This window comes from Sus scrofa, chromosome 11, assembly GCF_000003025.6.
Source record: "Sus scrofa isolate TJ Tabasco breed Duroc chromosome 11, Sscrofa11.1, whole genome shotgun sequence".
NCBI lineage: Eukaryota > Metazoa > Chordata > Mammalia > Artiodactyla > Suidae > Sus > Sus scrofa.
In genome coordinates, this window is record NC_010453.5 from 1,301,357 (window position 1) to 1,588,579 (window position 287,223).

Genomic DNA, 287,223 nt, shown 5'->3' on the forward strand with positions numbered 1-287,223 from the left:
GCGCCAGATCCTTGACCTACTCAGCGAGGCCAGCGATTGAACCTGGGTCCTCACGGATACTAGTTAAGTCGGTTTCCATTGAGCCAAGACGGGAACGCCTAGTTTACCTTTTTTATGGCTGAGCAGTATTCCATTGTGTATATGCCCCACATTTTCTTAATCTGTTCATCTGCTGATGGACATTTAGGTTGTTCCCATGTCTTGGGTACTGTGATGATAGCACTGTGATGAGCAAAGGAGTGCATATATCTTTTCCAGTGAAAATTTTGTCTGGATTTATGCCCAGGAGCGGGATTGCTGGGTCACATGGTAGTTCTGTATTTAGTTTTCTGAGGAACCGCCATACTGTTCTCCATAGTGGTTGTAGCAACTCACATTCCCACCAGCAGTGGAGGAGGGCTCCCCTTTCTCCACACCCTCTCCAGTGTTCTGACCTGTATTAGGCGGTACCTCATTGTAGTTTTGATTTGCATTTCCCTAACAATTAGTGATGTTGAGCATTTTTTCACGTGCCTGTTGGCCATTCAGTGTGTCGTCTTTGGAGAAATGTCTACTCAGGTCTTCTGCCCATTTTTCAGTTGGGTTGTTGAGTTGTATGAATTTGTATATGTTGGATATTAGGCCCTTGTCTATTGCATCGTTTGCAAATACGTTCTTCCATTCTGTGGGTTGTCTTTTCATTTTTTTTTTTTGCCTTTTCTAGGGCTGCACCCGCGGCACATGGAGGTTCCTAGGCTAGGGGGCGAATTGGAGCTGTAGCTGCCAAGCCTACACCAGAGCCACAGCAACATGGGATCCAAGCTGCGTCTGCAACCTACACCACAGCTCATGGCAACGCTGGATCCTTAACCCACTGAGCAAGGCCAGGGATCGAACCCGCAACCCCATGGTTCTTAGTCGGATTCGTTAACCACTGAGCCACGAAGGGAACTCCGTCTTTTCGCTTTATGATGTTCAAACTTAATGTTTGGGAAACTGAGCGACTTAGAATTCGAGTGCTCAGCTGTGCTGAGCAGCTCTGCCCTGCCTGCTCTCCCTGCGCTGTCGCCACTGACGAGCAGTGACTGAGCTTCCAGGGGGTTCAGCAGCAGCTCCTACACGGGCTGTGAACCTAAGTAGCGAACCGCAGAGGAGCTGAGACCTGTTTCCTCATGGTTTCTTTTGTCCTCAATACACTGCGAGCCGGCTTCCGCCAGCTCTGCTGGTGCCGCCCCCGTGAAGTGTCTTCTGCAGGATGACCCGTTTCAGTTTTTCTACAAACCCAAACAACCGTCTCTCAAGGAAATGGAGTGGTCATGGTTTCCGGTTGGAGTGTCAGGGCAGCCAGCTGAGGGCTCTGTTCTGCTGTGAACTGTATCAGAGGCTGTTCTTGCGAATTGCTGTGTTTCTTGGAGTTTTAAGGGAACAAGCATGCAAAATTTAGTCTATCCTATGAAGACAAGTCATTGATCCCCTACCCCGTAATCCATAGGAGGAATAAACTAAACCTGGGATAACTTTAATAAGCAAAATTTGTCAGCCTGGGAATGCTGTGCAGAATTTATTATATGAAAGTGTGGTAATTACACGCCTACCTCAGGTATTGTTGGGAGGAGCCAATGAGAGGCGCCCAGAGAAGGGCCTGCTGGATGGCAGTGGCCACTAAAGAGCTTTTTAAAACCAAAGAAAAAAGGCGTCGGTAGCCCCTCATGTGTCTGGAGCTGCCAGAATTTCCTACCCTACCTGGGCCAGCAGGTCATCCCAGCTCTAACCAACTCTGAGAACAGTTCACACCCAGGATGAAGCGAAGGCAGTTTCAATTGTGAATGAGGTGAACCACCCGAGACAATTTCAAAATCTGCTTCAGTTCTAGAGAATTACTGGAAACTCAGCATTTGTGGTACTTCTGACTACTTGACCTCCGCCCACACATCCAGGGAATAAACACCTGGATGCAGTCCTCCCGTGGACCAGAGACTGGGCCTGGGGGGCAGTCAACCCCCCGCCCCAGCTGCCTCCTCAGAAAGCCCTGGTCTGGTAGCAGAAGCTGTGGACACGGATGCTTGAAAGGCATCAGAGGACACGGCAGGGCTCAGGATCAGGCAGCACTCAGCGGGAGTCTGGCTGGAGCTGAGGCGAAAGCGGACTGTCGGAGGCAGTCAGGGGAGTCGTGGGGGGTGGCAGGGAGTGGAGGGAGGGACCACACCCCCAGAGGCCGCAGCCGGGTCTGGGGCGGGAAACGACACGGAAAGAGGCCATCCTGAAAGCTTCCGTCTCCCCATCGGAAGAGTTGGAGTGATTCTCTACCAACGACTGGGTGAGTTACTTTAAGGATTAAATGGGTTAATCAACACACTTAGAACCACGCCTAGCATAAGGGGCCCCCGCAGGGTCTGAGGCTATCACTAGGCCCTTCGGTGAGCATTTTAAGTCGGCAGGTCCCAGTGGAATAATGAACAGAGCAAGCCAACGAGATCCTGCCCTCACTGAGCTTATGGTCTAGCGGGGCGGGAAATACCAAGCGTACACTCGAATACTCTGTCACACGTTCTGACAAGTGCTACAAAGGATGAGAAGAGGCTGCTGAGTGAGAAAACCGGTAAAACCTTTGTTTTCCCTTTTAGGGCTGCACCTGCGGCCTATGGAAGTTCCCAGGCTGGGGGTCGAGTTGGAGCTGCAGCTGCCACCTTGGGGTCCAAGTCACATCTGTGACCCACACCACCGCTCACGGCAACACCGGGTCCTTAACCCACTGAGCGAGGTCAGGGACGGGACCCGTGTCCTCATGGATGCTAGTTGGGCTCATTACTGCTGAGCCACAATGGGAACTCCAGTAAAATCTTAGACAGAGTGAGCCCGGCCTTTTAAGAGTCTCACGTAACAAGTATCTGAGTCTCTCACCTGAAACGTTGGGTGCCAGCTGGTTGGCCTCAGGCTGGGCCGGATCGCTGTCCCCCAGCGCTCACCTGTCCCACTGGAGCTCCGCCCTCAGGCAGCTCCCCCCCGCAGGCTCCTGGTGGTGTCTCCACGCGTCCACAAAAGCGTGCTGCTCTGCCCAGTCGGTCCCCAAGGCCCAGAGCTGGCTGGGAGCTGGGCTGCGGGTCCTTCCGGGGAAGACGGACTGTGGTTTTCCGTGAAGGGGCAGGAGTGGTGGGCGCGGAGTCAGCTGGGCAGGGAGCAGCTCCGGGGAAGGGAAGGGCAGCTGCGGCTGGGGCCCGAGGGAAGGTCCAGGACTCTGGGGCTGGGGGCCGGGTGCATCTTAGGAGCCGTGAGAGATGCGCTGCACAGCCTCCGACAGCCTGAGGTGCTGCGAGGAACAGAGTCGGATCGCAGGAGGGGAGCAGTGCGTAGGGTCAGGAAAGACGGCAGACACGGGCAGGCCCTCGGCACTGCTGCAGGTAAGTTCGTTTTCCGTCTTTTGAGAGCCTTCCTCTCACCCCTGCTGCTGCTGCTGCTGCTGCTGCTGCACGTCCCCTCCTCCCTGCCGGCTCCGTCTCGGTCCGTGGCCTCTGCTTCCTTGGCAGCCCCCTCGGGTCCGCTCCCCGCCCGGCCGAGCACGAGCCCATCAGCGCTGCCGGGAAGACGCATCTGCAGGTTGGGTTCTGAGTCTGTGGCCTTGCGTTCGCAGCCTCGTGATGGGATCCGTCACTCTCTCTTTGAAACGTCTTCTTCCTGCTCCACTGGCTCTTCCTCATCTCCTCTGCTCTTCTGCCTCTTTCCTGCTTCCAGTATTAGAACTCCAGGACTGGGTCCTTGGCACACTTGGCGCACGCTCCCTCCCACCCAAGGGCCCCTGGACTCGCGTCCCTGGAGCTGTGGTAAAGCAGACAAAAGGCTGATGTAAACTTGGGAGTCACCACCATACACAGGGCTGGCCAGAGCTCATTTACCTTGAAGAACAAAGCTCAGTATCCTGAATGTTACACTGTATTTAGCAAAACTTAATGACAACACAGTCGTTCCTAGAAGAAACAAGGTGTCTTGTTTTAGGGATAATTTCTGACAAAATGAAGAGACACATGGTGATGGGTCTTCACATTGAACGTTCAAGGCACAACCATAAAAGGATATCTTCATGTCCCCTTCCCCAGAGCTGCGCCTCCAAGGCCCCTTGTCACACCTGTCCACTGTTCCTTCTCCATCCCCCGCCCCATTTCTCGCTGCTGCGCAGCACATGGAGCTCATGGAGCAGGAATCAGATCTGAGCTGCCGTGGCGACCAAAGCCACATCCTTAACCCACTGCGCCAGGCTGGGGATCGAACCCGCGTCCCAGCGCTCCTGAGACACTGCAGATTCCGTTGTGCCACTGTGGGAGCTCCTCAGATTTTTAACTGGGCGCCACAGCATCTTAGGTCCTTCTTTCCCCACTGGCTGTTCACAAACTGACTCAGATACAAGGAGTCCACAGCTGCACTTAGGTGGGAAGGGTCTTCGGCTCCCTGCCCAGGGCCCTCTGAAGCTACGGGACAGTTCTAGAGGCACCGCCGACAGCCCAGGAAGGGCACCTGGCCGGGAGGCGTCCTCATGACCTCCAGGGTGGGGGGCAGGGGCGCGCTTGGGCTCCGCTGGGCCGCCAAGCTGGAGAGGGGACTTGGTGAGGTCTCAGCCGGGGCTGCCAAGAGTGGATTTGAAGGCAAAACGATCACAAGTCAAAAAACCTGTCCTGACAGCAGGCGAGTCCATAACCGCACCTGAGACACCTCCTCTGGCATCACTACCCAGGCCTGTAAACAATACTGAAATAAAAGGTGTAAAAAGCTCTGGGCCAGTCAGGAGACAGGAGAGCAGACCGAGGACGAAGCCCGGCTCCAGCCACACCATCCCTTCCCAAGGGGACAGCCACTGGCCTTATCTGAGTAGCAAACAGTAACATGTAAATTTCGGAAATGGTTACTCCTGCTTCCTAATACTACTGAAGCCACTTTGTCCCATCAAGCAGAGTAAATCTGAAATCATCTTTCGAAAGGGGTGAGCTGAACGACACGTCAGTGAGACAGAGGTTGGACTGCATTGGCCTTAAGAGAAAGCATTTTGTGACATCAGGGTCCACGCTCGTCTTGAACACGGGAGGGACGGGGGGAGGCGCTGGGGGCTGTGACGAACGCAGAGTCCCGCCTGTTCAGTTTCTACAGTGGAAGGATGGATCCACTGCAAGTCTGTACAAAGATACAAACAGAAAGTAGCAACTAAGTATAATTAAAGGCCATCAACAAAACAAATGACCCAACACAGGAGCCATCACCACATGGGCCAGTGTGGGAGTGACAGGCAGGGAGTGTGCTCTGGCCACTCACGCTCTCACTCTCGGCGGTTTTCTTTGTTGCCAGCGTCTCGGGTGTTCTGCCCTTCACGTCGGGGAAGGAACACTTTGCCAGGTGGCACCGGTTTCACTGCTGTCGGAGTGGCGAGGTTTGAGTTGTACTTTGACAGAATCTAAAAAAGCAAACTCCTTTTTATTAAGTCATATGAACAACAGAATATACATTTGGAAGTTGTTATGAAACACTGAAGAAAAGCCAAGGAAAACTGGAAGATATGGGTTATTTGAAACAGAATTTTTAATAGCACAGACACATGTTTACCAGCACAAAAAAGACAGAGATATTAGAAGTGTAGCTTGCAGAAGTGTGATTTCTGGGGAGTTCCTGTCGTGGCTCAGTGGTTAACGAATCCGACTAGGAGCCATGAGGTTTTGGGTTCAATCCCTGGCCTTGCTCAGTGGGTTCAGGATCTGGCATTGCCGTGAGCTGTGGTGTAGGTTGCAGACGCGCCTTGGATCTGGCGTGGCTGTGGCTGTGGTGTAGACCGGTGGCTGTAGCTCTGATTCCACCCCTAGCCCGGGAACTTCCATATGCTGCAGGAGTGGCCCTAGAAAAGGCAAAAAGACACCCCCCCAAAAAAAGCAAATCAAGTCTTTACAAAGATGCTGGGGAAATATGTATAAGAAAGCGGTGAAATAAAGGCTCAAAAGAAAGACCATCAGCTATAAAGAGTATGAAAGGAATCTGAAACATCAGCCATGATTTTTCCATAAAGAAGTGAAACATTACATACAAGCCTTCCCTCCTCTAACACGGAAATGAGAAGAGAAGGATCACTGTGGCCTCCGGACACGCTGCGTAAAGGCTGCAGAGCCCAGACGCACCTCCTCCCTCCGTCTGTCGCGATGCCAGGGCAGCAGCCAAGGTGGGAAGGAGGATGACAAACAGTTAAGTGGGACCTGAGGGCGAGTCCACTGCAACGGCACCCAGGCTGGGACGGCCCCTGGAACGGTCAGGAAGAATCCCACATGCCCACGCGACGGACTGCCCGACGCGAACCTGCATTACGGGGCTGCTCAGAGCCAGGCTGGTGGTTACTTAGAAGAGTTGGGTAGTGGTTATGAATCAGCAGCGGACTATAGAGAAGTTACACCGTACTAAGGAATCAGATATTCTAGGGAGTTCCCACTGGGGTGCAGTGGGTTAAGGATCTTAATGCAGCGGCTCTGGTAGCTGCAGAGGTGCAGGTGTGAGTCCCAGCTCCAGAGCGTGGGTTAAGGATCCGGGATTTGGCATTGCTGCAGCTGTGGCACAGGTTGCAGCTACGGCTCAGATTTGATCCCTGGCCCGAGAACTTACATATGCCTCAGGTGTAGCCAAAAAAAAGATTCAGATATTCTAATGTATTTAAACAAGTGTTTCTCAAACTGAGGTCCAAGACGTCTCACCTTTAAGAAACACTGATACCAGGAATTTGCGAGAGTTCAGCTCTGGAGAGACGTTGGGTCAGTGACACTCTTCTTTTTTTGGCCTTGTCCGTGGCACACCGACGGTCCCAGGCCATGGGTCAAACTGCTGCAGCGACACCACCGGATCCTTAACCCGCTGCCCCACAGGCCACCTCCTGAATGGCGGTCCTGACTTTGCCAGAAGCACCCCTGGAAACCGCAGTCAATGCGGGGATCACAGTCCAACAGTGAATAAAAAATATTTTAAGAACACATTTTAGAACATGACGTGAAGACAGAAAACGCCTCACGAGGGCACCAAAGTGTGATGACATCACCGGCTTGTCCTCAGCTCTGAAGAGCCTCAGCCAGGTGGTCCTCACAGCCCGGAATTTAGCTTCTGATCCAAACCAGCACATGAGTCCGATGATAAATACTATATCCTCGATCAGTTTCAGGTCTTTTTTCAGGAACACAAACAGCAGCTGGAAGACTCACCTGGCGAATATCTTCTGGAATTGCAGTTACTTCTGGAGGCGTCGGTGTTCTGAGCAGATTCTCATAAGCGGAGATAGTAGGAGAAGAGGGGTCTGCAAAATTCTCAAAGCTCTCTTCTGAGTGTGCAGCTAACGACGCACGCTCTTTCATTTCCAAATCGCGACATGATGAACGGTTTGCTTTTGATGAGGGATAATTTGCAGATACCTGTCGAATAGAAACAAAGCATTCAATTATTATGGTGTAAAGTAATCTAGTAAATTAAAGTCAGTAAATTTTTTTTCCTTTTTTTTTTTTTTTTTTTTTTTAAATAGCCACATTCATGGCATAAGGTAGTTCCCAGGCTAGGGGTTGAACTGGAGCCGCATCTGCCGGTCTACACCACAGCCAAGACTGGGTCTGAGTGCCTCTGCAACCTACACTGGAGCTGTGCCAAGGTTGGATCTTTAACCCACTGAGGCCAGGGATCGAACCTGCATCCTCTTGGATACTATTCGGGTTCCTAACCCGCTGAGCCACAATGGGAAGAACTCCTCCTTGGTCAACTGTTAGTTCTGGGGGGTCTCTAAGGCTGCCAAATGACCCCCTCTTCCCTGACCGAGTCCTGAGGAAAATCAAGAACACAAAGAAATGGCACCTGGATGGCACACTGCCACCCTCATTACCTAAGGCTGAGCTCGGGCTTAATGTGAAATCTAAACGGACTTGTTGACTGAAGCCCAGATTTAGACGGACCCATCACCCAGACGCAGGCACCTACCAGAAAAGGGTCAGAGCAAGGCTGTGCTCTGCCCCAACGCCTGCCTGGGAGACGGCCGCTCACTCCCACTGCCCTGGCCCGTCTCCCTCGCAGCGGGATGGGTGACAAGGGCGTGCCTCCCACAGGCACGGAACAGAGACCGTGGATTACTGAAGTCCCAGGTGCCACTTACATTTTTTTGGATTAAAGTATATTTGACTTACAGGGGTGTGCCAATTCCTGCTGCACAGCAAAGTAACTCTGTTTCACACACACACACACTTAATATTCTTCTCCGTCGTGCTCGGTCCCGGAGACGGGCTCTAGTTCCCTGCGCTGCACAGCAGGACGCACCGCACTGCTTATGCATTCAGATGGAATAGTTTGCATAGACTGACCCCAAACTCCCCGTCCATCCCGGTCCCTCCACCACCCGAATTTCATGATACATGAATCAAATTTTAAAAACTGAACGTTTCTCAGACGCACTAGCCACAGTTTTCGGTGCTCGGCAGTGAGCGGGCCACCGTGCTGCACAGCAGGTGACAGAACGTTTCTGTCACTGTTGGCGTTTCTACCGGACGGCCGGAGCTGCCAGACTGGTTGCCGTAAGTTTTCTTAACAACTTTAAAAAGGGACGCAATTTTGATTACCTAGTAAAACACCCATAGATAACAACATTTTGGTGTGTTTCTAGCCATTCTTTTCCCCTAAAATATGTGTATGTGGGTACATAGCCATATATTATCATTTCCACATTAAGTATTTTTTGAAAACATTCTTTCTCCATGTTCTTATCCGTTTATCAAAACCTGCTCATCACAGACACCAGACCTTGTGATTTACCGTAATGTTTTAGTTCTCCTTTAGCTGTAAGCACGTTCTGCTATTCCTTCCCTTCTAACTGTCTTCTTAGAAGTCTTGGTCCCAGTGTGCCTTAGAATACGGTCTGCTTAAAAGCTATGAAAGACACATGACGTTCTTGATACATGCTGCTAACAACCCTCTGGGGATAGCATAAGTCCACTCCCAAAGGCTGCAGCACTCTGCGTTTTGTACTTAAAAAAAAATTTACCCACAGCACATGGACGTTCCCAGGCGAGGGGTGGAATCAGAGTTGAAGCTGCTGGCCTACACCACAGCCACAGCCACAGGGATCCGAGCCTCATCTGCGACCTACACCACAGCTCCTGGCAACGCCGGATCCGTAACCCAGTGAGCAAGGCCAGGGATCCAGCCTGTGACCTCATGGATGCTAATCAAATGTGTTCCCACCCAGCCAGGATGGGAACTCCCAAGTCTCTGTTTGTTAAATGAACTCAATCTGGAAAGAGTGTATGTGATTCGGTGGGAAAAAGATTAGTGCCTCCAACTTGACGGAAGTTTACCAAAGCTGTGCTGTGGTTTGTAGAAGGGATTTTCAGACCAGGAGTGCAGAACGTAGGTGCCAAGGGGGAGTGTGTACAGTCAGCATCTAGAAGACACAGACAGCGGTGAAAATAAACATCTGAAAAAAGGGTGAAATAGAGCTTCTAACTTTTATGTTATGATCTGTCCATATAATCTGTATACTTTATTTTGTTAATAATTTAAAGTATAATTACAACGTGTGACTGAATGGACAGGACGAAACAAAACTGTCTTATTCATGATCTAATTATCATCGTGCTCACAGAAGTTCAGCAAGGTTGCAAGTGCAACACAAAAAAATGAATAGTTCTAGTATAAGATCGATAAACTATAAGAAGCATTTGAAAACTAGTATTATTCACAAGAGCAACAAAGATGATACCTGTATATGAACCTAATAAAACCTGCGTAAGACTGATGAGAAGATCAAATTTCTGAAGAGAAAAATGAAGAGGGTGGGGAAGGTCCCTGTCTAACATCTGAGGACTTTTATGCTCGAAAATGATCAAACCGGCCAAATTTTATTAAGTCTAAAAATAAAACTCAAGTGCTGGAAGAGATGGAGCAAGAGGAAGTCCAACACTGCTGTGAGAACACAATCAGAATAGCCACTCCATGGTGGCAGTTTTGAATTTTCTAGAATAAGTGAAGATGTGCATCCAATTTGACCTCGAGATTTTACTCCAGGATACGAGAAACACGTCTGTACGAGGAGAGTTTGCTTTTTATTTATCGTTTCTTTTTTTAGGGCTGCACCTGTGGCATATGGAGGTTCCCAGGCAAGGGGTCGAATCCAGCCTAGCCCACAGCCCCAGCAGCGCCAGATCTGAGTCTGTCGGCAACCCACACCACAGCTCACGGCAACGCCGGATCCCTAACCCACTGAGCAAGACCAGAGATCAAACCTGCAACCTCATGGTTCCTAGTCGGATTCGCTAACCACTGTGCCACGATGGGAACTCCAATTTTTTTTTTTTTAATGAGGGACAATTTAACTAGAATATGGCTTGTAATAGTTTTTTTAAAAAAAGGAAGATAAGAATTTATCCCTTAATAAGCAAGTGAATAAAATATGGCTTATTCATACAATGGAATAGTACTTAACAATGAAAATGGAAGAAATGAATCTACATGGATTAATACAGAAAACATACTGTTGAGTGGAAAAAAAAGTGGCAAAAAGACTATGAATCCGATTTTCCATTTATGTGAAATTTTAAAACACAACTACAATTTATTTATTTATTTTGGCTGCCCAGAGGCATGTGGAGTTCCTGGGGCCAGGGATCAGACGGGAGTCACAGTGGTGACCCATGCCACAGCTGTGGCAGTGCTGGCTCCCTAGCCCACTGTGCAGGCCAGGGATCAAACCTGTGTCCCAGTGCTCCAGACACTGCCCATACAGTTGTGCCGCAGCGGGAGCGCCTACGCTTTAGAATAATTGTTACTTTTCGTGGAGAGGGAAGGAGAACAATGGAGAGGGGCTGGGGCTTTCGCTTCATGTATAACTTTAATTAAAAAGGATAAAGATTTGAAGCAAATGGCACAAGAGGTCAACATGCACTTAACCTGGCGCTCCCAAGCACACACCGAAGCACCTGGGTCCCGACAAGCTCAGCCATGAGCCCAGGCACAGGCCCTGCTGTGTGAGGGCAGAGCCGGGAGGAGCCGAGAGGTCTGTGGACCAGGGACCAGAAAAGGCCAGCCCACCAGCACTAGCTCCAGGGGGACAGGATGACAGCACGCTGCTCACAGCAGCGACAGACGCCAGAGCAGGAGGAACACTCTTTTTTTTTTTTTTTTTTTGTCTTTTTGTCTTTTGTCTGCTGTTGTTGTTGCTATTTCTTGGGCCACTCCCGCGGCATATGGAGATTCCCAGGCTAGGGGTTGAATCGGAGCTGTAGCCACCAGCCTACGCCAGAGCCACAGCAACGCGGGATCCGAGCCGCGTCTGCAACCTACACCACAGCTCGCGGTAACGCTGGATCGTTAACCCACTGAGCAAGGGCAGGGACCGACCGAACCCGCAACCTCATGGTTCCTAGTCGGATTCGTTAACCACTGCGCCACGACGGGAACTCCGGAACGCTCTCTTTAAACTGGCGAGAAGACCAAGCTGTCAGTGCACTGGTCTGTATTGCAGCTAAGTTGTCAGCAAGAATGAGCAACAGGGGTTCCTGTCCTGCCTCAGTGGAAACGAACCTGACTAGCATCCGTAAGGACACAGGCTCGATCCCTGGCCTCGCTCACTGGGTTAAGGATCTGGTGCTGCAGTTAACTGTGGTGTAGGTCGCAGATGCGGCTCAGATCCCACGCTGCTGTGGCTGTGGCTGTGGCATAGGCCAGCAGCTACAGCTCTAATTCAACCCCAGCCTGGGAACTTCCATATACCGAGAGTGAGGCCCTGAAAAAAAAGACAAAACAAAACAAAAAACAAAAAACAAAAAACCAAAAACGAAAAAAAAGGAATGAGCAACAAAAAACGGAAAACCAAATCCAGAAGGAATGAATGGGCCATATAGGAAGCAATGATCAACACATGACTAAATTTTAATAAGGAGAGACTATAAATTTATACTAATGATGCTTCTGAGGCATAAATAGGGTCAAACTGAAATACAACAGAAACGCTCTCGAGAAGCATCCACTCCGTGCGCTGCCGGCGGCACACACTGAAGGATCTCCTAAGCCACCCCTTGGAAAGTCCATCCCTCCAGAAGGCATCCCCACAGTCCCCTTGACCCTTCTCTGCGAAGTTTATCGTCCTTTGGGAAGTGACTTGTGCGTATGGTGTGAGGCAATGGCTCCGTCTTTCTCTTTTAACAATCCTCTATTCAATACAATCACGCAATTATAAAATGAGCTCTAAGCTCACCATGAGTCAGCTCTACTGTAAAAATCTGTTCATGTCAGAGGGACTTGCTAATAACGTCACTGAAATTCGCATAACAATAATTTTTCTGAAAATATACCCAAAACTTTAGAAAGCCTGATAGACAAGATTGACTGACTGCAGAGAAGGGTTTATTGCAGGGGGCCAGACAAGAACAGGTAGCTCGGCTCAAAAAACCCCCCAAACTCGAGACAAGTTACTTCAAAAAAATTTGCCAATAAAGTTGGTATAGATCAGGCAATTATAAACGATTATTCAAAGAAATCATAAAACTCTTGAGATTTTTATTTTTATATTTGCATGGAGACCAATGTTCTCATGTTTGCTGGGATAAATATAAAAATACTACATGAAAATAATTTTAAGTTCTTGTAAAAAACCCCAAATCTGAAATGGTAGCTGTTATATTCTGGGTGTGGCTTAATGTAAGGAAGACAACGGAGACTGCTGTCAACCCACAGGCTGAAGCTGAATTATAACAAAAACAGGTACCGGTGGCTCTAAATCGAAAGACCGATGAATGAATAAATACGTTTTAAGTTAGAATGTAAAAAGCAAGCAAACTGACAAGTATGGAATATAATCAGGCAGAGTCTGGACAACATACAGAGATTTATATTTCCCTCCCACGACAGCATGCTGGACCTGAGTGAAGCGGTCCTTCCTATAATGCAGCGTCATGAACCGAGGAGACGCAAACGGCTCCTAGAAGGTCTGAGGGACAGAATCTTTCTTGGTCTAAAGACAGCCTGGAAAGAGGACTGCCGAAAAGGAGCTTGGTTTTCACACTTACCATTTTGCTCCGGTGGCTGGGTTATGAGGCCAGGGTCGGTGAAGAAGTGATCGTGGGTCACTGGCTTTGTTTCTTTGGCCTCCTCACTGGTGAGATTCATGGGGGAAGATGAGGTTAAAAAGTTAGCATTAAAACTCTGGAAAAAAAATCTTGCCATATATCATCAAGTCTGGATAAACATGGCTTCATTTTTATTTTTTAAAAATTATTATTATTATTATTATTTGTCTTTTCCAGAGCTGCTCCCATGGCATATGGAGGTTCCCAGGCTAAGGTTCTAATCACAGCTGCAGCCACCGGCCTCCACCACGGCCACAGCAACGCTGGATCCGAGCCGCGTCTGCGACCTCCACCACAGCTCACGGCAACGCCGGATCGATCCTTCACCCACTGAGCAAGGCCAGGGATCGAACCCAAGTTCCCGTCATGGCTCGGTGGTTAACGAATCCGACTAGGAACCAGGAGGTTGCGGGTTCGATCCCTGGCCTCGCTCGGGGGGTTAAGGATCCGGCGTTGCCGTGAGCTGTGGTGGAGGCTGCAGATGTGGCTCAGATCCCGTGTTGCTGTGGCTGTTGTGTAGGCGGCAGCTGCAGCTCTGATTAGACCCCAAGCCTGGGAACCTCCATGTGCCACGGGAGCGGCCCTAGAAAAGGCAAAAAGACCAAAAAAAAAAAAAAAAAAACAAAAACCGCCAAAGAAATCTGTGATCTACCTCGATCCTCTTCCTTCCCAACTTGCCACCACAAGGGTTTAGTAATTTTACTCTTTTGTATCCCTCTTCTCTAAGCCACAAAACACCATCTGTTTTTACTCTCATCATTCCTTTGATGTCCTCGAACCCGAGGACACGGACAGCTCCCTGGTGGAACTGGTGACTTCTGATGCAACCGCTGATTCGGAAGCTTGAAACAGGAAGGGCCCGAAAAACGCTGAAGGAAAGCTGTCTGAACATGCTTCTTCTGGGGAAAAATCACTCAGTACACATGATTTCAAACGTTAGCTAAAATGCGTATCTTAAGAAAGCGGCTTACCTGTTACTCTTCACATGTTTACGCGCCACTGTGTAGTCTTCATTTAGACACATGGTGTATTCAGAGACGCCGAAGTGCTCTAACTTAGGAGTGACACACTCGAAATCATCCATCTTAAGCGCACATCGTGGGCTTTGTACTAGCGCCTGTTTCGAAAACGGACTTAAAGTGTCGGGCTCTTCCTGAGCGTTGTTTGCGGACCGTGGAGGGTTTGGCAGAGCTGGAGAGATCATGTACCGCTCAAGGCCAAAGTCAGAAAGCTGTGGGCTACGTGGAGACGGCGCAGAGACAGAAGGGCCTGGAACCGCAGCTGCAGGCCGCTCAGGATCCTCCTGTTCCGTGGCCTCTGGTTTAGCGTCCGTGGCTCCTGGCTCATCCGCTGGGGGAATGATCAAGGGCATGTCCGGTCACACAGCAGACGCGCACATCTCACACCCCGAGTCACATGAGGTGGCTCCGTCTGAGGCGCCCCAGTCAGTCCCGATTCTCTCATTTCTTTCTTTTTTTTTTTTTTGGTCTTTCTGCCTTGTCTAGGGCTGCACTCGCAACATATGGAGGTTCCCAGGCTAGGGGTCTACTCAGAGCTGAAGCCGCCAGCCTGCACCACAGCTCACGGCAACGCTGGATCCTTAACCCCCCGAGCAAGGCCAGGGATCACACCCACAACCTCATGGTTCCTAGTGGGACTCATTAACCACCGGGCCACGACGGGAACTCTGTCTCATTTTCTAAGGTTTTCCTTCTTTTGGTCTCTCTTTTTTCTTATAGGGCCACACCTGCGGCATATGGATGTTCCTGGGCTGGACAGAGGTTGAACCAGAGCTGTGGGTATGGCTTACACCACAGCTTAAAGCAATGCTAGATCCTTAAACCACTGAGCGAGGCCAGGCACTGAACCCGCAACCTCACGGAAACTACATCAGGTCCTTAGCCTGCTGAGCCACAATGGGAACTCCTCTAAAATTTTATTTCAATTGTTCCTTTAATAAATTTCTGATGGGTACTGCTTGCCTACCCATATCTTGTTTTGATGGTTTATTAGAGAAGTGAAGTAAACTAAAATGTTAAGAAACGGTGAAAAAACAGTCAATATCCACAAATAAAAGTACGATTTTCTTAATTTCTCAGTTAATATGATTTGCCTCTTTCTTAATATACTACGGAATTCTCTTATCACCTAATGACACTGATTACAGTGTGGAATTGACGACAATCTAGATTTAACACAAAGCTTAATAACATCATTTTAGATTTCTAACTTACAGCTGCCTAAGGTAAATAGGAGAGACTGTTATGCAAATAAAAACTTTTACCCTGAGTCAGTCTGGAACACCTGTATCAAAAGCCTACTTGAGAGAAAGAACAGGAGAAATGGGTGAGACGAGGAGTTTCTCAACATTGAACAGGCTGATCGGCCTCCAGACCCATAGGCTGTTTTTTTTTTTTTTTTTTTTTTTTGTCTTTTTGCCATTTCCAGAGCCGCTCCTGCAGCATATGGAGGTTCCCAGGCTAGGGGTCGAATTGGAGCTGTAGCCACTAGCCTGCGCCAGAGCCACAGCAACTCAGGATCCGAGCCGCGTCTGCAACCTACACCACAGCTCACAGCAACGCTGGATCCTTAACCCATGGAGCAAGGGCAGGGATCGAACCCGCAACCCCGCAACCTCCTGGTTCCTAGTCGGATTCGTTAACCACTGAGCCACCACGGGAACTCCTTGACTCCAAATTCTAAACCGTATCTTAGCCTTCATCAGAATTTTAGAACTAAAAAGGACTATCAGTTTATATAGCCCGAAACCTCTCATTCTACAGAAGAAATTGAGAATGAGAAAAGTGAAATAGCATGCCTTCAGGTTGGCCTCTCAACTAGTTATTGGCAGAGCGGACCAAAAACCAGTTACCCTAAAGTCTCATAGACGTAGCTTCTACCCTTCTCTCATCTAGCATTTTGCTACTGAAAGCAAAGACTGTACATGGCCCCACCGAGCAGCACCGCACCCGGTACACAGCGATTGCTGAATAAGCAATGATACAAGGACAGTCACACAACAGCAGAGCCGGAGCTGGAAACCATGGCCAAGCTACAGCAGTCCAGCCACGCTGCCTCCTCCCGGTAATACCGAAACAATTACGACAGAATGCAGGTTATGCATACCTGAATTGCTCTTGGCCCGTGGAGTATATCCATACTTCCGGAAAACCTCTCTTATTTTCATGATATCCACTGAATTTTTTTTCATCAGTACTTTTGTTGCCTTTATGAAACCAATGCTGTCTTGACTTCCCAAACGTGCTTTTTCAAGAAGAGTGCTGACATCATCCTTTTATGAGGAAAGAAAGCACATTTGAATCTACCTCTGACTAAGTATTTACCACATAAAGATGATAAATTAATACTGCAGCAGTGATACCTTTAGGGTCTGGACTTCGGAATGAAGAGCATGTAAAACTCGCAGTGGGTAATCTTCAAAGTCTTCCGCAGGAACGGTGCAGGGAAAAAGTATAATAAAGGAGAAAAAAAAATAGAAAATGTAATTTAGCATACTTTCTTAGAAGTACAAAATTTTTGTAGACACTTATTTATATCCTGTCATTGGCAAAGAAATGGTAAGGCCTTTCTTTAAGTTTTTTTTATTAAACTATAACATGCACATAGAGAAGCAAAGAGTTGGATAAACTTTCAGAGTGAACACACCTGGCACTCAGCACTCCGCTGGGGGAGGAAGGGAGGGAGGGAGTGGAGAGAGGAGAGGAGGGAGTGTTTTCCTTTATGGTAAATGCTTGCAGTTCCTATTCCTGGCATGGAAAAGGCACTCTTTACACACTGCGCCAGCACCTTCCTTACTAATCAGTTGGTCACATATACCATGTAAAAGCAGTTTTTTTGATAAAAGGATTTCTCTAATAAAAGAAGTTTTTTTTTTTTTTTTAATTCCCTAAAACATGCCTCCTTTCAAGATCTTATTAAAAGCTGACCTGTCTTCATGGGGCAAATGTAAATCGACACCACAATGACATATTACTTCACACCCACTGGAATGACTATAATCTGAAAGACAAACAAGGAGTCCCTGTCGTGGCTCAGCAGAAATGAATCGGAGTAGCATCCATGAGGACGAGCGTTTGACCCCTGGCCTCGCTCCGTGGGTTAAGGATCCTGCGTTGCTGTGGCTGTGGTGTAGGCCGGTAGCTACAAATCCTATTCCACCCTAACTGGGAACCTCCATATGCCACGGGTATGCCCCTTAAAAAAAAAAAAAAAAAAAAAAAAAAAGGCAAACAATAACAAATGTTGATAAAGAGGTGGAGAAATTCCAACTCTCACTCATTGCTGGTGCAAATGTACAATGGTGCATCCACAGTGGTGGTTTTGGTGGTTTCTCAAAAAGTTAAACACAGGTTTACCATACGACCCAGCAATTGCACTTCTAAGAGTATACCAAAGAGAATCAAAAATATTATGTTCACACCAAACCTTACACATGAATGTTTACAGCAGCATTATCCACAACAGCCAACGTAGAAACAACTCAAAATGTTCAACTGATGACTAGATAAACAAACTGTGGTAAAACCATACAATGAAATATTATTCAGTAATAACATGTAATGAAATACCGAAACATGCTTCTAGGACATGAATAAACCCTGCAGCGTTACTCTAAAAGAAGTCAGTCTTGAAAGACTATAAGCTGTACAATTTCTTTTCTACCAAATGTCCAGAATAGGCAAATCTATGCAGAGAGAAAGTAAATCAGTGGTTGCATAACGCAGTGTGGCAGGTGGGCAGGATTTTGGGGGCGTGCCTGTTAACAGAGGTTGCTTCTGGGGAGGAGTGAAAATTTAAACTTATTGTGATGGTGGCTGCAAAACTGTGAACTGAATTGTATCCTTTCATGGGGACTTTTGTGAGATTCACCACTGTGATCATAAAGAGTGATTGGGGGGGTCCTTTGTATTTTTAGGGCTGCACTGGGAGCATATGGAGGGTCCCAGGCTAGGGGTCTAATCAGAGCTGTAGCTGCCCGCCTACGCCAGAGCCACAGCAACACAGATCTTTTCCCACATAGATTATCTCAGAATACTGGGTAGAGTTCCCTGAGCTATAGAGCAGGTCTCTGTTGGCCAATCATTCCAAATACCTCAGTGTGCATCTGCCAGTCCCAAACCCCCAACCCACCTGTCCCCTTTGGTAATCCTAAGTTCGTTTTCAAAGCCTATTAGACATATATTTTCTTTAAGTCACAGTGTAAATATTTTTAAATGGCTGGAAAAGTCTTCATAATTAAAGTAAAAGGAGTCTATATTTACAGGATGCAATATTTTAAGGCAATGATGACACAAAATAATCTCAAAATGTGAACTACACTTTTTTTTTTTTTTTTTTTTTGTCTTTTTGCTATTTCTTGGGCCGCTCCCGCGGCCTGTGGAGGTTCCCAGGCTAGGGGTCGAATTGCAGCTGTAGCCACCAGCCTACGCCAGAGCCGCAGCAACTCAGGATCCGAGCCGCGTCTGCGACCTACACCACGCCGGATCCTTAACCCACTGAGCAAGGGCAGGGACCGAACCCACAACCTCCTGGTTCCTAGTCGGGTTCGTTAACCACTGCGCCACGACGGGAACTCCAAAATGTGAACTACTCTCGCAACAACTTTTTAAAAAGTCTCTAATACAGAGAGTTCCCGTCATGGCGTAGTGGTTAACGACGCCAACTAGGAACCATGAGGTTGCGGGTTCGATCCCTGCCCTTGCTCACTGGGTTGGCGATCCAGCGTTGCCGTGAGCTGGGGTGTAGGTCGCGGACGCGGCTCGGATCCCGCGTTGCTGTGGCTCTGGCGTAGGCCGGGGGCTACAGCTCCGATTGGACCCCTAACCTGGGAACCTCCATATGCCGCGGGAGCGGCCCAAAAAATGGCAAAAAGACAAAAAAAAAAAAAAAGTCTCTAATACAACGTTAGTGGTGGAAAATTTTGCTTTACTCATATTTTAAAAAGCCGTATGGAGTACTAGTGTTCGGGTTGGCAATAAGATTTGTTGGGAAAAATACTGACATTCACAGCAGCTGTGGACCATTTGGACGAGACAACAATGCTGAAGAGCCGCTGCAAGAGAAACATTTCGTCCTCTCCTCTGTTTCTGTGGATAAGCACACACCCTAAGTGACTTGAGAGCGAACAACGTGTAAATGAGCATGGGCAGCATCAGCCCAACCTGCTTGCTCAATTCCGACTTTGGTTCCTAAGCGCCATTGCTTTTTTCGTCTCCACAAAACACAGCGCCGCGTTCCGGGCGGGGCAGAGGCTGCGCAAGCGCGCTGGACTGCCTCGCGGATAACCGAGGGGAGGACGCGGCCGCTCCCGCGCCGCCGCCGCAGCCTCCGCCGCAGAGCGCTCTTCCGAGTCAACAGGGTTCCTCCCGCAGCCTCACTCACCGCTGTCCTCTCCGTCCAGCGCTCGCTGCAGCCGGGCCGTCTCGCCGTCCAGGGTGACGGCCAGAGACCGCAGCTTTCCGCAGAAGCCTCGGATCAGGTCCACGGACGTCCCCATCGCTCGGCCTTAGCGCCCGCGCCCGTTTGAATCCCAGCTTCCGAAGCGCCACTGGCTCCGCGAGTCGCGCGAGGTTCCTCTCGCGAGAGCTGAGGATTCGCGCGAGGAAGCGGGCGGCGCGCTTCCGGCTTCCGGCGTCGTGCCGGCCCCTGTGCGGAGGGCGTCTCCGAGGCGCGCGGCTGGTGAGTGGGGAGCGCGGTCGCGCTCGGACTGGGGCTCTGGGCGGCGGCGGGGCGCCCCTCTTCCCTTGGCGGCGCGCCGCCAGCTCCCCGCTTCCGTTCCCTCCGCAGGCACCATGTTCCTGACCGCGCTCCTGCGCCGTAACCGCATCCCCGGCCGGCAGTGGATCGGGAAGCACCGGCGGCCGCGGCCCGTCTCCGCTCAGGCGAAGCAGAACATGATCCGCCGCCTGGAGACCGAGGCGGAGAACCAGTACTGGCTGAGCCGGCCCTTCCTCACGGCCGAGCAGGAGCGCGGCCACGCCGCGGTGCGCAGGGCGGCCGCCTTCCAGGCCCTCAAGGCGGCGCAGGCGGCGCGCTTCCCCGCGCACCGGCGGCTGGAGGAGCAGCTCGGCCACCTGCTCGTGACCCGGAAGTGGTCGTGACGCCAGGCCGGCCGGCGGCGAGTCCCGCTGCGGCGCGGAGCCCCCGCCCGTCGGCGCCCCTGCCCCGCGGGGACGCGGAAGGGCGCCTTTGCAGTCAAACCTACTCCTAAGAGCGGCCTTTTCTTCTGAGATGCGCTGGTCAAAGCGGACGTTAAAATGAAAAGGTGTTTAAAAAGAAGAGTTGGGATACAGTTAATCAGTTCTCCAGTTGAAGATGTTCCCGTCTTTCAGCCAGCCTTCTTCTGAATGTAATAAAAATAGTCAAAGAGTTCCCGTTGTGGCTCAGTTGGTTAAGAACCTAACTAGCTCCATGAGGATTCGGGTTCAGCCCCTAGCCTCACTCACTACGTTATGGATCCCGTGTTGCTGCAACCTGCGGTGGCGGTGGCTGTGGTGTAGACTGGCAGCCGTGGCTCTGATTTGACCCCTAGCCTGAGAACTTCATATGCTGTGGGTGTGGATCTAAGAAGAAGAAAAAAAAAATTCAAAGGACCTAGAATTGCCAAAACAATTGTAAATTTCAAGAGTTATGCTAAAGTATCACATGAGTGGTGTTGCCATAAAAATAGGTGTATCAGTGGAATACACTGGAGAGTTTTTAAACAGACCCACCCACACACATAGTACACTATGTTAATTTTCAACAACGAAAAATTTTCAACAGAAACATAGGTAACTCAGTGGAGAAAGTATCTTTTTCAACACATGGTGCTGGAACAAATGAGTATTCATATGCAAAAATTTTAACTGATCTACATCTCACGTCATATACCAAAATTAGCTCAAAACATCATGGACTAAATATAAAACCTAAAACTTACAAAACTTCTCATGGAAAACCATGACCTTGGTTTAGGCAAAGATTACTTAAGTATGTACCAAGATCATAATCATAAAACCAAAATTTGACAAATTAGACTTCATCAAATTGGAAGAACTTCAGTTAAAAGAATGAACAAATACTAGAAGGACTCATATCCAAAATGTATAAATTACTCTTAAAATTCAGTAATAAGGTAACAGCGGAATTGTTAAAAATAGATAAAATATTTGAACAGACTTCATTAAAATAAGTGGATTGCCAAAAAGAAAATAAAAATAATAACACCATTTGTCATAGGGAAATGCAAAACCACCTTAAGATACCACTAAACACCCATTAAAATGTCTAGAAGACTGTTGGAGTTCCCACCGTGGGGCAGCGGAAATGAATGTGATTAGGAACCATGAGGTTGTGGGTTTGATCCCCGGCCTGGCCTGGCTCAGTGGGTTAAGGACTGGGTGATGCCATGAGCTGTGGTGTGGGTTGAAGACGGGGTTAGGATCTGCTGTGGCGTAGGCTGTGGCTGTGGCGTAGGCCAGCAGCTGCAGCTCCGATTTGACCCCTAGCCTGGGAACCTTCATATGCTGTGGGTGGGGCCCTAAAAAGCTGGGAAAAAAAAGACTTCTTGGCAGCTCAGTGGTTAAGATCCATCACTGTCACTGCTGTGGCTTAGGTCGCAGCTGTGCTATGGGTTTGCTCCTTGCCCTGGAATTTCTGCATGCCACAGGTGCAGCCAAAGATCCTTAAGTAAATAACGGGGGGGGGGGGGGGAGACCAACACCACCAAGAGTTATCAAGGGAATAGGGCACCAGGAGCCATCTTTTGTCTTTAGCTGCATCCACAGCTTGTAGAAGTTCCGAGGCCAGGGACTGAACGCCCGCCACAGTTGAAACCTATGCCACAGTTGTGGCAATGCCAGATTCTTAACTGGCTATGCCACCTGGGACCTTCCAGAGCACTGGGAACGCTCACACGCCCCTGGTGGGAATGTAAAATGGTGCAACCACTTTGAAATTCCTTAGAGATACAGACACAGAGTTCCCGTCATGGCGCAGCAGAAACAAGTCTGACTAGGAACCACGAGGTTTCGGGTTTGGTCCCTGGCCTCGCTCAGTGGGTTGAGGATCCGGCATTGCCCTGAGCTGTGGTGTAGGTCGCAGATGCAGCTCAGGTCTGGCATTGCTGTGGCTGTGGTGTAGGCTGGCGGGTACAGCTCTGATTTGACCCCTAGCCTGGGAACCTCCATATGCCGTGGTTGTGGCCCTAAAAAGACAAAAGACGAAAAAAGAAGAAAAAAAAAAAAAAAGACAGACACAATTATCACATGATTCAGCCATTATATTCGTGGATATTTAACTATGGCAGACGAAACTGTTGATGATAAAGACTGGTACCCAAATGTTCACATCAGCTCTATTGTGTAATAGCGAAAAACCAGAAACAAGGAACTTTCAACTTCTGAATGGATAAACATGTTTCTTTCCTTTAGTCGCACAGATACTTAATTTTTTTTTTTTTGGATTGCACCTGTGGCATGCACAAGTTTCTAGGCCAGGGACTGAATGTGAGCCAGACTGAAATGAGACTGAAAGAAAGGCCAGATCCTTTTAACCCACTGCTGGGCTGGGGATTGAACACAAGACTCAGCAGCCACTCGAGCCGCTGCAATTGGATTCTTTTTTTTTTTTTTTTTTGTCTTTTTAGGGCTGAACCCTTGGCATGAGGAAGGTTCCAGGCTAGGGGTCTAATTGGAGCTGCAGCTGCTGGCCTACACCACAGCCACAGCAACTTGGGCTCTGAGCCATGTCTGCGACCTACACCGCAGCTCATAGCAACACTGGATCCTTAATCCACTGAGTAAGGCCAGGGATCGAACCCAAGTGCTTATGGATACTAGTTGAGTTTACTGCTGAGCCACTACGAGAATTCCTGCAGTTGGATTCTTTTTTTTTTTTTTTTTGTCTTTTGTTGTTGTTGTTGCTATTTCTTGGGCCGCTCCCGCGGCATATGGAGGTTCCCAGGCTAGGGGTTGAATCAGAGCTGTAGCCACCGGCCTACGCCAGAGCCACAGCAACGCAGGATCTGAGCCGCATCTGCGACCTACACCACAGCTCACGGCAACACCGGATCGTTAACCCACTGAGCAAGGGCAGGGATCGAACCCGCAACCTCAGGGTTCCTAGTCGGATTCGTTAACCACTGCGCCACGACGGGAACTCCTGCAGTTGGATTCTTAACCCACTTCGCCAGAGTGGGAATTCCAGATACCTCACTGCTCAAACTTCCTGTCACCAGATGTGTGTGTGGTTTTCCCACACCAAATACTGTGACAACAGGTGGCTGTCCTACAGTTCAACTCAGTTCTAACACTGGGAGTTCCTGCTGCGGCTCAGCGGACCAAGAACCTGGATAATATTCATGAGAACGTAGGTTTGATTCTGGCCTCACTCTGTGGGTTAAAGATCCGGTGTTGCCGTGAGCTGTGGTGTAGGTCACGGACACAGCTCAGATGCTGCATTGCTGTGGCTGTGGTGTAGGCCAGCGCTGTAGCTCCGATTGGACCCCCAGCCTGGGAACTTCCATATGCCGCAGGTACAACTGTAAAAAGAAAAAAAAATTCAAGCACTGTTTCCCTGGAGTGTCCGACAGGACAGGTCGAGGGCTCACACCCACCAGACTGCCTCCACTCTGAAGAGATGCTAGTTGCAAGGTGGGGTCCCCATCGTACCACCTTTGTTCCACTCTGGCTACAAATCAGGAAGTTCCCAGGACCCTCTCCTTGGGGTTACTTTGCCAGAACAGCTCACAGAACTCTGGGAAACACGCTGCACAGGCCTGTGAAAGGCTGTCGTGCAGGATGCAGAGACACAGAGCATGAGGTTTAGGGGGTCCTGGGCACAGGAGTTTCTGTCCCGGGGGGGGGTGTTGAGGTATGTCACCCCCCAATGTGTGGGTGTCTGCCAATCTGGAAGCTCCCTTTCCTTTGGGGTTTTATGGAGGCTGCCTCATGAGGCCTGGTCGGTCGTTAGCTCCATCTCCAAGCCCTCTCTCCTCTCTGGAGAAGGAGGGGCAGGGAACGGAAAAATTCCAAGCTTCGAATCGAGGTCTTCCTGGTGTCCTGCCCCCATCCAGGAGCCCATCTTGAGTCTTCTCAATAGAAAGAAAATGCTCTCATCACTTCGGAATTTACCAGGTTTTAGAGCTGAGCCAGGAACCGTGTCAAAGACAAGTATCAGAACAAGAGCTGCCCCTGGTGTTTCTGTCACCGAGGCAGTGACAGGCATGTTAGGAATGAGGGGCAGAAACCAATACACCTTGTATGTGTACAAACTCCTGAGAGGGACTGCAGGACTGAGGACATGTACACAGAAACTTGAAACATCTTGCCTAATTTTTGGTGAATCTCATCCTGTTCCATCTCCATTATTTCCCGTGTACTAGTTTTCTTAAACATTTATGTATTTAAATGTCTTTTTAAAACAAATCTTTTGTCTTTTTAGAGCTGCACACGTGGCATATGGAGGTTCCCAGGCTAGGGGTCAAATCGGAGCTGTAGCCACCGGCCTACACCACAGCCACAGCAAAGCAGGATCCAAGCCGCGTCTGCGACCTACACCACAGCTCATGGCAATGCTGGCTCCTTAACCTACGGAGTGAGGCCAGGGATCAAACCCGAACCCTCATGATTCCTACTTGGATTCATTTCCACTGCACCATGATGGGAACTCCCACTTTTTCTTTGTTTTAATGATTTTCATTTTTTCCATCATAGCCAGGTGACTCGTTTATACTGTTTCTAGTCTTTTGTCGCTTCAAACAAACGGTAACAAATATCTTTACATAGATTGCTCATATTGTGTAAGTAAATCTCTAAAATTTCTAAACGTAGAATCTGATAGGTAAAGAATATGGACATTTAAAGACTAGATACTGTCCTGTCCAAATGCTCTCCAAAGATACTGCACCTTAAATCTATACTTCCACTGAAACGTATGAGACCAACTTTTATTCTCAAGCTTGGGATTTTATAGGCTCTCTACCCAGTTTTCTTTGAAAACTTAAGCAACACAACAGATCACCAATCTAATGGATGTGAAATATCTCTCCCCTGTCCTTTTTTCTTTTGGTATACTAGGGTTGTTTTCTATTTTATTCAAGTCTCGCTGACTTACAATGTTGAGTCAATTTCTGCTGTACAGCAAAATGACCCAGTCGTGTACACACACACACACACACACACACACGCACATGCACGCGTGCACACACACTCCTTTTCTCATATTATCTTCCATCATGTTTTACCCCAAGAGACCGGATACAATTCCCTGTGCTGTACAACAGGACCTCATTGCCTCTCCGTTCTGAATGGAACAGTTTACATCCACCAACCCCAAACTCCCCGCCCATCCCACTCCCTCCGCATCGCTGTTTTCTCAACTTCAGTGTTCCCTGTGCAGGTAGTAGCACCAAAGCAAAGTCCTCGATATGTGTAATCTAATGAGCCGACTTGAAAGTAGTCACATGACTGACTGAGGTACAGAAGGATGCACTCCAGGCAGCAGAGACGGTAACAGCTTGGAGGCCGGGGGCACGTGATGGGCTTGGAGATCCGGGATGAAAGAATTACCTTTTACGTGGAGAACAGCATGCGATGAACTAATGCGGAGAGACAGCACTTACATCCTCTATGTCAGATGGAGGGAAGTGACATGGAGCAGTTAAAAGTCAATGACGTTAGCTTCACAATTCCTAAAAACCTGTTACACAGAAGAGACTACATGTCAGTTCTCATCCCTACAGACTGTGGGCATGTGACCGAAGAACAAGTTAACAGAGACCAGCGTCACTAAACTTTCTCCAGAGAGCTTCCAAGAGCTAGTTTCTGAGAAATGAGAAAACACAACCCAGGGTTCCCGTCATGGCTCAGTGGTAACGAACCCGACCAGTATCCACGAGGACACGGGCTCCATCCCTGGCCTCGCTCAGTGGCTTAAGGGTCAGGTGTTGCTGTGAGTTGTGGTGCAGGCTGCAGACGTGGCTCAGATCCCATGTTGCTGTGGCTGTGGTGGAGGCCGGGAGCTATGGCCCCGATTCGACCCCTAGCCTGAGAACCTCCACATGCTGTGGGTGCAGCCCTAAAAACACAATAAATAAAATAAAATAAAAAACATGGCCAGTGTGATGTCATCAGTTCTACCCTTTGTGTGGTAAATGGCCTTTTGGTGGCCATTTGTAGTAGTTAACCATTTTCCTTACCCCAAACAGGGCTCTGAATTAGGGGGGAAAATAGTTGCTTTATCTTGCAAACGAACTACGAATCATTAACTCTATCTTATGGCCTTCTTGTTTCATTCAGCTGCCTTAAACTATCACAACGTTGTCCCTTTGGAAGGAACACTCAAGACGAAATCTATTATTCAACATCATGACAACCACAGTTCAACAATTTTCACAGTGTTCCAAGGTACTTAGAATCCTAAAGTGACTTCTGAATTGGAAATGCTGTTTAATGAAAGCTGAAATGACACCTTTTTGATAAAGCAAGGTACCCTCTGGCCTAGGTAAACCAGAGCATGGCTGCGCTCAAGGGACACCTGTGCTCACCCAAGATATCAGCCAGATCTCTTTTTCTAACTAAATATGATGTCGCCAGGTTTTCAAGATGACTAAAATAATGGTTAGTCTCTCATGTGGTAAATACAACTTTATAACAACAACAACAAAAACAGTTCAAATACAGGACTTTATTTATTAATCAAGTAAATCACTATTACGATTTTTGAAAAAAAAAAAAAAAACATTTAAAAATGTTCAGCCTTCATGTTAATGTAGGTTAGCCACCCAAACGACAAAGCAAAGGTAACATGAAGTCATGGTCCAGGGTTACACTTAGACAAAAACAAGACTTACTGTGGGACTGGGTAAGTGAAGACAACCAAACTCTTTCAAATTTGTTTATATAAAAACATATTAAAGATCACTTTAAAATAGTGTCCGTCTTTCCTTTAAGAGGCATAGACCCATCTGCAATTGTGTACAAATACAACAGACTCAACTAATACCTTTCAGAAGCTTTTAATACAAATACAATTCCTTACTTCTTTATGCAATGCAACAAAATAATATAAAGTGAAGTCATTAGAAAAATACGAAACTTTCTGAATCTATACGGCATTTTTAATTTAAGCTGGAAAATACAGTTCAGATCATATGAAACACATGAATTTCAGGTTTACACACTAGCTGTATCTTACAGAATATTAGATATGGTCTTTATTTGGGCTGAAGTGCAAAAATAGAATTAATTTCTCAATAATAGATTAGTTAAAAATACTTTCCACTGACAGCGGTACTAGTCCTAGAACAAAATATTAGCAAAACATATTTGTAAGTCATTTGTCTTTTCAGTGCCCCAATTATGCAGATCCTAATACTTAGCCCTTTAATATGCATCTGCTTTAGAGATGACATAGCTGAAAACCTGTAATTTAAACAATCCTACAGTCAAAATCTGCTTTCTAATAGAAATAAAATTCAAGTAAACACTGCCTATTTGATTTAAACTGAACTTAGAGTTAAATTAACTTATGATACACTGGATCATCACCACTAAATATGTATAAGGATTAAAAAAAAAAAATCACCCACATGCAAAGACAAAGCTAAACTCGGTAAGCAGTGAATGTTTAGTGACCACTGAGCTGCAGCTGCTCTTTGGTTTGGCACAGTGACCGTGGTCAGACGCCTCAGGTACTGAACATTCAAGTGAGTCTGTGCCCGGTTGTCTAACCTGTTGTTAATGGCAATGGCAAGACCTGAAATTCAACTCGCTCTTCCTTAGATACCCCTGCCAGCGTTCAAGCCTCTGAAGGAATGAGGACAGTACCAACACATTCGACAGGGCGTCGCCGTGAGCGCTTCTCCCCAGAGCTGACAGCCCTCATCAACACAGCCCACACACCAAAGAGGCGCCGTTCCCCGAGTTCCAGGGAACGTGTGGGTCCCGCCGAGGGGTCATCCACACGTACGAGCAGACTCAGTCGAGGGCTTTTCAGAACCTGGCCAATGCTGGCCACCCGAGAACGAAAGCAAAGGCAGCCAAAGTGAAGGGCTTTAGCTGAAAAGTTAGCAAAAGGTGCTTATGGTAACAATTAAACGAAGAAGAGAAACGAGCAGGTGCTTACGGTGCCGTGAGGAGGATGACGGTGCCGAGCAGAAAGGACTGGAAACAGGAGGACACCGCAAGAGCCCCGCGCAGGTTAAGGGGAAACAAAGTTCGCTCAGTTGTTGATCAGTTACACGCAAATCCTCTGACCCGAATATAGAAAGGTCCCTAAGAAGTGACTTCTGAAGGCAGTCATTTGGCAGTTACGACGCCTTTATGATCTATGCAAACTATCAGCGATGTGATGTTTCTCGGCTGATAAGTGAGACCCGTTAACTCTCACACAGGACCACAGAGTGGACATGAGAGAAGCTGCACGACAGTGTTTCAAACCACATTTTCAAAGCCACCTCATTCCTCTAGTTCAAAGGGAAAAACATTACTTCCTTCAAAAATCTACTGTTAATACGGCCCAGGGAAGCACACAAACCCTGTAAACTGTAAACCTGGATTCGCTGGCTGCAAAAGGTGTGCTACGTTAGGACATCACAGAGCTCTCCCTAGTACATTGTTTGGCATCCAGAAGGAACTCCGAAATGTCTGCCGGATGAATGTACTGTGCAAAATCAGAAACTGCAGAAGGGGGAGTCAGCCAGCGTCCAGTCCGGATCATCCGAGACACCCCCCAACCCCACCTTTCTCTAGCGTTAATGCAACAATTCCTGTCACCTGGATTGGATTTCAAAAGGAAAAAGTGGATACATGTCAAGGCAGAAAGGGATGAGGTTTAAAATCCTGCATTTAAGAGTGGAATCTCTCTCGCAAAAAACTGAAGCTTTGAATGACTACTCGGATGAGAATTGCTTTCTGGAGAGCAGTGTTGTGCTAAACAGTTTTAGCCTAGTTCAAACTGCATTTTAAGTCACTGTTTAAGCTGTTATAAGATTACTACAGAAAGTTTCAAAGCAAACTTCAGTCATGACTCGGATTGCAATGCGAGAGCTGACTCAGCAGCGGGCAGCGCTCTGAAAACGTGTGCGACCTCGAGCTTGGCTGACTCTCTGTCCTGTTCTGGCCACTCCTGCAATCCTGCTGTGTCCAGTATTTCTATAGCACATGTAACCTACGATTCCCTACTGTATTAGGTAACCTTGGAAATTCCACAAAAGAAGTAGTTTTTTTAAGCAAAGAGAAAAAATTTCTTATGCTGCCAAATTTCCTTTAAGCCTTGGGCACACCACCACATGTAGTTTAATTAATGCTCAGATCTAAGCCTTCAATGAGTTATACAAATGTGTCCCATGTTTTAAACGACTATATTAGGTATCTAAACCCTTCTGAGTGTTATTTTATAGCCAACAATTAAAAAATCTTTATTAAAAATGTTGAAAAGTATAAAACGGTAACTATAAATCAGCAATCACCAATTTTTTTTTAAAAGCAATTCTTTTCTTTTTCTTACACAGTACAGGCAACAGTAATTTGATTATTATTATTCCCTTTCAGCCACCATACGGACCTAGCTGTTCACTTAAGACATGCTTGTTTGTTGGTTGGTTTTTGTTTTTTTTTTGTCTTTTTAGGGCTGCACCCATGGCACATGGGGGTCGAATCTGAGCTGTAGCCGCTGGCCTATGCCACGGCCACAGCAACGCCAGATCTGAGCCACGTCTGCGACCTATTCCACAGCTCACGGCAACATCGGATCCTTAACCCACTGATCGAGGCCAAGGATCGAAGCTGCGTCCTCATGGATACTAGTCAGATTCGTTTCCACAGAACCATAACAGCAACTCCAAGACATGTTTTTAGCTTGTGTTTCTGGAGTGAAAATTTATACAGATACTAAGAAACAGCTCTAATAATGTAGCTCAAGTATCCAAAAAATACATATGCCATGGTAATGTGTGACCTGATGTTACAGCAATTCCTAGCGGTAAGTAAGTTAGGTCATGTTTGTGGCCATGAAGTCAGTGCTGAACAAATGGGCTCCTTTAGGGTTAAGGCATCTTCCCGCGCTGAGCAGTGCTTCTGTGGATCCAGCAAAGCTGTACAAAGGGTTCCTTTTTCAAAAAATATATCTTCGGTTATACTTCAATCACTTCATTCCATGGATCATTTTCTTGCACATAAAACTGAAAATATCAGTCGATAATGTTTTTTTATAAACCTATAAAACCAGAAACAATTGAATTATTGATTAAAATGTGATTTTATACTTCTGAAAGTAAGATTTATGCAACAGTTCTTCAGGCTAAGGCAGAAAGCTGCTAACAGGACAAGACAGGAGAGCTCTACTGGAAGCCTACGACCACGCTGCTGACGATAAAGGGGCTTTCTAGACGCTGTGCCCGGATCCCTGAAGCCATCGAGTGCGTTTTAACGGCAGCAGGCGCTTACACGGCTCCCTTCCGTGGGCCTGGACACACTCTGAGGAGACGCTAGAGGATGTCGGTGGGAATCTCAGCAAAGACCTTCCACCACGAGCCTCAGCCGCTTCTCCGTCTACGGGGAGAGGACGCGCAGAGCCCGGGCCGGGCGCCCCGAGGACGGCTCCTGCCCGGCGGGACCCCACCCGGCGGGTTCCGATGCTCTCTGGGTCTGAGGCTCTGGCGGTCCCCGGGACTCGGGCTCCAGGTCCTTGGAAGGGGACTGAGTGCTAAGACAAACACCTCGCAAGGGAACAGACGTGCCCCGGCTGACACAAAGGATGAGCAAGGAGAAACGGAGGGAATACGGGTGTGTCGTCTTAAGCTGCTAGGTTTGCGGTAACTTGTCAGGTAGCAACAGAAGCAAGAAGCACCACACAGAGGTTTTCAAGCTCCAACAGCTGCGTGTGGCGCTGCCGGGCCACTGAGCTTAGCTGCCCACACACAGGCAGTCGGCTGTCCTCTTGGTTCTAAGCGTCAGGAGAGAGTCCGCTGCATCTCTGTGGTTCAGTGTGGGTACCAAGCGCTCGCTCTCTGGTTCCACTGGTCCAGCGGAAAGTCTCCTCCCCTTCAATGAACCTCCTCTGGCTACTGTCTCTGGGCACACAGACTGGGCACCGCCGATCCGGGCATGTGGCTGCCGTAAGCTGCTCCTCTGCTGTATCTTTTACCAAGTAAATAACATCAACGAACTTCTTAAGGCTTTTTTCAGTCTGACTCTCTCTTCTCTGCATCGGACTTCTTCAGTCGTGGGCAAAGGCCACCCTTTTCCCTCAAACTAATAAATAAGGTACCATGTGCTGAAAAGGTGAGCTGTCCATGTATCAATCCTAAAGGACTTTTATTATTTTCTTCATTAACCCATCAATAAATAGTCACTAAGACTGTGCTAGGAATGGTAAGAATATGGGATTTATGTAGATCTCTCCAGAACTACCTGATTTTGCTGATATAATAGAGTAAAAAAAAAGACTGAGCTACAAGCTGTTTTGAGATGACATGCAAACAAACGGCACTTGTTTGAAGAAATTACCTTTATACTGTCTTACCTTGGTCTTAGTCAATTGGTTAGTTATGAACAAGTGGTACTCAATTTTCTACGGCCACTGTAACATGATTATTTGTCCCTGCAAGCACATAATTATATATGACATGACAAAAAACAAGTATCAGTTTTCTGGCTAAACGGTCAAATTGACGATTACAGTAAACGCAAGTGTTATGTAAACACTAAATGGCCTTCTGCTGCCACCAGAAGAAAGGGAAGCCGAGCTAAGGGCTGAAAGCTGGTTTTGTGCTTCTCTTTTCGAAAAATTCCACAGGCTCTCAAAAACGTTCAGCAGCAAGAATTTAACGTGCACGAAACCAGTCTTTCCTGGATCTTATACTGAGACTCCAACGACCTGAACGAAGGTCGTAATGACACTAATTGAAGAGAACTGAACTGCTGCTGAAAAGCCAAAATGGTGACACTTCAGAAATTCTGACAGCAAGTTTCCAAGTCGTAGGGTATTTCCCTGCGTTAGTGCAAATCGATCTGAGTGTCCAAACCCCCTTCCCACAGCACAAGAAGGATGTTCTTACTATAAGCGATAAGAACCACGGATAGGCTGTGGGCTGTAGACGCTATAAGGGGTCAGACTACACTAGAAACCCAGGTCTGACCAAAGCCCACGTCCATCGTGTCACCTGTTGTCCCTACATCCGTAATTCAGGAACTGGTCAAGAGGCATCACGAAAAGGTTAAAGTATGTCCAGTGCCCTCTTTTTAGACTAAGACAAACAGCCAAAGAGCAGAAGGCCTTTCAACATTATTTTTCAAATATGCAGAAGCTATGACCCTGAAGAATAACCTTGTTGAAGCATCATTCACAGCATGACGCCCAAGAGCGTCGCTGCCTCTGCGGGAACACGGCTGGGGAACAGCAGCAGAAACCACCGTGAACAGAGCAGAACGAGACACAGAAGCCGCTGCTAACCTTCCCCCGCACCTCTGCCTCCATGAGAGTGGCCAGGAAACACGAACTCCCCGCATCCAAGGCGTTTCATTAAAAAGTCCCACCCATTTTGGTATTTGAAATACCACATTACGGTTTTTCCGCATTTATTAGATCCGATGACTTTCATTTTAACCAGACGAAGCCATGTTCTCAGATGACAAGAATTACCTGGTCTGACCACGCCTTCTTCAGCTCCATCTTCCAGCCACTGAGATTCACTGTCCAACAAGCGGTTTTTTGATTCGCTAAGCGGCTTGATAGGAAAGGGTTGATTTGAGCCAATACTGAAAAGAGGAGCAGGTAACTTAGTAAATAGTTTAATGCCCAATGGAAAGATAATTAATAAGCAGCAAATTAGTATTCCTTCTAAGTATGTGAGGGCAACTCAGGAGGTCTCAGCGCTCTGAAAAAACTCCATCTTCAAAAGAAAAATATGCCCCCAACCCCCCTGTAAATGACTCTCTAGACCCAAGAGTCTCTACTCAGCACTGCCAATGAAAACAATTAGGCAAAAGGAAAAGAAGTCCAGAGGCCAGTCTGAAACACACTCAACGTGTTAATCAAGAGCCGTAAGGTAGCACAGGACAGGTGAGGTCTACGTCTGTGGCCAGGACAAAAAAATTACCTGTCATTTCCCAAGTTTTCTGCTTTCTACCTCTGCAGTATAGATCTAAGGGGAAAAAATGATTTAGTGATTCAGCGGAGACTTATTTTCTAGCTCAGAGACCCAGGGAAGGAGGGAAGGAGCAGCACAAGGAGCAGGAAAGGGATCTACTTGGGGCCCGACGCTGCACCAGGGGCTCCGGGATGTGAGCAGGCCGAGGCCCCAAGGCCTCAGGGTCTGGGTTCTAAGGCCTATGTGCTTCTGAAAGTAACCCACCACCTAGGAATTCTTAATCCCGCCTCCCTATAATTTAGTTCTGGAATAAATACATTTCAAGGGTTTCACTTTGGCAGAAGCATCTACCTTCTTTCACATTTCATTTAAAGTGAACTATTTCTCTGAGTTCCTGCTGTAGCTCAGTGGTTAACAAAATCTGACTAGCATCCATAAGGACGCAGGTTCGATCCCTGGCCTCACTCAGTGGGTTAAGAATCTGGCATTGCTGTGGCTGTGGTGTGGCTGGCAGCTGTACTTCCGATTTGACCCCTAGCCTGGGAACCTCCATATGCTGCAGGTGCGGCCCTAAAAAGCAAAAAATAAAAATAAAATAAAATAAATAAAACGAACAATTTCTCTGAGTTTATAAGTCAGTTTGCTTGCCATACAAACACTGAGAAAATATCCTCTAAGATGAATGAATAAGAAGATTTTGTATTTTTATTTCTGAATTCTCATTACCATTATTGTCACACGTGCAGTAAAAATCTATTTACCAAAATAAAATGGTGAGGAGTTCCCGTTGTGGCTCAGTGGTTAACGGATCTGACTAGGAACCAAGAGGTTGTGGGTTTGATCCCTGGCCTTGCTCAGTGGGTTACGGATCCGGCGTTGCCGTGACCTGTGGTGTAGGTCGCAGACGAGGCTCGGATCCCGTGTTGCTGTGGCTGTGGTGTAGGCCGGCAGCTGCAGCTCTGATCAGACCCCTAGCCTGGGAACCTCCATCTACCTGGGAGCAGCCCTAGAAAAGGCAATAAGACCAAAAAATATATAAAAAGAAAAAAAAATGATGAACACAATGACTAACTTCTTTGAAAAAATATAACTGATACAAACCAACATAATCAAACCTTACAAGAGTCTTGGTTTCTGGGAAGACGCGGCATAGGATGGGTGGCCTGCTTCCTACTCTGTCGGGACACCTTCGTGACCTGGGGCTGTCCTGGATCACTACTAACCGCAACGTTTAATCCCTTTACCCCCCCCAAAGCGTTCCGCTCTGACCGATTAGAAACACGGTGGTCCTCAGCTCGCTCAGCGAATGCAGACACCGACCCTCTGGGAAAACTCAACAGAACTTTACTTACGCTGGCTCGCTGCATCACCCTGCAATCCTCTCTGCAACACACACACACTTCGCTTTATAATGAATTCTGACAAACTTAATGACAAGAAACACACCTTCTGCCACTTTCACTTTGGTTTGAAACGGAAGCTTGTTCTGGATCTGTCCCCACAAGGCGAGTCGGAAAACTGCAGCCATCCCCCTGACTGAGGAATGAAGAATATCAATTTAATCATGTTAATTCAAAGTGGTCAAATTTAACACGTATCTTTCAGAGGCACGGTATAAAGAAATTATCAAAATTTGTCACTTCAGAGACTAATTCCTAAGACCCCTAATTTAGAGGGTCATTAGACTCCACTGAGGAAACAGTCTTTCTTTTATAATTTACACATAGTTTAAAACACTATCTTCCATAATTATTAAAACTATTATCTGTTAAGGCTACGACACCTCAAACATCCATGTTCGAATATTTGGGTAATTGACCTGCTTACCACAATCACTTCGGATGTCATGGAGTCTCAGGCTGAAATGTAAGATGTAAATTCCACACATTTATTCATTCAACAATATTCATTAAACAAATACTTCCTGGAAGCCTAAGATGTTCTGGGGGCCATTTCAGGTGGTAAGCTATGTCGGAGAACAGAATAAAAAGGAAACCTCTGCCCTGAAGAAGTCCACAACCCACGCGGCCAGCCACGCCTCTCTCGCACGTTCTTTTCTTCCAAGGGCTGAACCCGCAGCAGACGGAAGTTCCCGGCTAAGGGCTCAATCTGGAGCTACAGCTGCGCCAGATCCTTAACCCACTGAGCGAGGCCAGGGATGGAACCCACAGCTTCACGGACTAGGCTGGGTCTGTAACGGGCACTCCCCACGTTCCAAAATCATCAAAACTGAGCACCGCCGGGAACTGCACTTGTAGCCAAGGCGGATTAACTGGTAAGCTCGACCTCCTGTCGAACAGTACGTACAACAGCTGTTTTCAAAACAGGCAGCACAGAGTGTGGTGTCTGAATAAAGCAACGCCACACAAGGAGGCGCAGCGTCTGCTGAACTTGAGCACCAGGAGGGGGCACGAAATGAGCAGAGCAAGGTGGTGCTCTGTCACTGGGTTTCGGGAACTCAAGGAGGCCTGCCTATCAGACAGAACTGGGGAAGAGGGACACGCAGAGGAGGGGCTACGGGGACCTGCCCAGGGTTTTACCTGAGTCTCGTGATGCATACTAAGCTGCGCATGTGAGCTCACGAAAAGAGCACCTGGAGAGGGTAAGCTGAACAGACCAGAGCCTGCACAGCCCCGAAAGTCATTCAAACCGGACTGCCAGCCAAGAGCCATCCCAGTGAACAGCTGGATCCCCCGAGGCCCCAGCAGGCTCTCGCCTTTGCTGTAGGATTCGATTTGCCCCCAGAGAAAATGCAGCTTTACCCTCAGCCTAACGAGGCTTCAAACAAGCCTCAGGAAATGCAAGTAACCTAATGGGCTGTCGAAACAAAACTCAGCGTGTTCTAAAGGGAGAGAATAACATTTACTCAGAATTCAAAATGCCCACCATCTGATCAAAAATCACTAGCATAAAAAATAGCAGGAAAATGTGACACAACTAAGAAGGAAAAAATGTCAACAGAAAAGATTTAGAAATGACCATGAAAACCTGAAACAAAGACTTTAAAATAGTGATTACAGGGTTATAGGGATTCACACTGTGGTGCAACAAGATCCGCCAATACCTGGGCGCGCGAGGAAACAGGTTTGATCCCTGGCCCGGGACAGTGGGTTAACGATCAGGCGTTGCCCCAGCTGTGGCTCAGGTTGCAACAGTGGCTTGGTCTGATACCTGATACGGTAACTCCATATGTGGCAGGGTGACCAGAAGATGAAAATACTGAAAAGCAGGGACCATAAATATGTCCATGAATTAACGGGAAAAAGTGGATATATGATATCTGAAATGAAAAATTCACTGGATGAGCTTAACACTAGACATCACAGAGGAAGAGACCAGTGAACTTACAGACGTAACAACAGAAACCATCCAACGTGAGGTCACGAGAGAAAAGATGGGGGGTGGGAGGGACAAGAGCAATGACTGTGGGTCACGACCACATCTAAGAGAAAAGCCAGTGGGGTGGGCACAGGAAGAGGGGAGCAGACAGAAAAACAACTGAAAATTACTTGGATTTGACCGAAGTATAAATTCATAGATCCAAAGAGCCGAATGAACTCCAAGGAGGATGAACACAAGGAAAACCACACTGAGGAGCATCATCAAACTACTTAAAACCAGTGATAAAGATCAAACCCTAAAACATCAAGAGGGGCAAAAAGACAGTAATTTAAAGGCACACCTTGTTTTACTGTGTTTCATTTTACTGTGCTTCACAGATACTGTCGTTTTTAAAAATTAAAAGTTTGAGGCAATCCTGCATTGAGCAAGTCTTCTACTGGTGTCATTTCCCCAACAGCATTCGCACATTTCATGTCTCTGTGTCACATGTGCATAATTCCCGAAATATATATATATTTTTTTTTTGTTTTACTTTTAAGGGCTGCACCCTGTGGCACATGGAAGTTCCCAGGCTAGGGGTCGAATAGGAACTACAGTTGCCGGCCAACACCACTTGGGATCTGAGCTGCATCTGCGACCTACACCACAGCTCATGGCAATGCTGGGTTCTTAACCCACTGAGTGAGGCCAGGGATCAAACCTGTATCCTCATGGATCCTAGTTGGGCTTGCTACCACTCAGCCACAAAGGGAACTTCCTCAAACTAATAACTTCTCATTATTGGTACTTTTTTTTTTTTTTTTTTGTCTTTTTTGCCTTTTCTAGGGTTGCACCTATGGCATATGGAGGTTCCCAGGCCAGGGGTCGAATTGGAGCTGTAGCTGCTGGCCTACACCACAGCCACAGCAACACCAGATCTGAGCCACGTATTCGACCTACACCACAGCTCATGGCAACACCAGATCCTTAGCCCACTGAGCAAGGCCAGGGATTGAACCTGTAATCTCACGGTTCCTAGTTGGATTCGTTAACCACTGAGCCACAACAGGAACTCCTGTTTTTTATTTTTTATTATTTTTCTTCTTTTTAGGGCCCCATATACAGCATATGGAGGTTCCCAGGCTACAGTGGCTGAATCAGAGCCACAGCCACAGCAACTCCAGATCTGGGCCACAACCACAACCCATGCCACAGCTTACAGCAATACCAGATCCTTAACCCACTGAGTGAGGCCAGGAATCGAGCCCGCATCCTCATGAATACTAGTTGAGTTCTTACTGCTGAGCCACAATGGGGAACTCCTGTATGTTGTTTTTTATAATGGTACTGAAAACTTAACAGTTTACAGGTAATGTAAATGTAATTTTTATATGTGCAGGGAAACAAAATTGTGTGACTCATGTTATGGTGTTATTTGCTTTATTGCGGTCATCTGGAACAGAACCCGCAACATCTCTGAGGTCTGCTGACAAACAGTGGGATAAACGTAAGAGAGGGGAACTTCCCCTGTGGCCTAGCAGGTTAAGGACCCGGCACTGCCAAAGCTGCAGCACAGATCACAACCGTGGCACAGATTTGATCCCTGTAATCTCATGGTTCCTAGTTGGATTCGTTAACCACTGAGCCACAATGGGAACTCCAGGCTCTGTGCTTTTTATACTCTCTGCAGCCCCTCCCCACATTGTGGCAGGACCTGAAGCTGCATGTCTGCGACTCCGCCTGAGGCCTGCCCGGCTCCCTGACGGGCTGCTGCCCTTCTGTCCAGTCTTTGCTGTGTCTGCCATGGGTCGAACCCGTTGCTGTATCTTCAGGTGCAGGAGTCTCTCCTGTGCCCTTCACCCACTGTCTCTTATACTGAGGTTTCTCCATTCTGACTGGTTGGAACACAGAATGTTGTTCTTTAAGGTTGTTTTTTCTAAACAGAACGTTCAGTGTTGTCAGTGGGTTCTTGTGTGTGTTTGTTTCTCTTCCTAAAAGGTATTCCAGTGTCTTCTGGGTTGTGTTGTCTGTGACAAGAAATAGCCTCCTGACTTTTCTTTCTTACTGTTTTTTCCTTGCTGCACCCATGCCATGTCTCATTTTTAACCTGCGGAGCCACAACAGGACCCCCAAGAATAGATCTTAAAAATTCTCCTCAGCGGAGTTCCTGTCGTGGCGCAGTGGTTAACGAATCCGACTAGGAACCATGAAGTTGCGGGTTCGGTCCCTGCCCCTGCTCAGTGGGTTAAGGATCTGGCGTTGCCGTGAGCTGTGGTGTAGGTCACAGACAGGGCTCAGATCCCGTGTTGCTGTGGCTCTGGCGTAGGCCTGTGGCTACGGCTCTGATTTGACCCCTAGCCTGGGAACCTCCATAAGCCCCGGAAGTGGCCCTAGAAAAGGCAAAAAGACAAAAAAAAAAAACCCCAAAAACAAAACAAAACAGAAAAGCAGCCAGAGAAAAAAGAGATAGGACAGAAAGAGTAAAAACGATAATAAACTACCCATCAGGAATAATGCAAGCAACATCCATAATTCCATACCAAGCAAGAGTGTCACTCAGAAATTAAGGAAAATATGTCATTTTCAGACAAAATAATAAACAATACAGTTAAGTAATAAGGAAAACCCCCACAACACTTACAAATTTGATACGTGAATTTCACATATTTTTTTCCTTTTCTATAGTAACTTTTGGTATATAGATGGCTTAGGATGGCTGAGAATTTGAGAGAAAAGTAAAATCATGAATCATCTTCAGCATATATTCTCATTTAAATTTGAGGTAAAAACTGCATTAATAGCTAGTTCTTCTTTTGACTTAAGACACAAGAGACCACATAACCTGAACTGGAAATCTTTGAAGCTACGGCCAATCTGCAACTGTGGTTTGGATTCAACCCCTGGCCCAGGAACTTCCATATGCTGTAGGTGCGGCCATTAAAAAAATTCTTACAGGAGTTCCCGTCGTGGCGCAGTGGTTAACGAATCCGACTAGGAACCTTGAGGTTGTCGGTTCGGTCCCTGACCTTGCTCAGTGGGTTAACAATCCGGCGTTGCCGTGAGCTGTGGTGTAGGTTGCAGATGCGGCTCAGATCCAGCGTTGCTGTGGCTCTGGCGTAGGCCAGTGACTACAGCTCCGATTCGACCCCTAGCCCGGGAACCTCCATATGCCGCAGGAATGGCGCAAAGAAATAGCAAAAAGACAAAAAAAAAAAAAAAAAAAAAAAAAAAAAGAAAGAAAGAAAAAGACAAAATACCATATGATATCACTTATACATGGAATCTAAAATATGACACCAAAAAAAAAAAATTCTTACAATTCTTTACTTCAAACAGCTTATTTTCATTTAGAAGGAAAAAGAGAAATTTGTATTTTCTATGAACCATCTTTTTTCTCCCTCATCCCCATTCAAATATATGCCCAAACTCTCTTTCTACCCCTATAAAACACGAAAAATAAAATACCACACGAGATGTTCTGAGCTTCCCCAGTCTTAAGGCTCATAACCATGTCATCATGTACCACATTCTCTGAACCCAAGACATTCAACCAGAGCGACAGACCAGCACAGATTCCACACTTTCATTTTTACTTAGGCTGCACCCACAGCAAACGAACTCCCGGGTCACAGATGGAACCTGTGCCCTAGCAGCGCCCCAAGCCCCACGGTGACAAAGCTGGGTCCTTAAACCGCTGATGCCATCATTTCTGAGGCGTGCATTTTATAAATTACCTTGAAAATACTGGTAGTAGCCAATATTTCTTTTCATCACCAAAGACTTGTCTCCAATTTTTACTGCATCCAAGAGAGAAGCCATTTCCATCAGGTCCATATGAAAATGTGGGAGCACGGAACGATTCTGTCACATATACATTAAAGAAGAGGTAATTAATCTGTTTGAAAATTATAGAAAGGAAGGAAAGTATTACTTTTCTTGCTTTATATCTTTGATATCAAAAGTTATAAATATAGGAATTCCTGTTGTGGCGCAGTGGTTAACAAACTAGACCAGGAACCATGAGGCTGCAGGTTCGATCCTTGGCCTTGCTCATTGAGTTAAGGATTCAGGGTTGCTGTGGGCAGTGGTGTAGATTGTAGACATGGCTTGGATCCCGCGTTGCTGTGGCTGTGGTGTAGGCCAGCGGCCACAGCTCCGATTCGACCCCTAGCCTGGGAGCCTTCATATGCTGCAGGCGTGGCCCTAGAAAAGACAAAAAAAAAAAAAGAAGAGTTATAAATATAAAATAAATACTATATTTGTAACATTTAAAAAATGAATTTCTGAAACTTATTTGGGGAAAAAAATATAACCTCTGAATGTTTCATCATCCCTATAAAATGAGAATGTCAAAATAATTATGCAGTATTATGGAAAATCTACAAGTATGTTCAATATACCTTACTCTGCCTTTTTTTTTTTTTTTTTTTTTTTAAGACATCCTGTCTCTTGCAATTTCACTCATCCGTTATTTATGAACACCCGACTGTGTGCCTTATGGCACAGGACCAGGTTTTGGGATCCGAAGATAAGTTAGATGAAATTCTGACCACAGAAGCCACAGTCTAACAAAGCCTAACAAAATTACGATGGGACAGAGACACATGGGGGGTGGGTGGGGGAGGAAGGTGAGATATGAGGAGGTGATGCTTGAGCAGCAGGGTCAACCACGAACAACAGGTGAGGCAGCTGATGGTGATCAGAGCCCCTCCTCCAGCCTGGTTGTGCAGGATGTACAGCGGGGCTGGAGAAAGAGCTCGTTTCACATGAAAAGACTTTTTCCTCTGTATTTACGAACAGAATGCATTTTAGCCTGTTTTATAAGCTCAGGATAAGACGCTAGGGAGAGACTGATTGGAAAAGGCTGATGACGTAAGAAAGAAAAAACTGACAGAAGAAAATTCTGGAAGAAACGGGCAGCCTTTAGAAAGGTCCTTAAGAGTCACCACAGACACCAGGAAAGAAGTCAGGAGGGGGGCAGCGATGGATCCAGAAGCAGAAATGTCTGGGTGAGGTTACAAAGGTGGGAGGCTAAGAACTTCCTGTGACGACTTCTCATTTCTCCACGGAGGGTTCACAGAACAGGTGAGGAGTAAGGAGACTCATCGGAGTCTGGACAGCAGCACGGCTGTGGCTTACAAGGCGGCAAACCTCACCAGAAACACTCGACACTACTGCCAAGGGAGGTGAGGGCCTCAGTGACGTCTGAGACTTTGCACCTGCAGCTGTGACCGCCTCTGTGGGCGTGAGACGGCCGTGACGGCTCTCTCCAGCCCCATCACACAGGCAGGTAAGACGGGCGGTCATGGACTGGCCAGCGGACGGCGGGAGGAAGCCTGGGGGCAGGTGCAGGGCGGGTGCTGCTGGGAGCAGCTTGGTCATTTATCACAGGGTCTAGAACGGGAAAGGGGGAGAAGTGAAACAAGAAGGAAAAGAAACACTTGGGGGGCTGAGCCCCAAGGAGCAGTAACCCGAGGCAGGGTGCTCGGGAGAGCTGAACGGGTAAAGGCTGTGGGCAGAGACTACAGGACACGGGCCTCCTCCGTTCCAAGGGACAAAAAGGTTCGCGGCTCAGTCACAGGAAGAGCAGCTATCGGGATCAGAGCCTGGCGTGTCTGGGCCACAGCAGCAGTCTGACTGTGTGAGCTCTTAGAGGTGACGAATGATTCAAGGTGTCGGGGGGGGGGGGGCTGTGTGGGGGCAGATGTGATCCCAGCAGCACAGCCTCTGGGGGGGGCGGGGGGCTGTCACCAGGGCATGGGAGGTGCGCCCGGGAGGGAGTGCTGTCGGGGAAGACTTTGCTGCTCATCAATTCAGTGCTTTGCAGTCAGCTTTTCTTTTCAAAAAAATACAACAGAAAATATTAGAGCACACCGGACGCAGGTGACATTACCGATGCTTTAAAAAAATCCTGCTTGTTTTATTTACATAATTTCATAGATATGTGTGCACGCACTAGGTCATGAGATAAAATGATGCATTTCTTACTGTAGTCACTGGCAAGAAAGTCTGAAAGAGACTGTTTTTAGGAGACCCCTGTGTTTCCCGGAGAGCGCTCATCTCTCAGACAGCTACAGGGTTTGCGGGAAGCAGGCGAAGCAGCTGAGGACCGGGGCCCACTCAATGCTCAGGCCACCTGTGGTCAGTGCTGAACAGAAGAAACCTCCCTCTCGCTGCTGAGCTGCTGGGCCGTCCTAGGAGCTGGACTGCGGGTGCCTCCTGCCCCTCTGCTTAAAGGCCAGGGGATGAGAGGGTACACTCCTGACGTGAGGAAGCGGCTCCGTGGGGAAAGGACGAGGACGTGAGAACCGCCCGAGAGCAGACACCGCAGAGGGCAACGGGGCACTGGCGCTTACCCGGAAGTCCCTCCCATGGCATGGGACTCAGGAGGACACAAGATCTAAACGATCCAAACACAGCAGTAGCTAAGAGTCTCCTGAAACAGCTGCCTCCTTCCCAGGGACACAGGCCCCGCCACCTCTCCTGGAGGATGCAAGGCTGTGGATGGCAGGCCCTGATGACAGCACTGCCACCTGCCAGCTGGGGCAGGTGCGTGTCAGGGGCCTGTCTCTTGACTCACGTGGCTCACTGAACCCGTCCCTGTATTTTCTCTTTAAAAAAAGGGCCAAAAGGGGACATGAGTGCTAATATTAGTGACACCACACAGACGTTTCACTGTCACTGACACAGGCTGGAAAGAACTGAGCCTCAGCTGGTCAGCTGTGTACCTGATCGTGGCGGGGGTGGGGGGAGAAAAGGGGATTAGCTAAAAAAGAAGCTGTAATTAAGGACTTAAACTATTTTTTGTAATGTGAGAACAGGCTTCCTTATAACATGTAAATCTCCTATGTATCTTTCATTGATTTTTTTTAAAAAGACATTATAAATGTAGGGAATAGCGTTTATTAAAACATAAAATATAGGAGTTCCCGTCATTGCACAGTGGTTAAAGAATCTGACTAGGAACCATGAGGTCGCGGGTTCGATCCCTGGCCTTGCTCAGCGGGTTAAGGATCCAGCGTTGCCGTGAGCTGTGGTGTAGGTTGTAGACGAGGCTCGGATCCCGCATTGCTGTGGCTCTGGTGTAGGCTGGCGGCAACAGCTCCGATCGGAGCTTAGCCTGGGAACCTCCATATGCCACAGGAAGCGGCCCTTAGAAAAAGCAAAAAGACAGAAAATAAAATAAAATAAAATAAAATATAGTTAGTTCTGTACTTTTACATACAACACACTACTTCTATTTTATTTTTTTTGTCTTTTTGCCATTTCTTGGGCCGCTCCCACGGCATATGGAGGTTCCCAGGCTAGGGGTCCAATCGGAGCTGCAGCCACTGGCCTACGCCAGAGCCACAGCTCACAGCAACGCCAGATCCTTAACCCGCTGAGCAAGGCCAGGGATGGAACCCAAAACCTCATGGTTTCTAGTTGGATTTGTTAACCACTGAGCCATGACGGGAACTCCATACAACAAACTACTGAAAACATATGTAAAAGTCAGTCTCACTTTCTCAACCTTCTAAAAATAAGGAACATTCACTGGCCAGCTTATCCAATCACAGTGAATCTCAGTACAGAATTATTTCATCTTTATCACCCGGCATCCTCTAGATTTGATGTTCACTTGCAGGTATCTTCCTAAATAGTCATCATTTATTTTAACCTACTCACCTATGGTTGTTCTGTTCTTTCCAACAAGCCAGCAGTGGTAGCTGAGAAGTGACAATACGCTGATGAAGAACATTGTAGACACAAAGAACAGAAAAAGTACGTGGAATTTTGCACGTGTATCTGAGAGTTCATTCTGAGGAAAGAAAAAGGATGGTTTTGAGGACAGTCAGCCTCTTAGTATCTGGTTCCTCCTAAAGACTCTGCTGAATTCACCAACAAAGCCCACCAGATACAAGGAACAATAAATTAAGTTGAGATAATATATCCAAAAGCAACATTTCTCAAAGCAGAGAACTGGTGTCATCAGAGAGGCGTGCTTCCCTAACATGTCAGAAAGAGACACTTCAGAAACTGCTCTTAAATTTTAGCAACATTTTCAGCAGCAAAAGAAAAAGAGACTTTTTTACCCAACATTCTTTTTTTGGACTGTCTGCACATATTCAAATTTCCCCCAATAACCAGGACAAATGGGGCTTTTTACCATCCTGCTTGTTTTAATTACACATGCTCCTAACTAAAAACGTGACGGATTTTTGTCCTTCCCTGATCTCTGTTTCTGGAACCCCACTGCAAACACACCCATCCCCTCAGCCGCTTCTGTGCCTGCAGAGCCGTGTCTGCTAACTGCCAACTTGGTATATCCATTGGCCACGAGGTGATAACGGACAAAAACAGCTTCTGTTACCCATCCTAGTGGCTCTGTTCATTCCGAGAGAAGCCAAGTCTCGACCGGGCAGGAACTCGCACCTAGTGACAGCAGGAGGAGGAGGAAGCCGCTCTCACAGCGCAGCCCGCAGCCCGGCAGGCACAGGCCCACCCGCAGCTCCACGAGGGCCAGCGGCTCCTGCTTGATCTACACGCGGCTCACAGGCTACCGAAGGGTTTATTGTGGCACCGGGCAACTCTGACCCCGATCTTTACCGCTTTCCTCCAGAGTCACCACGAGGCCTTTTAAACACGTCACGTGATTCTCCTGTCTCCCGTCGGGTGAGGCACATGAGTATGTTGTATATTCACTACAAATGTCACACAAAAGATGGCAAGGATGCCATGGCAATAACGTGTTTTTACCTTTGGACAACTCTGCAGATTCCCTGCGGCAAAGCTTGTACAAACAGAGACAATGTGTTAAGAAACCACGTTTTAAACAAAATCATCCTGCGTGCTGGCGTGCTCGTCTCCCACGTGGCTCTCTGAAGGTCAACAGCTTCTCAAACACGCAACAGGACTGCACGCTCTGCAAGCTCCTTTAGGGCACACTTCCCACAATGTTTTAAAAACAGAGCTCTGTATCCAGGCAAGAATAAAACCACAATCTCCTTAGGAAACAGCTTCTTAAAGCCCTTGAGGAGCAGTTGCTCAAGGCTGCCTCGGGCAGGTCCTGCCCCCTCACTGGTACCACGAGGCCTCGCGTGCACGGCGCAGGCCCGGCCCTCGGGGGTCTGGTTTCAGGCCAGCAACCAGGGGACCCTGTGCAAGTCAGAACCCGTGACCCCTGGGCTCCCATCTCACTCACTCATCCCTGCAACACTTGCAAAGGCCCCCGGGACGGCCCCCTCCTGGACCCCTCCGTTCCCCTCGGCTCATCCCGCCTCACGAGCCTCCAGGCACCACGCTCCTCCATCTGGGCCTTTATGGCAAAGTCAAGATGCTCCCTCCGCAAGAGGCGTTCGCTGGGACACCCAGGCAGTCCCCTCAGGTCCTGGATCACCAACCACCTCCCTGCTGAGGCTCCCGGGACCACGCTCCGCAAAACTGAGCTACGACGGACACGTAAGGCGGCGGGAGTCTCAGGGGCAGGACGGCACAGGGATCACAGTAAGTCCGTGAACTGTCATCAGTCGCCAGCCTTTCCCCTGTGATGAGGACTTGTGAGCACGAACCCTTAGAGACGCTCAAACACGCGTATTAACTGGAGTCACCACGCTGCACATCACCTCCCCAAACTTATTTTATTTCAACCCCCTTCACTCACTTTACCAACTTCCATACCTGACAACCACCAAAAGGTTCTTGGTAGGAGGTGGCTTTGTTTTTTTAATTCCACATATAAGCGAATCAGATGATAATGTGTCTTTCTCTACTTTCCTGACTTAGCACGTTTCCCTCAAGGGCCGCCGGAGGTGTCAGAAACGGCAAGATCTCCTTGTTTGAGGGAGGAATACTGCATCGCCTATTTATGCGACAATTTCTCATCCACCAATGGAGACGTAGGAGTGCTTTCATGCTGTGGCTGTTATGAATAAACAATGCTGCAATGAACATATGGGTGCAGATAGCTTTTTGAGTCAGTGTTTTCATTTCCTTTGGATGTATTCCCAGAAGCGGAACTGCTGGATCACATGGCACTTCTACTTTTAATTTTTGGAGAAATCCTCGTACTGTTTCCCATAATGGCTGCACTAATTGACGTTCGCAACAACACACTAAGATTCCTTTTTCTCCATGTCCTTGGCACAACTTGTTACGGCTTATCTTCTGTGAGGTGCTATCTCACTGTGGTTTTGATTTGCGTTTCCCTGATAATGAGTCATACTGAGCAGCTTTTCATGTGCCTGTTGGCTACTGGCATCTCTTTTTAGGGCTACACCGGCGGCGTGTGGAAGTTCCCAGGCCAGGGATCAAATGAGAGCTGCAGCTGCCGGCTGACACTACAGCCGTGATAACACCAGACCTGAGAGCCTCATCTATCACCTACACCACAGCTCACGGCAACGCCGGATCCTTAACCCACTGAGCGGGACCAGGGATCAAACCCACAACCTCATGGGATACTAGTCGGGTTCATCACTGCGACCACTCAGCCACAGTACGAACTCCTATCAGCATGTCTTAACTGGAAAAATGTCTATTTAGATCCTCTGACCATTTTTTCATCCAATTGTTGTTTTGTTTCTGCTATTAAGTTCTTTATATATTTTGGATATTACTCTTTATCAGATACCTAATTTGCAAATATTTTCTTCCATTCAGTAGGGTGACGTTTCATCTTGTTGATGGTTTGCTTTGCCGTCTAGAAGCTGCTTAGTTTGATGTGGTCCTGCCTGTTTATTCCTGCTTTTGTATTTGGTGTGAAATCTAAAAAAATCATCGCCAAAGCTGATGTCAAGGAGCTTATGATCTCTATTTTCTTTTAGGGAATTTATGATCTCAGGTCTCATATTCAAGTTTTTTTCTTTTTTTCTTTTCTTGGCCCTGCCCATGGCAAGGGGAGGTTCCCAGGTCAGGAATTGAACCTGTGTCACAGCAGCAACCCAAGCTGCTGCAGTGACAATGCCAGATCTTTAACCCACTGAGCCACCAGGGAACTCCCCTCATGTTCGAGTCTTTAATCCATTTGTAGTTGAGTTGTCTATGATGTAGGATTGAGGTCCAGGTTGCCCAGCACCACTTACTAAAGAAACTGTACTTTGCTCACTGTGTATTCTTGGCTCCTCGTCATAAATGAATTCAGTACATATGCGTGGGTTGATTTCTGGGCTTATTCCGTTCCATGTTCTTATGCCAATAACATACTGTTTAGATGGCTGCCACTGCTGTGTAATCTAATTTGAAATCAGGAAACACGCCACCTCTAGCTTTGTTCTTGTGTCTCAAGACTGCTTTGGTGACTTGGGCTCTTTTGTGGTTCCAAACAAATTTAAGGATTGTTCTATTTCCGTGAAAGATGTCGCTGGAATTCTGAGGGGAGCTGCACTGACTCTGGAGGTTGCCTTGGGTAGTATGGACGGTTTAAGCAATACTAACCCTCCCAACCCTCGGGCCCAGATTATCCTCCACTTGCCTCCCCCTGCCGTCATCAGTGTCTTACACTTTGCAGATCTCTTCATCGCCTTGGTTAAAGGGGGTTCTCCATAGTTTGTTCTTTTCGATGAGTTGTAACTGGGACTGCTTTCTTAATTTTTCTTTCTGATAATGTGTTATTAGTTACATACAGCAACCGGCTTCTGTATATTGACTGTCTATCCTGGAACTTCATGGAATTTGTTAGTTATGACAGTTTTTTGGTGGTCTTTAGGATTTTCCAATATGCCATCTGCCAACAGAGACCGTTGTGCTTCTTCCTTCCCTATCCGGATGCGTTTTACTTCCTCTTCCTGCCTAACTGCTCTTGCTAAGACTTTCAATCCTACGCTGAATAAAAGTGGCAAGAGTGGCATCCCGTCTTGTTCCCTTCGGCTTTGTGCCACCGAGGATGATGTTCGGTGTGAGCCTGTCAACACACGGCCTTTGTTAAGCTGAGGCACCTGCTCTCTACACCCATTCTGGTGACAGTTTTCAATCATAAGCGGATGCTGAATTTAGTCACATGCTTTCCCCGCATCTACTGAGACGATCATGTTTCTCGTTCTTCTTGGCTGACAGACTGCACCAAACTGACTCATCTGCACATGCTGAACCGTCCTGGTATCCCTGGAATAAATGCCACTAGATCATGGTGATGGACCTTTTAATGTACTATTGGATTCAATTTGTTAATATTTTGCTAAGGATTTTAAAATCTATGTCCATTAGGGATAAGGGTCCATAATTTTCTTTTCTTGGGGGGACTTTCTCTGGTTTTGGTATCAGGGTAACTGATACCTCATAAAATGAGTCTGGAAGAGTTATGTCTTTGCTTTTGGGGAAGAGTTTGAGAAGAGTGGTTAACTTTCTCCAAGAAGCCACCTGGTCCTGGACTTCTGGTTGTTGAGAGGTTTTTTTGATTATTTATTCAATTTCCTTACTATTAATTGGCCTGTTCAGATTTTCTACTTCTTCATGATTAACTCTTGGTAGGTTGCATGTTTCTAGGAATTTATCCATTTTTTTCTAGGTTGTCCAATTATTTGCCATACGTTCACAGAAGTTTCTTTGATCTATTGTATTGATCAGGTGTAATGTCTTCTCTTTGATTTCTGATTTTATTTATTTGAGTCCTCTCTTGTTCTTGTTGAGTTTAGGAAAAGGTCTGTCAATTCTCTTTACCTTTACAAAAAAAAAGCCTCTTAGTTTCACTCATCTTTTTTATTATTTTTTTCACTCTGATCTTTGCTATTTCCTTTCTTCTACTCACTTTGGGCTTTATTTATTTTTCTAGCTCCTTTTAAGATATAAAGTTAGGTTATTGAGACCTTTCTTACTTCTTAACATAGGTTTATCACTATCAACTTCCTCTTAGAACAGCTTCTGATGCTTCCCATAAGTTTTGGTATGTTGTAATTTTTTTCTTTTCATTCTTTTTTTTTTTTTTTTGCTTTTTAGGGCCACACCAGTGGCATATGGAAGTTCCCAGGCTAGAGACTGAATCAGAGCTACAACTGCCACAGCAACTCGGGATCCGAGCTGTGTCTGCGACCTATACTACAGCTGATGGCAACACTGGATCCCTGACTCACTGATCGAGTCCAGGGATCAAACCCTCATCTTCACAGGTACTAGCTGGATTCATTTCCGCTGTGCCACAAGGGGAACTCCCACTATGCTGTATTTTCATTTTCATTTGTTTGGTCTTTTTGCCTTTTCTAGGGCCGCTCCTGCAGCATATGAGGCTTCCCAGGCTAGGGGTCTAATTGGAGCTGTAGCCTCCGGCCTACACCAGAGCCACAGCAACACAGGATCCGAGCTTTGTCTGTGACCTACACCAGAGTTCACGGCAACGCTGGATCATTAACCCACTGAGCAAGGCCAGGGATTGAACCCACAACCTCATGGTTCCTAGTCGGATTCGTTAACCACTGAGCCATGAAGGGAACTCCTGTCTCAAGATATTTTTTGATTCCTTCTTTGACCAATTGGTTGTTCAGCTGCATGTTGTTTAGTCTAAACGTACTTGTGAATTCTCCAGTTTTTTCCTGAAATTAATTTACAGTTTCATACTACCGTGGTTAAAAAAGGTGCCTGCTATGATTTCAATATTCTCAAACTCACAAGACATGTAACCTAACACGTGGCCTATCACGGAGGATGTTCCGTGTGCACTTGAGAAGAACGGGCAGGCTGGTGCTCCTTTGGGAGGGAGTGTTCTGTATAAATCTGTGAGGTCCACCTGGACTAAAGCATCGTTCAAGGTCACTGACACAGGCGGGGTACCACAAGCCCGTACTATTCCTGTCTAGTTCTCCCTTTCCGTCTGTGAATACGTGCTTCATATATTTACTTGTTCCTTTGGTGGGGGCACAAATGTTCTTCTCTCAGATATTCACTAACTCCTTTCAGGTCTTGCCCCAAAATCTTATCTTCTTACTCAGGTCTGCCGTGGCCACTTTCGCATACCCACTTTTCCCAAACACTTGCTAAATGCCTTACCCTGCTCTACATTTTTTTTCCATAGCATTTACTTTCTCTATTTTTTGGGGGCTGTGCCCACAACATGCAGAAGTTCCAGGCCAGGGATCACACTTGAGCCACAGCAGTGACAACGCCAAATCCTTAACTGCTAAGCCATCGGGTAACTCCTGTATTTACTTTCAAATATACAATATAATTTACGCATTTATCATGTTTATTATTTGTTTCTCCCTTCTCAAAAGTAAATTCTACAAAGACAGGACTCTGTCTGTTCTGCTCACTGTTATATGCCAAGTGCCTAGAACATTGGCTGGCACATAGTAATTATTGAAGAATAAAGAAAAAGGCAGATTTAAGTTTATTAGTTTTTCCTTACTCTTGATGAATCTAAAAGTTTTATTTTTATTTATTTATGTATTTATTTTTTAATTTTTTGGTCTTTTTGCTATTTTTTGGGCCGCTCCCGTGGCATATGGAGGTTCCCAGGCTAGGGGTTGAATCGGAGCTGTAGCCACCGGCCTACGCCAGAGCCACAGCAACTCAGGATCCGAGCCGCGTCTGCAACCTACACCACAGCTCACGGCAATGCCAGATTGTTAACCCACTGAGCAAGGCCAGGGATCGAACCTGCAACCTCATGGTTCTTAGATTCGTTAACCACTGCGCCACGACGGGAACTCCGAATCTAAAAGTTACAAAATACTTATTTTTTGGAGTTCCCATCATGGCACAGTGGAAACAACTCTGACTAGGAACCATGAGGCTGTGGGTTCAATCTCTGGCCTTGCTCAGTGGGTTAAGGATCTAGCACTGCCGTGAGCTGTGGTGTAGGTCGCAGACGCGGCTTGGATCTGGCGTTGCTGTAGCTCTGGCATAGGCCGGCAGCTACAGCTCTGATTCGACCCCTAGGCTTGGGAACCTCCATATGCCATGGGTATGGCCTTAAAAAAAAAAAAGGACAAAAAGACAAAATAAAATAAAATACTTATTTTTTGGGAGTTCCCACTGTGGTGTAGTGGAAACGAATCTGACGAGCATCTGTGAGGTTGTGGGTTGGATACCTGGTTTTGCTCAGTGGGTTAAGGATCGGCGTTGCCATGAGCTCCGCTATAAGTTGCAGATGTGGCTCATATCTGGCGTGGCTGTAGCTGTGGGGTAGGCCTGCAGCTGTAGTTCTGATTTGACTCCTAACCTGGCAACATCTACATGCCACATATGCAGCCCTAAAAAGCAAGAAAACAAACAAAAAACTGGTATGATGATAGCTCCTCTGCATTAACTATATTTTCTTCTTTTCTGTATTTTTTTTTTTTTTTTTTTTGGCGGTGGGGAGGGCCTACACCTGCAGCATATGAAAGTTCCTGGGGCTAGGGGTGTTGGTGCTGCAGTCAGCGCAACAGCAGATCTAGGCCACATCTGTGACCTATGCTGCAGCCTCCAACAATGTTGGATCTTTAACCCACTGGGTACTTAACCCACTGAGCCACGACGGGCACTCCCTCTTCTGTGTTGTTGGTGCTCTGGTGTCTAGAGCCTTGATAACTGGAGAGAGAGTGCTTCTCCCAGGGTTAGCCAATTCTTTTTTTTTCTTTCTTTCTTCTTTTTTGGCTGCCTCATGCCGTAGGGAGTTCCCAGGCCAGGGTTCTGACCCGAGCTATCGCTGTGACCTAAGCTGCAGCTGTGGCAACACCAGATCCTTAACCCACTGTGCCAGGCCAGGGATCCAACCTACATTCCAGTGTTCCCAAGACACTGCTGACCCACTGCGCCACAGCAGGAAGTCCATGGGGTAATTCTCTCTCTCTCTTTTTTTTTTTTTTGGTCTTTTTAGGGTGGCACCCGTGGCATATGGAGGTTCCCAGGCTAGGGGTAGAATCGGAGCCGCCAGTCTACGCCACAGCCGCAGCAACGCAGGACCCGAGCTGTGGCTCTGACCTACACCACAGCTCATGGCAACGCCGGATCCCTGAGCGAGGCCAAGGATGGAACCCGCAACCTCATGATTCCTAACCGGATCTGTTAACCACTGAGCCACGACGGGAACTCCTGGGCTATATAATTCCTAAAAAGATGGCAAGGAACGAAGCTCTCTATTGGCTAACCGATCCAGAGCCCATGCTCCAAACAGCCCCTTCACCCGGCTCGTACACTCCAGGGGCAGTATCGCCCTGCCCTAGTCACACTCGACAGCCAGGGTGGCTCTACCCCAGAGACCACTGACCCTCATCCAACCAGCTGATCCTACAGCATGTAGCCCGCCTCGCCCTGCCTTCCCACGGATACCACAACAAAGACTCTGGCCCCTGCACCTTCTGCGTCCTGAGCAGCCCTGGTGCCTGCCTGTGCGGCCCTGGACGGTGTGGTGGGACCCCTCCTTGGGACTGTGAGCCACGAACTCTCTTTCCAGTGGTTATCATCCCCTGATTTGTTAGCTTCGCCACAGCTGAATGACGATAAAGTCTACACTGCAGAACACCTTGCCCGGGTGTTTAGGAAGAGCTGATACAGAAGTACCTTTTAACCATTACAATAACCCCCACCCTCAAAATCAAAGGTTTAAATGGAGGAGAAAAAACCCACAATGAAAACGCCAGAAGGAAAGCTGGGTGAGTATCTGTATAAATTCACAGTGAACAGACTAAAGCCAGGAATCATAATTCAACAGCATTGCTTTAAAAATAGAAAATTTTGGAGTTCCCGTCATGGCTCAGTGGTTAACGAACCCGACTAGTACCCATGAGGATTGGGGTTTGATTCCTGTCCTCGCTCAGTGGGTTAAGGATCCAGAGCTGCCGTGAGCTGTGGTGTAGGTCGTGGACACGGCTCGGATCTCGCATTGCTGTGGCTGTTGCAGGGGCTGATGCCTACAACCCAGTTGGACCTCTGACCCGGAAACCTCCACGGGCTACGGGTGAAGCCTTAAAAAGACAAAAAAATTAAAAAACGAAAAAGAAAATAAAAACGTAAAATTTTAACATAACGAAAAATAGGGCTATAAAATATCGATCACAATTATGGAGAAACATGTCCAACCCACAAGAGAAACGGCATCGATAGCCAAGGAGAGAGGAACCAGAGGAGCAGGTACTTGGGCCTGGCGATTTCACTTCAATTACTGCAAAACTACAGTAACACTCACCAACTCAAACAGAAGTAGTTACTTCCCCAACACTGAGAGCCAGCTGTTGGAGGGTGGCTGACTAGAGTTTGGATGAGGAAAAGAAGCTCACTACATTCTGTGTAATATTCATTTGTTTACACATAAATACGGATATACGAAGGTCAATTTAAACTCCATCTGTTGTCTGAGCCACGATAAATTCTAACTGTTAAAATTAAGTGTATCTACTTATAATAAAGAATGACGGAATTCTTTAGGGACACAGCACCTTAAAAAGTATGAAATATATGGTTTAAGATAGAAAAAAGACTTACCGTCCAAAATTTTATAAAGTACTGTAAAACTGTTGTAGCCACAAAAAGGCAGTACAGTAGAGAGTACAGTAAAAACAGCAGGAAGAATTTGTAATTAGAAAATCCCACACAGTTGTTCACCCTGGAAGAACAAAAAAAATCACACTGTAAAAAAAAAGGACAAACTCACAGAAGCCAAAACTCACACGGTGGTGGCCGGGGCCTGGGGCGGGGGGCAGAGTTTCGGTTTGGCAAGATGAAAAGCTCTGGACCCGGTTGCACAACAAAGTGAACATACTTCACACCACTGAACTGTGTCCTTACAAAAGGTAAAGGCCAGAAATTTGATGGGTTTCCCCCATAATAACAACAAACAGGACAGATCAAAACACTTACAAATCATTATTACCTGGTAATGGGTCACTTGGGAAGTAGGGGGCAGTGTCTCACTTATGGAGTGTTTGATGTTTTTATTTTTATTTTTTTAAGGGCCGCACCCACAGCACATGGAGGTTCCCAGGCCAGGGTTGAATTGGAGCTGTAGCCACTGACCTACACCACAGCCACAGCAACGCCAGACCTGAGCCACATCTGCGATCTACACCACAGTTAATGGCAGCGCCAGATCCTGAACCCAATAAGCGAGGCCAGGGATCGAACCTGCGTCCTCATGGATACTAGTCAGATTCGTTTCCGCTGAGCCATGACGGGAGCTGCTGGATGTGTGTTTTTAATAAATTCTATAAGGAATCTGGAATTTCAATGTCAATTCTTAGTATATAATTATCTGGGTTAATAACATCAGAATATATTTGTAAAGGGAAACATGTAACAGAAACATAAAACTAGATCAATCTTGACACCTGGGAGAAATTAAATTGACTTTTAAACTTTAGGGACGCCGAAGAAAATCACTGCGAACACTCCTGCACACCTCTTCGCCCCACGCCGTTCCCGCTCTTTCATACGTACCAAGGACAGTGATGATCCATCTTAAGAACACATCTAAGGAAGAAATAAGAGTAAGAAAATCCACAGAGAAAAAAACCCCAATTCCAGCTCCCGATAATTTCCTCCTTTTGTTTTTTTTGGACTTAAAATTCCCCCTTTGGCCAACACAGCTTAGAAAAACCAACCCAGTAAACACTAGGCTAGAGATAATTTCCGCTACTTGCGCAAATACTTTCAGAGGAAAGAGGTAATGACTGCTACAGTGGCAGTTCAAGTTCAGCTGAGCACCGCCAGACGCCTTGGGCCCCGGAACTAACACTTTAGATACGGCTCACAGCGCACTTGGTATGCGGTAGGTCTAGCTGACGAAATCACTTGAAGAAGATACGAAGTTATTTTGAACACGTGCAAGTCACAACAGAACTTTAGAAGCAAATATTGCTACAATATTAACAATGATGGGCCTGCAGGTGGTTATTTTCCCACACATTTTATAACATTCTATCCCATGGATAAGAATGACTGTACTTTTATAATCAGAATCCCCCCCCCCATTTGCCTCCCCACCAGTGTAGCCTAGATTTATATAAAGTCAGACCAAAGACCATCTCGAATAACACAACAAGGAAGCAAACTGACGCCCAGAAGGGTAAACAGCTTGATTAACTGAAGTCCAGGGATGCCCCGGGCTTCCCATACGGGGTCTTTTCTCCAACACACTACCCGTCACAGAGCCTAAGGGATAAAGTCTTTCGGGTTTTCCTGGGACCATCATCACAGGTGGTAACTGGAAGTACTACTTCTGTGGTTTGTTAGGCTTTACTATCAATAAAGCAAGAATAAAAACAAAACAGTCATTCTAATTTTTTGTTGTTGTTGTTTTTTTTTGTTTGTTTTTGTTTTTGTCTTTTTGCCATTTCTTGAACCGCTCCTGCGGCATATGGAGGTTCCCGGGCTAGGGGTCTAATCGGAGCTGTAGCCGCCAGCCTACGCCAGAGCCACAGCAATGCAGGATCCGAGCCGCGTCTGCGACCTACACCACAGCTCACGGCAACGCCGGAACCTTGACCCACTGAGCAAGGGCAGGGATCGAACCCGCAACCTCATGGTTCCTAGTCGGATTCGTTAACCACTGCGCCACAATGGGAATTCCTGTCATTCTAATTTTAATCCGGGACAGAGAGTCATCTTTTTCAAGGGGGGTATCACTCACTTGCTCATCAGCACGACAGTAATTCTAAGCATAAGCACAGGACGTACACATACGCAGAGAACTTTCCAACAGCTGGTAGAGGAACTCTCACCAAAGACGACCTCAAAACACATTCTAGCTCATATACATACTCATGTTAGCTCGGCACACAGAGCAAATGGTGGGAGAGGACGCGGTATTTTGGGGAAGTTCCTTCCCTTCTGTTCCGCCGTCACCCGTCCCGGCACTGCAGTAGCACTTACATGTCACATGCTGAGCAGTGATGCGCGCGGTCGGGCTTAATCAGCTGACATCTCTCACAGTATCTGATGGCTGCATTGAAGAATCAGAAGAAAGTAGTTGAAGCATGTACAAGTTTAGAGTTGAATTAATCTGACTGTAAGATCTACTTTCATTTCTTACAAACAACTCTGGGAAACTTAATTTTAATACCAAAATGAATTAAAGAGCTTCTGAAGTCAAATGTCAAGAGACAGAAAGGAACCTTAGAAATGTAGTTGGCCCGGAAATGTTAAGATGAAAAAGTAGATCCATGGAGTTCCTGTTGTGGCCCAGTGGTTAAGGAATCCAACTAGGAACCATGAGAACTCAGGTTTGATCCCTGGCCTCCCTCAGTGGGTTCAGGATCTGGCGTTGCCGCGACCTGTGGTGTAGGTCGCAAATGCCGTTCGGATCCCACATTGCCTTGGCTGTGCTATAGGCCAGCGGCTAAGGCTCCGATTCGACCCCTAGCCTGGGACCCCCTCCATGTGCTGCAGGTGTGGCCCTAAAAAGACAAAAGAAAAGAAAAAAAGAAAAAAAAATTAAAAAGTAGATTCACACTGTAAACCAACTATACTTTAATAAAAAATAGTAAAAGTTTATCCAAAGAAACAAGGTACTGATACTAGGTCAAACACCCAGTTTAGGGGCAGGGCTCAGACCCGAATCAAGTGTTTTCTCCTGTTGCACCACGACATCTGTGGCAAAGTATGAGAAAAAATGTCTTCGATTATCTCCCACCCCATCCCAGATAAAGAGCTAAGTTGCAAACATAAGATTGAAAAACACAAAAAACAAAAACAACCCTAAACTTCTTCCCACTAGACTGTAACACAGGTGGTTTACGTGTTCACGATTTCATTCAAAACATAATGAGCATCTGCCAGGGGCAGCTACGCTCTAGGCACGAATCCCCGCCTTCATGGAACCTGCGAGCGAGCGAGCGAGGGGAAAAGCTGGGGAAGAATAAGCAGATGCCCGGTAGGTTAGTGACACAGGCACCGACAGGAAGAAGGCAGGGGAGGGGACAGCAGCGGGGCCACTGGACAGACGTGTGCGGAGATCCAGGAAGGGGTGTGGGCACAGCCCGGGGTGCCTGTCCGTCCAAGGACAGTGACGGCCGGAGGCCTGGAAGGGTGTAGGAAGGGGACAGGTCGGCGTCCAGGGAGCCGAATCGGGCTCTCGGTTCAGGACCTCCGATGGGAAGGACGTGGAGTGACCCGGTGCAGTCAGGGTTCGCCAACGTTCAGAGCGGGGCTCTCGGTTTGTGAAATTCAAGAAAGCGACAAAATACATCTTTGAGACTCACGAGGGGAATGTCCCAACACATGACAAATCAACACATTCTCTAAAACCACGGCTGTGGATGAACAGAGAGTAATAAAATTCCAATGGGACACCATGGCCCCCGAAACAAGCCAACGTGTCTTGGCAACAAGAGGACGAGCCGCCGCGAGTCCGCCTGCCTGCGGGCCACTCCCTCTCTGGGACGGGAAGCCGCCCTCCCTGCTGGGCCACCAGCTCAGCCCAGAACTCGGCGCGGGGGCAGAGGGAGCGAGCTGAACCTGCATGTCACTGGCCCGAGTCACCTGCGGGAGCCCCGTTTCCCCGCCGGAAGGGACGAGAAATGAAACCTCATCTGCGGAGGCCCGTCCTCAGGGCCCGGCGGCACCACCGCTTCCTCACGCCACCCCCTGTGCTGGGGGAGACGTTCTGGGGGAGGGCAGTTAAAAAGCCCACGTATTGTCTGTGACGTGTGGTCCCTACTCCTAAGAGAGAAAAAGCACAGAAAATAGGTTCGAAGAAGAATGTGAATTAAACACATCCTCTAAAAAGGAGAGGGACCGTGTCATGTGCTAGGTCTTTTCGGAAGGAGATTTAGCAACATCCCTAAACATGTAGGATCTGTCCCCTCTCTGACCCAGGACGTCTCCTTCTGGAAAATGTGGTCTGCAGACATGCTCGCCCCAACACTGTTGTAATAACAAAGCACTAGGGCTGAGAGACGGTGAAAAGAGCCGATGAGCATTTTACGATAGGGACTTCAACAGTTTCCATACAAAACAGACATGTACCTAAACTGGATAAGTGCAAACACATTACATGGACAAAAGCAAACTGCACAATGCTTGAATTTACAGCATGTTTCATAGCTCTAAGTGGGAAAAGACCATATATTTTTCTCTTTATATATCCAAGTAAAAGGCATCCACCTTCAGGTTTGATTTACACAGATATGAGAGACACAAAGTGTTATTTGGGGTTTTTTTTGTATTGTTTTTGTCTTTTTAGGGCCGCACCTGCAGTATATGGAAGGTTCCAGGCTAAGGGTTGAATCGGAGCTGCAGCTGCCGGCCTACGCCACAGCTCATGCAACACTGGATCCTTAACCCATTAAGCAAGGCTAGGGATCAAACCTGCATCTTCATGGACACTGGTCGGGTTCTTAATCCACTGAGCCACAGTGGGAACTCCCACAAAATGTTATTTTGAAGTGATAAGAAGTTACACCTGCTGGAAGGTGCCAACCAGGTGACCTAATTTGTATTTGCTAATACCCACCCACTCTAATTGTCAAAATTTGTTATTTAACTGCATATAAGTTCTGGAATATTCCGTTATGTATAAAACATTTCTGCAAGATGTAAAAGAAGGGCAGTAACCTTTAGGGGGTGGGGAAGTGCCAGGGTAAGGGGCAGACACTTCTCATTTGGTGCCCTTAAAAAATTAAGAAAGGAGGAGTTCCCGTCATGGCGCAGTGGTTAACGAATCCGACTAGGAACCATGAGGTTGCGGGTTCGGTCCCTGCCCTTGCTCAGTGGGTTAACGATCCGGCGTTGCCGTGAGCTGTGGTATAGGTTGCAGACTCGGCTCGGATCCCGCGTTGCTGTGGCTCTGGCATAGGCTGGTGGCTGCAGCTCCGATTCAACCCCTAGCCTGGGAACCTCCATATGCCGCAAGAGCGGCCCAAAGAAATAGCAAAAAGACAAAAAAAAAAAAAAAAATTAAGAAAGGAGGGAACCTCCATATGCCACAGGAAGCGGCCCTAGAAAAGCCAAAAAGACAAAAGAAAAAAAAAAAAAATAAGAAAGGAATTCCTGTTGTGGCTCAGTGGTAAAGAACCCAACTAGGATCCATGAGGATGTGGGTTCGATCCCTGGCCTCAAGTGGGTTAAGGATCCGGCGATGCCGTGAGCTGTGGTGTAGGTCGCAGACGAGGCTCAGATCCTGTGTTGCTGTGGCTGAGGTGGAGGCCAGCAGCTGTCGCTCCGATTCGACCCCTAGCCTGGGAACCTCCGTATGCCGCGGGTGCAGCCCTAAAAAAAGAAAAAAAAAGGCAGACTCGTTTTATTTCCTTCATAGACAATACGTTCACGAGGTCACAAAAGCACAAAAAGGAACTCAGTGACAGTCCCACCCTTGGGAAGGCATCCCCACCACGTCACTAACTCTGGTCGAGGAAAGGTCCACTTTCTAGAACATGCAGTTCTGCCATTTTTAACTTATGAAGGACGTTATTTCTATAATAAGAAAAAGAAGGAAGCCTCCAGGTCTGGCATCTAGGCAGCAGGGATGCAGGGTAAGTGGTGCCCTGGACCAGGAGCTCCGTCTCAGTCCGAGACGCAGTGCGAACCCCAGACCGTGTCCCCCGGGGGCTGTGGGACCTCACCGTCTCTCTTCTTTGTCTCTGGAGTGGGGACGAGTGCTGCGTCCATCTCAGAGTGGTTCTGAGGATCCAGTCACTGACCATAAACGTTTAGTTTTTTTACTTCATAAACTGCATGTGAGTATGCCAGCAGCATACAAGGTAACTGTTATAGTATTTAAATAAATTTTACTTTCTCTGTTAAAAAAAAAATGAGGGCTTCATAAACTTTCTGAAATCTTGGACTCTGGGTTAAAAACATATAATCTACAGAACTGTAACTACTAAACAACTGCTGCTAATAGATCTTTCATAATTACATATAAAAGGGATTATTTTAAGGTAGCCCTCATTGACTGAAAATTTGTTATTTTATTTTTTAATTTTTCTTTGTCTTTTTGCCTTTTCTAGGGCCACTCCCATGGCATCTGGAGGTTCCCAGGCTAGGGGTCAAATCAGAGCTGTAGCCGCCGGCCTACGCCAGAGCCACAGCAACTCGGGATCTGAGCCGAGTCTGCGACCTACACCACAGCTCATGGCAACACTGAGCGAAGCCAGGGATGGAACCCGCAACCTTATGGTTCCCAGTCGGATGCGTTAACCACTGCGCCACGACGGGAACTCCTGAAAATTTGTTTTATGTACAGAGATCTACACTAAGTGCATAGCTCACTTACACATACTTCCAGAAATGTGGTTACTGTTTATCCTCACTTGTTTTTTGGCCATGCCCGAGGCACAGAGAAGTTCCCAGGCCAGGGATGGAAGCCGTGCTGCAGCAGCGATCTGTGCCACAGCAGTCACAGTGCCAGGTCCTTAACTACTGAGCCACCAGGGAACTCCACTATTACCCTCTTTTTCAAACGAGGAAAACAGGGGTTAGAAAGTTTAAATGACTCTTGTTGCACTCGTAATGGAAAAGGCTGAGTCTGATCTGCAGTCCACATTTTCATTCCATATGGCAATGTATTGGTTATGCAAAAGGACAGTAAGACACACCTCATTTTGTTGTGCTTCACAGATACTGCATTTTTTTAAATTTTATTTTTGTCTTTTTAGGGCGGCACCTGTGGCACATGGAGGTTCCCAAGCTAGGGGTCTAATTGGAGCTGCAGCTGCCGGCCCACACCACAGCCACAGCAACAGCAATGCCGGATCCTTAACCCACTGAGCGAGGCCAGGGATTGAACTTCCATCCTCATGGACACTGGTTAGATTCATTTCTGCCGAGCTAAGATGGGAACTCCAGAGGTTGCATTTTTAACAATCTTGCGGTGAACAAGCCATTTTCCCAACAGCATTTGCTCACTTTGTGTCTCTGTGTCCCTTTCTGGTACTTTTCACAATATTTCAAAGGCTTTCATTGCTATTATTTTGGTCGGGGTGACCTGGGATCAGTGATCTTTGATGCTAGTGCTATGATTTGCTGAGGGCTCAGGGGATGGTGAACACTGAGTTAAGGCGAGTCTGTTTTTCTGACATAATGCTACTGCACACTTCACAGGCTACAATACAGTGTAAACATTGCTCTTCTGTCCCAGGAAAGCACACAGCCCATGTGCCTCGCTCTGCTGGGACAGAGACTTCACTGCGGTGCTCTGGAAGCAAACCCGCAGCATCTCCAAGGTGGGCCTGTTTTAAATGCATGAAAAACCAACACGTCAAGTATCTCCTCCTAAAATCTTACACAAACTTTTAGCTGTCTGAAGTGAGACTGTGTCCATAATTATAAAAAGGTAAAGCTCCTTTTATTTCCCGTGGAACTGGGAAGCAGGGTGGGCTCTGGCGCCAGGGCACCTACCCGCAGATGCATCTGTTTGCACACTATCTACACGCCTCAAACAAGCTGCTCTGTGTCTCAGCTTCCTCATCGGTGAAAGGGCACCATCTCCCTCGGGGTAGTTGTGGAGGGTTTTTTTTTTTTTTTTTTGCTTTTTAGGGCCGCACCTGGGGCCTATAGGGGTTGAAATGGAGCTACGGCTGTTAGCCTACAGCACAGCCACAGCAACGCGGGATCCGAGCCTCATCCGCGACCTACACCACAGCTCACGGCAGTGCCAGACCAGATGGAACCCGCATCCTCATGGAGATAGTCAGATTCGTTTCCGCTGGCTCCCTTTGGGGAAACTCCTTTTGTTGTTGTTGTGCTGCGGAATTCAAATGAGTTCACACGTGTGCACTTGAACTCAGAGCAGAATAACCGTTAGCTATCATCATCATCTGAACGAGTTCATGAGGTACGTAACACGTGATTTAAAACACTCTCCTGTATTTGAGTGACAGTTTGGCTTTATCCTTGAACAAGTTTCTTCCCCTTTGTGTCTTTTATTTCTCCTCTTTAAGTGAGCACATTCCTGATTTTTAAAAATTACTCAGAGGAGTTCCCATCGTGGCGCAGCAGAGACGGGTCCAACTAGGAACCTTGAGGTTGCAGGTTCAATCCCTGGCCTTGCTCAGTGGGTTAAGGATCCGGTGTTGCCATGAGCTGTGGTGTAGGTCGCAGATGCGGCTCGGATCTGGTGTTGCTGAAGCTGTGGTGGAGGCTGGCAGCTGTATCTCTGATTGGACCCCTGGCCTGGGAACCTCCATATGCAGAATGAGCGGCCCTAAAAAGCAAAAAATAAAAATCAAAATCAAAATAAAAATTACTCAGAGAACACCCACGATATTCAAATTTAAACCAGAATTCCCAAAGGAATTACAACTGACATTTTTAGCCATAAAGGCTGAGTTGAGGGGGGAAAAAAAAAAAAAAATGCAGAAAAAATAGATGCACATTAAAAGGAGCCCCTTGGAGTTCCCGTCGTGGTGCAGTGGTTAATGAATCCGACTAGGAACCATGAGGTTGCGGGTTCGGTCCCTGCCCTTGCTCAGTGGGTTAACGATCCGGCGTTGCCGTGAGCTGTGGTGTAGGTTGCAGACGCGACTCGGCTCCCACGTTGCTGTGGCTCTGGCGTAGGCCGGTGGCTACAGCTCCGATTCGGCCCCTAGCCTGGGAACCTCCATATGCCGCGGGAGCGGCCCAAGAAATAGCAACAACAACAACAACAACAACAAAAAACAAAAGACAAAAAAAAATAAATAAATAAAAGGAGCCCCTTAAGAAAACCTATCCCAATACATGCATGTGTCTGTATTTGAAGTAGCCCACAAGATACGGCCATGGGCAAACCCCGCTCCTGCAGACGTGACTTGGGCATGACAGCCACTGAGGAGTCACATGACACAAATACCCGCTGGCAGAAGAGACCACGTTTTGAGAATTCTCTGGGAGGGATGCTTTGGCCGTGTGTTTCTTACTCTGTGTCGCCGACGTGGTGTAGACAGGCAAGCCCCTCGCCGCTCTTCTCAGAATCTCCTGTTGTCTTTCCTGGCTGAACTCCTTCTCGTAACGTTCCTTCTCGGAACTGGACAAGTAGAACTAGAAGAGGAGAAATAGTGACTCGTCCTCTTAAATGTCATCATTATTCAGTATCACGTGCAGAGGAGGTTTTATCCAGAATAGGAAAATAAAACTTTTTTTCTTCTATGAAGGCAAAACTTGCCTTCAAATTTCTTTACTTTAGGAAGCCAAGTCAAGCACATTTGAACAAAACCACACACCTTCACAGATTAAAAAACATCTGCCCTCCATGTTAATGACAGAAAAGGAACATGAACTAAACACTTCCGCGTCTTTGCTTTTTACAGAGAAAATTCACTTTCCCATCAAAAAGGGCTTCATATGTATTTTCTGTTAGTAAAAATTTCGGTGTTTAAAAGTCAGTGTCAAGAGATCTTTAATGTCTGGAAGGATGTTCCAAGAGTCACTTGCTTTGGATAACAGGTGAAGTCCTGGGGTCCTACTATGTTTCTGGCTAAATTCTCACTAAGGACAAGATCTTCTTTTGATACTTTCTTTCTTCCTTCCTTTCCTCTTAAAAAGCTAACCCATTAGGGCACTTTCTCCAAAAAAAATTTTTTTGGTCTTTTTGCCATTTTTTGGGCCGCTCCCGAGGCATATGGAGGTTCCCAGGCTAGGGGTCCAATCGGAACTGTACCTGCCGGCCTACGCCACAGCCACAGCAACTCGGGATCCGAGCCACGTCTGTGATCTGCACCACAGCTCATGGCAACACTGGATCCTAAACCCACTGAGCAAGGCCAGGGATTGAACCTGCAACCTCCTGGTTCCTAGTCGGATTCATTAACCACTGCGCCACGACGGGAACTCCTCTCCAGAATTATTAAGGACTATCAAGGCAAGCAGAGTCTCCTGTGCTTAAGGAGGGACTCCTCTACAGAACTGGTTCTAGCTTCCATCTCTTAAGCTTTTATTCCCACAGCAGGGCCACCTCTAGCCTCTTTCTTTAGGGCGTCTTCCCTACAAAGGACTTGCTCAGCTGCTCATCTGTTCATGTCGCCCCCAACAGCTCAAGGACCTCAGGTTTATGCCCCTATTTCATGCAACCAGGAGCTTTTTTCATGTTTCTATTGGTCTTAATTTCACAGATTAAAAAAAAAAAAAAAAAAAAAGGCCTGAAACATGCTCTTGATCACATTTCTGTATTTTGACAACACTGCTCCTCGGTTTTTATTTACTTACAGGGTTTTGCTTGAAAAGGCCCGTGGAGCCCTGACTGGAACTTGCTCTTTTAAACCGCGTGCATGTGGTCTACCCGCCAGGGCAACCGCCCACCTCCCACCCGCCCACGGCCTCATCCCCTTCCGGATGCAGCCTCTTCTTTTAACAGGGGACCGTGGGGCACGTATGAAGAGCTCCGGGGTCAGGAGACGGAGCCCACGCCTCAGAGCATTTCCCAAAACCGCATACGTCACTGGAGGAACTGGTGTAAAACACGAGTCTCTTCGTTTCCCTCTGTGCTGCTCACGCACGGTAAACGTGCCTGCTTTGGACAGACTTGCTCTCTAACTTGACTGAAACACGATGCTCAGCAAGCAGAAGAGTCCATGCAGACTGCCTGGCCTGGCTCACACAGCCCAGTCTCGATGGCACAAGAAATCTCCAGATTACGTATAAGGGACGAGAAGTCACATGGCCGCACGAACAGGACAGAAGGAAGTCGGAAAAAAATCACATAGTCTTAAAGCTGAGGTTCTGGAGGTCACTTGCCTAAACTCCAGGTTGGCTGAAATCTTAGCTGTGTCTGAGATCCGCCCCCTCTTGAATGATTTCAGGGACAGAAACACTCCCCTCGTTTGCAAGATGACCCATTTGCTTTTAGCAGAACTGTCACTTCCCCGACGTTAGGCATCTCTGAGCATTCGTGGTAGAGAATAAAGATCATACCATAAAATGTTAAACACCTATTTGGGTAAGAGATGCTCTAATCAAAACTTACGGCTTCCTTGTAAAAGCTAAACAGATTCCCCTGGGCTGAACTGTTTCTAGCCAGGCCTCAAAATCTTTACTTTTCCTTAAGAACTGCGGCTATAAATTACGAAAATCTTAAACCAAACAAAACTCTCCAGAGACACTAGAATTTCAGATAGGAATGGAACAAAACTAAAATAACTTAGATTTTTGAAGTTATTACTATTTTTCATTCACTACCACTGAGAAGAATTCAAACCATGACCTGCCGTTATCTTCAATTCAAATGGTACAAACAGTTCCACTTAAATATATGTTAAACACCAGTTAAAAGCGTGGCACTGTCTGAGGTACCAGGGATCCAAAGATGAATAAAAATACAGCCTTTGCTTTCAAAGACACAGTCCCGTTTCCCAGTACAAAAGTTAGCCACGTAAACAAGGAATCACACATCACAAATCAGCAACTCTTCATCAGGTGGAACCGAAGCTCCCCTGGGAGGGGTGGGGCGTCAATGAAAGTTTCCGGGAAGAAGTGGTACTTAAACTGGGTTTGGAAAGATAAACAGGAATCTTCTGGGAAGACAAAGTGGGAGAGAGAACTTTAGCAAAAGAAACAGCAAATCAGAAGCACAAAGGTGTGAAAGCACCAAACTCCGGGCAGCCCATTCCTCGCGTTCAGAGGCCCAGGAAGAAGCAAGGGGGACGAAGTCTCTGGAAAGGTCTGCGCATCATTCAAACGGACACAGCCCGTGAGGTAGCAGCTCACACCAGTCCGCACAGCTGTCATCAGCAAGTCAGCAAGGGACACGCGCGGGAGAGGGTGTCAGGGAGAAAGGGAGCCCTCCTGCCCCACTGGCGGGAATGTAAGTTAGTGCAGCCACTGTGGAGAGCAGCACGGAGGCTCCTCAGAAAACGAAATACACGGGTACCAAATGACCCGGCAATCGCGCCCCGGGGCATCTCTCCGGACAACACTGTCATTCAAAACATCCAGGTACCCGCATGTTCACGGCAGCACTATTCACAACAGCCAGGACCTGGAAACAACCTACGTGTCCATGGACAGATGAATGGACTAAGAAGATGTGGTCCAAACACACAATGGAACGTTACTCAGCCATCGGAAGCCAAGATAATGCCATTTGCAGCAAGGCGGACGCAACCAGGGACTCTCACACTAAGTGAAGTGAAGTCAGCAAGGAAAGACAAACACCATGTGACAGCACAAATGAAGCTTTCCACACAAAAGAAACTCAGGGGTTTGGAAAACAGGTGATGAGCCATGAGGTCCTGCTGCGCAGCACAGGGCACTCTACCCAGTCACTTGTGATGGAACGTGATGGAGGAGAGTGTGAGAAAAAGAAGGTGTCTACGTGTGACTGGGTCGGTCTGCTGTACAATAAAAACTGACAGAACGCTGTAAATCAACTATAATGGAAAAAAATTAAAATCTTAAAAAAAAACAGCACGGCCCACTGGCAACCTCTGTAGGAACTGAGGCCGGAGGAGCGATGGGGCCGTGTCCTCCTTTGAGCAGATGACAGCTGGCGACGGAAGAGGCCCACCCGCTTCTCACACGCTGCCTCCTCCTCGCCCTCTGTTCGTTCAGGTGTTCATCAGTCGGCCACACACCAGGTCTGAGTCCAGGCGATGGAGCTACAGCAATAAACAGCGAGGAGCCTTCCTTTGCCAAGCTCGCCCCTTCGTGGAAGAGACGCCTGCAAAGGTCTCCGTTCAGAGACTGCTTCCTCAGAGAGCCCCCTGCACACACCACGTGAAGTAGCTGTTTTCTTAACAGCCTACACGGTCACACTCTACCACCCCACCGTGGTCTTTTTCCAACCGTGTCACCATTCGAAACATCTCATTTGCTGATCGTGGTTTTCTGTTTATTCCCAGAGCCCCCACAGCCGGACAGCAGGTGCTCAGCCTACTTGCTGACCTAAAGAATGGGGGGAAGATGCCTGCATTTACACATGTATAACTTCCCTAAAATAGACAGTTTTTGCTCTTTAGATTCAACCAATTCCCCTGATCCGACCCCAGCGCTGCTCAAGCTCCTGCGTTCAGGGTCCTGCTGACACAGCCATGAGACTGGTCTCACAACCGCGTAACTTCCTACCGACGCCTGCTGGGGCAGCATGCTCTATGCTCGTTTAGGAGAAGAATCTTAAGTTCCTGTTCTTGGCTGTCACTGCAGCTTGGCTCAGCCGGCCCCTCACGACGTAGGAAGTAGTCCCTTCCACACTCATCTGCACACCCACTATGTACTCGACAGCGAGAGAGGGAGAGAGGAGCGCTTGACAGAAGTGGCCCCTGCCCCCAACAGCCGACACGTCAGAGGGCGACGTGCCCAGGGAAGCAGAACCACGACAGAGGTGACAAGCCCAGGACGGGGAGGGGGAAGGCAGAACGCACGCAGTAGGGCCACTGGGCACAGGCTGGGCGGCCAGCTGGACTGACAGGAACGGGGGTGGGTGGAAAGGCTTCAGCCCTGGGCAGAGTGCTAACTGGGTGCAATACTGCCAAAGCAACAACCACAGAAGAAAAAAATACCATTACAATGGCACTTAAGACGTGTGAGGCATTCTTTTCCGCACTGTACATCCGGCATTCATTACGTAATAGCATAAACAGTATTCATTACAGAGGTGCATTATGAACTTATTCAACCCACACAACAATCCAGTAAGCTGGCAGGTTTTTCTGGAGTGAAACTTTAATAAGCCCTTCTGCCATCATTTTTATGACGACAGTATCATCCATCTTCTGCCCCACATCCTTAAAAAGTAAAGGCCGGCGGCCGTACACGGCCGAGTAGCTACCGGTTCCCACGGAGGCCTGCGCGGCAGCTCCGGGAAGCGGGCGGCGCAGGGCGGGGACGGCGCCCGGGGCGCGAGCCCGTCTCTGCCCTGAACCTCGCTGCTCCACCGCTTCGCAGCTGCTTTCCTTTCTCTTCCCAATTGCTTGCCTTCCTTTTCCCAACTACTTCCCGTAGACAAACTCTCTATTTCACACGTTTGGCTGTTGGCGTGGGCGTCACCCCCCGTAACTGATGAGAATGAGGTCGTGTGCAGCTTAAGAGAGGGCGACGTGGATGCCACTCTGTCGGGCGACTCTGAGGACTGGCTAATCATTACCAGGGTTTGACAAACACACGTGAGGAAACACTACGTTTGACTAACGGTTCACATCGTCCCTTCGAACCCAAGCCCCCGCAGAAACGCCCGGCAGGCTGGCAGCTGGGGGTGCCCCGCGGTCGGGGATGGAAATGCTGCAAAAGTGGGCGGGGTGACGGTGGCACCACTATAAACGTCGTGGGATTCACTGGGTATTTCAAGAGCAAGACAGGCGAAGGACAGAGTGGGACCCAAGCCCAGCGTACAAGCCCGGCAGCGTCCACAGCAGGCCCGCCCGGGCACCGGCGCCGGGCGCTGCCCATCCGCGGGAGCCCACGGAAGTGGCGCGTGCTGTGCAACACAGCAGGGAGGGAGGGAGCCGCAACCCCGCGCCACGCGGGCGAACCGCCCACGGAGACCGTCAGTGGAAGGAGGCAGACCCGCCAGCACACGGCCGGTGTGAGTCCGCCCAGGCCAGGCCCTTGGAGGGCAGGAGCAGGGACCGGGCAGCCGGAGGAGGCTGGAGGGGCGCTCGCCCCAAGCTGGGGGCGGGCTCCTCGCGTGTGTGCGGTTCGTGAAAACGCCTCGAGCCTACAGGTGCGGGTGGACGCTCCTCTGTGTTCTTTCACGAAAAGTTAAACGGAAGCTGAGAACTTTAAATGCGAGCCTGTCGTTTTCAATGGGTGAGGGGATAATGACATTATTAGTGTCATCTCACATGAGTGCTAACGAACCGCAGGGCAGGTCCTGGTTGAAAGCTTTACACGAATGCATCTCACTCAGTCCTCACAGACGCCCTACGCACACGGGCGGCACTGTCAGCTGCATTTCCCAGAGAACTGAGGCGCAGATGCATCGAGAAAATAACGTTCAGAGGATCCTGACTCCAGAGAACGTGGCCTTAACTACGCAGCGGCACCAACCCTGCGGTGAGGAAGGACTCGGCCGGCTCCGTCGGGCAACCAGACACGCGGCCCGAAGCTGCCCCCGCGGGGCTGTGCGTCCCCACGCTGTTTCCCAGGGGAACCTCCAATACACGGGGTGTAACAAGCAACAGCCCAAAGAAATTCTCTCCCACAGTCGAAACTGTTTGTTTAGTTTATGTATTTAGCTGCAGCTTGTTTAGCCTGAGAAGATACAAATGTTAAGAGAGAGTCTAAAAATAAACTCTACTTTCCTAACTCACTTCTGTCCCTTAAGGTTTTGTACCCCAGCGATATAAAGTACATCTTTAAGAAAACACCGCAGGGCAGAGGAATGCGAGCACAGCTAAACCTTAGCGCTACCACGGCTCTCAAGGACACGACCTCAGGGGGCTGTGTCAGAGGAGCTGCTGGTGGCTCACATTCACAGTGCAGGTACCGAGCAATTCACGGATGGAGATGGAACAAATGCATCACATAATCAAGTTTTAACAAAGGTAACACAGGGAAAACAATTCCATAATTACTGAAATTTACCAACATTAAATTTACCTCTTTGGAGGGGGAAGCGGGAGATGTGAAAATTGTCATCCAATAGGACCATACAAACATAACAAAGAACAGATGGAAAGCCACAAGGTAAACAACGGCCTTTCCTGGTAAATAAAAACAAATAACATTTCATTGAATTCAGGTGAAAACAGGAAAAAGCATTACATATTAAACCATAATATTTAGGGTCAGAAGGCTTAGTCCAATAAAAAGTTTAAGTAAAATGCACTAAAACATCAAATAAATACACTCTCTGCATGATGTAACATTACACGTATGAAAAAACATTCTATTCCTACATTTAAGGGTTACTGGCCTGGTTCCTAAGTAAAGACTATAGTCTGAGATGAGAAGCACTTCCTAAAACTACAATTTAAATGACCTGAAATTGTGTAAGACAGATTCCATCACCATGAACATTAAACCAGGGAACTACACATGAACTCAATTCTTGGATTATTCAGAAAAGTCATCCTAAATTTCACTGTCCTTTTCAACACATGGTAATGAAAATATTTTAGCCTTGTTGAATTTCTGCCGCTGTTTCCTAAGGAAATTCGTGTAATGGTCCAACATCCTTATCTCCAAGTCTTTTTTTTTTTTGTCTTTTGTTGTTGTTGTTGTTGCTATTTCTTTGGGCCGCTCCCGCGGCATATGGAGGTTCCCAGGCTAGGGGTTGAATTGGAGCTGTAGCCACCGGCCTACGCCAGAGCCACAGCAACGCCAGATCCAAGCCACTTCTCCAGCCCACACCACAGCTCACGGCAACGCCGGATCGTTAACCCACTGAGCAAGGGCAGGGACCGAACCCGCAACCTCATGGTTCCTGGTCGGATTCGTTAACCACTGCGCCACGACGGGAACTCCCTTATCTCCAAGTCTTAACTCGCTGATATAACTCACAGCAAAGTTTTTGTTGTGATCCGCAGTTGGTTTTTATCTGTAAGAAGCAGAATTGTTTTTTCTATCTGTAAGAAGCAAGACTTTCTATCAATCTTTGTTCAGTTTGGAATACAGAACCATAAACTCATCAAAGAAAATGAAGTACAGACAAGCATAAAAGACTAAGATTCCACTCATTTTAAAACTTCAGGCCAGGAGTTCCCATTGTGGCTCAGCTGTAATGGACCCAACCAGTATCCATGAGGTGGCTGGTTCAATCTGGCCTTGCTCAGTGGGTTAAGGATCCGGCGTTGCCGTGAGCTATGGTGTAGGTCGCAGGCATGGCTCAGGTCCCACGTTGCTGTGGCTCTGGCGCAGGCCAGCAGCTATAGCTCCAATTAGACCGCCTAGCCTGGGAACCTCCATATGCCACGGGGTGTGGCCCCTAAAAAGACAAAGAGACAAAAAAAAAAAAAAAAAAAAAGTTCAGACCAAATATTACTTTTCCTACAAAACCTTTCTCCATTACTTTCAGAAATTAATACCTCTTAGTCTATATGGCCCAAATAATATGTTTAGACTGTAGCTGAAGCACTTAATGTGTTTCATGTAAGTTAGCTGCTTAATACTAATGAACTAATAAATGCAAAACACCTGGAACAGTGTCCGACACATAATACATCCTCAATAAATACAGGCTATTATTATCACTGTTATCTAAGCATATTAACTCCTTCTCAAAATCTGGTTCTTTTTGTATATTACCCTGTTTCAGTGTTACCCAAATTTTTGGAGTGATAAAAGTTTTCACTGGTCGGCAGTTAGATGAGAAACATTAAGAACAATACAGGGGGAGTTCCCAGTGTGGCCCAGCAGGTTAAGAGCCTGGCATGGTATCCATGAGGATTTGGGTTCGATCCCTGGCCTCAGTCAGTGGGTTAAGGATCCGCAATGCTACAGCTACAGGGTAGGTCAAAGCTGCAGCTTGGATTCAATCTCTGGCCCAGGAACTGCCATACGCCATGGGTGTGGCCCTTCAAAAACAAAGGGTGAGGTCTGTATGTGCACATGCATTCAACTTGAAGTCCTGCCCTTTCTTTGACCTGAGCTTATTTTTCCCTGTTTTGGGATTTTTTTAAAATGTTTTTAAATAAAATGATAAAAAATCAACAACGTGCTGGACCCGACATTTTCTCTGCCATTACAACTGGTCCGTGCCTGGTCTCACACAACAGACCCCCGAGTCTCACAGGTGACTTATGCGGGAAGCCGGGGCTCAGTGACCCCTCACAAGGCACCGCGATCAGCACAAAGCACACACTGCAACTGCCAGTTCCTCAAATCTCTTTCAAAGTAGATGTTGCCTTCTCTTCCCACTTAGTGCCATGGTTCATAAACTGCTGCTTGCCTCATCTGGGTTACCGCAGAACCCAACCGGCTTTAGTCTCCAGCCTCTGTGGCTTCTAACCCATTCCAATGACCAGCGCAAAACACAGGGCTCAGTTTCCTCCCTTTTGGCTGTGAATTTCCTAGGAAGCAGCTCCATCCGCATGAGTAATGAAGGCACTGGAACCTCTGGGGCGTCCTAGTAACTGCATTTAACTACAGCTGCTCAAATCGCCTTCTGCGCTTAACTCAGAGTCTGCTAGGAGATACGTACCTATACTCATTTCCAGCTCTCACAATGGTCTCACAGGTATTCTTTCCGCTTATAAATGTAAAAACAAGGCTCGGAGAATTTAATACCTCGCCCAGTGTCAGTTTCTAAATAATAAAGCCAGAATTCAAACCCATAGAAGCCTGACGAAAATCCAAGGTCCTTTTCAGACGTCATATCCACAATAAGTTTATTCCGCTTCTCTAATTGTCGTCTTAGTGGACACACCTACTTTAGAGGCAACATCTGATGCCACGATGACGTCCTGACCGCGGCGTCCTTCTATTTTCAAACGTGCTTTCTTTTCACTTTCACTAAAACTGACTGTCACGCTCATTGAATATTCTCATTTCTCAGAATCTGCATTCTCTGTCATTTCAGCTCCCTCCAGGGTGAACGCTATGGTTTAAACAATGGATTCAATATTATTCCTTCATTTTTCACCCTTTGGAAAAACATGCCAGAGCTGGGTCTCCTGCTGCCACACCAGCACTGAGGCCGTTGGCAAGTCTGCAGTGTCTCCTTCACTGATTCATATTACTGCCTGTCCCCAGTTTCCAGTCAAGCTTGTCAATGCTCCTCTACACATTACTGTAGTTTTGAGATAAATGGCAACCTTGAGGTTACCTTATCTTAAACCTCTTAATCATTTAGGTACTTACAACTCAAAGTTTTTAAAACACACTCTTCGTTTTTAAAAAAACATTTAATATATTTTTAGACTATTTCTGTTCTCCAAAAGAACAAAAACAAAATGGTTTTTGCCTTAAAACATTGTAACCTCAGTTAAAGAAAGAAAAGATAAAATAAATCTCTCTATATTGCCTGGAATACAGGAAACACTTAACCACATGGTAATTATCAAATTATAATGTGAAGAATAACAGGAAATATTTTTAAATAAATTCAAATTAATGTGATTGCTAATAATCCCACATATATGGCTATAAACTACTGATTAGAAGTAATACTTAAGAGCTTAACTAGCAAGTTAAATCAAAGCTGAAAGAAAAAACTGATCTTGCAAATCAAAAAGTCTAATTCAAAAATCACCTGTAACTGAATAAAAAAAAACAAACAAATAAGCAAACAAAAAACTTCACCGAAAGACTCTCTGAAAGACATGGGAAAGACCGCCCCAAAACATAACGATGGAAGTTAAAAGTTCTTTCATAAGAACTTCAGGAGTTCTCTGCTTTCTCTATCTGTGCTTTCAACATACAGGAGACAGTTTTAATTTTAAGGAAGAAAAACTAGCCGACCAAGACTGAGGCTATATTTACTCTGCTACTAAGAAACCAGATTCAAAGCTGACTTGAGATTTACATGCTTAATGCTCTGTATTTCTAGTAAGAAGAATATTTATTAATTTCTAACTATTCGACTGTTTTACAAATCTGCTGGATTTCTAAATTCGAATCAAATTTTATTTTTGAAATCTGACATCAAAGGACTCAAAATTTTCTTTTTTTCTTTTTTTGCTTTTTAGGGCCACACCTGCAACATATGGAAGTTCCCAGGTCAGGAGTTGAATAGGAGCTGCAGCTGCCAGCCTACACCACAGCCACAGCAGCACAGGATCCAAGCCTCATCTGCAACCTACACCACAGCTCATGGCAACACTGGATCCTTGACCCATGAGTGAGGCCAGGGATCGAACCCCCATCCTCATGGATATTTGTCAGATTGGTTTCCACTGAGGCACGATGGGAACTCCGGTCTCAGTGAAATTTTGAGCAATGGTTTTTCTCGGTAGGCACTGCCTCTTTGGTGATTCTAAAAACTTTAATTCCATTTCAAAATGAACTAGTAATACAATTTATAAATTCAGAGTGTGGTTATTTAATTAAAAATGAGGAGCTCCGCTGTGGCGCGGTGGCGCAATGGGATCGGCGGCATTTCGGGAGCCTCGGGACGTGGGTTTGATCCCCGGCCCAGCACAGTGGGTTAGGCTCCAGCACTGCCTCGGCTGTGGCTTAGGTCAAGACTGTGGCTCAGATCTGATCCCTGGGCCGGGAGCTCCACATGCCAAGGGGCCGCCAAAAAAAGGAAGTTAAAAGGCTGTAAGAGGTAAAGAACTATTTTTAACACATGCACAGAGAACCACCAATAAAGTGCAGACATCATGGAAGAAACCTCCTCCTCAAACCTACAGCTGGAAGTGCCGCTAAAATCTCCGCGCCTCTGCGCGCGGAGCGTCCTAAGGAACGCACAAGGCAGAAACCTGTATATGTCAAAGAAGTCTGGGTACCAGACGCCTGAAGAAGTAATGCAACTCTAATTTATATAAACAACACAACTGAGAATGCACTGAATGTCCAGAAATAAACCCAATAATACATCTTTTTAATCACTTAAAGAATACGTATTTTCTTTCTGAAAACAAAAATACATGCAGTCATCACTAAATAAAAAGTATACGGGTTACAATTAGACACCATTAGTAGTCTGCTTACAGTGAGAATGAAAATGCCTTACCGTTTTCTCCATTTCCGGAAAGAGTAACTAGAATAAAAGAAAACACAGTGAATAAATAGACTTTAAACACTTGTATACAATGCTTATTTCAGGTTAACTATTCATCTTAATATCATTTTCACAATAAAATTTAGTTATAAAATGTAAACACTAGCACAAGTTCAGATTTTCACACTCAAAAATCCCTGGAAAGAGCAAGATTCAAATTATTCTTTATCATGAATATTGCAATTGCATGAAAATTGTTTTGAGACTTCTGTTAATTTTAAGTATAATCAACATGGTTATAGTCATGATGCTTTCATTAGCTGTCTTCTTTTTCTTTTTGCTCTTTCAGGGCCGCAGGTGCAGCATACAGAAATTTCCAGGCTAGGGGTTGAATTGGAGCTGCAGCTGCAGGCCTACACCAAAGGCACAGCAACCCTGGATCCTTAACCCTCTGGGCCAGGCCAGGGATCAAACCAGCACCCTCATGGACACTATGAGGGTTTCCTAACAGGAACTCCTACCCCTGCAATTGTTAGAGCACTTTTTTTTTTTTTTTTTTTTTGGCTTTTTGTCCTTTTAGGGCTGCACCTGCGGCATATGGAGGTTCCCAGGCTAGGGGTCAAATCAGAGCTGTAGCCGCCGGCCTACACCACAACCACAGCAACTCCAGATCCGAGCCATGTCTACAACCTACACCACAGCTCACGGCAACCCCTGATCCTTAACCCACTGATCGAGGCCAGGGATCGAACCTGCAACCTTATGGTTCCTAGTTGGATTAGTTTCCACCGCGCCATGACGGGAGCTCCTGGAGCACTTTTTCTCCCTAGTCTAAACCCCCAGAAACGGTTCTTTACTCCTCCTCTCTGGACAGCCCAGTGGCCTCTAGGTCCTGTTGGTTCTACTACCTAAGTCTCCTCAAATCTGCCCCCCGCCCCTTTTCCCCAATGCCACTTCAGCACCTTCTTCAATGTGACAGCTTAAAGCAGCTCTCTCCGGTCACTGAACGCGCCCTCACCCCCAGCCACTCGGAAGGGCAAACACTCTTCAACACTGCAGGCCCTCTGTGACCTACCGGCTCTCTGCCATCTGCCCACACTCATGGTCTAATCACCCTGAAAAAAATCGCGGTTTCCCAAATACATCAGGCAGTCGCAAGCGTGCTGTGAGCCCCCACTCGTCCTTCAGGCCCAGCCTACACGCCTCCTCTGCAGAGCCTTCCAGGTCCCTCTGCAGGCAGAGCGGGCATCCTTGCTGTCACGACTGCTCGCTCTTCCATCTCTACTGCACCACCTCATTGCTTGTAACTACTTGAGGCTGTGTCCGTCTCACCCTGCCGCACTGAACCAGTGTGCAGTCCTGTCTTAGAACAGTGACAACCCCAAGACTTATCAAGAGCTCCATTTAACAGGTAAACAAAGACTCCGAACAATCAAATGACTTGCCCGACGTCACAGAGCTAGTACCTGCAGGGCAGGTAAGGTCTGAACTCACCTCTACTTAGACTTGTATCCCTTCCTGTGCTATCTCTCATTTTATTCAGTGTTTTAGTTCCAAAGCACACAGCAGCAATGCTTAAGAAATGACTATTTATTCAGTATCCTAAAGTCTCTTGATAAAACAGGAGTACCGAGATAGCTCCTAAATACTCTAAAATACATCTACCTCAATCCTGAAACCTCCACAATTTAATGAGAAAACACTACCTAAGTGTTCCCACTAAAGCTGGGAACAAAACAAACAGGTTCATGACCATTATTATTATTTCTTTTTAACGCTGCCCTGGAAAGCCCTATGTTTTCTCTTCGCCAGTCTTAGGTCATTCAGGTATGGTCTGGGGTAGTTAAACCCTGGGCAGTTTAATTGAAACATTTAAGTAAATGGCCGAACCTTTAATCAAAGCATTTCCCCACTGTGCTAGTGCACATGAAAAATATAATCCTCCATATAAGCCATGACATTAAATGACCAGAAAGCACTGCAACAGCCACAAAATTATAAAAGAGAAATAAACTGGTTGTATAAAGACCGAAGATACATGTGTCACCGTTTGTAGATTACATGACTACATTCCTTCATAGTCAAAGAAAACAAACTGAAAAACTATCACGAATAAGAGGTGGCAGTGTACAAATCCTGATACACAGAAATCAGTAGCTTTCTAATACACAGGCAATCATTACATAGAAGTTATAATAAAAGAAAGTTTTATTTACAAAGTCTTCTAAAAAGATAATGTCCCTAGGAATAAGTGCAGGAATTGAGCAGTATCTATAAAAGAAACATTTTAATGTTTCTTGGGGACACTAATAAAAATCTGAACGAGTGAAAAGGCTTATATTCTTATACAGAAGAGTCATCATTAAAATGGCAATTCTCCCTACACTAATTTACAAATTTTTTGAAATCTCAATAAAAATACTTTTATTTTTTAACTAGACAGATTCCAGAGTTTATTGGTGGAAAAATGATCTTGCATGACAGGAGAGGAAAATTTTGAAAGAGAATAGTAATAGGTACAACCACTAAGAAAACATTATGCAGGTACTTCAAAAAACTAAATATAGAACTACCATATGATCCAGCAATCCCACTCCTGCACATATATCCACACAAAGCATTCACTGATAGAGATACATGCACCCCTATGTTCACTGCAGCACTGTTCAATAGCCAAGACTTGGAAACAACCTAAAGGTCCATCAGCAGATGACCAGATTAACAAGATGTGGTACATATACACAATGGACTACTACTCAGCCATAAAAAAGAACAAAATAATGCCATTTGCAGCAACATGGATGGAACTAGAGACTCATACTAAGTGAAGTAAGTCAGAAGGAGAAAGACAAATAACCTATGATATCACTTTATCTGGGGTCTAATACATGGCACAAATGAACCTAACTACAGAAAAGAAACAAACTCATGGACTTGAAGAATGACCTGCGGTTGCCAGGAGGGAGTGGGAGGGGACTGGGAGTTCGGAGTTCGTCGAAGCAAACTACTGCATTTGGAATGGATGTGCAATGAGATTCTGCTGTACAGCCCAAGGAACTACATCTGATCACCTGTGATGGAACATGATGGAGGATAATGTGAAAGGAAGAATGTATGTGTATGTATAACTGGGTCACTTTGCTGCACAGCAGAAATTGACAGAACACTAAGTCAACTGTAATTTTAAAAAATATTTTTTAAAAAAGAAGACTAATGAAAGGAGCGCACTAGTGGTGGCAAATATAAAACTGTGGTGTTTAAAAAATATTATAAATGTACTAATCATTAAAACAGTTATACTAGTTCACGAATAAACAAATCAATGGAACAGAACAGAAAGCTCCAAAATGGACTCCTATGTATCAATACAGGATTTCAAATTAGTGTGGACAGAGGAACAAAGGGCATTAGGACAAATGGGTAGCCATGCGGATAAAAGATATTACTGGGATTCACAACACAGACCAGGATAAACTCCAAATGTAACCAAGATTTAAATGCAAAACAAAATCAAACCAAACCGTGCATGTACTAGATGAACCAAAGAAAAATGTTAAATATATATACTTTTGGAGCAGACTAGGTATTTCAGATTATGACACAAAACAGAGAAGCCATAGGAAACACTGATTCATCTGACTGCATAAAAGTAAAAATAAAATAGCTTGAAAAAAATTACTCTAAGACAACAAAAAACTAGGAAGAAAAATTCACAATTCTTCCCACAGACTAAAAACTAAGTTCTCTAATATTTGAAGAGTACCTACAAATCAGTGAGAGTTTATTTTAATTTTTATGTTTGACTGCACCCACGGCATGCAGAAGTTCCCTGGCCAGGGATCAAGCCCATGTGACAGCAGTGATGTGAGTGACAGCAGCGACAGCGCCAGATCCTTAACCTGCTGAGCCACCTGGGAACTCCACTAAGAGTTTTTTACAAACAACCCACTTTTTCACAGAAAAGGGAATACAAAATCTCAAACATAAAAAGAAGGTCAACTTCATTTACAAGAGAAATCCAAAGTAAAACTACACAAAGATAATCATTTTTAAAAACCTTATTAGCAAAGGTCAAAAGTTGGTAACATACTTTGTGATCACACTTCTCAGAGCAGAGGATTCGGACTTAAAAGTGCATTTGGGGCAACAGTTTCTGGTGGCCGCCTCTTCACCTTTTCCCACTAAAACAGACGCAATTACAGGAAACAACAAAACTGCTTCATAAGAAAAACAAAGCTAGACAAACCAGGAATGACCAGAGCCACTTATTCACAGAGGGCTTTCCTCACCAGGGGAGTGGGTTAAATAACTCTCTGCAGCATACATTCCCACAGCACTTTATAATTTCCTTTTCCTAACACTCCTGACCCTGCGCCACAATTACCCGTTTCTAATCTGCAGTTCCTCGCAGGTTTCCGTGGGGGAAGGAACACACGGACCCACCAGCACCGGGTACAGGGTGGTGTGGAATCAGCCCATAGTATCTGTTAGCTGCCCCTCCAATTACACGGACAAAGGATCCTCAGGGCCCACTAACACTGGCCGTCTGTAGAGCCCCTAGCCTCAGAGAGGAATATTCCATTTTCTGAGGGTCCCAATATAGTTTAAAAATCCCTTTGATAAAGCCAGGACTACAAAAAAACATTGTGCATACTAAATGGTTACATGTGACTTTTAGAGATACAATGAATGTTGCTTTTCCAACAGTATCAATGACCTTGTACCCATTTACAGAGGATTTTAACCTAAATGCACGGCTCTCTGTGACCATGAGAGCTGTCCCTAAGTTTTCTCCACTTAACTGCCCCCGTTCTCCCCTATCTCCCACTACCTGCCACCGGAAATCCCAGACACCCTCACTCTACCACCAGCCCTTGCATCTGCTGCAGCTTCGTGATACAGTTCTGGCTAACGGATACATCTTTGGTAAAGTCACAGAGGAAAAAACTGTTCTTCCTTGACAAGTCAGAAGCATGTGAGAAGAAAGCTGTATTACTGCCTTTATCATGTTTTTTGCTTCAGATATTTATAATGTACGAATCAGCTGTCTAAATCAGTATCTGCTAACTTTCATCCTTGACGGAGCAATACCTGCTGGATATAGGATTCTGGGTTGACAGTTCTTTTTGTTGTTGTTGTTGTTGAGCACTTGAAAAATGCCATGGCACTTCCTTTTGGCTTCTATGGTTTCTGATGAAAAATCTGCTGTTACTCTAATTTCCCCCAGAAGTAAAGTATTACTTTGTCACTCCTTTCAAGATTTGGTCTTTGTCTTTAGATTTCAGAAGTTTGGTTATGATGTGTCTTGGAATGGACAATGTGACTTGTTTATCTTGTCTAGCGTTCACTCAGCTTCTAGAACCTATAGGTTTATGTCTTTCGTAACATTTGCAAAATTTTAAGCTTTTTTTTTTTTTTTTTTTTTTTTGGTCTTTTTGCCTTTTCTAGGGCCGCTCCCACGGCATATGGAGGTTCCCAGGCTAGGGGTCTAATCGGAGCTGTAGCCTCTGGCCTACTCCAGAGCCACAGCAACGCAGGTTCCGAGCCGCATCTGAAACCTACACCACAGCTCACGGCAACGCCGGATCCTTAACCCACCAAGCAAGGCCAGGGATCGAACCCGAAACCTCATGGATCCTAGTCAGATTCGTTAACCACTGAGCCACGATGGGAACTCCGCAAAATTTTAAGGTATAATTCCTTCAAATACTTTTTCAGCCCAACTGTCATTCTTCTGTCCTTCTAGACCTCTGATGACACAAAATTTGAATTTTTTTAATAGTCTCACAAGTCACTGATTATTCATTTACTTCTTGGTCTAATTTCTTCTGTTGTTTACACTGGCTAATTTTTTTTTTTTAATTCTTTGTCTTTTTGCCTTTTCCAGGGCTGCTCCCATGGCATATGGAGGTTCCCAGGCTAGGGGTCAAATCGGAGCTGTAGCTGCCGGCCTATGCCAGAGCCACAGCAACGCCAGATCCCCAACCCACTGAGCAAGGCCAGGGATCAAACCCGCAACCTCATGGTTCCTAGTCGGATTTGTGAACCACTGAGCCACGACGGGAACTCCCACACTGGGTAACTTTTACTGTTCTATCTCCAAGTTCTCTCTTTTTCTTCTTCTTCTTCTTCTTTTTAATGGCTGCACCTGCAGAAGTACCTGGCCAGGGGCTGAACTGGAGCTGCAGCTAGAGCCTGTGCCACGGTCACCTGGATCCAATCCACATCTGTGACCTCCACTGCAGCTTATGGCAATCCCAGATCCTTAACCCACTGAGCCAGGCCAGGGATTGAACTCACATCCTCACAGAGACAACACAGGGTCCTAACCCACTGAGCCACAATGGGAACTTCCAGCATTTTGTTCTTTTTGATGTGATGGTAAATGGAACTGGTTCCTTAATTTCTTTCAGTTAGCTTGCTGTTAGTATATAGAAACACAACAGATTTCTGAATATTAATTTTGTATTCTGCAACTTTGCCAAATTCATTGATGAGCCTTTGCAGTTCTTTGCTTGCATCCTCAGGATTTTCTATGTATACTATCACGTCAGCTGCAAACAGTAATAATTCTACTCTTCCTTTTCAATTTGGATGTGTTGTCTTGTTCTTATCTGGTAGCTGTGGCTAGGACTTCCAGTACTGTTTAATAAAAGTACTGAGCGTGGGCATCCTTGTCTTATTCCTGACCTTAGAGAAATGCTTTCAGCTTTTCATCATTGTGTACAATGTTAACTGTGGGCTTATCACATGTGGCCTTTACTATATTGGGGTAGGTTCCCTCTAATACCCACTTTCTGGAGAGTTTTTTTTTAGTATCATAAATGGATACGGAGCTTTGTCAGGTGTTTCTGCATTTACTGAGATGACCGTGTGGCTTCTGTTAATGCAGTGGATCGCAACAGCTAATTTGTGGACAGCGATCCTTTTAGTGTATTACTGAATTCAATTTGCTAGTATTTTGTTAAGATTTTCTTCACTTATGTCCATCAGTGATACTGGCCTGTAATTTTCTTTTCTGTGTGATATCTTTGTCTGGTTTTGGTATCAGGGTAATGCTGGCCTCACAGAATGAGTACAGAAGCACTCCCTCCTCTGCAGTTTTTTTAGAACAGTCTGAAAAGTGCATGTTTCTTCTCAAATTTGGTAGAGTTCACCTGTGAAGCCATCTGGTCCTGGTTGTTTATTTGTTGAGAGTTTCTTTTATTATTGATTCCATTTCATCACAGTAACTGGCCTGTTCATATCTTGTCTTTCTTCCAGGTTCAGCCTTGGGGGATCACACACCTCTAGTAACCGGTCTCCCTCTGCTAGGTTTTCCACTTTGCTGGCATACAGTTGCTTGAGGTAATCTGTCATGAGCCCTCGTATTTTGGTGGTGTCAGCTTTAACTTCTCATTTCTGATTTTACTGATTCAGGGCCTTTTTTTTTCCTGATGAGTCTGGCTAAAGGTTTATCAATTTTGGTAACCTTTTCAAAGAACCAGCCCTTAGTTTCACTGATAGTTTCTATTTTTTAAGTCCCTATTATTTCATTTATTTCTGTTCTGATTTTTATGACTTCTTCTCCTCTCCTAACTGGGTTTTGTTCCTCTTTTTCTGATCCTTCCTCATAAGATTAAGTTCTTGAGATTTTTCCTTGCTTCCTGAAGTAGGCTTGTATCCCTACAGGCTCCCCTCCTACAGCTGCTTCCGCTGCACTCTCCAGGTTTTGGATCATTGTGTTTTTTCATTTGTCACCAGGTGTTTTATTTGTTTCCTTGAAATTTTTATTGAGATAATAATTACAGATGCAGTTGTAAGAAATAATACAGAGATATCCCATGTGCCCTTTGCCCAGTTCCCCCCAATGGTAACATCTTACGAAACCAGTTAGGAAATTTCCATTGACATACCCTGCCTATCTTATGCGGATTTCCTCAGTTTTGCTCCTGCTCCTTTGTGTGTGTACCTCGGTCTCTACTGCTGCATCATGTGTGCAGGTTTCCCGTCCACCGCAGTCAACAGACAGAGCATTTCCAGCACCGCACAGATCCTTCCTGCTCCCTGGTGCCACTTTATAACCACACCCACCTCCCTTCACTCCTTACAACCCCTGGAGACTATCACCCATTCTCCATTTCCATAATTTTGTTATCTTAAAGTATTACATAGGAGTTCCCACTGTGATGCAGTGTCAAGAATCCGACTGCAGTGGCTCAGGTTGCCGTGGAGGCAAAGGTTCACTCCCTAGTCTGGCATAGTCCTCCACATATTTTTTTATTTCTTCAGTGACCTGACCCACTGGTTATTCAGCAGCATAGTTTTTAGCCTCCACAGTTATGTTTTTTGTGTGTTTTTTTCTTGTAGTTTCTGGCAATTCCTAGTCTCACAGTGTTGTGGTTAGAAAAGATGCTTGATGTGATTTCAGTCAACAAGACCAAAAGTATTACCAGTAATATGATTACTGAAAGGTTTAAGCAATTTGTTGCACGTAAGTTCTCCATCCGCTAATAGGTATACCATTTCTACCTTTTTTTTAAAGCATTTATTTACTCATTTAACTTTTTAGGGCCACATCCACGGCACATGGAAGTTCGCAGGTAGGGGTCGAATCGGAGTTACAGCTGCTGGCCTCCACCACAGGCACAGCAATGCAGGATCCCAGCCGTGTATGTGACCTACACCACAGCTCAAGGCAACTGGCAACGCCAGGTCCTTAACCCAGTGAGCAAGGCCAGGGATGGGGCCTACGTCCTCGCAGATACTAGTTGGGTTTGTTAGCCGCTGAGCCACGATGGGGCCCCTCCCCCACGTCTACTTTGTTAGAGCAAACATCCGTTACAAATTATGTGTTCTCTTCCTTATAAGCCTCATCTAGGTCTATTAAGAGCATACACATTTAACGTTCCCTCAGAGTGTACGAGGCATCTCTGTAGTCATCTGGGTGTCTCCGTCTCCAGCTCATCCCCAGTCTCTGGCACCCTGGTCTGTGGTGTCTACAACGCAAGTTGTTTTCTTTTTAAGCAGTGATGGGGGGAGACAAAAGCAGTGCTCCATGACCATCGCCTTCCCAGAACCCCAAGCGCCGGTGGCGGTCTGAGGACAGGGGGCGGAGGTCTTGGGCGACGGACTCCTCGCATTCTGAATCTGCTGCTGCTTGGTGTTCTCCACTCCTCCTCTACCCCCCCTTCCTCCTCCGCTGCCACTGCAATCGAAATCCAGTGGCGTGAGCATAACGGGGGGAACAGAAACACTCATCTGTGTACTCGGGAGGTGCGTCACTTAAGCTTGCCACCATCAGGGACGCTACCTTTTGCCCACGTGGTGAGCAGGGATCACCAAATGCCTCCTATGCAAACGTTCATTTTTCACCTGACAATCATGAAATTCTTTGTGGAGCAAAATGTTAAGAGTACGTGAATATTTTCTTCCCCTGAGACTTTTCATCTAATGGTCTGAGCATCCATTGATAAGCCTCGCCTGAATCTGTTAATCTGTAAACTCTACAGTATTAGAAAATCACATTAAAAACCCTCTGTTCCTTATTTCCATACTTTTAAGCTGGCAATCTTCTGCAAGGAGCTCTCCCACTGGAGATTACTAGAGTCATTCTAGAAAGGCAGTACCAAAATACAATCATTATTAAAAAAAGAAAAAATATACAATTATTTCCCTTTACCCATTTTCAGTATAAGATATTGGTATAATATTTACCTCCACTGTTGGCACATAAGTTTAGTTTTCCTTTTTGAATATCAAAAATAAATTTTAAAAAGAAACTTATGGATTTTATTTACTTAATTCAACTACACTTGTGACTTCTTATGTTTAAATTATCTCAACTTGGGAGTTCCCGTCATGGCACAGTGGTTAACGAATCCGACTAGGAACCCTGAGGTTGCGGGTTCGATCCCTGCCCTTGCTCAGTGGGTTAACGATCCGGTGTTGCCGTGAGCTGTGGTGTAGGTTGCAGACGAAGCTCGGATCCCGCGTTGCTGTGGCTCTGGCGTAGGTCCTCGGCTACAGCTCCGATTCGACCCCTAGCCTGGGAACCTCCATATGTAGTGGGAAGCGGCCCTAGAAAAAGGAAAAAAGACCATAAATAAATAAATAAATAATTATCTCAACTTGGCTAATGCCTCTTCCAAGTGACTCCTGAAACCTCTGGACTCATCCCCATTGGTCTGTGAGCACCTCCTGCAGAGCACACGCTGTCCCAGGTTGACTTTATATCCCACCCGACCCCCACCCCGGCCTGACATTAGCCATCCCTCCAGGAGGACTAGTTCTTTTAATGATATTTGGAAACCAGCTTTGATACTAGGGCTACTCACGGCTACTACTTTCACTGATTAAGGCCCTTTGGGCTACAAAAGTAATATTATACATTAACATTTATATTCATATTTCCAATTCAAATAGAACATCATACAGTTTTTTCTCAATTTCTCTGGCATTATATTTGTATCTCTGCACTTTGTATAGATATATTTGTACGTATCTAAATTTGAAAATCTTAGTTGCTGGAGTTCCTGTCGTTGCGCAGTGGTTAACGAATCCGACTAGGAACCATGAGGTCGCGGGTTCGGTCCCTGCCCTTGCTCAGTGGGTTAACGATCCGGCGTTGCCGTGAGCTGTGGTGTAGGTTGCAGATGCGGCTCGGATCCCGCGTTGCTGTGGCTCTGGCGTAGGCTGGTGGCTACAGCTCCGATTCAACCCCTAGCCTGGGAACCTCCATACGCCGCGGGAACGGCCCAAGAAATAGCAAAAAGACAGAAGACAAAAAAAAAAAAAAGAAAATCTTAGTTGCTAATTAATGTATTTATTCAGTTTCTCCTAAGATATATGTAAAACAATTTAAAGACCACACACTAGTTTAAGATTTCTTTGCAGTTTTTTTGGCTTATTTTGTTTGGGCTTTAAACTATATCCAACTAGGGAGCACTATGCTCAAAAGTCAGTTGACGGAGTTCCTGTCGTGGCTCAGTGGTTAACGAATCTGACTAGGAACCATGAGGTTGCGGGTTCAATTCCTGGTCTTTCTCGGTGGGTTAAGGATCCAGTGTTGCAGGTTCAATCCCTGGTCTCTCTCAGTGCGTTAAGGATCCAGTGTTGCCGTGAGCTGTGGTGTAGGTCACAGACATGGCTCGGATCTGGCATTGCTGTGGCTCCGGCTTAGGCCGGCAGCTTCAGCTCTGATTAGACCCCTAGCCTGGGAACCTCCACATGCCTTGCATGAGGCCCTAGAAAAAGACCAAAAAAAAAAAAAAAAAAAAAAGTTAGTTGAAATAATTCTTTCCTCTGAGTATAGTACTAACTTTAAAATTAAATTTATTTCATGATTTCAAATTTTAGTTTGCTTTTACGCCCTCTGTGTTTTATTTACTTATTTATTTATTTATTTTTGGATATGTAACACATATAAATGTTTAAAAATTAAATTTAGGAGTTCCCGTCGTGGTGCAGTGGTTAACGAATCCAACTAGGAACCATGAGGTTTCGGGTTCGGTCCCTGCCTTTGCTTAGTGGGTTAACGATCCGGTGTTGCCGTGAGCTGTGGTGTAGGTTGCAGATGCGGCTCGGATCCTGCGTTGCTGTGGCTCTGGCGTACGCCGGTGGCTACAGCTCTGATTCGACCCCTAGCCTGGGAACCTCCATATGCCGCGGGAGCGGCCCAAGAAATAGCAAAAAGACAAAAAAAAAAAAAAAAATTAAAATTTAATATTTAAGAAGGCACACAGAAAGGCCTGGCTTTCATTCCCGACCCCCTCACCCCAGATAATCATTTTTATCAGTGTCTGTTTTATTCTTCCACTATTTCTCTTAGCAAGGTAAGCAAATAAGTATGTATTTCTAACTTCTTCCTTTATATACTCTGGTCTGTATTTTGCTTTTTTCTCTTACACCCTAGAAATCAGTACACATTAGTACACAGAGACAAGCACTGTTTGCTTTTTAAAGTCCTGCATGGCATTCCATTGTGTGGGTGTTCCAGTTATACAATCAGGCCTCTATTATAGCCATCTGGGCCGTGTCCTACCCTCTGCTGTTACAGACAGCGCGGCGATGAATAACCCTATGCACGCACTGTTTCCTTGTGGAAGTTTATCTTCAGTGTAGCTTCCTAGCAGTGGGATTACTGGGCCCAGAGCGAACCTGTCTGCTTTCCCTAAGACTCCTGTTCTAGGCGCTGTACCATTTTTATCCTTCCACCAGCAATGAATGAGGCTGTCTGCTTCTCTACAATAAAGTACTTTCAAACTTTTGGTATTACATGGTAATTTCACTTTGCATTTATAAATGAGGGCAAGCACCTTTTCATGTTTATAAGCCATTTTCACACTTCCCGCCCTGTGCCACATCGAAATCTTCTTCTATCAGGCTTTCCCCACTCTCTGGTTATAAGATCATCCGTCCATGTTTTTTCTTAGTATTGCAATGTTTCCATTTTTCACATTCAGGTTTGGTCCACTTTGAAAAGACAGATTCCAGGGGCAGGAAAAGTATCAGATAAGCCTCAAAAATCACACAGTGCCAGAAAGTAAGGAAAGGAAAACAAAGGGACATGTCAACAGGACACAGAAACCAAACTGAAAGGGCTCCCACTGGCTAAGTCTGGGATAGTTTGAGCAACAAGGTAAATGATAGATTATAACCTAAAAGAAGTATCCATGAGAGCATGCTGATGTAAATAAGAGAATGTGAATGAAGGAATAAATTAATGTAAATGAATGAATTAATGAAGAAGTGGGGGGAAGCTTTTCCTTTCATTAGAACTCTAACTATTAAAAGGAGAAGATATGAGGGCGTTCCCGTTGTGGCTCAGTGGTTAACGAACCCGACTGGGAACCAGGAGGTTGCGGGTTAAGGATACGGTGTTGCCATGAGCTGTGGTGTAGGTTGCAGAGAAGGCTCAGATCTGGTGTGGCTGTAGCTCTGGCATAGGCCGGTGGCTACAGCTCCGAGTAGACCCCTGGCCTGGGAACCTCCATATGCCGCAGGTGTGGCCCTGAAAAGACAAAAAAAAAAAAAAAAAGAAGAAGAAGAAGAAGAAGAATCCTTACTAGACGCCAGGAAGGAGTAAGGGTGAGTAACATGAACAGATTTGCAGTCTCCAGGTAATTTCCCACAGAGACATTTCTTAGGTTGGGTTCTCCAGAATCAGGTGCTGAGACAGAGTCTGGGGTGCAAGAAATTAACTAGGGACCAACACTTGTAAAAGAAAGGGGAGGCATAACTGGACAGAGGAAGATGTCTCACTGCAGCACAGGCCTGTGCTTCGGCTGCAGGCAGGGAGCTGGGAGCAGCCCGCACCTTCCTACTCAGCACCGGTGCCACCGCCTGGCGAGGGTGCGACCCTGGGTGAGCTGAGTCATGCCTTCTGGCTGCACCTGCACAGCTGAGCAGGTCCTTCCGCAAAGAGGGGTCTGTGTGGGTTGTTCCGGTCCACCGAACGCTCATCAACGCTTATTAATTACTCCCTTTGCAGACGGAGATGCTTGGCAAAGGCCCCCTTAAGTGGTGATCAACGTAAACCGCCCCTACGGCAGTGCAGTCGACGACAGGCTTGACTTCTGAGGCGTTCGTGCTAAAAGCATGAGTGAGGAGACAGCAGACAGAACTGCTGCTTTGAGTACTCTTCCCATGTCACGGTCACGGAACACAAAGCACGACTGGGAGTCCCTGCCAGACCAAAGCACAGTGCAGAGACCTGAGCTGTCATACGGGAACCTGGCCTGGCCGAGGAGCAGAACCAGGACTTAGTGGGACACTGGGGAGGTCCCAGAAAGGCTTACAGATCAGAGAGGAGAACTTACCAATGTTAATTTCCTGCTCTCGAGAACCGCACTCTGACTGCGTAAGACAATGTTCTTGGCTGTGGACTAAGTGTTCGCGTTCCCCCAGTTACAGTGAATCCTGACGCCTAGGTGTTCCCATGCGGCTCACTGGGCTAAGGATCCAGCACTGTCACTGCATCCAAAAACAAAACAAAACAACTCTCCAAGTCTGGTGTGATTGTATTTGCAGGTGGGGCCTTTGAGAAGTGATTCCAGCAGGAGGTGAGGCTCTCTTGAATGGGATTAGTGCCCTTGCCAGAAAGAGACCCCTCATCCCTTCCGTCATGTGATAATAAAGTGAAAAGACAGCCACCTACGAACCAAGAAGCGGGACGTCGCCAGAGTCCTGCCAGCACCTTGACCTTGGACTTCCAGCCTACAGAAGTGTGAGAACTAAATTTCTACTACTGACAAGCCACCTAGTCTGCAGTATTCTGTTACAGAAGCCTGAACAGATTAAGACATTCTTGGAGTTCTCGTCATGGCTCAGCAGAAACGAACCTGACTAGCATCCATGAGGACACAGGATCGATCCCTGGCCTTGCTCAGTGGGTTAAGGATCTGGCTTTGCTGTGAGTTGTGCTGTAGGTTGCAGATGCGGCTCAGATCCCGCATTGCTGTGGCTGTAGCATTGGCCTGCGGCTACAGCTCCGATTCAACCCCTAGTGTGGGAACCTCCAAATGCCTCGGGCGTAGCCTTAAAAAGCAAAAAAAAAAAAAAAAAAAGACTCTTGTCCTTAGAACATAATACTGAGGTATTTATAGGTAAAGGGACATTAGGCCTGCAACTTACTCTCAAATATTTCAGAGACAAAAATGACTAAATGATAAAGCAAGCAGCAAACGATAACCTTTAGGGAATCTAGGTGAAGGATACATCAAAGTTCTCTGAATTACATTCCACAGGTCTGAAATTATTTTAAAATAAAAAGTATAAAATGTAGAAAAAATAAGATTGTATCCACTGGCAATTCATTTTGGAGCATCGTGTGAGAACTGGACCTGATTTTATTCCTATCCGAGAATCTGTCCGGTCCTCTCATCTTTTTCTTTATCACTTGAGGTGTTACTTTATTCTAAATTCTATAATGTCTATTTCTGGACATTCTGCTCTGTTCCATTAGCCAATATGTCTGTCCACACATCATGCCATACAGCTGTTTTTATAAAAGACTGTGTTTTAGAGCAGTTGTAGGTTCATAGCAAAACTTAACAAAAATAAAGAGTTCTCATTTACACTCCCTGCTCTCACAGTTTTATTGAGAAGTTTGTAGTTTAAAATCAGGTAGCATTTTGCCCTCTTTATCACTTTTCTCTTTCTTTCAGGAGTCTGGTTGAAATTTTTCTTCATTTTCCCCCTGTGATCTTTGGGATCAACGTGTCTACTGCCATCAAAAAAAAAAAAAAAGGCTTTCCTGGGGAGTTCCCTGGCAGCCCAGTAGTTAAGGACCCAGCCTTGTCACTGTTGTGGCATGTGTCCAACCCTTGGCCTGGGAACTTCTGCATGCCGTGGGCGTGGCCCAAAAAACCTTTATTGGGCCTGGAATTATACATTAACTTGGGGAGAATTTAACTCTGTGTAATGCCAAGTTACTCTACTTATAAATGTGAAACATGAAATATCTTCCCATTTGTTCAAGTCTTTCTTTTTATTTTCATTTTTTTTTTTAAGGCCACAATGGAAGTTCCCAGGCTAGGGGTCGAATCAGGGCTACAGCTGCTGGCCTACACCACAGCCAGAGCGACATGAGATCCGAGCCGCGTCTGTGACCTACACCACAGCTCACAGCAGCGCTGGGTCCTTAACTCCGCAAGCAAGGCCAGGGACCCAATCCGAATCACATGGACACTAGTCGGGTTTGCCACTGCTAAACCACAGCAGGAACTCCAGTTCAAGTCTATTTTCACATTTTTCAGGAATGTTTCCTCCTACACGCCTCCTGGCATATTTCTTCAGTTTATTCTTAATTACTTTATCTTTCTGATGGCATTGGAAATAGAGACTTCTCTACCATTATTAAAAAAATTTTTTTTTGGCTTTTTAGGGCCACACCCACGGCATATAGAGGTTTCTACGCTAGGGATCAAATCAGAACTGTAGCTGCCAGTCTACACCACAGCCACAGCAATGCACAGGATCCGAGCTGCAGCTGTGACCTACACCACACCTCACAGCAACACTGGATCCTCAAACCACTGATCGAGGCCAGGGATCGAACCTGGGTCCTCATGAATACTAGTCACATTCATTAACCACTAAACCACGACAGGAACTCCTACCATATTTTAAATTATTTTTGCTATTAGATACATAAAGTATTCCTTTTTGTTTGCTGTTTTACATCCTGCCATTAAACTCAATTCCTTTTGTTTAGGTGTTCTGCTGTTATGGGTCATCTCGGCTTTGCAACATATACCATCTCATCACTTGCACACAGAAACAGCTTCTCCTCTTCCTTCTTTCTTTCTTCCTGGGGCACTTGCAGCATATGGAAATTCCCAGGCCAGGGATCAAACCTGAACTGCACCTGAGACCCAAACCACAACCGCAACAATGCCAGAGCCTTTAACCCACCACGCTGGCCTGGAGATTGAACCAGCAACATCACAGAGATGAGCCAGATCATGAACCCACTTTGCCACAGCGGGAACTCCTCATTCTTCCTTTTCAATTTCTTTCTTTTTTTTTGCTTTTTAGGGCCACACCCATGGCACATGGAAGTTCCCAGGCTAGGAATTGAGCCGGAGCTACACCACCGCCACAGCAAAATGGGATCTGAGCCATGTCTGCGACCTACACCACAGCTCACAGCAACACCAGATCCCTAGCCCACTGAGTGAAGCCAGGGATCGAACCCACATCCTCATGGATATTAGTTGAGTTCATTTCCACCACGCCACAAAGGGAACTCCCCTTTTAAATTTCTAATGTTTCTAATTATTTTCTCTTGAATGTGGCAACTGATTTTATCAATACAATGTTACAGAGCAATAGTCACAATGATAAGTATCTTACTTTACTGCTGGTTTTTTGTGTGCAGTTTTCTTTGAAAAGTATCCATTCATTTCTATTTTATTCTCTGTCTCATTTTCTTTCCTGAATCAGGAATGAATGTTGGATTTTTCACATACCTCTTTTGGCATCTATAAAAATAATTTTCGTGCTAAATGTATTCATATGGTAAGTTTAGTAACAAAAGTAGAAGGAAGCAATTATCACTCTTCATATCTACTGGTCACACCACTTCCCCCAGAGGCACAGGTCCCTGTACTCCTTGGTCTCTTACCAGCCCGACTACCCTGTCCTCATCACTGCTAATGGAGCTCTGCTCCCAAAGGTCAACAACTGTCTGAGTGTAAAGGATTTAGCTCTTTTTTTTGTAGCGCAGCAGGTTAAGGATCCCGTGTTGTCACTGCAACAACTGGGGTCACTGCTATGGCATGGGTTCCATCCCTGGCCAGGAAACTTCCACACGCCTTGGGCATGGCCAAAAATAAATAAATAAATAAAATAAAAGGATTTAAATAGTTTTTATTTTGTTTTGTCTTTTAGGGACACACCCGAAGCATATGGAGGTTCCTGGCTAGGGACTGAATCAGAGCTGCAGCTGCTGGCCTACACCACAGCTACAGCGACGCCAGATCTGAGCCACATATGCAGCCTACACCTTAGCTCACGGCAACATCAGATCCTTAATCCACTAAGTGAGGCCAGAGATCAAACCTGTGTCCTCATGGATACAAGTTAGATTTGTTTCTGCTGAACCATGATGGGAGCTCTTAAGCAGACGTTTCATGAAAAAAGAAATTCTATGGCAAAAAAAAAAAAAAAATTAAATAAAGTCACATACTTACAGCAGGGCTTCTTAAAACATGTGATATGCAAATGAGCACTGTGATTGTAAAAACAGGGGCCACTGCATAAAGTCCAAATGCATCTGTTGATGTGCATTTATTTATACGTTTTCGAATCCCAGTGTCGAATACGGCACCTGGAAGACTGACACGGAGACGTTTCCAAGGTCGGGAGAGTATCTGCATTTGAAATTGTGAGCATGTGAACACAGGCCAGTTCCCCGAGAGGACGAGGGTGGGAAGCGGCAGCGGCAGCGACACAATCCATTCATTCCCTGTGGATACCCACCGAGCACCAGGACGCAGCCCACGGCGTCTGCTCGCGGTGCTGGCAAACCCACTACTCAGGAGAGAAGCACCAGTAACGGCTTGTCCCGCAGTCCTGAGTGCTCTGAGGACACACAAAGCAGGGTAAGGGGGAAGCAGAAGAGGAAGCTCTTTCAAAGAGAGTTGGGACAGCCTCTCTGCCGGGGAGGCAGCTGAGCAGAAATCCAGACGAAGTGAGAGCCAGGCAGACATGTGGACACGTGGGTGGGAGGAAGGTCTTCCAGGGGAAGGGACCGCAGGTACAGAGGGTCTCGGGTGGGGCCAGGAAGGCCTGACAGAGACAAGCAAGGAGGCCTCGTGGCTGAGGCAGAAGGAGCGCAGGAGAGAGGAGCCAGAGGCAGGGGCGGGCCAGGGCGCTGGGGGACTAGAGGATTTCGCCTCGAGCAGAGGAGGAAACCCCTGCAGCACCCTGCGCAGAGGAGGAAGGATCCTGGCTTGGGCTTTAAAAGACTCACTCCGGCTTTCTGGAGGGTGGGGGGCGGGGGGGCACTGTTAGGGGGGCCAGGGCACAGGTGTATGTGATGTCTGCCACAGCCGGGACCCCCACTGCTTTGTTTTTGGGTTTTTTGGGGTTTTTTTTGCTTTTTAGGGCCACACCTGCGGCAATATGGGCATTCCTAGGCTAAGGGTTGAGTCGGAGGGGCAGCTGCGGGCCTACATCACAGCTACAGCAACCCGGGATCTGAGCCTCATCTGTGACCTACACCACAGCTCACAGCAACACCGGATCCCTGAACCACTGATGGAAACCAGAGACTGAACCCGCATCCTCCCAGACACTATGCCAGGCCCTTAATTCATTAAGCCACAACAGGAACTCCCCGAACTGTTCCTTTTTCTTTTTTAATTTTTTTTGTCTTTTTGCCTTTTCTAGCGCCGCCTCCGTGGCCTATGGAGGTTCCCAGGCTAGTGGTCGAATCAGAGCTGTAGCCACCAGCCTACGCCAGAGCCACAGCAACGTGGGATCCGAGCCGCGTCTGTGACCTACACCCCAGCTCACAACAATGCTGGATCCTTAACCCACTGAGCAAGGCCAGGGATCGAACCCGCAACCTCTTGGTTCCTAGTCGGATTTGTTAGCCACTGAGCCACAACGGGAATTCCCGCTTTTTTTTAATTTATAACGATTTTTACTTTTTCCATTATAGCTGATTTACAGTGTTCTGTCAATTTTCTACTGTACAGCAAGGTGACCCAGTTACACCCACTGTTCCCTTTTTAACACACTAGTGACACACACAGCTAACATGCTGGTGTTCCTCCCTTCCGGTGCTGACGATACCCTTTCCACCAAGTCATTTAAAAGCTTCCCTGAAGACTTCACAGTAAGTTCCCGCTGTGGCACAACAGAAGCAAACCCAACCAGTATCAGTGAGGACACAGGTTCCATCCCTGGCCTCGCTTAGTGGGTTAAGGGTCCGGTGTTGCCGTGAGCTGTGGTGTAGGTCACAGACTCGGCTTAGATCCGAGTTGCTGTGGCTGTGGCGTAGGCTGGCAGCTGTAGCTCCGATTCGACTCCTAGCCTGGGAACCTCCCTATGTCGTGGGTGCGGCCCTAAAAAGAGAGAGGAAAAAAAGTTCATGTTTGTTCAGTTAGTATATTAATAAAAATTACTCCTCCTATGATTCCAAGTAGGTGGGCCCAAATTCACATTAGGTAGTATAACGAAGCACTAGGAAGAGGGAAAGCCCAGAGAGAAATGTTTTAAAAACAGTTTAAAAAAAATCCTATCATCAAGACTGAGAGAGCTCTGTCTAGAGAATCTCTTCTCCATAAACCCTTCGCCGCCACTATTTGTGACTACCTCCGTTACTGAAGTGCAGGTGGCTTCTGCTCAGGAGGATGTTTCAGCACTGCCTAAGTCCAGCTGACAGGCCTCCGGGACAGGATCAGGCAGTAATCGTCTTAGAGTCCCACGTGATGAGGTGTGGATGGCTCCCCGCCTTAGATAACAGCTCAATGGCACGCAGGCTCCCAACACTACCAGCAGTAAAGCAGGAACCCATGTCTGTGATGTCTTCAAATGCAGCCGATTTTTTTAAAAAGTGTAAGACTGTGCTCCTTCACTCACTGAAGGCGGTGTGTGGGGGTGGGGGTGGGGGAATACAACTCTAAGAATTTAAAAAAAAAGGAGTTCCTGCGGTGCGCAGCAGAAGCGAATCTGACTAGGAACCATGAGGTTGCGGGTTCGATCCCAGGCCTCGTGCAGTGGGTTAAGGATGCCATGAGCTGTCGTGGAGGTCACAGACGCAGCTTAGATTCTGCGTTGCTGTGGCTGTGGTGTAGGCTGGCAGCTGTAGCTCTGACTTGACCCGTAGCCTGGGAACCTCCATATGCCAGAAGTGCAGCCCTAAAAAGACAAAAAAAAAAAAAAAAAAAAAAAAAAAAAAACCCTCCTTGCCAAAGGCAGGAAAAAGTATGCCAGTGGCTGTTTACACCTTCTCCCCACGCCCACATCTGAACCCCATCTGACTTTAAGACAGCTATTACCCCACTGACAGCAGAGGAACACACTCAGAGGCACCAAGTCAGTTACCAAGATCATTCACCAAGTAAAAGGTTCGGCAAGGAGGCCAGTGTGGCAGCCGTGGAACAGCTCAGAGGAAGATGGAAAGGAAGTTACATCATGCTGAGGACCACAGGGGCCTGCTCCACAGGACAGGAAGCCAGCCGACGTTTCCCGAACACCGGTGACAAACTTGCTATTCATTTTAAAGGCACCATCCCGGCTCTTCATGGCAGACAAGGTAAGGGTGAGAAGACAGGGTGGCGTGAGGAGGGAGAGACAAGACATAAGGTACTGCAGTGACACAGGTGACCACGGAGCGTAACAAACCATCCCAAACCCAGTGACTTTAAAAGCCACCGTCTTTAATTTCTATGACTATGTGGGCCAGCAGATCCGGCTACGATCCACCGGGCTGGTTTCCTATGAGCTGCAGTCCACAGGCAGCTCGACTGGGGCAGGAGAGTCTCGGATGGGCTCATCCACCGCAGAGGCTTTGGTGCTTAGCTCATCCTGGCTGGGCCTCTCTCCACGTGGCCTAGCCTGGACTCCCGTGCGTGGCGACAGAGGGTTCCACAGGAGCCAAGGGGGGAGACAGCTGCTGTCTTGACGTCTAGCCTCCAGATCTCGAGCACACAGCACTCTCACCAAGCTCACGGGTCAAAACAAGCACAAGGCCAACCCAGAGTCAGTGGGGGGTAAACTGACTCCACCTCTCGGAAGGAAGTGCCAATAGCTGTGGGCTGTTTCTCAATTTACGGCACAAGGCGGACAGTGGCGGCTGGAATGACTACACTGCAGTGGTGGTGGGGGGGAGTTTGGTACACTTGACGCCAGGATTTGCTGATGAACGGGATGTATGTAGAATGACTCTTCAACCAGGGACCTGAACGGATGAGACTGTCACTACCTGAGCTGGTGAGGCCGAATACGAACGCAGGGCGTCAGTGGAGGAGCAGGGGCTCGATGCAGTCCTTGACGCGGCCACCGATGAACATGTGTGGCTTAAGGGCTCCAGGGAGTAACATCCCCACAGGCCTTGCTGACTGCAGGGAGTGGACCTCGCCCAGATGGACATTCATCCCTAATCCCCTGTGACTCAGTTTAGGGGAGGAAAAGGTCAAAGAAACTCGGAGACTTACGGGACAGCTCCACCCCTCGGACCCTGCTGGACAAGGACTGATGTGGGAACTGAGCAAGGCCAATGGGACAAGACCACGTCCCTCTGGAGCCCACGTTGATACCCACCCCCCGACTTTAAGGAATAAAAACCCCGACAGGACAACAGAGAAAGGGGGCTCTTCTCCCCTCTCCCAGCAAGCCTGGGAGCCATCTGCTTTCCTTTAGTAAAGACTTTGCTTGCCTGCTGCCTGTGGGTTCGCGGAGTTCATTCTTCAACCACCGTGAACAAGAACCCGGATTCCGGGACCATCTTTGCAGCATCACGAGGACAGAAGGTGCAAGACCAGGAGAGGAAAAAAACTCAAAAGAGTACGGTTTGTGACCTGCTAAGTCTGAACCCCAGTAAGACCTCTGGGCAGGTGTCAAGTGGACAGTGAGCAGAGGCGGGAGCGGAGCGCACCCGCCGAGTCTCGTTTGCGCAAAGGGGAAGGGACCAGGCAGGAGGAAGGTTTATCTGCGTGACTAGGTCAAAAGGCTGTGCTTCCAAACGGCCTGACCTGTGGTTGCCCAACACCTCTTCCACATTTCTCGTCCTGCAAGAAAGCAGTAAAGGCCCAAAGAAGGTCCAATTTATATGGAAGAAAACACACAGGCTCTTTTTGTTCATGTGGTTTTGGTTTTTTCTGGATATGACCAAAGAGTTCTCGCAGACAGACCTATTTGCTTTCTGGTATCAACAGATAATGACACAAGAACCGATTACATCGCTATTAGTCATAAGGGGAAAAAACCTGTTCTCCCAAAAAGGAAAAGAAAGAGGCCAGGGAGTTCCCTTGCAGCCTAGCAGTTAAGGATTCAGTGTGGTCACTGCTGTGGCCACTGGCCCAGGAACTGCACAAGCCATGGGTGAAGAAAGAGAGAGGGTGGGAGCAAGAAAGAAAGAAGCAAGGGAGGGAGGGAAGGAGAGAGGAAGGAAGGAGGGAAGAAGGAGGGAAGGGAAGTAAGGCAGGATAATTGCAGAAAGCAAACAATGAAGTCTGCACAAGCCTACAGCTTTCAAAATGCAAGTTATAGAGAAAATGACTACACCTGAGCTTTAAAAACAGATATGAAATAACAAAATCAAAAGATTTTTAAGAAATAATTCGTCTTAACTTCTAAAATTACATCAACTATTGGGGATGAGATTTAAGGAGCCAGATTTTTTATTCTGCATTATTTAAAAGCATAATTATTTCAGAAGTTCCCATCGTGGATAAGTGGAAACGAAATCTGACTAGCATCCATGACGATGCAGGTTTGATCCCTGGCCTCGCTCAGTGGGTTAAGGATCTGGCGTTGCCCTGAGCTGGGGTATAGGTCACAGACATGGCTTGGATCTGGCGCTGCTGTGGCTGTGGTGTAGGCTGGCAGCTACAGCTCTGATTTGACCCCAGCCTGGGAATCTCCATATGCCACAGGTGCAGCCCTAAAAAGACAAAAAAAAAAAAAAAAAAAAAGAATCTCTATCCAAAATAAAGACTGCAGAACCAATATTCAATATCATGCAGCCTTTAACTCCAGAGAAAATTGAAACATATGTTGGTAGTTATAATTTAATGGTTACTACGAATGTTCAACATACTCAAACATGATTCAAGTGAGTTTACAGGAGTATGATTCTATTCAATTCAACATATATTTACTGAAACTAGTACTAATTAGTTTCTACCAGTAACTAGATTCTCTGGTAGATACAAAAATGAATCCAATCATACTATAAACCTAAAGAGCAGAATTTTTAAAATTTTTAAAATACTTATAATAAAGTATAATGTTTATTTATATCCTGATTCGATGCACAGGTGATTTACGGAGGCTTTCTAGAAACAGAATCTTAAATAAAACTGCATTTTAGAAACAGAAAAATACATACTAAGAGGTGAAGTAGGGAATAAGGGGAGAATGCCTGACACATGCTACAGTACAGATGAACCTCAAAAACATGCGAAAGACACCAGACACAGAAGACTGTTTACTATAAGCCTTCATTCTTATGAGATGTCCAGAAAAGGCACACAGAACGCAGCCTGGTGGTTGCCTGGGAACGGGGTGGGGACAGGAATTAACCACACACGGGTACAAGGGATCTGACTGGGGTGATAAAAAGTGTTCTAAAAATGGACAGTCATAACGACTGCATAATTTGTAAGTTTACAAAAATCACTGCAGTATACATCACAAAGAATAAATTTTATGGTATGTAAATAATACCTTGGTAATTTTGCCTTAAAAATTTTTTTTTTTTTTTTTTTTTTTTTGCTTTTTAGGGCTGCATCCGCAGCATATGGAAGTTCCCAGGCTAGGGGCTGAATGAGAGCGCAGCTGCCGGCCTCTACCACAGCCAGAGCAACATCAGATCTGAGCTGCGTCTGCGACCTACCACAGCTACCTACCACCTATCACAGCTTGCAGCAATGCCAGATCCATAACCCACTGAGTGGGCCCAGGGACTGAACCCACATCCTCAAGGACACTAGTCAGATTCCTAACTTGCTGAGCCACAATGGGAACTCTCTAAAGTTGCTTTAGAAAAAAAAAAAGGCAAAGTAAAAACTTTTAGACATGCTAAAGCTGGATTCATTACCGACTGACTTGCATTAAAATAAATGTTAAAATGAAGCCTCAGGAAGAAGAAACTGATACCAGATGGAAATAGAGATTGATGAAAAAGAATGACATATACCAGAAGTGATAACTACACAGGTAAATACATAAATATTTGTTTACTTATGACTTGAATATTAAAAAAACTGTTTCCACAAAGTAACACCAATGTAATTTGAGCTTTATAACATAAAATGCATGACAACAATAACAAGGAGGGAAGAAACTGAATGATGTTTTTGTAGGGAACTATATGTGAACTATGCTAAGTTATGATAAATATGTATGCTATAAACCTTAAAGCAACCACTAAAACAATGAGTCGCAACTAATAAGCCAACAAAGGAGAGAAAACAGAATCATCCAAAAGCAAATGTTGGAGTTCCCGTTGTCGCTCTGTGGAAACGAATCTGACTAGCATCACAGGTCAGCAGCTACAGCTCCAATTCGACCCCTTGCCTGAGAACCTTTAAAGACCAAAAAAAAAAAAAAAGGAAATGTTAAGACTACGCATCAACAATCACATTAAATGCAAATGGTCAAAACATGCCAAATAAAAGGCAGAGACTGTAAAGCAGACACAGCTGGGATCCTGCACTGCTGTGGCTGTGGTGTAGGCCGGTGGCCACAGCTCCGATTCGACCCCTAGCCTGGGAACCTAGAAGCACAGCACTAAAAAGACAAAAAAGAAAAAAGAAAAAGAGAATTGCTGAGAGTAAATTTTAAAAGTTCACATCACAAGCAAAAAAAACTGTAACTATGTGTGGTAACGGATGTTAACTAATTTTCTTGTGGCAATCATTTTGCAATATATACATATACTGAATCATTATGCTGTATACCTGAAATGAGTATATGTCAATTATATCTCAATTTAAAAAAAGAAAAGAAAAGAAAAGGTATCTTTAGACTGGATTAAAAAAACAAGACCCAACTATCTGCTGCTTACAAGAAAAGCATTTTAAATATAAAGGTTAAAGTAAACAAGTTAAAGGACACGCTGTGCTAATCTAATCAAAAGAAAGAAAGACCAGTGGACATGGGACTTTCCTTGCGGCACAGTGGGTTAAGGATCCAGGGTTGCCACTTCAGCGCTTGGGCTACCACGGTGGCACAGGTTCAACCCCTAGCCCGGGAACTTCCACATGCTGCAGATGAGGCCAAAAAAAAAAAAAGAAAGAAAGAAAGGTTAGTGGTCATGTTAACATCTGCCAAAGTAGATTTAGATTTCAAAGCAAATACCAATACCAAGGTTAGGCAGGTAACTCTGTAAGAAAAAAGGGCCCATTCCTGAAGAGGACACAACAATCCTAAACATCTTATGTCCCTAATTACAGAGCTGGGAAGCATACGACACAGAAACGGAGAGAGCAATAGGAGCTACAGACAAATGCGCAACTACTGTTAGACACCTCTCAGTAATGAACTACCAGGACAAACAGGAAATCAGCAAGAACACAGACTCCATCAACACTATCAAGCAACCCGCCGGAACTGACATTTATGGAGCATTATGACGTAACAGAATACCCTACAACAAACACCAAAACACACTGCTGCAAACAGAATACACTTTCTCAAACGCACATGGGATAGTCCCAAGAGAGGCCACTTTCGGGGCCATAAAACAAGCCTGACTACATTTTAAAGGACGAGTCAGACAAAGCGTGTTCTGGGACCACATGGAAGCCAGTAGCAAAAGGAGATCTAAAAACACCCCCAAGTGACTGCAAACTAAACAGCATACTTAGAAAATAACCCATGGGTCACAGATGAAACGAAGAACAAAATTAGAAAATAACTTGAACTGAATGAAAACACCTCATATCAAAATTCACGGGATGTGAACAAAGTGGTGTTTAGGGGTAAAAACAGGAGCAAACACCTAAGAAAGAAAACACCACATCAGTTACTTTCATTTCCACCTTAAAGAACCAGAAAAAGAGCAAGTTAAACCCAAAGTAAAAGGGACAAAATATCAGACAAGAAATCAGTGAAATAGAAAACAGAAAAAGAGAAAAAGTAAGTGAAATAAAAAACTGGTTCTTTTGAAATCAATAAAACATATAGGAATCAAATGTGTCAGGACTGTGTTCAGTGCTGATGTTTAAGTTATTTACCTTGTCTCTAAATACGAATAAATGATGCAGGAGACACAGGAATGATTAGATATACACACTCGCGGGTTACAGTTCTACCCTACAAACTCTCTCCGAAAAAAAGCTAAAAGACATATATCAGTCACGGGACAAGCCGCAGAGCTCTTCCAAGTATTAGTTTCCTCAGAAGTAAAATCAAAGAATTGCATTAGATCTTCTCTAAAGCTCCTTCAAGCTCTCAGAGCCTCTAAACACCAAATAAGAGGGACACATCTGCTACCTACAGCTCCAAACGACCTGGTAAATAGATGCCTGGGAACCTGCACTGGCACGCGCCCTCGAAACAACCAGCCCGACCAAAGAGGAAAAGGTGGGCAATCCACCCACAACTAAACGCATACGTTTAAATACCAATTCTGAGGGGAAATGGAAGAATTTCAGTTTAATGTAAAATCAAGGAGTAATATTACTAATTACTCAGTTGTTAACTTCTGTGCTTATCACCCCATTTTATTTTATTCTTTATTTTTATGGCTGCACCCAAGGCACACAGAAGTTCCTGGGCCAGGGATCGAATGCCAGCCACAGCTGCAGCAATACCACATCCTTTCACCCACTGCACCAGGCTGGGTGTTGATCAAACCCATGCCTTCACAGTGACCCAAGCTGCCGCTGTCTGATTCTCTCCCCCTCCCCCCCTTTTTTCGGTCTTTTTGCCATTTCTTTTTAGAGCCACATCGATGGCATACGGAGGTTCCCAGGCTAGGGGTCCAATCGAGAGCTGTAGCCGCCGGCCTACACCAGAGCCACAGCAATTCGAGATCTGAGCCGCGTCTGCGACCTACACCACACTTCACGGCAACACCAGATCCTTAACCCACTGAGCAAGGCCAGGGATCAAACCCGAAACCTCATGGTTTCTAGTCGGATTCGTTAACAACTGAGCCACCAAGGCAACTCTGAACTTTGGTCTTTTTAGGGCCACAAACGCAGCACATGGAAGTTACCACGTTAGGGGTCAAATCAGAGTTGTAACTGCCAGTCTACACCACAGCCACAACAACATCAGATCCAAGCCTCGTCCTCTACCTACACCACAGCTCACAGCAACGCCGGATCCTTAACCCACTGAGTGAGGCCAGGGATCAAACCTGCAATCTCATGGATACTAGTCAAGATTCGTTTCCACTGAGCCATGACGGGAACTCCCAAGACAGCTGTTTTAGATGAAATTACTTCTCAATTTTGTCTTCAATATTACTCCTACCAGTAATAGGTAAGTGCTGATTATATGCATTTCTGCACACATGCTTGTATGGAATTAAATAACTGAGAAGTCATAGATGCTGGGATGGATAAAGGGCCTCTCATAAACAATTTATTTTTTCAAATGTTCTATGGTGGGCCATGAATTTTTGCAGTGTGAGATATGTAGGAGCCTTCGTCTGTTACCTTTCAGGAGAATATTACCTTGCATAAATAGTTACTTTATACAAACAGTGATCTAGTTTGATAAACACAAGAAACTAAGAAAATTCTATAAAAACGATTGAAGCAGCACTTTAAGTAAAAATTCACACCTCACTCATTTAAAGCCCCTATAAAGTTATATACATTGATATATCTCAGTAGGAAGGTCTGTGCTTATGAAAACACAAATTACACGTAGTTTAAAGAATAGTTTTAATACGAGTGAATGAGCTTTTATGCCCCAATATACAGTCCAGTGACACTGCAGACCTTCCAATTTGACCTGAGTCTGAGAATTTACAAACAGTAGATGAAGGCTCCGTGTACGATCCTTCACCACTGTGTTTTTAAAATTCTGACAAGCACTGGGCCTTAACTGCTGCAGACTGTTTTGACTTAATGAAATCCTGGGGTGTGATCTCTAAAGGCTGGGCCTGAAGCCTAACTAACCTCCCAAGAGCTTAGCCACGCCCCCCCCACTAAGGACCAAACAATGAGTTGCGCCGACCCTCCTGCCTCAGTAACAGGTAAACGCAGGGTGGAAAGACGTGAGTCACGTTCCGTAGCCACTCAACAACCGTGTGACCTAGTCACACTCATTTCCTACATCTGCTCAGAGACGTGAGAAAGACAGATGCTCCCTCCATCCCCACCAGCGCATTCACGTTCCTTTCCCATCCGATTCGATGTCTCCTTTTGATACTTCTGACGACCATCTATAGGTTAAACGTGCGACTTCAACCTACGTGCACCCTGCAGTGTTCCTGCAGAGGCTTTGCTTCGAAACCATTAAGGACTTGGGAGAGGGAGGGTACAATAACCGGACAGAATTAAATAGGACTGGCACAACTGGGAATAAATGCTCTCACTTCAGAGTAAATAAGTATCATCACAAGCTGAGGACCTTCCTCTGAGCATCTCTGGAAGCAGCTGTAAGAAACTAAGAAACACCTAAGTCTAGCCAGCTTCAACTGATTCAAACATTCCTGACACATGTTTTGGTATCAAAACGGAGGAAAGTAAACAATCTTCAACAGACTACCGCCCCATCTTGACTTGAAAACGTGTTCCGCAACTAACTTCTTCTGGCAGGGACAGCTTTCTTCGAAATTAAATGTTCCATAGGTTCGAAACAATGTTCTTAAAATTTTTCGTCTGAAAACGTCCCCTCAAACCTGAGCAGAGCATTCCCTTCCACGTGGAGCGCCCGCCGGGGGCTGCGCCAACGCGGGCCCGGGACGGGGGTCCCCGCGCGGCGCTTCCGCGTAGGCGCGTCCTCCGCCCCGACGGCGCGCGTCTCCCCAAGCGTCCCCTCCCTCCAGAGAACTGCCCTCGGTGTCGCCCACACTGGTCCCCGCGGGGTCCCGGGACCCGATGGGCTTCCAGGAAGGAGGCGCGGAGGAGCCGCGGCTGCCGCCGCTCAGGCCCGCCGCCTCCCGGAACAAACGGGTCGCAAGCGGCTGCGCCCGGCTCGGGCGGACACGGCCCGGCGGACGCTGAGAGCGCCCTGCCCACCGCGCGCGCCTGCGGGGCCGACGCCCGGGGCGACTCCGGGGCCCCGCCGGGTACTCACACACGCAGAGCTCCACCACGTACGCGTAGTAGGACCACACGACCACGAAGGTGATGAAGAGCACCGGCACCCAGCCCACGCTGCGCTGGCAGCAGCGCCACAGCGTACAGGGCGCCATGTTCCGCCGGCGGCCGCGGCACCCAGCGGCCCGGGGTGGCGGGGCGCGCCAAGCCCCCGGCGGCGGCGGCGGCTGTGGCGGCGGCGACTTGGACGCTCCCGGAGGCTCGGCGCCCTGCTCGGCGCCCCGCCCCCGTCCCCGCCGCGACCCCTCCCCTCGCCGCGTCGCGCCCGGCCCCGCCCCAGTCCCGCAGTGCGTCTGCGCCGCGGCCTGGAGGCGGGGCCGCGCGGGCGGGAGTCCGCAGCGGAAGAGGCGGGGCAGAGGACGGCGGAAGTGGGCGGAGGGGGCGCGCAGGCGTGGTGCGCACCGCCTCCTGGCGGCCCGCGGGGTCCGGCGAGGCCCGGGTGAACAGAGGTTCAGGCTTGGAGGCTCCCGGCGGGGACCCGCGAGCCGCGCGGGCTGCAAACCCTGGGATTTGCACGTACCTCTCCGATTAGGACTCCCGCGCTTTGAAATCGTTTGCTCGCGATTCGGGCGGAACCCCTCCGTTTTCGAAGATGGAAGCCTTTAGCCAATGTGATGTGAAACCCACATTTGGGATTGAATTGCGATGGGGCAACAACCCTCTCCCTAACCACCCCCCCCAAGACGGCTGAAATTTCCAGAATTCGTTTAAACTAGAAAATCATTTATAAATAATGCCTGGAATCATGGAGGAACCTACAAGTATCCTTTCCGGATTCCAGAAGCGACAGATTGCCTGCACACATTGCGTCCGTGACCGCATCTGGAACGGGCCTTATCTCGGCTGAAGTGTTGGTGTTGGTGTCCCAGGAAGGGGAGGCATTTACCCTACCTGCGGAGTGGACATTCTCCGCCTCTGGATAATGCTTTCATGTTAAAGCATGCAAACCACAGTGGACAACATGTATGACAGGCCATAAAACAGGCTGCTCCAGTGCCAAATCATGTGTTAACTGGCCAAATCATGAGTAAGCCCAAATGCTTCCCCACTGCAGTATGAGAACCTTTCTTCCTTCAGGATGGTGGCTTTTAACAGAGACTGGAGACCATGGGGCAGGTCTCCACCCTGGTACTGGAGCAATGCTGGCAGCCTGAGGCCTCGAGCTGCATAATCCCCATTTTTACTGCCAGCCAGGAACTTCAAAATGCCCTTTTAAAAGTTCTGGTTGTCAGCTGAGAGCCAGGGGAGAAAAAAGGCCACTAGAGGTAGGTGGGAAGACTTCAGGCGAGGTTTCCATTTCCGGAAGTCATGTAGCTGTGAATATGGAAAGAACGAAGAAGGAAAAAACCCACAAACTCACAAATTTAGAATTAAACCACAATTCCAAAACACAGTGGAATCTAATACTGAGAAAGGATGCCAATAAAAACAATAAGGACTTGAATTCACTGAAATTAATTTTATGAAGCAATCTCACAAAAACGTAAAAACAATATATGGCAGGAGTTCCCATTGTGGCTCAGTGGAAAAGAATCCTACTAGGAACCATGAGGTTGCGGGTTGGATCCCTGGCCTTGATCAGTGGGTTAAGGATCCAGGTGTTGCCCTGAGCTGTGGTGTAGGTCACAGACACGGCTTGGATCTCACCTTGCTGTGGCTGTGGTGTAGGCCGGCAGCTGTATCTCCGATTCAACCCCTAGCCTGGGAACCTCCATATGCTGCTGTTCCAGCCTCCCCCCCCAAAAAAACCCCAAAATTAAGAACAGTATATGGCATACACAAAGAGGTAAATGAAGAAAATAATTTCCATCTAAAAGGAACAAAAATTTTGAAACAAAAAAATAGACAAAAATGGGGAAAAGAACAGGTGGATTTTTTTTTAAAAAAAGAACCACTTCAGAGTTCCTGTCGTGACTCAGTGGTTAACGAATCTGCCTAGCATCCATGAGGACACAGGTTCAATCCCTGGCCTTGCTCAGGGGGTTAAGGATCTGGCATTACCGTGAGCTGTGGTGTAGGTCACAGGAGTGGCTCAGAGCCTGCGTGGCTGTGGCTGTGGTTGTGGGCAGCAGCTACAGCTCCATCACCATTAGCCTGGGAACCTCCATATGCCATCGGTGCAGCCCTAAACAGAAAAGAAAAAAAAAAAACATTTAGAAATCCTCGGAATATTAAAATATTGTCAAAAACTCAATAGACAAATTCTAATCTGGACATTGGAAAAAAGGAACATAGTGAGTTGAAATACAGTGCTGAGTAATTCACCCAGGATACAAAGAATATTTTTCTAATATAAAAAGCATGGAGATATATTGGCAGACCTCAATATACATCTGTCATAAGTGCGTTCCAGAAAAGAATAAATGTCAAAAAAAAGGGTTTTTTTTGTTTTTTTGTTTTTTGTTTTTTGTCTTTTTGCCATTTCTTCGGCTGCTCCCGCGGCATATGGAGGTTCCCAGGCTAGGGGTCGAATCGGAGCTGTAGCCACCGGCCTAAACCACAGCAACAGCAATGTGGGATCTGAGCCGCGTCTGCGACCTACACCACAGCTCACGGCCATGCCGGATCCTTAACCCACTGAGCAAGGCCAGGGATCAAACCCGCAACCTCATGGTTCTTAGTTGGATTCGTTAACCACTGAGCCACGAGGGGGACTCCAAAAAACCAAAGTTTTTGAAGAAATTAAAATATGAGCATAATACAGAATTGAAGAAAGACGTAAGTCCTTAAAAGCTAGACACAGAGTAGTGAAACTATTACACATTTAGAATACAGAGAAAAATCTTGAGGAGTTTTCAGATTCCGGAGCTAGAAGTCAGATTACCAGAGGAACATTAGTTAGACTGACAGCTGACTTCCTATCAGCAATAACAGGTGCCAGAAAACAAGGAAGCAGTGTTTTCAGTGCTGAGAGAAAATAATTCATATCCCTAAATTTTATTAGAGAAACGATCACTTAAGAGCAAAGGCAACCAATGGAATTGAGAGATACTTGCAGATGGAATTGAGAGAGATTTGCAGATCATATCCCACAGCTGATAAGGGACTGCTGTGCAGAATATATAAAGAATCCCTACAACTCAACAACAAAACCCAAACAACTCTTTAAAAATGGGCCAAGGGAGTTCCTACCACGGCGCAGTTAGGAACCATGAGGTTGTGGGTTCAATCCCTCGCCTCGCTCAGCAGGTCAAGGATCTGGCGTTGCTATGAGCTGTGGTGTAGGCCGACGGCTACAGCTCAGATTTGACCCCTTGCCAGGGAACCTCCATATTCTGCAAGTGCGGCCCTAAAAAGCAAATAAAAATAAAAATGGGCAAAGGATTTAAAATATACATTTCTCCAAAAAGATGTATAAATGAGCCATAGGCACACGAAAAGATGCTCCACACCACTGACCCTTAGGGAATATGCACCTCAAAACGGCAGCGAGAGAGGTCCCAGTGTGGTTCAGGGGTAACGAACCCGGCTAGTATCCATGAGGACGCAGGCTCAGGCCCTGGCCTCACTCCACGGGTTAAGGATCTGGCATTGCCAAGACAGCGCTGTATTTGCAGACAAGGCTGGGATCTGGGCCTTGCTGTGGCTGTGGCATAGGCTGTTGGCTATACCTCCAATTCAGACCCTGGCCTGGGAACTTTCATATGCGGTGGGTGTGGCCCTAAGGGAAAAAATGCAGTAAGCACACATCACACCCATTACGACAGCTACTATAAAACAATAACAAAGCAGAAAACGAGTGTTGAGGATATGGAGAAATTTGTCTTTTTTGTCTCTAGGGCTGCACCTGAGGCATATGGAGGTTCCAAGGCTAGGGGTGGAATCAGAGCTACAGCCACCAGCCTACACCACAGCCACAGCCATGAAGGACCTGAGCAGTGTCTGCAACCTACACCACAGCTCACAGCAACACCAGGTCCTTAACCCACAGGGTGAGGCCAGGGATCGAACCCCCACCCTCATGGTTCTCATTGGATTCGTTTCCACTGCGCCACAACGGGAAATCCAGAAATGTGAAACCCTTGTGTGTTGCTGGTAGGAATATAAAACTTCGACGGCTGTGGAAAACATACGGCGGTCCCCCCACAAAACTGACCACAGAATGAGCCCACAATCCAGCAGTTATACTGCTAGTATCCACCCAAACGAAATGAAAGCAGAACTCACGTGCTGTTTGTTCACCATGTTCTCTGCAGCACTATTCACGACCTTCCAAAGGTGGAAGCAAACCACGTGTGCATTGTCCGAGGACGGATAAACCAACGGGGCCTTCACACACAATGGGACGTGATTGGGCCTTGAGAAGGAAGCCTATCCCGTCGCAGGCGGCAACAGGGATGCATCTTAAAGACGTTAAGCCCGTAAAACAAGCCCGGCCCCAGAAGACAAACACAGCTGACCCTTGTTCAATGAGGGGGTTAAATCCACATGTAAGCTGAAGTCACGCCTCCGTAGCTGAGGGTCCTTTGCACACAAAGACAGTGGACCGGGTGGTAACGTAGAATTTACTGCTGAAAAATATCTGCGTGTAAGTGGGAGTTCCCATTGTGGCCCAGCAGAAATGACTCCTCCGAGGAACCATGAGGTTGCAGGTTCAATCCCTGGCCTCGCTCAGTGGGTTAAGGATCCAGATGTTGCCCTGAGCTGTGGTGTAGGCCGCAGATGCGGCTCGGATCTGGTGTTGCTGTGGCTGTAGTGTCTAAGGTAGCGTGTCCACTGTAAAGCCACGAGTTCCCTCTCCCTCCACTTAGAAAGCCACGCCTTAGAAAACCGTCCCTAAGTCCAGCCACATGCAGAGGGAAAGGTGTTCAATTCTGCGTCCTGGAGAGGAGCGTCAAAGAACTTGGGGACGGGCGTTCAAATGCTAGAGCATTGAGAAGGTATTTGGGGGGAGGTATCTTGAGGCTGTGCAAATATCCTGCTGTTCCGTAGAGTTTCTCCCACTAACTTGAACATCCATCAGTGGCCCTTGGCTCCAGCAAAGCTTTGGGCTGTCTGGTTGGTTAATGATCTCTTGGGTGACGGATGCAATGCAGCCGAAGAGGGAGTCCCGAGACGCAGCCGTCAAGGCGTGCTGGTGTGTGGACCGCTGACCCTGAAGGTTGCAGGAGGTTCTGGGTTCCTTTGATTTGGGTCTGCACATCTGGAAGCTGTCCCGGGAAAGCTTCCTGGCCTCCTGTTTGCTGCTCCGTCCAGGCGTGTGTCACTGATCACACTTGGGCTTCAGGGGGAGTCTGGGCTTGGCTGCTGCTGCCGGAAACGTTGACTGACTCCTTGCTCGAAAAGAGAGGGCTTTGAGGAGACATCACAGAGCTCAGCTGTCCCTCTGCTGCGCCTTCTGCCTGATCCCTGTGGACTGAGACCGACAAAGGCAGAGTGAACGAGCTGTTCCAGACGGGAGAGGGGCACAGGCCAAGCTCTTGACAGCGTGTGTGTATGTGTGGCGGGTCAGGCAGTGAAGCTACATCTCTGTGTGTACACTCACGTACCTCTCCTGTGTACGACTATTTGATTAAAGCAAATCTCCCTAGACTGTGAACTTTTGGAAGGAGGGACTCGGTCTCTTTTGCTTCCGTTGTTACATCGCCAGGCACGTAACAGGCTCTGAATCATATGAACTGGATACATGAATGACAAGTGACCTGGAATTAGAGGTGTCCACGCTTTTCCCACAGGTTTTTTTTGTTTTTTGTTTTTTGTCTTTTCAGGGCTGCACCCGTGGCATATGGAGGTTCCCAGGCTAGGGGTGGAATCAGAGCTGCAGGCGCCGGCCTGCACCACAGCCACAGCAACGCGGGATCTGAGCAGCATCTGTGATCGATACCACAGCTCACGGCGATGCTGGATCCTTAGCCCACTGAGCGAGACTAGGGATCAAACCTGCATCCTTTATGGATACTAGTCGGGTTCGTTACTGCTGAGCCACAGTGGGAACTCTGAATTCCCCGTAGCTTTGATCACAGAAGCCGTCTTGTGCGTAGTGGCCACAGTCTTCGTCAGGGCTTATTTCTGTCATGAAATGAAAAGCACCGTGAACTAGTGTAGGGACGGGGCCGTGATGTGGGAGATGCTCTTAAGGAGAAAGTGACTTTGGACCTGGTGGAAAAAAGACAGGTTGTGCCGTCAGTAGAATGTGGACTCGAGCTCCAGCTTCCTCACTTATCAGCTATGTGATATTGCAGGATTTCTCTAACTTCCCTGAGACTCAGCTTCTCCTTCTGTCTAACAGAAAATGGCTCAATCTCTTAGCACTTGTTGGGAGGATTAGATGAGATTTTACGTACAAGGGATGTACATGCAGGTATATAGGTACTATGTGTAAAAGTGTGTATGCGTGTCCCTGTGTGTACATATGCAACCTACACCTACGTGTGTGTGTGTATACATATTCTGGTGTGAATACCTGTGTGTTTATTTTATTGTCTCTCGTCTGTCTGTTTCCGTCTCGTGTACCCACACTTCCCGACAAATGGTCATTTTGTCAGGATCCATGTTAAGTATTTCCACAGAGAAAGCGGAGTACAACGATTTGGTTACGCAGGTATCAGAGGGCGAAACAGAAAAGGTCACTGAGGTCCCGCAGAGGAAGCACCTGCAGGAAGAGCCCGCCCCTGAGCCCAGACACAAAAAGAAGAGGGTTCCAGTGGCAGGATCCAGAAGCTCGAAGGGAAGGCCCAGGGCGCTCAGGGAGGGACGCCTGCCAGCGGTGCTGCGTCTCCAGGAGGACACAGTGAGCTGGCTCCTGGAGGCCAAAACTGCACAACAACCAGAACAGAGGGAGGCTGGTACCAAGTGCTGCCAGGGTGCCAGCTGTGGGGACATTGGCAGGACAGCAGTGGGTGGGAGCGCGGTCTGCCCCAGCATCACAAAGCCAAGTGAGTGGGAGAGGGAGGGGGTGGGACAGACAGACAATAGCTTAGCAAGCAGAAAATCATGGAACTTAATGTGACACATGCCTCATGCTACCCGCTGCCTGGAACGCACTGTGTGTCTCTAGCACAGCTTGTTTATCCACTTTCACGGTGCTGGATGTTCCAAATTTGTATTATTGGAAATGATGCTGCAATGAAAATTCCTTTAATTCTCTTCGGATTGACAAACTGTCGTTGGGGAGAGGGTGTGTGACATCCTGCAAACCATAAAGTGTTTTGTTTTGTTTTTTTGTCTTTTTGGGGCCACGCCCTGGGCATATGGAAGTTTCCAGGCCATGGGTCCAATCGGAGCTGTAGCTCCCGGCCTACGCCACAGCCACAGCAACACCAGATCCGAGCCATACCTGTGACCTACACCACAGGTCATGGCAACACCAGATCCTTAGCCCACTGAGCGAGGCCAGGGATCGAACCCACATCCTCATGGATACTAATTGGATTCTTAACCCACTGAGCCACAGTGGGAACTCCAGGAGTTATTGATACTATTTTCTCAATATTGAATTCCAAATGTTATGTTGATGCAGATGTTATGTGGGTTCTAAGCAAAATATTTTCTCCCATTTCATTCTCTTGGAAAGAAAGCCTGAGTCCATGGAAGACCAGCACCCCACGGAATGCACCTGTCAGAAGAGGTTCCACAGGGGTTTGATACTGACGGTGCTGAAGAAATCACCTACCCACACGACAACGTGCCACCTGGACGGCTCCAGGATTCATTTCCCTCCTCACTGAATGCAAGGGAACACAAGTCCCACATTAACAGGGACTGTGGCCGTGCCCTGTGCTCATTTCTCTGAGAGCTGGGGATGTTTAGCTCAGCGGTATCAGTCTAGTCGCCTGTGGTCCTCTTTCAATAACCAAGTCATTTTTCAAATATTCTGGGTAATCAAGAAGGACCTCCTGCGCAGCGCAGGGAACTCCACTCAGTGTTCTGTAATCACCTATATGGGAAGAGAATCTGAAAAAGAAGGAATGACAGGTCACTTTCCTGTGCCCCCGAGACTAACACAGCATTGTAAATCAGCTGTACTCCAATGTAAAATAGAATTCAAATTGAAAAAAACAAACCCATCCCCTAAAATCGGAAAACAAAACCATTCATTAAAAAACAAAACAAAACAAAACAAAAAACCACCTCCAAAAAACACCTCTGCAATTTTGTAGTTGTTTTTTGGTTGTTGTTAAAAAAAAAATCCTGCCTGGTGCCCAAGGAAAACGCTTCGGAAGAGCAAGAGCGCCATCTCGCGGAACATCTGCGTTGCAGTCGTTTTATTTTGGAGGAGCGGCAGCCGCTTCCACACACGATGCGCAGGGGTCTCTGCATTTTCCCCCGTGTGATTGTTCCCTGGCACCTTCCCATTTTCTGCCATTTGTTCTATGGCACTGGGATGCTATGGTGTCAGTTTGTCCCCAGCTTTTGAGGACGAGCCATTTCCATGCATCCGCTCTGTGCTGCTCGTGCCTACGTCTGTTTCCTTATTAGCATCAAACTCTGATTTTGGTGTTTGCCCTGCGGTTCCCCAGGGAAGACCGGGGACATTTCTTTAGAAATCTACTTAGCCTGCAATTTAGAGGGACGTTGCTGCCACTAGGGCGGAAACCCGAGAGCGCGTGGAGCTAAACAGCCCTGCGGAGTCAGGAACCTCCTTCCAGGTGGAGACTTCTGTCCACAGGTCACCACGTGCGGGCGCTGCTTCCCCGCGATGCTGGCAGAAGGGTCGGCCTCCCGCTCCCTAAGAGGAGGGTTCTGGGCGCCCGGCTTCTGCCTTTCCTCCCCCTGCTCGCCGTCTCGGGGCGGAGGGAGGGAAGGCGGGCACCGGCTCCTCTCCGCTGACCCACGTCTCACCGCTTGGCTCCAAATAAAAGTCGAAAACACGGCCCAGGAAACGGAGGAGAAAACCAAATACACAAACCAAATGCATCTTTTCCATAGCCGTGGGTTTGCTGCCCACCCTCAAGTGCCGTTGTTACAAAGGGATTCTGGGAGCAAGCGCTCAGTGGTACCCTTCTTCCCGGGCAGCAACCGCTTGCAAAGTTCCCCTGAAACCTGTCACCTGACCTGATCCTCTTGCGTTCAGAGCCCTGAGTGCCCCGGAGACCCCCAAACTGGTCTTGGCCTTAGGCTCTCCACGTGGGGAGGAGGGAGCCCCCTCCCACCTTTCTGGGAGTAGAACCCGCCTTTTAAAGACACGCTCCTCCCCACGCCCGCCCTGCGTTCTTGTTGACCCCACCCTCCCGGCCGCACGTGGTAGGTGCTTCCCCGGGAGTTGAGGGCTGTCCGAGGAGCAGGGCTAGTCCTTCCCCAGCTCTGGCGGTGAAACCGGCGGGAATTGATGCACAGAGGCAGAGAAAACGGAGGTGAAGGCTCTGGGTGTTTTCAAGTCCTTGGCTGGAGCTTTCCTAACTCCCAGCTGCTCCTCCTTCCTTTCCTTCCCAGGGCTGGCCTGTGTGATACCGCTCTCTATTCTTCCAGTGAACCCCTTTGTCTCGCCTGCTTTGGAGTAGCTTCCCACTGCTGTGTCCAAGGAGCCTCCTGAACGCACAGGGGAAGGCCCCCATCAGGGTCACAGCGTGGTCAGCACGGTTGGCCCGTGTTCCTTCCCTGTGAGCACACGCTATGGAACCAGACCATCTGAAGTTGCTTGGCGAGCGTAACACCAGAGCAAGGGACAGGGACTCTGTGACTAGAGGATTTGGTAGCAGCAGGCTCTGCGCCCGTCTCATAGGGACGAACACGTCTGACAGGAGAGAGAATACTCCACTGGTAACCTCCTCTGGGAAGTCCTGCACTGTCTGCTTCTGCGGTTTATCTTCAGTGTGTTCATGACCGACCCATGGCTCTTTCTCATTTATTGTGATGCAAAATATTTACTGAGCATCTGTTACGTGTCAGTTGTATCAAGTACTAAGAAAAGAGCGAGCAAGAAAAATTCCCTGCTCTTTGGGGACTGAAACTCTAGTAGGAGAGAGAATCCGAGTTAAAAAACCATATTCATATGCCCTTTTGAGAGGGTGACAAAATTCCATGAGGAAAAACAAAATTGAGCAAGAGGACGGAGGGGGGCTGGCAGTCACAAGGGGAAGGACAGTGGCCTGTGGCCGTCTCTGGGCCCAGAGTAACGCAGCAGAGCAGAGTCAGGCGGGAGAGTGTGTCTGTGGGAGGGTGAGGCCCAGGGAGACCTGCGGGCACGCACGTCCCAGGCAAGCATCCCGAGGCAGGAGCGAGCTTGCAGGGGTGCCAGCAAGAGCAGGACCGCCATGGTGGCTGAGCGAGGACAGGGACAGAGGCGGGGCTGGGGTGTCAGTGATGGGGCAGGAAGAACCTCAAGGCCATGGTAAGGGTTTTACGTTATTGTCACGGGAAGCCTGTGAAGCAGCCGGAATAGGTTATTTACTTCTGCAGAGGTTGCCTTAGAGTTTGCAATATACGTTTACCACTCATCCACATCCTCTTTCAAGTAACAAGATACATAGTTCATGAGCGCAGTTATTGGAACAGAGAATTTATCCCCAGTTCCTCCCTCCTGCCCCTCACAGCCCCGCTGCTATTCATTTCACTGACCACTGAACCGCTGGCTGTACTCGCCCAATACGTTGTTGCTATTATTATTTTGAACACACTGCTACCCCATAGATCAATTTAGAACAGGAAGAACAGGAGTTCCCGTCGTGGCGCAGTGGTTAACGAATCCGACTAGGAACCATGAGGTTGCGGTTCGGTCCCTGCCCTTGCTCAGTGGGTGAACGATCCGGCGTTGCCATGAGCTGTGGTGTAGGTTGCAGATGCGGCTCGGATCCTGTGTTGCCGTGGCTCTGGCATAGGCTGGAAGCTACAGCTCTGATTCAACCCCTAGCCTGGGAACCTCCATATGCCGCGGAAGCGGCCCAAGAAATAGCAGAGAGACCAAAAAAAAAAAAAAAAAAACAACCCAGGAAAAACAAAGTATTTTACTTTCACTTATTCTTTCTCTAATGCTCTCCTTTCATTCGTGTAGAGCCAAGTTTCTTAGCTATACCCTTTTCTTTTTTTCCTTTTTAGGGTTGTACCCGAGGCACATGGAGGTTCCCAGGCTGGGGGTCCAATCGGAGCTGCAGCTGCCGGCCTCCACCACAGCCACACCAGATCGGAGGCAAGTCTGTGACCTACACCGCTGCTTGTGGCAAGGCCGGATCCTCAACCCACCGAGCAAGGCCAGGGATTGAACCCACATCCTCACGGATACTAGTCAGATCCGTTAACCACTGAGCCATGACGGGAACTCCTCACGCTTCATTTCTGAAGATTAATTTGGGGGTGCAGAATTCCACGCTGGTGTTTTTTTTCTCTGAACTCTTTTAAGTGGTTCACTCCACCCTCTCCTTGCTTGGGTGGTTTCGGAGAAGGGCAGCGACAGCTCCTCAAACACCCTCCTTTGGCTACACTAACGTAGTCTATTCCACTGGGATGTGGAGCCTGCTAGGTGCTCAGGCCTCAGATGTGATTCCGGCTGCTGTGTCGGACGCTGGGCCTCAGGCCCGTCCTGATTTTGAGGTGACCATCACAGAGCGCTGCCTCTCATCTCCTCATGGTGTGTTTCCCCTTCCGTCCTCTTCCCGTTGCTGTTCCCTTCCTCCTTCCTTCTGCCGGGAGTGCTGTTTCGGTATTACGTTTTTTTTTTTTTTTTTGTTATTTCTTGGGCCGCTCCCGCGGCATATGGAGGTTCCCAGGCTAGGGGCCGAATCGGAGCTGTAGCCACCGGCCTACGCCAGAGCCACAGCAACGCGGGGTCCGAGCCGCGTCTGCGACCTACACCACAGCTCACGGCAACGCAGGATCCTTAACCCACTGAGCAAGGGCAGGGACAGAACCCGCAACCTCATGGTTCCTAGTCGAATTCGTTAACCACTGCGCCACGACAGGAACTCCGGTATTACGTATTTTTAATGCACATACGTTGTATTTGCTTGTGATCTTGTTGTGTTTTAAGCTCATACATTTCCAGGCTGTGTCCATGTTGCTGCAGCTGCAGTTCCTGCCGTGTCTCAGCACACGCCGACACCTGTCCCGGGGATGGACACTGGCTCCTCTTCCCCTCTCTGGGAGCATTGCAGCGATGAGAGCTTGTCCCCTACCTGAGAGGTGACCGCACTGCTAAGTCTCCCTGAGCATGGCCAGGCTGTTCCCCAGCCAGCAGCTGGGCCGAGTCTCACCTCAGCACCCGGTACTGCCAGCCTTCTACTTTGCGCCCATCTGCTGCCTGCACATTGGTACCTTGTTTGAATTTGCATCTCTGGTTGCTGTGGGCAAACGTGTTTGCTGAGCCTCTCAGGTCCAGCCCTTGCTCCTCCAACTCCCCTTGGTGAGTGAACCAAACCTGTAGTAACTGCTGGGTTTTCTACTGAGTTCCTCCTTTGTTTTTATATATTTTCTGGACAGTACTGACTTAGGAGGTATTTTAGGAATATACAACGGGTTTTTTTTGTGATTTTGATTATTTTTTAAAATGATTATTTTTTCCATTATAGTTGGTTTATGGTGTTCTGTCAATTTTCTACTGTATGGCAAGGTGACCCAGTCACACGTACATGTATACATTCTTTTTTCTCACATTATCCTGCTCCATCATAAGTGACTAGATATAGTTCCCTGTACGACATAGCAGGATCTCATTGCTTATCCATTCCAAAGGCAATAGTTTGCATCTATCAACCCCAAATTCCCAGTCCATCCGCCTCCCTCTGCCTCCCCCTTGGCAACCGCAAGTCTGTTCTCCACGTCCACGAGTCTCTTTATTGTGGAAAGGTTCATTTGTGCCATACATTAGACTCCAGATATAAGTGATATATCATATGGTATTTGTCTTTCTCTTTCTGACTTACTTCACCTCACTTAGTATGAGAGTCTCTAGCTGCATCCATGTTGCTGCAAATGGCATTACTTTGTTCTTTTTTATGGCTGAGTAGTATTCCATTGTGTACATGTACCACATCTTCTTAATCCAATCATCTGTCGATGGACATTTAGGTTGTTCCCATGTCTTGGCTATTGTGGATAGAGCTGCAGTGAACATACGGGTGCATGTGTCTTTTTCAAGGCAAGTTTTGTCCGGATATATGCCGAAGAGTGGGATTGCTGGGTCATGTGGGAGTTCTATATTTAGTTTTCTGAGGAAGCTCCATACTGTTTTCCATAGTGGCTGTACCAGCTGCCATTCCCACCAACAGTGCAGGAGGGTTCCCTTTTCTCCGCACCCCCTGTATTATTTGTTCTTTGTGGACTTATTACTGATGGCCATTCTGACTGGTGTGAGGTGGTATCTCGTGGTAGTTTTGATTTGCATTTCTCAAGTAATCAGTGATGTTGAGCTTTTTTTCATGTGCTTGTTGGCTATCTGTGTATCTTCTTTGGAGAAATATCTAATTCAGGTCTTTTGCCCATTTTTCATTTGTGTTGTTGGTTTTTTTTGCTGTTGAGTTGTGTAAGTTGTTTGAATATTTTAGAGATTAAGCCCTTGTCAGTTGCATCATTTGAAACTATTTTCTCCCATTCTGTAGGTTGTCTTCTTTTTTTTTCCCCCATGTTTCCTTTGCTGTGCAAAAGCTTGTCTGTTTGGTTAGGTCCCACTGGTTTATTTTTGCTTTAATTTCTGTTGCCTTGGGAGACTGACCTGAGAAAACACTTGTAAGGTTGATTTCAAAGAATGTTTTGCTTATATTTTCTTCTAGGAGTTTGATGGTGTATTGTCTTAAGTTTTTAAGCCATTTCGAATTTATTTCTGTGCATGGTGTGAGGTGTGTTCCAGTTTGATTTACATGCAGCTGTCCAGTTTTCCCAGCACCACTTGCTGAAAAGACTGTCTTTTTCCCGTGCAGTGGGTTTTCAATCTTCTAGTGTAGTAGTACTTAACATGCATAGTAGCACATATTGATTACATGTTATAGATTTAAAAAATTTAGTGCTTGATGTTATTAAACATGTGTAAGGTCATGTTACATATAAATTTCATTCTGGGGTGGTCAAAGGGCACTGTGAAGTGTTTTTAACAGGTGGTGGTGGGAGAGGATATCAGGCCTCACTCTGCAGAGAATAGAGATCTAGATATGAAACCCTTCTTGGCTCTGACATTTCCAAATGCTTTTTCTCAACCTATTACCCACTGGTTAAGCTTGGCCATTATGCTTTCTAAACAACAGCTTCTTTACATACTAGACAGTTTACCCCTGTAAGGGGTACAATTCAGCATTTACTGATGTATTACATCACTGACCTAAAAATTTTGTGTACATACACAATACACACATAAATATGCTTACGTAGATATAAAACATATACACAAAAGTTGCCATTTAAATGTACAATTCAGTGGCATTAACTGTATCCACAAATGTGCAAACATCTCCACTGTGCATTTCCGTAAGTTTCCACCCCCCAAACCCAAATCCTGTATCCAATGGGCAACAACCTCCCCGTCTTCCTCCTTCCCAGGCCCTGGTGACCTGAGTCCACTGTCACTAACAAGTTGCCTGTCCTAGGCATCCGCCCCAGGGGAATCGTGCAATGTCAGTCCTGCTGTATCTGCCTTATTTCACTGTGCACACGGGATTCAGCGTTCACCCACGTTGCAGCCTGTGTCAGAACTTCATTCCTTTTACGGCTCAGGAATATTCCACTGTTTGCAGGGACCGGGTTTGTTTGGAGGTTGCTGGGCCAGGGATTGAATCTGCTGTACCACAAGGGAACTACCCCAGAAATGCTGCCTTTTTTTTTTTTAAATAATAACCGGACAAAAGTTTTACCACCTGTCAATCTCACCCATTCAATTATGAGAGAACCTTCCGATTTAGTCGATCGGAACATGAACACATTTCACGTCCTCGTCCTTGAACAAGAGTGGGGGGGGGAGTAAGCAGAGTTTCCTCTGCCTCATCAATCCGCCTGTGGTGTAAGCTCATGAATCCTTATTAATCCACCACTACGTGAACTGCTGTGACGCCCGCACTGTACCAGATCGGGCAGGTCCTCTCAGCACCTGTCCATCCTTGTAGGCACGAGGTGCTCCAGGCTCATCTTGCACTTCCTCTGCCCCCGTCTTGGAAGCAGCTATTTATGGAGAGCGGAACATGTATTAAATATATGCGATATACTTGAGAAGCATATGAAAAATAATCTTTGTGTGTCATGTTTAAAACATGCCATCCAACGTTTAATGTAAACTGCTTTCTAGGGCCATTTTAAACATTTACCCATAGCCCAACATATCCCAAGAAGCCCTTCTCTTGTGGTCAAGGTTCTCTCAATCATACCAGTTTTGAAGACTACAAACCAATGAGGGTGGCAAGACAGGAGAGTATTTGTATTAAAAAAAATGCAGTTTCAACACGGAGGTACATGGAATCATCGGCCCACGGGACCTGCTGTACAGCACAGGGACGTGCACCGGAGTCTGTGACCGTCTCTGTGGGAAGAGGGCCTGAGAGGGACTGGGCGGGTGCACTCGGGTCTCGGAAACACTCCGTGGCACAGCAGCAACGATCACCACGCGGTGGCGCAACCACGCTTCCGTGACACTTCAAACAACGGAAAGAGGAGTTTAGCACATTTAAAACAAACTGCGCCTCAGTAATTTTTCACGTTTACAAAGACTTTATTCTGTTTCCAGACAAAATACCGAAATTTACATATTGTTGTGACAATATACAGGTCACTAAAATAAAATATACAAGAAGTTTGTGAGATGGATGTAAGGTACAGACGAGAAAACCAGACTGCTTTACCTTCACCTGCCCCCCCTGGGAAGAGCAGGGCTTGCGGAAGTGATCCTGGCAGGTGGGGGTAACCCTCAGCACACCCGCGCCTTGGTGTCTGGGACACCAGCGACCAACCGGGAGGCCACCTCATCAACGTCAAAGCGTGACTGCAATCCTAGGCCTCCTGACACGATCCAGCATCTGTTTTTATAAAAGAACACTTTCTTTCCATTTTACTAAGTTCTTTAATGAAATCTCACGAAGAAATTACTGACTCAGAAAGCAGACATGAGGCATCTTTATATTACAAAGGAAACCAGTGAAATTTAGTACTTAAAAAAAAAAAAAATCCCCAACTCTGACTTTCGGAGCAATACAATTCCAACATTATCCTTTTCTACAAAAGACCTCGTCCCGCTTGTTTCCAGACTTCTTTCACTCCTTTAATGCTTTCTTTTTTCACACATTTCCAGAATTCGTGTATACTGAGCTGCTGTGCCACCTGTTGACAAAAGCAAGGATGAAGGGGTCACTGTCTGGGAAGGTAAAAGTGACTCAGGTGCACCTGTTACTGTGCATTTCCCTGTAAAAGATGAGAAATGAACTGACGTAAAAATATCCTCAGGTAACCGGGGAATGGCGCTTCCTCCCTCAGAAGCCAGTAGTTGGCTGATCTTCTTTCATGTGTTGTTTTAAAATATAAAGATATTTCATGTTTTCCTGTTACAATATTTTATAATGCTTCCTTTTTTTCTGGTGAACTTTACTACTAAAGTGGAATAAATTTTATAAGCCTAAAACTTAGATTTAACCTTGGCTAAAGTTGGAAAGAAAGAAACCACAGGTCACACTATACTAGATGAGAAGCCTCACGAAGAACGGAATCCACACGAGTATCGTGTGGTTCTCACGTCTCTCGGTTAAACCAGAAAGCAAAGCGTAGAAAACCGGTGGCTCCCGGGGATCACAGAGCACAGCACCGCTGGAAACCACCTGCGGGAGCCCAAGTCTATGTCACATGACATCTGTGTCCTTTTCCTACCACTCATTTGCAGGTCTGCTCTTTAATATGCTTTTTGAGAAGTGGCAAAGAGGCTGCTGCATATGCTAAACAGGTAACCAGAAAGGCGCCTTTTTTTTTTTTTTTTTTGGTCTTTTTGCCTTTTCTAGGGCTGCTTCTGCGGCATATGGAGGTTCCCAGGCTAGGGGTCCAATCGGAGCTGTAGGCACCGGCCTGCGCCACAGCCACAGCAACTCGGGATCTGAGCCATGTCTGCCACCTACACCACAGCTCACGGCAAGGCCGGATCCTCAACCCACTGAACAAGGCCAGGGATCACACCTGCAACCTCATGGTTCCTAGTTGGGTTCGCTAACCACTGCACCACGACGGGAATGCCCAGAAAGGCTGGTTTAATTGCCAAGAACACGGTTCTCACCTATGAGGTGCTGGATCGCCACGAAGCTTGTAAAGCCCGTCTGCTGTGGAAACCGTATTTGTTCATTTCCCACAAAGCACGTCTGCAGCAGGAAAATGACTGCGCTCTTCTAGGCTGCGCGCGAACAGCTCTGCTGAAATGGCCCCAGCGGGGTCTCTGCTCTTGTCCCTCCTGCTCTTCGTCTGGACTAACCACCTACTGAGCAGCTCCGGGACCCTGACGGCTTTCAACCTGTGGACGGCTTTCAACGGCTTTCCAGCCGATTCTAATGTAAACCAAACGCTGAGTTTGATCTGCCGCAGTTACAGATGCGTAAGTGGATCTGAGAATAATGCTAAGAGCGTATATTTACTTCAGTTGTCTCAGCCACCACCCTAAGTATTTTACATGTACTCCTCACAATAATTCTTGCTGGTAGAGTCTGTTCGTTTGCTTATTGTACAGATGCCGAATCTGTGGCTCAGAAAAATTAAGTGGCTTTGCAAGATTTGGCTGTTAGCAAGGGACAGGGCTGGGACTGAATCCAGGCGTCCACCCGCAGAGCCAATGGAAAATCTAGGCTGCAATTTCTCAACTGTGGTTTCTGAGTAGACTTAGATTAAAAAAAAAAAAGGGAAAAAAGGCAAAGAAAAATGGTAGATCCCATCTGTGGGAGATATTTCAGAACCGTCACTGGAGCTTATAATCGCTTTACGAATGAGGACGGAGTCCCTGCTGTGGCTCAGCAGCAACGAACCCAACTAGAACGCAGGAGGACTGGGGCTCAACCCCTGGCCCTGCCCAGTGGGTGAAGGATCCAACGTTGCCATGAGCTGTGGTGTAGGTTGCAGACGCGGCTCGGATCCTGCGTGGCTGTGGCTGCGGCTGCGGCTGTGGGGTGGGCCGGCAGCTGCAGCTCCCATTCGACCCCTTACCCAGGAACTTCGATATGCTGTGGGTGTGGTCCTAAAAAAGAAAAAAAGAAAAAAAAAGATGAAAAGTCTTACTTCAGAGCATACCTGTGCTCCAACTCTAGGCTCGATTCCATTCATTTAACGACACACAAACATGTGATTATTTAAAGACTCGGGCTGTTACCCATAATCCTCGATGCATCCTGTTCTTCAGCACCCCGAGAAACTCCTCGTGACTCAGACACTCGTCACCATCCAGATCAAAGATCTTGAAGACGGCGTCCAAGATGTTGTCCGAGAGCTCCTGTCCTGTTGCCACCTTCACGGCCCTCCTGAACTCCGCTAGGACGAGAAAACACAAAGCTCACCAACAGCGTGAAATCCTCTAGGGCTTTTTTTTTTCTTTGTCTTTTTGCCTTTTCTAGGGCTGCTTCTGCGGCATTTGCAGGTTCCCAGGCTAGGGGTCGAATCAGAGCTGTAGCCGCCGGCCTATACCACAGCCACAGCAACTCGGGATCCGAGCCGCGTCTGCGACCTACACCACAGCTCACGGCAGCGCCACATCCTTCACCCACTGAGAAAGGCCAGGGTTCGAACCCGCAACCTCATGGTTCCTAGTCGGATTCGTTAACCACTGTGCCATGACGGGAACTCCAAAATCCTCTAAGTCTTTACTGCCTGAGAAGTAAAAACAAACCTGTATGTTATTTGGGAAGGAAAACAAAAGCAAAAGTCCTCATCGAGAAGATTCTCAGATAATAAATTTGGCTGTGAAATGTCATGGAATGGAACCCCAGCTGCGGCTGCGTTGTACACCACAGGCGCAGCAATGCCGGGTCCTTGACCCACTGCGCTGGGCTGGGGATTGAATTGTGCCTCAGCAGTGACCTGAGCCACTGCAGTTGGATTCTTTTTTTTTTTTAGGGCTGTACCCACGGCATATAGAGGTTCCTAGGCCAGGGGTCGAATTGGAGCTGTAGCCACCAGCCTACACCACAGCCACAGCCACAGCAATGCAGGATCCGAGCTGTGTCTGCGACCTACACCACAGCTCACAGCAATGCCAGATCCTTAACCCACTGAGTGAGGCCAGGGATCGAACCTGCATCCTCATGGATACTAGCTGGGTTCATTAAGCACTGAGCCATGATGGGAACTCCTGCAGTTGGATTCTTAACCCTTGGAGCCACAGCAGCAACTCTGAGCAGGTCACTTCAATCTAATCAACGCTGTGAGGACAGACAGACAGTGTTACACACGAGTGCCTGTGCTGTGCATGCGAACAACCCCAGGGGGTGGAGGCAACGGCCAGTCCACGGTGCTACTGTAAGTGGTTCCTTGAATGGCATCGCCCAGCTGGAGGAGAGAGCACCGCTCGGAAAAGAGGAACTAGCGGGGAACTCACCCAGTCTGACAGGGCGACCCGCTAAGCTGAACATCTGCATGGCGATGGCGAAGTCCTCCAGGTGGGTGGCAAAGTGACAGAAGGCCTTGAACTCATCCCAACCAATGCTCTAGTACGGTAACAAAGGGAGCTGTTAGCACAGTTTCATATTTACATTAAATGACCTCACGACGAGAACCAGGGGTCTTCTTTGCTATCCTCAAGCCTTCCATCTTTCCAAGCGAGGCTACTGGGAAGTCTGGCGTGCAGACCAACAGGACGGCAGGTTCCGGAGTTCTGAGACGAGGGGGCAGGGCCCTGGGTGTGACTGTGCAGGCTGAGCCCCGTGTGACCGGCCCCGAGCTGTGAGTAGAGACCCCACTGTGCCTCCTTCTCTGCAGCCCTGGGGAAAGCCTCACCCCCCCAGGGGGTGTATTTTGAGGGGCCTTAGCAGAGGTAACCAGGGCTAACCGAGGCTGAAGCCCTGGTCTGGCAGGACCGGCGTCCTGGTGAGAGGACGAGCTGGCAGTCCCGTCAGTCGAGTGTGGGGACACCTCGCCAGACACCACCCACTTTGGGCTCCAGAACTGTGAGGGGATGAATGTGCCGTGGAAGCCACCCAGTCTGCGGCGGCCGAAGGAGACGAAAGCATCCTGCCACGTGGCCCACCTCTTTGCTCTTCCATGTTTCACCAGGGGACACGGCCCCGAGTGAGAACTCCGGGTTTTGGCGTAGACGGGCCAGCTGAAACTGCAGGCCTGGCCCTCGCTACGGCGTAGGCCCCACTTCTCAGCTTCAAGGGGTCCCCTGTCAGGGCGAAGTACGCTGTCGAAGGCCCACTGAACGGGGAGCAGGACCTGCACCTTGGTCCATCCGATTTTACTGTATGTGAAGTTTTTTTAACTTACAATTAAAAAATTTCTTTTTGGCTATGTTGCAGCATGTGGAAATTCCGGGACAAGGGACTGAATCTGAACCACAGCACTGACCCAAGACACAGACGTGACAGTGCCACATCCTTAACCTCTAGGCCACCAGGGAACGCACCACCTGATTTTAAAACCTGTGCACTTGACAGCAAAACAAACAAAGAGTAAGCAAGAAGGCTAGTGTGTCCACTGGGAACGTCCAAGCAGGGACATCCTTATTCGGGAAGCACGCTCCTCCCTGTGAGACGCTCAGGACCACGTCCTCGGACACGTCTCCTCCGAGGTTCACTGCTTTCCGCTTTTGTGAATTTGTTGAATTCTTTTATTCAAATGTTTTGAAGAGGTAATATGTACACATGGTTAAAAAATTCCAACAGTACAACGAATAAAACGACACGAACTCTTCTTCCCCCTTTCACCCCAGCTCCCTCGTGCCCTCCTCGGATGCCCTGTGCACAGCGGGTGTGTCCTCGCCGGTCCACACCCTGCTTCACTCTCTCATCACACGAGCGAGCCCGCCCGCGGCTGCTCCTCGGCGTCGTGGTCTCGAAGCGGCCCCGGCGCAACCCCTCCGACCGGCTTCACTGTAGCGAGACGCGCCTGTGGTCACGGCTGGGATCCGCGTGTCTGTAACTGCGAGGACGTTAAAGGCCGCACTTCCGTGTTCAGGAGTCAGGTGTGGATTTCTCTTCCCGCGCCCGCTGTGTCATCCGCCCGTGTTTAAGGGGCTGTCAGGTGACTTGCTGCCGGGAGGCAGTTGTTGGGGGTCCTCTGACCTCCTGTGCATCTTGTGAACAGAGGCCCGATCACCTCTCTCCACACGGTCTGTCCGGACGTTGGTAGAGGGGCCAGAAAAGAGACAGCGTTGCCCTTCGAGGGCAGGGCGGCCTTCCTACAGCCGCCATCAAAGATCCAGACTCCTTGGCTGCAGTGCAAACCCACATCTCGGGCCCTGGGGCAAGGGGCACGGAGGCAAATGTGATGCTTGTGCTGGCTCGGTGCAATGAACAGAGTAATAAACTTCTCCGGGAGTTCCCGTGTGGTGCAGCAGGTTAAGGATCAGGTGCTGTCACTGCTGTGGCCTGGCTCAGACCCCCGGCCCAGGAACTTCCATACGCCCTGGGCACAGCCAAAAACAAAAAACGTGCCTTGGTGCAACATGCCTTGTCTTCTGCCAGCAGCCATGAAGCCGTGCAGGCTAACCTGCAAACAAATACAAATCTCAGACCTTGACTTCTCAGACCCCGCCACACAGTATGCAGGCTGGAATGTCAGCCCCTTCGACGTCCTTGGTTTTGTAAGATCTCACTATAAGTTAAAGAAATTGGTCTATTACATGTGATGCCAGTATTTCCTCCCATTGTGTTAATGTTTTTCTTTTGGCTGTGATTATAATTTTTGGGGAGATGAGGGAGGCCTTTAAGTTTTAGGAAAAAATGTAACCAGTTTCATCTAAGGGTCTGGATTTTGCTTGGTGTGTATAGACCCCACTCTGTGACACTGCTTCCGCGTTTTGGGCCACGCTTACTCAGGTTCACTTCTCTCTCTAGCACCGAACCTTTGATGGACCTAGGAATTACTCTGGAGTAATAAATGACGTGGGGGTTTACCTCATTTTCTCCCTCAGGTGCCCAGGGAAGTAGCCCAGTGCCACTTGCTAACGGTTCTTCTTTTACCCAACTCATTTGCAATTTGAGTTTACACATACTCAGTTTCCGGGTGTATCTGTGTCTATTTCTGACTTTATTCTGTTCAACTCATTAGTCAAATTCATTGTCAGTAACGCTGTTTTAGTTGTAAAGTTTGGCGATGCATTTTAGTATCTCAGCACTCTTTCTTTAAAAAGACTTAATTTTTTTAGATCCATTTTAGGTTCACAGCAGAGTGACGGGGAAGGTGCAAAGATTTCCACACACCCCTGCCCCTCCGCTGTTTCACCCAGACTCCCAAGGAAGGGCCCTGTTACGGGAGCCTGGCCCTGCTCGCCAGGACCCGCGTCTCCCCGACTCCACACACCGCCGCCCCCCTGCCGTCACGCGTGGCCATGGGATCAGTCCGGCCAGTCGTCGTGGGTGGCATTTCCAGGCAAAATAGTCACTGGAACGTGACTCGCGCTTTTCTTTGCCCTCTGAGGATGGTGTTTCTACAGACGGTGGAGCTGCGAGAGCGCGCAGCCGGGGAGAGGCTGGGTCTCGGGCAGTGATGCGGGCGGGGGTCTCCCGCCAGCCCAGCCGGGAAACGGAGCAGGACGGAGACGGGAAGCCGTCCTGCGTGAGCCGAGCGGCTTTCGGGGCTAGTGTGCAACGGCTGCACATCCCGGCTGTCACAGATGCACATCACGCCACACTCACTCAGACCAGGCTAAGGCCCAGCTGCTCTAAGTAACACTAAGACTAGTTCTAGTCCATCAACAACAGGAGATGTTTCTGTAATCAGGTAAGTTTCCTTTTACATTCATCAAGCCTTTTCTATATATTTCTGGTTCAATTTATTTCTTTTTTTTTTCTTTTTTTGGTCTTTCTGCCATTTCTTGGGCCACTCCCGTGGCATATGAAGGTTCCCAGGTAGGGGTCAAACTGGAGCTGTAGCTGCCGGCCTCCACCAGAGCTACAGCAACTCGGGATCCAAGCCGCGTCTGTGACCTACACCACAGCTCACGGCAACGCCAGATCCTTAACCCACTGAGCAAGGCCAGGGATTGAACCTGCAACCTCCTGGTTCCTAGTCAGATTCGTTAACCACTGCGCCACGACAGAAACTCCTTAAATTTATTTCTAATTGTTATGTATCTCTACTGCAATTATGAGATCTTTATATTTCATTATCTTTTTCCTCGCTCTACAGATAACTTTAAAAATTATATAAAAATACACATCCATTTCAAAAGTTTTTTGGAACAATACAGGAAAACCACGTGAGATATTACTGCTACACACTACCCATTATTAACAGCCTGGCAATCATCTTTCACCCATTACACAATCACACAACAGAGAGCAGCTCACGCCTGACTAAATTGGAGGGTTTTCCATTACATCAATATGTCTCAATTACTGCCTCAGCTTTATCGTGAGCAGAAGAAAAGGCGAACCCACCTCTCCGGCTGACAGCTTCTCTCTCACATTTTTCCAGTAAATGTCTTTATTTTCAGTGTTAGTGAAGAAAAGGAGCCACTCTGCAAAGTCTTCTTTTCTCATGAAACGCAAACCTTTAGAAAACTGAAGGAACTCCATTTCCTGGACCTCGGTCTGTAAGTCTTCCATAAATCTAAACGGCAAAATGCGAAATGGACGTAAGCTCCTCGCAGCTTCACCTCGGTGCTGTGACCAGAGCTGTGACCAGACGCCAGCGCCCCGCCTGGCGGCCAGGACACGCTCGGGAGCTCCAGGAGGACCTCGCCACCCCCAGGGGCCAGTCATAAAATCCCCACGTGTTCTCCATATTTCGTTTTAAGTGACTATTGAGCACTACAGAATTTTCAAATTAAAAAATAGATAACAAAACTGGAAAGCACTCTGCCATCTGTGAGGAAAAACTAAAGACGGTTCTGGTTTTTCGCTGTACCTTAAAAATTCTGGAGTTCCTGTTATGGCTTAGTGGTTAACGAATCCGACTAGGAACCATGAGGATGTGGGTTCGATCCCTGCCCTTACTCAGTGGGTTACGGATCCAGCGTGGCCGTGAGCTGTGGTGTAGGCTGCAGACGTGGTTCGGATCCCGAGTTGCTGTGGCTCTGGTGTAGGCTAGCGGCTGCAGCTTCGACTGGACCCCTAGCCTGGGAACCTCCATATGCCTCGGGTGTGGCCCCCTAAAAAAACAGCAAAAAACAAAGAAACAGAAATTTATTCTTACCTTCGAAATTCTTTATAATGAAGTTTTCTTTCTCCTCGTTTTCCAAAGAAACGTACCTGGAGGGTTGTGTTAATTTCAGATTCTTTCACTGTTGGTTCCTATACAAAATGATACAATAATTTCAAATAATCAAGAACGAAAACTGATTCTCGAGGCTAGAACACTTAGGACAACACACACACAAGATTCTCGTAACAAGAGCAAAAAGAGGTGAGGCCGTTCTGTCTGCTACTTTGCATAACACCATCCTCTTTGCTGAAGGGAGGGGACAAAAGGTGGGCGCAGCAGGGAACAAAACCTGGGACAGGCCAAGAACAGAGCTGAAAACAGTGAAACCAGTTACTTCAAAATGTGACGCCCCCAGGCACTTCCTCACGAAGCAGGAATGAGAGTTAAACGGGGAAAGTCTTGGATCTTCTGCTGAAAGCCAGAAACTTAACACTAGCTTTTCTTGGAGATCCTGTCGTGGTGCAGCAGAAACGATCTGACTAGGAACCATGAGGTTGTGGGTTCGATCCCTGGCCTCGCTCAGTGGGCTAAGGATCTGGTATTGATGTGGCTGTGGTGTAGGCCGGCAGGGGTAGTTCCAATTCAACCCCTAGCCTGGGAACCCACATATGCTGCAGATGTGGCCCTAAAAAGCAAAAAACAAAACAAACAAAAAACCACAACAAACAAACAAAACAACCCAAACAAAAACACTAGCTTTTACTAATTATAAAATTAACATAAAATTAATTATAAAATTAATTATAAAATTAGACTTGATGCAATCCCTATCAAATTACCCATGACATTTTTCACAGAAATAGAACAATCCAAAAAATTTATATGGAACCATGAAAGACCCAGAATTGCCAAAGCAATCCTAAGGGGGAAAAAACCAAGCAGGGGCATCACTCTCCCAGACCTCAGACAATACTAGAAAGCCGCAGTCATCAGGACAGTGTGGTACTGGTACCAACACAGACACACAGACCAATGGAACAAAATAGGGAGCCCAGAAACAAACCCAGACACTTCGACAATTAACCTTTGACAAAGGAGGCAAGACTATAAAATGGGAAAAAGACAGTGTCTCCAGCAAGCGGTGCTGGCAAAACCTGACAGCTGCATGCCAATAAATGAAACCAGAACACTCCCCCATACCATGCACAAAAACAAACTCAAAATGGCTTAAAGACTTAACCATAAGACAAGACACCATAAACTTCCTAGAGGAGAACACAGGCAAAACATTCTCTGACATCAATTGTGCAACTACTTTCTTAAGTTAGTCTCCCAAAGCAACAGAAATAAAGACAAAAATAAACCAACAGGACCTAATCAAACTTACAAGCTTTTGCACAGAAAAGAAAACTGTAAAAAAAGAGAAAGACAACCTATGGAATGGGAGAAAATGGCTGTAAACGATGTAACTGACAAGGTTTTACTCTCCAAAATATACCAACGACTGACATAATTCAACAGCAAAACCCAAACGACCCAATCGAAAAATATGCAGAAGATCTAAACAGACGCGTCTCCAGAGAAGACGTATGGATGGTCAGCAGGCACATGAAAACGCTCAGCATCACTAATTATGAGCGAAATGCAAATCTAAACTACAATGAGGGCCCATCTCACACCGGTCAGAAAGGCCTTCATTAACAAGTCCACCAACAACACACGCTGGAGAGGGTGTGGAGACAAGGGAGCCCCCCTGCACTGTTGGTGGGAACACAAATTGGTACAATCACGATGGAAAACAGTATGGAGGTTCCTGAGAAAACTAAACATAGAACTCCCACATGACCCAGCAATCCCACTCCTGGGCACAGATCAGGACAAAACTTTTCCTTGAAAAAGATCCATGTACTCGTATGTTCACTGCAGCACTATTCACAATAGCCAAGACATAGAAACAACCTAAATGTCCACTGACAGACGAATGGATTATGAAGATATGGTACAGATATATAATGGAATACTACTCAGCCATGAAAAGAACAAAATAATGCCATATGCAGCACCATGGAACTAGAGACTCTCATACTAAGTGAAATAAGTCAGAAAGATTAAGACAAATACCATATGATACACTCATATCTGGAATCTAATATATGGCACAAGTGGACCTATGCACAAACAGAAAGAGACTCACAGACCTGGAGCACTGACTTCTGGCTGCCAAGGGCGAGGGGGGAGGGAGTGGGATAGAAGGGGAGTTCGGGGTTAGGAAATGCAAACCATTACATTTAGGATGGATAAGCATAATGAGCTCCTACTGTACAGCACAGGGAACTATATTCAATCTCCTGGGATAGAAAAATAATGTACATATATCCATGACTGGGTCACCTTGCTATACAGCAGAAATTGACAGACATTATAAGTCAACTATACTCTAATAAAAAATTTTTTTAAAATAAAATTAACAGGGGAAGATTCCATCCAAGGAAATGAGAACAAATTCATAGACTCTTCCTCCTTCAAATCTCCAGTAAAATAAACAATGAAACAGCATTCTCTTTTTGTTTTTTCTTTTTAGGGCCACACCTAGGGCATGTAGAAGTTCCCAGGCTAGGGCTGAATCGGAGCTGCAGCTGCCGGCCTACACCACAGCCACAGCAACATCGGATCTGAGCTGCGTCTGCAACTTACGCCGAAGTTCATGGCAACACCAGATCCTTAACCTGCTGATCGAGGCCAAGGATCGAACCTGCGTCCTCACTGACACTATGTTGGGTTCTTAACCCGCTGAACCACAGCACAATCTCTCAAAACAGTGTTCTAAAAAGATGATCAGCAGCAACTAAACAATAAAAAGAGGCAGAATTTAAACCAAATATTTTGAAAAAGAGCAGCTGAAGGAATGTTGGAGTCAGGCGCTGGGCGGTCTGGCATACTGCCCAGTGCCGTCCCACGTCCCAGAAGCAGCAGCGGCGGGACTGCTCGTGGCTGGACTCACGAGAACCTGAGGTGCAGCGACGGCAAAGCAGTCAGGGAGGAAGCGGCAGGACAAGCAGAGGAGAGAGGCCGGCAGAGGCCCCCAGACTGGCTTCCAGGGCGTAGGATCCTCCAGCTACTGCTCAGCTGAGGGCAACCGGAAGCCCGGGGGGTGCACTTTGAAGGGTGGAGGGGGATGTGTTCTAGGACCTTCCACGGCAGAGGACGGGGGATGGTGCTCCAGCGAGGGCTGAGGGCAGTGGATCAAACGCAACACCCGCAGCTCAGACGGGAAAGATGACTTTGGTCCAGCTGCGGACCAAACTCCACCACAGCCACAGCAACGTGGGACCTGAGCCATGCCTGCGACCTACACCACAGCTCACGGCAACACCGGATCCTTAACCCACTGAGTGAGGCCAGGGATCGAACCTGCTTCCTCATGGATGCTAGTCAGATTCCTTTCTGCTGAGCCAGGATGGGAAGGCCTATTTTTTTTAATTTAAAATTTTTTTCATGTTTTGGTTGTGCCCACATCATGTGGAAGTTCCTGGGCCAGGGATTAAACCTGTACCACAGCAGTGACAGCACTGATCCTTAACCCACTGAGCCACCAGGGAACTGGCTGAAACTGAAATGCTGGGTCCACACTTTATTTGGTGTAAGAACTGGGACACTCACCCAGCACTACTCAGGCAGCACATCCACCGGGAGGGGACAACCAGGTGGACGCCCGCCACGTGCCGAGAGTGCGGGAGGCCCCTCTGCTCCTGCGGGATCACCGGGCGTAAACACGAAATTAAAACGTGACCGCAGCGTGAAGGCGTTGGGAAGCGGCCCACGACGCCCCGGAGCGTGGAACAGGGGGTCTGCCTCACCCAGCAGCTCAGCAAGGCGTCCCTGAGAAAACGCCACTCCGGCTGAGACCCCAGGTCTGAGCAGAGGACGGTGACAAGGGAACAAACACTCCCAACGGGCAGGTCTCAAGGGCTGCAGGTGCACAGGGGCGCGGAGCTGGAGGGCCGGGCGGGGAGAGCGGCGGCGACAAGCCACGAGGGCCACCGCGCCTCGCGCTGCGCTGACGCGGGCAGCGGAAACCGTCCCAGCTGATTTCACCCTCGCCACCACCGCTGCGCCCGAGACGATGACCCGCGTCACGCACAGGACGCGTGGGCAGCGGCTCGCTTGCTCACGGCCGCAGGGCCCTCGGGGGCCGAGGCAGCCCGGGGGCGGGAGTCCGAGCCCTCCTCGGCGCCTGTGCCGCGGGGAGCAGTGGGCCGGCCACTCGGGCCTTAAGCCACCCCGGGCCCAGCGTGAAAGCGAAGGCGAGCCGGTGCAGGCAGAGCCGCGGACGGGCAGGAGCTCTGGTGGGCGAGGCCGAGACGCACGGCAGGCAGGCGGGTCTGAGAAGCACTGTGGGGGCCGGGGGGGGGGGGGGAACCGGACCTGGGCACTGAATGGGTGTCCGGACGACCTCTGGGCTCCTGGACTTTGGAAAAGCAAGCCGCTCACCATCTGCTTCCTACTGATTTCAAATGGTACCTCGATCACACCACCACCTCCGTGCCTGGGCTCATATTTCGGCTATTTCTCATTAGACCACCTCCCTGTCCCTCCCGGGGCTGGCATTTTCCAGACTGCTCTGGCGGTCCTCGCAAGTTCCTCTCTCCAGCCGAACTTCAGAGTCACTGGGCCAAGTTTCTGCACAGCTCCTGCCTGCAGCCCCCTCCGCCCCCCACCACGATCACCAAACAAGCAAAGACAAAAGCCAGCGCTCAGGTGTCGAGTTTCTCCTGGACTAATTCAGAGGGAATCAGCCACCATAGGACACTCACTCTTCCTGTCTAAGAACTAAGCCTGTCTTTACATTTATTTCACTTTTCTTACGTTCCTCGATTTTTGAAAATACTAACATCTATCTTTCACACATCTTAAAAACGAATTAATTATCAAACGTTTAGTGTCATTATTTATAAGCCACATCAAAACACGCTCTAGGAGTCCCCAACATGGTGCAGTGGAAATGAATCCGACTAGGAACCCTGAGGTTGTGGGTTCCATCCCTGGCCTCGCTCAGTGGGTTAAGGATCTGGTGTTGCCGTGAGCTGTGCTGCAGGTCGCAGACATGGCTTGGATCCTGTGTTGCGGTGGCTGTGGTGCAGGCCAGCGGCTGTAGCCCAAACTGGGCCCCTACCCTGGGAACCTCCATGTGCGACGGGTATGGCCCTAAAAGCAGCAAACAAACGAACAAACAAAAAAACCCACAACACCCAAAAAACCCCCCAAAAAACAAACATACTTTTGGTTCATATTTAAAAAGTAAAATCTTATACTATATTAAATATGTTGGTTTTCCTAAAACACCTGCTTTTGGGACTTAGTGTTGACTAGAAGCCACTGGAAACCTACAGGCCAACTAAGCTATGTAATTGCCTGTGATTTCCTGTCATGCCTGGAGTTTTTCTCTCTTAATTTCCACATAAATGCCCAAGACTATAAAACTGGACATGTCTGCATGAAGGTCAGAATACGAGCGGGACGCCTCCCGTGAGCACTATCACAGGACACTCTGGGGGAATTCTGTCCAACACACAGAGGAATAAACTAAGATTAACACTACTTAGAGATAATATGATTTTATACTTACAACGGTCAACAGAAAACATCAACCTAATAAGGAAAATCATTACGATAGACTGGTACAAAAACATTAAAAAATAAGTACACTTTCTATTCACTGTAGTAATTTTTCTCTTGAAAGAGAAGAGTCCATTTAGAGTAAAAAGCACAGTCATGCAATGTTCTGGGGACGCCCTTGAGAAACACATTTCAAACGAGTAAGAAAAAAAAAAAAACCCGCAGCTAAATCAGAGGATAAAAGCGGTTAGCAAAATGAGAAAGAAATTCCCAAAGAACAGTAGAAAATGTATAAAATAAGAAATACAAATGGTCTGTAGACTGCCTTCTTTTTTTTGGCTTTTCCTTTTTTTTCCTAGGGCCGCACCCGCATTACATAGAAGTTCCCGGGCTAGGGGTCCAATCGGAGCTGTAGCTGCCAGCCTACGGCACAGCCACAACAATGCGGGATCCAAGCCGTGTCTGTGGCCTACACCACAGCTCACGACAACGCCAGATCCTTAATCCACTGAGTGAGGCCAGGGACTGAACCTGCAACCTCATGGTTCCTAGTTGGATTCGCTAACCACTGAGCTACAACGGGAACTCCTAGACTGTCTTAAAAGAAACCCAAAAAACGATGAGATGCCTTTTCCCCTAACGCAGTGACACAGATTAAAGAACAAAACGAGAATGACACTGGTGCTGGAGAACCTGTGGGCGAGGTGGGTCCTCTCTCCTGGGGAGGTGAGCAGTCGCAGCCGCTGGGGAAGGCAGTGTGACAGCAGGCACCAAGGCCTCACAGGACGCAGGCCTCTGGCCCAACGAGCTCATGTCGAGACCTCGACCCTAGATTTACGTGTGGGGCTACTGACCGTGCCGGGCTTCTAACAGAAAATACAGGCACAGGCTTCATGACCATCCTCAGGTCAGTGGTTAAAAACGTTCATCCCCTAACTGTTCATTCATTCGTTCGTGGAGCACAGAGCGTGTGCCCGGTGCTTTGCCGGCTATGGAGACACACCTGCGTCGTAAGGTGTGGTCTTCACCCAAACGGAGGCTGGCCTTTGCCCTGGGCTGCCTAGGAGGTGACCCTAAGAAAAGGCTGCTTTTTTTGGCCTGCAGGCCTTCGGCCACGCCCGGCAGTCTCACCCTGAGACTGTTGGGCTCTGGGCCATGGGGCATCAGCCTGTTCTCCAGACGCGCGGAGTCGGGGGTCAGCCGCATGGGCAGCCAACCAGGTGTGCCTGCTGATCCCCTCCGTCTCATCAAGGCCCTCTCTGTCCCTGCGGGGAAGGTCAGCGCCGTCCATGGCTCCTCAGACAGGACAACCGGAGCCCTGGACTCTGCCCGAGTGTCCCTCCCCCAGCCGACTTCAACCCGAGTCCTCGCACCGTAACGAGCTGTAGCCACGAACCTGACCACTTTCAGGGGGTTACTCCGAGTCCCTCCAGCCAACCATCAACGCCGAGTGGCCTGTGGCCTGCCCTCACCTCGCACCACCTCAGAGGACCACAGACGTCTCAACAGTCACGGGCGTGGGACGCGTGTTGTGGCAGGGGACTGCCGAGGACACGGGGGATGTGTGCGCCCAGGAGGTGGGAACACCATTCATTCAAGGACCCGGACCCAGGAAAAGTCACACGGGCACTGAGAGGGAAGGAGACGGCACACACTGGGGTTTTAATAACTTGCCTAATGTGAAGCAGACATACTCTCAAAGAAGAAATGACTGGGAAATGTAGGAAAATCTCACAGAAAGCACGTTGTGGAATGACAGTTTATGGAAAGACCATCAGTAGAGAATGTAAGGATACACATGACAGGTGGGAACGAAACTGGCTCATTTTCTACGCAAGATATTTGCCAATACTTACCAAGTTTACCGACAGCCTTAGCAATGTTCATACCCTTTGATCCGGCAAGGGAATTTCTGGGACCTTATCCCCCAGACATAGTCACATGTGTATAAAATGATACAATTACAGGACTATTAACTGCCACATTCTCTGCGATATCAAAATATTGGATGTATGTTACATATCTTTCAAAAGGTGGACAACTATGTAAACCGCATGGAGCTATTAAAAAAAGAAGGATGTACTCAGATACAGGGAGGAGAAAACGGGAGGATGCAGAATAATGCAGAGACGACCACTGCTTGTGCAAAAATGGTAGAAAGAATCTGTGGATGTGGTCACATGCTTATTCACACGTCTGCTTTCATACACACGAACCACCTCTGCAAGAACACACAAGAACTGGGTGACTGAGGCAAATTCTGCCCTACCTACATTCTCTGGGGACTCTTTTGAAGTCTGGGTCACGTGAATGCAGCAAATCTACTGAATGTGTAGAAAAATTAAGTTACTGGCAATTTTCTCAACTATTTGGGAATACTTGCGTGAACACAGGTAAGTAACACCTGCCTGGAAATATTTAGCTTACTCGCACGTACCTGGTGCTCTGTTTCATGAATTACTGCTGTCTTCAAGTCATCCTGTTTACTTATGATCTTCTGCAGCTGAAAAGAGTACAAACATGAGTTTAGATACGTGTCTACTGGATTTTTCAGAACAACCCCAAAGACAGATGCTAAGTTTTTTTTTTGTTGTTGTTGTTGTTGCTTTTTAGGGCAGCAACAGCAGCATATGGAAGTTCCCAGGCTAGGGGTTGAATTGGAGAGGCAGCTGCCAGCCTAGGCCACAGCCACAGCAATGCGGGATCCGGGCTGCCTCTGCGACCTACACCACAGCTCATGGCAGCGGCCACTGCACCACAACGGGAACTCTGAGGCTAAGCGTTTATTATAAAATACTTACCAGTCATTCGTTCAATTATTTTTGCACTATACCTCACAACATCAGGGGTTTTTTCCTCCTCTTAAATCATGTAAGGATCAAAGGGGAAACCCATATGCAAGCATTAACATTATTTTTACTGTAACTTGGACAGTTTTCTCCAAGGAACCTGGCTTACCTCACACACACCCATTCAGAAGGCATCATCCTGTGAAACATGATCATCCTCCCTCTTTGAAAGAACTTTGTTCAAAATTAATTTTTTGTGTCTCTGTTTACAGACACATTTCCAGAATACAGCTCTTGAAAAAGCTATTCACATCATACAAAGGTCCTTCCCTTTCCTTTTTATGCACTGACAGAGCATTCAAATAACTTGAAGGCCCATATTTCTACTGGTTATAAAGCGGGCACTAGCACCTTGGGGCTGAGCACACGAAAAACCTACCACCTGCGGAATCACTTGTACCAATCCTCGCACGGGAAGCGAGTTACAAAAAAAAAAGGTTTTTAAAAAAATTAAACGTAGACGAAATCTCAAACGATGGATTCAAGTCCATTAGGAGACAAAAGTCACTCATCTCTTTCTAGGCTATTTCTTTGCTCATAGTTTGAAAATAGCTGCCTCTAAGCTCCAGGTTGACTCTCTTCAACGAGGCTGCTTCTGTGTTTGTTTCAGGCACCGGCTTATGTCTAGTTCTCCAAAGCCTCCAACTCCTCAGCACTCGACTTTATTCCCCCCCGTTTATTTTAGGGAATAAAGGTGGAAGGCTTCTTGTTTGGTTCATCCTTTTGGTTTAAGGTGACAATCAACGTGCTGCCAGGCTCAACACTCAAACGTTTGTCCCTCTGCTTTCCATGCGCCCTCTCAACTTTGTAGAATGGAAAATTTCAAAGGGGGCCCTGAGAGAGCCCTCAGCACGGCCTGCTCAGGGCCAACAATCAGCAGCAGCCTGCCTTCCTGGCCCAGCCACCCCCGTGCCCCCTCAATCCGCATTCTGTGCAGCTGCTCTTCCGCAGAAATGTACATGCGCGGAAATGCACAGACGGACACACCCGAGTAAGCGGGCCCCTGCCGCAGAGCAGGGCACTGCCACTGCCGAGTTTTTAAGGGCACGACGGCATATTGCTACCTTATAGGCGCTACGCTGTATAGCAGAGCTTTATAAACTTTCCAGTGCAAGCCTTTTTAAAATATGTTTTAATGTTTTTTTCAAAGCCAAATACCCAGGCGGGGCACAGGTAGGTCTGTTTAACTTTGTAAGAAGCTACCGAACCTCTTCCCAAAGCGAATTCTGGTTCCTTCGTGTCCTCACCATTTCGTGTTCTCAGTCTTTCGGATTAGGGCGGGCCGTTTGGCTGGAGGAACAGCACCGTTTCAAGGTGGTTTTAACTTGCACGTCCCTGATAATTCACATGGAGCACTTTCCCAAATGCTATCTCCCATTCGTACTTTTTTTTTGGCTGTGCCCATGGGACTGAACCTATGCCAGAGCAGTGACCCAAGCCGTAGCAGTGCTGGGTCCTTAACCTGCTGGGCCATACGGAAACGCCTCTGTTGTAGTCTTCTGCCTGGTTAAAAAATTTATTTGAAAATTACTAAGTTTTAAGGATTTCTTATATATTCTGGATAAAAGTCTTCTGTCAGTATCTGTTTGAAAAATATTTTCTCTTACCTTACAGTTTGCCTATTCATTTTTTTTTTTTTTTTTAAGGCAGGGGTGGAGGGCTGCACTCAGGACACACAGCAATTCCCAGGCCAGGGACAGAATCCACATCACAGCAGTGACAATGCTGGATCTTAACCTGCTTCACCACAAGGGAACTCCAGCCTATTCCTTTTCTTAACAGAAGTTAATTTTGATGAAGATGATTTTATCATTTTTTTTCTTTTATAGTTACTGCTTTTAGGGCCCCAAGTAGCTCTGCCTATTCTAGAGCCTGATGATATTCTTATATTTTTTCCTAGAAGCTTAATGGTTTTAATTTTTATGTTTAGATATGTAATAAATCTCAAATAATCTTTTTTTTCCTTTTCCCGTCTATGCTGTGCAGCAGCTTGATGTGGAGTCTATTTCCAAACCAGGGACTGCACCTGGGTCGTAGCAGTGAAAGTGCTGAGTCCTACGCACTGGACCCCAGGGGACCCGCTCACGTACATTTCTGTGTGGAGGGTTCGGTAGGAGTCACAGCTCGTTTTCTCATGTATAGATCCTGTCCACTTGCTCTAGTGTCGTCTGCCGAAAGCTGAGTGGCCACGTACGTGTGGCCTCCTCAGCATCTCTCACTGGTCTACCCGTCCATCCTCAGGGCGGTATCACAGCGCCCTGATGCCACAGCTTTGCAGTATCTTAAAGTCAGGCAGTATGACAGCTGTCCAGACTTGTTCTTGTTTTTATTTTTTTTGTTTGCTTTTTTGGGCCGCATCCACAGCATATAGGGGTTCCCAGGCTAGGGGTCTAATTAGAGCTGTAGCCACTGGCCTACACCACAGCCACAGCAACACAGGATCTGCGACCTACACCACAGTTCCTGGCAACACCGGATCCTTAACCCGCTGAGCAAGGCCAGGGATGGAACCCGCAACCTCATGGTTCCTAGTCGGATTCGTTAACCACTGAGCCATGATGGGAACTCCCAGACTTGTTCTTGTTTTTAAAGATTGACTTGAGTATTTCAGGTCCTTTGCTTCTGAATATACATTTTTAAAATCAGCTCGTCAATTTCTATAAAAAAGACTTGCTAGCAATGCTGAATCTTTAGACCAGTTTGGGAAGAACTGACACCTTAACACCACTAAACCTTCGAATCCATAACATGATGTATTTCTTCATTCACTGAGGCCTCCTTGAATTTCTACCAGCAATGTCTGAAGTTTCTGGTGTATATTCTCCGTTAAATTTATTTCTACTTATATTACTGGATACCCTCCAAAAAAGAACTGAATTTCAGTTTCCAAATGTTTGCGACTATTACATGCAAACACACATGACTTTCTATGCTTCGATTTTGTTGGTGCCTCAGTCATGATATCTGTGAATCAAGTCCGACTTACTTCGTCCTCTCTAACCTTCCCCCCCGCCCGTACTGCTGTTATCCCTAGAATTTCCAGGAAAATGTTACACACCAGAGGTAAGAAAAGACCTTTGCCTTGTTTCTGACCTCAAGGGGAAAGCATTCAGTATTTTCTCTTGTAGCATGAAGCTACTTTAAATTTTTTGTAAACACCCTTTATCAGACTGAAGAAGTTCTTTCCTATTGCAACTCTCCTGAGTTTTATCACAAAAACCGCTTACTCGGTTAAATGCTCTGACTGCATGTGCAGATAGGGTCACACCGGTTTCTCCTTTATTGGGTTAAGATGCTGAGTGAATCTTGTGTTCCTTGGACAAACGGTTCCTGGATGTGCTTTGCTTCATCTGGTTCCATATTTTCCTATCTCTGCTCGTGAGGAAAGTAAGTCTAATTTACTTTTCTCATTAGGTCTTTGGGTTTTTTTTTTTTTTTTTTTTTGGTCTTTTTAGGGCTACACCCGCTGTATATGGAGGTTCCCAGGCCAGGGGTCCAATCAGAGCTGCAGCTGCCGGCCTGCACCACAGCTCATGGCAACGCTGGATCCTTAATCCACTGGGGGCGGCCAGGGATCGAACCCTCATCCTCATGATACGAGTCAGGTTCGTAACACACTGAGCCACCATGGGAGCTCCTTGTTAGGCCTTTTTAGTTATCAGAGACATTTTGGTCTCTAACATGAGGGAAGTGTCCTTTTTCTTGTATTTCTTACAGAGTCTGTGCAAACTGGGCATTTCCTCCTCCTTAAATACATGACAGATTTTACCAGTGAAACCCTCTGGGCCTAGCCACTTCTTTGTGGGAAAGCTTTTGATAAGCTATGCACGTTTCTGTGCCATTCTTGTCAGTTTTGTTGTTTAAGGCACGAGTGCAGTCATCTGACTGATCAAATTAAGTCACACACGCATCAGTTGTTCACAACATTCCATTTTCACCCTCTGATTTCCACAGAGGCTGTGGAGCTCTCTCCCTTCTCACTGCCAACACGGGTAATGTGGATCTTTGTTGTCTGTATTTGTTAGAACAAATACTGAAATGCAGGGAAAAATGATCATTTATCACAGTGACAATTTAAAAAACAGAAAGAGGAATTATTCAGAAAATCATATATATATATCTTTTGCCTTTTAGGGCTGTACCCGCAGCATATGGAGGTTCCCGGCTAGGGGTCCAATTAGAGCTGCAGGAGCGGGCCTACACCACGACCAGATCCGAGTTGCGTCTGCGACCTACACCACAAGGCAATGCCAATCCTTAACCCACTAAGCGAAGCCAAGGATCGAACCTGCAACCTCATGGCTCCTATGCGGATTTGTTTCTGCTGCGCCACGACGGGAACTCCCCCTGAAAATGATATAAATTTTTACAGGGACTTCAAAACTTACCTTTAATATAAGACAACATAATATAATAATTTCACATAGTTACTGTAAATAGTTACAAACAGAACAAAAAAGCAAATAGGATTAGTTAACTGAAATAACTTTTTAAGGAGGCTTATTATAGTATTGGCTTATTCCAATACCACGTGGAATTTAAAACAAGGGTCTGTCCTGAAGCCTATCCATGGGGGTTTAGTGTCACATAAAGCTTGTCACGTCAGTCTTACCTAAAACATTTTGGTTTGGACTCAGGGAGAGGGTTCTGGTGTTCTGGGAAGGCTACACTGCTGTATATTTGGTTCCATGGCAGCTGCTCCATTTCAAACCACTTTACATCCTGGCGTCCTCTTAGGCCCAAGGTCTCTGTCTCCCAAGGTTCTTTCTTTCTTTTTTTTTTTTTTTTTTTTGCATTTATAAGATATTTTATTGTCAAAAGCACTAGTTATATGATTTTATTTTATTTTTTTCTGCTATGTTTTCTTTTTTAATTTTTTTATTTTCCCACTGTACAGCAAGGGGGTCAGGTTATCCTTACATGTATACATTACAATTACATTTTTCCCCACCCTTTCTTCTGTTGCAACATAAGTATCTAGACAAAGTTCTCAATGCTATTCAGCAGGATCTCCTTGTAAATCTATTCTAAGTTGTGTCTGATAAGCCCAAGCTCCCGATCCCTCCCACTCCCTCCCCCTCCCATCAGGCAGCCACAAGTCTTTTCTCCAAGTCCATGATTTTCTTTTCTGAGGAGATGTTCATTTGTGCTGGATATTAGATTCCAGTTATAAGTGATATCATATGGTATTTGTCTTTGTCTTTCTGGCTCATTTCATTCAGTATGAGATTCTCTAGTTCCATCCATGTTGCTGCAAATGGCATTATGTCATTCTTTTTTATGGCTGAGTAGTATTCCATTGTGTATATACACCACATCTTCCGAATCCAATCATCTGTCGATGGACATTTGGGTTGTTTCCATGTCCTGGCTATTGTGAATAGTGCGGCAATGAACATGCGGGTGCATGTGTCTCTTTTAAGTAGAGCTTTGTCCGGATAGATGCCCAAGAGTGGGATTGCGGGGTCATATGGAAGTTCTATGTATAGATTTCTAAGGTATCTCCAAACTGTTCTCCATAGTGGCTGTACCAGTTTACATTCCCACCAACAGTGCAGGAGGGTTCCCTTTTCTCCACAGCCCCTCCAGCACTTGTTATTTGTGGATTTATTAATGATGGCCATTCTGACTGGTGTGAGGTGGTATCTCATGGTAGTTTTGATTTGCATTTCTCTTATAATCAGCGATGTTGAGCATTTTTTCATGTGTTTGTTGGCCATCTGTATATCTTCTTTGGAGAAATGTCTATTCAGGTCTTTTGCCCATTTTTCCACTGATCAATTGGCTTTTTTGCTGTTGAGTTGTATAAGTTGTTTATATATTCTAGAGATTAAGCCCTTGTCGGTTGCATCATTTGAAACTATTTTCTCCCATTCTGTAAGTTGTCTTTTTGTTTTCTTTTGGGTTTCCTTTGCTGTGCAAAAGCTTTTCAGTTTGATGAGGTCCCATGGATTTATTTTTGCTCCAATTTCTATTGCTTTGGGAGACTGACCTGAGAAAATATTCATGATGTTGATGTCAGAGAGTGTTTTGCCTATGTTTTCTTCTAGGAGTTTGATGGTGTCCTGTCGTATATTTAAGTCTTTCAGCCATTTGGAGTTTATTTTTGTGCATGGTGTGAGGGTATGTTCTAGTTTCACTGCTTTGCATGCAGCTGTCCAGGTTTCCCAGCAATGCTTACTGAATATCCCAAGGTGCTTTCGAGACGGCTGGACGATGCTGATTCATGACAGCAACGTGCTACGTGCCAGGAATACAGGGAGGTGAAGGACCAACATCGCCTCCTACCAACCCCCCACCCCAACCCAAAACACTGAATTAAGCACTGAATTATACTCTAATGGCCACGGGAACAGGCAAGTGAACAGATGATAAGAGAATTCAGAGAAGGTCAAGGGTCCTGACTAGAACACAATACAACAGGGCAACAGGCTGCTGAGGCTGCTGGGGAGGGACTGTCTGACACGCCTATTTTGGACAGTTCTCTCTGAGGACGTGACATTTGGGCGGAGATCTGAATAATTCAAAGGAACGGGGAAAGGGCACTGCAGGGAGAGCTAAGGGCCGCGTTTCTGGTAGAAAAGGAGGGCTTTGTTAGAGGAAAGAAGGCAAAGTTTTAGGCAGAAGTGGTAAAACAAGCCCGAGGACACACTCGAGTCCAAGCTCTGAACGTCGAAACACGACTGCCAGACCGACCAACGTTACCAGGATCCGGATACTTTCGATTCCTGGCTGAAAATGAAGAAAAGTACATAAGGGCAATTTAACTTATTTCTGCTTTGAGGATGGATCCTGATAGTTCAAACTCTGCAATAGGAGCACTTCCAGAATCGAGAAGAATAAATCCTACTGAAGGCCTTTATATGCAATAACCCCTCTAGCAGCTATATTTGGCATATGACAACGTGGTAACATCACGGCAGGGAGAGCACAGGCACAGCCCTGCCTGCCAGCGAGAACGCAACGTGAAGCCCAAGGACCCCCAGGCGGACATTTACGTGAGTAAACAGACCCATCATCAACCTACTGTCCAAAGAAGTGGCACTAAAGCCCTGGCCCTTATCCCAAATAAGCAGATGTGCCATCAAGGTAGAGACCAAGCGGATTAACGATTACGGCTTTGGCCACTGGGGGCACTGTCTGTCACTACCTGACAGAGAACCACTGGTAGAGACGGCTGCTATTTCACTTGCTCTCGGGATACACCGACCAGCAGTTTGTTGATCCGGATACTAATAAAACAGGAATGTACCACGAAACACAAAAGGAACAAACTAAGGCAACTTATATTTTAGGACATTTCCACAAAACGTTATATTAATATATTTCTTCATTACTTTTGCACTTGCTGTTCAAATCACTTTATGTCTCTATTTTGGGTATTAAAGTCATTCTTGTTACTTTTTTAGCACTTAGGGTAGCAAGAACAACAAATAAAATTCACTGGGGAAACATTCAGATGAACTGGGAAAAAAAAAAAACCCTCCACAAAACCTTGCCTTTTAAATACGCTTTTCTGATATAAAAAGAACTGTTTGGTTCTTGCAATAAAATGTGACGTAGAAGATGCTACGTACTCATGCTTCCTAATACAGTGACCATAGAGATGAAATAACTATTCAAATAACTAATAACTAATGTAAACACAGTTTTTTCTCCTCTATGCTTTTTTTTTTTCTTTTCTTTTTTTTTTTTTTTTTTTGGCTGTGCCTTTGGCATGTGGAAGTTTCCTGGCCAGGGACCAAATCCGTGCCATAGCAGTGACGACGCCGGATCCTGAACCTGCTGCACCCCCGGGCAACTCCTACACCGCCACCTGAAATTAACACGCTGTGTTATGCTCCCCGGGCTCTGCAGTTTAGTGCTGTGTCCCTCACACCAGCACGAAGAACATCTTACGGGCTTAGAAGGTTGAGCTTTGTAACCTTAAAGAGAAAAATCAGTGGTGCATTCGAACATATTCTTTTTCTTGTTTTCTTACTTCACAAGTTAATCATCCGAGAGCTTTCCAAACATTTAAGGAAAAAACTGTTGTGTTCAGAAAGTGTTTTATAAATTCAGCGTGTTACACTATTATGTTTAAAGAATCTGAAAGATTTTTTTTTTTTTTTAAGGGCTGCACCCACGGCACATGGAGGTTTCCAGGCTAGGGGTCTCATCGGAGCTGCAGCTGCCGGCCTACACCACAGCCACAGCAACACGGGATCTGAGCCGTGTCTACGACCCACACCACAGCTCACGACGACGCCGGATCCTTAACCCACTGAGTGAGGCCAGGGATCGAACCCACAACTTCATGGATGCTGGTCAGATTCATTAACCACTGAGCCATGACAAGAACTCCTCTGACTCTGGAAGACTTTGGAGGCAGGTGAGCTCAGCTACTTGGGGAGGAGCTGTCCCCCTGGTGAAGGAGGCCGTGCAGGGTCTGCTGCTCAAGTCTCTCGGACTCGGAACCACACCGCGGCCGCAATGCTGCATGGACGTTACCCTCTCACCTTTGACAATGGGGATGCTGTGACCTCTACAGGCTGCTGTAAAGATTTAGTAATACGACAACGTGTCATAAAGCCAGCTCTCAAAAGAGCCAGTCCTCGTTTCTCTGCGGTCGCTCAGCACTATTACTCCGAGTCAGGCTGGGTGGACAGTAGTGGCCGCTCCTGGCTTCCGCTTCGCCTTCATTTCTCTCATCTGACTGGAAGGCAGGCTCCACGGCGCGTGTCCCAACACCTCTGGGAGCACTTCCTACCTCTCACTCCCAGCTGAAACCTGGACGAGTGCAGCAGCCGGGGGCCTCCTGCTTCCACCCTCTGAGTTCACCCTTCCCACTGTGGCCAGAGACGAGTCTGGAGCACTGCCACGCCTGCTGGTCCCCGAGGGCCATGCTGTCCACCTCCTAGGAGCCTCTGCACACTGCAGCCGCACCACTGCAATAGTTTGTTTGCCTGCTGCACTTGCGGCAGGTGGGTTCCCAGGCCAGGAATTGAACCTGTGCCACAGCAGTGACAATATGGGGTCCTTTACCCACTGAGCCACCCAGGAACTCCCCAACAATGGTTTTACAGTGGCCTGTACGGGTCACGTCCCCAGGGACCCTCAGTGATGGCCATTCATCACTGTTCCCATCAAACAGAGCAAAATCGTTACTTCCTTTCTTTTTTGGCTGAACCCGCAGCATTACGGAGGCTCCTGGGCCAGCGACTGAATCGGAGCTGAAGCTGTGACCTACACCACAGCAGCAGCAACACTGGATCCTTAATCCACTGTGCCGGGCTGGGGACCCCATCGGCGCCGCCACAGAGACAAGCTGGATCGTTAACCCGCTGCGCCACAGGGAGAACTCCAGGCTTGTTACTTCTGCTTTCCTCTGCCTGAACGGAAGTGAATTCAAAGCTTAACTCAGGCCGTTTATCTAGTATTTCCTCTCGTCCTGGCTCTGTGAGTATATTTCACACGCAGTCCTGCCTAAGTAAGAGCTATGATATCTGGAAATCCTTGGTTCTCTTTAATATGTCTTTTCACAAGTGCCTTCAACTTCTTGGTAGAATCCCAAGCTGCTTTTCATAAACCAGCTGGTGATCAGTAAGCAGCAATAAACCACCCACGCTGCTTCTTTGGAGACAAGTAGATTTGCTAATGTTTGTTCACAGTGATTTTCTAAGGAAGCACATCTTTCTCAATTCAACTCCGTATCTCTTACACATAACGGTATAAATACATAAATACATGAAACATTCCAAGACTCTTTTTTTAAAATCTGCTTTTTAGGGCCACACCTGTGGCATATGGAAAGCTTCCCAGGCTGGGGTCGAATCTTTAAGCTGTTAAATGGTACAGTTTTCTCTACAGCTACCTATTAACATTTAACTTCCACTGCTTGGAGAAAATGAATTCTATAAGACTACTACCCGTTTCCCTGAATAATACGTAAAACCTCATGTAGCTAGAGGTACACTTCAGGCAACTTCAATCCTCTGGACTCTTCCAGCTTTCTTTCTTGTGCTGTACACCCAGGAGTCAGAGAAACCTTTTCAGCATTTGAGACAAGTGTCAGAAGGAACATGCAGTAAATATGCTAAAAATTTCTCAGCATCTATAGTCTGATACATTCTAAAGCAGTGCTGACCAAGAGAAGTATGACAGAGCCACATAAGTGATTTCCAATTTTTTTATTTTTTTTGTCTTCTTGCCATTTCTTGGGCCACTCCCGCAGCACATGGAGGTTCCCAGGCTAGGGGTCCAATCGGAGCTATAGCTGCCGGCCTACGCCAGAGCCACAGCAACGCGGGATCCGAGCCACGTCTGCGACCTACACTACAGCTCACAGCAACGCCAGATCGTTAACTCACTGAGCAAGGGCAGGGACCGAACCCGCAACCTCATGGTTCCTAGTCGGATTTGTTAACCACTGCGCCACGACGGGAACTCCGATTTCCAATTTTTTTAGTAGCCACATTAAAAAAGTAAAAAGGCAAATATGTACCACAGTGTTTACCACACACTGACTACTTAGAAAAATCACAATAAATTAATGGGGACACACCTAAATGACTAATTTGAGACTTTTTTTGTCTTTTTGGGGTGGCACCCACAGCACATGGAAGTTCCCAGGATACTGGTCGTATTGGAGCTATAGCCGTCGGCTTACGCCACAGCCACAGAAACGTGGGATCTGAGCCATGTCTGTGACCTGCACCTCAGCTCACGGCAACCTTGGATCCTTAACCCACCGATCGAGGCCAGGGATCGAAACTGCGTCCTCATGGATGCTAGTCAGATTTGTTTCCGCTGAGCCATGACGGGAACTCCCTAATTTATGACTTTTAAAAAAGCCTTTGAGGGAATGCCCATCATGGTGCAGCAGAAACGAATCCGACTAGGAACTATGAGGTTCCAGGTTCGATCCCTGGCCTTGCTCAGTGGGCTAAGGATCTGGCGTTGCTGTGAGCTGTGGTGTAGGTCACAGATGTGGCTCAGATCCTGAATGGCTGTGGCATAGGCTGGCAGCTGTAACTCCAATTGGACCCCTAGCCTGGGAACCTCCATATGCCATGGGGGCAGCCCTAAAAACAAACAAACAAAGCCTTTGAGATATGTCTCAAATGGAACGCTCTTGCATTGCTGGTGGGATATGGAGTGGTACACAGATTTTGGGAAGCAAAACTGCCAGCTTCCTAATTTGTACTTATCGTACTTAGCACAGGACCCAGCAATTCCCTTCCCACATACTTCATCAAAGAAAACATGGTCACCCAAAGACCTGGCTGTGAATACTTACAGCCGCTATATTCCCAAGAGCCCCTACCTGGCAACAACTGAAACAGTCACCACCAAGTGACTAGATACACAGATCACATCCACACAATAGAACACTGCTCGGCGATCGAAAGGAGCACACCACTGGCAAACACAACAACGGGCAGGAGTCTGCGTCAAACGAAGGGTGGATGCGCTCTGATTCCATCACGCGAAAGGCTGGAAGGGAGCCCACCTGTGCCGAGAGGAAGCAGCCCGTGGGCTGCGGCTGGCAGCTGCGCGGGAGGGAGTGAGGGACTGGCTCTAAGGGCACAGGGGGCCTTTCTGGAGCTGGAATATTGCAGCTCTGCACCAGGAGGCTAGTGACATGAGCACGTCACCTTGCCAGTCATCCAGCTGAACACGTAACCAGGGCGTCGACTGTCCACAAAGCACATCCTGACCAGGAAACACCTCTGACAAGGACCCACACCCCAGGCTTCGCAAACTTGCGTCCTAAAATGTTTGGTTTTATACGTAAGAAATGATCTCAAAGATCAGAAACAAAGGCCAGAGCGGAAAAGGTCTCAGAGAAGACGTTTCTAAAGCAGCAGGATCATAAGAATTAGGTTTATAAATATCTAACAGCTTCGGAGATTATCTGGAAGGGGAGTACCGAGCGTGTAAATCTACGGACCGGGGTGTCTAGGGGAAATGAACACGCGTGAGTGGGCAGTGAAGCGGCAGGAAGTTCTCAGCGTCTCAGCTTGCAGTGCTGCAGGACCATCTACCGGGGCCAGTGTCAGCAGCTGCACTATTTTAAAAAGTCTGCTAAACTGGGGAATCATCTTAAAAAATAAAGATCCCTACATAAACAAGTATTATAATTAACTGAAATACATAACATAAATTTTAGAACCAAGGCCTTTTCTTTGGACTGAGGCCACTGATTGAAATTACTTATATGTCTTGCCTAAGAATATAAAAATAATTTATCACCTGGAGTTTCCAGTCTCATTTTTGTTCAAGTGCACTAAAAATGTAAAACAGGTGAAATTAATTATCTCGAAACAATGACTTTATCACATATTCAATATTCAATATAAAAATTTATATCCCTTTCTTTTTTCCTTCAAAATCCAGGTATGTTCCACAAGGTATCAGATACTGTATTTCACTGGAAATACAGGCACACCTTGTTTTACACGCTTTGCAGATTTTGCGTTTTTTACCAAGTGAAGTTTTGTGACAACCCTGCATGTCAGCTGATGATTAGCATTTGTCAGCAATAAAGTACTTTTAAAATTTTTATTTACTTTTTGTTTTTTGGCCATACGTGTAGGATGTGGAAGCTCCCAGGCCAGGGGTCAAACCTGTGTCACAGCACCGATACAAGCTACTGTAGTGACAACGCAGGATCCTTAACCTGCTGAGCTGCACAGGAACTCCAGCAACGATGTATTTTTAAATTAAAGCATACACACTGTTTAAGACATAATGCTGGGGTGGTTCGGCAGGTTAAAAACCCGACTAGCATCCCTGAGGACGAGGGTTCAATCCGTGGCCTTGCTCAGCAGGTTAAGGATCTGGCATTGCTGGGGCTGTGGTGTGGGCCAGCACCTTCAGTTTCAAGTTGACCCCTAGCCTGGGAACTTCTACATGGGGCAGGTGTGGCCCAAAAAGGAAAGAAAAAAACCAACACAATGCTATTACACACTTACTAGACCAGAGTACAGTGTAAACAAAACTTTCATCTGCCTTGGGAAGCTGAAACATTGGTGACTTGCTTTCTTGTGGTGGTCTGGAACCAAACCCACAATTACTCCAATTTCTGTACTTGACCTGTACTTAAGATTTCATAAAGTTTACAAAAGTAAATGAAAGTAACAATTAAAAAGTAGATTCGGAGTTCCCTTTCGTGGCGCAGCAGAAACAAATCCAACTAGGAACCATGAAGTCGTGGGTTCGATCCCTGGCCTCGCTCAGTGGGTTAAGGATCTGGCGCTGCCATGAGCTGTGGTGTAGGTCGCAGATGTGGCTCGGATCTGGTGTTGCTGTGGCTGTGGTGTAGGCTGGCAGCTACAGCTGTGATTCGACCCCTAGCCTGGGAACCTCATATGCCATGGGTGCAGCCCTAAAAGGACAAAAAGACAAAAAAACCCTAAAATAAAGTAAAAATAAAAAGTAGTCACGTCCTCACACTATTTCAAACATACTTGAAAATTTGCCAGTATCTGAAGGGAATGACAGTTTTTAAACTTAAAATTAATTAAAATTTAAACACTCCAGTTTCTTAGTCCCAAGTCACACTTCAGAGGCGTCACAGCCCCCGCGGCTCCCGGTTACTTGACGAACAGCACAAGCACAGACTCCGTGTACAGAGGGATCATTTCAACAAGCCGGGTTGTCTGCCTTCCCCGTACGCTGGGGACTGGAAGAAAAACACAGATGACAAGAGGGGACCCGTTTTCTCCGTGAGGTCTCTTCTAGATTAAGAACAGCGAGGTCTGCCTGGTGTACACTCCACAGTTTAAAAGCACTGACAGACTTCAAAAAAATTTTTATTTTAAAATGATTATTTTTTCAATTATAGCTGGTTTATAGTGTTCTGTCAATTTTCTGCTGTACAGCAAGGTGACCCAGTCACACATACATGTATACATTCTGTTTTCTCACATTATCCTGCTCCATTGTAAGTGACTAGACAGAGTTCCCAGCGCCACACAACAGGATCTCATTGCTTAGCCATTCCAAAGGCAGGAGTCTGCATCTATGAACCCCAAGTTCCCAGTCCATCCCCCTCCATCCCCCTCCCCCTTGGCATCCACAAGTCTGTTCTCCACGTCCATGACTTTCTTTTCTGTGGAAAGGTTCATTTCTGCCAGATATTAGATGCCAGATATAAGTGATATCATATGGTATGTCTTTCTCTTCATGACTTACTTCACTTAGTATGAGAGTCTCTAAGTTGCAACCATGTTGCTGCAAATGGCATTACTTTGTTCTTTTTTATGGCTGAGTAGTATTCCATTGTGTACATGTACCACATCTTCTTAATCCAATCATCTGTCGATGGACATTTAGGTTGTTCCCATGTCTTGGCTATTGTGAATAGAGCTGCAGTGAACATACGGGTGCATGTGTCTTTTTCAAGGCAAGTTTTGTCCGGATATATGCCCAAGAGTGGGATTGCCGGGTCATATGGGAGTTCTCTATATAGTTTTCTAAGGTACGCCCATACTGATCGCCATAGTGGCTGTACTAGCTGACATTTCCACCAACAGATGAAGGGTTCCCTTTTCTCCACACCCCCTCCAGCATTTGTTATCTGTGGACTTATTACTGATGGCCATTCTGACTGGTGTGAGGTGTGACCTCATAGTAGTTTTGATTTGCATTTCTCGAATAATCAGTGATGCTGAGCATTTTTTCATGTGCTTGTTGGCCATCTGCATATCTTCTTTGGAGAAATGTCTGTTCAGGTCTTTTGCCCATGTTTCAGTTGGGTTGTTGGCTTTTTTTGCTGTTGAGTTGTGTAAGGTGTTTGTATATTTTAGAGATTAAGCATCATTTGAAACTATTTTCTCTAAGGTATTTGGATATTTTAGAGATTAAGCCCTTGTCAGTTGCATCGTTTGAAATGATTTTCTCCCATTCTCTAAGTTGTCTTTTTCTTAAATTTATGGTTTCCTCTGCTATGCAAAAGTTTGTCAGTTTGATTAGGTCCCACTGGTTTATTTTTGCTTTTATTTCTGTTGCTTTGGGAGACTGACCTGAGAAAACATTTGTAAGGTTGCTATCAGAGAATGTTTTGCCTATGTTCTCTTCCAGGAGTTTGATGGTGTCTTGTCTTAGGTTTAAGTCTTTAAGCCATTTTCAGTTTATTTTTGTGCATGGTGTGAGGTGTGATCTAGTTTCATTGATTTACATGCAGCTGTCCAGCTTTCCCAGCATCACTTACTGAAAGACTGTCCTTTTCCCATTTTATATTCTCGCCTCCTTTGTCAAAGATTAATTGACCATAGGTGTCTGGGTTTATTTCTGGGTTCTCCGTTCTGTTCCATTGGTCTGTCTGTATGCTTTGGCACCAATACCACACTGTCTTGATGACTGTGGCTTTGTAATAGTGCCTGAAGTCCGGGAGAGTTATGCCTCCTGCTTGGTGTTTGTTCCTCAGGATTGCTTCGGCAATTCTGGGTCTTTTGTGGTTCCATACAAGTTTTTGTATGGTTTGTCCTAGTTCTGTGAAAAATGTCATGGGTAATTTGATAGGGATTGCACTGAATCTGTAGATTGCTGTAGGTAGTGTGGCCATTTTTATAATATTAATTCTTCCAACCCAGGAGCATGGAATATCTCTCCGTTTCTTTGAATCCTCTCTAGTTTTCTTGTTTAATGTTTTATAGTTCTGCGCATATAAGTCTTTCGCCTCCTTGGTCAGGTTTATTCCCAGGTATTTGATTTTTTTGGGTGCAATTTTAAAACGTACAGTATTTTTGTATCCATTTTCTAATATTTCATTGTTAGCATACAGAAATGTGACTGATTTCTGAATGTCAATCTTATATCCTGCTACTTTGCTGAATTTGTTGATCAGTTTGAGTAGTTTTTGGGGTTGAGTCCTTAGGGTTTTCTACATATCGTATCATGTCATCTGCATGCAGTGACAGTTTTACCTCTTCTCTTCCAATCTGGATACCTTTAATTTCTTCTGTTTGCCTGACTGCCATGGCTAGGACTTCCAGTACTATGTTGAACAAAAGTAGTGAGAGTGGGCATCCTTGTCTTATTCCAGATGTTAGTGGGAAGGCTTTCGGCTTTTCTCCATTGAGTGTTACATCTGCTGTGGGTTTGCCGTAAATGGCTTTGATTACGGTAAGGTGTGTTCCCTCCATACCCACTTTGGTAAGGGTTTTTATCATGAATGGATGCTGGACTTCGTCAAAGGCTTTTTCTGCATCTACTGAGATGATCACGTGGTTCCTGAGTTTTCTTTTGTTAACGTGCTGTATGATGACTGATTTGCATATGTTGAACCAAACTTTTTTTTTACCTGTCTCATTAGTTCTTTTTTTTTAAAGTACAGTTGAGGAATTCCTGTGGTGGTTTAGCAGTAACGAACCTGACTAGCACGCATGAGGACTGGGGTTCGATCCCTGGCCTTGCTCAGTGGGTTAAGGACCTGGTGTTGCCGTGAGCTGTGGTGTAGGTCACAGACGAGGCCTCGATCCCGCCTTGCTGTGGCTGCGGTGTAGGCCGGCAGCTGTTGCTCCGATTGGACCCCTAGCCTGGGAACCTCCACATGCCTCGGCAGCGGCCCTGAAAAAGCAAAAACAAAGGACGTCTGATTTAGAGTGTGGCGCCCATTTCTGCCGTAGGCCAAGCGACTGAGAGGTGCATTTGTTCCCACCCTCTCTCACTGACACACTTGCTGACGTTACCATCGACTTCCTTGGACAGAGTGAAATCTGCTGGTGTGTCAGAGTCACGTCTCGGGAACTATCATTTAAACACATTTTTTTAGCTTTTCAATGATCGACCATCACAAATTCCTGGAAAATTTGTACCATTTATAACTATTGTAGCTTTTACATTTTTTTTTTCCTACTCTTTATGAAGGCTTAAGGTTTTATTTTTCTTATTCCTTTTTTTGGCAGGGTTGTGAGAAAAATTTTCAATGTATCCATGAAGTTTTCTGTTACATTATCATTGGCTGAAACCATAAGAATAAAAACTAAAAAAAGTACATGCTTAAACTCCTTTCTCCTTTTGGAATCTCACACTCTGTCCTCTAACTGTTTCCTCAAGGCTGTATGACAGAAAACTTAATATTTTTGAATGTATAAATGATTTCTTGACCTTTCAGAGTATAAGCAATAGATCTAATTTTCATTTTAATGGAAATGTAAAATTATCACATGAGCATTCAGGTGTTTTATGACAAACCAAAAACAACTAGAGTTGACTTACCTTAAAAAATTCCTTTTTTTCAACCATCTCATCACCATCCGCATCCAGCATTTTAAATGCAACATGAAACCCTGAATGTGGTTCTGCAAGTGAAAAATGAATAATACTTTTGGTGAAATGCAAGTTACTTGAAGATCTATAGGGTCTTCAAACTTGAAATCAGCTCAAAGAGAGAATGTGAAAAAGTGCCTGAAACAGAGGAAAGCAATCTCTTCTCGGGATAGCAATTTTCGAAGCCTGGGGGTGTTTCCACGGTGTGCCACCCACATTAAGCGTTCTGCCCTTCAAAGCAAAATTCATTCGAGAACTCCATTTATTTCTTCAGCTCTACTAGCGGCTTGCCTCTATGCTTATAGTACCTTGGCTATTTCCACACTGATTACTACTCTTTATCTCCCTTGCTCAAGAGTAGACTTTTGTAAACAAGGATTTTGAAATCGTTTTAGACTGAGAGAAACACTGTAAATCTGGACAGCGAGCTCCCAAAGCCCTTTCTGAAGCTTCCTCTCAGGTCTGCATCCTATGTAACCACAGAACCTTTATGAAAACTAGGGAGTTAGCACTGGGGTGTCATTTTCAATAAAACTGCAGACCTTATTTGGAGTTCACGTTTTTCCCACTCTAAGGTCAATCCCAAGAGAGCATGCCGCATTCAGCTGCTGCCTCCTCATCTCCAACCGTTCCTTGACCTTCACAACCGACAGTGTGAACAGGACGGTCAGGAACGCTGCAGCGTCAGACGAGGGGCTTTTAACCTTCCCAAGTGAGCTCTGATTCTTCTGTTCAACAGGCCTTCAGTTAAGGAAGCAACGTTGTGAGGAGCCAGAGAGCAGAGGAGGCAGAGAGTCAAATCCAACCGCATCATCACGCAGGCACAGAAACCAAGGCACCAATAACATTTTACAATTAAAAAATTTTTTTAATTTATTATTATTATTTCTTTTTGCTTTTTAGGGCCACACCCACGGCATATGGAGGTGCCCAGGCTAGGGGTCCAATCGGGGCTACAGCTGCTGGCCTGCACCACAGCCAGAGCAACGCCAAATCCTTAACTCACTGAGCGAGGCCAGGGATAGAACCCGTGTCCTCATGGTTCCTAGTCGGATTCGTTTCTGCTGCGCCGTAATGGGAACTCCCGCCAATAACATTCTTAATGATAAAACCCTAAATGCCAAGTTTCTAAAATCCGGTTTGGTAAGAACAGAGAATTGGACACGATCATTGAGAAAAACTGTGGGAAACTTACTAGTAAGGATTGTGAGCAAGAAAAGATACTCGGTGTACGAAATCAGCCCTGAAAGAGAGAAAATAAACACATCAGCAATTGAGTTTTAGATAGTTTAGAAAGAATCACACATACACCGTAGGGAACCTTCGCCTGATTAAAACGAACGTACATTTTTAAATTGCCTGTCTCTGGAAGAGTGGAAAACTTGCCGGGGAGAGTTGGGTACAGAGCTCATCCTAAAAAGAGGAGGCCGTCTCACCAGGTCCCTGCATCCAGTGAGGAAGAGGAGTGGCTGCTGTCCGCCGCCAGCTTCAATTCCCGTGGCGTTTGGTGTCTTTTCTACTCAGATGTTACTATTCGTACAACTCGGCCAATGTGTAGGTCCAGCAGAATGACAGAGATTTGGATATACCAAGGGGCGAGCTACGCTATTCCAAGGGAAGTAATTAAATCTGTGCAGCAGTGCCTCGCTTGTCTTTGGGTCCCCGTCTTCCCCGTTCTCAGCCCGGGGGGTGACCCATCTTCAACTCCAGGCAGATGCTGACGGGCCCGAGCCAACGGTCCATTCCTGGGGAGCTGCCCAGCAAAGCGATGGGGCCTGCGGCAGGGACCGGGCTGCAGGGGCCAGGCGGGAGGGACCGTGTGGGGCTCCTGTGGAGAATGCGGGGTCACCTGCTCCACCTCCCTGAGGCTGTGATGATGACAGAGTGTGTCACGTAGGAAAGTGAGGCCGGGACCAGAGCCAGTGCCGGGAGACTGAGGATGGAGCCAGACTCTAAGAGGAAGGCCTTCGAGGTGGATGCAGGTGCTGTCTGAGCCCTGGACTGAGCTGCGCTCGAAGCAGGATCCAGGTCTGGCCACTAAATAGGTTTCCTTCTCTGCCTGAGTGGATGGAGTCAGGTAATGAAAAGCACAATAAATACAGAAACAGTGTAAGGCATAGATTCCTGATAAACTAAACAAAATTTTCCCTCTGGGTAATAAGCTTGATTTAATAGCAAAACACAATTTAAAAAATATACTGGGAGTTCCTGTTGTGGCTCAGTGATTAACGAACTTGACTAGTGTCCATGAGGACATGGGTTTGATCCCTGGCTTTGCTCAATGGGTTAAGGGTCCAGCGTTGCTGGGAGCTGTGGCAAAGGTCGCAGACATGGCTCGGATCTGGCGTTGCTGTGACTGTGGTGTAGACGGGCAGCTGTAGCTCTGATTAGACCCCTAGCCTGGGAACCTCCACATGCCGCACGGGCAGCCCTAAAAAGACAAAAGACAAAAACAAACAAAAAACCATGTATTTACTACACCTAACAGATCATCAGTAATTCCTGAATGTCATCAAATTCAAATCAGGCTTACAAATGTCTGTTTCAGAACTTTTTCTTTTGATTTCTTTTAAAAATTATTATAGTTGATTTACAATGTGTAAACCAAGTGTACCTTTCTTGTGCACAGCAAAATGATTCAGTTATACTCATATGTGTGTGTTCTTTTTCTTTTTTTCTTTTTGCCTTTTAGGGCTGCACCCACGGCATATGGAAGTTCCAGGCTAGGGGTCGAATTAGAGACGCAGCTGTCGGCCTACACCACAGCCACAGCAACACACAACCCGAGCTGCGCCTTCGACCTAAACCACAGCTCACGGCAACGCTGGATCCTTAACCCACCGAGTGAGACCAGGGATCAAACCTCATGGTTCCTAGTTGGATTCGTTTCCACAGCACGACAGGAACTCCTTTTTCATATTCTTTTCCATTATGGCTTTTTTGGGCCACACCCACGCATGCGGAAGTTCTGGGGCCAGGTACTGAACCTGCGCCACAGAAGTGAGCTGAGCAACAGTGGGATCCTTAACCTGCTGAGCCACCAGGGAACTCCTCCACTATGGTTTATCACAAGTTATTCAGTTCTCTGTGCTGTATGGCAGCACCCTGTTTATCAGAATTATTTTTTGTGTGTGTGGGGGGGTCTTTTTAGGGCTGCACCATACGATAGTTCTCAGGCTAGGGATCTACTCAGAGCTGCAGCTGCCGGCCTACACCACAGCTCATGGCACTGCCAGATCCTTAACCCACTGAGTGCAGCCAGGGAGCAAACCCGAGTCCTCATGGACACAAGTCGAGTTTATTACTGCTGAGCCCTGATGGGAACTCTGATATACACACATGCTTTTTCATATTCTTTTCCATTTTGGTTTATCGCAGGATACTGAATACAGTTCTCCATGCAAAGAGTACACTACCTCTGCTAGTTATGGTACAGTATCCATTTTGATAGTTGTTTTATGTGGTCAAGTAGAATACTCTAAATTGCTCCAACTGTAGCTAAATTTTAGTAATTTCAGGATGACTTCATTAACACCCACAGAGGAGAGTATCTGGAAGTAAGGGCACCTGCTGAATCTTACCTACAAACTCGTCAGTGTTTTTTCCTTGAGTCTGAAGGTACATTTCAACTCTTGCATTTCAGAGAAAAACTAAAAAATAACTGTTGCTAAGTCTTCCCTTAAGACTTCTTGTTCTGTTTCCTGTAAGTTAGAGGTGGGGAGATGGGTTCAATAACTACTTAGGACGCAAAATGAGAGCGATGAGTTTGACTGTGTGTGAAGGATGGGAGGGCAGAGAGGGGCCAGAGGTACTTCTGGGTTTCAGACAGAGAGCTGGCTGAAAGTTCCAGTACCAAGTAAGACAAAAACAAAGCCGTGGTTACGGGAAGCCAGCCCTGGGGGGTCGGTGGGGAGCAGTTCTCACTCGACCTTTTCACAGTCCACCAACCCCGGGAGCCCTGCAGCCCTGCCGCGTCTCCCCGCAGCCGCGCGGCTCTCTGCTCATCCCGACTCCGTGGCCGTCGTCCCTGTGAGTCCAGCGCTGTGGGATGGCCTGTGGGAACGGCCGGAGGTCAGGGTAACTCTGCTCCTGCAGCGGCCTGGCGCGGGTTTTCCATCCTCCTCTCCGACTCCAAGACGCAGGCTCTCGCTCTCGCTCTCTCGGGCGGTCATCTGTGCCTTCGGCTAAGCACGTTCAAGCCCCCTCTCATCCTCCTCCTCCTTCTATTTCTCCTCCTAACATCCTCATGGACTTGGCTCTTCTGCAGTGGGCCTCCACCTCCTGTTTATTTCGGAAGAGTCCATCCAGCTGGTCTGCAGCCTTTTGGCCAAGGTCAAGTGTGGAACAGTCCATCACCAAGGGCCTCTCCCAGTCAGCCAGAAATACTCACTTTTTATTCCTTAAGAAATCTAGGAAGTGTGCGAGGCCCCTGTTCCTTCTGAGACCATAAAGAGTCTTCTAGCCTGTAAAGAACAGGCAGCAAGAACTATGCAGGGAGGAAAATGTGTGAGGGGCTAATGAATTTATCTCTTTGATATCCAGAGTGTATATACAGAGATCTGGGCATCTAACTAAAAGTAAAAGAAAATAAATAACAAAGTAACTAATCATCAACTAATCATATTTCCCAGTTTCCTCTGAAAACAAAGATCTATTTGCTCCCCCCGTGGTCCAGGAACAGCAAAGGAAGGACATGGGAGTTCCCACTGTGGCTCAGTAGGTTAAGAAGTGACGAGGATCCATGAGGATGCAGGTTTGATCCCTGACTTCGCTTAGTGGGTCAAGGATCTGGCGTTGCTGTGAGCTGTGGTGTAGATCACAGATGCAACTCGGATCTGGCATTGCTGTGGCTGTGGTGTAGGCCGGTAGCTGCAGCTTCGATTCAACCGCTAGCATGGGAACTTCCATCTGCTGCAGGTGCAGCCATAGGAGAAAAAAAGGCTGGGAAGGATATACAGAGCACACTCCTTCTTCTAGAGACCAGAGCCACGATTCCTGATGCAGCCACAGTCCGGAAGAACCTCTAACTCAGCACCTGGATTGAGGATCCCCCTCCCACCTGCCGATGTGGAAACTGCCCCACAAATCCCACTGCTGGAGGCAGAGGCGGGATGAAAGAATGGTAGCCTTGGAGGAGTTCCCGTCGTGGCGCAGTGGTTAACGAATCCGACTAGGAACCATGAGGTTGTGGGTTCGATCCCTGCCCTTGCTCAGTGGGTTAAGGATCCGGTGTTGCCGTGAGCTGTGGTGTGGGCTGGAGAAGTGGCTTGGATCTGGCGTTGCTGTGGCTGTGGCGTAGGCCGGCAGCTGTAGCTCTGATTCTGTCCCTAGCCTGGGAACCTCCATATGCCACAGGTGCAGCCCTAAAAGGACAAAAGACAAAAAAAAAAAAAAAAAAAAAAAAAAAAAAGATACTTTGTGTTCAATTCTGCCATGATTAGACTTAATTACTTTAACTGATTGCATTTTATAGCTAATGTACTTTGAAATAACTGTACCTCATATTAAATACGGTAATGTATTGAGTAATTTCGATTAAATAATATCTAGTTCAGAAAAAGAAAAAATATTCTCTACAACAGCTGAAAATCATTAAGTATTAAGTTTATAAAATTCTTTTTTTTTGGACTTTTTAAAAATAATTTCTTTATTGCGGGAGCTCCCGTTGTGGCGCAGTGGTTAACGAATCTGACTAGGAACCATGAGGTTGCGGGTTCGGTCCCTGCCCTTGCTCAGTGGGTTAATGATCCGAAGTTGCCATGAGCTGTGGTGTAGGTTGCAGACACGGCTCGGATCCCGCGTTGCTGTGCATCTGGCGTAGGCCGGTGGCTACAGCTCCGATTCAACCCCTGGCCTGGGAACCTCCATATGCCGCAGGAGCGGCCCAAGAAATAGCAAAAAGACAAAAAAAAATTTTATTGCTATGTCCCCAGTACAATTTTTTAAGCTTATAAAATTCTTGGTCATTAGGAGACAGAAATTTCACTGAGTTTATCTTAGAAGTAATTTACATCAAAAGAATATGTTTTAATGAAAAAGAAATAAAAATTAGATAATTCCATGTTTTTATTCAGATGTTGATACAGATGTATTCTTTTTAAAACTTACAAAGGCATTTTTGCCAAATGGATTTAATTTTGTGGATTAAATAATACCAACTGGAGTTTCCACTGTGGCTGAGTGGTAACCAACCCGACTAGTATCCCTGAGGATGTGGGTTCAATCCCTGGGCTTGCTCAGTGGGTTATGGGTCTAGGGTTGCTGTGAGCTGTGGTGTGGGTCACAGATGTGGCTCAGATTCCGCCTTGCTGTGGCTGTGGTGTTGGCCGGCAGCTGCAGCTCCGACTGGACCCCTCGCCTGGGAACTTCCATTTGCTACAAGTGCGGCCCTAAAAAGACAAAAACCACGCCAACTAATTGTAAGTAGGAGAAAGATGAATATAAATTATTTAAAAGTTTTGTTCTGTTATTATTGACTGATTGATTGGCTGCAGTGTGCAGCAGCTGGATGTGTGATCTCAGTTCCCAGATCAGGGACTGAACTTGGCTGCAGGGATTAAAAAGTCCTAACCACTAGACCACCAGAGCACCCCTGGAAAACATCTTAAAACACATGTAAGTCTTCCAACTTTCAATGCCCAGAAAGGCTCACTGAAGTTATTACGTAACAGAAATATTCAAGGGCTCCAGGAATCAGAATTATTTGTAATTAGCATGCACAATAATGAATTTTTTAAAAAGTATAGTTGATTCACAATGTTGTGCCAATTTTGCTATACAGCAAAGTGATTCAGTCATACATACACACGCATTCTTTTTAAATTAATTAATTTCATTTTTTTTTGTCTTTTGAGGGCTGCACCCATGGCACATAGAAGTTCCCAGGCTAGGGGTTGAATCAGAGCTACAGCCACCGGCCTACGCCACAGCCACAGCAACGCCAGATCCGAGCCGTGTCTGCAACCTACACCACAGCTCACGGCAACGCCGGATCCCTAACCCACGGAGCAAGGCCAGGGATTGAACCCGCAACCTCATGGTTCCTAGTTGGATTGGTTTCTGCTGCTCCACGACGGAAACTCCCTCCGTTCTTTTTTAGTGTTATTTTCCATATGGTCTATCCCAGGAGAAGAGCTATAGTCCCTGTGCTCCAGGAGGACCTTGTTTATCCATCCCAAACGCAATGGTGTGCACGCACTAACCCCCAACTCCCTCCCCGCCCCTGGCAACCCTAACTCTGTTCCCGGCTGGCTTCCCCCAGCCCCTCTAGCCACTGGGCGCTCACGCTCACAGGGTCTCGCACAGGCAGCTCCCGGGTCCGCAGCGCCCTCCTCCACTGCCCGGCCTCATCTCTCCCACTCCCTCCAAGGCAGGTGTGCCCCGCACTATCTCTGGGGCTGTCTCTCCTTACTTTACCTGCTCTGCCTCATCCTTCTCTCCAGGCTTTAAACAAAATCGACATCTACATAATATCTGGAATTGCTCCAAGAGTTTGAGAAGGTTACTTCCAATGCAGAGAAGGTTTCATTACGATTTAAAACCACCCCTTAAATCACATTGTTGTGACATTCGCCAGGCGATTCTCTTAATGGATATTCTCTAGTACACAATATATGGCAAAACCCAGGACAGAAATCCCAAAGAATACTTTGGTTAAATAAAACATAGGAAGAAATTTAACAATAAATAAAAATTACCTTTATCACCAAGGTCTCTAAAAAAAGTTGATCCACAGCCAGCTCCTTTGATTCCTGCCAGCACATCCTCGATATCCTTTGAACACACATACGAGATCTTTCAATTGAACTTACAAAAGCTCCCTTTCCGTCTTAGAAAGAAAGGCCTCCACCCCTACTGCTTACCTTGTTCGTCAGCCTCTTGACGGCCGTTTTACCTACGGCAGAGAAGGAGCATGATTTAGTGCCCGCGTACCTTGGTAACACGCGACTTCCATTAAGAAGGAAAATCACGCAAAAGACAAAAACTACAAATATATGTAAAAAATACAAGTTTAGCAATTTCAGCTTTAAACTAAAAAGTTATGAGCCAGAGAATTCTAAGTCTACACACAAACACTGCAGTTCTCTGAAAGACCTATTTTCAACTTCACTCACTCCATTCCAGTCACAGAAAATCTCACAACCATCTCTGACTCAACTCCAAGAGAAACACATCCGTGCCAAACGTGATTCTCCTTTTTCTGCTTTTGAGGGCCACGTCTTCGGCATATATGGGAATTCCCAGGCTAGGGTCAGTCGGAGCTGCAGCTGCTGGCCTGCACCACAGCCACAGCCACAGCCAGAGCAGTGCCAGATCCTCAACCCACCGAGCGAGACCAGGGACTGCATGTGCGTCCTCATGGTTGCTAGTCGGGTTCATTACCGCTGACTCACGAAGGGAACTCCAGCATCTCTCCAGTACTTAGTGATGCTAAACATTTTTTTCATGTGCCTGTTGGCCATCCGTACGTCTTCTTTGGAGAAATGTCTATTTAGGTCTTCTGTCCATTTTTTCATTGGGTTTTTTTTTTTTTTTTTTTTTTTTTTTTTTGCTGTTGAGTAGTATGAGTTGTTTGTACACTTTGGAGAATAAGCCCTTGTTGGCTGCAACATTTGCAACTATTTCTTCCTATCCTGTAGGTTGTCTTTTGTCTTTTTGTTTTAAATGGTTTCCTTGGCTGTGCAAAACTTATAACTTTGATTAGGTCCCACCGGTTTATTTTTTTGTTTCTACTGCCTTCGGAGACCGACCTAAGAAAACATTGGTAAGGCTGATGTCAGAGAATGCTTTGCCTGTGTTCTCTTCTAGGAGTTTGATGGTGGCTTGGGTCTTCAAGCCATCTTGAGTTTATTTCTGTGCACGGTGTGAGGGTGTGTTCTGGTTTCACTGATTTACATGCGGCTGTCAGGTTTCCAGCACCCCTTGCTGAAAAGACTGTCTTTTTCCCATTTTATGTGCTCGCCTCCTTTGTCGAAGATTAACTGACCATAGGTGTCTGGGTTTATTTCTGGACTCTGTTCTGTTCCATTGTTCCCTATGTCTGTTTTTGTACCAGTACCACACTGTCTTGACTGTAAGCTCTGTAATATTGTCTGAAATCTGGGAGAGTTATGGTTCCTGTTTGGTTTTCCCCCCTCAGGACTGCTTTGGCAACTCTGGGTCTTTTATGGCTCCATATAAATTTTTGGAGTGCTTGTTCTGGTTCTGTGAAAAATGTCATGGGTAATTTGATGGGGATCACATCAAGTCTGTGGATGGCTTTGGGCAGTGTGGTCATTTTAGCGACATTAATTCTTCCAGTCCAGGAGCATGGAGCATCTCTCCATTTCTCTGAATCATCTTTAATTTCCTTGATTAATGTTTTATAGTTCTCAGCATGTAAGTCTTTTCACCTCCTCGGTCAGGTTTATTCCTAGATATTTAATTCTTTGGGGTATGATTTCTAAAGGTTTTTTCAATATTCCTTTTCTAATATTTCATGTTAGTATACAGAAATGCAACTGATTTCTGAATGTTAATCTTTTAACCTGCTACTTTGCTGAATTTGTTGATCGGTTTGAGTAGTTTTTGTGTGGAGTCCTTAGGGTTTTCTGTGTATAGTATCATGTCATCTGCATACAGTGACAATTTCACCTCTTCTCTTCCTATTTGGATGACTTCTATTTCTTTTCTTTGTCTGACTGCTGTGGCCAGGTCTCCCAATACTATGTTGAATAAAAGAGGTGAGAGTAGGCATCTTAATCTTTTTCCAGACTTTAGTGGGAAGGCTTTCAGCTTCTTTTTTTTTTTTTTTCCTTTTTAGGGCCGCACCTGCAGCCCTAAAAGTATCTAGGCTAGAAGTCCAATTGGAGCTGCAGCTGCAGGCCTGCTCCACAGCTACAGCAATGCAGGATCAGAGCCACATCTGTGACCTACACCACAGCTTGCAGCAACCCTGGATCCTGAACCCACTGAGTGAGGCTGGGCATTGAAACCACAGTCTCACAAGACACTATGCTGGGTTCTTTACCTGCTCAGCCACAACAGGAACACCTCAGCTTTTCTCCATTGAGTATTATACTGGTGATTGATTGGTTCGTCATAAATGGTTTTTTTTTTTCCTTTTGGTCTTTTTGGGGCTGCACCTGTGGCATATGTAAGTTCCCAGGCCAGGGGCTGAAGTGGAGCTTGTAGCCACTGGGCTACGCCACAGCCACAGCAATGCGGGATCCGAGCCGTACCTGTGATCTACACCATGGTTCACGGCAATGCCAGATCCTTAACCCACGAGAGCAAGGCCAGAGGTCAAAACCACGTCTTCGTGGATACTAGCTGGGTTCATTACTGCTGAGCCACAACAGGAACTCCCATAAATGGCTTTTATTATGTTATGTTCTCTCCATACCCACTTTGGTAAGAGTTTTTATCATGAATGGATGTTGGACTTTGTCAGATGCTTTTTCTGCATCAACTGAGATGATCACGTGCATTCTGACTCTTGTTAATGTGGCGGCTGACACTGATTTGCGTCTGCTGAACCATCCTTGTGAACCTGGGATGAATCCCACTCAGTCATGGTGTATGATTTCTTTTAGGTGCTGTTGGATTTAGTTGGCTAAAATCTGACTGATAATTCCAATTCTGGGAATGATAATGCTTAATAAGAATCTATAAAAGATATAGAAAAGAATAAAAATATTAAAATCAGATGTACCAACTGCCAATATCACCGCCTTTTCCCACTAAGAGTAGCAATTCTATGGAGTAACTAAAATTTCAGAGCTTCCATGTGCCAGGTGCTCCGTGCTTTCCTTGGATTCTGTCCCGGGAAGCTCACAGCACCCCTGCCTTCCCGCCTTACTGATGAGAAGACGAGGGCGGAAGAGCTGAGCGAGCCACCACCCCACAGGCGGTGCCCGCAGCGCTTTGCCTCACTGACTGCGTGCGCCCCTCCTCCTTTGGCCTCACCGCACCCTAGGGTCTGTGTGGTGCCATCGGCTCTCACTATCCCTCACCTGCTGGTGTTGCAACTTCCCACCTGGTAATGCAGCTTTCATGCCCAGTGTTAGCAGCACCCCCTTGCACACCCAGGCGGCGCCTCGGTCTCACCGTGCCACACGCTCCTGGCAATGCCACGCCTGCCTACTTCACACCAGTACTTCTGCAGCCGAACATGGTGGAGAAAAAGAACCACAACTGTGCTGGTCAAATGCATTTTCATTTCATTAGGCAACAACCTCAAGTGGGATTTTAACTGGGCCATTGGCTATCATATTTCTCAGTCCACCAACTCTGATTCAGAAGCTTACTCCTGCAAACCTCCAATGCCTTCCCCCTCTTCCCTCTCAGCTGATGAGCCGTCCTCTTAACTCACGGATAAAAACAGACAGTAACGTCTGCCAGCGCCCACCCCACAGGGCACCTGTCCCCCGGCTGCTCCGCGGGGTTCTCTTGCTCCGCCCAACGCCAAGCGTCCACCGTTTCTCCGACTCCTTCCCCCAGCACCTCCTTGGGGACTCTGCCCCACACATCCTTCCCTCCCCGGCCCTGTGGCACCTGCCAACACACAGACCAGTTTCTCCCAGCTCAGAAATAACCCTCCTGGGTCCTCGCCTCTCCCACCCGCGGCTTCATCCACCTCCTTCCCTTCAGGGCAACTCCTCAAGGTCTATTTCTGTGTTTCCCATTTTCATCGAAATCTGCCCTGTCGGGCGTGTGCTTCCACTCCTCTACCCAAACTGTCCCAGCAGAGCTGCCAGCAGCCCTTGGGGCGCCAGGGTCCATCTCAGTCCCCAGGTGCCCGACCCTGGCGGCCGTCCCAGGGGACTGTCCCCCGTGTGCCTCTGCCTGCCTGGTTTCCCACCGCCCACCTTCCTGGTCCTCTCCTGCCTTTCAGCGGCTCCGTCTCCCGCTCCCAGCTTCTCAGCGCAGGAGCCGCGAGCTCCTGCCCCCGTTCCCCCCCCACTCCTGCAATCTCATCAGGCCTCGGCTTTGCTGGATCCCCTGGAGTCCTGCACCCACGTTTCCGGTTCTCCTTGCTCTAGTCACACATGAACTCCCTGCTCCATAGTCCCTCGTAGACGCCTGGAGAACCCGTGTGAATGAGCACCTACTATGTGCCGAGCACTGTCCTGGGCACTGGCTCATGTCACTGAGCACAACAAAGGCTCCTGTCATGGAGCAGGCACTCCGAGGGGAGAAGCAGACAGTGAACTTCAAGGTAAACTGCACACACAACACATCCGAGTGGGGTCAGAGGGATTAAGGAGCAGCAGAGGGAGTAAGATGGGGGCGGGGGTCGGGGGAGGATGGCGGTGCCTCCCTGCGAAGCAGCGCGAAGGCCCGGGAAGACCTCTGGATGGGGCGCTGCAGGCAAGGGCCCAGGTGGGCAGGTCTGCGCTGCGGGAGGCAAAGCCGGGGGGGACCTAAGACCAGTAACAGGCGTCTGGGGGAGAGCGGTAACTGCAGCCTCTGGACTGGGAATTTGGGGTTAACAGATGCAAGCTATCGCCTGTGGACTGGATAAGCAATGAGATCCTGCTGTGCAGCGCTGGGAACTCTACCTAGTGCCTTTATGATGGAGCACAGTGGAGGATAACGTGAGAAAAAGAATGTACACATGAGTGTGTGTGACTGGGTCACCTTGCTGTACGGTAGAAACTTGACAGAACACTGTAAACCAGCTAAAAATGACAACCATTTAAAAGAAGAAAAAGAAAAGAAAATACTTTAAAGTGAAATTTCTTGAATTCAGCCTCCCACCAGAGTGGCAGCAGAGAGGGGCAGACACTGATCTCGTGGCGCTGGAGGAGCAGGGCCGTCCCCTCCCTGCTGTCCGTGTGGTCCTTCAGCAGCCAGGCTCCTACGCGCCCACTGGAGAGCCCGTGAACACGGAAGAGTGCTTTGCCTACTTCTGTGCATGCTGCCTTGGGCTGGTCAGCGAAGTAAAACACAGCTCTGTGTGATGAAACAACCCGAAAGGAAGTGTCCCTAAAATAAAATTTACTAAGGTAGACAGATACACATGAACCCTCGCTACGTGCTGTCGTAACAGGTAGAGCTGTTCACCTTACATAAGAACAGTGCATTTAAGCTACCAGGCCATTAGGGCAAGGGGGGAAATGGTGCTTGACCACAAAAATGCTTATTTTCTAACGTACGAGAGAGTTTTCTAATAATATAAAGCCTTATTACGGTGCCTTCAAACCCATTTTAATTCTGAAGATGCCAAAATTAATTCAGTAAAACTGCAATGTAGAAGGAACATAACCAACAAATTCTACTAGAATGAACTGCGCACTAAAATCACTCTAAGAAAAGGTCACAGGGCCTTTGACCTTTTTTTTTTTTTTTAGGGTCATACCTGTGGCATATGGAGGTTCCCAGGCTAGGGGCCTAGTCGGAGCTGCAGCTGCCAGCCTACCCCAGAGCCACAGCAACATGGGATCCAAGCTGCGTCTGCAACCTACACCACAGCTCACAGCAACGCTGGATCCTTAAGCCACTGAGCGAGGCCAGGGATCAAACCCACAACCTCATGGTTCCTAGTCGGATTCTTTTCCGCTGCAACAGGACGGGAACCCCATGGATCTCTGACTTTTAATAACGTTTCTCCAAGTGAAGTTTCTGTGCTTTCCTGAGGACAGTGGTCTGCCGCTGCCGTCTGCCACACACGGTTTTACGGATCCAGGTGCCGAGGAGATGTGAAGGACCTGGTCTCGGAAAGCAGGGGCCCCTCCGGACACGCGGGGGATCTGGCGGCTGCAACGCACACAGCCGAGGCATTTTCCCAGCAGTTCACAGTGGTCTGCGTTCGAGAAGGACAAAGGGGAAAGCTACGGAAAGCAATTCCTGAGGAGTGACAAAGGGACAAACCCTGCGGCCACAGAGAAGGACGTGGGTCCAGAAGGAGCTGAGACCTTGGGACAAGTGGGAGCGCTGAGAGCAGAAGCTCTGACGAGGTCAAGCATGGGCGTGCGGCGTGAGGAAGCGGCGGGCAAGCGGGAAGGTAACGAAGCTGTTGCCAGAGCGGGGTTCTGTAACGCGGGACTTCGGAACCGCAGCAATTCTCCGTAACGGACGTGGCATGTGCGTGGTAAGAATGAAGGTCATTAAAACTGAACGCTGAGGAACTGGAAGGCTAAAAATGCTTAGCAGAAAATAGCATCAAAACTGGGAACTCAACGGCGCAGAACTTAACCGAGGGAGGACGGTGTTTCGGCTAGATGACCTAACTTTGCAGGGAGCGTGTTTTCCTGGTTTTTGGAGTGTGCAATAGGGTTTAAGGACGACAGGGATCTCCCCCAAACCTAGCATACAACCCGGGGAGGAAGCAGCCAGCATCCACTTGAGAGGCATGAGGGAAGGGTTTAAATAAGCCTCATCAATTACTACTGATAAAGTGTATCATTTGTAAAAAGTTCAGAAGATAAATACGAGGTAAAAATGAGTTTAGGAGCTAATAAATCTCAGACTGTTCTATTTCCGTTTACCCATGAAGATCACGGTCAGTGGCCTGGCGGTCTCACGGGGGGTGCTGTTCACCCTGAGCTGCAGGAATGCAGCCAGGAATCTTTTTCTTCTTACCCATGATGAAAAACGAAGCCGAGAACATCAGATGCATAAAGGATGCATTATTCAGCCTTCCGAATCACTCAATTCTTGATTCAGACAAATGCCTTCTGATAGAGTTTAAGTGCATTCCAATGAATAATAAAATGGAAACGCAAGAACCCAAATTGGCTGAATTGAGGGTTGCATAAAAACACCAACAATGAAAACAAAGGAAAAGCCATGTCAACTCTGAACTTCATTAGAAGAGCTTGAGCCTACGGCTAAAAGAGGTAGAGCAAAGCAAAACTTCAACGCACAGACCATAACTTAGGGAAAATTCTTTGAAGACACTGAGCAAGGAATAAATAGGTGATGTTACATGAGGAAGAAATACAAATATTTAATGAGAAAAAGTCAAAGGAGCAAACCATTCATGAAGCTGGTAAAGAGAAAACACACAATAATCTGTATTATTTACAAGCATAAGGTGTGTTAATGCTGTGAGAGTGCTAATCAAACTTTGACAACCTCTACTCTAAAATGAAAACATCTGAATAAATTATAGGACACAGCACATTTTTGCTGAATTTAAAAAATAAAAAGTAGCTTTCACTGCCCTTTGTTTTCTTTCATAACATCATCCTGATCGCTATCTTTCAGAACGATTTTTAGAAGAACCCATCTCTACGTGCTATTTTCTTTTCTTCTTTTTTTTTTTTTTGGTCTTTTTGTCTTTTTGTTGTTGTTGTTATTTCTTGGGCCGCTCCCGCGGCATATGGAGGTTCCCAGGCTAGGGGTCTCATCGGAGCTGTAGCCACCGGCCTACGCCAGAGCCACAGCAACGCGGGGTCCGAGCCGCGTCTGCAACCTACACCACAGCTCACGGCAACGCCGGATCGTTAACCCACTGAGCAAGGGCAGGGACCGAACCCGCAACCTCATGGTTCCTAGTCGGATTCGTTAACCACTGCGCCACGACGGGAACTCCTCTACGTGCTATTTTCATTTCTTCCTAATTCTCTTTGTCTACCACTCTCTTGACACTGATCTACCAAAGGTCCTGACCGCCTGTGCCAGTGACCAAATTCCACAGCCCCCCAGCTGCCGGCCTCGGGACCTTCCTGGACGCCCTGCTACCGAGCACACCCCTCCTGACGCCCGCGATGCCGCCCTCTCACTCCTGGCTAGGGGTCTTATTTTAAACATCGCTCCAACTGGCTTGCCTTGCTTCGCTTACTTCTTTTTTGGCTGTGCCCACGGCATGTGGAAGTTCTGAGGCCAGGGATCCAATGGGCGTCACAGAAGTAACAATACTGGATCCTTAACCTGCTGAGCCACCAGGGAACTCCCTTCACTCACCTTTTAAAAGTAGATTTAAGAAGTATTTTTAACTTTTTCTTTTTATCCAAATAATAATTTGTTGCAGATGAATTAGAAAACTATAAGGACAAAAAAGAAAACATAAAAACTGCTAATTCCAGAATAGTGAACTATTAGTAATTTGGTGTATATCCTTGCAGACTACATTCTATTTATACACATATATAAACAAGGAAAAACACAGGAACTTACTCTTTACATAGTTTTAAAAAAAGCTGCCTGCCTGACAGAACTGAAGGGAAAAAAAGACAGCTGCACAACCTTAGACTTCAATACGCCCCTGTCTGCAGTGGACAGAACCACCACAGAGACCACCAGCAAGCAGCTAGAGGACAGGAACAACACTGCAAACAGACACACAGGGCGCCACACCTCAGAACAGCAGGTGCACAGTCTTCTCAAGGGGACATGGAACATTCCAGGAATGAAATTAACTCCCCAGTCTTAATAAAATTACACCCTGAAATCATACAGAGCATTTTTTTCTGATAACAGTGGGATGAAACCAGAAGGAAACCCGAAATATTCACAAACATGTGGATATTAAACAACACACTCTTAAATAACCGATGGGCTAAAGAAGAAATCACAAGGGAGACAGGAAACACCTTGACTCCGAAAAAGAACAGACGTATGTGAAACCGGATCGCTTTGCAGTGTGCCTGAAACTAACACGTTACACATCAACTACACGGCAGTATAAAATTAAACTGGAGTTCCCGCTGTGGCTCAGCGGTAATGAACCCAACGAGTATGCCTGAGGATAAGGGTTCGATCGCTGGCCTTGCTCAGCGGGTTAAGATCCAGTGTTGCTGTGAGCTGTGGGGTAGGTTGCAGACTTGGCTCAGATACTGCACTGCTGTATAGGCCAATGCTCCAATGTGACCCCTAGCCTGGGAACCTCCATGTGCCCCAGGTGCTACCCTAAAAAGACGGGGGGAAAAAAAAAAAAAAAAGGAAGAAGCAGCCTCTCACATCAACAGCCTAAATGTACACATTAAGGAGCTAGAAAAAGAAGAACAATCCACAATGGAAGCCAGCGCAAGGGAGGAGAGAATAAAGATTGGAATGGAGATAAAGCAAGGACGAGTAAGGAAGAAAACCGATGACGTCAGAAGCTGGTTCTTTGAAAAAGATCAACAAAATGGATAAAGCTTTAGCTAGTTTGCATATAAAAAAGAGAAACACCTCAAATTATATTACAAAAGCAGAAAAGGAGGATATTACCACTGATTTTACAGGGAGAAACAAGAAAGATTCTGAGAGAATACTATAGGCAACTGCATGTCAACAAGCTGGATAACCCAGACGAAAGGGACAGGAAGCAGAAACTAGCAACTGAACTCAAGAAAACCTGAAAATGTGAATATATCCTAAGAAGTAAGAGTGTGAATCAGCAATCAGAAACTTGCCTACAAAGAAAAGCCCAGGACCAATGGCCTCACTAGTGAATTCTACCAAACATTTAAAGAATTCATATCGGGAGTTCCCGTCGTGGCGCAGTGATTAACGAATCCGACTAGGAACCATGAGGTTGCAGGTTCGATCCCTGCCCTTGCTCAGTGGGTTAAGGATCCAGCGTTGCCGTGAGCTGTGGTGTAGGTCACAGACGAGGCTCGGATCCTGCGTTGCTGTGGCTCTGGCGTAGGCTGGCAGCTACAGCTTCGATTAGACCCCTAGCCTGGGAACCTCCAAATGCCGCGGGAGCGGCTCAAGAAATGGCAAAAAGACAAAAAAAAAAAAAAAAGAATTCACACCGGTCCTCCTCAAACTCTTCCAAAATGTGAAGAGGAGATGACACATGTGAACTCATTCTAAGAGCTGCGCATGACTGTGGTACCAAAGGTAGACACAGATATAACAAGAAGGGAAACTACTACAGGCCACTAGCTCTTCCAATATTGGTATAAAAATTCTCAAAAAAAAAAAAACAAAACAAAAACTACCAAGCAGAATCCAAGAGCCCGTTAAAAGCATTATACACCATGACTAAATCAGATTTATCACTGGAATGCAAGAGTGGTTCGAGATATGAAAGTCAATCAATGGAATACACAACATTAATAGATTAAGAGAAAAAAAACCAAACACACACCACACATTCACCTCAATGGATGCAAAAGAAACATCTGACAAAATCTGCTACCCTTTCATGGTAAAAACACCCAATAAACTAGGAAGAGAAGAGTCCTTCATTACAAAGGGCACAGATGCAATATGAGAGCCAATGGTGAAGACAAGGCTTTAACGGGAAGATGAGGAACAAGAAAAGGATGCTGCTTTCACTACTGTGATTTAACACGTAACCACAAGCTCTAGCCAGAGTCATGAGGCAGGAAAAAGAAATCAAAAGCACCCAAATAGGCAAGGAACAAGTCCAGTTATACCTGCTCACAGAAGACAGGATCTCACATGCAGAAAATCTTCTGAAATGCACCAAAAACGTTAGCGCTAATGAACGAACTTATCAAAGTTACGGCACAACAAAATCCACACAGAAAAATCCTTTTTCTTTATAGATTATTACACAACATTGAGTGCAGTTCCCCACCGCTTATCTATTTCATATGCAGCAGTGTCTGAGGTGTGTGGGACGACGGCCAGTGGTGCAGCACAGAGAACTCCGCCCAGTGTCCCGTGACGATCCATGGGAAGCACCCGAGAGAGTGGGCGGGGAAGCTGCACGGCTGGGTCGCTCTGCTGCACCGCAGACGTTATCACAGCTTTGCAAATTAACTACTTCCCTAAAACTTAAAAAAAAAAAAGTGGTGTGTACATGTGGATCCCAACGCCTAATTTCCCCCACCTTCCCCTTTGGTAACCATTTGTTAGTTTTCTATCTCTGCGCGTCTACCTGTTTTGTATCTAAGTTCATCTATATCACCTTTGTTTTTTTTTAAGATTCCACATATAAGTAACATCACATGATATTTGTCTTTCTCTGTTTGGCTTACTTCACCAGATCCATCCATGTTGTTGCAAATGGCATGACTTCCTTCTTTTTTATGGCTAATATTCCACGAACACACACATTTTCTTTATCCATCCTGCTGATGGACATTTAGGTTGTGGCCATGTCGTGGCTACTGTGAACAGTGCTGCTGTGAACACTGAGGTACATGGATCTTTTTAAATTGGTCTTCATTTTTTTTCCCCAGATACATACTCAGGAGTGGGACCGCAGAATTGTATGGTAGCTCTGTTTTCAGTTTTTGAGGAATCCCCATAATGGCTGCACCAATTTACATACCCACCAACCAACCCACCAACAGTCTTCTCCACAACCTCTCCAGCATTTATTTGATGATGGCCATTCTAACTGGTGTGAGGTGATACCTCAGTGTAGTTTTGATTTGCGTTTCTCTAATAATTTGCGATGCTGAGCAACTTTTCATGTGCCTTTTGGCCATCTGTTTGTTGTCTTTGGAGTAATGTCTATTTATTTCTGCCCACTGTTTCTTCTTTCTTTTTTTTTTTTTTGGTCTTTTTTGCCATTTCTTAGGCCGCTCCTGCGGCATATGGAGGTTCCCAGGCTAGGGGTCCAATCCGAGCTGTAGCTGCCAGCCTACACCAGCGCCACAGCAACGCGAGATCCGAGCTGCGTCTGCAACCTACACTACAGCTCACGGCAACGCCGGATCCCTAACCCACTGAGCAAGCCCAGGGATCGAACCCACAACCTCATGGTTCCTAGTCAGATCCGTTAACCACTGCTGGGAACTCCCCAGTTTTCTTTTCAGGGCTGTACCTGCAACATACGCAAGTTCCTGGGCTAGGGAACGAACTGGAGCTGCAGCTGCCCGCTTACACCTCAGCCACAACACCTCGGGATACAAGCTACATCTGTGACCTACACCACAGCTTGCCGCAACGCAGGATCCTTAACTCACTGAGTGAGGCCAGGGATTCAACCTGCATTGTCACGGACAACACGGTGGGTCCTCAGCCTGCTGAGCCACAAGGGGAACTCCTACTTCTGTCCATTTTTTGACTGGGTTGCCTGTTTTCTGAGAATGAGCGGTATGAACCGTTTGTGTATCTTGGAGATGAACCCCTTGTCGGCTGCAGCATTTGCAAATAGTTTCTCCCATTCTGTAAGGTGTCTTTTGTTTTGTTGATGGTTTCTCTTGCTGTGCAAAAGCTTTTAAGTTTAATCAGGTTCCATTTTCTGATTTTTGTTTTTATTTCCACTACTCTAGGAGATGGATTCAAAAAGATTCTGCTACAATTTACGTCCAAAAGTGTTCTGCTGACGTGTTTCCTCTAGGAGTTTTATAGCACCCGGTCTTACACTGAGGTCTTAAACCAGCTTGAGCTTATTTTTGTACTCATCCTGCTTGGTATTCTGTGACCCTGGATCTGTGGTTTGATGTTAATAATTCTGGAAAATTCTCAGCTGTTAATACTTCAAATATTTCTTCTGCTCTTTCTTCTCCTTCTGGTGTTGCCATTATATATACATGTTACACGTTTCCAATTATCCCAGTTTCTGAATATTGTTTTTTCTAATCTTTTTTCTTTTCAGTTTGGGAAGTTTTAATTGACCTATCTTCCAGTTCGCTAATTATTTCCTCACCCTAGAGCATCACTCTGATGAGACTCTGAAAGGCACTCTTAATTTCTGTTACAGAGTTTCTTTCTGATATTTCCCTTTGAGTCTTAGTTGCTCTATCTCTGCTTACATTACTCACCTGCTTTTGATGTCATGCACTTTTTCTACTCGTGTCCTCAGTATATTAATTACGGTTATTTAAAATCCCGGGTCTGATAATTCCCAAACCTCTCCAGTATTTGCATCAGGTTGGGATGCTCGCTTTGCCTCTTGAGCGTGAGGCCTTGTTTCCCCGGCTAGTGTAAGGCTGTGCTCCCTGTCTGCTGTGGCTGTAGCGTCTGGGTTTTGTCTCCTCCGCTGTGTGGCCGTTTTCCCAGCGGCCTCTCAGGTAAGGTCTGAGAGGTGTAGTTCTTCCAGCCGTACACCCGTCCGACGGGAGCCCTCCCAACTCTCCCTTCCCTCAATAAAGGTTTTCTCTCCTTTGCTTCAGGGAACTTAACATGTGGTGTGATGCATATTCCAAAATGCAATTCTTCGCTCCTCCCAAATAAACCACTCTGCTGGTAAAATAACTGGCTGCTTTGTGGTTGGAGATGAGCCTAAGATGTACCCAAATAAGCGAAGCATACCTTCACCCCTGTTCCCCCCAGTGCTCCCTCACTGGTTCAAGATGAAGTCCCATCTCCACACGTTCTCTGGCTGCACAGGGTCGCTGAAATCCTCTGCAGTGTGGCCCTTGCTGGGTTTCCACTCTGACCTCTCGCTTCGGTCCAGCGCCCTTCTTCGGTTCTGCTGAACTCCCTGTCCCTAAAGTGTGCCGTGGTCGCTCACCCCGCTTCCGGTCAGGTCTTCCCTTAGCGTGGACGAGGCCCTCCGCCATCTCCCCGGCCTTTTCCACTCAAGCCCTACTTGCTGCTGCTCCCTGTGGCCCGCGCCTTCGCACCTGTTCCACAGCCACAGGGCGCTGCTGCCGCACGCCCTGGGAGACGCCGGCACCTGTTTTCGGGAGGCTTGTGCAATATGGGGAGGGCGAGGCGGGGTCGACTCTGTGCAGAGCAAGGGGGCTGGGGTAGGGAAGTGGAACGGAGACGGCTCACGAGTGCACTGAGGACCGACAGTTATGAGGAAACGTTGTTTAATTAGCGCTCGGGATTTTGCTTCTCGTTTTATTCTGTCTGTTTACACGACCCTCCTAACTGCTCCAACCTAGTTTCTTTTTTCTTCTCTCCCCCCCACCCCCGCCCTGCCTTTTTAGGGCCATGTCTGCAGCATATAGAAGTTTCCAGGCTAGAGGTCAAATTGGAGCTGCAGCTGCCAGCCTACGCCACAGCCACAGCCACGCCAGATCCTGGCGGGAGGCCAGGGATCGAACCCACATCCTTGTGGATACTAGTTGGGTTCTAACCTGCAGAGCTGCAACAGGAACAACCTTTCTTGGCCATTTTTAAACATCAATACCACCAATAACTTACATCTGGGATGAATCAGTTATCCCACTAATAATGTATTTAGTGACATCTAAAAATGTACCCATTTTTTCCTCTCTTCAGAAAAACCCATGTGCAAAGCACCTACTGCTTCGTGTCACAAGGGACGAAAAGCTGAATTCAATAACAAGCACACGGTACAAAGTACGATGATAAAAATTAAAATGAGGAAAAGCTGTTACCATTCTGAAAAACAGAGGCTGTTCCGCCCTGATTGCATTTAACTAAAAACCCCCAAAACTACTTACGTTCTATTTGCTCAAACATTACTGAGAAGAGGAAGTCTCGGGGCGTCATGTAATATTCTCCCTCGTGCTCCAGGGAAGAGAACTGCATGAAGCGCTGCTTCCGAAGAGACGGTTTCCCCAGCTCTCCAAGGTCAACGTTTTTCTGGAAGAAGAGAAACTGCAAGTGAAGATTTTTTTCAGTATTATCCCCCACTTAGCTACTTCTAGAAAAATCCTTAACATTTCAGTGTTTAGGCCTAACGACCTCCAGACTTTTGAATCATTTATCTCTCCTGTGACTACGGGAGACAGAGCAGCGGAGGAGGCTGACGCCAGGGGCCCCGCGCTCCTGCGGAGAGAAGGACAGTGAGGGAGGGGACCCCAAAACAGCCCCGAGGACCAGGAGGAGACAGCAGGCAGGACGGGAAAGCGAGAAGCAGAAGCGTCTCGGGGGCGCGGACCAGGAACGCCTTCCCAGAGAGGCGACACTTCGGGAGCCCAGGGGAGCTTCGCCCGGAGGCCGGGGGGCTCTCTGGAGGACAGACAAAGGCCCCGAGCTGGGCACTAGCGTCCTGGGCTTGGGAACCGGGTGCCAGAGGCTCCGACTGGGAGGCAGGGAGGCAGCCGATCATGTAGGGCTGCACTTTCAAGAAGACAAAACAGCTAAAAGAAGAAGAATGGGCAAAAGACTGTCAGGCTAAGAGTGTATCTTAAGCAACAGGACCTGGACCTCGACCCGAATGCTGAGAGGGGCCAGTGCGTGCCAGGCACCGCACAATCAAGGACTTTGCACAGATTACTGAGGTAATCTTCACACTAACTGAACAGCAGCGACTACAGTGGCCGTGACAACTGCAAAGAAAACGGCAGGGCCGGGATAAAAGCCAGGCGTGTCTGACTCAAAGGCGTTTCAATCTCTGAGCTGCCACCCTGTGCTCCTACCCACAGGTGGGCTCTGCGTGGCAGGCAGACTGGGCCAAGACGCACCCTCGTTAGTGCAGACACAAGGTCACAACAGCCCCTTGATCACAGCGTGTCTGTCGTCTGGGAGACCCAGCAGCGCACTCACTCTGGACGCGCTTCGTCAGGGCGATGCTCTAACCTGGACCACAACTCCCTTCCTGGACGCGTCACGTCCTTTCCATCTGCACCAGTGAGGCCCAGGGAGTGCTGAAGGGAACTGAACTGCAGGTGTGTAAACCTCCCCGAGTTCAAGGCTGGTAACCACGCCTTTTTCGCTGGTCTCAGTACTCTCACTGCTAATTCTGCCCCCACCATGACAGCTGGTTTCAGACCTCTCCCGTGTTCTGTGCGCTGCCCCCAGAACACTGGACACACAGAGAACACGCGATAATCACTGCAGTGACTGCGCCTCTAACCGCCCCGCCACTCGTCTACGGCTTTGCTTTCTCTCCCCTTAAAGTACTAACTCAAGGGGCATGTTTTAATTATATGGGTCCAAACTTTTATCCTAGTAATCAGAAAACTGAATTTTGCTAATATTTTCAAAACATTTTATACATGAGGCAGATACATTATCATTTGATGTATTATCAAATCGGTAGTAGTTGCAGGCAAACAGTGGTGAGCAAGACGAACACTAATTCCTACTAGAATGTCCTAAGGGCCTTGGCAGGTACCGAAGGGGTACAGATAGGACAGCAGAGGGAGGGGCAGAGTCTTGCCAGCAAATGCCGCAGCACTGGCACAGCCTTAGAAACAAGAGATGAGAGTGGCCTGCCGAACTAAAGAGGCTGAACACACACATGTGCGTTGTCAGCTTAGAGTCTCCACATTTACCACACCAAAGTTAATATACGGTCTACTAAGAGGTTCCGAAGGCAATCTATTCAGAAATACGTACAGGAATCTCTATATCTTTCAACAAATGTTGGCTCTTTCATACTAATATCTAAGTTGTTCATGACTAGTTAAAGAAATGCCTCTCACTGACACCTTAATCCTTTTTATATGGACAAATTCCTCTTTCCAAACTTCAACCAATGAAAAGGGGCCAGTTACACATCCATGCTGCCTCCTGACGAGACGGATGGTCTCTCGTCTCTGTCAGTGTCCGTGCTGTCCTCTACGTCGCAGCAACCTCACACTCGCCTGTCCTGACCTACCCTGAACATGACCAAGAAGTGCTCCAAACCCCGCCTCTCTTACCGCAAGATACGAAGCCTACTCCTCTACCTCGGGCCGCCATGTGCTATACACCCGCATTGCCTACAACCTGCAGGAGCCTAACACTTCCCAAGATTGGTGAGAAAAGTCACCTATTCCAGGAAGTGCCACTGTAAATAATGGTGGACTGGGCGGTTTGTCAGCCCTTCCAATTTTGGTTCAATATCCTCTCCGATGAACAAGAAAACACAGCAGAGGTGAAATTGAAGCTCCCTTTCCTGGGTTGATTTCTGAGCTTAAAGCTATCATATGCATTACAGAGCAGGAGTTTAGGAGGTCACTTACAAACCAATGACCTCCAGATGTGCCCACCACCACGACGCTCTAGAGTAGATGACGGGATATAAAACTGTCTAACAGCTCATCCACCAACACCCTCACACGTCAACCTGCTACTTCACAGCAGGGCGCCCCTGCCAGCACTAACGGCGCCTCTCCCTACCTCTCATACTCTGTTCACTGAGTACTCCGAGGTCAGCTGGAGGTCAGCATCTTTGCGGGTTCGAACCCCACCACGTCCCTTAGGCAACACACACAGGAAGGCCCCAGGCCACCATCTCTTACTGCTGGAGACGTGCACGTCCTCCCGGCCCGTCCTCCCGCCACCTCCAACGAAAGTACACAGTCAGGCACCTACTAAGTTGAGGACTCAGGGCAGAGACAGGACGCAGATGGCTCAGGGGCCAACGGTAGGGTAGCAAATGTTAACAGTAAGAGCTACCATGAATTAAACACACAGCATACATGGCCTCACATACATGGCCTCGCTCGACCTTCACAAGAACAAGAGACTTCACTTTTATCACCTTCATTTCACAAGAGAAGAAACCAAAGCCTGTCAAGGTTAACCGGCGTGGCTAGGTACGCGTGGCAAGAAAGCCGAGAGCAATGCAACCACCTCAACCGCTATCGTGCACCGGGCTCCTCTAAGAGATACGGCAATTTAGATTTTTTTTTTTTTTTTGGTCTTTTTAGGGCCACACCCAGGGCATATGGAGGTTCCCAGGCTAGAGGTGGAATCAAAACTGCAGCTGCCGGCCTACACCACAGCCACAGCATGTCAGGATCCGAGCTGCACCTGCGACCTACACCGCAGCTCACGACAGTGCCGGATCCTCAACCCTCTGAGTGAGGCCAGGGATGGAGCCCGTGTCCTCACGGGTGCTGACTGGGTTCGTTAACCACTGAGCCATGACAGGAACTCCTATCAATCTGGAAAGCAGAGAAAGCAGGGTGGGTAGTGACAGCCGAGGAAGTTTTCATAAAACGAGGAGGATTAAGGTTAGCCTCTAGAGAATAACAAAGAGTAGAGCTGGCGGTAGCCATCCTTCAGGCCTAGGCCAAGGGCTGTCCATTTCCTAAGTGATACCTATTACTTTCCTCATTTGATAAAATTTAAACTTAAGTGGCATGTTCTGAATATATTTCTTCGCTACAGCAAAATGTACACAGAGGGAAAAAAAGCATTGTTTTGAAATTGCTGGAGCTTTTCTAAGTTGAAGAACCAACAAATCAATTTTATTTAGGTCACCTTTATCATAATAAAGCTGAATTTAAAAGTATATTTTAAAGGACCACATATAATTGACGTTATATTTATGCTTAATTCACAGAATTTGTAAGATCAATTTGCCATATTTCTTTTTTTTTGAATTTGCCATATTTCATCTTTTATTTATCTATAAAGTTTTTTCTTGCTTTGCTTCACATGTACAAAACTATGCTCAAATCTCAGACTCACTGGATGGATTTAATTGTCAAGAATTAAAGCCTCCCCGCCCTTCCTGGAAGTGCACACCTCGTCTCAGGACTTAGTGAAGTGCAGGTTCTTTAGGTCCTGGTGCAAAAGGAATGCAGCAAGAGGCACAGTGACGGGTAAGAAGCAGAGCTCTTAATACAGGACCTTTGTGAGGGACGCAGGTGGGCAGGCCGAGGGCTCTGCCCAGAGAACTAAGCGGCTCCACTTTCATAATCCAAGCAAGAGCGGGGCGGGGAGATGTCGCAGGCAAACGGGGTGCGAGAGGACGGTCGTGTCCGGGGTCTCCCGCCGCGGGAGTGTCCTCGGCTTCGAGCAGGAAGGAATGCAAGAGCGAGCGGCAGGAGGGAGAGCAGGTGACTGGGAGACCCGTGTTCCATGGGCAGAAGGCGGTCGCTCAGATCCTGAAACATGGGCGGCGAGTCTCTGGGCGGGTGATTTCCCAGGCCAGCGACGGGGAGGACTATTCCAACTATTTCGGGGGTGGGTGGGTGGAGGCTTCCACGAACTGGGCCACTGCCCACGTCCTGGCCCTTCAGGGTCGGCCTGGCCCGGTGGGGGTGTCACTGAGCTAACGTATCACAAGGAGGGCACAGTGAGACGCAAGGTTCCCCCGAAGCCGTCTTCCAGCTCCTTGGGCCTGGTGGGTTCTAACCAGCGTGCTGTGTCCTCAAGGGCTCTGGGTTCTGGTAGAGGTTGTGCCGGCGCTCTGTCTTCCTGCCTCACCCCAGCCCTTTCCTTCCGTCTCCAGCTTTTACCTGCTCACGCCTGAGCATGGCTCCTCTTTTCGAACTTTCCTGTCGCCCCCTCCTTCCCTTACATGTCGCAGGCAGCTTTTTTGTTTGCTGCTACTGTTTTCACATTCCTTGAACTAACCCTATTATTTCAGGCCCCCGTTCTTCTCCCTAATCTCCTCTGTCCGCTTCTTACTCGGGCATACACACGGCTACCTGGGGCCAGCTGTACTTGGGAAGCTGGATTCGGGCAAAGACAATGGCTTACAGAGTTCGTACGCGCAGCTGCAGCGTCACTTTGGATGAAGAGGATGGGAGGAACAAAGGTCAGGAGACGAAAGTTCTGAGAGTGCCCACACACGGCCAAGTGCCCAGCTTAGCAATGCCCGTGGTGCTGCGCACCTGCTGGGAAAAAGCGCATGGGTCCATCTTCAAACATTTAACAACTGCTTTGTGTCCCTGTTCTGCAGACACAGAGGTGAACACAGTACGGCCTTTAAGGAGCAGCGGAGACACACAAACAACTCAGAGCGCCGGCTCCAAGGTCAACTGCCTGGGACTCAAATTCCAGTTCCATCACTTACTTGGTATGTGACCTTGGGCCCGTTACAGCTCTGAACCTCAGCTGACTTACGAACAATGACAAAACAGGAATCAAACGGCCTGGACTTAACCCCCAGCTCTATCACGCGGCCAAGTTTCTACTGTAACTTCGCCCTCAGCTAACGGATCTGTAAAATGCAGAGAGGGGTCCTACCGACTTCGAAGGGTCTTTAAAAAACACGCATTCAATGAAACAACACCCGTAAAGCCCCTGCCATAAGCCCGACACAGACGAAGTGCTCCAGAAGGCCAGCCATCACTATTAATGATTATTGTGATTTTAACAAATGCTCTAACAGAAGTAAGTAAAAAGTCTACGAGAAAGCAGCGAGGAGACCAGTTAATTGCCTTGTTAACTGGAAGACTTAGGAGAGGCAGCACAGGCCGGGGGACATGTGAACTGGACTGCCAAGGATAAGGAGGAGTTTGCCAAGACAAGGGACAACAGCAGAGCAAACTATACCAGAGTCAGTCCTGAGGTTTGGGCGGCAAACCCATGGCGCAGAGGGTCTCTGGGGAGCCTGGCAAAAATGACAACAAGAGCACATATACTCTACTAGAAAGGTCACCCTGGATACTGACATTTTCTTTTATTTACTTACTTATTGTCTTTTTAGGGCCGCACATGCTGCATATGGAGGTTCCCCGGCTCGGGGTTGAAGCAGAGCTGCAGCTGCCGGCCTACACCACAGCTACAGCAACAGCAGATCTGAGCTGTGTCTGTGACCTACACCATGGCTCATGGCAATGCGGGATCCTTAACCCACTGAGCGAGGTCAGGGATCGAACCTGTGTCCTCACGGATATGAGCTGGATCCTTTTCTGCTGAGCCACACTGGGAACTCCCAATGTTCTCTTTTAACTTATACAACAGGCACTGTATACGCAAAGCCACTGGAAGCTACAGGATGGCTGAATGTACAGGATGGCTCATATCAAGATTGGGGATTTACTCGGTTTAGGTATCAATGCAATAGACTTGGTTTTTAGTTTCAAAATCCCAGCACATTAAAACCATTACATTACAGACGCCAGAGTCAAGTATGCTCCTGGCAGAAAGGCGAGCCAAGAGCCCGACACTGACAGAGGAGGGGCAATCTGACCTGGCCACCGCGGTCTGGGCCAGTCAATGCTGTCGCGGCCACCAAACAGCCTCTAGGTCAACTCAGGGTGAAAACGCTCTTCAGTCACTTAGAAATGACTCATTATGCGGGGAACGTTCTGTTACAAGTGTAGGAAGATGTGTGATGTAGTTTAACTGTTTTTAATACAAATTTTGCATATAAAAGATGTTCGATGGCTTATGAAGGTAATTTTAGTTGTGTGGAATATTCACTCACAGGGCACAACTCACGTCCCACTGCTGTTGCATGAAGTCAGCATGACTCGCTCACCTACCACATACACCCGCTGTGTAGGATGTATGCTCTGTGGAAAGACCAGGGCCATGTCTCCATAAACTGAAAATGATCAGAACTGCGAGTAAAAGCAGAATGACTTTCAGAAAACACAAGCAGATGTAGGTGGGGCCTGTCGTAAATACTATACATCAAATAAAATTAGACCACGGGATGCAACTCTCTTCATCTTTGTTAACACACACTTTAAAAGAGCTCACCGCCAGTGTGCTCTCGGCCACAACGAGCTATCGCTTACAGGAAAAGCATCCACACAAGCAACCACTCAGTATGCCGACACGGAGGCTTCGGGGTTTCTGGATGTCAAGAGGAATCTGACTGCTTTCTCCGTGGGCTACATCGATTCCTTTCAAAGGTAAAAGGTATCATAAGGCAAACTACAGTTCTAGGCCATTTATTTAGGATATAAATTTCAGTACAAATGTTACCCTTCACGTCTAGAATCTTTTGAGCCTGGAGGGCTGTTTCAAGGGTGTGGTGAGAGCATGAGCACTGCAAGAAGATGGAACCTCCAGGTTTTGCAGGCTCTGCTACGAAAACCAAGCTTTCTCGATTTCTGCTCTAGGCTCTCACTCTATATAACAACCCATTTGAAAATGACATCTGGGAAGGCCCTTCTCCACGCTAAAAAGATGACAGAACGTACCTTCCCGAAAGAGTTAACACTTAATATAATCAGAGGGCCACTGGAGTTTTCACTGTAGCTCAGCGGGTTGAGAACCCGACTACTATCTATGAGGATGTGGGTTGGATCTCTGGCCTTGCTCAGTGGGTTAAGGATCCAGTGTCGCCATGAGCATGGTATAGGCTGCAGAGGCGGCTCAGGTCTGGTGTTGCTGTGGCTGAGGGGTAGGCCGGCAGCTGCAGTGCTGATTTGACCCCTAGCCTAGGAACTTACACCTGATGCAGGTGTGGCCCTAAAAAGAAAAAGTGTCATTAGAAAAACAAACAAACAAAACAAAACAAACAAACAAAAAAAACACAAATTGATGAGAAAGCAGTAAGTCAAATTTCTTAAAAATCTCTGTCCCGCAACCTGACAAAGAAGCAGAACCCAAACCAGAAAGTGAGCACAGCCATGCTGACGCTGGCTCCTAACCTCCCATCTAACTTGTCCTCCCCTAACTTGTCATGCAGGTGTTGATAACTTGGACCCAGGACAATACTGGGAATGAAAGCTAGTTTCTTCCTCCAGAGTGTAACGCAGTGGGAGACCTTGCTGTGACAGCTGCTGCGTCTGGCTGCGGGCACCGCCCAACTCCGGGCAGCACTCACACCTGATCCTCACACAGCTGCCAAGCAAATGGCCAGAAGGGCACTGTGCAGGGGGTACCAGGCTGCCACCGAGCCCCCGAGTGCAGGGACCACGCAGCCACACAAGAGTATGGAGAGCCCCCATCGCTCGCTGTGCCAGCTCCTGTCCCAGGAAGGACCAGCACCGACTAGGGCCGGGGAGGCGGCAGAGGAAAAGCGTGCATGCGTGACCACGCTGACCCAACACCTGTCCCCGCACAGGAGGGTGCGTCTCTAAAGAGGCAGCACCCCAGGTGGGGCACAGAGGGACAGCGGAAGGCCCCCCCATGGGACGGGATAACCCCCAGCCTGGCTGGAAGGTGAACATCCAGAGGAGACGGAGGACACAGCCGCGCTCCTGCTCCAGTCCCAGGCACTGAATGATCCACAGTCCACACAAACTGTTAACATCCTGCTCTTGAGCTAATATTTCTCTTTTTCCTCATTTTTTTATTTTTATGGCTGCACCTGTGGCATATGGAAGTTCCCAGACTAGAAGATGAATCAGAGCTGCAACTGCTGGCCTATGCCACAGTCACAGCCACAGCCACACTGGATCCGAGCCACGTCTATGACCTACAGTGCAGCTTGCAGCACTGACGGATCCTGAACACACTGAGTGAGGCCAGGGATAGCACCCGCATCCTCATGGACACTAGTCCGGTTCGTAACCTGCTGAACCACAGCAGGAACTCCTCAGCTAATATTCTGATGTGAAGATAAAGAGAGCTCAATTCAAGATGGAACAGGGCCAAAGTTATACATTTGTGTTGTTTTTTGCAAATAACATATCCAGCTAGAACGTCTGTTTAAAACCTGATGTTGGGCCTATACACATTCTGTGGAAGATAAAGAGCAATGGGAGGCAACAATGGAAACCAAATTCTGAAAGAAGTCAGAAAAATACATCATTGGAAACAAAGGATGCAACAGACTTAAAACAGCAGAGAGCAAAGATAAGATGTAAGATGACAGGAGCTTTGGACAGGGGGCGGCCGAGCTACATAAAAGAAACAGAGGAGAAAAATGCCACCATAAAATTAAAGATCCTTAGGAAACAGGAGAGACGAGGACCAACACTGTAGAAAATACACAAACTATGATGGGAAAAAATCACATAGAAGGCAGAAGAAAAAGCACAGAGAAAAGTAATCAGGACAAGAATATCCACATGCGTGACAAACGCCAAGGGTCTGACAGGTGAAAACCACTGCACTTGAAGACGAGAAAGAGCAAACCAAGCATCTACTTCAAAAACAGGAGGGAAAAGTTCACCGAAGCATCGAAGCCCTGACTGGACCCCTGCCTGCCGCTGCCCTGGGTGAGTCCAGTCCCTGGTGTGAATGACCCTAGAAGACCCCAGCGGAGATGCAGCAGCTTTAGTTCTCTCAGAAAACCTCAACAAGGCAGACGGCCGGCAAGGCACATGAGGTTAGAACCCGGGCGCCCTTACTGCTACATAAACGTCTTAAAAGCTGTCCTCCGAGGAGTTAACACACAAACATGACACAGCAAAGGGCTAGGTAAGATTTCTAAGGTTGTCCTTTTTTAAAAATTATTATTTTTTGTCTTTTCCAGGGCCGCACCTGCGTCATACGGAGGTTCCCAGGCTAGGGGTTGAATCAGAGCTGCAGCCGCAGCCGCCGGCCTACACCACAGTCAGAGCAACGCGGGATCCGAGCTGTGTCTTCGACCTACACCATAGCTCACGGCAACACTGGATCCTTAACCCACTGAGTGAGGCCAAGGATCAAACTTGCAACATTGGGAGTTCCCGTCGTGGCGCAGTGGTTAACGAATCCGACTAGGAGCCATGAGGTTGCGGGTTCGGTCCCTGCCCTTGCTCAGTGGGTTAACGATCCGGCGTTGCCGTGAGCTGTGGTGTAGGTTGCAGACGCGGCTCGGATCCCGCATTGCTGTGGCTCTGGCATAGGCTGGTGGCTACAGCTCCGATTCAACCCCTGGCCTGGGAACCTCCATATGCCGCGGGAGCGGCCCAAGAAATAGCAAAAAAAAAAAAAAACAAAAAAACAAAAAAAAAACCTCGCAACCTCATGCTTTCTGGTCGGATTTGTTAACCACGGAGCCACAACAGGAACCTCCCCCCCTTTTTTAAATGGCCGCACCTGTGGCACATGGACGTTCCTGGACCAGGGACTGAATGTGAGCGGAAGCTCTGACCTATGGCCTAGCTGCAGCAATGCCGATCCTTTAACCCACTGCACTGGGCTGGGACTCGAACCCGCGCCTCCCCAGTGACCCCAGCTGCGACAGCTGGATTCCTAACCCACGGTGCCGCAGCAGGATCTCCTCTAAGGTTATTCTTAAAACACACACCCCACCCTTGTAATATCACGCGAGGAAATGGAAGCAGCGTAAGGGGCGACGTAGTCAAGCTTTAGCCAGAAAGGCTGGAGAGCGTTTTCCCCCCTTTACCCTAACTCACTTATTGCAGCTCAAAGAACTCCCCCAGTAGGAATGGACTGAGAGGCACCCATCTTAGCCTTTACCTGAATGAGACCTCAGAGAGACGTCAACTCCGTTGGCCAGCACACCCCTGACGCACAAACCAGCAGCCTGGTGGGGAAGCAGCCCCGCAGGCAGAAGAGGGCCGCCTGGAGATCAAAGGGCTGCGGAGGGCCTGCTGGGGGCTGAGCTCGAGCCCCAGCCCCGGGAGCGGGGACGAGCTCCTCTGGGTACCACAGGGACCTTGCGTCTCAAACCTGCATCTAAAGCCAGACCGATGGGAAGGAGGCGCAGAATAAATGCGGGATCGGGGGCTGCACGCAGCATGCGAGAACCATCCACCTGGTTCTGGTTAAGTGTAAATGCTCCATGGTTCTCGAGGCTTACTTGCAATGCAGTAAAAAATGTGACAAAGGACTTAAGCGCAATGAGTGAGGTGGACTGGGTTAAAGAGGTCCCTGAAAGCTGATGACTTCTGCTGAGCCATTTCCCCGGTTTACTGCCTTTAAAGCAACAGGTGCTTCGCCATTCCGTCTCTACTTTTATCCATGAACTGACAGACGGGAAAGAGTTTCCTTCTTTGTGGAACACTCTTTGCTCTCCACATTTCTCAGGAAGAAAGTGGGAAAAGAACAGGCTTTCCAACAATGCTTTCAATATGTCCAACATATATACATTGCATTAGGCAAAATGCAGTAAAAACTTATTCCTCTGGGGTCTTTATTTTGGAATTTGGAATAATCTGGATGAAAAGGAGTTGTTTTGTTGTCTGTGGACTTTCTATGGTGTAATTAAAGAATATCTTTTCTTCTTGAAGAAAACTTTACAACTGGACATTTTCACTCACTAGGCAGACTTTTCCATTTCACTCTCAATCAGGGATATTTTACTGTGCGTGAAACAAAATACTACTAGACTAAATTAGAAGTAGTCACGGTGTAAGCTGTGCTTCAAGCTAAACTCTACAGAATGACGGAGCATTACCGAGGGAGACAAAGGCATTCCTAGGAGACCTGGGAGCTCGGGGACCTAGTCTCTGTGACTCATGAACACTGTCTGGGGCTAGCGACAGAAGAAAGCGAGCGTGGTTTCCCTAAAGGAGTGTGGTCAAGCGGAACGACACGTAGCAGCACCAGAGCATCACTGTAAGGCGTCTGCAGAGGAGTGGCCAGTCAGGGACGCTGACGAGCAAAGAGAGAGGCACCTGGGAGCTCCCGGCGTGGCTCAGTGGAGACGAATCCGACTAGGAACCATGAGATTTCAGGTTCGAGCCCTGCTTCGCTCAGTGGGTTAAGGATCTGGGTAAGGTTGCCATGAACTGTGGTGTAGGTCACAGATGCCGCTCAGATCCTGCGCTGCTGTGGCTGTGATGTAGGCTGGCAGCTGCAGCTCTGATTCAACCTCTAGCCTGGGAACCTCTATATGCCTCAGGTGCGGCCCTAAAATAAAAAAAAAAAAAAAATTTAAAAAAAAAGGGAGTTCCTGATCGTGGCGCAGTGGTTAATGAATCCGACTAGGAACCATGAGGTTGCGGGTTCGGTCCCTGCCCTTGCTCAGTGGGTTAAGGATCTGGCGTTGCCGTGAGCTGTGGTGTAGGTTGCAGATGCGGCTCGGATCCTGTGTTGCTGTGGCTCTGGCGTAGGCTGGTGGCTGCAGCTCTGATTCGACCCCTAGCCTGGGAACCTCCATATGCCGCGGGAGTGGCCCAAGAAATAGCAAAAACACAAAAAGACAAAAAAAAAAAAAGAAAGAAAGAGAGGAGCACTCTCCTGGTACCTGCCCCTCCCTGTGGGACCCCCTGAAAAGAAAGCTCGCTGCCCCTATTTCCATGACTACCTTCCAGCATGCACATCATAACTGGGTAAGTTTTGTTTTTGCTCTAAACAAAAAGTTTAAATTAGGTTCCAGATGATTAAAAAAAAAGACTAGAGCCCTAACTTCAAGGCTCAGTATCTTCCTGAAGCTTCATCGTATCACTGTTGCACCACCAAATAAAGCTTCCCCTGAGAAACCGCGGCAGTGCTTTAGCTAAAAGCGCCAGGCCCAGAAGGTAAATGCTACCCTGCTACAACTGTACGGAGATAAAGTGACACGGGAAAGACAGCTCCTTTTTGCTGAGCAGAAGTGCAGAAGAAGCAGCCTCAAAGTCCCACAACGATAAATCCCAATCTCTTGAGTTGTTTCCAATGTTATGTATATATTTTTTGTATTATGGCCACACCTGCGGCCACACTGGATCCTTTAACCCACGGAGCCAGGCCAGGAATCGAACCCATGCCTCTACAGCAACCTGAGCTGCTGCCAGTCGGATTCTTAACCCACCGTGCCAAGGTTGGGAACGCCTCGATGACAAACCATGACACTTTTGACTTCTTTCTTTTCAAAATGGTATGTCCACGGGCCCCAATGTTCACAGCAGCACACTTCACAACAGCAAAAACATGGAAGCAACCCATGTGTCCATCGACAGAGGAATAGATAAAGGTGTGTGTGTGTGTGTGTGTAAAATGGAATATTACTTGGCCATAAGAGAGAATGAAATACTGCCATTTGCAGCAAAATGGATGGACCGAGGGATTATCATACTAACTGAAGAAAGCCAGAGAAAGACAAATACCGGTATTATATCACTTATATGTGGCTCTAAAGAATAACACAAATTGGCTTATTTACAAAACAGACTCACAGACAAAGATAACAAACTTATGGTTACCAAAGGGGCAAGGATAAGTTAGGAGTTTGGGATTAGCAGATATATATCACTACATCTAAAATAAACAGCAAGGATGTACCGCAGAGCAGAGGGAATTAAGAAGAGGGAGGGGAGAGAGAGGCACCAGATTAGCATTTTTTAATTATTCTGTAATTAAATTTATTTATTTGTTTGTTCATTTATTTTTAAGGCCGCACCCGCAGCACATGGAAGTTCCCAGACTAGGGGTCAAATGGGAGCTGCAGCCGCAGGCCTACGCCCGAGCCACAGCAGCAGGATCCGAGCCTAGTCTGTGGCCTACAGCACAGCTCACAGCAACACCCGATCCTGAGCCCACCGAGAAAGGCCAGGGAGCGAACCTGCATCCTCATGGATGTTAGTCAGATTCGTTAACTGCTGAGCCATGACGGGAACTCCTATAGAGTTAAATTTAAATAGAAGACTACTAACAGATCTGGTATCAGTAAACGTATCTGGATTGTGATCTTGGGCAGCCGAGAAGAACAGAACATAACAAGGTAGCTTTTGCAATAGAAGCTATGACTAATTTCAGGAACCTCGCACACCCATGCTAAAAGGTCTCCTCAAAACTGAAAACCTCAAGTAAGCCAGGGGAAGCGCTGTCAAAGGGCTGAGTCGTGGGCAAAGGCTCCACGAGGGCCAGGGACACCCTACAAGACACACGGTACACAGCAAAGACGGGCTGGACTAAAGCAGCGCGTGGCCTCCCTCCCGCCCCGTCTCGGGAACAGGTGCGGGCGGCAGCGGCTCGGGCCTTCCTGCTCGGGGCTCCGGAGGGCGGTGACTCACTCACAGGGCATTCTGCGCCGCCTCCCCCAGGCCCCCGTCTCTGGGATCCACTCAGGCGGCTCAATCCCGACCCCCAGCAAGGCTGCCCCTGCACACGCCTCCTCGGTTTACAGGAAGCGCACAGGGAAGACGGCCTTTAGTTTTGGCCACACCCACGGCACACAGAAGTGCCAGGGCCAGGGCCTGACCCCCGCCACAGCAGTGACAACCCGGGATCCTTAAGCTGCTGAGCCGCCAGGGAACTCTGAGGTTGGCTTTTTAAAGCTTGTGGCTCAATACGGAAGGCAGTTTGCATCTCGAGGACCAAGTCCCTCAGACCCCAAACCCTAATTTTACACAAAATCTGCCTAAAGATTGGACTTTGGGGGTTAAAAAAAACCCCAACGAAATAACCAAAGAGCAACGTGTTGCTTGCATGCAAACAGAACTTTTAGCCAAACGGAAAATAAAACAGGTTTTGGGGAAACCTTCAGGTAAGTGGGACAATAAGAGCGTAAAGAGAAGAAAGTGGGAGCCGCGCTCTTGGACCACGGGGCTTGCTTGCTGCCGGGAGGGAGAGGCTGCGGCATCCGACCCGTGGATGAGGAGGTAAACTGGATGGGCTAGTCCAACAGGGCCGGGCCAAGGTACTGGGCTAGAAAAGAGAAGCTGCGGTCAGAGCGGGAGGGAAGAGTGGATACCGCCAAGGAAAGTGAGTATCACAAACTGTCTCATGTGAGGACAACAGCACCCCAACCCTAAAAGCAATGCAGTGACGGGATCCAAACAGCAAACCTGAAAACGATTTTAGACATAACACCTGAAATATTTCATAAGACAGAGAAGGCCACATACTAAGAATCCAGAAGGGACAAGGCAGGCAACCTAAACATTCAGAGCAGAGGCTCTCGGTGCCACGCGGCACAGTCGCGCTTCCTGGTGTCCGCGACTCCTGGAAATCCTGCGTGAAAACAGTGTGTGAGCTTTTTGGGAGAGAGGACATGACTGTTTCCACATTCCCGGACAGAGTCACAACCTACTCAAGAGTAAATGACAAAGATGAATCAGCACACGTGAGTGACAGTACAGTAAAATATAATAATGATTAGTAAAACCACCAGAAAGCTCCTATTTTAAGTACTTCCCATGTTACAATACAGAATAGAGTGAATTAGTTTTAAATAACGAAGAAAAACATGAGACGCCATCCGTTCTCAACATGTGGTTGCAGAGGATTCTTAAAATTGAAAAGAAAAAAGTTTTCTCCAGCTGGTGTAAGAATAAAAGGAGAAAACTCTTGATTTCCAGTCCTTATATTTTCCACCAGGTGAATGCAGATTCATTCAAGAACACACGATTGCTACGTAGCCACAGAAAAGCAAAGTACTAGAGGACCTCATTGTTGTATTAAAAAACTTGAAGAAAAGCTTGGCCTTATGTCTTCTGTGTCTATCTGCACAATTCTGATTTTTCTATCACTTTACTGTTTCACTGACATGGGCTAAAGCCACGTAGGTTGCCTTCCCCAAACCAGGCGCTACTCTACACAAGGAAGCAGTGACCACACTAAGCCCGGTCAGTACCCATGGCTTTTAACAGAGAAGCAACTCATCAGAAATACGGGTGAGGAGACGAGAGAGCAAGAAGACGGGGCGTGGGCAGCTCTCCTTGAGAACTGACCTCTCACCCGCCACAGTTACTTCTTCACTTCAGGGCCATTAACTTTACCTTTTCATAAAAACCTTCCCACTCGAGACCCAACACCTACAACTTTCACACTAACTAGTCTTTTCAAGTCACAGTAGAGGGAAAGATGGTTTTTGCATGTTTTTTCCCCCTTTCCGTCAATTTTCTATAATACACACAAATTTTAATAAGAAAAAAAGCTAACATAAGCAACTTTAAGGATTAAGAAATAGCCAACAGCTATTTCCTAGGAAGTTCCTAAACTTCCCTGCTAATATATTTCAAGAAATTTCAATAACCATAATAAAACAGCATTTCTTTAGTGTTTTAAAAAGCAATCTTTTCATGAGTGTAATTTAAGATGGATTTAATGTCTGCCTAATATAGTTTGTATATTTTTTATTTTGTATAATAAAATGCAAACTCCAATTTAAAAAAAAACTTGCAGTATTAGATTAGGTCAAGCTTCAATTACAAATAAAATATGGTTAGCATTAAGTTTTTAAAAAAGAAAAGCGTGTCTCTGGCTCACAGTGCAACACTGATTGCCTCTTTCTATTGCAATAGTCCCCTGGTGAAATTGAAATGTTTCCTTGTGCTTATTCTTTCCCGGCTCCTCATTAAATAAAGTACCTTACTCGGTAAAGTCCCCACTGGAGGAGACAAGCCTTTCACCTCACACTGCAATGCAAGCGGGACTGTAACTGGAAGTGTCCAGCTCGGTGGTCACTGCTTCTCCTCTGCAGCCACAGCCTTGGGGCGCCCACTGAAGCAACGCAGCATCCAGAGCTGTGTGTACAACAGGAGCCAGCTCCTGGCCCTGGCGACTTTGATCCTGGAGCAATTTCAAGCACTCCAGAACTCCCAGGAAGCCCGCAGGGATCTGCTTCTGATGTGAGCTGGGTCTTAATCGGTCAATTTCGAGCACATTTAAACCGAACAAGATTTTGTCTTTAAAACACTTAACAGTGTGATTTAATCTCTAGGTATTTAGGCACTGCACAGATTCAAAAACACAGAAACCAACCCACTTTGGTATAACCTTCTAATTGTGTATACTAGCAAATGAGAAAAACGACTGATACTCCCAAAAAGCAGATATATGAAGTCAATCATATTTTGCTTGGGAATACCCAGAACAATTTGCAAAAACATCAGTTTTAAAAATGGCTTTGTATTTCCAGGGCTCATGCCAGGGCAGCGATGAGGTCTGGGAAGGAGACGCCTGGGACTAAGCCGTGTAACAGGAAGCAGTGAAGCTGTAGAGTTGCTGAGTTGCTGGTGCTGAATGCATCAACCACACAACAGACACACGGATAAACTTAAGGTTTTATGAGGCTCTATTTCTTTCCTTTTTTTTTTGGCTGCTCCTATGGCACACGGAAGTTCCTAGACCAGGGATCGAACCCACACCACAGCAGTGACAATGGATGCTTAACTGCTAGGCCAGCAGGGAATTCCCTAAGGCCGTATTTCTTAATAAACAGTAATCACAACTTTTATTCTACATACCACACACCCATGGAACATTCGCAGATGTCAATGGAAATTTTCTATATGGACCAGCCTGCACTTAAATATAGGATTCCTTAAGTAGTATTTCCAGATTGAAATTATTTATAATCTGAAAAATTTAACAACTTTTTTGGAGAGCAAATTACCAACAATATATTTGCTACAGTTTACTTTACCAAATATTTGCCACTCTTTAACCTGTAATTTTTAAATTCATATACTGCTACTTTGGTGGCTTCGGGTATGTGTATGCACTGCTGTAATTCATAAAACCCTGAAACTCACAGTAAGAAAAGCATTAACTGGAATACATTATCCGCCAGAACATATGTTTTATTGAATAAGAGTAAATAGCAATTTACTCAGGTTCAGCTAAATAAGTATAATTGCAAAAGAACAGATTAAAAAATGCCTCTGCTCTTACATTACGATGTTTTTCTTCCTTTCTTGGTCTCGCTCCCTGAAAAGCACCTCCACAGACTTACAGTAGGAAAATATAAATACTGTCCTATCACAGGAGGAAGAAAGTCAGACAGCCTCTCATTCATGCAGGACAAATAGCTGTGCCAAAAGCACAAATTACACCTAATTACAGGGTATAACTTTTTCATCTTTCTTTCCATAATCTGGCCATTTAACACTTTGATTTTTGACTTCCATTTGGGTTTATTAACATCAAAGCTTTGTCATCACTTATCTGTTTCCAGAGACATTTTTACCTGAGGCAATAAAGCACACAGCTGCTTTGCATTCTTGCTTTACTGTTGCAGGAACACTTTAGTCTTCATTAGGCTTACAGTGTTTCATGGTTATTAAACCTCTGTGCGTTGCTATAAAGTTCACTGCCCTTGGCACACCAATTTCAAACGTACTACCATTAAACCCAATGCACTCACACAACTATACTCCAACCCAGGGAGACGCCAACGGATCCTAGTTTTACCCTTGCTAATGTCTTATTAATGTCCTTTACCCCCATTTTCACAAAAACGACACCCACAAATATAGCTAGACAACTTACAATGAAAGAGAGCAATGACAATTCAATTTTCATGAATTGTTTAGGGCTTTTTTTGGGGCTGGGGGGCGGCTGCAAAGCTGCTGCAGTGACAACGCCCAATCCTTTAACCTGCTGAGCCACCAGAGACCTCCAATCGTTTAGGGCTCTTACAGTGAATTAAAATAGCTCCATCTCATTCATCACATTATTAGAGTTTTTACAGTAGCCGTTGATATCCAACAGAAAAGAAGTCCTACACCCAATGACACTGCCAAAGCATCTCTCAAGTTAACCGACTTCTGCGAGGCCACTTCAACACGACATACACATGCCGCGCTTTATTTACTCAAAATCTGTGACCATTTAGGTCAGGCTGCACTCACGGAGTATAAAATGAGTTTAAAATATGAATTGAGGAGTTCCCGTCGTGGTTCAGCGGTTATCGAATCTACCCCTGGCCTTGCTCAGTGGGTTAAGGATCCAGTGTTGCTGTGGGCTGTGGTGTAGATCGCAGACGCGGCTCAGATTTGGCATTGCTGTGGCTCCAGCGTCAAAGGCCAGCGGCTACACCTCCGATTAGACCCCTAGCCTGGGAACCTCCATGCCGCAGGTGCGGCCCTAAAAAGCAAAAAGCAAAAGCAAAAAAAAAAGCAATATATTATTCATATTAAACTCATAATACTAAGGCTTCTTAAGAATAATTTATTGGAGAATATGATCCAGCTACATTGGAAAACCGCAGCAGAGGCAAGCTAGTAAGAGGTTTGGGGCCGTGGGCCCCGTAGTTCCGGTGACTGCTGTTTCTAAGCTCTCCCGTTTCCCGTCTCCCCCACCTCCACGGGCGTCCTCCCCAGCACCGCAGCTTCCCTGCTCTACCTCCTGTTTTCCAGGGCAGCTCACCATCAGGTCCCCCGTCTACGGCCAGCTGCTAGGGTTACCCATGCCCTCTGCTTCCACTCCTGTTAGGATGGAGGAGGGAAACCTGGTTGGTCCCACAGCCCCACCTTTCTTTCTACCTGGCATCTGACTCCAGGTGACCTCCTGCCTCAAAGACTTCAACCGCCCCCACGGGGCGGTACCGACCTCCGTCCCGGGTTACATCCTCTCCCGGTGTTCAGACGCCCTCTACTGTCTCGAATCTTAAGACAGCAACGTCTGTCCTCAGTCTCATTTCTCTTGCTCAGTCTCTTTTAAGAGCCTTTACAACAACACCTCTAGAAAAAAGCATCTCTCTTCACTTTCTTGCTCCCTGACTTCACAGTCTTTCTCAATAATTCCACCTCAGTCTGTGCCCACTATTTCACTGGCATGCTTTTTGTCAAGGCCACCAACTCCCCTACTGCCACACCCAAAGCTCAGCTGTCTGTCCTCACCCTCCTCACCTTAAGCAACAGACTTAAGTGACCTACAGATTCGAGGCACTCCTTACCAAAATCCCAATCGCATTCTTTATGGAAACAGGAAAAAAAAAAAAATCCTAAAATCCCTCAGGGAACCACAAAAGTCCCTGAAAGGCAAAGCCACCCTGAATAAGAAGGCCAACCCTGGAGACCCCACACTTTCTGATTTCCAAGTCTACTATAAAGCTCCAGTAATAAAGCCAGAAGCAGCAGGTACCTAAAAGCATGGTGCTGGCATAAAAACAGATATATAGACCAATGAAACTGAAAAAGAGCCCAGCGGATACTCATGCACTTACAGTGAGCGCATCTTCAACAAGGGAGCCACGAACGTGCGAAGGGGAAAGGGCAGGCTCCTCAATAAACGGTGTTGGGAAACGGGACGGCCACGTGCAGAAGAATGGACTGGCCCCCTAGCTCACGTTTCTACAAAAACTAACTCACAGCGGGTAAATCTGCAATACCAGAGTATGTCTGACTCCTGGTTTAAGCACTAAATAACATGACACGGTGGAATAACAAGCAGGGTTTCAAAGAGGCGATACTGTGAGATCATCTGTAACAGCTGTAACAGAACGGGAGCATGAGAAGTCTACTGATGCCACTTCCTGTTAACACTTTTGCAGCCAGGTGCCTACATTCACAATGGAAGATGTGCAGGTGCAGGTCAATGGGAACAAAAACGTAACCTTTTTCTACTCAAGTTTATAGCTCCATGAATGCTATGCCTATATTCTTGGCGGACGGCGAAGGTTAAGAACCCCTACAGCAGCTCCCTGCTGCCCTCCAGATAAAAACTTCTGTCATACGGCTTAAGGGGCACTTCATGATGTGACTCCCTGGTGGCCCCCACCCTGCCCCCAGTTTTGAACGCTTCTTCTCCTGCTCATGTTCTACTGAATCAAAGGCATCCCTTCACACCTCTGGATCCTGTTCCCTTTGCCTGCAACATTCTTTCCATTTTCTTTGCCCAAGAAACTCCATTCATCCACCTGTCGCTGCCTCAGAAAGCCCAGACTGTAGGGGCTCTTGCAGGTGCCCCCTCCCCCAGCGCCCAGCCCAGTAGTGACCGCCCTGGATTACAAGTGCCCTCCCATTAACATGTGAGCACCTGAATCGTGTGGTGAACCCCCACTCCTTGCACACTGCCTGACACAGGGGCAGCACTCTGATGACTGTGGGAAGAAGGGAGAGAAAGAAGGGAAAACCCAATGTATTTGCTGTTTCAGGACCCTGAATTCCAGCCTTGATTCCTGACTGACCCAGCAAGCGTTGGTCACAATGGGAACCTGAAAAGTGTACGATTCCATTGATAGAAATCCACTATTTTTACTGGAAAAATCGTCTCGTGTCATGACTGGAAATAAAGGACATCATCACAGTTACTCCCAGGCTACGTCGCGAAGTTTAAGGACCCAGCGACACAGTAACTCAAACACGTAAAGTACAATTCCATCAGGAGCACATCTACCTCAGCAGTCCCCAACTACCCGCACGTGACTCCGAAGCGGTGCTGCGCAGCTGGGGCACCCAAGGGCTCCCAGGCCCCTCTGGGAAACAATCAGTGAGGGGATGGAGTTTTCCCGAAAGCAGGCCCCTCAATTCCTGCTGGCTTCGGCCGCTGCAGCTGAAGGAAGGGGAGGCCACCCTCAAGTCCACGGTGGTGGCCAAAGGATGAAAACCTCGGCTCTCATTAAACAGCAGCAAATGCTGGGTCATCAGACCTCGTGAACACGTTGATAATAAAATGGTTCCTGTGCTGCTTCGGCCGCGAGGAAAGTACCCAAGGCTGTGATGTGGGGAGGGAGGGGAGCCAGGGAGAACTCAAAATACTACATTGGTGTCAAGTCTTTAGTGTCCTGTCAGGAATTTTAAACACAAACAGGCTAGCAGTGGGCCACGAAACCACGAGACGGGTGAACGGAACCCGGAATCCACACTAAGGGGGAAAGCGAAGCAGGTTGGTGAGAAGGTGTGTCTGAGGAGTGGTAAGTCAGAGTGGCTTCAGAACGACAACGTTTTCAAATGTGGCTTATCGGGGAGAAGGAGGCACTAATGATTTCCGAAGCAGCGTGCATCATACAGCTAAAGTGATACTCTCGGGAAGATTAACCAGACAGGATGAAATAAGGTTAGAGAAACCTAAAATGAAGAATAAATTGAACTGCCAGACCCAGCAAGGTTAAAAAAAATGATATGAGACACTATTAGATGCTCCCACCTGTGATGAGAAATGGTATGTTGATGGGAGAGAGTTACTGCAGGTACTAACCAGGTGGCGTCTTAATTTAATACAAGTAAAAAATACTATCGGTCAGTACTCACTTTAATTCACAAGGCCTGCTTTCTTCTTTTTGTATTGCTGGGTTTCTCAGAATTCGAGGCATTTAGAAGAGCATAATGGAAATCCAACGAAGAAAAAGACTACTGCTTTTAACTTTTAAAAATTCCACACCAACTTAATGAAATGTCCATTAGAGATTTTCAAAGAAGTTGCTTTTGCAAATTTTCCAATGTTTTACGTGGCAATGTTATACCGAACCAGGGAATATGACCTTTACCTTCACACATGAAAGTCTGAGAAGAAATGCTTTGCTTGGGACTCAGAGTCCGCCTGAGCATCACGTTTATGACACGTCACTTACGTGTAACTAAGTGCAGCTGCTCACGGGGGACCATGAAACCCGGCACTCGCCAACCGGTCAGTTTTAGGGCTGGCACTTGCACTCGTAAAAAGGGCCCTACCAGGGCAGCCTGAGCACGCTGCGCAGAGAGCGCGCGGTCGGCCGCAGTCGCGGGCCGGGGCCCGGAGGACCGGTCGGCGGCCCCGGGGGAGGGGCCGGGGCGCGGACACGCCCCCGTCACCGACGGGCCGCGTCGCCAGTGGGGTCCGCGGTGCGCCGGGACGGGCTGCAGACGCCGCTCCTTAACCCCCTCACCCGCCCCGGCGGCGCTGCCGGACGGGGCCCGTCCCATACCTGGGCTACGACGGTGAGGCCGCCCCGGGGCGCCGCCACGTTCACGCGGCCGTGGTACCACGTCGCTCCTGCTCCCGCCAGGGCCACGCCGGCCGCCGCGGCCGCTACGGGCCCCGGGCCGGGCCAGGCCCGCCAGCCGGCTGCCAGCCCGCGCCGCAGCCTTCCGCTCCAGGCCGCCAGTCGCGCACCACCCGCCGCCGCCATTTTTGCGGAAGCGCGGCGGCACGGCGCCGCGTCCCACGGAGGCCTGAGCACTCGCGCGGCCGCGGTGTCGCGAGATCCGGGCGGCCTCCGCCCGCCCCGCCCCAGAGCCGGCGCTGAGCAGCGGCAAGGCGGGGCCTCAGGGGCGGGAGGGGGAGTGGGCGGGGCCGGCGGAGGCGTGGGCGGGGCGCGGAAGAAACGCCCTGCGGGTGCGGAGGAGAGTGTCTGCTCCGCATCCGCATCTGGAGAGCACGCTTCGTCCAGAGTTTAAAATTCGAAAACTGCCTGAGCTGCACAGATTTTCACGCTAATGAGCTCGCCCAGCCTCGAGTAAACAACAACCTTGTTTAAAAAATTATGCTCTACTTGTTTCACTTTAGTAGCTCATCAGACTTTTAAAAATGCGTTTTTAAATTGTGGTTAAAAAATATTCATAGCACTGCCATTTTAAATATTACATTTTAAATATACATAGCACTATCATTTTTTAGTGCACAGTTCGGTGGCATTAAGTACATTCACATTTTTGTGCAACCGTCCGTCACCACCATCCGTACCCAGAACTTTTTTCATCTTGCACAACTGGCACAGTGTCTTCTTTCATCCTTCCTGTCCTTAGATTCTTGTCTGCTCTCTGGTTTTTGCTAAATCTTATCCTATCCCTCCCAGCCGTACAGCTTTAATGAACTCCCAAAGTCGCACTCTTTCCTTCAGGCAATCACTATTTGCTGAATGTTGGATTTACAGTCTGTTCTAGTAAAGTGTTTGGTGGTGTTTAGTTCCCACTTGGTACCAAGTTGGATGCAGCAGCGCACCTACCCATGTCCCTATCATCAGGGACCTAGTCGTTTGCCCTGGTGCAGGCTTGGGGCAACAGGGCCGTCCTGGCTGTTTCACTGCTCATAAGAAAGGATTTAGCTGAGGCAGATGCCTTGGCTTTGTTTTGTAGTCTCTGATCCTCCCTTATTTGGTCTTTACTTTTCAGAGTCAATTACCTTAATCAACTTCGTTGGCCTCAAATGTCCCTGAGCCTTCAGGAGCTTTACTTGGGCATGCAGTAACTTCAGCCAACGTGAAAGTGCCAAGAGCCCCTATCAAGTAATCACTGACATCTCGGAGTTAGCAAAACAAACAAAAACCCCCAAAGGAAGAACAAGCGCCCCACTAAATCTAATCTGACCACTTTATTCCTTGGATCCTCTAGTCATGATCTGCCCTGAGTTCTTGCTCCCGTTTCCTTTGCCAGCTCCTCTCAGTGGGTCTGCATTTGGAGCTTCCTCACTTCCCCAGCTGCTGAAACCACTTTCCACTTGCCTTCCCAGCAAGGAGTAGCTGGGACGGTGTGCAGCTGTGTGAGCCAGACCACAGGGCTTGGATCCCGGCTCTGTCAGGATGGCCGCTGTGCTTTGGGGCAAATACCGAAACTCTCTCAGTTTTCTCCGCTGTAAACAACGCTCATGGTTTGGGGTTGGGGATTACATGGGACCTTCTACAGGAAGTGAGTAACTAGGTCCCAGGAGACTCACCGCAGATGTCAGCTTACCATCTTCAAGCTGTGACTTATTCCTGCCTTCTGATCACAAATGAGCTTGACAGAATGTCCATGAATCCAGATGGCTGGCCCATCTAACCCGAGATCTTCCTGCTCTTTCATCCCTGCTTGTCTTCATAACCCTCTGGTATGTTTTTCACTGCTGCTGAATCTGGTAGCTCTTGGCATAAGTCCTACTTTTCCGGATTATCATTATTATTTTTCTTTTTAGAGCTGCACCTGTGGCATATGAAAGTTCCCAGGCTATGGGTTGAATTGGGGCTGCAGCTGCCGGCCTACACCACAGCCACAGCAACGCTGGATCCTGAACCCACTGAGCAAGACCAAGGACTGAACCTGCATCCTCATGGATGCTAGTCGGGGTCCTTAATCTGCTGAGACACAGCGGAACTGCCCCCCCCCCTCTTTTCTGGATTATTGACATCTAGCTTCTTTCTGTCCCCTGGTGATTTCTAGGATATGTTTGGACATTCTGGATGTCTGACCTTAAAGCTTACTCTTGATTTCCAGAAACCACAGGTATGCAACGTAGTTGTGTGGTTGTCTACATTCACGCTGCTGCCTAACTCACAGTTCCTCTGTGCATTTAATGAAATAAGTCACAGCCTCTATCACGTGGTCACAGCTCCAAGCCCCAAATAGGTGCACATTCCTATTAGGGCATGTGGCATGTTTAAAAACTTTGTATTTTGCCCACAGTTTGACATCCTTGTGGGTAAGGATATCTTATTTTCTGTCCCCTTAGAACCTAGCACAATGCCCAGCACCTAGCGCAGTGCCAGCACGCAGCACAACACCCAGCACCTAGCAGAATGCCCAGCACGCAGCATGATGCCCAGCACGTGTCAGACACTCAGTGAGGGAATACGTGGGTGAGAGAGAAAATGCAGACGCGAAGCTCTGGTGGGCCGATTTCCATTCTTTGCGCATCAAACATACAGAAATATGTTATTCCTTTTTGTAATTTATTCCAAGGCAAAGACCTCATTTTTAATTTTTTTGGCTCAATATTTGAACCTGTTTCAAAAATGGTGCTTTGCAATTTTATTATTATGTTTTGCGTCATGTGCCCAGGCCGCTACAACTCTCGTTAAGATTTAATGCATTCAAACCTTTCTTTTGCAGAGGAAACACATTCTTATAATAGAGCCAATCTCCAGCCGACTAACCATTCTAAGTATGATATCTTCCCTGGCAGCTGCTGACACTTGTCTGAATGCATTGAATACGTTGGTCTTTTAGGCTCCAGCTTTGTTCATTTCTTCCTCACCAGCTGTAGAGAAAGTCCTTGGCTGGGATGTATTTTCAACCATGTAGTTTATAAACCAATCTCCCCCCAAAGGAACTGCTTGTAAAGCTCTCGGGTTTATGCTTTTTAAAATGGTAGTTGGAGGAAAAACAGACTATAAACGCTGACAGTTTTCAAAATATCATCCTTAATTCACTTAGTCTGTGCTCCTTTTCTCTAGGAGGGACAGAAGTTAACATGGCAGAAAAACTGCTCAAGGGGTGTCGTTTTCCTGAAGGGACCAAGCCTGAATTTCAAAACACTGCAAGATGGTGCTGACCTCTTGTCTTGATCAGAGAGGAGGGCCCATCCGGAGCTTGGAAAGTGGGGAAGGTTTGAGGGGATGGACTCCTCCAAGACGGGAGGAACGGCGGGGGTGGGAGCCCGGGGGAGAACGCGATACGGGGGTGTTTACATGGCTTGGAGCAGGGCTGTTTGGGGCCAGTCTCGAGGGGCCTGGTAGCCCCAAGAGGGTCGTGCATCCATCTCCACCAGTACATCGTCCAGGCGTCAGCTCTCTCGACCCCCTGCACGTTTGTCTTTGGGGTCTTCCTACCTCCTTTCCGGCAGAAGTTCCCAGGCCAGAGATCAAACCTGAGCCATGGCAGGGGCAATGCCAGATCCTTGTGCCACTGAGTCACAAGAGAACACTGAGCTTCTTGAAGGCATTTATTGTATTTCCCTTTTAAAAGGTGGAGTTATTAGCTCAAATCCATCGTTAATCCTAGCATGTGTGGGGAAGATAAACAAAAATCTCTCTCCCGATTCTGAAAGGTTGTTTACTGTCATATTAGAGAATAATGAGTGTTGAGACTGATCGCTTTCGGAGGAGGAGGGGAAAAGGTGGAGGTCTTGAAAGGTAAATTAAAGAGGTTGGACTCGGTCCTAGAGTAACAGAGCGCGCGGCACGTGAATGGACACTCGGGGGCACGGCTGCTTGGAATAGACAGAGGTTGATCTATATTTATGGTGGATAATTGTGTAGCAGAGGGTATGACTCATCCTCAGACGCCCTAGATGAGCCCAAAGAATCGCTAATTATGTCTTTTTGTGCACTTGGGGCCAGGGGTAAAAATATCTGACTATCATGATTGATACCAGCATGTGCAGAAATAGGTCAAGATTAAATCTTCCTGACAGTGAAAGAGCCGTGCCAAGAGCTGCATTTTCAACGTCTTTCAGACCCTCCTCTGCTTCTCATTCCTCCCTGTCACCCCCGCTCCCGCTCTCCTCTCCGCGGGCTTTGATGATCGCCGGCGTCTCCTGACACGGACTGTGGCTTCTGGGTTTTTTCTTCTCTGAAGCATCCCGTGGACCTACGTCCGATCAATCTTCCCAGAACACTTCTTTCACCGTACTTCCATTAGCTGTGCGATTTAGCCTCCGTCTCCTTGTTAGAAAGAAGGAGATTGCTTTCAGTTTATTTTTCTAGTTCTAAAATTCTCACTCCATGCCACTCCTAAGTGGCTTTTTTTTTTTCCATTTGGCAAATTATACTGAGTGTGAAATACGTGCCAGGAGGAGTGCCATGCCTGAGATGCAGACCGGGTCCCCTCACAGGGCCCGGTCACACGATGGCTTGTGCCCCTACACTTCGAACTTGTAAAAGCGAGTGGCCCCCATTTGTGTCCATGTATTTATTTCTTAAATCTACACCTTCATAGCTACTAACGGTCATATCATAAAAATTTAAATGCAGCGATACAGGTGAAATAGTATTAAAGGTACGACGAATGGTTGCTCTCTAAAAAGGTTGATGTTATTTCAGTGAGATCAGTGTGATTAAATTGATGACATGAACTTAGAAAAATCTTGTTTTAAGTTTTGTGAGCTGGTTACAAAGGTCTGGCCTTCTGTTCAGTTAATTCAGACACTAGTTTCTAATGACTGTCATTGGCCAGAAAGATAGCTCCCCAAAATATGTTCATTCGAATGGAAAGAGTGAATGAAAGGAATGAAATCATGATACTTGTGTCTTTTTAAGCTCTTATTATGAAAAACTCAAATTATATACAAAATTAGAATCAAATAATGAATGTCTACGTACATCTAACCTGACTTCAGCAATTACTGGCTCAGGACCTACCTTGACTCATCTCTACTGCCTCCAGCTAGAGTGTTGGACCCATTGTCAAGCTCATATAATTTTATTCTATATACTCCATCATGTATTTTTAAAAGACGAGGACTCATGAGAAAACCCAGATACTATTTTGTTTTGCTTTGTTTTGTATTTCTTTTCTCCTTTTTTTTTGAATTTTTTTTTTGTCTTTTGTCTTTTTAGGGCCGCACCCGGGGCATATGGAGGTTCGCAGGCTCGGGGTCCAATCAGAGCTGTAGCCGCTGGCCTACACCACAGCCACAGCAACGTGGGATCCAAGCCACATCTGCGACCTACACCACCGCTCACAGCAATGCCAGATCCTTTAACCCATTAAGCGAGGCCAGGAATCGAACCCGCATCCTCGTGGATGCTGGTTGTGTTCGTTACCCACTGAGCCACGACGGGAACTCCTGTTTTGTGTTTCTTAGTAATGTTTGTCATCCAGTGAACACACAAATCTTCACTGAGAAAAAAAAATGCTAGGAAGTTAGGGGACGCCAAGGTGATGGAGAGAAGAAGAGTGAGTAACACGACCTGTTGTGCAAGCGTGTGTCACAGTCGCACGTGGGGAGAGCTGTCTGTGCCAAGAAGGATGCCATGAAGGGGCCACAGCACAACGTCTGGAGTTGCAAGCAGGATCTTCTCTGAAAACACATTTTTGGAAGAGACGGTGTATGTGTGGGGTATTTGGTTGTTTTCAAGTCCCTTATTTTAAGTCTCCAAAGTTCTGCATATTCTCTTAAGAAAGGAAAGCAATGCCTTTCTCTCCTTTTCCCATTTTTAACGGTAAATGACGTCATGCAAGTCAAAGAAGGTGACTGCGGGACAGTTCAGAGAGACAGCACATCCATCCGGGACACGACGGGAACGAAAACGCTAATGGAACGTTCTCTGGTCCAGGATTTCAGCAGAAACTTTTATGTCCAGAGTCCACGATACGTATTTATGTGATCAAGACCATAAATGTCATCAACTGTGTGAAAAACGGAAGCATGAAGCTAGTGCCAAAGCTTTGCTACGTTTACTGCTTCCTAAACAAACAAGACATTTCAGTTTCACTCTGCTTTCCCTCCCTCAAAGGCAGGTCTCTGGGCGTCTGGCTTCAGGCCACCACACTGCGGGGACCTGTGGCAGCGGGGCCGTGCCCCATGCAGGCCAGCAGGTGGATGTGGTCACGGGGCAGCAGAAGAATCTCAGACCCCTCCGAAGCTTCTTTCTCTAACTGACCAGGTTCCCTGACTGTTTTGTGCGTTGGGGATGCAGATGGTCACCATTCAGTGGCTCCCCCAGAAGAGGTGTTGACCACAGCGTGGACATGTGCTGGGGACCCGGCAGGGGGTGGGGACAGGTAACCCTGTGTGACTTACGGGGTGGACGGTCGGCACCTTGGGCGCAGCAGACGGACGCGGGGCGTGTTAAGGACCTGCCACCTGCTTGGCCAGCAGGGAGGTGATGCAAGTGGGCCTGAGGGATGCGGCGCGGCTCATTCCGTGTGTGTTCCTGGCGGTGACGACAGTCTCGAGGCCATCAGCTGCAACCTTCGGGTGTTCGGGGGCAGGGAGGGGAGCAAAGGCCTCCCGGTCAGGACACCGTTGCAGAGACGAGGAGGAACTTGGCAGACTCCATGGTTCTCCAGAGCCAGCGGTCCCAGACACACCAGGGGGACATCTTCAGAACCTGGGCCAACATAGCCGGGCCTGTGAGGTCAAGGGCAGAGGCCCGGTTGGGGGGCAGGCTTCCGTCAGGGGGTGTTGGTATGCAGAAGAGCCAGCCCAGGGGATGGGGGACGGGACTGCTGGGCTCCTTGGGGCTTGGGTCGACTGCAGAAGCCTGGCTTCATGGAGTCAGCAAATGGGGCTGGGGGTCAGGCCGCCTACTCCACCTGGGCCTCTGAACTTGGCCTCCAGGCTGAGCGGCTGATTCGCTGTTACTCTCTGGGGCCCCTGGCTTGCTGGGGAGCCTGGGCTGTCTTGCAGGGCTGGGCCGGCAGGGCTCCTTCCCTTCTGCAGGACGGCTGGATGGGGGCGTGCCCAGGACCAGGGGCAGGTGGGCGCAAACACCAGGGAGCAGAGAGTGTGCTGAGCCTGGGTGTGGAAGGCTGGGCCGCGGAAGGGTTTGTTCTGATCTATTGTTGGGCGATGGTGAGGGTGGATGCTTTCCCGCCAGGGGCGGACTCTGGGTCAACATTGTCTTGCCGTTTTTTGGCAGGGCTGCTGGCCAGTGGCGTTGTCATGGGTCACTGGCTGCCCCGCTGGCTGCTGCTGCCATGCGGTCCTGCGCGGATGAGCTATGGTCCTGGGGCCAGGGCGGATGAGCTGGGGTGGGACGGTGGGAAGCTCGTGTGGCTGGTGGGCTGACCTCTCGGCCGCATTCCCACGACGGGCCCAGCCTGGTGGTGAACCAGTCACCGGCCTGCTGCCCCCGCCGAAAAGCCATCTACTGACACCAGGTGCCCTGAAGGAAAGGGCAGCGTTTACTGCAGGGCTGAGCAAGGGTCGGGGTGACACGAAGCCCACAACTTTTTTTTGAATTGAAACAAGCTGTGTCATCTGTGGTGTGTGCGCTCGTCTCTGAGAACAATGGGTCTGTTTTTTTTTTTTTTTTTTTTCCCCTTTTTTTTCTTTTTTTGGTCATGCCTGCAGTATGTGGAAGTTCTGGGGCCAGAGATTGAGCCTGTGCCACAGCAGTGACAACACTGGATCCTTAACCCGCTGAGCCACCAGGGACTACAGGTCCAGTGCACTTTTGAATCAGATCCAGGCCCCCAGCCCAGCAAAGACAACTTTGTACACCCGCCGAATCCCCCTTATTTTCCTCTCTGGGGCACCAGTGCCATGTGGTCACGTCGCTATGTCCGGCCGTCCGCGTGTGAGGACGGCTGACGTGCATCCCCTGGCATGGAGCGCCGGTGTCCCACCTCCGTGCTCAGCCAGGATCATCTTCTGTGGTGACCGTGGGAGCCCTGCGTTCCAGGGGACGCTGCTGGGAGCGGAGACCCTGCTGGGGGAGCGGCCAAGGAGAAACCCACAGTCTAGCCTTGACGCTGACCTTCCTGTGGTCAGGTGTCCAGCAGCTGGCGTGATGTACCTGGCCCGTGAGTACTCCCAGTGCCTCTTTACTGCCACTCCTTGCTGCCACTCTGGAGAGAGCTGTGCAGCAAAACAAAGCCCACGCTTATGTGGTGAACGGGCTATGGCTGACGTTGTAGCCCACTGAGTCGTACTGTGCCTTCTGATGAGAAACCAGAGGGGAGATTTCCCTGAGTTCCAGTCATAATGAAAGATGCCTCACCTGTGCACCTGCTCACGGACACTGCATCTGCTAAGCATGTCTTCTTCACTGCCGGCGCTGTGGCTTGTGTCTGGTAACTGCATAATATACAGTATTCATATTTGTGATATACATTAATCTGGTTCCCTGCCTTTATTTTCTGTGTCATCATACTTTCCTGCTTAAAAACATAAAAATAAAAATCACTGGCGTTCCCATCGTGGCTCAGTGGTTAACAAATCCAACTAGGAACTGTGAGGTTGGGGGTTCGATCCCTGGCCTCGCTCAGTGGGTAAAGGATCCCGCGTTGCCATGAACTGTGGTGTAGGTTGCAGACGCAGCTTGGATCCTGTGTTGCTGTGGCTCTAGAGTAGGCCGGTGGCTAAAACCTCTGACTGGACCCCTAGCCTGGGAACCTCCATATACCATAGGTTCAGCCCTAGAAAAAGACAAAAAATAAATAAAAATAAAAAATAAAAATCACTCTTTTAATATTTCTTTAAACGCCTCAAGTAATTTTGGTAAAGAAGCTAACATGGGGAGTTCCCTGGTGGCATAGAGGGTTAAGGACATGGCCTTGTCACTGCTGTGGCGTGGGTTCAATCCCCGACCCTGGAACTTCCTCATGCTGTGGCCTGGCCAAAAAAGAAAAGCCGCTGACACGAACACATTAAAAATATGCACACTCCTATGGTTCTTGTCATTTTTTTTCAGTAAGATTATAAACTAGAGTTTGCAATAGGTTTTCTAGGTTTTTGGTAGCTCCCCTAGTCACATTTAATAAATATTTCTTGGCTGATTGATTAATGAAGATGTTTGTATGTGTGTTGATTTAAAAAGGTTAAATTTAGTTGGAATTAGATGGGACAAATGGAACAGAAGTTAGGAAAGGGATATTATAACACTAAACGATTAAAGGTGAGACAAACGTCTGTGCGTGCACACATCTTTGGTTAGGCACACGCTTTTCTGTATTTCAGTTCAAATGATCTCACGGTGTCTGGCCACCTTTTTCTAAGAAATATTTCATTTCTCACTCAAATGTAGATAGTGAGAAGCATCATAGGTTATTATTTAGGCAGAAATGCAGTGCATACAAATTTCACTGAGTGCTTTTTTTATGATGTAAAAGGAGAAAAGCAGCGTGTGAGCGTGTGGATTTTTTTTTACTAATATGAGAGTTAAGTATATTCTTCCCGAGTGCAAATATCAGAATCATAACGGTTACAGAGAAACAGACACTGAATCCCCGCGTTGTAACTTTTTTTCAAAAAAGATGGCGCGATGATGAGTTCCCGCCATAGAGACTGACGATGAGGCCTGGCAGTGGCCGTCTGCCAGGGGGACCCCGGCTCTGCGGAGCTGAATGGAGCGCCCCCTGCCCACCCGGACAGACGGGGGTGCTGGAGGCCCCTCTGAATTCCCTGGCCAGCTGTGATGTCCCCTGGGGTAGGCTCTGAAAATCCCCCAAGGCGCTGGGTCCCTGTAAACGGTAAGCTCTCAAAGAGCTGTGTGTAGCATCAGAGAGGTACAGCGCGTTTGAAAGCATGGTTGTTATGGTCGAACTGCCAGAAAACAAGTATCCATGACTATGCGGTGTGTGTAGGCAACATTTCCTTATTCGGGAACAAATGTTTGCCTTTGTGTAAAATATCTTTTTGACAGTATGTCCAGGGAGTGTAAAACTCAGGCATAAAGGATTACAAGTCCACCTACAATATAGTATATAAAGTATTAAATTGTACAGGATAGATCTGAGGCATTCTTGGGGAAAAAAAAAAGTGCCTTTTGTTAAAATTTCACAGTGCTGCTCTCTTTGTGAAGGCTTATCAAAGTTCTAAATCCTTTTTCTAGCATGTGTGAGATTCTTCAGAAGTGCTTTCCTCAGAGATCAAAATTCTAAATTTCAGATTGGGTGGAATACATTTTATAATTCATCCTGCAGCTGTTGGACCTATAATGGAGTAAAATGAGAATTGCTTTTTTAGGGCGTATTTCTCAACAGAGCAGTTTAGAAAATGAAACCAAATCTTCATGGTCCACTTGACATTGGAATTTAAAGTTATTTTTACAGCTCCACTGCAGTCACTGTGGGAAACATTATTAAAAGGGTATTAGAATATGGTAAGGTAGTAGTTACGACAATTTTCTTCCAGCCTCTTGCTCAGTAAATAAAAACATCTTGCTTTCACCTTTTTTGTTTTTTGTTTTCTGTTTTTGTTTTTTTTGATTTAGGCTTTAACAAGATCACACATTTTTTGTGTCAATTGTTGCCTCCCTTTAATGCTAGCCAGATTGGCTGCCTTGGCAGGTAGAGCTTTCATTAACTGGAAAGTACGTCTCGTTTAAGCAGGGAATGTGGGTGCAAACCCTTCAAGGAAAGGCACATTTTTCTCTGAGATGCAGTGTGGTGTCGCAACACAGCCCTAAGTCCCTAGAACACCGAGGGCCTGGACAACGGTCAGGCGTGCCTACCGGGGACAGATCTGCTTTTGTGTTTACAAAGTAGTGACGGTACGAAGTCACTGCAGCTGGACAGGAAAAAGGCTTCTGAGTCCTGGTAAAGCCCGGGAGAGAAAGAAAGAGCACATACAGGAGCAAGAAAACGGGGGTCCAGCCTCCCTGTTGCCTTTGACCCTGGGTGGCACCATGAAGGAGGGTACCGGGTTTGTCTTCTTCTCCATCCCCCCCCCTGCGCCCCGTTACACCTTCTGCAAGCACCTGTGTCCCCAAAGGCCTTGCCACCCCCTCCCCCGACGGAGGCCAAGCCGGGTAAGGGATGGGTGAGAGGCTCCTTTCAGAGAAGGGGCTTCGGAGCCTAATCCCCATGACGGAGGACTCGGGCTCCGAGGACAGCTTCAGGACGGGGGGATTCAGCTTCTCTTACAGTCAGGACGGTGAGCAGCCGCCCCACAGTAACTCAGGAAGCCTCATAAAACGACACAATCTCTCCTCTCTCTGGACAGCTGACTCTTGCCATGAATCCAGGAGTCAATGAAGACGCTGAAATGAAAGAGCAAATTCGGGGTGCTTCCCCTGCCTGAGTCCAAGGCCAGGCTTTTCGCACACAAAAGATCAGGTGAGGTCTGACGGCTACTCTTGGGTGGGGTTCTAAAGAGCTCGTGGGCCCCACGAAAACCCTCTTTTATATATTTAAATAAAGAGTCATGAGAAAAAACTCCCCAAATAACTGAAATCTAACAAAAAGAATGGCTTTTTTTTTTTTTTTTTTTTTTTTTTTGCTGAAATTGTTATCACAAGATAACAGTGGCACCAGGCATAGAAAATTCAGGGGGTCTAGTCTCAGTTGACCACTCTTTCCACAAGAGTATACTGCTTCTCAAATTTAAATTACAATGAACTTAATTTATTTTATTTTTTATTTTTATTTTTTTTTGCCATTTCTTGGGCCACACCCGCGGCATACGGAGGTTCCCAGGCTAGGGGTCCAATCGGAGCTGCAGCCACCGGCCTACGCCAGAGCCACAACCACGTGGGATCTGAGCCACGTCTGCGATTTACACCACAGCTGACGGCAACGCCGGATCGTTAACCCACTGAACAAGGCCAGGGATTGAACCCGCAACCTCATGGTTCCTGGTCAGTTAACGAGCCACGATGGGAACTCCAACAATGAACTTAATTTAAATATCCCCCCAAATATAACACCAGCTGAACCAGCCTACTGCCATCTTTTTAATAAGCCCCGACATTTCCCGGCCTCAGTATGGACAACTCTGGACAGTTTGGATCAGGGATTTCCAACTGCGACGCGCAGACAAGCGACCAGGCCTCTTGTTAGGATGCTCATCCAGTTCTACAGGAAGGAGGTGGAGCTTGCGTTTCTTTCTTTCTTTCTCTTTTTTTTTTTTTTTTTTTTTTTTTGGTCTTTTTGCTATTTCTTTGGGCCGCTCCCGTGGCATATGGAGGTTCCCTGGCTAGGGGTCGAATCGGAGCTGTAGCCACCGGCCTACGCCAGAGCCACAGCAACACCAGATCCAAGCCGCGTCTGCAACCTACACCACAGCTCACGGCAACGCCGGATCCTTAACCCACTGAGCAAGGGCAGGGACCGAACCCGCAACCTCCTGGTTCCTAGTCAGATTCGTTAACCACTGCGCCACGACGGGAACTCCGAGCCTGCGTTTCTAACACGCTCCCAGGAGATCCTCATGAACCCAGACCGACGGACGAGCAGGGTTTAGACCGAGAACCGAGCACCCTTTTGCTCTAGGAACCACCCCTGCCTTTCGAGAGCTCACACTGAAAGTTGAAGATGAAACCCAGGCGCAGAAGACAGACACCAACTAAACATATCTTGAATTCATCTGCTTTTACAAAACGTATTTTATTTTTTTCTAAATGATAGCGTTTCCCCAATGCAAGGAACACCCCTCTTGGCCAGCTCCTTTTTCACTTTTTTATAGTGCGTCTAGAAAATCACTCCGTACATAGAAGCTGTTAAGAAATGCCAACTGCCTGTCATCATAGGTCATTGGAAATACCAGATGGAAATTCCAGGAGGAACCGGCTCATTCAGCCTCGTGATAAAATTCTTTCGGTAATGCATTATGCGAGTGGCTGGATGGTGGGTTTCTCTGCATCTCCATCAATTCCCCTGAAACTCGCCACCTCTCAGGCAGAGCAGGGAGGGCCTCCTCTTGCTGCCTGGGGACCTTCTGCAGATGGCAAGGCCAGGGGACAGACTGTGTAGAGGGATGGCTATTAACTGTCTCCTGGTCAGACCAGAGCTTGAGGGTGAGGAAGCAGGAGATGAAACCGAGGAAAAAGACTGGGGGGGTTTCTCAAAAACCGTCCGGAGCTGCGCTGTCTCGTACAAGAGGGACTGGCCACTCGTGGCTGTTTAATTTAATTTCAGCTAAGTGAGATTTAAACGCAGCTCTGCAATTGCACTGGCTGCATTCCGGGTGGTGAATGCCCACTGCCCTGGGTGGTGGTGCAGATACACGGCCTTTTTCACCACCTCGGAAAGGTCCAGCGGACACACAGGGCCAAAAGGGAATGAAAGCTTGATTTGAGCAGTGGCTGGAAACTGCTGAAGAAATGCCCGACTGGACAGAGATGGCTTGATGACGGCCCTTACGCTGGAGGGAAGGGTAACGACATGCACAGTTTTGGGGGGAAAGCAGAGGGAGGGTAACGTTAGTTGCTCACGTCATAACCAATTATTTGGACTTTTTACGGTTTTTCCCGAGTGGTAGGTACACACGACAGACCCGTCCCAGAACCTTCCACTTAGGACACATGTGGTTTCCCTGAGCAGGTGCTGCTTTCTGCAGGGCTGGGGGTGCCGCTGCACACATATTTTACGTTATGCAAACTGCTCTTGACTTGTGGCTCCCCCCACCCCCGACCCCCCGTTGTAAGCCTGTGTCCTCGTGTTGCTCAGCTCAGCTGGTGAAAACGATGCCCGCTGGTGCTCGGAGAGTAGGCTCAGAGGGTCTGTCTTTATGTCTTAACACCACGTTCTGACAATTCTGGTTCCATTCATCTCCCTCATTCCTTGCGGGGGTGTTTATTAAATACCTACCAGGTGCCAGGCATCTGTTCATTCTTTTTTCTTCTCTTCTCCCAAGACAGAGCCTTTGTTCTGCTGGGGATTTTAAACGCTAAGCAAAGGAAGCTGCCCAGCCGGAACTTAATATTGCGAAATATTTTCTATGTCAACCGAACCGCCGTGTATAGTGATCTGGGCGAATGGGTTCACTTTGATCTTGGGGGCGGACGTGGGCAGCTTTCTTCTCGGGTCTGAGATCCCCTCTGATTACTCAGCCTGCTTCGTCCCTGGATCAGTTTCCTAGGGCCGCCGTCACAAATTACCCCAAACGGGGGCCTTAAAACAACACGAACGTGTTCTCATGCAGTCCTAGAGGCCAGAAGTCTGCAATCGGCTGCCTCTGAAGGCTCCAGGGAGGGTCCTACCTGTGCCTTCCTGCCTGGTGGCTGCTGGTCATCCCTGGTGCTCATGGGCTTGCAGCTGCCTCCTCCGACCTCTGCCCCCACCATCACGTGCTGTCTTCTCTTCTCTTGCAAAGGCACGTCTCTTACCAGGCACTGGATTAGGATCCGTTTAAGCCACCATGACCTCACCTTACCTTGATTACACCTGCGAGGACTGTTTCCAAAGAAGGTCATGTTCACGGGCGCCAGAGCTTAGGACTGGAACCCCTTTTTGGAGGACGCAATGCACCCGTCTGTTTAACTACACACACACACACACACACACACACACACACACACACACACGCCGCGGGTTGTTGATTTTAGCTCCAATAAAAGCAGCAAGGGAGCAGGACTCGGGAGAGCCTGCCGTTCAGCAGCAGAGATAACACTGCTCTGACCCCTGGGCCTTGCAGCTTCTCCAGGGAGCAGATGGGACGAGCCGTGAGAAAGATCAAAGACAGCCGGGGACCGGAGGGCAGGGGGCTGAGGCCGTGGACACTGAGCGGATCGTAAATCACGCCTGGTCCTTTGCTTCTCTCCTGCCACCCTCCCTCTGCCCGCCTCTCTCCTCTCCTTCCCTCTCCTCTCCCGTCTCCCGGTCACCCCCCTTCTTTGAGCCCCTCGAACAAAGAAACGTATTACGTGACCAAGGAGCTTCTGCGTGTCGCCTGTCCCCCAGGAGTTTCTAAGGGTTTACGAGATTTTATCTTTTACAAGGAAAACAACCTCAATCCGGCTGTCTGAGGACAAACGATTGGGCAGTACATTTCTTTTCCGTTTTGATGCCAACCAAGTTTTGGTGGGACCAATTTTCTTAACCAATTTTCTCTTGTTTTACTAACAACATACCATATCTCGTTAACCAGTGAAGAGACATAAAAACATTAAAAACCCAGGACCTCGTCTCTTCGCATTCCCCGAGCAGCTGACTCATGCTGTAGGCTACTCTGCTCTGACTTTCATGAGACTTTTGTTCATTCCTATTATAAATATTTATGAGGTACTTGCCATGAGCAAAAGGTTTTTCTGGAATTTGTGGACGACGCAGAGATAAATAGGAAGCAGTCCCTGCCTTCAGGAAGTTTCCACTTGGGTGGGAGAAAGACTCCATTCCAAAGTCAGCTGGGATGAACGCTGCAATGCACACTCAGATGTTTGGGGCAGGAAGGGTTGGTGATGGCGGGGAACGTTCTGGCAAGAGGTAAGGACGTGGTGCTGGGAATTCAGGAGTGGAGCACGTCAACGGGCAGCTGTTTCTTGAAGGTCGCTGCCCTCGGAACACGTGGGCAAAGGCAGTAACTTGGATGGAAGGGGCGCATCCTAGGAGAACAGAGCCACTGGACGTGTGGTTAGAGGGATGTGAAGTGGAAAATAAGCTGGAAAGAAGTCAAATGACCCCAAAGATGAGGATTTTTGTTCTTTTTTTGGTCTTTTGTCTTTTTAGGGCTGCACCCACGGCATCTGGAGGTTCCCAGGCTAGGGGTCGAATCAAAGCTACAGCTGCCGGCCTCCACCACAGCCACAGCCACACAGGATCCGAGCCGTGTCTGCGACCTACACCACAGCTCACGGCAACACCAGATCCTTAACCCACAGAGCGAGGCCAGGGATCAAACCCGCAACCTCAAGGCTCCTAGTTGGATTCGTTTCTGCTGCGCCACCACGGGAACCCCTGAGGGTTTTCTTTGAATTTCTAGATTGGAGTATTTGGGCTTCATTCCATATTTGATGGAGAATCATCAGAGCTTCTCCCTGGAGGACCAAAGGAGCAGTCGGGAAGCTCCTGAAACGGTGCCTTTTGCCTCCCTCACAACTCTCATGGTATGTTTACGTTAAGCCTTGGTATCAATGCAAAAATACTTTCAATTTCTGAATTGACTGTGACACTGACAGTTTGGGCTGTACCTAAGTGGTACAGTTCATCATTTACCTCATTTGTTTTTTCGCTTGAATCTTAATCTCTTTTCTGTACTTAGAATGTGTGCTTTGCTTACCATCATTATAAAATTTGCCCAGTTGAATGTGGCAAAAGTGAAAATAGTCGTTGCAAATCTCAAAGAAAAACCAAAATAAAATACGTGGTCTCTTCTTCACTGCACTGCAGTAGTGTTTTCATAATAGATTAAAGATACAATTGTGGTTTATCATTTGGCTTTTTTTTTTTTTTTTTTTTTTGGCTTTTTAGGGCCACACTCACGGCATATGGAGGTTCCCAGGCTAGGGGTCGAATCGGAGCTGTTGCTGCCAGCCTACACCACGGCCACAGCAATGCGGGATCCGAGCTGTGACTGTGACCCACACTGCAGCTCATGGCAACGTTGGATCCTTAACCCACTGAGGGAGGCCAGGGATCGAACCTGCGTCCTCATGGATGCTAGTCAGATTTTTTTCCACTGAGCCATGATGGGAACTCCTGGCATTTTTTTTTTTTTTCCTTTTTAGGGCCACATCCACAGAATACAGAGGTTCCCAGGCTAGGGGTTGAACTGGAGCTACAGCTAACAGCCTACATCACAGCCACGGCAACGGCAGATCTGAGCTGCATCTGTCGCTTGAGGCAATGCTGGATCCTTAATCCAGTGAGCAAGGCAGGCAACAAACCCGCATCCTCACACACACACTACTTCAGGTTCTTAACCCGCTGAGCCACACGGGAACTCCTCACTCGGTCATCTTAAAGTCAAGATAAATCCAATTTCCAGGCTCACGGGCAAAAGTCACTTTCGTGTGTCTTTTTTTCAACAATAGGTGGCACTAGCACATAAGCATCTCATCTGTATTCAGTTTAATAGGAATATTAATAGATGGGAGGGAAAAATGCACGAAGACCAGGAACCCAGTTCCCACGTGGGGTGGGAGCCGTCAAAGCACGGCCGCAACCCATGAGGCCGTCTGGTCTCAGGGCGAGACCAACCCTCAAAGCCAGTCCTCTTGGAGAACAACCAACCAGAAAATCTGTTTAATTTCTCAAGATACATTCTAGAGAATGGAGGAAACCCAGAACGGTATTTGCACACCCCTCGGCGACACTGGCCGAGGCAGAAGATGAAGCAGCAGCAAGTGTGGGGAAGAAAAATAGAGGGACGTTTAGAGAGGTGATCGTTGAAACCCTAGGTATCCGAGACTTTGAGACAAGACGCTGGGCACTTTCTGCCTCTTCCTAAAAAGCATTAGGAAAGGTGATGAGCACATAGATGGCCAAGAAAGTGTCCTCTAGGGAGGAGAAAAACCCCGTGAAGATGAAGAGTTGCCTGCACTTCCCGTAAGGTATTTGTAGTCCTGCATCGTTTTCCCTTTGCAAAGCTAGCCCTCATGAAAGTACTTACTGAATTTCACTTAAAAAGCATTGCAATTTGGGTGTTTGTTACTAGACTGGTGCCAGGCAGAGCCGAACCAAGGCTTCCTTTTAAATAAACAAAATTTAATGTATACCACCCCATACAAATCTAACTGCTGTTAAGGCTTTTCTTTAAACCGAAATCTTGATGAAAATACGAGCACAAAGAAAAGAGAAGAGAAGCACAACAATTAATGGACTCACTTAGCACTGTTGGGTCTCCTTTTCCTTATATGAAATGTAGCAGTTATTTTTAATGTTCCTTTACTGTTCTATGACATTGCACATGAGGATGATAGGCGATTTAGAGCAAGATGTACAGAAACAGAAGCACCCAAGGTACAACTAAGTCTTTCTGGTTACAGGTTTAATCTTCTAAAATTTTCCTTCCAGCTAGAAGTTCACAATTTCATCTTGAATCTTCCCTCAGGTCAGACACCTAAGGAGTACAGTGCTGTTCCGGTGTTCCTGGATATGCACGGTCTCTGGAATAAAAATATAGTGCTTTGAATATTGTCACATGATTTGAAGATCTGCTCATGAAAAATTTCTCATATCTGCTTTCCCCGCTTGCCTCCGGAAGCTGTGAATATGTTTCACATTCTTTTTTTTTTTTTAATTTTTATTTTCCCACTGTACAGCAAGGGGGTCAGGTTATCCTTAGATGTATACATTGCAGTTACAGTTTTTTCCCCCACCCTTTCTTCTGTTGCGACATGAGTAACGTTTCACATTCTAATTTGCAGCAGATACTTAAGCTTCACAATGCTTCTTAAAAACTTGATACGTTTTGTAGCCTACCTTTGACATGCATCAGTGCTACAAACTACGTTGGAAGATGAAGTATCAAAAAGAAAGAACTTAAAATAAAAAAACCCTCTTGCCACCCACGCAACATAGGGTGCTTAGGACTAGATCAAGTTCGACTTCTTTTCCTTTCAGTGTCGTTACCCAGCTTGACTGTGTTCCGTAACCACCATCTTCACTTGCTTCTGTTTCTCTCCAAGGGGATCCTTAGGCACGTGATGCTAGATTATTTTCTTGTGTTATCTTGCTGATTACTTTTTCCTCTATTTTCTCTCTCGCTTTCCCCCTCGGGTTCCTGTTCGTCTGATATCATACAGCCTAGGTTGATTCTGACCCTAGGGCGCTGCTGGGAGCAAGGCAGTACCTCCCTGTCCTCAAGGAGGCTGTGACTCTCTTCACTGTGGGCTTCGCCACCACGGCATCAGCTGCTTCCTTCCAGAACTTTTTTACCTTCTCACGTGCAGATGGACCCTCCTGATCTTCTCATTGTTACTTGGGTTTACATTTAAGCAGAGCCTCAGAAGAAGGCTCAGAGAGACAGCAAAAGTGTATATTCAATACACTTCAATAACTGGAATTAAAAAATACTTCAATGGGAGTTCCCATCGTGGCTCAGCAGAAATGAACCTGACTAGCATTCAGGAGGATGCAGGTTCCATCCCTGGCCTCGCTCAGTGGGTTAAGGATCCGTCGTTGCCGTGAGCTTTGAGGTAGGTCACAGAGGCGGCTTGGATCTGGTATTGCTGTGGCTGTGGTGTAGGCTGGTGGCTACAGCTCTGATTTGACCCCTAGCCTGGGAACCTCCGTACGCCATGGGTGAGGCCCTGAAAAGACAAACAAAACAAAAAACAAAAAAACACCTCTATGGTTATTATTTTTTGGGGGGGCCACACCCACGGCATGCAGAATTTCCCAGGGGCCAGGGATTGAACCTGCACCACAGTAGCGACAAGGCTGGATCTTTAACCATTAAGCCACCAAGGAACTCCATGGGTGGTTTGGTTAGAATTTAAAGACATTACCTTAGATCCCTTTTTTTTTTTTTTTTTTCTTTTCTTTGTTTTGGTCTTTTTAGGCCCGTACCCATGGCCTATTGAGTTTCCCACGCTAGGGGTGGAATCAGAGCCATAGCTGCTTGGCCACAGCAATGCAGGCGCTGAGCTGCATCTGCACCAGATCCTTTAACCAACTGAGTGAGGCCAGGATGGAACTGGCATCCTTATGTATCTTAGTTGGGTTCTTTTTTTTTTTTTTTAATTTCTTTTGCCACTGCCTCTACTTACTTACTTACTTAATTAATTAATTTAGTCTTTTTGCTATTTCTTGGGCCGCTCCCGCGGCACATGGAGGTCCCCAGGCTAGGGGTCGAATTGGAACTATAGCTGCCAGCCTACGCCAGAGCCACAGCAACTTGGGACCCGAGCCTCATCTGCAACCTACACCACAGCTCACGGCAACGCCAGATCGTTAACCCACTGAGCAAGGGCAGGGACCGAACCCGCAACCTCATGGTTCCTAGTCGGATTCGTTAACCACTGCGCCACGACGGGAACTCCCTTAGTTGGGTTCTTAACCCACTGAGCCACAACAGGAACTCTGGATCCTTGGACCAGCAGCATCAGCTCATCTGGGAGCTTGTTAGAAACGCAGGCTCTCGGGCCAGTTCTGGACCTGCTGATTCAGGAACTTTGGGGAGGATTCTTAACGATCCATGTTTTACCAAGCCCTCCGCGGGCTCTCCCACAAGGTAAAGTGTGAGTGTCACTGATTCAGAAAACTGGACTTGTCATAGGACCTCGTTTCTTTGTTAGCCTCTTTGTTTTCATATTAAATTGTTTTTCTCTCTTTTGTTTCCTTCTTTCTACTTTCTTTTTGTTCACCTTGTGTGTTTTTTTTTTTCTACTAACTTCTTATGTGTACATGTAAATTTTAGTCTCTATTCTTTTCTCAAATAGGCATCTAAGTCTTTAAATTTTCGTGAATGACTGCTTTTGCTAAATCCCAGCAGGCTTTCGAACATGGAGTTCCCGTGAGTTATTTATAAACATTTAAAACTTCCCAGTATGATGCCTTCTTTGATCCATTTCCAGAAGTTTTCATTTAATTTCCAAATGCAGGGACTTTTGTTTGTGTTTTTGTGATTGCCTTGTCTTGTGTTTGGCACATGTGACCTGCATGATATTTCCTCAAAATGTAGAGACTTGCTTTATGTTACGTCTTGTAACCATTCCACTTGTGCTTGAGAAGAATGTGTATTTTCCTGTTATTAAATCCATTCTACATCGGTCCAGTGCGTCCACCTTGTTGGTTGATTTCAAGTTCCTCTACAGCCTCTACAGCTATTGTGTTTTGTTTGCTTGGCTTGTCTTATCTGAGAAAGATATGTTCAAATGACAGAACATCGTAAATCAACTACGCTTTATTTTACTTTTTCTTTTTAGGGCGGCACCCGTGACATCTGGAAGTTTCCGGGCTGGGGGTCAAATTGGAGATGCAGCTGCCGGCCTACAGCACAGCTATAGCCACACTGGATCTGAGCCACGTCTGCCACCCACACCACAGCTCATGGCAGTGCCGGGTCCTTAACCCACTGAGCAAGGCCAGGGATCCAACTCACGTCCTCAGGGATACTAGCCAGGTTCTTAAATCGCTGAGCTACCAAGGCAACTCCTAAATCAACTATACTTTAAGAGAGAGAGAAAGAAAGAAAGAAGCAAAGAAATGACCTCTCTCCCCTGAGCAGTGATAACTCACGACGGGGTTTTCTCACTTTCTTCCTGCAAATTCTTGCAAAGCTGGCTTTTAAAATTTTGAGGCATCAGAGCTTTGAAGCTGTAGTACTTTGCTGGTACTCTGAACCTTCCTGTGCTGATGTCTCTCTTTTTTTTTTGTTGTTGTTGTTGTTGCTATTTCTTGGGCTGCTCCCGCGGCATATGGAGGTTCCCAGGCTAGGGGTTGAATCGGAGCCGTAGCCACCGGCCTACGCCAGAGCCACAGCAACGCGGGATCCGAGCCGCGTCTGCAACCTACACCACAGCTCACGGCAACGCCGGATCGTTAACCCACTGAGCAAGGGCAGGGACCGAACCCGCAACCTCATGGTTCCTAGTCGGATTCGTTAACCACTGCGCCACGACGGGAACTCCTGTTTTGTTTTTTGTTTTTCGTCTTTTGAGGGCACACCTGCGGCATGTGGAGGTTCGAATGAGAGCTGTTGCTTCCAGGCTACGCCACAGCCACAGCAACGCCAGATCCGAGCCTCGCCTTCAACCTACATCACAGCTCAGGGCAACGCCAGATCCTTAACCCACTGAGTGAGGCTAGGGATCGAACTCGCAACTTCATGGTTCCTAGTCGGATTCACTTCCACTGCACCATGGCGGGAACTCCTGATGCATTGTTCACAATGCATGTGGCCGGGGATCTCTCATCTAGAATGGATGTGGCTGCTCCAGCTACCTTTTGCTTATAGTTGCTTGGAAGCCTTTTTTCCATATTCAAAAGTAAATTAAGGAGTTCCCGTCGTGGCGCAGTGGTTAACGAATCCGACTAGGAACCATGAGGTTGCGGGTTCGGTCCCTGCCCTTGCTCAGTGGGTTAACGATCCGGCGTTGCCGTGAGCTGTGGTGTAGGTTGCAGATGCGGCTCGGATCCCGCGTTGCTGTGGCTCTGGCGTAGGCCGGTGGCTACAGCACCGATTCCACCCCTAGCCTGGAAACCTCCATATGCTGCGGGAGCGGCCCAAGAAATAGCAACAGCAACAACAACAACAACAACAACAACAACAAAAAAATTAAATTAACCTTTACTTTCAAATTTTCCATGTCCATGTGTTTTGGTTCTTGCAAACAGCAACATGTGGCTGGGTTTTGCCTGCCTTTTATCAGGCAAGGTTAGTCTACTAAGTTTTATTGTAGTTACAGCCATATTTCAATTTGTTTCAATAATCTTGCTTGGTGCTTTTTATCTGCCTAGATTTTCCTATTGCTTTTTTTCTTTCCTTTTATATATTAATTTTAAATATATTTGTCATTTAAGTCACTTTCTTTCTGTCTCCTGGCTGCCAGTGATACATTCTGTTTGCATATTTGAAATCTGACTGTGTATACTGACCTTTTTTTCCACACCTGTGGAAGTTCCCAGGCTAGGGATCAAACCCAAGCCACAGCAGTGATGACCCCAAATCCTTAACCACTAGGCCACCAGGGAATTCCTCAATGTATACTTTATCAATAATTAAAGTTAATATTTTCACCCCTTGTGAACAATTCTGATCCTCAGATACTTTATTTTACTTTGTTTTTCGCTTTTTAGGGCTGCACCCTTGGCATATGGAGGTTCCCAGGCTAGGGGGCCAATCGGAACTGCAGCTGCCGGCCTACACCACAGCCACAGCCACGCAGGATACGAGCCACATCTGCGACCTACACCACAGCTCATGGCAACGTCAGATCCTTAACCCACTGAGCGAGGCCAGGGATCGAACCGACTACCTCATGGTTCCTGGTCGGATTCGTTTCTGCTGCGCCCCCACGGGAACTCCAAGTCCTCAGGTACTTCAGCTCTGAGTTTTTCCTCCTGGTTTATGTTTCTGCTCACCCAGTATCTCATCCTATCCTTTTCTTTACAAATCAGACATTATTACCGATTCCGAAACCAAATATTTACTTAGGTTTTCCTCGTTCTAAACAAATGAGCTGCCCGGCATTCCCTCTTTCCTGTACCTCGTTCCGCCTCCTGAGACCACTTCCGTCTTCCAGAATCCATCTTTTAGAAGCGCCTCTCGTGTAGTTGGCTCCTGGCTATACTCATTTCTTCATTTATCAGAACATTCTTTTACTTTGAACTTTTTCTTGCAATTTAATTTTTCTGGGCACAATGGTCTAGACTGACAATTATTTCTTCTTCGCATTTGGAAGGCCTTTTGGAGCTTCTCATGATTGCTCTGAGAGGTCCGCTTCCCGTCTACTTGTGGGTTCTTGGTGATGTGACTTCTCTCTCCGAAGACACTCCCGTTATCCACAGTGAACAATGGTTTACTAAACGGGTGTAGCTGTGGATTAAAGCGTTTTTTCTTGTTCAGTACATGTCCTGCTTCCCGTATCTGTGAAGTCACGTCTTTCCTTAGTTCTGGACAATTCTGTCATTATTTTTCCACTTACTGTCTTTTCTTCATTCTGATGCGTTTATCCTTCTGTTTGCCTTTTTTTTTTTTTTAATTTTTTTTTTTTTGTCTTTTTGCCTTTTCTGGGGCCGCTCCCACGGCATATGGAGGTTCCCAGGCTAGGGGTCTCATCGGAGCTGTAGCCCCCGGCCTACACCACAGCCACAGCAACTCGGGATCCAAGCCACGTCTTTGACCTACACCACAGCTCAGGGCAACACCAGATCCTTAATCCACTGAGCGAGGCCAGGGATCGAACCCGCAACCTCATGGTTCCTAGTCAGATGCGTTAACCACTGCGCCACAACGGGAACTCCAGTCTGCCTTTTCCTTATTATTCTACATCTGTGAGGGCTTCTCTCACATGTCCTACGTTTCTGTCCCTCCAAGTCATTTTTTCTCATCAGTCTTTCAATTCATTGATTTTTCTTTTCACCTGTTATTTCCTGCTGTTTCAGCCACTGAGTTTGAAACACTTCAACCATTGTTATTTACTAAATATTTTTTATTGTCGTAAAATACACCTCAATAAAATTTACCACCATGACCACTCTCTTTTTATTTTATGGCCCCACCTGTGGCATGTGGCAGTTCCCAGGCTGGGGGTGGAATCAGAGCTGCAGCTGCAGGCCTAGACCACAGCCACAGCAACAGTGTCCCCAAGCTGTACTATGACCTATGGTGCAGCTTTTGGCAACAGGGGATCCATAACCCACGGAAGGATGCCAGGGATCAAACCCATGTATTGGACGCAATGTCTGGTTCTTAATCCATTGACCCACAACAGGAACTCCTTCTACCAAATTTTAAAGAACTAATACCAATTCTTCTCAAACTTCTCCAAAATATTAAAGTGGACAGAAGACCTCCAAACTCATTCTGCGAAGCCAGCATTTCTTTGATACCAAAATCCAACAAAGACACAATAAAAAAAAAAAAAAACTACAGACCAACATCCCTTATAAACACTGATGTAAAAATCCTCAACAAAATACTAGCAAACAGAATTCCACAGCATATCAAAAGAATTCTACACCAAGATCAAGTGGGATTTACTCATAAAATGCAAGAATGGTTTAACATATGAAAACACGAAAGCTAATAACGTAATTTGCCAGATGAACAGAATGAAGGGGGAAAAAACACATGATAACATCAACTGGTGCAGGAAAAGCCTTTGACAAAATTCAACACCCTTTCATGGTAAAACACTGAACAAATTAGGAGCAGAAGGGAAGCACCGCGACATAACCAGAGCCATATTTGAAACACCCAGAGCAATCATCACACATAATAGTAGAAGACGGAACTTTCCCCTGAGATCAGGAAGCAGCAAAGGATGGCCACCTGCCCCACTTCCGTTCAACAAAGTCCTGGAAGTTCTAGCCCGAACAATCAGGCAAGGTAAAGGACTAAAAGGCATCCAAACGAGAAAGGAAGACGTAAAATGACGTCTGTTTGCAGATATTATCTGATACGGAGAAAATCCTAAAGATGCCACATAAAAACTGTTAAGACTGATACATGAATTCCCTAAGAGGATACAAAGTCAACACAAAAATCAGCTGCATTTCTGTACATGAGCACCGAACAACCGCGTCCAAAAGAATAAAACACTTCGGGATGATTGTAACCAGAGACGTGAAAGACGGGAGGCCCCTGCCTTCCTGACATAAGGCAAGAGCGAAGTAGGCACAAAATCTCTGCTCTGTCCGCTCACAAGGGACAGCTGTCACCCATCTGGTATTTACTGGGGGCCCCCCAACTGCAGGGACGTGGGAAAGATAGGCTTCCACATGCCCAGGAGGACAGGGGGACCAGACGGGTGATCCCACAGAGCACTGCCGTGCCACACGTGGTGTCTGCAAACCCAGCAGAGCAGCGGAGGTGGCGCTTCCTGCAAAATGTGTTTGTGCCCCGGTAAGTGACCCTTTCTGACTACCGAGCCTGCGATTCCACGGCGTTGGGAGGTCCCAGGTCCTTGCTTCCTGGACCAAGATCTGAGAGCCACGGGAGGTCATGAATCCCGTTTTCTAAAGACTCACTTGGCTGATTCTGATGAGGTGGACGGAATACGAGGTAGTGGCTGGTGTCACCCACTCAAGAGCGACTACCTGAACTCTGTAAATTTAATGACACAGAATACAGTGCTTCTCGGTTTGCGGAGACGAAGTGTGTATAAACGGAAAGGAAGATGCTGGAAAAATACAGCTCAAACAGGACTGAGAATGGTAAACAGGTTTTGGAAAATATTGTAAGGCACACATCCTACCATTCACACTGCTCCTTGGAAGCAAGGGACTGACTGTTCAGATTCCTCTATGATACGTACCGATAATGGTACTTGGGTGAAACGATCATTTCCGGAAAATTTAGGATGTGTAACACCAGCGGAGTCACTTCTTGTTGATTTGTATTGGAATTATTACTTCTGCTATTTCTTTGACGGTTTTCACACGGTCTTATAATATGAAAGGATAGATATCCATCCCTACATGTGTATTTGTTTCTAAGCTCTAAAATAAGCTGAATTCTGAATTAAGAAGCATAAGAAATCATGTCAAGATTACCAGCGCTCATGGATGCATTTCACTCCAGACACTAGAAAGATTTATTAGGGTCTCTGTATCCAAGTCTCGTGTGAATTACAGAGTTTTGCATAATTGCCACGTATGCAGCTGGGAGAAACTATTTAAGTAGGGACGACATCTCTTACGTCACAACACTATTAAGGACACAAGTATAGAATTAGTAGTGTTTAAATCTATTTTCAGTATTTTGAAATTATATGTTGCAGAAAAATGCTAAACTTGAAGAAGCTCACAGAGTCTCTAGTTTCTCTCTGTGAGCAGCTGCCAAGGGCTAATGATTATAATTAGTATTATTATTGTTAATAATAATAATTAATAGTAAAGTCTCTCTTAAAATGTGATGCTTTTAAAAATAATATTGGAGATGAGAAAGTGTATATAATTGTTCCCTCAACAAAGTTTCAGATTGTAACACTACATCATAATTACTGTTTCCTGTAAAATACATTGTATTTTAACTGGGTTACTTCCCGTGGTCAAGATATTTAAAGAAAATACTTTTGAAAAACACGTCCAACTCTCTGGGGAAAAAAGGTGTTATCTGAGTAGAAGAAAAGGTGTTATTTTTCTAATTTCTGTGCTAATAACAAGAGGAAAAGACACCTTTGTTCATTATATGTCATGATAGGAAAGTTTGAATTCTCTGGAATTTTACTTTTTAAAATTTGTTTTGTCTTTTTAGGGCCGCACCGCCACCATATGAGGGTTCCCAGGCTAGAGGATAAATCAGAGCTGCAGCTGCCGGCCTACACCGCAGCCACAGCCACAGCAATAGGGGATCTGAGCCGTGTCTGTGACCTACACCACAGCTCGAGGTAGCACTGGCTCCTTAACCCACTGCTGAGCCACAAAGGAAACTCTGGAATTATATAATTTTTGATTTGGGAGAAACTGTTGAAATTATTTATGAACTCCCTAATTTTACAAAGGAAGTAAAATGAACCCAGAGACTGGACATTTTTGTGCTGATCTCGCAATACAACCCAGGTCTACTGCCTCCTGGCTAAGGACCTGCCTCTGGATAAAGACTGATTTTTTTTTTTTTTTGGTGTGTGTCTTTTTTTAGGGCTGCACCCGCGGCATATGGAAGTTCCCAGGCTAGGGGTCTAATCAGAGCTGTACCGCTGGTCAACGCCAGAGCCACAGCAACGCGGGATCCGATCTGCATCTGTGACCAACACCACGGCTCATGGCAACGCTGGATCCTTAACCCACTGAGCGAGGCCAGGGATTGAACCTGCAACCTCATGGTTCCTAGTTGGAGTCGTTAACCACTGAGCCAAAACGGGAACTCCAAGACTGATTTTTTTTTAAGCACCATCTTGTTACCAGGCTTTAATGATTTTGCACATAGTGAAGTTAAGTGAACATACATGTTGGAGGGAGGCCCCGTTTTGACAGCCCTCCCAGGGGGCCTCTCCCAGCACGGGGGCACCGTGGGCACACTTCCTGGGGCTCTGGAGGCTCACGGACGGGTCCGCTAAGGAGAATCTGGGAGGCGAGGCCCCTGGTTACACAGCGCACGGAACTCTGATGTCCTCGCCGAGCAGGACCAGCGTTCACCTGAGCAGTAATTAGGAAGGTGAACTTCCTTGCTTACCTGTGATTTGGGTCCTGCTGGGAGGTGGGCAAGCTCTCCTGACGCGGTAGTGCTGGTTCTGTCCACAAGAGGGCGCGTATATTCTGCGCTTTTATTTTCCATCTGGAAACGACCTTTTCTATCTTCACGCTGGAAGGTTTTGCTGTTTGCAGAGAGAACATCGTGTCACTTTGGACAGTTGCGTTACATTCCAAACAGTTACCATTTTTTTTCCATCAGGACTTTGGGATGTCAGTTTAGAACGTCAGGAAATTCCTGTGGGATCCTTATAACCTGGGCTCTCGGTGCTGCTCGGCTTATCCGTGAAAACATCTCCTTCATTAGCGCCCACGGACAAGAGCTGTCAGCACAGCCACGGTCTCCAGGGTGTGCGGCTGCATGTTTGGGAGAGTATTTACAGAACCCAGAAAACAAGCTGCTTCGTTTGAAATAATGAAACAGTTACCTTTTCTTATGATTGGACAGTTATGGGACACTCCCTTAATAGGTTCAGACTTGCATCCCGTGAGGCTTTTTTTTTTTTTAAGGAAGAGGCGGCGGGTGAGGACACACACCAACTCCTTTAGTGGCCAGAAAGCTGGAAACTAAACATTGTGGCTTTGCAACTCCGTGTGAAATTACAACATACATCATGAACTAAGCAGGTGAGAGAGTGGGGAAACGGAGTGACATTTTGGTGACCCTGGATAACAGCATGGGCCCAGCAGGGGCCGAGCCCCAGGGCCCTCTGTCCAGTGGTGCAGCACGTGGGTACCTGGGGGAATGCGCTTTTAGAGGGCTGGTGGGTTTTCTGCTCTCCCGGGAAGCGTCCCCCCACCCCCTCCCCCCGGTCCCCCTTGGCTGCCCAGCGGCGCCTTTCACTCTGCGGTGACTATGGCACCGAGAGGGGTTCAGGTTGGCTTTTTGTCCTGCACAGTTTTCTGCAAAGAGATGAGACAGAGACCCCCCACCCCCCGAGACTCCGGTTTTGCTCCCCTTGCTGTAAATGTGGACAAGAGCTTTCCACGCTGGTTCCCAGTCCCGGAGGCGGGGCTCCCTGGCGCCCAGGTCCCCGGTCCCCAGGCCGTGCTGGGGTCTGGTGCTGAGCTGAGAGGCGCTGGGCGAGGTCACGTGCGAGGGGCTCGTGCGCAGGGTAACTGGAGCTGAGGGGTAGGGCCGCTAACGAGCCGCCTCTCTGCCTAATGGACCCGGCCTGGGAGCGAGGGCCCGCCCGCTGTTCCACTTGAGTGACCGTGGCCCCCCCGCCCCCGGCCGCCGGCCGCTCCCTCCAGGAAGTTTTGGGCAGCAGCCTGATGGCACCAATGCCAGCAGAGCCTTTTCAACGAGGCCGTGTGCACCAGCTAGAGACTAATCTCCCTGAGCCACAGCAGGCCTGCGACAGTGTCCTCCCAGGGACGAGCGTGCCCGCGCCAGGGGCCGAGGGGCTGGAGGGTTCCGTCCCCCCTCCGAGAGCCCAGCCGGCCAGCCGGACACCCGCCTGCCGGCTCCCTCGTGCAGGAGCAGCCGCTGAGCTGCCTCCTGCAAAGGCCCCTGCACCCCGGGCAGCAGAGCCCTCCCCGCCCCTGCCCCACCTCCACCTCCACCTCCACCTTCACCTCACCTTCACCTTCACCTCACTTTCACCTCACCTTCACCTTCACCTCACCTTCACCTCACCTTCACCTTCACCTCACCTTCACCTCACCTTCACCTGGCACTCGTTGTAAGGGAGATGCAGAGACTTACTTCAGCGTGCCGGGTTTCACAGCATGAGGGACCCAAACGGGCTTCCAGGCCTGGCTGTGAGGGTCCCATCCACCCTTGACCAGCGACCCCAGAGTGGCCCGGACTGGGCAGAGGGGAGGCAGGATGCCGGCCTCCTCCGGGGGCGGGGCGGCTCCCAGAAGCCCCTTCGCTTTGCGTCCTGGGCACCGGACTCGCCCACCGCAGCCCCTCCCCAGGAAGGACCCTTCAGCCTTAGCCGTGGACCCTGCTTCTCTAAGTGATTTTGTTACCCTGTCTTTCCTGAATGCCATGTCTTGGCAAATTTGCTGTAACAGGGACGCATACCCTGCTCCCTCTCCATCAAAAGACAGGAGTTGTGTGAATTGTAAGCTAATCTTAAATATAAAGTGAAAAAATTGGGACGACAATATTTTTCCTGGGTGGGGATTCGGGGCTCAGCTGGATCTTTTTTGTCAGAGTAACTTTCCTGGACGTAACCGACAGACTCAAACCCAGACTTTTCTTGGGAAAACTATGAAACACGTGAAGCTTTGAATTTGTTTTCGTTTTTTTGAATTGGCATGTGTGTGACAGCTCTTGATTGATCAGCTTAACAAAATTAGGAGGAGAGAAGATGACAAAAACGTTTAGTGTGTACCTGTTTTTTTTTTCTTCAGGGCCACACCCGTGGCATATGGAGGTTCCCAGACTAGGGGTTGAGTCAGAGCTACAGCCACCAGCCTACACCACAGCCACAACCACGTCAGATCCAAGCCATGTCTGTGACCTACACCACAGCTCTTGGCAACACTGGATCCCTAACCCACTGAGTGAAGGCAGGGATCGAACCCGCAACCTCGTTTCCTAGATGGATTCATTCCCGCTGTGCCACGATGGGAACTCCATAGTGTACTGTTTTTAAAAAGACTTGCTCTCGCCACCTTTAGGGTGGTTTGTTTCCGCCCTGGAGCGTGCAGACACAAACCCTGCTTGTAAACTATGATTTCACTGGAAGATGCTTCCTTAATCAGCTGAAATGAAGAGCCAGTGCTGAATTCAGCTCACCGATTTCACTTACATTACTTGTGCAGGAAAATAGTTGCAGGTGCAAAAAGGGACGGGGCCTTTTAAGCAAGTGGCCTTAGGCGGGCTGGGTCCTGATGTCCAGTCCAGCTGGGTCCTTCTCAGCTTTGGCTGAGTCATTTCAGTGACTTGTAGCTTTAAAGGAGCAGGAGGCACAGGGAAAAACAGACTTCACCTGATTTCAAACAAGACTTTTCTATTGACCGGTTGTATTCTTTTCATTGCAGAATTAAGAGAAAGCCAGCGGTTCACAGAACACCTATATCTGGTTTGAAATACAAGCTGTGGTTTCCCACTCGTTAAACACGTGCTGTATTTCAGACCCCTGGCCTAAGAGTTGATAAAGTCTTGTAAAGTCGTGGCTGGTGGGGAAGTTCTAAAGTTCCCCGAGGAACTAATTTCTTGTTGTTGTTATTCTCCAAACAGAACGGGAATTTTCCTGGGATGGCAGGGATTTCCTGCACTGATTTCCAAATCAGAAGGGGATTTAGGATACAAAGTCACTTCTGTGTGTGTGTGTGTGTGTGTGTGAGAGAGAGAGAGAGAGAGAGAGAGAGAGAGAAAGAGAGAGATCTTTGGGTTAAAAAACAAATTCCTCAATTTGAAAGCTCAAACAAATGCTTCCCTTTGGAGAAATGGAAAATAAAACCCCACCGGGCCTGGTAAGCGTCTTTGTCCCACACTGACTCAACTGGTGGATCAGAGCTTGACCCACAATTAAGGGGCCCTGACAGGAGGTGATGGTCAGGGGCCGTCCTTGTCCACAGAAAACCCATGGCACGTGAGCAGAATGGTGGCCGCTGGCAGCCATCGGGCCAGGAAAACAAGATGCCAATTACCGGGAGAGACAAACAGCCAGCAGTTTCTGCACACCCATCAGGAGCTATGAATCTCAGCGTGCATGCATTTTAAAATTTAGCGCATTTTTGCTGCTCAATAAATGTATAATGGTAATCACTGTCACATTTTTACTAGACGCTGTGCAGTTATGAGCAAGCTTGGTGGTCTCCTTGGGTCTCTGCCAAAGTCCTAATGGGGCCTTCACGGTTGTTCAGATGCCTCTTTTAGGGTTTGCTCTCCTTTCTGCAGAGGTTAAGGAGCAGCAGCAAAGGATCGTGCAGCCGAGGGAAAGAAAGGCGGGAGCTCTGATTTTATCTGAGGGTCAGTCTCCCCCTGGCTGCTCCGAGCCAAAGGCCTTCTCCCAGAAGACAGGGAGCTCCGTAGCAAAAGCTGAGCTGGAAGCAGATAACCAGTCACAAAGGAAGAGAAAGACGTTAGCATCGTGTGTTGTTCAAGCTTGGATTCTTACCCAGTGTTCACGTTCTTTGACCTATGATGGCAGAGGGTAGGCTTCCTTCCCAGTAACGGCCAAGCCAGGGCTTGGCACAAAACCATCACCTTTGTGTTTGGAAACCAGGAGAGAAAGGTGGTTGGAGGCAGGAGTGCTGCTGCTCCAGGCTGATGCCCAGGAAATGCCTGGAGGGAGTGGGAAGATCTTGGAGAGAAGCCATTTACAGGTGTTATTTTATAGAACTGGAAGCTCCTGGCTCGTAAAGTGTCACGAGCACCCTGCCACCCAGCAGTCGCGACAGGAGGGCGAGTGCACTTTGGGCACATAACGCGCTTGTCACCTGTCGTCACAGCTGGAAGGTAGCGGGTACGCCTAGGTGAGCAGCCGAGGGGGGGCGGCAGGTGTGTGTGGCCAGGACACAGCCTGGCCTGAGGGCTCCCCCCGGGGGGTGTTGGAGGGCACATCCTACCAGGTGGGGGTGTGGAGAAAACCCCACCAGGGTGAGGGCGGGAGGTGAGGATGGAAAAGGCGGGAGGAGGAAACCGGGGTTCTTCAGCTCGGAAATGAGACTGATGGGGTTCAGATGCCAGGGGACCCCCGACCCGGACAGGGCAGCGACCATCTCCTCGGCGGACAGGGCAGCGACCATCTCCGTGGAGGACGGAATGGAAGGAACCGCCAGGGAAGGAATCTAAACGAGAAGATGGGGAGAAACGGGGTGGAAAGCCGCATGTGGGGAACAACGAGATTAACCACGCATTGTACCTGGAACAGCTGTGATGTTTTAATGATGGCCATTCTCGCCCGTGTTAAAGTCTGCGAATAAATGCTGGGGGAGGGGGGTTCCGAGCAAAGGCACCCCTCCGGCACTGCTGGTGGGAATGCAAATCGGTGCAGCCACTGTGGAAAACAGTATGGAGGTTCCTTAGGAAACTAAAATCAGAGTTACCATATGATCCAGCAATCCTACTCCTGGGCATATAGCCAGAGAAAACTCTTAATTCAAAAAAATACACGCACCCCTACATTCATTGCGGCACCATGCATAGGTAGCCAAGACATGGAACAACCTAAATGTCCACAACAGAGGGATGGATAAAGATGTGGTACATATACACAATGGAATACTACTCAGCCATAAAAAAGAATAAAGTAGGAGCTCCTGCTCTGGCACAGCAGATTAAGGATCTGCCATGGCTGCAGCTGTGGCTTGGATTTGATTCCTGGCCCAGGAATTTCCATATGCCACAGGTGTGGCCAAAAAAAAAAAAAAAAAAAAAAGAATAAAATAATGCCTTTTGCAGCAACATGGATAGACCTAGAGATTATTAAACTAAGTGAAATTAGCAAGACAAATATTATATGATATCACTTACATGTGGAGTCTAAAATAAATGAACTTATTTACCAAACAGAAATATACTCGCAGGCATCGAAAACAAACTTACGGTATTAAAGGTGAAAGCGGGGAAGGACGAACTGGGAGCCTGGGATTAACATACGCACATTACGATACATAAAATAACACATTACGATACATAAAATAAGTCAACAACAAGGACCTACCGTGGCGCACAGGAAAAACTGTATTTGAGATCTGGTAATAACCGGTCATGGAAAAGAATTCGAAAAAGAATCTATACATATGGTTTTCGGGTCACATTTGGGATGCCTGGTGCACAGACCCGGTTCAGTAGCAGCATTTTTGTTTGGTGGCTCCTTGCTGGAAGCTGTCTGCTGTGGGGAAGGTCCTTTGATAAATTATCGAATTAGATTTCGGAAAAATTAATTCATCACCTCCCAGAAGAGGTAACATATTTCCCTAACTGGTTTCACAAAACTACAAAAATTTCCGATTCTGTTGACTGCTGCAGCCACAACAACGCTGTTGCTTCAGAATGTGTGGCTACGCGGTACCGTTTTGTCTAAAGTTCTTAACGAATTTTATATTCTTTTTTTTGTTGTTGTTGTTGTCTTTTTTTGTTGTTGTCTTTTTTGTTATTGTTGTTGGTGCCTCCATATGCACCCACGGCATACGGAGGTTCCCAGGCTAGGGGTCTAATCAAAGCAGTTGCTGTCAGCCTACGCCAGGGTCGAAGCAATGCCAGATCCGAGCTGCGTCTGCCACCTACACCACAGCTCAGGGCAATGCCGAATCCTTAACCTGCTCAGCGAGGCCAGGGATTGAACCTGCAACCTCATGGTTCCTAGTCGGATTCGTTTCCACTGCGCCATGATGGGAACTCCAGAATTTTACATTCTTATCATGGTTTTGACGGTTCTCCCTTTTCAGTCCAAGAGCAACAGATTTAAAAGTCAGATCCTGAAAATGAGAACCACTATTTCTCTAGACTTTGCTGCATTTCACACACACCAAATGGCACAAAAAAGACCATCTCTCTCATTAATATGAGCGCTTTTAGCGCGAATGGGGTGGCATTCAAAGGTTTCAGTGTTATTAAAAGATGGATATATCATAGAGAGTTCCCACTGTGGCTCAGCAATTGAGGAACCCGACTAGCATCCGTGAGCATGTGGGTTAAGGATCTGGTTTTGGTGTGGCTGTGGTGTAGGCTGGCAGCTGCAGCTCCAATTCGACGCCTAGCCTGGGAACTTCCATATGCCACGGGTGCAGCCCTGAAAAGACAAAAAAAAAAAAAAAAAAAAAAAAAAAGGATGTATTACAAATTTATAACTGAATTCTTACTCTGACATGGATCAAGTTAAAATCAATAATCTTTGTATTTTTTTGTGATTAACTTCAGAAATTACTTCAGTAAGACTTTCTGTTTAAAAAAAATTCTGTTTTAAACATGGAAAAAAGTAGTTGTGAAAACACTGTTTCTGAAATTGTAGGCCTGTTGTTTTTTTAATCGGAATTTGCACTCTCAGTAATTGTTTGTTTTTTTTTTTTCTTTTCGCTTTGGGCATGTCTGAATAAAGCAAGAGTTTAAGAAAAAATCTAGATCAGCAATCTCACCAGAAGTGGAGGGAAGTTCTAGCAGTGCATCTGAAATGACTCCCAAGTAACTGTGTTTTTTGTCACCGCACACAGAATCCTGACACATCAGCAGGGCCCAGACCGACACCTAGGATTCCTTAGAAGGTGACAGCACTCTGTAGGCACGATTCAGTCTCTCCTTTGTAATAAGAAAATGGGATTTTTTTTGGGGTGGGGGTGAAAGATTATTTCGCTACCATAGGTTCACACTTTCCCCCTGCTTTGTAGTGATTAGCGTCAAATCCTAGTCTGATGTTTAAATGCTTATTATTTTAAAGTGTCTGAAATCAAGGACCCATCAATAATTCAAACTACACTGAAATCACCACCTGTTTATCTTAGCGAACATTTGGGTGACATCTTGACAAATTTCCCTTCCAGTTACACGATCCCATTTTATGGCTCTGATGAGTGAGTGTGAACTGTGCTAAACAGGTTTAAGTTTCTAGGCTGGGAGTTCCCCGGTGGCGTAGCAGTTAAGGACCCAGCAGTGGAGTTGCTGTAGTGGCTTGGGTCACTGCTGTGCTGGGGGTTCAAACCCCAGGCCTGGGAATTTCTGCATGCTGTGCGAACAGCCACAAAAAAAAAAAAAAAAAAAAAAAAAAAAAAAAAAAAAAAAAAAAAAAGAGAGAGAGAGAGAGAGAAATTCCTAGGCTGGATGAGTTATATCTCAAATTATGCTAAGAATTCACTTGATAATGGCAGAGCCTGGGCAATAGCATTTAAGAAACTTTTCCATGATACCAATCAGTCTCCTGCTGCACTAAAAATAATGGTTTACACATATCAGTGTGGCCGAATGAGTCTATTGAACTGATTCCCCATTATTGGACATTGAAGTTATTTCTAATTTTTCTTCCCTTTTCCTGGCATCATTTTCTTCCCTCCGTGGGTGTGATGGTTAATTTTACGGGCCAGAAATTTGGTCAAACATTCCTCTGGGTGTTTTTGTGAGGGTACTTTGGGCCAAAGTTGACATTTATACCAGTAACGTGAGTAAGCCCACTGGCCCTCCCACAAGGAGGGTGGGCCTTATCCAATCAGGTGAAGGCCCAAATAGACTAAAAGGCTGACTCTGCCTTCCACCATTTGAGCAAGAGAATTTTCCTGCCTTCAGACCAGGACATGGGCTCTTCCTGGATTTATAGCGGCTTCTAGCCTTCAGAGAGCAGCCCTGCAGATTTGGGACTTGCCAGCCCCCCAACTGGAAGGGAACTTTGTCAAGATGTCATATATAAAACACACTAACATTGCATATGTAATCAATCTCTCTCTCTCTCCACACACACGTATATATCATATTGATTATATTTCTCTAGAGAACCCCGATTAATACCACGGGGAATGAAACTCCCCCAATTTCAGTGTCTTTTTAGCTTTTATTGTTCACCTCAATAACAAACACATTGGCTGGCTAGCAGACAGGCATATGCTTACTACTTGCAAATTAGAATCACTCGACATGAGGCACTACAGTTATGACCTAGAAACCTCCTCTTATCCCACATTGGAGATGAAATGGGTTTTGAAAGGAGTAAATGATATTTAATGCGGGTTCAGTTACAGAATAAATGCAAATTGAAGAAATGACTTGAAATAATGTTACTTAAAAATTCAATTGAGTCCCCATCGTGGCTCAGTGGCTAACGAATCTGACTAGGAACCATGAGGTTGCAGGTTCGATCCCTGGCCTTGCTCAGTGGGTTAAGGATCTGGCGTCGCTGTGAGCTGTGGTGTAGGTTGCAGATGTGGCTTGGATTCCTCGTTGCTGTGGCTGTGGTGTAGGCCGGTGGCTACAGCTCCGATTGGACCCCTAGCCTGGGAACCTCCATATGCCACAGGAGCAGCCCAAGAAAGTGGTGAAAAGACAAAAAAAAAAAAAAAAAAAAAAAAATTCAATAACATAAACTGTGTTTCCTGACAAACCGACAGCAGTGTGGTAGACATCTCATACACGTGACATATTTAAAGATTTAACGCTTTACCTGCAATCTGAGGCATTCCCTTGTGGTCCAGCGGGTTTAGGATCCAGCATGGTCACTGCGGTGGCTTGGGTCCTTGCTGGGGTGCAGGTTCCAGCCCTGACCTGGGAACTTTCACACAGGCCGTGGGTGTGGCCAAAAAAGAAATTGACATGGTTTCTTCACCTTATTCTTTCGAAATCGCTGGAAGCTCTAACACCATTTTGAACTGGCAATTTCAGTACTGCCTTAACTCAAAGGCAGGAACATGTAACAGGCTGATTTTCTTCACAGCCTAAGTGTTTGAGGAACTTGATTGGAGTTTGGGCACAACTCGCGCTGGACCAGGTTTCTTTCTGCAGCCCCAGGGGCATGTGAGCCGGGGGATTCTCCAGGACAGGGCCTGCCCTGTCCATCGCGGCGGCACCTGCACCCTGTAGGTGCCAGTAGCCCTGCCCGCCCCCCCCAAGGGTGGCAGCCAAACAAGTCTCCACGTTGCCTGGAGTCCCTGCCGGGCAGCAGGGCCACGGGGGACCGGCTGGTGCAGACACACAGGGCACAAGCAAGGCCAGTTGTGTGCACAAGGACGGGACTGCCCCGTAAAAAGATGGCCACGAAGGTTAAAGACTGGCGACAATCCCAGAGCCTTTGGGGCCTGTGGCCTGAGGCCCCAGCACTTGATTTGGGGGTTCAAGGAAGTGGCTTTTGCTGCTCCCCGGCTTTTCTGGTGCCTCCTGACCTTGGTTTCACCGGGATCAAAGCAACGGCCTCGAGAACGGGAACACTGTCTCCGGACAGAGCGTTTACACAGGGTAGTAATGACGCTGCATTTGATGCATGGTGGTTCAGCTACGCGGAAAGTTCCCGAACAACCCAGCGTGTGTCCAGCTGGCCTCGGGACGGAAGACAGGGGTTTGGCAAAGACGTTGTTTCCTCGAGAGCCTGCTTCTGGACGGGTCCGAAATGAGCTGCGACACCGCTGGTTTACTAGGAGGTGAAGGAGAGAAAAGCTGGGAGCCTGTGTCGGCCTGGAGGGGCTGCAGGTGTTCTGCAGGTGTCAGGGCTACATCAGATGACTCCACATAGACGGGTTATCACAGGTCATGGGGGGCGCCTGAGCCAGTTGATTGAACCCTGGCAGCAGGTGCGGGTTCCCTGAAGCGGGAGCACCCGCTCAGGCCCTAGCAGCTTCAGCTCCTTGTCCCAGAGCGCTGTCCCTCTTCCGCCTCCCCCCACGCGCCCCCCTCCCCCGGCCCCCCTGCAGATTTTGAACTTGCCCAGCCAGCCCCACAATTCCTTGCGCTCGCCCCCTCCCCTCCGTTCCCCGCGGTGTCTCTGTGACCCCAATGAACAGACTGATTCACAATAGAAGCGCCAGCATTGTGACCGTCAAGGGCCGTAATGAGGACAGGCCCCTATCTCGTTTATTTTGGTTTCTTCTGGACGCAGGCAGCCGGCTCTCAATACACGAGGAATTGAATGAAATTATTATTCGCAATTACGCAAACAGCTCTGGAGTGTAGAAAACAATATTCTGAATGTCTCTGCTAGGAAGTAGGTGATTTTTCTGAGAAAGGGCATCATTTAGCATTCAAAATTCAAAAACAACTTTTTTTCCCTCATTATGTAAGTAACATTAAGCACACTATTGAAAGTCTGTGAATTAGAGCACAAACCCCAGTAAATTCAGGATCCTTAGCAAGCAGCGCCCCCTCCCCAGCCCCCTCCCCGGCCCCCTCCCCCATCGCATGGGTTTGTATGGTGCTGAGCACACTGCCTTCAAAGGTGTTTATGTTTGTTTGTTTGTGTGTTTTTGTTATAACTTAGGCTTCCTTAGCATCACTTCCTTCTATTTTCCCTTTGTGGAAAATGGCTTTACTGTCTCGGTAACATTAATCGATGCTCATTTCTAAGATGCATTTTTTTTTTTTTTTTTTTGAGAGCTGCACCTGTGGCATACTTAGATGCACTTTTTATTGAGCCTCTTTTAGGTACCAGGCATTTTACATGGCCTCTCTCTTTGTTCTCAAAACACATACGTGGCAAATATTATCGTCGTCTCTGTACAGAGGGAGAAAGTTGGTCCCAGGACTGGGAGCGAGCTCGTCCAGTCCACTGGGTGCGGGGTTCTGAACACTAGGATCTGAAGACTTGGCGAGCCTGTCTTGTTTTGCTTATTTTAATTTTTCTTCTGTGGATAAAGGGGTTTATGAAGGTGAGGAGCATTCCTTTGCCTCGTGTTCTGCGGAAAAGAAGACGTCAGAGACTCCAAATCTGGCTCTGTGTTTTCTTATATGGTGGAAGTGGTTTTCTACAACTCAGCAAAGAGAAGCGCATCTTTGTCTCTACGTGCGTGAGTAGAGATGTCTTCAGTTTATGTTTTCAAATTTAGTTCACGCTGCAATACTTTTTACAGAGGAAAAGTCATAGTGTTGAGGTTTGGGCTTGGTAATCGATAACCATCCCATCAAAATCTGCATCATCAAATGCACACTTGAAATCGACAGAAAAAATGCTACTGATCCAATGGGAAGGCTGGAAAGTAAACACGAAAAACTCAGCTGTCATGAAAGAAATGTTCAAGGATTAAGAATGGGCACTGTCAGACGGATCTCCTCGTAGTTTTTCTTTCTTTCTTTTCTTTTTTCCTTTTTGCTTTTTTTGGCTGCACCTGCAGCTTAGGGAGGTTCCCAGGCTAGGGACTGAATCGGAGCTACAGCCACCAGCCAACACCAGAGCCACAGCAACACTAAATCAGAGCCGCCTCTGCAACCTACACCACAGCTCACGGCAACGCCAGATCCTTAACCCACTGAGCGAGGCCAGGGATAGAACCTGCAACCTCATGGATCCTAGTCAGGTTCGTTCCTGTTGAGCCACACCGCAAACTCCTCTGTATAGTTTTTCACATGAGAACTGATTCGAGACAGAGCATTTGCTCCATATTTGTGTCTACTTAGAAATACTAAGAACTTTTTTTTTTTTTTTGTCTTTTCGCCATTTCTTGGGCTGCTCCTGCAGCATATGGAGGTTCCCAGGCTAGGGGTCGAAGGAGCTGTAGCCACCAGCCTACACCACAGCCACAGCAGGATCTGAGCCACGTCTGTGACCTACACCACAGCTCACGGCGACGCCAGATCCTTAACCCACTGAGCAAGGCCAGGGATCGAACCCGCAACCTCATGGTTCCTAGTTGGATTTGTTAACCACTGAGCCACAACGGGAACTCCCAGAAATACTAAGGACTTTTTTTGTTATTGTCCTTTCACTACGTGTTCAACATATTGAGGTCAACAATCCCACATATGGTCCAGCAATTAAAAATTAAAAAATTAGGGAGTTACCATCATGGCTAGTTCGGGGATAAGACTCGCCCTCCTCTCCCATCGGATTGGTTGTTGTCGTTTGGTTTTAATTCGTTAGGGCGAAGTTTGGGGCAGAGGGACTTTCTGCATCTCCTTTAGAGGCTGCCTCAGAAATCCCACCACCGCCAGGCTGAAGCCCAACTCATGGAGCAGCAGCCTCTGTGCCCCAGGAAGGGCTTTGTTGACTTGCCCAAGCTTACTGTGGGCAGATACTGCGAGACACTGCGCTGGCAAAGCTCTCTGGGGGAGAGTAAGGATAAATGCATCCTTCTGACTCTACAACACTGAGAAGCCAGCAGAGTCATCTTAGAGTTTACACACCAGCATAATTCATAGAATTAATGTGCCAGGAGATTCCCGCGGGCTCAATTTCCTGCTGTATACATCTTTAGACGCATTTGCCGTGTTATTATTATTATTATTGGCCATGCACACTGCATGAGGAAGTTTCCAGGCCAGGGATCGAACCTGTACCACAGCAGCGACTGGAGCCATAGCAGCTACTGGAGCCACTCGACCCACTGAGCCACTGGGAAATGTGGAACATTATTTTTGATTCTGTGTTTTCTCTGTTTAGTAACCCAGTGGACAGTGCTGTTCGAGATGATTGTTTCATCAGTGTCGTAAAGCCGCCTTTATAAAGACCCAGGAGGAGGGTTCACCGATGACATCTCACCCTCGGCTTGAACCTCTCGGCATCCATGATGCTTCGTGAGCACGCGTCAGTCAGTTGTTGAAGGCTGTGCCTTTGAGCCTGGTGAAAAGTTTCCCTTTTTTTTTTTGGTCCTTAAATTAGAGTCAGAGCAGATAAGCCAGGTCTTGGAAGAGGCTGGACAAACCCTCCTGGCCTGTTTCAGGGACAGACATGTCCGGGCGGTAGGACCTTAGGGCTTCTCTGCTGAGGCAGGTCCCCCAGTTTACGACGTCCCAGCCGAGGGACAGGGTTCCGTTGAGAGAGTGGATGTGTTAGACCTTTGAAGACTGGACGACACCACGAAATAGAAGATAGAATCCTTGGCATAACAATTTTATCATTTTTCAAAATAAAATATGACCCCACTACTTTTGGTTGGCTAGTAGGGACTTGGTTGAGGCAATCAACTAGTCCTTCTGCAGCCACTAGGAAAAACTGGAGAAATTACAAAAGTGAATTTTTTTTCAAGCAAAAATCATATACCACACACACATATGTACACACTGTCATACACACACTCTTGTGTATGACAGTGGCACGTGGAAGGGCAAGGGATCAAACCTGGTTTGTAGTTGTGCCCTGCACCACAGCTGTGGCCATGTCCGATCCTTAACCTGCTGTACCACACGGGAACTTGAAAACACAACATTGTTAAAGCCACAGAATGTCGTGGAAGAAAGCAGTACTGGATGGAACTCAATGACAGAGACGGGAAAACTGTGCCAAGGTCAGCTGGTGACTGACGCTGTTTTTGGTCCCGGGGTGCTTGTTGATTTGGGGACACAGGGTGAGGATCAGGCTTGGCCCAGGCAAGGGGTCCTTGTGAAGGAAAGAGAAACTAGCAAAGCTCTAACCCACATGGAGCTAGTGGGACAAGTTGAAAACTTCAGAGGCTTCAAGCTTAGAAGCTCTTTGGGGCCAGGAGGCTGGACAGGTGGTTTGAAAATCTCTGAAGGGTAGAGACGGATTTCCTGCAGTCTTTCAGGGTTGAGGAATCTGACACCCACCAGCCTCCCCTTCCGAAGCAGGGAGAGAGGGCTACACCCAGGAAGAGGGGTGACTACACCCAGGACTAGGTCTCCTTAAAGCTGCACCCCAGTCCCAACCCAACTCAGCTCCTGGTTGGAGTCAGGTGACCAGCCCCTGAGCCAGCCTTTTCAAAAGAATGGGATTCAGTGTCATCAGGAGCCTCCACTTTTTTTCTTTTTTATGGCTGTACCTGCAGCATATGGATGCTGCAGGCTGGGGGTCAAATCAGAGCTGTAGCTGCAGCCTATACCACAGCCACGGCAATATGGGATCTGAGCTGTATCTGCAACCTATGCTACAGCTTATGGCAATGCCGGATCTTTAACCCACTGAGTGAGGCCAGGGATCGAACCCACATCCTCATAGAGATGATGTTGGGTCCTTAAACCTGCTGAGTCACAACGGATCTCCCGGAGCCTCCATTTTTAATACACAATGTCTGGCGCACAGTCAACACTGTGTAGACACATGCCGCGAAGCCAGAAAACGTAAATGATGATAGGGAGACAGAAAGCAGTGGAGCACATGGAAAAACCATTGGCGTTAATACATAAGACCTTTGAAATAGTGCTCAGCAATAGATGCAGGGGGCTGGAGACCACAAATCAAAATACGGAGATTTCACCAGAGAATGGGAATCTGTTTAAAAAAATTAAAAGGACATTTAAAACGGAAAAAAACCCATGGTCTGAAATTCAGCACTTAGTGAGTGGTTTAATAGCAGAATGGACCTAGTAGAAAATGGGATTAGTAAATTGGAAGAGAGATTATCAGAAAATACTCAAACTGGAGTTCCCGTTGTGGTTCACTGGAAACAATCTGACTGGCATCCATGCAGATGCAGGTTTGATCCCCGGCCTCGCTCAGTGGGTTAAGGATCCGGCATTGCCATACACTGTGGTGTAGGTTACAGATGAGCCTCAGATCTGGTGTTGCTGTGGCTGTGGTGTAGGTTGCAGATGTGGCTCGGATCCTGTGTGGCTGTGACTGTGACATAGGCAGGCAGCTACAGCTCCGAGGGGGTCCCTAGCCTGGGAACTTCCATATGCCTCGGGTACGGCCCTAGAAGGACAAAAGAAGAAAAAAGAAAAAAGGAAATACTCAAACTGAAGTACAAAGAGAAGAGGCGGGGGAAACAACACAAAACAAAAAACGTCAACAGACACATAGCTGTAGTTCTCGAAGAAGAGAAAAGAGATCATGGGAAGAAGCAATATTCAAAAGCATGAGCAAGAAGTTTCCAGAACTGGAGGTCAGCAATTACAGATTGAAGAGGTTTGGTAAATCCCTCCAAGAGTCAAGCACGCAAAAATTGTACCCAAGGACAACATATTCAAGCTTCTGAAGAGGCAAAGACAAAAAGAAAAACCTTAAAAGCACCTTCAGGTAAAAGACACATTACCTGCAAAATATCTACAATAAGATTTGCAGCGGGCCGCTCCACTGAAATTACAGAAGACAATAAAATAAAAGGACAGCTTTAGAGCAATTGAACAAAATGACTGTCAAGCAGGAGGGCTGTACCCAGGGAAAGTATCTTAAAAGATGAGAGTGAAATAAACACACTTTCCGACACTCAGAACCTGAGGAAATGTGGGGCCCGTGAGCTTCACTGAAAGAAAAACCATGGCGAGTTCTTTAGAAGAAGGAAAGTGTTTCCAGATGCAATCAAGGAAAGGCAGAGGACAAAGGCAAATGAATAAAGGCTGCATAAAAACAAAAGGAACGCTGAAGACTCCTGCCTTATTTGTGTGTGTGTCCCGAGCAAACGCTAGCAAATGTCTCCTGCAAAATACGTGCTCCATATTTTTCTGGATATTTTCTTCTAAAGAAATTCTGATCCAATTGGAAAAGAGATTCTTTAATGAAGCATGAAGGCTTTTTCGGCAGATAATGGGAGTTAGATGCCCTTACCTTCTTTGTTGATAATTTTCTCTTTACCTTTCTTTTCTTTTCCCCTCATTCTCACATGTGATATACGGATTCTAGAAACTTAAGTCTAATACTTCATAGAATTTATGCTTTTATGGTTTTGCTGTTCTTCCTATGTCTTGTGTTTTTAGGTACTTCCTATAAAAATTGTCATTGTCCGTTGAATCATCGCTGAGCAGAGGCCTGCAAGAAAGAACGCAGAGAGATGTTCCCTTAAAACCCGCCTTCCTGTGCATGGTAAAGAACCGGGGTGGAAAAAGGGAGAGGATTTAGACAGGCGATTCAGCGGAGGCCGGATACAAAGGAAGCTTCAGCTGGGGAGACGTTGGCGTGGAGAGACCAGTCTTTGGGAAGAACAGGGAGTGCCAGGCGTATTGGGAAAGATCAAGTCTCATGCCCACGAGCGTTAATACAATTCCAGAGGATTTTCGTGCTGTGTTTCCGCGCTGCTCAGTGATTGCTATGTTTTGCAGAGTGCGGTAACTGCGTTGGGAGGTCCCTGGTGTGGACCCTTTCGAAGGACTCGTGATGGATCACAGTGGGGTCCGTCTCACCCAGGGTAACGCCCAGCCCCTTCGCCAGGGCGACAGGTTCTGCGGGACCCGGCCTCTGTCCCTCGCTCCTTCGCTTCAAGTGACTCGAGTTCACACTGACTCTGCGGCTGCCACTGGCTTTCTCCTCCTCAGTGACGTCAGGCTCCATCCTGCCTGTGGGCTGACCCATCCCCGGAGCCCCCCTCGCTCAGATCTCAGCAAGGCCGGCTCCCTCCTGTCATCTCCTTAGAACCAAGAGCTTCCAGGCACCTCTGCAGGCCCTTGACACTCGAGAGCCACCTTCTGTGCCTGCTTGTCCTCTGCTTCTCTCCACGGAGGGTAAGCTTCGTGACGGCACAGGCCTCGTCTAGTTTGTTGTTGCAAGCACCGTGGCCCGTACTAGTTCTCATGACAGAAGCTAGTGACCGTGGGTGATAGACAGAGCTGTTTTCGATGGAGTGATCCCGGGAGTTCTCCCTAGGGGGCAATTCCCCGAGACCTCGGTGCGGCCAGGCAACGCGACGACGTGGGAAACGGACACGTGTTTGGAGCAGGACGCCGGCCAGAAGATGGGAATGTCCAGCCTACCAGGGCAGCCACCGGGGCCAGTTTTAAGGAAGCCGACGGCCCAGAAGGCCTCCAAGCCCCGACGCGACAGAAGTGGGCCCCCAGCTCAGGGCGCCCCAGTACCCGCTGCCTCCACCAGGGCGTTCGATGTAAGGGCGCCTGGAGGGACAGGACCTGACGTACTGCTGCGGCCTGCAGGTGATGCGCTGAGGCAGAGAGGCCAGAGGGAAGGCTTTGCAGCCGAGGGAGAGAGGCTGGTGGTGAGAACCCCGTGAGGACGGAGACAGGTGGGGGTTGGGGTGTTTGAAGACAGAACTGCCAGGGTTTGAGTGAAGAGTGACTCCTGCTTGCATCCGGGCAGCTGAGTGAATGCTAGTGGGCTGGTGGAGACAGCGGGTCCCGGGGCGCCCTGAGCTGGGGGCCCACTTCTGTCGTGCCGGGGCTTGGGGACCTTCTGGGCTGTCGGGATGGAGGCTGGAGAAACATTATTGTTGAGGTGGAGGGGATGCCAGGGAGGCGGTTGGGAAGTCTCAGCTCTTGGACTGCATTTAGCTTCGGGACGAGATGGGCGTTCTGGGAAGGGACCTGGGACCAGGCTTGTGGACCTGGGTGTTGGATGCTGAGAAGGACAGGGGATGCAGCAAGGGAAACAGAAACCGACAGAGTGATGCTAAGGGGAGGAAACCGAGGAAGCTTCCAGCCCCGGAAGATGAGCTCTGGCAGGTCCAGCCAAGAGGTGGGAACAGGAGACTGTGGACCCGCCCCTGGCTTACACCGAGACACTCGTTTCAGGAGAACAGGGGTGGCTGGCAAGCCCAGTGAGTAAGATGCTGCTGTTTGTTTCTAACCATCCTTAGAGAATACGAGGAACATTCCATCAGCTGTCAAGGAAGAAGCAAATACTGAAGAGGCCTTTAGAAAAAAAGGGAAGCGTTTTTTTTTTTTTTTTTTTTTCCTCCTACTAGGTTCAATGGGAAAATCCCTAGCTTAGCTATTTAACAGAAAACACACAAACAAACCCAGTTTTAACTTATTGTTCACTTTCACAAGGTATTAAAGGAGATGAATGGCAGAGGTAAGCAAAGCCACAGTAATAGTCGCCTGCACTGTGTAACGGGATTAAGCACCCCAATCGAAAGGCAGAGACTGTCACACTGAATTGTTGTTTTTGTTTTTATCTTATTGGGGCCGCACCTGCAGCACATGGAAATTCCCAGGTTAGGGGTCAAATCAGAGCTGCAGCCCACACCACAGCCACAGCAACGGCAGATCCGAGCCACATCTGCCACCTCTGCTGCAGCTCATGACAACGCTGGATCCTTGAGTCACTGAGCAGGGCCAAGGATCGGGCAGGCATCCTCATGGATACTAGTGGGAATCGACCCACTGAGCCACAACGGAGCTCCCTTTTTAAAAATTTATTTCTTGAATATTGAGAAAAAAGCAAGATCCAATTACATCCTGGCTATGAGACCCACTTTTTTTTTGGTCATGCCAGAAGCATGTGTAAGTTCCTGCGCTGGGGATCGAACCCAAGCTATGGCATGTCGTGACAATGCCAGATCCTTAAGTCACTGAGCCACAGGGGACTTCTAATTTTAGTAAATATTACTGATGCACGCTTCATAAAGTCTAGGTTAAGTTCATCTCCACAGTAATAAAAGCCTAGAAGTAATGAGGGTGCCTGAATTCCCTAAACTCCAACACTGTTTCATGTTATTTTTAATATGTGTCAAATTTAGAGGTAAAAAATGGAAAGTCATCACAATTTTATTTTTTGTTTCTTTTGTTGTGAATGGAGTTAAATGTTTGTACTAGTGTTTAAGAACCATTTGTATCTCCTTTTCTGTAAACTCTTTTATCTTATGGTTAGTAGTTTTCTTTTATCTTTGAGGGCTTGAAGTATTTCATTCCACTCTTTTCTTGCTTGCATGGTTTCTGAAGGCTAAGTCTGATTTAATTCTTACCCTTGTTCCCCTATAGGTAAGATTTTTTGTCCCCCTCTCTGGCCCTTTTCCAGATTTTCCCTTTGTCTTTGGTTTCCTACACTGTAGACATGGTATATAGCATGTTAAATATGATAAACGGTGTAGATTTTTTTGTATTTATCCTACATAGTATCTATGAGCTTCCTAGATCTGTGGCTTAGGGTCTGTCATCAATTTTGGAAACTTCTCGACTGCTGTCATTTCAGATATTTCTTCTGTATTTTCCTTCTTCTCCTTCTGATCTTCCCATTATGCATATGCTACGTCTTTTGTAATTATCCTATAGTTATTGGATATTCTGTTCCATTCTTCCTCCCTCCCTCTCTCCCTCCTTTCTCCCTTTCTTTCTACTGTTGCATTTCAGCTTGAACAATTTCTACTAACATAGTTCAAACGCTCTGCTTCTTTCCTTGCCTGTGTCCACTCTCCTGGTGAGGCGGTCAAAGGCAGTCTTCATTCTTTTACAGCATTTTTTTATTCCTAGCATTTTCTTTAGATTCTTTCCTTTAGTTTTGATCTCTCTGCTTACATTACCCATCTATTCTTGCCTGTTGACCATTTTTTTCCAGTAGAGTCCTTAGCATATTAATCCTGGTTATTTCAAATTCTTGGTGTGATAATTCCAAAGTCTCTGCCATTTCTGAGACTGTCTGAATCTGGTTCTGATGCTTTGCTTTGTCTCTTCCTACTGAGTGTGTGTGTGTTTTAAACTTTTAGTGTGCTTTATAATTTTTTGTTGAAAGCGAATTGTGGTGTATCGGATAACATTTACCGAGGTAGAGAGTCCTTTCATGTGAGTTTTATATTTATCTGGCTAGGAGCTAGGCTGTTTTTATTGTTTGCAGTAGCTATGGTGTCAGGGGCTAAAATTTCTTCTGGTGTCCCTGTTTTTGTCTCCCCTGTTGTCTTTGGGTTTCCCTGGAGAATCCTTAAATAGGGTCTGAGTCTTGTAGTTCTTTTAGCTCTAATCCCTGTTATTACACAGAAGCCCTGTGTGTGTGGTGGTAAGCTATGGGGGCAGGGGAAATGTCCCCCAGCCCTATGACCAGCTCTCAGTATTTTAGTGAGCCTGAGTCAGCAGTTATCCTTCCTCCACGCTGATGGCTAGAGGGGCTGGAGTTGGATATTACTCTCCCCCAGGTTGGTTAGGTGCTGATAAAATAGTTTCTCTCGAAGGCTGTCTTTAAGTAAAACAGAGCGCTCTGGCCATGTTTCAAAACAGTTTCTTTCCCCCTCTTCCTGAGGGAAGCAGGAGGGGATTGTTCTCAGATCTCCTGAGAACCGGTGAGAACCTGGTCCGGCTCCAGGAGGCAAATTTCAGGGATGTGTGGGTGCCCTTCTACAAATGGGTCTCTTCTGAGTTTTTATTTTTATTTTTCAATTATTTATTTATTTGTCTTCTCTAAGGCTGCACCCACAGCATATGGAGGTTCCCAGGCTAGGGGTCTAATCGGGAGACCAGAGCCACAGCAACGAGGGATCTGAGCCGCATCTGGAACCTACACCATGGCTCACGGCAATGCCGGATCCTTAAGCTACTGAGCGAGGCCAGGGATCGAACCCGAAACCTCACGGTTCCTAGTCAGATTCGTTAACCACTCAGCCATGACGGGAACTCCCTCTTCTGAGTTTTTAATTCTCAACCTTGTCCACACTGAGCCCCCAGCAATTCATGAATTACATTTTAAAGTGTTTCTACGGATGCTGGTTCCAGCTGTGAGCTTCTGCTCCAGTAAGCTGTGACTCTGTATCTGTCCATCTCTCTGGTTTCCAGACCAGGAGTTTGTCCCGTGACCTCAATTCTTTGATGGATCCAAGAAGAACTGTTGACTTTCACTTTGGTCAACTTCTTTCTTCTTGTGAAGACAGGAGACTTCCAAGCTTGGCATGTCAGACTGGGAACCAGAAACAGTATTTTCTTATTGATTAGTAGGAGCTCTTTATACATGAGGGGAACTAGTCCTTTATCTTGATATGAGATGCCCATTCCCCCCCCCCCATTTTGTCATTTCTTTTAAATGTGTATTTTCCTAGGGTTCTTGCTATGGCACAATGGGTTAAGGATCCAGCATTGCCGCAACTGAGGTGTAGGTTGAAGCTCTGGCTCAGATTCCACCTCTGGTTGTGAACTTCCATATACTGTGGTACAGCTAAAACAAAGGAATGAACAGATAAATAAATAGATAAATTAATTAACTAATTTGTGTTTTTCCCCATGGAGTTAAACAAAAATTTTGCATGTGGTTAAATTTAACATTACTTTCTTTTAGACATTTCAATTCCGTGATACAATTAGTAAGGCCTTCACAACTCACTTCATAAAGCAATTCTTTTGTTATTTCTTTTAGTCCTTATTATAGTTTTATTTTTATATTTAAATATTTGCTCCATTTAGGTTTTATTCTCATGTAGAGTGTGGGGAATAGATACTACTTATTTTTTTCTAATTGTTTCAAAATTATTTTTCAATTGTTTCGAAACCATTTACTCAATAGTTCATTTTTTCCTATTGATTTATTAGTGTGCAAATACATATATTTGGGTCTATTTCTATAATTTCTATTCTGTTATTGCTTTATCTCTTTAATCATATGCTGATATGAATAAGTCATAGGATAATACTATTCTGTTAGTAGTATTACCTGTATTATTAGTATAGTATATATACTATTATTATATATAATAATTGTATATATATTATTATATATAATAAATACAGTATAGTATATATAGTATATATAGTATATATAGTATATACCATATAGTATATATAGTATATATTAGTAGTAGTAGCATAGTATTATATATAGTGTTATAATATAGTATTATATATGGTGTTATAGTGTAGTATTATATACAGTGTTATAGTAACAGAGTAGTGTTAATATAGGTTGGAATAGTAAAAATATTTTATAGTTAGTTACTCTTTTGTTTTTCTTGTCAATTTCAAACAATTTTTGGTCAATTTAAATTTAATTTTCTCTATTAACTTTAGCTTCAGTTCTTATGATAAAAAACACTTGCTTTTTTTATTGTGATGATGTGGTTTTTAGATTCATTTAGGGATGATTGCACATTTATTCAGGTTTTCTAAGAACATTGCATGGCTTCCCCTTTGTTCAAGTTTTCTTCTGTGTCCCTAGAGACCTTAAACGTATTTCTTCATGTAAGTCTTGCACACTTTTTGTTAATTTGATTCCTAGGAACTTCATCTTTCTTTTCCTCTTGTGAGTGTGGTCTTTATTTCTTCATTATGTATTTTAACTGGTTGTTTATACCTGCAGATATACTACTTACTTCTATATGTTTATCTTTATGGAGACACACTGCTGTTAAATATGCAGAAGCATATTCCCAAGTACAATGGGGCAGGTGGGGGTCTGCACAGTGAGCTCAGAGGTCTATGGACCTGGTGCCTGCTCGTGAGCACCGAGCCACAGGCATGTCACTCAACCTTTATAAGCCAGTCTCCTCACATGTACAGAGGGCTAACAATACTGACCTCATAAGATCGTTCTGAGGATTAAAAACAGGAAGCACGAAAGCTCTTAGTAGAACCTCTGGGCACAGGAAGCCATTGATAAATGTTGCCTGGAGCGGTTCTGTCCTCTTACCAATGAAGTGAAACCACGTCCACGGGGGTCAGACTGGGAACAGACTCCAAACCCACTCCCCTCCACCCCACACACCTCATAGTTCCCACACGGAAGTCCACAGGGTGGGGAATGGGGACATGGGGATGAAGCACAGAGGCCCAGTCACCTGACTGCTGAAAGCTTCTGTGGTGGTCTGCCCTGGAGGGGTTACAGGAGGATGAAGCTAATGAAGCAGAGGCCGTGGGTGGAGCACTTTTTCCAAATGGTCACCTTCTATTTGCAGAGACTTAGAGCATCCAGGCCACTTTTACACGCATCCTAAACCCAGCTCTGCAGCAGCTCCACCACGGAGGAACCTGACACTGCGCGCGTGCGTGCGTGCGTGCGTGGGTGTGTGAGGTGGGGAAGCCAGGTCCAGATTTTTCAGACCCCTCTCCTATCCTAGTGGACACCCCCTCCACATCTCTCCTCACGACCCTCGTCATTCCTCCTGCTTGGGTCTAAGTACTAAATTATCGGCAGGAAAGACAGATGACAGACTGGAAGAAGGGAAAACCAAAGGGGTGAACATGCTGGGAAGAGGTAGCCTAAGAGAGCTTTGGGGTTCAAAACAGTAACTGTATATGTTGAATACCCTGGGGACAGATGAACTCTAGGGAATCACATTAGGACTAATATAAGGAGAGCTACTTTGTCTTCAATGCCTATTGTGTGCTGCCTGTTTTATGTGCATTTTTTCCCTTCTATCCCTAACAATAGTCTTCCAAGGCAGGAGTTACACGCCAGTTACACCACGTGTCTCTGGAAAGCAAGGCCTCGCTCCTCTTGGAGCTTAGCATCTATATCCTAATTAAAGAGTATTTGTCAGCATTGGCGCAGGCAAGTGCGGCCCAGCTCACCGTCATGGCGGAGCCGGGAAAGACCATGAGGTCGGCCCTGGGCTGGGTGAGCGCCTGAGAAATGTGATGGGGTCAGTAAGAGGAAGGACACTGCTTCTGTTACTGTCAGAGGAGAAAGCTCGACCAAACAGAAGCGACCTGGTGGGCAAGTTAAGGGCCGAGGGAGCAGCCCCAGCTTTCTGCAGCTGCACTTAGAGACGCAGAGGAAACGTGGGCTAAGCAACTGCAGTGGAAAAGCGACGCCCTGGGAGGCTGCTTCCAGCCGGGAAAGTGCTCCATCAGCTCCTCAGCCCGCTCTCCCACTGCTGCATCGCTTTTAAAGTGACAGTCACGGGGCTGCAGAATTCGGAAGCGGAAATGGTCGCTGCTCATTGGCCGACAGTCTAAATTCAGACCGAAAGAATGTGCTTGGAGACAGCTGGTGGAAATTGTCCCACTCCTGTCTTCAGTGGACATGTCCACGTGCTGCTCGCCTTTCCTTCTCAAGCGTCTCCTTCTCTCCATCTCTCCCTCTGCCTGCCTGCCTGCCTGTCTTCATCAGGTTTTATAAAAAGTAACCAACCCGGTGGGTTGTACCCAAGAGTTCCAGGAGGGCCCCTGCTTAGCCCAGAGCTGCTGGCTGCTCCGTGATGAATGTGAGATACTCGGGTGGTTTGTGTGAAGTGACATTCCTCCCCAGCTTCTTGCATCTGCCACTGAGCAGTTAAGGTTAAAGCCCGCCGTCGACGTGACTGCTGTAAGCACCGCGGGGCAGGGCTCTGGAGCTTTATAAACACGTAAGCAAGACGCACGGAGTCAGCCCCGCACGCCCAGTGACCCGGGACTGCGGCACAGGGGTGTGGGGATGGAGAGGAGGACACCGCGCCTCTCTCCGTCCTCCCGGCTCGCGGAGCACGTCTTCCAGCCCTGGGGGCAGGGGCGGGTCGCTCCAGGTCGCCGGTACCTCCGGCGCCCGAGAAATCTGCAAATTCATTGCTCCCTTTCATCTTCCGGCGAAAGCCTTCCGTCCGAGTAGGGCCAGCTCCGTCCTTCGCCGCCAGCCTTGAGCTGACCGCCGAGGCGGATCCGAATTCTCCCCATAAAAAGGCTCCGGTTCCCTTTCCCAGCGCTGGGGTCTCGGTCTGCTTTAGACTTTGCTTCTCACTTGCACGTCCCGCAATCTGGAGCAGTGCTCAGTCTCGGCAACTTTCACGGTCTCGGCCCGGGAGTCGAGCCGTTTCTAAGACAATGTGAACAAAGAGGAGCCGGGGAGAGCGGGGCGCGCGGGCGGGCTGGGGGCGAGCGTGGGGGCGCCGCGTTCCAGCCGACCTCGCGGGGATCCGGCGCAGAGCGCGCCGCGAGGCTCCCGGGCGGCTCCAGCGGCCGGTTTCTTTGTCCCGGCCTCGGGATGGGCGCGAAGGCCGCCGGCCGCGAGCAGAACGGCGACCCAGGCTCGGGGCTCAGGCTTCCACGTGCGCCCTGCGGGGCAAGCAAAAGCAGCGGCCGCGGCCCCGGGCGCCCTCCGCGCCGGGCTCCCCTGGCTCGGTGGCGGCTTCGGGCCGTGGGGGACAGGGGACTCCTCCTTTCGCGTCCCCGAGGGCCGGCCCGGCTCGCCCTCGGAGCGCGGTTTGGGGTAGGGGGGAGCCCCCGGCGCGCGCTCCTGCACCCGGACTCTCCGCAGACGCGCGCGAGTCGAGCTCGGGGACCGAGGCGGTGCTCTGGCGCCCCCCAGCCGGCCGCACCGCGGGGCGGGACCTAAACGCAGCGCCAGCCGGAGATGCCCAGAAAGCCCCGAACCAGACCGAGAGCGCGGCCGCAGCTGCCAGTGTGTGCGCGTGGGAGGGGGGCTGGGCGCACGCCCCCATCTCACCTGAGGTACTGTTTGCTCCTGTTTGGAGGAGGAATGAAAAAGAAACTGCAGTGTCGGTTCAAGCTCACTAAATCAACCCCCTTCCCTCCAACTCTCTGCTAAGTTTTATTTCCTAACGCAGAGCAGCATCAGAGTCCAAGTGAAAACTAGTCTCCGATTTCAGTCTGCACCTCCACCACTGCATCGAGCGAGGGTTAGGTTCCCAGCTTCCACTCCGCAGGAGAGCTGCGGTCCCGGAGGCCCGGAGCTCCGGCCTCCCGCTCCCTTTGTGAGGCCTGGGCTCCGGGCGTCCCCGGTCCCGCGCTCGGGCACGCGGCGCGGGGCCTGCCGCAGCGCGGCGGGCGCGGCGGGCGCTAGGACCGCGGGGAGCGCGGGCGGCGCGGCGCTACCTTAAACCCAGCCCAATGCCGCTGCCTGCGCCACTCTGCGCGCCGCGGGGCTGCGCAGGAGGAGCGCTCGCCGGCCACCTCGCCCCGCGCCCGCGGCGACACCTGTTCGCGGCCGCCGGCGGCACGCGGGTCCCGCCGCGGCGCCCCTCGCTCCCGCCGCCGCCCGCCGCCCGCGCTAAGCCAATGGACGCCTGCCGAGCCCCTGGAGAATTCTGGATACCAGCTTTGGACGCCTAAAGTTTTTCCTTCTTTTTGTTTTATTATCATTATTCTCATTTTTGGAGGGGGACCGGGGGACAGATTTGTCGCCGCCACCAACGTGAGCTTTTTTTTTTTCCCCTCTGGAAGGATTCCTGCTGATGTCTGCAGAGTCGGTTAGAGTAAAAACGGCGCATGCCTTCCTGGAGTCAGGATCCGTAAATTCTGACGTAGCCCGTGCATCTTAAAAATCCCTATAATAACGCCTAGGCATTTAAGTTGCTATGGTCATTCTGATCTCAAACCAAATGGAGAAACTACGGATTTTTTTCCTTATTACGGTCGGATGGAATGAAGACCTTCCTGCCTGCTGAGAGCTGGGGATCTGTCTGTAGAGATGCATAGATGCGTTTATCAATATGTCAGTGTGTGAGTAGAAAGTGGTGGTTTCTTAGACTATCCGTGGTTTGACCTTGAACCTGTGCCAGTGAAACAGCAGATTACTTTTATTTATGCATTTAATGGATTGAAGAAAAGGACCTTTTTTTCTCTCTCTGCAACTGCAGTAAGGGAGGGGAGTTGGATATACCTCGCCTAATATCTCCTGGGTTGGCACCATCATTATTGTTTATCGCTGTGCTCCAAAAGCCGAGGCTTCTGATGGCTCCCCTAGGTGAAGTTGGGAACTATTTCGGTGTGCAGGATGCAGTACCGTTTGGGAATGTGCCCGTGTTGCCGGTGGACAGCCCGGTTTTGTTAAGTGACCACCTGAGTCAGTCCGAAGCAGGAGGGCTTCCCAGGGGACCCGCAGTCACGGACTTGGATCATTTAAAGGGGATTCTCAGGCGGAGGCAGCTGTACTGCAGGACTGGATTTCACTTAGAAATCTTCCCCAATGGTACTATCCAGGGAACCAGGAAAGACCACAGCCGCTTTGGTAGGTATACCATTAACCCCTTAGTGTCCGCGCTGGCATGTTCGGATAACTACCGAGATGGTGGTGGCAGGGTGGGGGATGCGGGAAGGGGTCTCCTCCCCTCTCTGTCTTGGTCTGTCGCTGTCTTGCTAGCTAAAAAAAAAAAAAAAAAAAAAAAAGAGCCTGCGGAATTGCAGATCCGCAGCTGGCACTGATGCGGGTCTCCACTGAAAGGCTTTTTAAAAAAAAAAAATTTTTTTTTTTTTAAGGAGGGCATGATTTATAAATATAACACAACCCCTAGTTCTTTTGCATCAGATACACAGGAAGACGGGGTTTAGGAAGTTTCTTTTGAATGGGCTGATTCCACGAGTTTAAAGCTTTAATAATTAACTACTGAGAATTTAAAAATGCATTTTCCTGAAGGCAGTGGTTATCATCTTGTGCCAAACGAAGTTTTTCCTCTTCCCTCTTTGCTCCAGTAAGTATACTGCTTGAATTGTAGATTAAGCCTATTGCTTATTCCCACCGTGAGGGTCTGGAACCCTTTAGGCAAAGGTTGCTGATTGCTCCGTTGGGAAGAGGACTGAAATCGTATTTAGACTCCTCAGCTGCAGGGGCAGAGAGGCTGGTGGAAAATGAGTGGGGAAGGGGCTGGGCGCGCACCAGGGGCGTTTGTCCTTCCAGCCATCAGGTTATTCACTGTGCTCTGTAATTTCCATAGTTTGCAGCCCTGTGTGGGGGTTCCTGGGTGGCTCTGGTTGTGAGTGTGTGCCCGCGTGCAAAAGCTTGGAGCTAATTTTAAACGGCATTCCGAGGATTTCATTTCCTGGGGAGGGTATTTGTGACTCAGCATTGAGGGCTGCAGACCCGAGGACTGGTGACTGTCCCCTTTAATGCCTGCACACACGTGCCCGCTGGGCCACCCTGAGCCTAACAGCAGAGAGCACAGTTGCGGGAGGGAGGGAGTGGTGGAGGGGCAAGTCAAAAAAAGCACTGTTTTGGGCAACCAGACTGTTGGAAGGAGTTAACTTATGAGTTAACCCACCTGACAACACTTAAACTAGGTCGTAAAAACAAAGTCCCATGGTGATTTCTCTTCCTCATGCCTTAATGCCAGATGTTGAACACGATCTAAATAGTCGGTGTAGGTTCGTGGGCTGCAGACGATGCCAGAGGTGAGAAGGATTCAGGCCTGAGATGCGGCTGGTCCCTGATGCGCGAGCCGGGGGATTGTCTGCTTTTGCTCAGCCCGAGCCTCAGCCGGAACTGAACCTACTAGTGCGAATGGCTCTAGCTGTCTCCCTTCTGCTTGGCAGTTTTCAGTTACAGAAACCGTAACTCTCAGAAGTGGAGGCAGCTCTGGCCGCTGCAGAGCGAGGGCGAAACTTTGCTAAAGTGCTCGCTGCGGCCGCTCCCTCGGCTTCGGCCAAGCCCCGCGCTGCGCTCCAGAACCCGGGCGGCCGCCGGGGCGGGCGGCGTGGGCGGCCGGGTGCGCCGCGCCCAGCCGGGTCCCCCGCGCGCCGGCCGGCAGGTGCCACTCGGCCGCCCCGGCCCCGCGGCGCACTCGGCAGCCGCCCGCCAGCTCCGCGCGGTCCTAGACGCGCTCGGGTTCAGCGGCTTGCCCCCGCCCAGCGCGCCCTCCGCAGCGGGGACCGCTGTGTCGGGGGCGCCCGGCCTGCTGGCGCGTTCAGGGGTCAGGCTCCTTTCGCCCAAGCTGCGTCCCTTCGCGCTCGCTGCGAGTGAGTGCGGGTCCAGCGGACCCGGCCGCCGCCCGGGCAGCGGGGCCGCGCGCGGGGTGGGAGCTGCTGGAGGCGCGCGCAGCCGCGGAGTTGGCGGCGGGGCCCAGGCCCCTGTGCCCCTTCCTGCCTCGGACCCCTCTCCCTCCTTCGGAGCTCACAGCCGAGTCTCGGGAGCGGTGGGCTGGCCGCGCCGGAGGTGGGTCGGGCCGGCTTGTGGGGCCGGAGCTACGGGAAAGGGAGGGGGACAAAGGGCGGCGCAGGCGGCGGGGGCCGCGAGCCATTGTTACAGCTCTTGAGCGGAGCTCGCTGCTCCTCTCCGCGCCCTGCGTGGCCGGCCCCCGGGCCCTGGAGCCCTCGCTGGGCGCTCGAGTGCGGCCGGCGGCCTCGTGTGCCGAGCAGCCGAGCCCGGTCCTAGGGAGTGCCCGGGACCCGCGGAACGAGACGAGGAGGCCACGGGAGGCTCCAACTGGGGCTTCTCCACCTTCACCCCACCCCCACCCCCAATGTGGGCTTTTTTTTTTTTTTTTTTTCCCCTTTAAACGCAGTCACCTTCGGGTAGGACGTTCGCTACATGCAACCAAGTAATTAAGAATCCGGTGACTCTGCCACGGGGGCAGCGAGGAACCAGGGTGGATGGAACGGGCCGGGGACCGGAAGGGGGGGCTGCTGAGAGGCGCGCTCTGGGGTCAGCCGACAAGGGCGCTGGCACAGCGTCTGAATAGAGATCATAAAACAAAAACCCGGCCTCGGCACCCCCACCCCCAATCCCGGAGGTGACACGTCCGCTCCTTGTCCGCCTGGCGCTGTCGGCCGGCTGGTAGGGGCAGTGCTGGGTGGGAGGCCGGGCAGCAGGAGCCCCGACCCGGGGTGGGGTGTGTGTGTGGGGGGGGGTAGGGGCCCAGCGGGAGCTCGGGGGCGGCCGGGAACCGGCGACGGGGGGAGGGGCTCGCGCTCGCCGCGCCTTCACTCGGGTTTGGATGCGGCTGAGTGGGTGGTGTGCGCAGTGGGGGCGGGGAAGGAGGGAGAGGCAGGAGGCTTATTTCAGTCTTCCATCCGGTGGCAGGGAGAACCACTCCCGGGTGACAGCAGTGCCGCGGTCTCCCGCTGCGGCAGGTCCCAATATTAGCAACCTCTGCAGCGCAGCGAGGCCGAACCTCCCACCCTCGCTCCCGCCCGCCAGGAGCGCCCGGAGGCGGAGGGCGGGCGCTAGGACCCGGCGCGGGGTTGCGGCCGTCACACCTGGCGCTCCCGCCCCCGTCCCCGCCGGCCTCACCTTGGACCCTCCCACTCCCCTGCCTGCGCCCCCCTCCTCACCCACTGCGCTCTGGGGACTTTGAATGCACCCCCCAGTTTCTCTAACGCGTCTCTGGAAGAGAGTAGCAGTGGGTAGGGGGCGAGGTGTGTTTACACCTCGATTAAAATAGAAGGTGCGTTTTTTACCTGAAATGGAACAGCAGAAAGAAACGTGCTGCAAAAATCTTTGGCGATCCCCCCTCCCCCGCAGCCGCAGGTGACTGCAGCTGCTGGCAAGCGTGGCGGTGACACAGCAGCGGCAGTGCGGGCCGTGGGGGGCGGGGAACCCTATTGCTGTCCCAGCAGGAGCTGCGCGGTGACAACTTAGGTGGGACCTAGAGGGAGCCCTTTGTTTTCCCTTTGGGGGTGCTGGTGTGGAGACAAGGCTGAGCCTGGAGAAAGGGAACTGGGAATTGGACCTCTGGGTGATAGGCCGGGAGAGCCAGACCCTTCGTTTCCCTACTTTTTTTTTTTTTTTTCCTCTTTAAAGCACTTGATAGATGGAAAAAGTGAGCAGAAAATCAATGGCAGAGAGAGTGATGTGGGATAATAAAAAAGTGAGCATTGGGCCTGATCCCCTGTTTGACTTGGCACGAGGAGCCCCAGCGGGTGACCCCTGGGCTGGTGCGAAGATGGCTGCTCCCCGCTGCGGCGCCTTCTGGCCTGAGCACAGCTCCCAGAAGGGCCGGCCTGCACCCGGACCCAGCGCGCCGGCTGCGTGCCCGGCCCAGGGCTCAGGAGAAGTTATCCGAGAGGCGAGAAAGAGGTTACACCGTATGATTTAAAAAGAAAGAGGTTTAAAAAGGGTCTTCCTTCCAGAGTGTTGCATTGGCAACCGTTCCGTTTATCGGGCACTTGCCTGCCTCACGGAGGGAAAGGAGCCTTTTCCAGGGTTCGTTTAGAATCTTCTTGACAAATCGGTGGGCTTATGCCTCCTGTTAGGTTAGTCATTCCCCAAATGACCTCGGATTGGCCGGCCTTGCTGTGGACGGAGACTGGCTGGGGTCGGGGCTCCGATGTGATCGATGGGGCAGCTGGGGTGCAGAACCCTTGGGCTGAGCCGGGAGCTCTGTAGGGAGGAGGTCCATCTGCTCCCTGAGCCTCCAGTCCCGCCTTGTCCACAGTCTGCACACATTCTCATCCTCCGAAGAATGCAGTCCTGTTACGTGTTGGGGGTTTTTAGGCTGGAAGGCTGTTTAACATGGGCCCTGGCACAGTGGCTTCTGGCTCCCCCCCTCCAAGCCCATGGTGGCCTGGCCTGGGAGGTGAGACCCAGGACAGAGGGGCTGGATCAGCTGTGGGTTAACGGGCCATGTGGACAGAGCTGGGGCTGACTGCTAATACCCAGTGAAGCTGGAGCAAGGGTGACAGTCTGCTGGGGTCATTTCCCTCAAGTGGTCCGGAAACTGACAGCACCAAGGGCCTGCACCCAGCCAGAGCCCAGATTGGGACTTGAACCCACGTTTTAAATTAGAATTGCTCACCCCGTGTCTGGATTTACTGAGGTTCTTCATGTCTCCATGCAGAAGGAATTCGTCGAGAGACACAGTGACAGGCAAGACACAGACCTGAGAGGACAGGACGCTTGTGAGATGCAAGCAGGCAGGCGAGGAAGCTCTGCCCCGAGGATCCGAGGATCCGGGTGGGCCACAGTTTTACCCTCCAAGGGGCGTGGGGGTGGGAAAAGCCCGCCTCTGCCCTTCCGGGAGCCCCAGCTCCTCCTTCGTATCCGCGGCAGGGCGGTCCTCAGACTCCCACCCTGGGGCTGAACCTGGACGCAGGCCTCCCCCCACCCCCACCCAGCGACCTCCACTCGTGCAGCAAGCCTGCCCGTCCCCAGGGCTTTCTGAACGCGCAGTGGTCTCCCAGCGTCCCGCAGGTGTCCCTCTTTATCTGTGGTCCCTACGGGGACTTTGACAACCACCTGTGCCTACTCCGTCCCTATTAGTCCCAGGAACTGACCTGGCCTCCTTGGACCACAGATGACCTTGGACCCCAACAGACCTCCTGGGGCCTGGTGAGTGCATCCTCGATGGAACCCCTGCCCCCCCGAAAAGGAAATGCCCTGGACACTGGGTGTCCCCAGTCGCTCTGAACGGAGGCCGTCTGGACTGCGTCCGCCTACGACAGACAGGCCACCCTGGTGCCCCGTGAGGGCCACCAGCTATATTTAGGAGCAGTCCCACCTCGCTCTCCCTTCCGTCTCTTCCTAGCCCTTTCCTCCTTTCCCTTTCTCGTCTGCTGCTCGTGAAACACTCAGCTGTGTCTACACAGCGGCCTTCTCCTGGGCTGTTACTGAGCCAGTGCCCCTGTGCTGCTCACTCAAGCAGATGGAAGGGGAGTGGGCAGGCTCAGATCTGTATGGTGGGCAGCACTTGCTTGCCACCAGCTCAGGCCCAGAGAGAGGTGACTTGAGCTAGTTCGGGTTCTAGAGTTCATTGTGGACAGGAAGGTACCAGGAACCACAAGGGTTCCAATCTGGGGGCGGGAGCCTGTTGCCAGGCCCTCTGGCCTTGCAGGCTTGGTGCTCTCTGCACGTGGGGCCGTGGCTGTGACCCAGGCCTTCTGACTCCTGCTGGCCCTTGGATCTTGGGATGTGGCCTCGCAAAAAGCTGGGCTGTTCTTGGGGTCTCCGCTTCTCCAGGAGCTGCGGGAATAAAGGTGGGGGTTTGAGATGATGAAACCTTTTCCTGGGTCCCTAGGTGTCATTCCTTCTCACATGGAAAGCCACCCCAAGGGGCTTCCTTTCAGGAAGCCCCTCCGACTCCCCTTCTGAAGCCTAAGTGAGCCACCCACCCTTGGGCACGGGCCATACCCCGGACACCTCTGCCTGCGCCCCCCACTTTGTGATCTTGTCTATCTGCCTATTCGTCCTTTCTCCCACTAGATGGTAAGCTCTTTGAGGGCGTAGGCGGGGTCTTACTCATCTTCACATCCCCCACAAATGGCACGGTCCCTGGCTGTATCGTCCCTCCGCAGTTTGTTGACTGAATGAGTCAGTGCGTATGAATCAAGCTGTCTTGTCGATGCCAGAAAGATAACAGGGTAGCTGTCTTAGAGCTTTCACTTCCAAAGTGTATCATAACCGTTGGAGAACTTAAGTCCTTTAACCAAAAAAGCTCTGTGCCCATAACTGAGGTGCTAGGAGACGGCACACACGGGGCGGGGGTGGGGTGCCCCCAGGTCCGCACAGCCCGAGCGCACCCGAGCCCTGGGTCTACCCAGTCTCGCTAGGTAGCATCTTCCAGGCGCTCGTGAGGGAAAAGCTGTATGAAAGTGGTGCATGAATCCGGGATACAGGAGGAAAGGTGCAGCCGCTGGTAAGATGTGGACCTGGGCTTTGGCCTCTGATGACTTGGGGGCAGCTATTTCACACCCTTAAACCTTGGTGTCCCCACCTGTCACCTGGAGATGAGCGTCGGGTAGTGCCAAGGGCTGTGCTGAGGGCTGGCTGAGCGAAGGCGTCTCATTGGCACAGACGAGAGGCTCAAGGGTTCCAGCTGCTAGGAGTTTTTGTTTGTTTTGGCTGCACCTGTGGCATATGGACCAGGGATCAAAGCTGCACCTCAGCGGCAACCCGAGCCGCTGCAGAGACAACACCGGATCCTTAACCCCCTGCACCACAGCTCTTGTGATCCTAATTGTCAGCCGGTCAGGAGGATTTGTGGGGTCACAGATGCTTACTTTTTGTTGGACCTGATGTTACTGGTTCTCTCAGAGCTGCCTCCTGTTTAGGGAACGCAGAAAGATCTCCTCTTGGAAGGAGCAAGTGTCTTTTCGTTTTAGGACTGGGGGTTTTATTGACTTGGTGCATTAAATTGGTCAGATGGGAGGGGCTCAGTGTCTCTTGTCTTTGGTTCTACTGTGAAAACTCGACATGAATAAATTCCTTTCACTACTGCTGCCAACGGTGATCTCTCCTGTGGTGTGTTGTCAGGTAGCGAAGAAGAGACTCACCTGCGTGGGGCTCCTGTAGTGATTCAGCGCCACACCTGAAACCGTTTTGCCTCCTAAGAGTTGGGTGTGGCGCGGTGAAATAAAGTCATTCCTCAGTCAGGGTGGCATCGCACGGGAAGGACCCTCCTGAAAACCCTGCCTGATTGGGCTTCTCATTTGCTCTGTGGCGTAGGGGTGGCGACCACTGAACTGGCTTTTTTCCTCGAGAGTCTCAGGTTATCAGGTTTGGAATATACCTGGCAATGCCTCTTTCTATTTTCCGCACACTATTCTCCATCCACTTAGAATGAATAGTTTTGCGGGTCCAGATCAATGTTCTGTAAGCTCCAAATATCTGCAGCGTTTTGTGCTTTCAAAGAGTTAGGAATAGCCCTTGATAAGCAGTCTCTTTCTCTGGGCTTTACCGCGGAGGCTTTGCTTTACTGGATTTATGGATTTCATGTCATTTTGGGATGTTTGCAGCACAGGCTGTTTGGTGAGCGTTGCAAAATTAATTGCGTTAAAATCCATGTAAGTGCTTTTTTATTAGTCACATGGGACTGACTATAGCAGTGTTACCCTTAGTTTTTTTCTAGACTCTTACATGTAAGTCAGTTTTTTAATATTTGGCGATATTTTTAAAACAACTCACTCTTTGCTGTGTTAATGCAAGATTTACACACAGGGTAGCATTTTAATACAAAATGGAGAAAGTGGCTGAGCACAGGTGATATTAGCATTGTCTCAAATATAGCCTTGGATAATCACGTTAAAACAACAGTAGACTCATAGACTCTGGAACTGCTGTTGTGTGACCATAAAATTCTGGATTTATGCCCAGCTGAGGTACTGTTATTCTTAGCGAGGTAAGCAAGGCGAAAGAAGGCAATAAAAGAAGATCCTTATGCGGATTCAATGTGGGGATGTAGTATTCCATGCCTATTTTATTTTATTTTATTTTGTTTATTCACTTTTGCCTTTTGAGGGCTGCACCCATGGCATATGGAGGTTCCCAGGCCAGGGGTCACATTGAAGCTGTAGCTGCCGGCCTCCACCACAGCCACAGCAACTCGGGATCCGAGCCCTGTCTCCAACCCACATCACAGCTCATGGCTGAGTGAGGCCAGGGATTGAACCCGCAACCTCATGATTCCTAGTCGCGTGCGTTTCTGCTGCACCATGACGGGAACTCCCATGCCTATGTTACATCAAGGGCGTTTTGGGAATCAGCATGTATTTTCCAGGATGTTGCTCTCTTAATTGCCAAACTATCTCTTTGAGGCTTAGATAAGCACAGCAAAAAATCAATAGTTTGTTTATGCAGGAATATGTGGGAATGCGTGTGAACGCTTTCGTTTTCCACCCGAGGCTCAATCTGGTCTCACAGCTGAGAGCTGGATAATTTTCCGTGTAAACCAGCCACATCTTAGGTTAACACGCCCTGCATTGTTTTGAGGACATTGTCTCTGCTCCGACTAGAACATCCCCCCCCCCAATCCGCACCTATATGCAGATACTTAATTTCACATATTTTTGTTTTTGTTTTTTTTGTTTTTTTTTTTTTTGTCTTTTTGCCATTTCTTGGGCCGCTCACGTGGCACATGGAGGTTCCCAGGCTAGGGGTCAAATCGGAGCTGTAGCCACCGGCCTACGCCACAGCACAGCAACGCAGGATCCGAGCCGCGTCTGCAACCTACACCACAGCTCACGGCAACGCCGGATCGTTAACCCACTGAGCAAGGGCAGGGACCGAACCCGCAACCTCATGGTTCCTAGTCGGATTCGTTAACCACTGCGCCACGATGGGAACTCCTCCTAATTTCACATTTTTAAAATGGAAGAAAGTTTTCTCTCTCTTTATATTTTAAGTCAATTAGAACATGTACATTGGTTTATCTGACATATCCCGTCGTAGCATGTGTGTGTACATACTAGCTTTTTAATTTTCAAAAGGCTTTGTTTGCCATGTGTCATGTCGCTAAGTGTTGTTGTAGCCTCACAACTGCATTGAAAAATCAGTGCTTTGGGGCAGTGGTTTTAAGAGAAGACGCTTCTTGGGAGTTCTCTCGTTAGGGATCTGGGGTTGTCACTGCAGCGGCTCAGGTTGCTGCTATGGTGCAGGTTTGATCCCTGGCCTGGGAACTTCCACATGCCATGGGCGGAGCCAAAAAGAAAAGATGCTCCTTGAAGAAGACACACCTCAAGGCCCTCCTCCGAGAGGCTGATGGGAACGGCAGTCGCTGACCTCTCTGTGCTCTCCCTCTCCCAGGCATCCTGGAATTCATCAGTATAGCCGTGGGCTTGGTCAGCATTCGGGGCGTGGACAGCGGACTCTACCTGGGCATGAACGAGAAGGGGGAGCTGTACGGATCCGTAAGTACCACGGAGACTTGGCCAGTCCTCCTGGCTCACGTTGGAGGGGGACTGCACTCTCCCCAGATTCCACATCACTGGCAGTGAAGCAGTGTTTGGAAGGGAAGTGTAAGTTGTTACACTTTGCGGAAAAACCACTTCATTTTCATCACTAGGTACCAGCCCCGGGTCTTCACAAGACCCAAGTTTCTAAGAAAATGCCTTATTTATAGGCCAAGCCATTTTCCTTATCAAGTAAATAACAAATTCACAACTGGGAGAAGGATCCCATCTTCTTGTATTGAATGGGAGTTATTTTTGAAATGAATTGAGATGATCTTCGCCCAGCTTTGCCAAGCATTGTAATTAAAACTAGAAATAGACCGAGCTGTGAGTGTAGCCCTCTCTCTGAGCTACATGAGGTTTTCATCATGCAGAGAGAAGGGAGATGCCATGACAGTCCGACACTCTTTATGTGAAGAAGAATATAAAACGTCCTCATTACCTGCCAGTTTTATGAGCTGCTGTTTCCCTGTCTTCCTTTCCACTTCCCCCGGGTTGTCACCTCCTTGGGAAGGCAGGGAGAGCACTTCCGACGGCTGCCAGGTGCCAGGCACTGTTCTAGGGGCCCTGGGGACAGCAGTGGAGGAAACGGAGTCCCTGCTTCCGCTTGGAGAGGAAGGGGCTAACTCGATATCTCTCTTCGTATCTTTACTGCACAGTTTCTGAAGCACAGTGCACAGTGGGAACTCGATACATATTTTCTGAACATGGGACTAGGATACTAGGATACTAGGTTATGAGTTAAGTGTTTGCTACCTTGAGTCCCAGCGAGACGGGTAGTAAAGCCAGCCTTTAGTTTTTCATTGCCATTAGTGGTGGTCAGGTGAGAATTTAAATAATCATGTTCTCGTGAAGTGAGAACTTGGGTTAGCATCCACCAAATGTGAAAGTGAAAAGACGCTGGGAAATGGGAGAAGTCCTGGAGTCCTCTGTTGAGAGAAATGAAAGACATTTGCGTATAGAATCGAGAGGCATTGTTTTCTAGATATACTTTTTTCCTTCCATGTACTAGTATGTACACACACACACACACACACACACACACACACACACACACACGGGTTGGAAGTAGTGTCAAGCTTTTACTTAGAAATTCCAGATGACGGTAAGTGGTGGCCCGTGTAGTCTGAATAGAACACTCAGCATTTTTAATGACACAAGGATGGTTTTTCTGCCTTGGTAAAATTTGAATGTAGATTGGTTGGTTCCGTTAGACATTTGTCTTTTTAAAAAAAGTGTTTCCTTGAGAGAATAGGTTATTTGAAAACATATTTCAAAGCATAGAATTGAAGGGAGCCTTTTAAACACAGTTCTGGGTTTAGATAAAGTTATTTACGTGCTCAATTATTTTTGTCAACACTGTCAAGTGCAAAGGTACAAGATGCAAGGAAGCGTTTCGATTTTGAAATACGCGGCGATGTCTGCCCTTTGTCATGCTCGCTTCTAGGTACTCAGCTTGGATTTAATTAAGTTGGTCGTGGCTCGACTCCCTAGAACGCTGTCTGTGCTGAGGCACAAACTGACCTTTCGTGGTAGAAGGGACCGAGGTTTAGCATGGCTGTCCCCAGAGTGTTTTGAGCCCGGATCTTCCCCGCTGCATAGTAAATTATTTGAAAATTGTGTATATAAAGTGTAGTTATGTTGTGTTCTTCCGTAAACACATACGAAGGCACAGTGTCCTGAAGGAAGCCGTGAATGAGTCAACAGACGCCACACTGCTTGTTCCCATTCCCGGGCCTCTTGGCACTGGAGGGAACCAGCCACACGGAGGGCGGATGGGACCCGTGTCCAGAGCTGTTGGTCCCTCGCCTCCACCAACCTCCTCCGTGACGCTGTCTGAGCCCCGCTGGGTCATAGACCTGGCGACAACCCCCGACAGTCTGCCTGGGGTGGCGGCCAGCAGGAAGGCTGGAGCAGCCTTCTGGGTGTGTGTCCCGGGAGGCCAGGCTGTCTTCCTGGCCGCCTGTGAAGCCCATCTGCCCAGGAGGGGTGGGATGGGCCCTCCCCACCCGAGGTGGGGAAGCTGCTGGAGGGGACGTGTGACCTGGGGTCCTTTCCTTTGTGGAAACACATCCTGGGCGGCTTCCCCCCCTCCACCCTCATCCTCACTCACCCCAAACCCTAAGCAGCTGCCCGAGGGCCAATCCCCCTCTTTATGGGCTGGTCCCCGTGGAACCACGTTGCCTGGATCTGCTTTGCTGTGTCATGTCCTTACCCCGCCTTGTGACCTGAGCCTGTCTCCTTCCGGCTCCTTCCTTTCATCTGATGGTCTGATCCTGTGGTGGCCAGGGCAGCCCCTCTCTCCGTAAAGCCCTCCCCACACCCCTGACTCGCCTGAGCCACTGGTTCGCATTTCCTGTTTTTCTCTGGGCCCCGGGAAGCTTTGTTGCAAAGTCTACCATCGCCCGCGACTTGCGGGGTAGTTCCTTGTGTGTCTGGGTCCCCTGATGTATTGAGGGGCGAGGGGGGTAGGTTTCTTGGGAACGTTGTTCCCAGGGGGCCCGGGCCCTGCGCACAGCCGCGCTCAGCCCTGGGGGTTGAAGTGAGTAGACAGTGTGGTTGGCGGGGAGCCTCTGAACTGGGAGGTGGGGCATCATCACGTGGCCGAGGGCTCTGCTGGGGAAAGGGGGCCCGTCTGCCAGTCCAGTCCCGTGCTGACCCGGACTGTGGCGTGTCCCCGGCGTGTCTGGCTGCGGGCGTGGTGAGAGCACGGTGTCGGGGTGGGGGGGAGCGTGGGAACAGGCGCCAAGGGACCAGGCCCCATCCCTCCTGCTCCGCCCGGAAGCCATGGTCTGACGTGGGCGTCCCGAGAGTCTCCTCCTCGGGGCCTCAGGAGGTTGTGGCTTGGACGCCACCGTCCGCACGTGCGTAGGGTATGTTCTGCCAGGGGCTCTCCCCGCCTCCCACCTTGAGAGCCTGCGGCCTCCGGCAGGTGCGGGAGGCGTGTCCTCAGCTGGATGTCACTGTCACCGGGTGTGTGGTTGTTGTACCTGGTGTGGCAGTGAGAACGAGGAGGGACCCGCATGTCGCCTTCCCGTTGTGACGAGACCTAGAGAGCAAGGGTTCTGTCGTGAACCAGCCCGGACCTGGGCAGGAAGACTTCCCGGTACCGCTCAGGAAAGCGGAGAAGGTTTGTTTCGGAACGTGGTGGGGCCTTGAAAAGACTGACCTCATTGGGAAAGAAGGTAAATAGGAGATTTGGGGAAATAGCCATCACTTTGTATGAAATAAACAAACATGTAAATCAGCAAAAACTAGTAAAGATGTACTTTGGGATTATTTTTCTCTTTTCCTCCCTGCGGTTCTTTTGCTTCCAAGTTTAAATTAGGATTGGGGGAGTTCCCGTTGTGGCGCAGTGGTTAACAAATCCGACTAGGAACCATGAGGTTGCGGGTTCGGTCCCTGCCTTTGCTCAGTGGGTTAACGATCCAGCGTTGCTGTGAGCTGTGGTGTAGGTTGCAGACACAGCTCGGATCCCGCGTTGCTGTGGCTCTGGCATAGGCCGGTGGCTACAGCTCCGATTCAACCCCTAGCCTGGGAACCTCCATATGCCGCGGGAGCGGCCCAAAGAAATAGCTAAAAAGACAAAAATAAATAAATAAATAATAAATAAATAAATTAGGATTGGGTCTGAAAGGTCAGAGGTGAATGGGATAAGATTTCTTCAGAAAAATATGTAGGATTCTTAAACAAACAAAAAAAGAAGTTCCTGGAGTTCCCGTGGTGGTGCAGTGGTTAACGAATCCAACTAGGAACCATGAAGTTGGGGGTTCCATCCCTGGCCTCGCTCAGTGGGTTAAGGATCTGGCATTGCTGTGAGCTGTAGTGTAGGCCACAGACGAGGCTCGGATCCCATGTTGCTGTGGCTCTCGCGTAGGCCGGTAGCTACAGCTCCGATGAGACCCCTAGCCTGGGAACCTCCGTGTGCCATGGGAGCAGCCCTAGAAAAGACAAAAAAAAAAAAGGAGTTCCCTCTGTGGCACAGTGGGATAAGGATCCAGCCTTGTAGTAGCTGTGGTGTAGGTTGTAGCTGCAGCTTGGATTCAGTCCCTGGCTGGGGAATCCTATGTGTCTCAAATACGGCCATAAAAAAAAAAAAAAAGGTAAGATTCTGACATCCTATTAGATTGTGGAAATAAGAAACTATATTGGTGATGTGTATCATGATTGGGCTTAAAGAATACCTGGATAATTCTAACTCTGGGGTGGGGTTTGATTGTTGTATTCCTGTGTTAACTCGCCTATGCCTCTGTTCCTTCTTTTGCTCCTTCGTTCACAAGCATTTATACTGACTGTGTACCTAGGATTGTGCTAAGAGCAGCGCAACGAATCTCTCAAAAGCTAGTAGTAGAGATATGCTTATAAATAATTGAGTGCCGTGTGACATGCCCCGTCATAGAGGAATCACACATATCTTTGGTGTTCAGAGGTGTGTTTAAATAACTGCTTGGGGAATTTGGATGGTAGCACTTAGCTGGGTCTTGAGGGGTGAATAGGAGTCTCAGAAAGGGGAGGGCAGACAAGGAAGGGCACGTAATCTTTCCAGTGTAAAGATTGGAATATCCTGCCTGGGTGCTATTTAGAGAGGGTGCTAGACCACACACACACACACACACACGAGTGCGTACTTGGGCAGAGGATTAAAGTCTTAGAGTATTAGTTTACATTTGTCACTTTCGTTCTTGTCAAAGAGCCTAGGAGCAAGGCTCAGTTACTTTTAGGGCCTTAATCTAAATTATCTGAGTATTATCAAGAGACCTCAAAGTGTCAGGAATAAATTGACGGTAATAAATACCTCTTTAAGAAAGAATGCCAGGAAAAAAATTAATCTTTTACAGGAGTCTACCTTCAATGAGAGATTTTGACCTTTTCATGAAAAGGAGGGAGCGCGATCACGGAAACTGGGGGGCACAGCAGAGCGGAGCACGGGGTCTCTAGGGGCAGGGAAGGATGACTCCGGGTTTCTGGTTGGTACCCCTTTCGGGTCTTACTTTATTCTGTGCGGAGTTTTACTTCGTGTTGATCTTTCCCGGTAGACTGAGGTTTTAGGAGCCCACTCCTCTTGACCATCTTTCTGTCTCTGCGTCACGTGCAGTTGACACGTAGCGGTTGTCACCCCGGCTATTCAGCCTATCAACCCCACGTCGGCCATGTCACCCAGGGTGTTGCTTTCCGCCTGGACCTTCCTGGACCTCTGTGGGCGTCACCCCATTTAGCTGTTAAGGCTGAAGGGGACGGGGGTTGAGTGACTCTGCCTGGGGGGGCAGAGTAAGGGTGCGACCAGCCTGTTGCAGGCCGGCCACCCACCTGACAAGGGGCAGGTCACACAGGCGTGGACCATGGGGTTGTTATATTTCCAGAGACACGGCTGAGCTAGGGTTTACGGGGGTCGTGTGCCAGGTCTGAAGTGTGTTTTCAGTGCAAAGAAACCTAGAAAAGCTGAAGCCGTCAGCAGGGGCGGCTGCCTGTGCGGGTGGAGGGAGGCGTGTGTGCCGGCCATGCAGGGGGGCATTTGCACAGTTGGGGCAGCGATGTGGGGACAGCCCACTTGTCCCAGAATGAAGGGCAGATCCACCTGCATGAGAGGAAAGGGTGCAGTACTCAGATGCTCTGACCCAAATGACTGAGGTTATTTTTATTGTGCTGTTTGAATACGTACAAACACGGACCTCTCATGCCTCTTTGGAGGGCGATTCAAAATACGTCTATATGAAAATCCACACTGGACGTAGGGCCCATAGGCTCTGAGGCGGCAGGATTGGTCTGATGCAGTCGGTGGTCCTCCCTGGTGGAGGCTGAGAGGCAGCTTCCGGGTCACAGCTCCGAGCTTGGCACACCTGTTCCCGGGACACCTGGGGGAGGCCATCCTCCCCCCACGTTGTCCCCTATGCGTTGCCGGGAAGCCCTCGCCCACACCCCAAGTATGTCAGCCTCCTCCTTTCCCCGTCAGCCTCCATGGAGAAAGTAGCCCTGCTTAGTGCCGAAGCTGACTTTACTTATTTAATTTATTGTTTGGGATAGTCATTTATTTACTTATTTTTTAAGATTTTAACTTTTCCCATTATAGTTGGTGTACAATGTTTGGTGGGTTTCTTCTGTGCTGCATAGTGACCCAGTTTTCCATTTATATACATTCTTTTTGTCATTATCCTCTGTCATGCTCCATCGCAAGTGATTGGATTCAGTTCCCTGTGCCATGCAGCTGGGTGTCATTGCTTATCGGCTCCAAATGAGCCGTAGTTTGCATCTATTAACCCCAGACGCACAGTCCATCCCACTCCCTCCCCCTCCTCCTTGGCTGAAGGTGACTCTAAACACAGTCACCTGTCACGGTCCTGGCAGTCACCTGGAAAGGCTAGGCCAGCTTCAAGAGATCCTTTTACCTTTTCACGAAGCAAAGAGCCAGTGCAACTGCTTCTGCGGGAAAGCTTGTTGCCCCCAGATAGGTCCTGTGTCTTCCTGGGATCTGCAGATGCCAGCTGTGAAAACGTGCCAGGGGCATGAGGTCCTGGCGAGGGGCGTCCGCTCGGCCCCTCTGGTCTCCATGGCGCTCTGAGTGCCATTGTGCGCAGCTTTGGAACAAGCAGAGGGAACGTGTGTGTTTATAGAACAGGACGCCGTACCAAACGGCCGGTCCCCGCTGGACGTAGCAGTTTGTCATTGTGCTGTGTCAGTTCCGATTACTTTGATGGTGGACCTGCAGGCATGTCCTGTATGCTGTCTCCGGAGGGTGTAATTCCTACAAAGGAAATGAAGGGTCATTGGTTCGGTAATCTACTTGACGGCAGGCGTGCTCTGGAAGTGGGTGGCAGTGAACAGATGCCGCGGGCAGTGGAGCCTGCCTTCAATTGCATGTGTACGTTGCCCGCTTTCAGAGGATCAAGCGGCGATTCTTTGATGCTGGGGCGGGGGGCAGCCCCCCAGAAGAGCGTCTTTTGCTATATTTTTGCTGATTCAGTTCGTGGAGCGTCCTTGTTTTAGAGGCGAGGAGAGCGAGCGTTTAGTGGCTTAGTGACCTCCGCAAGGTCACAGAGGCAATAGGTCAGGAATTAACCGTTTGCACGAAGGTGAGTTAGGAAACCCTGTCTCATACATATGCGTGAGAGTGGCCATCTGTTTTTGTGAATAAAAAACATCTTTTTTTTTTTTTTTCGGCTACAAACAAGCCCATATTAGAGCAGGATCGTGGTACTTCCTTCATAGATCGGATTTTGGAGCACTTGGTTCTTCGTAGTGCCCCGCTTCTTGTTTCCTTAGCATCTACACTCCTGGCCAGGAAGGAGTGGAAAATGGCCTTTAAAAAGAAATCCGTCTACTTTCTACTTGAGTTGAGTTTATGTCGTTCGTTAGGCAGGGGAGCTGCCTTTACTGACGGTCTGAGTCGCGTGTCAAGCCCTGCGAGCTAGTGGTGGCCGGAGTCACGGAGTCACAGCCTTGGGGATCCACGGGCTTCGGGAAGGACCTGGTTTAATCCTCACGTCCCTGGGTTGTGCGCTGCCTCTAGGAGGAGAGGTGGGGGCGCGTGATGCTTCTCCCCCCCGCCACCGCCTGGCACCGGTGCTGCTGGACAGCGGTCAGCCCACTGCGCTCCCGGGCCTGCTCGCTTGCTCGCTTCACAGATGCGGAGGCCGGGACCCTCAGCCTCGCAGGCACCGAGGCGCGTGCATCCTTGTGACTCAGCACGCGTGCTGCACCCTGTCTCCTCTCTCCAACTGTGTGTGGCCCTGAAGGGGTGCCCGTTCACATGGGCACCGAGAAGCAGGGACTCTCCCATGACCACAGTTCCTGAGCTCAGCTTGCACTGAGCAAGGTCCTTTGTGGGAGCCCCTGGGTACCACGAGGCTGTGTGTGTGCTTTTCGTGGGCGAGGTTGCTGATGAAAATGTCCCCCGGGCATTGAGCCGAAGTGCCAGCTAGTGGCCCACAGGCATGAGGCCGGGTGTGTCTGGGGGAATCTCATGGCCTAGAGGGGCCTCCATTGGCCTGAGTCACCCCTGCGGCCACGGCTAACAGTCAACAGTTACCTTGGGCAGAACACACGAGAAACAAGGTTATGTACTGTTGGTCTGACAGGCTGGCAGGAGCCCGGCCTGTGTTTCCGGGGTGCCCCAATCCACACAGGGCACACATGGGCGGTGCTGCCTCTGGGGGTGACCTTGGGGTGGTTCAAGAAGAACCTGCCATTTTGGGCCCAGAGGTGACGTGCAAACCAAGAATTCTAACTTGGTGTGTTTCCTCTCCTAGCACAATTGTAACAGATCGGGGCTGGGGGCCTGGGGAGCGAGCTTCGTTCTCGGGCCGGGAAAGGACGCGGGGACTGCTCACCAGGAGATGGAGAGCAGTAGCAGGTGTTCTCAGGAGCGGCGGGGCTGCTCTGAGGGCAGCTTCAGGGCTGCAGGGTTTGGAAACTGGCTGATTGTATTATCTTTAACCCCCGTCCGCCCTGACCCCACCACCCCCCCCGCAGTCCTGTCTTTGCTCCTGTTCCTTCCAGCTGCTGCCAGAGGCCACGTGGCTGACATTTGGAGGGTCCTGTCCTGTCATTATCATTAACTCTGCAGGGGACGCTGCTGTGCTGCTCAGTATGCTGGCCTGAGTGCTGGAAAAGCCACCTCCCTGTGCAGCCTCTCTGCAGCTTGGCCATGCCCCCAGACACCCACCGCCCAGGACTGACTTCTTCGAGAGTCCGTCTGTTGACCTGTGTGCCGGGCAGCATCCTCAGGCAGCCGAGAAGAGCCTTCCCAACACCCTGCTGCAGAGGCCAAGGACGCAGAGGTCATGGTGTTGCGTGGAGACCCGTGAAGGGCTCTGGGGATGCTTAAAATCTGGCATGAGTGTCCGCCTCCTCCCTTGGTCTCGTTGTAATTTTTCAGAGAGACCTTCCCTGCAGTTTGCTTTTCTTTTGTGCGGAAGCGACTGCGGCTCCGTGCAGTGTTCTGAGGACGGACCTGCCAAGGTCACACCAGGACACCCTCCCCTGTGTGGGCTGGCGTGGCTCTGCCGTGGCCTGGAGTGGCTTTGCCTGTGTGGCCGTGACATTGCACTGACTGCACACACTTGCTGTCCGAGGTCCCTCTGCTCCCCCTGCTTCCATTTACCATGGGAATCGCTGTCTTTCAGGTAGTTTTTCTGGGTCCTTGGGGGCGGCTTATGTTCTTTTTCTTTCTCTCCCTGTCTTCTGAGTTTTGGTTTGCTCTGATTTTTGTTCTGCTGGGTTTCCATGGAAAGCTCAAGCCAGTGGTTGTGTTCTGCAGAGTTTGAACCTGGGAGTGAAGCAGGGAACAGGGGAAGCAAGCCTTGGGACGCCAGCTCCGGCGCGCGCTGGCTGGGCAACCTTGGGCAGCCTCAGGCTGGCTGGGCTGGACCGGAGGACGGGGACCAATGACAGCCCATCCAGCGTCACCGTAAGGACCAGGGAGATGGTGCCCAGGGTGCAGCCAGCACCGTCTTGGTTCCCGGGGGCTGCGGGTGTGGCCGATCTTAGCCTCCTTCAAGGCCAACGGGTGTGGACATTCTGTCCTGACCAACGACCCGCTTCTCCCGCTGCCGGGAGGTGCACGGGAACTGGGTTTCTTGCAGGTCTGAATTCTGAGATTGCGACTTAGGAGCTAGTCTGTGAAAGTCAAGAAATGCTCTCCCTCAGAGGTAACCGTGGCCTCTCCTGAAGCGTCCCTTTGAAATGTCAGCCGTAAAGCTTTATTTGTCAGCATTCGTTTCATAGACGTTCTCCTCCAATGCAGCACGTTGTTAGTTTATCCACTTACGTTGAAAAGCTGGGGTCCTTCGTTAAGGATTTCACTTCCTTTGCGGTGGCGGCGGTGGTGCTTTTTACTGGACAGGCGCTTTAACCGGCTAAGCCGGACCTGCCGATGGTGGTTTTGAACGTCCACGCGTCTGTCAGGGGACGCCCTGGGCTGCGACGGCGCCCAGCGAGTCTGCTCTGAGAGTTGGGTGTTCAGGGTTAGGGCGCTGCCTTGAAAACGGCTCCTGTTGGCCCTTGAACTGGGTGCCCAGCTCTGACGGGAGCCGGAGGTGGGCTGACCTCGGAGGGGGCACCGAGGGTCAGGAGGGTGCAGAGCAACAGGAACCGGGGGTCGCTTGTCCTTGCCCTCGCTGCCCGGTATCTGCCGCGTGCACACGTCCAGCTCCACCCCCCTCCCCCGCCAAATTCGACAGCTTTCTGTTTCCTCCACGATTTGGGTTTTCTTCCAAGTAAGTAGTTCTCTCCGGGCAGCTTGGTTCGTAGGATTTGTGGGCAGACATTCCTCCTGCGCCAACACCCAGGGCCGGGAGAGGTGGTGGCTGGACGCCCCCCAGGAGGGTCGCCCCAGTGGTCCTGGGGGAGGGGCAGGTCCCTTGGGCCGCGGTGACCTCTTCTCCCCGAGCGACCTCCTTGCTGGAGCAGCGGCCTCCGCCTGAGCCTCTGCAGAGGTGACCCGGGCCCTCCCTTCCGCCGCCTTCTTCCCCCGTTTCCAGCAGCACCGCGGCTTCTCCGTCCATCACTCCCTGTTCAGTGCGTCCAGACGCACCGCGGTGGCATGTCTCCACCTGGCATGTGCCAGCATCATTCGACTCTTAGACTCAGAGGCCCCGCACATCCCTGGGCCCAGTCCCCTTGCTGTACAGGTAAGGAAGCTGAGGCCCAGGACCGCTCATGGACCCATTTTGTCTGTGTTTGTGGGAGGTGGCCACACCTTTTGCCATGGACATTCTGGGAAGCTGTCAGTTCTTCAGAAGTTGTCTTTGGGCGAATGCCGATTATATTTGTTAATCTTTCGGTTTCTCTAGTTTTATTCCTACAAACCAAGGCTGGGCTTTCACCTGCCCTGTCTATCACAGAAAATGCCTCTGTTTCAGTCGGACCCCAGCAGTGCGTCTGGTGAGTGTCTCCAGGGCGGGGGGCTTGGGCGCCGTGTCTCTGTGCGGTGTCCTGAGGAATAGGGCTTGTTCCCTCACTTGCACCTCTCAGCCTCACGGCTGTCCGCTTCTCCAGTATCCCCCCTTCTACTCTCAGCTTTCACAAAGAGTAATATTGAGCTTGAAGTTGTCTCTGCTTTTGCAAATCTTTGATGTGCATTTTCCGTGCTCATTGAATGATGTGCCTCTCTTATCAGATAATCATTTATGATAGAAGATGTTACATGGGATTTCTCTTCCGCCTGGTGTTCTAAGATCCGGAAAGAACTTCCTGGACTTTTCCTAAAGGGGTCTTGGAAGAAGGATCAAATGTGCAATGTCTACGCATTGACACAGGCAAACACATTTCATGAAGCGCATCTTAAACTTCGCAGATTAGCGAGCAGGATTGCCTTTCTCCTGCAGGTCGGCATCTCTGAGTGTGTGTTGCAGGTTTATGAGCTAACAGAATTTGCTAACATAAGTCCATTGCCAGGGGCAGCTTCTAAGGACAGCTCCGAGGTGCCCACTCTGTTCCCAGGGACATTTGGCAGCTTTCGTCCTCAGCTTCATTGTCCTTGGCTGTCCTTGGTGCCACGTGGCAGGTGAGTGCAGAGCACAAGGGTGTTGCTGTGTGCCCCCAGATTCAGACGGGGGCCCTCACCTTCCGGTCCACTGACCCCTAAGTAAGCAGCTTCCAGAGGGAGGCTGGTTGGGTCCCGTTTTCTGCTTTGGTGGAGAAGGGGTGCAGAGTGTAGGAATTCTTGATTTTCTGTGTATTGGGTGAGACAGATGTTGCCTGCCGGCTGGCATCATTTCTTTGCGTTGACCAGACACAATGCAATTCCGCTTGCTCCGTTGTTCCCGCAGTTCTAGCGGCAGTTTTGATGCCCGGGGTCAGGGGTATGAAAGCAGACCCCTCGGGAATGGTGGGGATTTTAAAGAGGTTTTGGAAAACGGGGCTCGAGGGGAGGCGCCTCTAGAGCATAAGGGGGCTGGATCTGAATCGCGCTTCTAATAAAATAATAGTGCCTCCCGCCCATTCTCTGTGTTTGTGGCTTTCCATTTGAGGACAGCTCCCAGGAGAGATGAGTTAAAAGACCTGGCTTCTTATTAATGGTCCTGTAGTCATTATACTTAATCACCCTGATCCTGCGACAACTCCCATTAAGACTTTCCTGCTAGATTATTAATGAGGGAGCATCCATCTGAACGAGTAACTGTAGCCACGGGAGGTTTAAATACCGTGACTGGAGCGCCCTGTAGACGGGGTGAGTGATCACCTCGAATCCTGAGCTCACCCAGGTCCAGGGACTCTCCTGTCAGGCAGTGTCGCTGCAGTCACCCACCGTGGGGCTTAGACGTGGTGAGTTGCTGCGGGGGGATCAGCGGCCCGTTGAGGCGAACGCGTGCATCCATGTGGATGGTGTGGTTCAAGCTACGCCACGTGGGTATCGAGGTAAGAGTGGAAATCACGTTTTAAAGCAGCAGCGTGGTCTACGTCCGTGCCTTTTCAATGAGAACAACGGCATCGCAAATTTTGAAAACTTCTCATTGCAGTTTTTAAATGCACGCAGATACAAACTGGGCCTTCTAACACCCGTGTGGATTATACAGTTTCTATTCGTCAAAGAGTTAAAATTAGTGTCTGTATGCGTTTATGTCTTAGAACATTCCTAAACATTCTCTAGGGTACACTCTAATTTTCACATTATTATCTCATACTTTGGTTTGAATAGGATTGGGAAAAGTTTTGAAGTTTTAATTTCAGTTTTTCCCACTGCTCCGAATTTGATGATATAAAATGAAAGGAGGTTTCCATAGTTGCTAACACTCACCACATTTTGTTCCAAAGCCTGGGCTTTAGTAGACTTTTGAATTAAATCCATATTCTCCACCCAGGCCTAGTGACATAATCCAACAGTTCAAAGATAGGTATGCCATAAACAGCTATAGTTAAATAATCTACAAAAAAAATTAAAACATGGAAATACAATAAAACAAAAATTGATCACTTTATAGTGGAATACTCTATAAACTGTCTGCATTGGGAACATGTGGTGAGCTTTAAAACATCTGAGTTCTATAATTCGAAAGCGTATAGTTTATTTGAAGGCAGAAGCTTTTTTTCTGTGTGTATGTATAAGAATACAGGTTCATATATTTTCTGTCCCAATTTGCATGCATTTACTTATTTTTAATTTGGAGAAATCACTTTGGAGTACAGATACACATCAGAAGTATGTTCACCTCAACTAAGTACTTTATCACGAACTACTGACTTCTGCTCATAAACAGTAATTCTGTAAATCTTGCTATTTTGTCTAAAACAAAAAAATCTCACATTAACAGAAACCCAAAGAGTAAGAAGAAATTATTTTAAAGCCTGTATGCGGTATAGAAAGGTATCGGGGGCTTTAATTGTTCTGGTGATTTAAATTGAACAGTTCCAGGTATGCAAGTTGATCTGAGTGGCGTTTTGCCACTTATGTAATAATGACACGAGCTGAACTGGACCAGTGGTTTTGCAGTGTCATGTCTACAGAGCCTCATTTAACCAGTTAACCGAAGTTCTCCAGCCCTCCCGTGAGGGAGATGGCTAATCCTCTAACCATCATGAGAACTACTGCCTGTAGAGTAAAGTGTTTTACGTGGAACAATTCACTTCATGTTCCGAGTTGCCTCGGAGGTTGTTGTCTGCGTGTGAACCGTCTTGCAGGAGCTGAGTGAGGCCCATCGGGCCATGTTTGCTGAGCAGCAAAGGGGCTGGCTTGGTTCTTGCCTTCTTCAACTTTTTCAAAGGGTTTTTGGGTAAACTGAAAAGAACCCTGAAACATGTGACACGAGGTTCTCATCTCTCAGCCTCAGGGTGCACCGGCTCCCCCCTGCAGAGTATTTTTTTTCCTTTTGGTCACGCCTGTGTCCTGTGGAAGTTGCAGGGCCAGGGATCGAACCTGCATCACAGCAGGGACTCGAGCCACTGCAAGGACAGTGCCGGGGTGTCAACCCGCTGAGGCTCGAGGGAAGCCCCCCCCCCCCCCCCGCCGCAGAAGTTGTTCGTTCTCCCTATTTTCGATTCACCTCCACCCCTGTCTCCTGCAAAGTGAATAGTGGTTTTTATTTTTATTTTATTTTTTGTCTTTTTCTAGGGCTGCGTGTGCAGCCTATGGAGGTTCCCAGGCTAGGGGTCCAACCGGAGCTGTAGCCGCCAGCCTACACCACAGCCACAGCAGCTCAGGATCCAAGCCACGTCTGCGACCTACACCACAGCTCACGGCAACGCTGGATCCTTGACCCACTGAGCAAGGCCAGGGATCGAACCCGCAACCTCATGGTTCCTAGTTGGATTCGTTAACCACTGAGCCACCACGGGAACTCCTGAATAGTGTTTTTTAAAAATTGTGTTTTGAGGTAGAGAAGAAAGTCAGCAGGTGTGACAGAATAAGAGTGGCTGGCTCTTTGGAAGTGGCCTCAGAAGTCCCCAGACTGAGGACTCCCCCCTTGGTGAGAAGTGGAAGGTGCCGGGTCCCTGGCAGGGCTCCTGGAAACACTCTGCTCTGGTGGCCCCATCACCATGGTCACAGGATCCTGTAGCCTAGACCTGAGGCAGGTGACTTCACCTCCAGGCCCCAGTCCTACATGCTACCGGGAAAGGTCACCCTAGCTGTTTGCTGACTTGCTCCAGTTCTGAGCAGCTCTGATGGTGACAGGGTGTCCTCAGGTCTGGGCCCGCACATCTGACTGCACATCCGTAATAGCCTGGTTTCAGGGTGCTGTTCACACCTGCTGCTCAGGTGAGTCTGCCCAGGCCAGACTGGTGCGGGTAGAGCCGGGCCCTTGGCCGTGTGTACACCTGCTGCCCACAGGTACAGGTGTGCAGGGAGCAGAGGGAAGCACGGGCACAGCTCATGGTGCTGAAAGCAGGGGGCGGAGCCCTATTTTTTTTTTTTTTTTTTTTTTTTTTGCTTCTTAGGGCCACACCTGCAGCATATGGAAGTTCCCAGGTTAGGGGTCGAATCAGAGCTACAGCTGCTGGCGTGCACTGCAGCCACAGCAACGCCAGATCTGACCTGCATCTGTGACCACAGCTCATGGCAGTGCCGGATCCTGAACCTAACTGAGCAAGGCCAGGGATCAAACCCTCAACCTCATGATTCCTAGTCGGAGTTGTTTCCCCTGAGCCACGACAGTAACTCCTTTTTTTTTTTTCTTTCCTATTTTTAAAAGAAAGCCTCTGTCAGATAATGTGAGTTCCTGCTGAGAAAAAGAAAGCTTAATGTGAAATCGCTTTTCACTTCATTGGTAGGTAAAACTAAAAGCTCAGTATACGATTCCATACTTTGGTCCATTTTATTAGGTAGAAAATACATGAGCATAGCTTGTTTAGAAAACGTACTTCATCCCAGCAAACTCAAACCAGACATCTTAAACCAAGAATAATCTTGTCTGCGAGGAGAATATTTTTTTCTGGGGTTGGAAGTAAAGACTAAAATAGCTGTTAATGGTGTTAACACACTTTTTATTTTGTCCATTTTAATGGAGATGAAAGAGCAGTCGCATTGGGCCTGGGGGTTTGCTGGGGGGGAGGGGAGAGGCTTCTCCTAGTATCTCCTCCTGCAGGGAGCGCCCTGCTAGGGCCTGGGTGAGGGGGCTGCAGGTGATGCTGGCTCCCTGTGGCCCACTTTGTCCCTCTAAACCCAGTATCAGTGGCCCCGAGGGTCCCCATCTTTCTGTCTTGCAGGATGCTTTACTTTTCTCTTTTTTCGCTTTCCCCCATTTCGGCTCACTCAGCTGACTTATCCAGGAGATAATACTTTGTCACCAGCCTGCTCAGTGCTTTTTCATCACTAGATGACACCCACCAGCAGCGGGTCCTGAGTGCTTGTGTGAATTGTGGGGCGGCGTGGGGACGCTGGCTCACTCTGGCCTCTGGCTTTCAGCATCCTCAGCCTGTCACAACCCCCTTTCTCCCCACCTTCATTTGCCTGATGTGTCCACGGCAGTTGGGGGTGATGGGCCCCTCCCAGGGTTTGTGCATCAGTGTGCCAAGTGTGGACATGCGTGGACATGTATTTATATCAGGGACCAGGTGAGCAAGGGCCCGGGGCATGTTCCCCCAAGCATTCATTTTCCAATACTGCCCTCCAGGGAGGTGTCGCTCTGAAGTCTCAGTGTGCTGAGAAGAGCCAGAAGCGGGTCTGTCCCGTTGGTGCTTTTCTGCAGGTGCAGCCAGATTCGCGTGTTTGTGCCTGAAACGAGCCCGTGGTTTGGGATGTGCTGTGCGCGCATCGCTCTGGTCCTTGCTGTCTTGGACACACGCGGCTGTGGGGGTCAGGGGGACCCAGACTCGAAAGCTCCGGTGGAGGACGAGATGCAATGCACGTGTGAAAATGTGGAGCCTTTCTACGTTTAAATGGGGGGGGGTTCCTTCTGTCTGAGTTCAGGGAAACAGGAGAGCAATGCGCGTGTGAAAATGTGGAGCCTTTCTACGTTTAAATGGGGGGGGGGTTCCTTCTGTCTGAGCTTAGGGAAACGGGAGAGCAATGCACGTGTGAAAATGTGGAGCCTTTCTACGTTTAAATGGGGGGGGGTTCCTTCTGTCTGAGCTCAGGGAAACGGGAGAGCTAGAATGTGTGTCTTCTTCGTGCTCCGGTGGACCCCGTCCCTGGAAAGCAGCGCATCTCAAACCGTGGACCGGGGTGTCTACCTCAGAACCCCCCAAGGGCCGGTTCCGAAGGCCTATTTCCAGACCTTCTGGGTCGGAATTGTGAAGGGTTGGGGTTTGGAAACCTGCATTTTAAGAGAAGAGCCTCCCAAGCGCTTCTCCCCCGGCAGGCTGGAGTGTGCACACCGCTCTTCTGGCGTGACACACACACTGCTGCGGGCAGGGCAGGGCGTCTCCGACATCGCTGGTGATGCTGGCCTGCTTGGCGAGGACGTTTTGACAAATGCGCCGAAGAGGAAGCAGCTGCCGAGACGCGGTCTTCGCGAAGGCCCTGTGCCCGGGATGGTCACCATCCTGACTGCCACAGTGAAAATGGGAACAGCCCCCGGCGTTAGTCGCCTCTGCCTGCTGACTCATTCAGATAATTGGCCCGTGGAAAAGTTTAACTAGGAAACATTTAGACTCTTTTGTGCTTTCATCGTTATGGAAAAAAAAATAGAATGTATTTAAATTTATAGAGGTAAGCAGTGTTTGCAAAATATATTAAAATGGGTTAACATCGGTATTTTCTCGCAGTTCTATCGTGTAGCAGTTGCTTTACATGAAGTAGCTAATTTTGCAAAATATGTGCTTTTTTTTTTTTTTTAACAGGAAAAACTAACCCAAGAGTGTGTATTCAGAGAACAGTTTGAAGAAAACTGGTATAACACGTACTCCTCGAATCTGTACAAACACGTGGACACTGGAAGGCGGTTCTATGTGGCGTTAAACAAGGACGGGACCCCCAGAGAAGGAACGAGGACTAAACGGCACCAGAAATTCACACATTTTTTACCCAGACCAGTGGACCCGGACAAAGTCCCCGAACTATATAAGGATATTCTAAGCCAAAGTTGACAAAGACTCTTTCTTCACTTGAGCCCTTAAAAAAGTAACCACTATAACGGTTCCACGCGGTGGGTTCTTATTGATTTGCTGTGTCATCCCATCAGCTCCACTGTTGCCAAACTTTGTCGCATGCATAGTCTGACGGAGGCGTGGAGGGGACGTGGTGACGTGGCTGCGCACCCCGTGCTGTGCCCACTGCTCGGGCGGTCGGTTGTGAGCGGAGGGGGGGGCGGGCCCGGGGCGAGGGGGGGGTGAGACGGGGCGCGGCCGGGGGGCGCGGCGAGGAGGGAGCCGAGGGCCAGGCGGGTGCATGTGGGGACAGGCGCGCCTTCCCGTCCCGTCCCGTCTGTTGTCTTTCATCCCCATCAGCGCGGCTGCCTGTCACCCCCGGGATGTGGCCGGCGGCCCGCGGCCCGGCCGCTGCATCTTCACAGGCATGGAGGACGCAGTCTTACCGGAACGACTTTCTCGGCTCATTCTCACGGGGGTCATCCCAGTGGATTTAAAGCAAAGACCTCTTAGTAAAAAACAAAAAAACAAACAAAAAAACAAACAAAAAGAAAAAAAAGAAAAAAAGTTAAATTTATTTATAGAAATTCCAAAGGCAACATTTTATTTATTTTATATATTTATTTATTATATAGAGTTTATTTTTAATGAAATATGTACAGGCCAGATAGGCATTTTGGAAGCTTTAGGCTCTGCAAGCATTAAATGGCAACGTCCACTTCGAACCTGTGGTAGGTCCGTGCCGCGCACGTGGCGTGCATGGACTTGAGACATTCGAACGGCCCTGACGTCCTCAAGGCGACAATCGCTTTTGTGCCCGTGTTATTGTAAACGTAAGCATATCGTTCATGACACTGAGTATCCACTCTCCAGACTGCTTGTTCCCTAGCTTATCCCAGAGGATTAAAGATAAACTGGGTCTCAAACTTTTATTCTGTGTCTGTACTATTTCCTCTCTCCTAAGTGACTTCCTCCATCTCTGTGACTTCACACTGGAAAGTCTGAGGGTGGGATAGAGCCTCCTGGGTTAAATCCCTCACAGAATATACCAAAGCTCAGCAGTCACTACGCTTTTTCTTTAGTCGATTTCCAGAACATCGGGACTCTTATCAAACATTGTACCTACCGCACTAGATTTCTCAAAAGGCGGGGTGGGTGGAAAAAGCTTACTTGGTACAGATTTTTTTTTTTAGGGGACAAGAATCAGAATCAGAGTAATACGGTAATTCATGTAAACTTTTTATTTGTGCAGTTGGCTCTCAAATGTGAACTCACACAAGTACCGTGGGGCCATGCTAACATCTTTGATACACAGTTGCTTTCAGCGCGACCTGTCCTAATCCGTGGTAACAGCACCCTTCAGGTACACCTTGCAAAATGAAACTAATAACTCTCCATCGATAGTGACAGTGAGGGGGAAGGCATATCCTTGTTGACTATGTTTTGTTTTTTAAATTGATCTTCACAAGCACTCAGTTTTTTTAGAGGGGAGGTTACTATATAGAATATGTTTTACAAGGCTTTTGATACCATTTTATGCTGAAAAGCCTAAGAATACATATTTCTTTAGGAGCAATAATTTTGAAACTTGCCCTTGGGCAAGAGAGACAATTTCTTACTCTATGCTAAGGAGAAACGAGCCAAATTCTTAAAGCAATATTTAAGAAAAAGAAATTTATAACAAATTCTCATAGCACATGGAGCGCTTTCTAGCCAGTCACGTGGGACATTGAAAGTGACAAGTTAAAAAAAAAAATGTGTTGGGATTTATGTAACTAGTTTTAAAATTTACTATTCCAACTTTGTTTTGCTCTGATGCACATTCTCTATGAAAAATAAAAGTATGTCACTGGTGAGTTAAAGCTGTTTTGAAGCGGGAGCGCATGACTTATTGCTGCGGGCACGGGGCGGGGCTTGCTGCGGTGGGGGCGGGGTGGGCGCAGGGCCGCCGTTGTGCGTTCAAGAAACACGAAGTCGAACGCTGGGAATTAAGAAGTATTGTGGGTGAGGGGACAGAAGCAATGTAAAAATAGCTGATTTATGATCAAGGTCAGAAGGTCCTCTTCATTTATTTTCTTGTTTGTTTTTTGGGGTTTTTTTTTAAAGCTTTCTAAATAGAAACTGCATTTAATTCCAAGATGTAGTATTCTTATTTATTATTTAACCCTTTGCTGCTCCTAAAATGTGCACATGCTGAGGCTTTAGTTTTTCCAAAAGGCACTTCAGATTTGGGGCTGAACAACATTAACCGTCTGGCCACAGGGAAGGATCAAGTTTGCACGATGTCACAGGTATGATATTTAGCACTGAAGAAATGGATTTTAGGAGATAGCCAAAAGTAATCTTAAAGTAGCATGAGACGCCAGGTGATCAGCCTCAGCGAAAGAAAGCAATTCGTGCAAAGGACGAAGCTCTCCCTGCATTCCTAGAAAATGCTACTTTAACGTCTACTTTTGAAGTGATTTTGTTTCGGTAACTTTTTTTTCTTTAAAGAAAAAGAAAATGTTTTATGCTTTTGGCAAGTGATACAATAAACTGTAATGGTCTGTAAATAAATAAATACTGACGTATGCAATTTCTGTACAGAAGTGCTCTGGGAGAGTAGCTGGCTCAGGGTTTTGGTGTGGGTGCCATCCAGATGGGCTGCAGAGAGAGTCACCCCAGCTGGTGGCCCTGCGCCCCATTCTTATTTCGGGGACCAAAGCCTGTGGATGGCGGCCCGAGCCCCTGTGGAATGCTGGGTCCAGTTTTCACAAACAGAAGCCCAGCAGCCAAACCGCTATCTCGTTGGTGCCAACACTGCACCTTGGTCACAGACTCACCGGGCACGGACTGACCCACCCTCCCATCTGTCATGCAAATGTCCCCAGGTGGTGTCGAAGGACATGCCAGGTCGTGTTGGGGCACCTGTCCCTGCCAGGTCCTGTTCTGTAGATAAGCAGACGGCTTCAGTTAATGGTCTTCATTCTATTTCATCTCATTAACACGTAAACATTGTGTAATTTACTTGATAATCTGTAATTGTATGTAAATACATACAGGATTATGTAATTTGTGTAAATACATACTTACAGACTTTTGAAAACTGGTATTTTTTACTTGATGTCCATTTTGGAGCTGCTTCAGATTCTGTGCCTACATGAACCGATGGAATTTTAAAAACACGATCTCCTTGCTCTTACAGCTGTTGCGTGTGTGTTGAGGGGACGAGGGGGTGGGGACTGGGGGGGAGGAACCACCACAACCAGATGTCTTGTCTTTCCTGTGAGCATTTGATGCAGGAGCGGTGATCCTCTGGGATACAGATGTACGAAGCTGCGTCCAGGAAAACGCAGACGGTGGGCACATGTACGTGGCTGGGTGGGTGGACAAAGGCGGATTGTACCAGGTCACATTCTGTTGGCTGCATCCTTTGACCTTGAAATGTGCCAAATTTAGATCCACTGTTCGAGGCCACTTGCTCGAACAAGCATCGGAGTGGTGGGGGTTGGGGAACATGCCAGATGGAATCAAAAGATGCATTAGCCACTGAGCCCCTGGCGCGCGCGCGCGTTTGTGTGTGTGTGTGTGTGTGTGTGTGTGAGAGAGAGAGAGAGAGAGAGAGAGAGAGACACACACATGCAGTATGATACCCGTAAGTGTCCACAGACGTTTCATCTTTAAAATCAATATTTTGTTGTTAAGCGTGGAATGGGGAGTTCTGGGGCTCCCTGGGGCCCACCGCCACCAGCACGGGCCTGCATCCCAGGGCCCAGGTGAGCAGCGCTTCCACGTGGCTTCCGTGGCCGTCTCTCTTGGGTCTTCAGAAGAATTTTTGTTGTCACGTTTTCTCCACCAGGGGGGACATAAACGTGAAGTGGCCTCTCCTATAAGATTTATTGGAGGGAAGGTGGCACGATGGGCTCTGTGTCTTGCCACTGTGGCAGCCGACTCTCACCAGGTGGTGGGATCTGGCTCCCAGGTCCAACCGTGGTGTAACGGCCACCAGGGAGGTAAGTGTACCACCAGGGAGAGGCCTCTTTGCTGTTGTGGTTGGTAGTAAACGAGACAATGCCCACTTTGGTTTCTCATTTTTCTCCAGCTTAGACGCCACCTTCTATCTTGGAAAACATTTTTTTAAAAAAACAACTCTGTTGAAATAAAAATGGTAGGCGCCCTAGACTGCTCAAAACCCTTGGCCGGACGTGCTTGTGCCTGGCTCTGGCTTCTCCCCCCTCTTCTGAAGATCCTTCTAATTGTGTCTGTGGTTCTGGTCATGCTTCCTGTCGTTATTAGTGAACTCACCTGGACACACTTGGTCCCGGGGACTCAAGAGGGAAAGGACAGTGTGTCAGGAGGACCTTCGGAGCTGAACGGCTGGTCCCGCCAAGCGACACGGCCCAGCAAGGAGAAACTTCCCTGGGAAAGCACTCCTGCCGGCCTTTTCCCAACCCTTGCGCGGGATGTGGCGGAACAGCCTGTGAGCTCCACCTGGCTGTTGCCTCGGGCTCCGAGTCCGTGCGTGTACAGGGTTGGCCCACCAGCTGGGTGACAGTTCTGCCTTGTAACAGAAACAGGGCTTTCCCTAGGCAGGGACGACTGGGGGATTCTGCCTGCCTGTCCGGAGGGAAGCTCTGAGCATCTTTTCTCTCCGAGGTCGACCCAGTCCCCCACCCCTCGGCTTTGCTTTTGCTCACGGCCCCTCCTTCCTTGGTTTGTTGAGTGGAGCTGGCACCAGCGACATGGAGACAGGAACATGCACAGGGATTAAACAACAGGGATCCTGGCACATGGTGACACGGGGCTGGGGGACACATGCCCGTGTGGACTTTGAGGGCCCGAGGGCGTCATGTCTGAGGTGAGATGCGAAGATGAGCCAGAGGCAGGCAAGCTTTCTTGGTTCTTGGAGCATCTGGGGTCCTGGGGTCTTTTACTGCAGTTTCCTGGGTGCTTGGGGTGGACCCTGAGGTGGGGAAGAGGCTGGATGCTTGGCCAGCATCGGGCGTGGTCTTGGTGCTGAGGCGACCAGGACTGCCTTCCGTGGGGCCGGCTCTGCCGTCCTGTGCCTCCCGGCACGTGCTCAAAACGCTCTGGGCTGCTTGTGGTTGCTGTTGAGTTTTTGTTACTATCATTCACTTCAATTTCCCCCTCACACTTACCTGCGTCACAGGCAAAATCCACAGTATAACCGTGATGAAAATACAGGATATTAAAAGAGATGAGAATATAATCTTTAAAATATCCACTTCATTGCATCAATAACTACGTATCGAGCACCTATAGGTATATGACAACATGACATGAACTAAGGCTCTTGCAGAGGAAAAAAGGACAACATTCTGAGCGTGCTACTTAACCGCGAGGCTGGGTTCTATGCGAACTATTACATAAATATGCAGCTTAAGAAATTGCAGGTTGCAGGTTCGATTCCTGGCCTTGCTCAGTGGGTGAAGGATCCGGCGTTGCCTTGAGCTGTGGTGTAGATGGCAGACACAGCTCGGATCGCGCATTGCTGTGGCTCTGGTGTAGGCTGGCAGCTACAGCTCCGATTAGACCCCTGGCCTAGGAACCTCCATATGCCGCAGGTGCGGCCCTAGAAAAGGCAAAAAGAGAAAAATAAATAAATAAAAGAAATGGTGGGGCTGGGACACCCACATTATAAGGCAGCTAGGACAGTGCTGACCATTTTCCGTGAACTTCCCCTGTCTTCAACCATGTACTCAATTTGCGTGAACCATAAGAACCCAGTTAGATGCAGTCCCATTCAAGTCCTCTTGCTTTAAGTAGGATGGCGTTTTCAGAGTGTCTGCAAATTGGTTGAGTGAGCTTCTTTCAGCACATAAGCTCCTCCTTGGGAGGAAATGCATTTCTTTTGAAAGAGAGGCCGCCCCAATTTTCCTTGCCTCGGAAAATCCAAAGGAAAAGGCACGGGAGTTCCAGAAGTTTATCAATTACATATTGGTGAGATCTTTTAAGGATCCCAGGACTCTGAGGCTGCAAGAACAAACGAAGTTTTGGAAAAGACCTCATCTCCCATACTGTCCTCTCACAGAAATATAAACGGGCATATTGGTTCCCAATGCAAAATACTTATTTCTTTTAAAAGGTAGATTATCAGGTGGCAGAGGCGACCATCTCTTGGTGCTTCCTGTTGAAGTGCAGGAATGAACCGGAAAGTGCTGTCTAGTCGTATCTTGTCCGTATCCACGCGCTGCTGCCGCATTCTGCATTCCACATGCTCCTAAATGCGTCCCCAAATGCATCAGCTCCTTGAAACGGCCAAACTGCCCTCAGACGAGCTGTTCTATGTCCTAATTAGCTGGTTGCTATAGACACTTGGGTCATGTTTTTTTTTCAAATAGCAGGAGCTCAAATTATAGGAAAACTAAAAATAAAATAGAAAGAATAAATACTATTGTAGTTTGGATAAGTGAAAGTTATTATTATTATTATTTTTTTTTTTGGCGTCATGGGTCACATTTGGTGCTTTAAATTTTTTAAACCTGTTAAAACTGGTCACTTGAGTTTTATTCTTAGGTAAACCCATGATTTTTCAACATGTCTACGTAATACCCAGGGGATTATTTAGAACCTGAGCAAAATTTAAGGGGAGGGCCGTTTTCACTGAAACTCGTTAATTCATTCAGCAAGCAATTATTGATACATATCGTATTCCAGGGGTCGTGAGAGTAGAACAGATTTGTTA

At 48.0% G+C, this 287,223-nt stretch overlaps 5 protein-coding genes and 1 long non-coding RNA gene across 17 annotated transcripts; 2 read left to right on the plus strand and 4 right to left on the minus strand.

The window, feature by feature from the left end:
* SKA3 (spindle and kinetochore associated complex subunit 3) lies at positions 1,524 to 19,776 on the minus strand. Of its 2 annotated transcripts, none has more exons than XM_021065445.1 (9): positions 19,485 to 19,776; positions 16,465 to 16,526; positions 16,209 to 16,374; positions 14,054 to 14,432; positions 13,023 to 13,108; positions 9,315 to 9,400; positions 7,188 to 7,394; positions 5,275 to 5,413; positions 1,524 to 5,136 (listed from the first exon to the last, which is right to left on the minus strand). In XM_021065445.1, exons 1-8 carry the CDS (start codon positions 19,597 to 19,599, stop codon positions 5,279 to 5,281), a joined length of 1,236 nt encoding a protein of 411 aa, XP_020921104.1. In that variant the 5' UTR covers positions 19,600 to 19,776; the 3' UTR covers positions 1,524 to 5,136; positions 5,275 to 5,278. The 2 variants fall into 2 exon arrangements, with proteins under 2 accessions (XP_020921104.1, XP_020921103.1); XM_021065444.1 differs by having other exon boundaries at positions 16,465 to 16,529; positions 19,485 to 19,632.
* MRPL57 (mitochondrial ribosomal protein L57) lies at positions 19,490 to 20,473 on the plus strand. The gene is made up of 2 exons (XM_021065451.1): positions 19,490 to 19,781; positions 19,890 to 20,473. The coding sequence occupies exon 2, from the start codon at positions 19,895 to 19,897 to the stop codon at positions 20,201 to 20,203; it is 309 nt and encodes a 102-aa protein (XP_020921110.1). The 5' UTR covers positions 19,490 to 19,781; positions 19,890 to 19,894; the 3' UTR covers positions 20,204 to 20,473.
* Positions 25,290 to 104,511, minus strand: ZDHHC20 (zinc finger DHHC-type containing 20). 7 transcript variants are annotated; one of them, XR_002336599.1, is made up of 14 exons: positions 104,255 to 104,504; positions 74,849 to 74,875; positions 69,832 to 69,935; positions 63,222 to 63,342; positions 56,257 to 56,326; positions 54,823 to 54,855; positions 53,872 to 53,992; positions 44,167 to 44,299; positions 40,233 to 40,359; positions 34,624 to 34,713; positions 33,187 to 33,231; positions 32,730 to 32,845; positions 31,611 to 31,688; positions 26,752 to 30,302 (listed from the first exon to the last, which is right to left on the minus strand). XR_002336599.1 is itself a non-coding variant. In XM_021065446.1 (13 exons), the coding sequence occupies exons 1-12, from the start codon at positions 104,370 to 104,372 to the stop codon at positions 31,651 to 31,653; spliced, it is 1,098 nt and encodes a 365-aa protein (XP_020921105.1). In that variant the 5' UTR covers positions 104,373 to 104,511; the 3' UTR covers positions 26,752 to 30,302; positions 31,611 to 31,650. The 7 variants fall into 7 exon arrangements, 4 of the variants coding, with proteins under 4 accessions (XP_020921109.1, XP_020921105.1, XP_020921108.1 ...); XM_021065446.1 differs by lacking the exon at positions 33,187 to 33,231 and having other exon boundaries at positions 104,255 to 104,511; XM_021065450.1 differs by lacking the exons at positions 26,752 to 30,302; positions 31,611 to 31,688; positions 33,187 to 33,231 and adding an exon at positions 25,290 to 25,784 and having other exon boundaries at positions 104,255 to 104,503.
* On the minus strand, positions 119,813 to 199,055 carry MICU2 (mitochondrial calcium uptake 2). 3 transcript variants are annotated; one of them, XM_021065452.1, is made up of 12 exons: positions 198,823 to 199,037; positions 176,306 to 176,447; positions 161,969 to 162,000; positions 161,804 to 161,879; positions 155,302 to 155,349; positions 154,056 to 154,138; positions 136,439 to 136,504; positions 128,437 to 128,534; positions 127,680 to 127,851; positions 123,677 to 123,785; positions 122,456 to 122,613; positions 119,813 to 120,441 (listed from the first exon to the last, which is right to left on the minus strand). In XM_021065452.1, the coding sequence occupies exons 1-12, from the start codon at positions 199,024 to 199,026 to the stop codon at positions 120,337 to 120,339; spliced, it is 1,293 nt and encodes a 430-aa protein (XP_020921111.1). In that variant the 5' UTR covers positions 199,027 to 199,037; the 3' UTR covers positions 119,813 to 120,336. The 3 variants fall into 3 exon arrangements, 2 of the variants coding, with proteins under 2 accessions (XP_020921111.1, XP_020921112.1); XR_002336602.1 differs by having other exon boundaries at positions 120,165 to 120,441; positions 121,379 to 122,613; positions 198,823 to 199,047; XM_021065453.1 differs by lacking the exons at positions 119,813 to 120,441; positions 122,456 to 122,613; positions 123,677 to 123,785 and adding an exon at positions 123,792 to 125,787 and having other exon boundaries at positions 198,823 to 199,055.
* LOC102167456 lies at positions 206,622 to 228,788 on the minus strand. 3 transcript variants are annotated; one of them, XR_001299427.2, is made up of 3 exons: positions 228,426 to 228,788; positions 226,701 to 226,842; positions 206,622 to 207,335 (listed from the first exon to the last, which is right to left on the minus strand). It is a non-coding gene; the product is annotated as an uncharacterized LOC102167456 (long non-coding RNA). The 3 variants fall into 3 exon arrangements; XR_002336603.1 differs by lacking the exon at positions 206,622 to 207,335 and adding an exon at positions 208,400 to 210,240; XR_306060.3 differs by lacking the exon at positions 206,622 to 207,335 and adding an exon at positions 216,639 to 217,023 and having other exon boundaries at positions 228,426 to 228,787.
* Positions 253,292 to 280,582, plus strand: FGF9 (fibroblast growth factor 9). The gene is given in 3 exon segments (NM_213801.1): positions 253,292 to 253,716; positions 262,936 to 263,039; positions 280,293 to 280,582. Coding segments are annotated over 3 exon segments (627 nt in total). The 5' UTR covers positions 253,292 to 253,439; the 3' UTR covers positions 280,539 to 280,582.

What these genes read in the sequence shown, in the direction of transcription:
- SKA3 (XM_021065444.1), bottom strand. Translation starts at nt 19,599, where the DNA reads ATGGGGACGTCCGTGGACCTGATCCGAGGCTTCTGCGGAAAGCTGCGG. An exon ending in CCGAAGTCCAGACCCTAAAG is followed by an intron (nt 16,375 to 16,464) that starts GTATCACTGCTG and finishes TCCTCATAAAAG; the next exon opens with GATGATGTCAGCACTCTTCT. An exon ending in ACGGGCCAAGAGCAATTCAG is followed by an intron (nt 14,433 to 16,208) that starts GTATGCATAACC and finishes TCATTCCCCCAG; the next exon opens with CGGATGAGCCAGGAGCCACG.
- MRPL57 (XM_021065451.1), top strand. Translation starts at nt 19,895, where the DNA reads ATGTTCCTGACCGCGCTCCTGCGCCGTAACCGCATCCCCGGCCGGCAG.
- ZDHHC20 (XM_021065446.1), bottom strand. Translation starts at nt 104,372, where the DNA reads ATGGCGCCCTGTACGCTGTGGCGCTGCTGCCAGCGCAGCGTGGGCTGG. An exon ending in CGTGGTGGAGCTCTGCGTGT is followed by an intron (nt 74,876 to 104,254) that starts GTGAGTACCCGG and finishes CTTTTATTCTAG; the next exon opens with TTACTCTTTCCGGAAATGGA. An exon ending in CCGCTTCCCCCTCCAAAGAG is followed by an intron (nt 63,343 to 69,831) that starts GTAAATTTAATG and finishes CTCCTCTTCTAG; the next exon opens with TTCTACTTGTCCAGTTCCGA.
- MICU2 (XM_021065452.1), bottom strand. Translation starts at nt 199,026, where the DNA reads ATGGCGGCGGCGGGTGGTGCGCGACTGGCGGCCTGGAGCGGAAGGCTG. An exon ending in GCCTCACCGTCGTAGCCCAG is followed by an intron (nt 176,448 to 198,822) that starts GTATGGGACGGG and finishes CTCTTCTTCCAG; the next exon opens with AAAAACGTTGACCTTGGAGA. An exon ending in CTTGCTCACAATCCTTACTA is followed by an intron (nt 154,139 to 155,301) that starts GTAAGTTTCCCA and finishes TTTCACTTGCAG; the next exon opens with AACCACATTCAGGGTTTCAT.